Below are 288,358 nucleotides of genomic sequence, written 5' to 3' on the forward strand. Positions count from 1 at the left end.
GGGTTTTTTTCTATGTTTACCAGCAGCAGTCCTTGCTGTCAGTTTTAAAACCATGCTTTTGTTGGGTTACCTATCAGATGGCAATTGTTAACAAAAACTTTTTTTTTGTTGGCTTTTTTTTTTTTCGCCCCAGAAAGCAGCATTCACCCCCGGGCTAAGGCGCTCACTGTGCTTCAGGTACTCTCCATGGCGGTGCCATCTCTCAGGGACGTCCGTCCCTAGGGTCGCAGAGCCGGGCTTCGGATCAGCTCCGCCCGCGCCTGAGCCCCGTCAGTCAGCGCCTCCTCCCGCCGTTACCGCTGGGGTGGAGGGACGCCGCGGAGTGCAGTGACTCACTGCTGTCAGGGCTCCCGGGCAGGGATTTTTGAATCCCCGTTATTAGCTGCTTATACACGGTTATTAACGCGCCAGCCCCGCGGGCTGTTCAAGGACAGGCGCCCGGCAACCGCGCCGCCATTCCCCGGCCCGTCCCTGAGGCATGCCGCTGAGAAGAGCCGAGCAGCAGCCACCCTTACCCGCGGCGGTGGGCGGTGCCCCAACCCACGTGATCAGCGCAGAGAGGGGAGGAGGGCAGAGGGAGGCAAGATGGCCGCCGGTGCCGGGGGGAAGTGAGGGGCGCTCGGAGCCGCTGACTCCCTGTCAGTCTCCAGCTGGGCTCGGGGAGCCGCCCGCAGGGGCCGAGTCCCTCCGGCTGTGGGGTGAGTGGTGAGAGGGAAGCGGGGACAGCGCGGGCCGGGCGGGGAAGGACAGGGAAGGGCACGGGGGGGGCGGGACACACGCTCCCTGCTGACAAACAAAGGGCGCCGCGGAGCCCCTCCTCGTCGCCGCACCCGGCGCCCCCTCGCAGCGGCGGGGCCCCGGAGGATTCGCTGGGGAAGGGAGATTAACGGTCTCGGTGGGCGCATGGGCTTGGCCCCCTCCCCCAATTGGAGCAGCGGCGGAGTCCGGGCCGCTCCGCCCTGGCCAGCCCCTGGGGCTCCGGCAACGCCGTGTTGCCGACGGGCGGACAGGGCCCTGTTTTGTGGGTGGCGGGGACATCCTACCGGAGATAAACCGGTCCGTGGGGTACCGCAGGCGCGGCCGGGTATCGCTGTCAGGTCCGCCACTGGGGATTGGAGAGCCTCTTGTACCGTTCTGTTCTCCTTTTGTTAATTCGGAAAGGTAAGTATGAGCTCGACCCGTCAGGAAAGTTTGGCATCTGATTTCCAAGGTAAAGAATAATAGAACGGCTGAGGTTGGGAAGCACCTCCGCAGGTCATCAGGTCTCAGCCCCCTGCTGCAGCCGGGTCACCTAGAGCTGGTTGCCCACGACCGTGTCCAGATGACGTTTGTTATCTCCAAGGATGGAGACCCTACAGCCTCTCTGGGTAACCTGTGCCAGAGCTCCGTCACCCTCACAGTAGCAAAGCGTTCCCTGCTGTTCGGGCAGCACCTCCTGTGTTTCAGTTTGTGCCCGTTGCCTCTGGGCCTGTCACTGCGCACCACTAAAGTTGAGCATGAGTAGTGAAATCCCTTAAGGACAGGGCTTTGCTGCTTCTTATATGTGCTTAAAAATTCGTTGAGGGAGAGTGCTTTCCCATTTGTAACTTTTGTTGAAGGAGTGATGTTGCAGTAATACAGTAATACGTTTTTTGCTGGAAAAGTGTTTGAATCATGGGAGTAATTATTTGATCCCCCTACTTGTCAAATAATAAAGAAATGGAAAGATTAAAAAGAGGTTTTTGTCAGGTCACAATGCATAACAAAATCTACGTATTTGCCTATTGCATAGACATTTGTTCTTTGTTCTGCAGTGGTGGTTATTGAAAGTAACTCAGTTATCAAGAAATTCAAATCTACTTGAAATCATGTGCAACCACATCTTCTGAAATATGGCCGTATTAATTATTTTAAAATCTTTTAAACATAAAAATCTTTGTCATAACAGACTTTTTCCTTAAGTGAAAATACTCCAAAAGTTAGATTTTGTCATAGACCTTGTGGCTGTGACTAATAAACTCTTGATCTTATGATACAGAGAAATGCGTTGGCTTTGTGAGACAGTATAAGATGATTTTGTAGACTTTCTTGCTGCACTTGTGTGTGTTTTGTACAGGTTTTGACAGAATTGACTTGTATTGGTATAATTTTTTGAAAAACATAATATTGATACTCATTCCTGTTTAATTTCTTTTATATGAAGTATTGAAACCTGAAATAGTATTTTGTAGGACTGGTTTTTATTTTGTACAGGAGTTGAATTTTATTTTGGAATTCAGATGTGCTTAGCAATATGTTATTGTTCATTGACCAAATTTAAATTCAGTCTTAAAGGTAGACTAGTTTCTCTGATAAGGTTTAAATCCTGTTCTCAGATACTTCGTAAAACCTTTTGTTTAATGAGGATAGAACATAGACATATCTGAGAGTTGCTATCAGATGGCAATGGTGACTTTTTGTTTAAATACGTGTTTGCATCTTTCCAATGTTTTGGATGTAATCTCCAGTCTCGATTGTTTTATTTACAAAAAAAATTAAAAAATCCCCTTACTACAGTATTTGGAAGTGGCTGTTGCCTTGAGTGCCTGAGTTGGAAAATAATAACTTGTGTACGTCCAGTTTTCTGTATTTCTTACAGTGCACTGTGATAATGGTTACAACCATAAGGAACTCCTTTTGTGCAAACTTTTTTTAGGTTTTTTTTTTGTTGTTGTTACAGGTTTCAAAATAAGAATGTCTGCATCTCTATCTTTAGTTATCTTTTTATGTCTTTTAATATTTTCTAGTTATACTATTTCTTCTTTAATATAAGGTAACAAAAAATAAGGTAATCTATTAAAGTGTTTCTCATCTGGGTAACAGGAGTGTAGGGAAGCTGAAGAGGGGAGTGATAGAGTGGCTTGGTGGACGCCTGGCGTTCAGCCAAGGTTAGATCACCACACTAAGAGAAGTAGAATGAATGTTCCCAGATAAATAAGGAAAAGCTGAAAATCAGCATAAAGCATTAGTCATACTGGAACTTGAGGCATTGGAGGTGTGGGTGTAGACTACTTATGGAAACTTAGATTTGTTATTTCTTTCCAACTCTGAATACCAGAAATTAATATTTCAGAGACTAATTTCAACTGTTTCAAAAATTTATTCTTTAAATGGAATCCTGGTTGACTCAGTCCCTGTAGAAAGAACAGTTAAAAATATTTACCTCTTCATGTGATGCCAGACTTGTGAACTCTTAATGTTTATGAAGTATGTCCATTGAGCAAGTAATTACAGTAAGGTGTCATAAAGGATGGATAATACTTGCATTAGTAAGCTTCCCTGCAGCATGAATAAAGGTGATGTTCCAACTTGTTATTCATGTTTTATGCCATCATAAAGTATAAAAATGTGTGAGAATATGAAGCTGACTTAGGTTAGTCTTTTATAATAAATTTTATATTTACAGTTCTTCTGTATACCACATTTATTTATATTCTGATTTGGAAGGATGGCATTTCCAGTTCTCAAGGGCGAAATACTGCATGTTTCTGTATCTTGATTTGTACGTGCCTAGATTTCAGCAGTGCTGTAATTATTTCCTTTTACAGTTAACTGAAAAATCTGCCACGGTATTGCATGTTGGGAAGGTAGCTTTTGTATCTGGAAATAAAAGGAAACGTTAAAAAGAAGGCAACAATTTTTTTCATCATGTCATGAAAAGCATGAATTTTATCTAAGTCACTGCGATCTTTACCTATTGAAAACAAAGCAAGAAAAGAAGGTCTTCTCAAGAATGCTAGTGTTTGTTAACCAATTTTGATATTTATTCATAAATGATCACAGCTCACTCAAAACAATATGAGGGAGAGCTATGAAAAAGATGGTGATATTTGGAAAATTTAGTGTGTAATATTTTATTATGTAGTTAGAAACTGATACAAGATTCTGCCAGTACATTAAATAAATATTTGCAGATTTGAGTTATCAGGACCTCTGCAGTCAATATTGGTGCAGTTGAGAGAAACTAAATTTTTGTAAATCAGCAGATTTTTGCAGTCTTTCCAAAACAGTGATAACGTGCTTCAGCTCAGGATGGGAGCGCCTTACAGAAACAGGTTAATTCTTGTGCAAACATTACCTTCACCTGAGCATTTGCGCTCTTAACGTATCTTTTCATAGTTCTTGGTGTGTTGTTAGTCTTATAGAATACCAGGGTTTGCTACCTGAGGGCATTGTGAGATTTCTAAGCTTGGAATTTTGGACTGTGAATGAAGAACTGGTTTGTAGGCTGGGAATCTGCTTGCTTTGGTGGGAGAAAAAAATAACAGTGTTAATCCTTATTGGAAAGGGGATCAATTTCCAAATGGGCTCATGGTTTTAATTGTCAGTTTTGTTACAGATTGTGAAAATACTTCCACTGTGTCATAGAACAAAATAAATACTGTTAATCGAGCAATTAAGGACCATATATGTATTGGATGCTCTTGTATGGTACTGGTTTTGCCTCTGTGATTTATGAAATTTTGCAGGGCTTAATACTGTATTTTGGTAAAGCATAAACTGTTGAGGTTTTGGGGTTTGTTTTTTTTGTTGTAGGGTTGTTTGTTTTGAAAAGTGTATGAATATATATTTCAGGAGCTTTTTCCATTGGAGGGCCCAGAATAGAGTTAACTTACCTAGCCAGAGGCTGTACCTCAGAGTCTTGGTTCAAGTAATTTATGATAATTTAAAAGAAATCTTAAGCATTGAAAGAAATCACAGTTTAGTGTCTGGCACACATACAGACTTTGAGCATAGTCCATAATTTTCGTAACATAATACATAAATCTTATGTAATAAACAGATGCACTATGGCTGTGCTCAGTTTAGATTGAGTTGCTGTCATGAGTGAAAATATCGTGAATGAACTTCAGCCTAATTTCAGGCATGTTTATTGTTCGGTGGGAGGGGGGAGTAAAACTTCAACAACAAACATAAGTAAAAAAAGTTGGTGTTAAGATTTTTGGAAGTGGTGTGGTTTTGGGGGGGATTTTTTATGGTTTATTTATTTATTTATTTTGCTGAATTTATGTAAGGATGAGAAGAATATTAACACATAGATTAACCTGCATTTTAAGTGGAAATCTCTGTTACTGACTCCCTAAACAGTGCTTTCCTAAAGCGCTCCAGTGATCGTAATCTTTTGGATGCTTTAAGAAGCTTGTCCGAAAAGTGGCAAATGAAAGCATGAGAGTATAAAATTCATAATTATAGTATTTGATTTTGTTGTTCTTGTTTTTATAAAATAGACTGTTATTAATTCTAAGAAGGGGATATTATGTGACAGTGAAGCGTAGGTGACAAAGATGGTTCACCCCTACAAAGCTTTTATAATTTTAAAAAAGTAATATTAATATAGAGTTTGTAAACACAGCTCTGGATGTATTCTTTAGCATCAGATATTTTGCTATTAATCAAAGGTTTAAGTTGCCTCTAAGGATTCAGATCTGCATGAAGGCAGAAGCTGCTCTGTCTTGATAACTGGGAGCTGAAGTAATGATTTCTAGAACTGGGAGCTCAAGGAATGACTTCTGAAGCAGGATACTTATCTACAGCGTAGCAGGGCTGCCTTTGCCTTTTTGCAATACGGTAGTAGGGAACATCAAGGGAAAAATCGTACTTTGAGGAAGAAGCAACGCTGAATACTTTTTTCCTTTTCATGCTAGCTAAGTGTTAATTGGTAAAATTTTGATAGCAACTACAGAGTATAATTCACTTGGTGAGACGTTCTAGTCATGTTTTGCTGATGGTTTTTAATATAGTTTTCAATTTAGTATTTGGTATGGAAAATAGCATGGGGATTTAAAGGTACAGCTACGGGAGAGAAGCTGGGATGCTGCACGGGAAATCCGACCATGTCAGTGGTAGCAGTGGAGCTAGCAGCAAGTCACATTTCATGAATTTCTGTCGGCATATGTAAAAACTGACAGGAGGAATTCAGGTGCCCACATGGGAATATCTAATGTAATTTTAGGTGTCCAAGACTATCCGAGACACCTGTATGGGGCTGTAAGATACTGACGCAGGCTGTAAGGGAGGTGTGCTGTTGTGGACTGGCAGCTGGATGCCAGGCAAGATGCTGACTTTTCTGGTATTTTTGTATCTGAAATGGCAGTAGGAGCCTATGTGTGGGCACTGGGTCACTACCATCACTGTTTCTTTTCAACTTTTCATTTTTGCGGTTTAGGTTTTTTTTAAGTTTGCAACCTCTCAATTAGCTCTTCCTCCTACTGAAGAAAATGAAGACAGTTATATGACACCACTGTTGTACTGCTCACCTCCCTTTGCATGATGGTACTTTAACTGTACAGAAAATGTGTAGACCTTTTGTGTTCTTAGTTTATTTATAACTTTCCTGTGGGAGAGACTGGCTATTTGTGCAGTCCCTAGTCAAACTGTTACTGGGCTTTGTATGTAAAATCTTTTTTTTTTTTTTAAACTGATTTTAGGTCTGGATTTTAAGTAATGTCTGAATGAAATTATTTGATTTGTGTATTTTTACATGGTACGTGGACATTTGGAGTATGAAGAGTTCAGATGCCTAAATCCTCTGTGGATTTTATCCCTTAAACTGCAACCTGGATTTTAAGCCCAAATTTAACAGTGAGAGTCACAGTCCCTCCTTTTTCTCTCTTCTCCCTCTTGTGTTCTTCTGTTTACATACCTAAAATATATGTAGTTCATAGTTTCTTTTGTCATTAGATGTTCATGTGTGCCTCAAGTACTCCTACATGTACCCAGAGCTGCTGTCATCTTAACTGAACTGGGTGTGTTGGCTTCTTTGCTGGAAGTTTTATGAACGAGGTGTTTCTCTACATAGGTCCTGTGATGACTGTGGTGCTATATGTGAGCTCGGGTTATATCTAATATATCCTGACAACAGTGTGTTTGTCTGTATATTTCTCTTGCTAAAGGAGAAATGGTGGTGTGATAGTGTTACAGTCTGTGCAAGCAATTTAAAGCAGAGCTAGATTGTTAGTTTTGATTTAGAGATTTAAATCAAACTTCTCCGTGCTAAGCATAGTGATGTTCCTGCTGGCTTTAATCTCTTTTTGGCTAATGTTCCACTTCAGACGGGAGTGCAGAGAAATTCACTGGCTGCTTTTATGTGAGAATAAAAGTTAGAGCATTTGCCTGGGAAAGCCACTGGACTATGGGTTCTGCCTGGTAGAGAATAGCCTCACCAGCAGGGTTTAGCTAACACTGAACTGCAGTTTTTCTTCTGCTGTTACACTGCTATCATGCAAGAAAAATCCAGAAAAAGAGCAATCGTCATCTGCTAGTGAGGAGAAAGGTGGTGGGGAGTGGGTGGTGTCTTGTGTTTAGCCCCAAGACTTTTTCTGCATCCAGTGAAACTGAATTTAGATGCAATGAATAATTCAGCTTCTGAATCCGTATGCATATAAATTTGGTGCAGCGATACTACTGGTTTACTGAACTTACTAGCTCACAGCTTCTTAGGAAGTCTTAAATAATTCCTAATGGTCTGCCTTAATCAAGAACAACTTCTCCTGTCTTGCATATTAGAGGTTAAAAACGTAATCAGACAACAGAAGCTATGTTAAGTTTGACTAGCGAGTTAACAATGTGCCATCACATTCAGGCATGTCTGGATAAAGTTGACGATGACTGATTTAATAAATGGTGTTTCTCAGAGTTCCATATGGCTGCAATTTAGATATTATCACTGTATTTTGTAACACTGAATAGTCTCAATGTTCTGCTTATGTGCATAGAGGAAAAGGGTTATATTGTAAATAACTAGCATACATAAAGTTTATATGTATGTAACATATACAGGTATTCCCATAATGTTATATACGGAGACAAAATATGCAAATGAAAGACTATTATGCATTCCATTCAAAATAAATATTTAGACACTAACTAAAAGTTAAAATAATTTCTGTAATTTTCTAAGAACTAGAAAGATTAAGCAATTGACTTTTCATTGAAGTGTAGTACATTTCAGTGCACATGTCTCCACGGCGTTTTGTTGAGAAGAACAGCAGATACTTGTACCTAACCGATAACTTACTGGCATGTAGAAGTCATGCTTTCTAATGCTAAAGTTAACTCTTACAGCCTTTACTTATGCTTTGCCTTTTTTTTTTCTTTTCTAAAATACAGATAAGCTTTGTCGTAGGAGCTTTTTAAATACTGTGCGAAGATGGCAAGTCTGATGAGTCAGAGTCTGTTGACCTACGTAGAAGAAGGAAATGTTCCTGCTCTGAAAGCGCTTCTTGAGAAATGCAGGGATGTAGATGAGAGAAATGAGGTAAGATGACTTTTGGAAAGGTCAGTTTCATATTGCAGCTTGTTAGTTATAGAAGTAATAATTGGTGAGATCACACTGGTTATTTAATATATGAATTTTTGTTTTATTTTCAACTGATTGCTTACCTTTGCACAGACTAAGCACACAGTATCCAGTCTCTCTGAGCACCTCAGTGTCTTTCGTTGTATTTGTTTTCTGGGTGTTCTTCTGAGCTGGAAAATGTGGCTCCATTCTTACTTTGTGGATGGAGATTATACTTGTATTTCTGCAGCTAGGAATTGTTTCTTAGTTCACAGATCCAGCTGTGTCTGCATTCTTGCCCTTTTCATTTGGTGGTGAAACCTGGGATGATAACATCCTGGTTTCCAGGCAAGAGAAACTTTTATAGGATTCAAATTGGAGCATATTTTGTAATTTACTCTGAGCAGATGCTCATCTGGGTGAAAAGACGTGTCCAAAAGGTAAGTCTGGATGTAATCAGGAGGATTAAATGACTTGACCAGGATGACACAGGAAGTCTTGATACACAGTAGGGACCTGAAATATGAATTATTCTGAATCCTCGGATAGTACGATAGTCGTTAGGTGCTGCTTTGTCATTTGATTTAATCTGATTTGAGCATATCACCACCAGCAATTTAAGCAAATGTGCTGTGGTTTCATTATACTGCACTAAAGCTTCCCCAGAGTTTCTGGAGAGGTTCATTTCATGCTTGTTGTTGGTGATTACATTGTTTTGCACGATGCTTAAAATTCAGGTTATCTTGATGCACTATTATGTTTTTATATATTTTACAAATAAGCGTGGATGATTTGACTCATTTATTTCACCTTCTGTAATAGATTTTCTGATTTGTAAGCATCTGGATTTTTCTTTCATCTGGATGTAGAGCTTGTATCATCAATTTTTGTTTTAGTTCTGATTTCCTGAACAGTGTTGTAGAACTGGAACTGTGTTGACTTATATTCAGTGGTCCCTTCTACCCTGACTTTTTCTCTGGAGTTCATTGGTTTCAACCTCCTCCTAAATGCAGGGCTAACTTCAGAGTTACATCAAGTTGCTTAGGGACTTACCTAAGCAAAATTTGAAAGTCTTCAAGAATGGAGAACCTGCAGCCTCTCAGGGCAATGCTCCAGTGCTTAACCACTCTTTGTTTAAAAACATTTTCCTTGCATTTTATTGGAATATCCTTTGCTGCATCTTGTGACTGTTGATTCTTGTCTTTTTTGTTGTGAATTTCTGAGAACAATCTGCCTTTGTCTTCTAAGATTCACCTTACCTCTAGGTAGTTTTAAGACTAATGTTGATTTTCCCCTTACTATTCTGTTTTCCAGGCTGAACAGTTTTTGCTTGCATGTCTTACATTCCAGTCTTGTAACCATCTGAGTGGCCTTGTTGCTGGACTCTGCAGTTTGTTGATCTATGTGTTGTTGGGACTCTATTGGGAGCCCAAAATGGGGCACCATATTCTGGATTCAGCCTCACTGGTGTTAAGAGGGCTAGCTGTACTCTTACTAATGCAGCCCATTATTTGGTTTGCCTTTGTTGCTGCAGGGGCGCACTGCTAACTCATGGCCCTCTTGTCGATCAGGACTTTGTACTGTTTCTACTGTGTGGCTCCCTGGGCAGGCAGTCCCTAGCCAGTGCTGTTGCATGGGGTTGGTCCATTCCAATCTCTCCATTTGCCTTTGTTGAACTGTGGGAGGGTTCTCAGCCCATTTCTTCAGCCTGTTGAACCCTCTCTGAACACCATCCCTGTCCTCTGGCATGTCAACTGCTTTCCCTAGCTTGGGGCAGTCTGCAAACCTGCTGAGAGCACTTTCTGTTTCATGGTTCTGGGTGTTGATGAAGATGGTACAATGTTAGCCCCAAATCAAACCTTCTCAACTGGGCACCAGTTACTGTGAACAGTTGACCATTACCATTGAGTCTGACAGTCCAAGCAATGTTTTACTCACCTTGTAGTGTATGGAAGACTGACTTCCAATTATTAGTTTTTTAAATAAGTCTTGTAAAATGCATGTTTTGTTGCATTATTTGCTTAAACCTGTATAAGATGGAAGGAATATTTTTGGGATATATTACTCAAAGCCAGAAAGCATCATGCAAATGTGAAAACAATGTACAGAATTTAGCCTTACTGTAACTATTAACGTAGTTTCAGCGGAGTAGGTCTAAAAAGATTGCTGGCAAGCCAAGGTTTGCTCGTGCCAGGACCTCCCAGGCTGCAGTGACTTGTCCAATGGTAGGATCACTCAACGTTATTGCCAACCCTTTATATCTTAACTGTGATCAGTTCCTGGAAAAACTGATATTCCAGGTCAGATGGATTTGTTGGATTAACTCCAGCAGTTTCAGTTAAGTGGAGCGAGTTTGTTTCTCTGCCATTTCTCTGCATGTCCTTTCCCCTGTGCACATTCTTCTCTCTCATACCAGATACATTGATTACTTAACAGCTAATGATAGATGCTTGACTTGTGTGATATACTTTGATGGTAACAGCCTCCAATTTCCTTTGATGTGCCTTTCTTTCTGCTCTTGATACTGAAGTGCCTTTTGCATCTTCAATTATGAATCTTCTATTCTCTCATGGACCGCGTGAGAGCTAATCTGTAAGAACACCACTGAATGATTTCCCTAAAAAGGTATAGGTGTGCCCCTTTATAATTTGCATATTCCAATACTTAGACTTTGCAGTGATGTACAGATATACAGTACTTGATGTGCTTGTGAGAAATACGAACATTTAGTGGTTGTGGAATGTCTAGACTCTTGGACAACTTTTGAGAGTTAATCTGGATGTCACAGGCACAGTAATTATCTTTTGTTTCTGTGTTGGTGAAATCTTCATGATTTGTTAAGACATTGAACCTGTATTTGAGAATCTCCTAGCAAAAAGGGCAGGATTGTTTGAGTACCCCTATAGAAAAGTTTTACATCTCTCTAAGAATACCAGAGCCAGTCTACAACTGTATGACACTTCTTATAGGAGGGGATCATTTTCCCATCCAGAACCTCCTCTTGCCCAGAGATACTTTGTGTTATCTTTTTATGTTATGCACCTGTGGAAGATGATCACAATGATAAGAATGGTGGCTGTTCAGAAGGAGGTAAGAAGAATGCTCATGCTAAAATAGGCATTTTTGTATGTATTTCTAGAGCACTGTTTGGAAGGGACCTCTGGAGAATTAGTCCTGTATCCTCAGGTGGGTTTGTTGGAGCCAGCTGGAATTGGCTGGCTGGCACGGGGCAGTCCTGGCCTCTCTTCAGAGACCGCATGCAGCTCCGTGGATACCAACACCCCTACACTCAGTACAATAAGGTTCTTGTCTGCCCATTTCTCCGGCCTGTAAAGGTCCCTCTGGATGGCAGCACAAGCATCTGGTGCATCAGCCAATCCTAGCTTTCTGTCAGCTGCAAAGTTGCTGAGGGTGCACTCTGTCCCATTGCCCAGGTCCTTAATGAAGCAGTTGAACAGGACCCCAGCATTGACCCCTGTGGATTGGCCTCCAGCTAGATGTTGTGCCACTGATCACAGCACTGTGAGCCCAGCAGTTCAGCCAGTTTCAGTCCACCTCACTCTCCGTTTATCTAATCTGTACTTCATCAGTTTGTCTGTGTGGATGTTGTGGGAGACAGTGTCTAAATCCTTCCTAGAGATGGGATAAACAATGTCTCAGCTCTTCATCCACTGAGCCAATGATGTCATCACAGAAGGCAATCACATTGATCAGGAATGATTTCTGCAATCACTTGGCATGTGTATTCCCAAAATATTAACTTGTGTATAAAGGACTCGTCTTAAAGAACAAAAGTTATGACTCTTCTTTGCCCTGAAGAGAGCTGCTTTCTTCCAGAGAGTAGTATTTTCTTTCTTTCTTGATTTTTTTGAGCATTTTTTTTCATGACTAGGCCTAAATGCTACTACTTGTTGATACAAAGTATACTTTAGGAGCTAAAAGGGAAGGTATCATTTTGAATGTATACAATGTATACTTATAACAACATAAGCTAATACAAGAGGATAATTTCTCCAGGTAAAAAATTGCAATTATATAATACATTATATCCTGTCACGAGTAATACTGTGGGTTATCCCTCATGTCATGGGGAAGATTCTGTGAAGACTAGTTAGGGAATAGCTGATGGAACAGAAAGCTTTTTTGAAAGAATCAGTGGAATTTATTTTTTTTTGGTGTGTGTGTGTACATAAAGAGCAGAAAGAACTCAACAGATATTAATATTACCATTAACTGTTTTACTAATGAAGATTAATGATCTTACTGTATTCTGATTTTGCTTTGATTTTTACTCTTTTCAGGGAAATTGCTGGCATATTACTCCTAACATGTAGCTTTTGCATTCTTTATAGACTAGATAATTTGGAATTTCTGTATGGTACAGAGAAAAGACAGAAGAGGGGTCAGGAAAAATTATCTTTGTTTATTAAACTTGTTGAAATTAACAAATTTACTGTCAAATTTAGAAAGTTTTACTTTTCATCATGCAGAGCATTTGTATCTGAGAACTTTGCTGATGCAGAAATAGGCTCATGGGTGACAGATTGTAACTGATTTTTAAAACATCCTTGAAGGCAAATAAACCAGCTCTTCTATCTTTTGTCTTCTCTGCAGTGAGGCTGCCTGTTAAGAACCTGTGTTGGACAGAACAGGAATGATGTCTGTATTTGGTGTACTGTCAGATAAAAGTGTGGTATATTATGTGATTTCCTCCCCCCCCCCCCAACTTCAGCCAGAAATCTTACTGTTACTCTTAATCAGTGCGGCATTTTAATTGCCATTGTGGTTCCTAGGCTAGATTTATTTATTCATTTCTAAACAATGTGACTGAGTTACTTCAAGATGTAACAGGCTGTATTAGAGATGTCTTCAGTGGGTAAATCATTCAGAAAGCTAGATATTTAACAATGTAACTTTTTTGTAGCCATTTTTAATACCGGAAATGTGTGTGTGGGGTTGTTTGGTTTGTTGGGGTTTTTTTTATCTTTTATGGGACAGGGCTTAATATCATGTTCTCCATTTTTATTTCAAGTTTACTGCGTGGTTTGAAAACCAATCCTCCTTGCTGCTTCCCACTGGCAATTAAAAACTGGAAACAACTTACCATTCCCCCGTAGTTTTTGGCCTGTTATTGTTGGTGTATCTGTGTCATTTGCATCACTTCCCAATGCATCACTTTTCCTATCATTTTAATTTCAGAATGGCCAGACTCCACTCATGTTGGCTGCTGAGCAAGGCAATTTAGAAATTGTCCAGGAGCTTCTCAAGAAGGGAGCTAATTGCAACTTGGAAGATGCAGTAAGTATTAGTGCTTTACGTGTGATGGTACCTAACAATAGAGGAAGAAGAAATTTCAAGAGGCAGGCAGAGAAAAGGTATTTAGGTGAGTGTTGAGGGGAGGGGGAATAAAAAGAAGATGGAAAATGATGACATATAAAGAAATTTTATCCAAAATTGCTTGGGTCTGTATTCTTCTGATTCAATTCCTCATAAAGAATAGGGATATTTAAGATGTTTTAAATGTCTGAGAGTCTCTGCTGAATGCTGCTGCTGTTTCTTCTGGGAAGTTAGTACTAGGAAACTATATCAATAGGATTGGCAGTAGTTGACATAAAAAGATAGGCGGAATAGAGAAATACAGCATCAAAGACGGGTCCAAGTGATGTGGTATGTCAGGATTTTTTTTTTTTTGTTGTTCTTTGATTTTGGTGTTTTTCAATAACTACTGAGAGAGAATTTAGGTTAAAGGATTATTTCAGGTGAAAGCCAGAACAGAGAAGGGTTTCAGATTTATGAATAGTCTTGCTGCTTTACAAAAAAAGTTGACTCTAGGTAAAAGATGCCCAGAAAGGGTGAATAGGACAGAAGTGTTCTTAAACAGTTTTAAAAGGTCTGTATATTCCAATGAAGAGTGATAAACAGGTTGCTTGTGGTTTTTTCTGCACTTAGTTTAATTGTAGCAGTGTAGACATCCAGGAAAGGTCTGGTATGAAACCCGTCATTTAAAAAAGGGGGGGGGGGCGGGGAAGAAAACAAGTATCTCTATTTTTGGAGACATCTTATTACATCTGCTATAAATGTTATGGTTCCTATACTTATAGGAAGAACAGTTACCGTATAAACTGTTGCTATATATATATATAGCACATAAAACAGCAGTCCACACCTGGACATGGTTTGAGCAGTGGATGGGTAAGTGTAGTGCAAGAGGAAATGTGTCTTCTGAAGTGAACATAAATCTAAGAAGCTGAGGTCCAAATTCCCCTGTATATTAGCCCCTTGCTAGATCATCACCGTTTTCTGCGGTCTTGGTTGCCATCTTGACCTGACACAGCAGTTCTCAGAGTCTTCACCTCATTCTCTAATCCTTTGTAGGTGGTGTTTCCTCCAAAAAGTTTTTAAGAAGTTAACCTGCAGTGAACTGAGGAGTGGAGAGTGATGGATATTGGGCAGGAGAGGAGATAACTGGAGGGGAGATATTGAGTAGTTGTCCATCTGTATTGTCATGTGTAGAACTTGCAGTCTATGAGTTTATTTTTCTTTTTTAAAGGACAAATTTTTTAAGGAGTTGTGGATTTCCTATTATGGGTTCAACAGTTGAAAAACAAGGTAATTGTATTGAAATACTGAATATCACTTAAAATGATTTTTTTCCCTTTTTCTAGGATAACTGGACAGCGCTTATTTCAGCAGCTAAAGAAGGACATGCAGCTATTGTAGCAGAGCTACTCAATTATAATGTCAGTTTGGAGCATCGGGATTTGGTATGTATAGTCCTATTGGGAGCTGGAGATTTTCAGTTCTGTAAAACAAATCAAAGTTTGGGTTTTTTTAATTCTTAAATTATGTACTCAGTGATGTTAAAATGGAAAATAAGAGATATTTAAATATTTTATTTACGGCTGTAAAATAGTTGCTTTAGTGTTAATAAAGGCAACTTGTTTCCTAGGGCTGCTTTTTTCCTCTTAATTTGCTTTGGAAAAAAGCTAAACTGAAGAACAGTTTGATTTTTGGGTGTGTTTTGTGTGGATGTTTTTTTGTGGGGAGGGGGAGTTGGTTTTCTTTTTTCCTTGTGGCGGTGGTTTTTTTTTAAAGTATTCTGGTAAAATAAATGTTATCTTTTTCCAGAAGATAACTGTCCATATTTACTTTTTCTCTGTACAACCATAATTATTCACATAGCAGTCCTTGTTCTCAAAATCCTGGAATTTGTTTTCATTCATCTTGCCAAATTTTTTATATGGAAAGTGGGCACTATAGTTCAGTCCACCTAAAGAATTACAGAAGTTGCTTGCATGATTAATGAAGAAGGTTAGATGCTTCTGAAGAGCTACAGACTTGTCTTCATTGACTGAAGAGAGAATTAGGTACCTGCAAGGACTGATTTTGTTCTGCCTAAGTTAGACTATGGAAAACCACTGGGGAGAGTTCAAGAGCTTCCTTAATTGAAGTTCCGCTCTGTCTGAAGGCTGAAGCATCGTGCCATGTCCTAGCTTTTTTTGTAACAGTGTAATGATGAGCACATCCACATGGACAGTGATTGATTTCTGGGCTTGTGTCAGTCTGCGAGGGATCTTTTACATCCCTAAAAGTGTATTGTAAAGATATGCATAAAAATTGTACTTTTAGTTATCAGAGGCATACTGTTATTTTAAAATTAATTTTGGTTACCTGACCGATCGAATGCCTTAGATCGTGAAAGCTCATTGTCTACTAGATTACAAACTTCAAACTCCATCGGTGTGTTCATTTAAAGTTAATTGCTCTTAGTAATCCCTTAAGAGGACATATGATTTGCTGCTTTTTCTTGAAGAAGCAAATCATTACATAGTTACTTTATGAAGGCCACGTGTCTGTTGCACAAATAAAAAATAAACCCTTCAAGTTAACTGATTTGATTTCTAGACTTTTGTTATAAGATAGTGCTTTCCTTTTGGATTGTTTACCCAGTGATGGGATTTGTATGCACTTGAAGTCTGAATTGTGCATTTACTGCAAATTCAGAAATGTTTAGGACACGATATTCTCCCAAGTTTTGCATTCAGCAGGAAATTAGTATTTTCACATGTGTGCTTATTAGATAAATATGATTACAAGGTTGTACGGTCAGCCCTTGTTATGTTTTGGACTTGCAAAACAGTCTTAGGACAAATACAAAATTAAAGTCACTGTTAGGTTTCTAAAGAGTATTTTTTGGTTTTTACATTTCTTTGAATTGTGCTTGCCAGGGAGGATGGACTGCCCTGATGTGGGCATCATATAAAGGCCGTACCGAAGTAGCTAAACTGCTGCTTGAGAAAGGAGCAAATCCAAACATCACCGGAATGGTAAGTTTTAGTCTTAAACCCCTCCTCCTCCCAAACGTTTAAAGTCCTGAATTGTACACTAATTTTAGTATCTTGATTGAATGTTTTGCATTTTTTGCAATATAATATTAATCATTGTACTTTATTAATAAAGGGATTGCTTTAAGAATCTGACAACCAGTGTTTTTTATTAATTTTAAGGGGTTTTTTTTAGTTAAAACAATTGAATATATAGCTCTTAATAGGATATAAATTAGCTGGAGAGGAAATAATAGAAAAGATAGTGTATCTAATGTTACTTGTGTAACAGTTGTCATTTTTCTGTCTGTATAAGTTAATGGAGTAACTGTGTGCAATTTGGAAGCAATAATACGGTTTAATTGTTTTGTAATAGTTACCAACTGAATTAGATTGTATAAATATGTATTATAGATATGAGAGAGAATTAAAAACTAAGATACTGAGGTTTATTTCGTTTTATAGGCATTTTCTATAAAGCATAGGCACGTTGCAATTTGAATGAGCTATTTGTTTATACTGTGAGGTCTGTGGTGTTTGAGGCGACAGTCAACAATCACAGAACACTAGTGACTTCCCTTTCTGATTGTGGGTTTCATCTGGTCTGCATACGCAGCTTCTGCGTGTGTGATGTGACTGATCTGCTGTCCTGATTACTTAGGGCTATTGCTTAGCTGTCTGTTGCTTCTCTCTTATGTTACAAATGTGTGTGTTAAGATAAGGATGGGAATTTTTAAACCTTGTTTAAGGAGTTATAAAACAAAATTGATTGAAAATGGTAGACATTTTCCTAGACATCATCTAGACAATGTACTGGGCAACAGTTACTGACATGTAGTTAGATTTATTTCTGTATATTTCCCCTTTCTGTCTGTTTATCATCTCTGGGACCATTGTGATCAGTATTGTTCATGAAAAAATAATTAAGACTGGTTTTATTTCATGGTGTGGTTTGTTGTTTTTTTTTAATTCTAAGCAATACAGTGTTTATCCAATTATTTGGGCAGCAGGACGAGGCCACTCAGACATAGTACATCTCTTACTGCAGTATGGGGCTAAAGTGAACTGTTCTGACAAAGTAAGTTATATTTATATAATATTTTAATGCATGATACATTTCTTGTAAGTTTTATTAAAAAAATTTTAAAAATACGAGTCTTTAATTGGAAAAACACCTCCTGTTATGTTTTGCCCGTAAGATTAGAATTCGTGTGCTAGAGTAAGTCATTATACTTGCAAGAGGTTTTTTCATAGTATACTAAAGATGACTATTTCAGTGGAGCATATTTCTATTTTTTAAGCTATCGGAGACCTTGCTATCCTAGGCTGCATAGAAAAATAATTCTTACAGCTATCATCTACAAAGAAAAAGTTAAAATGGCTTTTTAAATGCCTATGTTAATTCACTAGACCAAATTATGTCTTTGTAAAAACTAAAGCAATAAAATTTAAGATGAATATTAGATTGTAGGAGATATTAAATACAGTGAGCACTATGATAAAATGTTATAAATGTTTTTGCAGTATGGAACCACCCCACTGGTTTGGGCAGCGAGGAAAGGTCATTTGGAGTGTGTGAAATACTTGCTGCAAATGGGAGCTGATGTTGATCAAGAAGGAGCTGTAAGTAACTTCGTTTTCCGGTGATAAGGTGTGGGTACATACGTCTGTGTGTCCTCCTTTTATTTTATAATGCAAATAGCAAGAAATACATGAAACAAGATGAAATGTTGTTATTGGAGCATATTACTTTCCAGCTATCTGCAAACTACATGTGAGGATTATTGAAACTTCTTTGTGCCTTTTAATAGAAGTATTAGGTAACTAGGGAGTAAGATCAACAGTTGACATGCTATTCTGTAAAGTGTAAGTTTTAATGAACATAAATTAATTTTGTTTATTGTTCTCTGAAGGTTAACACTATCAAAATTCAATCTATACTCAAGCCTGATATGTCAAACAACTTATTCTGCACTGCTGTTTGAAAAGTAAATCAAACACAAGGCATCTTTTGAAAATAATAATGGCTATTGTGCCTTTTCAAAAGTTGGAAATTTTTAGGTTTCAGATGCATATTGTTTTTAAATTAAACAGATTTTAATTTTTTGTTGTGTAAGACACACAACTTTTACTGATTTTTTTTTTTTTTCTTCCCTATTTTGGCAAGCATTTAAGTGGAAATTAGGACAACTTTTGGTATTCATATGATTATTTCTGAAGTTCTTCAGAAGTCCTCCTTGAGAGCGGTATTGGCAGACCTGAGTGCTCAGATAATACTACATTCCCATATGACAAGAAAATTATTTTGTCATGCATGTGACGTTCAGGAGTTAAACTGATCTCAGCTTTACTGTTTGCATTTGAAGTGTTCTCTACTGTAGAACTTAGTTGATTTCTTTTTTCTTTTTTTTTTAAAAACATAGCAAGTGCACTTTAAAACATAAAACTGAGGTAACATTTGGATGATTAAGAAAGTAATGTCAGTGAGTGTTCTTTTGTTATTTAAACTGCTGACATCACGATGCGTGCTATATCCACTGTACAATAAAATCTCTTGGTTTTGTTTAAAGAATTCTATGACTGCACTTATTGTAGCAGTGAAGGGTGGCTATACTGACTCAGTAAAAGAAATACTGAAAAGGAACCCAAATGTAAACTTAACAGATAAAGATGGAAATACAGCTTTGATGATTGCATCAAAGGAGGGGCATACTGAAATTGTGCAGGATCTTCTTGATGCTGGAACTTACGTGAACATTCCTGACAGAGTGAGTAAATTTTTATCATAATTGTGGTTTTACATATATGTAATAACAATATATATTTAAATACCAGTGTATGCAAATTTGTGGGTACTTGATTTTTCTGACTTTCTAATTTTTCTGCCACCTAGGGGTATTTTTACGTATTGCTATTTTACAAGTAGGTATTAATCCATATGGTAGTGCTGTTAAAATTGTAAAACAATGATATAAAAAAGAATGTGTTTCATTCAGCGTTTACCTTTATCTTTTACAGTGAAGCTTTTTGCTAGGAAACTTGCATATAATTAGGGGAAGACTTCAGCTCTGTGTTAAGACAGTGTTGAAAGGTGCACTGTGTACCTGAGCTGCGATTGCATTGTTCAGTAGAGGCATGCAGTATGGGCAGTGACCAGAGTGTGAATCTGCTTGCTAGCCACTCAGGGTTTTGCTTATATAGGTGCCTACGACTCTCTGCAGTGTCCTATGGATAGTCAGGTTTTTTGAAGTGCTGGAGGCAGGCTAAGCACTGTACTCCTGAGGCTATAGGTGGTTAGATACCTAAACTTAGGTGCCTCTGTCAGTGTTTTAGTTCAGAGCAGTAATACGGCTTTGAGGTTGAATTCCCAATCCTTAAATTGAATTGCTTGATGTTGCAGAGAAGAGAGGAAAACCTCCTAATATTTGCTGTATAATTTTTAGAGGGATTTTTGGATGCATTTTCCTGTATTTCAAGTGTCAGCTTAGTGCATTTCTCAGATGGTTACGTACTGAGCTGCAGTGTTGCATGTGACAAAAAATTTGATCTCGGGCACGTATCAAAGCAAAACTTTTAAATATTTAAGAAAATACCTTGTGATCTCCCTTCCCACCTCTTCTGTCACAAAATTCTACAACTGTATGCATTCCTGCACTTTTAGGAAGGATAAATTACAACTTTCATTACAGCTGACTGTATTCCAAAAATACATCATACAATGAGTAGTCTTAGTTTCAGATGCTAGAGTAGGTTTTGGTAAGGAAAATTTCTTGGTTTGCAGCTAGGTATGTAATGACTGTGATTAAAAGGGGTCTACAACTATTGAGCTTTCTAACTGAATTCCATTCCTGTGATTTAGGTATACTTTTATTATTCTTCCTGTTTCATCATAAAAGAAGTATTAGGTAATTTCAGGACTTCATTTTCTGAAATTCTGACATATCCTTAAGTGTGTTAAAATCGGAAGCCTTAAGAAGAATTGTAACTTTGTTTTACATATATACAACTCCATTTACCACAGCAAAATATTTTTTCTTTTGATCAATTTGAGATAAAATCAGCCTTTTGCTTCTTTTCTTTATAACAGCATAGTGTATGTAAACAGGATAGCAGTCAAATCTGCACCAAAAAAAGGGATAAAATTCTTTAAAATTCTTGAAGAACTTTTGTCAGCTGTGAAACATCTAAAGGAGACAGCCAACATTCTTGTCTGATTATAAAGAGGTTATTACTGTGAGTAATTACTCGTCTGATTGTAAAGAGGTTTTTACTGTGAGTGGTCTTCCTATGAACACAGAACAGCTGGATTTTTTCATATTCATTATTAATTTGTGCTGTTATTTTTTAGGCTAGTGGTTTAAGCTGGAACTATTTTGGGGATGTTCGTTTTGCAATAAACATATAATATTTCATCCCTTTGTCAAAAAATAGAAAAAAATGGAGTCCAGAGTTTTTTTCTTCTATATACACGGTTTTTGTAGAGATAGAACTGGTTTTTGTATCTATCTTTAAAATGAGTGCAGATTTCTTAATGTAAGTAGGCATAATATATATTTTGAGGCTATAATTTATTCTGTGTTGTATTTCTTTTTGCTAAATAGTATTAATTCATCTTTGATATTCTTTCACAATTTTTCTAGAGTGGAGATACAGTGCTGATTGGGGCTGTTAGAGGAGGTCATGTTGAAATTGTGAGGGCCCTGCTCCATAAATATGCTGATATAGACATCAGAGGCCAGGTAAGTACAACAATGTAAATGTCAGAGTAGTTCTTAAATAGGATGTGAATTTGAATACCAAACGATAATACTGTGTTTCTGAAAACAGGGCTTTAAAAACTTGCTCAGTCTGCTCTGTAGGAAATTGATTCCCATCAGACCTTAAAAATACATCATGTTGCTGTGCAGTTTTTAAGATATAAGATGTATGTAATTGTAATGATTTGTTAAGCAGTAGATTTTTTTCAGTTAATTTGTATAGTAGCTGAAAAGCCAAAGATGTAAATTGGAGGTTCATCTACGCTACTGAACAGATTTAAAATAACGAAATACTTTAAAACTCCCTTAATATTATTTTAGTTATAATTTTAATACTTATTATTTTGAATTTAAGACCAATATATTGAAATACAATACACCTTAGATACTATCTGTTGTCAGTGCAGTTCTGTTGCTGTGCTTGGTTGGTTCTTGTCTCCTTCACTAACTTCCTTTCTTGTGTTAAGCAGTGTTGTCAGTGATTTCCATGTTTTCTACCTATCCCTTCTTTCTTTTTGTTTTTTTTTGTCCTTTGACTAAGTTATTGTTTTTATTCTTCTACCGAAAAGCTCTCTTACTCAGCACGGTACTTGTTTATATTGTTACATTCGACTTGCTTTTGCTTGAAGCTATTCAAATTACTCTGCTGGTAGGCACATATGTTCTGCTGAGTTTGAACACAAAACTAACTTGTCACTGAGAGCTGCAAAGATTCATGCAGTGCCTCTTTGAGAAGCCAAGAAACTTTTAGTTTGGAGAAAAAGTAGTGTTTGGATCTCTTCCTCTAACCTGCCTGCTATTGGAAACCTGGAACTGTGTGTCTCAGCTTCTAGCTGACATGGGTCTGAAAATCTGGAGCTTTTCAGATGTCTTGATATGACCAAGGCAATACAGGAACAGCAAGAGGACCCAGCCTTCTTAGGGCTGGGGAAGTGTGAGGGTGTCTGTGGAGCCATTTGCAGTGGTTAATCTAGGGAATAATTTGTGGCCTTGTTGACACAGCAGGAGTGAGTACCATCAGAGGAAGACTCTGGCCGTGCATTTCAAATCTTCAGATTAGGACCAGCAGTATCAAAATCAGCGTTGAGCGCTAGTGTTTAGCAACTCCTGTGCTGTTGGTCACTGCAGCACCTGTCTGCCAGCCAGACCTGTTCTGGGGAGATTTGCTGCCTGCCCAAATCTGTGATGTTCCAGAAAGATTTCTGAGTCTTGTCCAGGCTTCCAGCAACTGTGTTCCTTGCTGCTTATTCAGTCATACGGACAGTAGTCAGTGGAGACCTTGAGCAGATAAAATGTGACTATAGGGCTCTGGGAGCAAGTGTTGGGGCTCAGGTGGTGTTCTCCTCAGCCCTTCTGGTAAGGAGGAAAGGGCCCAGCTGGGAATATTTGGCAGACTGGTGCCTAGCTGTGCAGCTGATGTTACTAGCGAGGAGCCAGCTTCCTCAGGCTGGTGTCTTGTTGGAAGCCACTTGACTGAAGGACAGAGGACATGAAATCCAGGTGACCAGAGAGGAAAGAAATCTTGATGACCAGGCTTGTTAAACTGTTGAGAAAGACTTTAAACTCAGTTTGCTGTGAAGCCCATGAGTGGGGAGAGGAAGAGCTGCAAATGAAAGAAGCGAGCAAGGGAAAAGGCTGCAGGGGGGACTTTGACATTCCTGCTTAGATACAGATCTGTGTTCAGAGGCTTTTCTTACATGTTTCTACACAAGTGTGCATCAAACAGAAAGAGTTTTGGTGCAGTCGCTAGGCTACAGAAAGAGTGCAGGCATGGAGCTTTGTGGGGATAGCGTGCATTGCTGGGGGCGGGCAGACTACACAAGCAGGTTTGCAACAATCAACCATTCCCCATGGTTCATTGAAACAATGTAGTGATCTGCATTCTGGTACTTTGTGTTGACTTTCATGTCCATCTGCTTCTATAGCTTTGCAGCTTGCATGGGCTGTTTTTAGGCTAGTCAACCAGTTCAACAGTTTTATTAGGCTATACTGTACCATTGAGAACAAAATGGAAGCATGTTTTAAAGTCCTGGAAGTGGTTTGCACTTCCATGTTTTAATAGGAAAGAAAATTTTTTTTTTTTTTAAAGCCACAGAGAAACATAACTTATATAGTAGGGATTAAAAAAGACAACAGTCTGGAAAAAGTTGTTTTATTTCAAAGAAAACTTGTATATTTGAGTTGCAACTGCACTCACAGATAGTTTTGGAAACTTTCAAGACAGGTTGAATCTACTTGGATTGTTAAAACTCTTAGTATATTTTGCACGGGTTTTTAAAATAGATTTGTGTTCTCTAGCCAGATTTCCATTCCCCCCGCCCCCCCGCCAAAGTTCTATTGGCATGCCAATTAGACTTGGTGACGTTTCCGTTGCCCTAAGCTGCGCTAAAATTTGCTGTATTTTATGCTGTTTTCAATATAGTGGTTGTACTTTGTATACAGTTTTTGAAATTAATCCAACTGAATGAAAGTATTGTTACCATTTAATACTCTCTTTTTTTCAGGATAATAAAACTGCTTTATATTGGGCAGTTGAGAAGGGAAATGCTACAATGGTAAGGGATATCTTGCAATGCAACCCTGATACTGAAACATGTACAAAGGTAAAGATTAGAATTTTAATTTAATCGCTTTGTTTAACATCTTTTCTTTTCTCAACTCTTATGTGACGTTAACATCATAATACCAAACTCATTTTTTGTGAAGTGTTGCTACCTTGCACATTGTAAAAAACAAAACAAAAATTTCTTCTGAAATACAGAATTTATTTTCAGCAATGGTAATGTCCCCTTTGTTGATAAACATCACCTACTACTAAAACTCATAGCAGGGTCAGTGTGGATACTTTACCTCAGCACCATTGACATGACCAGCAGCAACGAGTAGAGAGCAGGTGCTACTACAAACTGAGGAAGGAGGTTTCTGATATTACTAAGCATGAAAGTTTAGACCACCATTTATTGCATGTGCAGGAATGAAAAAAAAAAAATAGAGGAAGTAGTATGTACAGCGGTGAATTACCTCTCCTATGAGTCTCTATTCAAATATCTTGTATTATATCTGAATCTTGTCTTTCTCTGTTTGACACTGTTATTAACAGAAATGTATTTTGTTCTGTGATTGCAATCAATCTAGAATACAGGATCTGTGATACTTTTTCCGTAACACGTGCTGAAGTGTTGTTACTTGCACAGTAACATATTTCATTTAAAAATTCTCTTAAAAGTTTGGGATTTAATTTGTTATACTGTCACTAGTTTTTGCTTGGTTTTGAGTGTACAGAGAAGATTTTTTTATTATGCTTACTTTTGCCTTTTAGGACGGAGAAACACCACTTATAAAAGCAACCAAGATGAGAAATATTGAAATAGTAGAGCTTCTTCTGGATAAAGGAGCTAAGGTGTCTGCTGTAGACAAGGTAAAGAATACTTTTTTCATTTGTTTTAGTACTTCTAATCTTTTTAATTTTGCAGCAGAATTTTGTGGTGAGCTGTCAAGGCTAATACAGAAAGAGAGCTTCCCATATGCTTAATAATTAAATAGACCATAATACTTAAATATAAATAAATTCCTACTATTAATGTATTGATTTTTTTTTGTTTGTTTGTATTAGGGTACTTTTAGTAATAAGAAAATTAAAAATTCCAGATCAGGAATAAAAATTTCACAGATAAGAATACTAATTTTTAATACACTTGAAAAAGAGCATAGAGAATGGTTTTTATTTGTCACTGATATTTGTTTTTGAATAATAAACATTAAACTAAGCAATGCCAAGGACAAATGTAATGGTTTGTTGCTGTCCTTATGCTTTACCTACTTTGACTATATACCTTTTAAATACAGGAACATTTATTTGATACTTTTTTAACCGCTTAGTGTTGTATTTAGGGTAAATAAGTAATAATGTGGGTTTCAGGTGATTAGAAACTTTCACCAGAAAGCTTTTTGGAAAAGTCTGAGCAGATATTGAAATAATTTTAACAAGCAATATCTCTTGTTCCAAAAAAATCTCTGAATTTGTTAGTAGACGCTTGTTTTCATGTTAGTAGACGACAGTTTTCATGAACCTTAAGATATTATTATAAAAGTTTAAGGTATAAGATAGTGCCTCAGATTTAGCATAAGAACTACCTTTTCACATGTCTTTTCTGAAACTTTTGTAATGCTTTTTCAAGGGGAAAAAACGCTTCCTGTAAGGCATTAATGCCGTTGAGAATACCTTAAGATGTATTTCAAGTAAATAACACATCTGAAACAGTGTGGAACATATATTCTGTTCATGATCTTAGAAATTCACATTAAATATTACTAGTTTTTCACTTAATTGCAGAAAGGAGATACTCCACTTCATATTGCCATTCGTGGAAGAAGCCGTAAACTTGCTGAATTACTCTTAAGAAATCCAAAAGATGGTAGATTGCTTTATAGACCCAATAAAACAGGAGAAACGCCTTACAATATTGACTGTAGCCACCAGAAGAGTATTTTAACACAGATATTTGGAGCCAGTAAGTTTAAGTATTTATTTTATTTTTTCCTCGTATATTGAGAATCCAGTTTATTCAATTCTGTATTAAAAATGGTAGTTAGATTTTTTTTTTTTAATGTTGCAACTAATGGGAGAGTTTTAAAAAAAAAAAACAGTTGGCAAAAAAAGTCGTCATTCTAAAAGCCTAACAAAGGTTAAATGTACTTTTTATTTTTGACTTTTGACATTGGATGCTGTGCAACTTCTGTTGATCATTTTGGTTTTAATTAGATCTTGCTTGCATAGGAATTATTTTCTTTGATTTGCTGTGATTTGGGATTTTGTTTTAGTCTTTTGTGGTAAACTCTAATGGTAATTACATAACATTTATATGAATGATTTCAATGACTTTGAACAAGAATGTACCAATAACAGCTATTATATGGGAGAAGTATATATACAATTACAGGTGAACCTGCCATGATTTATGTATGAAAATTGTCATACTGAAGAGATTTCTTAAAGCAAAGTTCTGTAACATAATATTCATACTACAGGACACTTGTCTCCCACGGAATCTGACGGTGACATGCTGGGATACGATCTGTACAGCAGTGCTTTGGCTGATATTCTGAGTGAACCAACCATGCAACCACCTATCTGTGTAGGCTTATATGCACAGTGGGGAAGTGGAAAATCTTTCCTGCTTAAGAAACTGGAAGGTAAAAGTTGATTTAGCCTTTTCTATAAATTCAAATCTGTCTATGAAAAGCATCACGTGGGAGTTACTAGTTTTTGCAACAGCCATTGGTCTGTGTAATATGATATCCAGTCTCTGTTTCCGTAATGGAAGGATTTAATTTTTAGTGTGGTCAGTTAATCCATAGGTTGCTTTGTTCATTTGTGCGATGTCAAGACAGTCTTTAAGTGCCGCTGTCTATTGTCTTGTGGATTTCCTGCAGCAGTGATTCTGCATTTTAGGTACTGCTGCAATATACCTTGCTGGGGGTGTTTGTGTGTCATATCAGGTTCAGACCCTTTTTACTGCAGTATTTATTTATTGTGCCTCCTATGTGTCTTTTTTTTTTTTTTTTTTAAGTTTAAGAACAAATTCCAGGCTACTAGTATTTTTACTCTGCAGTGTATTTTCTCTGTATTTAGTTTTCTGCCCCTTTCCCGTTACTTTGAGCTTTTTGAACTTTCTGAAGTGACAGGAAGGCAAATGCAGTATATGAAGACAGTCAATATTTTTCACAGTATACAGTTTTAGCTTTTTCTAACAAAGGATGTTTTTCTGATATGTTTCAGTACAATTCAAAATACTTTTACCAGTCTTGATGTTTCTTACTTTCTGTGATTTCTGTGTTTTTTAAAAGCTTCCATGTCAAAATGGAGTCTCTGTTCCTTTTGTTCACCTCATCCCCCATGTCATAAACAAAAAGCGGTGTGAATTTTTGACGGTGATTTTTATTGTAGATGAGCTCTTATGTTTTTAAACCACTTTTTCAGTATTTTCTTCCTGTTCCTCATTCATCATCTGGGTTGTGTATTTAATGTTTCTTATTCAGTATACCATAAATAAGTTTCTTCAGCAATTCCTGTTTTAGTAAATATGGATCAACAAACAGAAATAAATACTGAAGCCCTTACATTGTACTGTTATATCTGACTATTTGAGCAATGTGGTCTAGGTTGCAATGATGGAGGTTTTGGGGTGTGTGGGGTGGTTTTTGTTTGGTTTTGGGGTTTTTTTTCACAGATATGGTGGATTTATTTTCCTTGGTGTCATAAAATAAGTTTTAAACTTTTGAAGGAGGATAGGAAATGGCATAACTTTTAATATGCCTTTAAAAGTAGAAAAATCTGCAGCAAACAGTGTAAGTATTATGTAATTAAATGGCTGAATTCATTGCATGGATGAAAATTTCAGGTTTTGTACTAATGTTTGAAGAAGAATTGAAGCATCATTGTCTTTTTTTTTTTTAATCAATAACAAGGAAAAGTTATACAGTCTAGTGAAAAAGTGTTTCTTTTCAAAGATCATTATAATGCTTTTTTTGCTTTCTGTTCTAAAATGATTTAACGTGCTAAGAGGTCTTTGTCTTTTTGTTTTAGATGAAATGAAGACTTTTGCAGGACAGCAGATTGAACCTCTGTTTCAGTTCTCCTGGCTTATTGTATTCCTCACACTTTTGCTGTGTGGAGGTTTGGGTTTATTGCTTGCTTTCACAGTGGATGCAAAGCTTGGAATAGCGGTGTCACTCAGCTTGTTAGCAGTTCTCTACATTTTCTTTAGTAAGTCTTACATGAAGTTTGTGAAGGTTTTGATCTGGTTTTGGAATTCAGTATTGTTTTGTAGACATGCTTTGTGATTCCGCAAAAATACTACATGTTTTTGTAGAAAATAGGACCCCTTCAGACCCTTTCCTTGTGTTTCGCATGTAATTTGTGAGAGGACATTCTTGAAAACAAAGAAGAATTTTGCACAGTAACGTCATTATGTTACTCTTACTGTTCTCATTTTTAGCCATAACTGTTAAAAATTCATTCAACTCCTTTTGCACAACTCCATGCCTTGTGTGTTCAAATTTCATTGTTCTTTCAGTTGTGAACACTGACTGAAACGTAGACATAACATCTGGTTGAATTTTTCGTATTTTAGCTGTAATTTACTTTGGTGGCCGAAGAGAAGGTGAGAGGTGGAACTGGGCCTGGGTGTTAAGTGCAAGGTTGGCAAGACATATTGGATATTTAGAGTTGCTTCTCAAACTCATGTTTGTGAACCCACCAGAATTACCAGAGCAAACCACTAAAGCCTTACCTGTCAGGTTAGTTTACTCTTTTATTTACATTTATTTACTCCTGAATGAATAATTCAGATTCACTTTGATACTTTTCAAACTGCATATTAATGTGCATGTTTATCTTCCTATGAAAAGCTATTGAAAAACAATAGCCCTAGAAGATCATGTAGTTAAATTTTTCAGTGTGAAGATGATGATAGTGTTTTTAAGAAAAACTCTGTGTCGAAGTCAGTGAAAGTTACTGCTTTTTAGTATTGGGGTTTTGACTTTTGACTATCATACTAATAAAAATTTACAACAGACAAAATAAGAATTTAATTTTCTGGTATGGCTTGCTGTGTATTACGTCTAATGCTTGTTTCACTGATTACTTCTGTTAAGATTATTTTGAGGTTTTTCTTTTCTTTTTTTCCTTCTCTCTTATTTTTTTCCTGTAAGCTTCTAGTTTACCTGAAAGCAAAAAAAATTATGCCATGCATTTTGTAATTTTGTTTACTGCTATTGTTTACAGACTTGTATTTTAGCCTCATGGTGCTCTTATGTGATCTTGTTCTTCTGTATTTTTTTAATCCTCCGTAAATATTTGCAAATAGCTCACAATGTAATTTTTAAAATACTTGTCAATATTATGTTTTGACATCATAAAGATATTTTTATGTTTTTACTGCTATCTAAGGTGCCCTCAGCGATGCGATCATTTATCTTTTTAAGAAGCAAGTTTTAGAATAGGAAGTGAGGCAAAGAAGAGGTTGGTAACAGGAGAAGAAATAAAGAAATAAATACTAAAATTCCATGTAGAGTTTAAAAAAAATTATGTATTTAAATATTTTACATTTTGTGCCACTTCAAAAAACTTTTAGCTGCAGAGATGCAGGAAAATTTTTGTTTTGGTTGCCAGAAAATATTTAAAGTTTTCTAAAGTATACAAAATACATGTGTTTTTCTCTTTCAGATTTTTGTTTACGGACTACAATAGACTGTCCAGTGTAGGTGGAGAAACTTCATTGGCTGAGATGATTGCTACCCTCTCTGATGCATGTGAAAGGGAATTTGGTTTCTTAGCAACAAGGCTATTTCGAGTTTTCAAGACAGAAGATACACAAGGTTTTTATTACCTGAATGACATTTCCGATTATTCCATCTGAATGTACTGTTATCAGGGGTTCTGTTTTCACATTGTAAGCTCTTTTTAGGAACTGTTGTAGCCATGCAGAAATTCATACAGAAGGGGAAACTCTTTGTATTGGAGAGAAAAATGCCCTGGTTTTTTTTGCTCATCTTGATTTTATTAATATCATACAGGAGTATCTTCTGTGATGTATAGTTTTTAGAAGTATATATGGAAATGCATGTGTGTATATATATATATAATGTCCTTTTAGATGCAGTGTGGTATTTTTCTATAGCAGTTAAGTCATTGTGTCTGAGTCAAATCAAGGAAAAAGTAGACTTTTGTATATTGCTAAAAGAAGTTTCCGTTTAGTTTATTGTGTTTTAATTCAGAGCTTTTATGAGTGACCACTGGTTATTCTTGGAAATAATAAATGTACAGAGCATGTTGGTCCAAGGCCATAAATTGCTGTGATCCGTGCTGGTAAGATGGGATGAAATATTCCTACTTGATCCAAATGGACCTTATTTTTTCTGTCCCATCTGTAGATTTCTTGGAAAAAAACATGCAGAACAGAGTATGATATTGTGAAGAAAGGGAGTTCTTGAGGGTAGCTTTCAAGTCATAGATGACTTATTTCTACTTTGAGTTCGGTTTCAGTCAGTTGCTTCTCATTTCATTTTGACCTTGACTACAAATTGAGGAATCTGTTAGGTGCTGTCTCCTTTAACAAAGTAAAATGTTTAGACTCTCCTGTCTTGCAGAGGGTGGAAAAAACCATGCTATGTGCTGAACACAACTTAGGCTTCATTGTTCTTTCTCAAATTCAGTGAATGTTCTTTATGAAAGTCATATGTGGAATTTTTCACCCTTATTTTCCGTATTAGACATTCTGCAGTTCTCCTCCTTAACCTCAGTGAAAAAAACTTTTATGATGCTGTAGTTTCTCCCAAAATTGACTTGAGAATGGCACTGACTAGTAGTGCTGGCTTCTTGTGATTATTTGCAGTAATCATCTTTTCCCTTTCATTTGTAATCTTACATTTCTCTTGTATTGCTTGGTTCTGTTGCCTTCCTGTGCTCTTCTTAATTATCTAATTGGGTGTGTGGGGGTTTAATTATTGTATCTATTTTATGATCTTGCATATCTTCTCCTTGTTTGTAGATATTTGTGGGTCTAGGTTTGTAGGTTTCTTGTCTCTAGATATTCCTAGAAATTCCATGTAGGTTTCTTTTTAAGTCTCCTGTATCTTTAATTTTTGTTATGTCTGTAAACTGGCAGAGAAGCCCATTCAATTGCCATTTCATTGTTGATGATTCCCAAGTCTCTCTCTAATCCAAGTCTTTATCTTTCCAGCTAGAGGAAGCTTACATCCCTACTTCAAAATTCCTAGAACTGAATGTAATTATAACTGAGCTGTTATTCTTCTCTTCTTGCTTCTTGCTCCTGTCATTATGCATTGCTGTGTCCTGCATCACAATCCTGTCTGTCACATACGTCATTAATGTGAAATACCTTTCAGGCTCATGCCCCAGGCTAGAATATCATACGTGGCCCGTGTATAAACCTTGGATATTCTTTCCACGTGACATATTTAAAGATTGATTTTTTTCCTGTTCCAGTTCAAATACTGATTTTTAGCTGTCATCATTTGGCATCAGATTACTGCTGTGTTCTGTTCTTTTTTTATCAACAAACGTGTACAGAAGATGTGAATCTTCTAGATGTGTACAGATCCTAAAGGCAGAGGCTGCTACTTTGGAAAAAAAGCTCGCTCTTTGATCATCATTTTAGCTGTGCTAACCTACAACTGCAGTATTTCTTTCTCTTAAGGCCTTATCAATCCAACTGAAGTCAGGAGGTCTGGATTCTCTTCTGAGGCCCTTGTGAACTCTCCAGACCTTACATACTACTGTCCTCCCTTGTTTGTGTATGTTTTAGCATACAAGAAAGGATAGTCTTGGGTTGTAGCTTGCAATTTTAATTCTCTAATGGCACTGTTATTACTAGATTACGTAAGTATCATGTTTCTGTTCAAGACAGAGTAGTTTGCATACTGTTTTCATATGATTTACTTGCATAAATACACTTTACTGAGAGACGTCACAAAAGGGATGATACTACTGAAATGAAATCTATTTAATAAAGATAATTTTCATCCAGTGTGGATTTCTTGAAACAGTGGAAATAAACTGAAAATGAAAGGAATATTTCTGCTTCATAATTTCCAAGAATTTTGGCAAATTTAGACAATTTTTTTCACATTTGTGACTGGATGGTAGCACTGCAGTAATCTTTTGTACAAGTTGGTGCGTTACGAGAAGTATGCAAGTTTTTTGTACCTGTAATTACTTTTTTTTTAAAACATTCATTTTAACTGCAAATACTTGTTTCCTAGGTAAAAAGAAATGGAAGAAAACTTGCTGCCTCCCATCCTTTGTGATTTTCCTGTTCATCTTGTCTTGCGTTGTTTCTGCAATTGCCCTGCTGGCGATTTTTAACGTAGAACCAGCCAACATGACAGTGAATGTTGTTCTTATATCAGTTACCTGCGTTGTTGGTTTGGCCTTTATCTTGAATTGTCGCACGTGGTGGCAAGTGATGGATTCAGTTTTGAATTCTCAAAGAAAACGTCTTCACAATGCTGCCTCCAAGCTTCACAAGTTGAAAAGTGAGGGGTTCATGAAGGTAGGCATTTATATGAATTGGCCATTAAAAGCATTGAAACAAAGACCCAAACCTGTAGCCGTCTTAAGATGGGGCACCATATATTTAATCAGGCCAAGTCTTGCAACATTAAAATGAGCCTGGGTGAGTTTTTACTGAAGGGAACACTTCTGTTCCACTGGTAATTATGCTTAGTGTATGAGATCTGTCTGCTCAACCTAGAATGTTAAATTTGTCTTAAGTTGTCAGTTTCTAATTTTATTTTTGTGGGGAGGAAGATACTAGGAAAACAGTTGTTCTAAATGATCAGTATTTAGTAAAAGCTTGCTTTAGACTATAAGATTGGAAAGAATAACTTTTAAAATACTTTAAAGGTGAAAAAAATAAGCCTAACTTTGGCTGACTGCAAGACCACTTTACTAAGAAAGGAGTGATAGCACTGAGAGAACATTCCAAAACAGTTCTCATATTTAATGAAAAATAATAGAAAATACTATTGTTTTACTAGGTGGTATCTAAACTGATAAAAAATGTACTATATCAGGCTGTCATTGGATATCCTAGATGCTCCTATTTGAAAATAAACTTTAGCATCATGATGGTTACCTCAGTAGATTACAGCTAATACATTGTATAACAATATGTTGTGCAAATATTTTTGTAGCACAGAATACCTTATTTGTGTCTTGCTACTGTTTTTCTTGACAATTGTTTTCTGAGTGGTATTTATCTGGCATAACTTTAGCCATTTAGTACTTAGATTCACCCTTTGCAATCAAAAGAGAGAAATGGGTGTTTCCAGAGAGTTATTTATATGGCTTCTGTCATCTTAATGTGCACATTCAAGATGAATGTAGTGGTGAATAGGTCAGATTTTAATGTCTGCCTGTTGTTGAAATTAGGGCAGGTGAATTCCAGCTTTGTTTCTATATTAACGGTAGTCTTTAAATGTGTAACTTAATGTTGGAAAACTTAGGATATGCAATCTGAAGATTTCTTGAATAGGTGTGACAGAGCATTAGAGTAATAGCATAATTCCTTAGCTGGAAGGCAGATAAAAAATTTTAGTGTACATTTTCTACAAAAAAAGTAATTTTTGAGGATTAGCTGAAGCTATGAATGCTCTTTTGTCTACTCTTGAAATACTGATTTAAAGTGCATAAATACTACTTTCTTTTAAATAACCTTGTAATGGAATTTAAATAAGGATAGTTTGTTACATTAAAGTGGAATATGCGGTTCTGCTGTATGTTTTTGTGCAAATAGGAAATTAAAATTTTGGAACTGACATTTTAGGACTTTCACTTTGGTATTTATAAATGTTTATTTTTGAAATCTTATGTAAGTATTTTTGGAACAAGTAACAATCTGCAAAAGGAATGATATGCATTTGTGTGAGTTTTAAGTATCATAGAGATGTCTCTTCCTTCTTTGCTTTTCATTTTTATAGGTTTTGAAATGTGAAGTGGAACTGATGGCCAAAATGGCAAAAACCATTGACAGCTTCACTCAGAACCAGACAAGGCTTGTTGTAATTATTGATGGATTGGATGCTTGTGAACAGGACAAAGTTTTACAGATGCTCGATACTGTGAGTGGGATCATTTTATAAAGATGATCTTTTCCGTAGATGAGCTTAAATACTTTACAGTTATTGTGTATTTTCTGTAGAAAAAAGGCATGTATATGGAGTCTGTGTGTTGTAGTCTTTTAACATTTGTGTACATTGACATAACTATAACACTAAGAGTAATGAGTTTTAAAAGTTGAAAAATAGTTCCCAGTAAGACTGTACACGTTAATACTTTTGAAAAGTTTTGAAGTAATCAGATGTAAATTACTGGAAATTAATATCCTGTTGAAACAAACTTACAATGTTTAGAGAGCTTTTTGATACTTACTTTTGAAGTACTTTAGATGAAATACTTAAATACTACATGTTTGGGGCTGCTAGGACATTACTGCATGTTATCTTCTTGATGATGACTTCCACTGTAACTACTACTGCTAATTTGTCAAGTATGCTTACTTCTAATTATGGCTAAGTTCCTAGCATTAGATATCTCACACTGAAGAAACTGACATCTCTATACGTCTCTTGTCCTATCAAGTTTATAACTGGAACAGAATGAATATAAAATGTTAAGTCAGATGTTGAAATGATCCATAGTTCCTATCATGAATTATTATTAACAAGGTGTACTGTCTACTTTTTTTACAGGTGAGAGTCTTATTTTCAAAAGGCCCATTTATTGCTATTTTTGCAAGTGACCCACACATTATTATAAAGGCTATTAACCAGAATCTCAACAGTGTTCTACGTGATTCAAACATAAATGGACATGATTACATGAGAAACATCGTCCATTTGCCTGTTTTTCTGAACAGCCGAGGGCTTAGTAATGCAAAAAGACTGATGGTAGCTTCGACAACCAATGGAGATATTCCTTATACAGATAGTGCAGGTAAGGTTATGCTGGAGGATGATATGAAAGTTAAAAACTAATGTTCCAAAAATCTGGGTTTTGGAACAAACTGTTTAAATAATTGACAGATCATTAATGTTATTTTATAGATCAGTCAAATGCGTATGAATGGAGAAAATACCTGCCTTTTGTTTTCCTTTCCATAGGATTACATGAAGAAGTTGACAGGAGAGTTTCTCAGAACAGTCTTGGAGACATGACCAAGCTTGGTAGCAAAACTGCTCTCAATAGGCGGGTGAGAAAGATTTTTTTTTTTTTTTTTTTTTTTTTTTAGACTAAATGAAGATACTGGCAATACCTTTTTTCTTTTCTATTCTTTTTTTTTTCTTTCACATTTTTAATGATGTCAACTTCAAAGACTTATCAAACCATTCCTATGAAATTAATATAAATTATCCATGCAGGAAAAATACATTCTTAAATCAGTAGACTGATGCTTTATTAAAGAGGAAAAAGCTTGCTTGCTCACCAAGCAAAAAAAGCTTGCTTGCTTTTCCACAAATACTTAAATTCAGCTTTCCGTGAGAGCTAAGGTGATACAGCATACTGGTAGTAGCTATGATTTATGTATGGATTTTTGTGTATAAGCTCGATATCACTTGATCACAGGATGTTGCAACAAGGGGCAGTAATTGAGCAAATCAAGGAATTTAGAATATTACAGTACTAGACTTTCTTTCCTGCTTTCTGTTCTTTTTTCCCATCTTTATGTAAAATCAGAAAGTGATTGAATAAAAGGTATCTAGGAAGTAGTGAAAAGCAACACAGAGCCTGAAGATTCTGAGATTTTTTTAGCTGCCGTAGGTGGAGACTTGGGAAGTTTTGTAGCAGAGGAACGTGATGTTCACTTTAATTTTAAAATGTAGTTAGTGAATGGATGGCATTAACTTTTTATAGAGACAGTAAAAAACAGTGATGGCAGTGCTGAAATTAGTAACCTTTTTACAAAATATCTCACTGTGTTACTCTATTTTGCCCTCTCAGAATTGGCATGGAAGTAAAATGTGTAACTCTTACCAGTTCTTGGCTTATATGGAAATCATGTTCAACTGTTACACAGCTAAATAAGAATTAAATTCTGGTAAATATTTTTCTAGTATTTCATGTCAACCTCACAGGCACATATTCACAAAGGTTCTAACTTTATAATGAAGTAAAACTGAAATATTTCAAATACATAAACATTTTTGATACTAATCAGTATTCCTTGGTTTGTTGTATCATTGTCAGGATACTTACCGAAGACGCCAGATGCAACGTACCATTACCCGCCAAATGTCTTTTGATTTGACCAAGCTGTTGGTTACAGAGGATTGGTTCAGTGATATCAGTCCTCAGACCATGAGAAGATTGCTAAATATTGTTTCAGTGACAGGTAAGTGTGGCATGTTTGTGTACAGTAAATGGTATGGTGTTTTGGTTGCTTGTAGTTACACTCAGACTTCTTAGTGTGTAAACTGAATTTAACAAGCCAGTCCATGTGCTTATTTTGAAAATTCTTCCGAAGCAAACTCTTCTAGAGTGCAAGCAAAGATTATAGACTGTTCTGTGTAGAATTAAAAAAGTAAATAATATTTGCTGTTTCGTTGACTTCAGTTGGGAGGCAAATGATTCTAGTCTACATTTTTAGGAAGTTTTATATTTTTTTAATTTTGAAGTGGGATAATAAAACACATTTTTCAATTTCATAATACTCTAATGTGAACAGAGCTCATAGTGCTGGTATCTTAAAAGGTAAACTGCAAGGCAAACCCAGGTATATATCCTTTACATTTTTGCTATGAATATTTAGAGTCCTTTTCCTCTAAAAGATTGTCTGGGGCCGATGAAAGCATTTTATGACCTGTTTTCCTTCAACAAAGTGGAAACAACTGGAAAAGGACTTCTGGAAGTTTAATAAAATCATATTTCATGTAGTAAGTGAATGGGGAATGATTATTTACTGTCTTTTCTATTACAGACGCTAAAAGGTACTGAATAGCCTTACAGCTAACTCATTCAGAGCAAACAAAAGGAGTTACATTTTACACTGTATATAGTTAAGCACATAACTGCAACAGTATCATATGGATGTGGGAAACTTACATGGATTCGGAAACAATTAAATACCTGAAAAGTAAAATTCATCAAGTGCTAGTAGAAAGCAGGCAGTGAACCACAAATCACCAGGGGCTGGAATAACAGAAGAGAATATTATTTTTCCCCAGGCTCTGAAGCTTTTACATAAGCATTTGCTATTGTACAGTATGAGGCTTCTGGGCAACGTGGACCTTTACTCAGAATTGGCTTGACCTTTAACTAGAAAAAAATATCCTGGCAAAAGCTTGACCTTAATTTCAGTGTCCTTAACTCATTTTTGCGTTGATGTGAAAGCCAGTACCAGCTTCTTCAAAAGGATCAAATTTCATGTTTTCTTTGTTCCAGGCTTTGTATTCTGAATGTCTGTGATTAGGATGTGGACCCCTGTAGAAAACTGCCATTAATCACCAGGTGCTGGTGAAACACTTTTTTACTATGACACTGAACAAGCTCTGGCACAGGTTGCCCAGGGAGGCTGTGGAGTCTCCATCCTTGGAGATATTCAGAAGCCATCTGAACACAGTCCTGGGCAGCTGGGTCTGGGTGGTCCTGCTTGAGCGAGGGAGTTGGACCAGAAAACCTCCAGAGGTCCCTTCCAACCCCACCCATTCCATGATTCTGCAAAACAAATAATATTAACAGTTTATAGAACTAACTGGAAAATGTAAGGCATTCACAGATATGTCAAATGTATTGTCTTTAATACTTAAAAATATTTTAGTACTATCTAGCATGTATATTTAATATATTAGGTTAGGTTCATTAGATAGGATGGGATGCAAACAGGAAGGTTAATTCAGGAGAGCTTGCCACTGATAAGCAAGGTTATTGGCTCATAAAATAATGAGTAGCATAATGATTGAACAGACAGTAAAGAGTTGTTCTACCTGTGGCTGAGTTTAGGAAAGGACAAATAGTGCCTTAAAAATTTGAAATAGCTAGTTGAAAAAACATTGCATTTTCTAAATGGATATTTCTGCTTTTGTTTTGTTTCTTTTCTTTTTATCTAGTCTTGCTTGCAATTACAGCTTTCCCATTGACCCATTAGGTATCAGTGGTGTCTTTAAGAAGAAGCGGTGCACCTTTGAGCTCTTCCCCAACAAATTGATCCTAGTCACAAGTTCCTACATTACGCTTTAAGGAGGCTTTTGGAAGATGACATTAATCCTGTTCTCTACAACTCCTGTGCTATAGAACTCTTCTTCTGAATAAAATGAATTACTTGTTTTTATGCCACTTCAGCTCTTTTAGTCTGAGTTCCTGGTTTTATGATAAAGAATCTCACTAAATGACAAGTAGTACTACACTGTACAAATGGAGAACAAAGTTAATATTACTGCATTTTGAAGGAAAAGAGTTCTGCTCTTGTTTCGTGGTCATTTCAATAATAAATTGTCACAAGCTCTGGGTTATGTTAATGAAAACAGAATCTCTAAAAGTTCTAATTTCAGTAAGTAAATTTGATTGCTAGGAAGACTACACTATGATTCTACCGATAATACTAGGAATAAAAGATTATGTTAAATGACCTTTGTCATTTCTAGAAATACAACCTATGTCTTTCTATGATAACATTTAATGCTTAAGTAAAAATTATTCTTAATTTTCTAATGAGATCTGGATCATTTGAGAGAGAGAATTTTGGGAAGAAAACTCACAGATACAGAAATATCACAGTTGCCTGCAGCCATATCAAGGATGGGTTCAACAGATTTGGCATTAAGTCCTGTGTTGGGTGATTGTAGCCACATTGCCTACACCAGGTGCAGTTCAGAAATCAGCCTGTCTCTATTGCACAGCACATAGCTGGAGCTAAGAAACCTGCTGCAACCATCTCACGTCTCACTGAGGGTGTTTGCTTTACCAATAGGTGCACAGGGTAATAATACGGGCCAAAACCAAACTGATTCCTGCCGATCCATTTGGTTGCAGAAACCTGATACAGCGGTATCAATGTTGCATCCACTGCCCAACTTAAGTACTCCTACATGCAGTGTTATTTCCAGCATGTCACAAGTAGGTGGAGCTGTTTCAGGTCTGGTACAGTGCCAAGGTGATCATCTCAGTAGGAAGCGTGTGATACAAGGCCACAGTTGTAGGTCTCTGAGCTGAGGTTCAGCTCTGTCAAACCAACCTGGGTAACACAGAGGGGTTGGCTGTCTCCGCAGTTCCATGCCCAGTGCTTGCATAGTTTGAATTGTCCTAATTTGCCTTCAGTCAGATTATGAAGAATTAAATGTAAATGCTGTTCTAAATTAAGTAAAATAATTCATGGCTTATTTTCTGCTGTTACCTTAATGCTAGTATAATTAATAGACAAGTGTTAATATGTCCTTTTGCCCATTTTCCCCTGCTTTTTCCCTTTTTTAGTGATCCTTCATATGTGACAACAGACCGAAAATTCTGAACTAATCTTTTAAATAAAAGTGCAGCCTCTTAGCATTGTCATTACATTTTGTAGCATGAAATGTCTGGTTTTGGCAAATTATAATGCAGATGTGAAAGTATAACGAAATCACAAACTGTTAGTTGTAAAAGCAAACAAAAACCCTGCAAGAACACTTTTAGTGTACTATAATCTGTAGTTATATATGATGATTTCATGAACAGCTTGATGAGCTGGGCCTTCAGGCTGCAAGTTACACATCGTCACCAATATTAATAACCCAATTCTAGAAAACTTGCTAAATTTGAAATGCATAAACTATAGCATTAACTTCTGCTCTGTTTTTTAATATTAACTTTACTTGTAATTCATACCTTGTCTTACTAACTTAAAACAATTTTTTTATAGCTTTGTATTTTACTTTAATGGCTGTTGAAGATGGCAGTTGTATGCTTTACTTGTTTAGACCATATTTCATATGCTAGTACGCAGAAGATCTTTCATAGTCTTAGCATGATTTTTGAGAAATTAATGTTGTGTGAAATTCTCCATTGAGTTTTGCTAAAGTAACTTAAGATTCACCTGCAACAGGATGATAGTAATTAGTGTTTAACCTGGAGCTGAAGTTGACAGGTTTGGAGAGTCTCATGTTCTGACCAGTATTTGCAAGAATTTTTATTAGGTTGTCAGATGGTATTTTTAGATGTGACTTGATGAGATGTGAGAGATGATTTTGAACTTACTGAGCTAAAAATATAATACCAGAAAGTTCACAGGTCAGGTTAAAGGACTTACATAGGTTTTACTTTGAGGGGGGGGGAAGGAAAAAAGACATCTTTCAAAAGGGAAAAAAAATCCCCTGTGTTTCTTCCCTTCTTCCTTGTTATATTAGGTCGTTTATTGAGAGCTAATCAGATCACATTCAATTGGGATAGACTGGCTAGTTGGATCAATCTCACAGAGCAGTGGCCGTATAGAACATCGTGGCTCATACTACATCTTGAAGAGACTGAAGGCGTTCCAGATCAGCTGACTTTAAAAACCATCTATGAGAGGTAGGTGTTATTCTGGTAATAGTATGCACTTTCAATGATTAAAATAGTGATCGTTATTAATGATTATTAGAATGGCTTTCAAACAGCTACCAGGTTGTAATCTAAAATTCTCTCAATCTTACTATCTTCTGTTAACTTTTAGAAACTTTTAAATTACTTTCATTGCTATTTAATGCACTACATACATATGTGCGCTCTGTATTAAAAACAAAGAGAATTATACTGGAATTCTTCACAGATAGGTAGCAGTGCTTCTGTCTCTTGATATTTTTATCTCTACCTTGGCCAGGGTAGAAGTTGTTTATTTTTCCCTAGTTAGAAATCTGAACTGAGCTCTGCAAAAACTGCCTTTGTTGGTAAAGATGTCTGGAGGTTTGGTGCTTAGCAGGAGTGCTTGATGCTATGGCAGTGTCTTGTGCTGCAGTTAAGGAACACGAAAGTGAAACATGACTTTCTCCATTGCTGATACAAGTTGCTCCCCAACAGAGCTGCCTAGATATTGCAACTGAGAGCAAATAATCCCTGTGTTGCCAGTGAACGTGCCTCTCCAGAACCTGGCTGCTTGTAAGAAAGGACATGTGGATTGGGACAAGTGACCTGATGACAGTGGGAGTGGAAAAGAAAGAATTTGGCTGGGAGTTGGGCCTACAGGAAAAAAGCAGAATCTGAGAATGAAAGTCAGTGGGAGGAAAGAAGGATTTGACTTGCATAAGAAATAACTGGAATCAGATGAAAAGAACAGCTGAGGTAAAGAGGGAAGACTGATTGAACAAGTTGCCAGAAAATCTAGAGACTTCACAGGGTCCAGGGAAAGAATAGAGAGAGTGAACTTGGACAGAAAATTCTGGGAAGGTGCCCTGCACTAAGAGTCAAGGAATGGGAGATGATGAACTGGATGAAGGTCTGGGATGGGCTGGAAATGGTTGAAGTGTTGAGAATGGAATTAGGATTGATTGGGAAAGATGACTGGAATGGGTTGTATTAGGAAGGGAAAGTTGAAGTGTTGAGATCTGAACACAGAGAACCCAGAAGGTAGAGGGACAAGGGTGGACTGGACATGACAAGGCTGAGGATTCAAGATGGACAAAGATGGCAAGTAGTAGACTGGAGTAGCTTCAGATTAGGGGGTTGTTGCTGAAATATCAAACTTCAGAGATAAATAAGTATGTGATTAGAAAACACTTTCCTCTAGAAAATGGATCCAGTTTCTGAGTTTTGCATTTCCTCTGTGAGTGTAACATACCTGCAAGATCATAGATAAGTGATGGGAACCCACCTCTCCATTGTGGGTTCACACAGCTAGTGTCACAAATGTTTATGTGATCAGGTAAGTACGATAATTCAGAGTCAACAAGGATTCCTTCTCCTGTCATGCTTTTCAGTACTCTTGTAGATATTTCTGACTTTATTTAGATTTGCTGTAATGCATGTTTCATAACTTTTCAGTATTTATCCAACAAACTCATTACAGTCTTCTGATTATTAGCATCCACAGTACTAAATTGCTTTGGAGTGATCAAAGTCCAAAGCTGTCTTCGAGACGTTTATATTTTCTGATAAACTAATTCAGAGACCTGAATTGTTCTCATAAATGAGCACTGGTAATTCCGGTATAAACTGATGTTAAATCTGCGGTAAACCAACATGAGGAGAAGGAAGGGACAGTCACAATTGAATGTGAATGATTTATTTGGCTTCTGGATTATTTGTTGTTAGTACAGACACTTGAACTGTTGATATTGAGTGCCAGTTGGAGTGTGTCAGGGTTTATTAGTTCAGGTGGGGAGGAGATTCATGACTCCTGCTATGCTGGTTTGCCTCTTGCTATGCAGGTTGTGTTTGGAAGTAATACAGCCACTTGAGTAGAGTGTCAATTCATAATGGACAGTTATAAACTTATAAATACATTTATAGTGTATAAAACTAGGATCTGTAATACGAAGAAACAGCAATCAACCCTGTACCATATGTTGGAAAAGGGAAGGTGATAATCTTCTTTTCAGTAAAGCTGTTTGTATTCTACCTGTAATACCAGGAAAACAAGGAAAAGGAAAGGAGGACCAATATTCAGAATTCTCTCTTTAGCAAAAAATACCAACGGGATTATTTGATATGAAAATTATAAAGCTACAAGACTGAGTTTCTTTGACTACTTAACCATTTAAAAAAAGATTCATGATAGCAATACTGCTTTATGCTCAGGAAGAGAGTTGTCTCAGCCATTTCTGCTGAACTTAGTGTATAACTACTGATGTAGTAGTGACAAAGTCTGAGATCTCATCTGTCTGGTAAGTTGGGTGATCATCTTTACCTTATGCTGAATATGAAAAGATCTGTGAACTCTTCTCTGGGATTATCCAATGCTCTAAAAATTGTTTTATCCAAAATAATCCTTTCTGTGTCATTGTTATTCTTTCTGTCTACAACTGTTTGAAGTCACTTGGCTTGAATACCTGTTTCTGTATCAGCTCAAAGTACTTACTTTAGTTCCTCTTTTCAAACTTCATTTTTCTAGTTTATAAAGCAGCTTTCCTATTTGGAGTCTCATTAATAGAACCAGATTTTGATACTTTTATAGCTTCTGTTCCTGTACTGAGTTTGTGTTACTACTTCCCTGCCTTTTATTCTGCAAGGATTTTTTTTTTTTTTTTTAAATATTTTGGTACTTTAGAGCAAGAGCAAAAATACAATTTTCATAGTATTGAATAGTTTTTGTCAAACTACTTTTTATTTTGACAGTGCCAGTTCTTCTTTGGTTTTGCTGCATTTCTGAACTCTGAGTGTGTGAGGAGAGGGGGTCTGCCTGGACATCTCCCTTGAATGAAAGGAATCTTGTAGGTTCTGTGTTGTGTAGGAGTTCCACACTCGATAACATTCTCCACATAAGGAGAATGCTCTGATATTATAGTTACTTTTCCAACTTTTAAAATACCGTGTGTTACAAAGCTTGTGAATCACCAGGATTCCCTTGCAGTGAGAACTCTCTGGTCCCTTCCTCTTAGCTGCTGACTGTGCGGGGCAGAGGGTTAACACAACAGATCGATCTGTTACAGGTACCTTCAGCTGAAGGAGTTATAGTCGGTATTTTGTGTGTGCACGGAGGGTATGACAAGTGGTAATAAAACCCATGTTGTTTTACCGCTGTATCTTTGGAGGCAGATTATAACCTGCTCTTCACCATCAGTAGAGCCGCTGCTGTAGAAGTGGGATTGAGCGCAGGAGTTGGTGGTGGTACCTGTGTGTGTGGTGATACTGTGCCGGCAGGTGGCACTAGGAGAACGGCTGTCTGGCCAGCGGGGCTCTGGCAGCTTCTGCTCCCTTGTTTGTCTTGGCGTGGTCTGTGTTCGTATTTAATGTTGGTGATCTTTTTCACTAGATGCTTTGTTTTTCGGTATTTCAAAGAATAAGCAATTCTTTCACAACATACAAAAAGTATAGTAAAATGAAAAGAATCAAGTAGTCAGGCATTAGCAAATGAAAGAATAAAAATAGTCTGCAGTTAATTCCACTCTATGTATACATTATGATATGATTTGTATGATCAGATGCTATTTTGCTTCCGTAAGACTCCTATCTTGTAACGTCTCTATCTCAATTTGGTTACTAAATAAATATACCTATATCTATGTGCTTCAATTTGATATTAAAAAAGCTAACTAATATATTCTTATTGTGAAGGATTGTTGGGGAAAGCAAATTTATGGGTGCTTTTCTGTAGATACTATGATGAATGTGGAAAACTATATTGATGAGTATGAAACCACTTCTGTCAGGAGTAGTGTATCTTTACTGTATCCTATTATGCAGAGATGGGAAAACCTATTGAATTGGCAACATTTTCCTAGGGTCTTAAAAAATCCCAAAATTAGATTTCAATTTCTGGCACAGACACACTTCTGAACAATCTTTGTGGATTGGAGTCACTTAGACTTCTCTCTTCGTGATAGGCAGAGACGCTATGTTGTAATTCTTTGATAGAGGGGAACTAGCCTGTACTTTGTGTCAGATTTTGAAAATAAAAAATGCTGAGTCTCTGGTGTTGAATTTCAGTCCAGATTCTGGAGAAAAATGTCTTTACTCTTCTTACTTCCTTAAATTGACTTGCTGTATCATCTCACTTCTGTCCTCTCACTTCCAGCCTCTCTCTTTGCTGCTCTGGATCTTTGCATGGTTTAGCTTTCCAGTTGATATACTTATTAGTACTAGTATTTACTCCTTTGGATGTATGCGTTGCCATTTCAAATCATCTTTCATCACCAGGATTTTCATGTAGTCTCTCTCCTTGCCAGGTTAAGCTCCTAATTCCGATTTCTTGTCTGTTGTGTTCTCCTTCCCATTTTGTGTTTAGGTTGTTTTGTGGTCAAGCCCACTATTGTTATTTACCACCTCTCCATCCTGGTTTAGGTTAATTATTTTTGCCATTTTATTTATAGTAGTGACACACAGTTTAATATTCCTTTACATTTATGTTGTGCATTCTCCTTCATGTTGCTGTAAAGAGTCTTCCTAATGTCAGTTTTGTGTAATGCCAAGATGGTTTGCAGAGGTTGCAAAAATCAAATTTTTAAAGCCCTGAAGTGGAATAAAATACATGGGCTTTCTGTAGATGAATTTGTAAGAGAATTAAGTTGTCAGATTAAAGCAAGTTTCTGTTGAATGTTTGCAACTGATACTTCTCAGACTTGTAAATTAGCCAGCTGTGGGATGTGCTCTCTTGTGAAGACTAAATGAAACATCCATGACATCAGAATACATGTCAGTGCCAGATCTAAATAAATGATCTGTTGGGGAAAATCACTGTGGTTTTTGTAGAGAGAAGATATGTTTCAAGAAACTGAATTCTCAACAGAGTCAATGAACATGTGAAGAAGGCAAGGTAATATTTTGAAATTTAAGAAATTTTAAGCAAGATCTTGATCTAAGAACATTTAAATGTATTGAAATTTAAGGTAATAACAGGCAAGATTACCTCAGGAAAACAAAAGGAGCAAGCAAAAGATCATAGCATCGTAGAATCATTTTGGTTGGAAAAGACCTATAAGATCATCAAGTCCAACTGTTAACCTAACACTGCCAAGTCCACCACTAGATAGGAGTAAGTCTCATGAGAAACTTGCAGGTAAGGTTTCCAAAGATAATACTTGCACTCTTTGACATACCTGTAGTTGGTCTGGCAGAGGGAGAAGATGCAATGTGGGAATATAACCAGGACAGCTGTTTCACAGAGGGTTGTGGAAAAAGCTATGAGTAAATTGCATATCAAAGTCATTGTGGATATAGGTATCATAACATACTGGGGAAAATAATCTCATCTGTAATCCTGCTGGTGTAGTAATGGGCTGTAAATCTGCATTGAGGAGAGAAATTCACAAATAATTGCTGATTTCTCCAAAAATGAAACAGTGTCTTTAGGAGTTATTAGCAAAACAATAGAAAGAAGGAAGATACTGTATTATACAAATCTGTGATGTATCTAAATTCTGAACACTGTGAGATTCTAGTCATCCCGTTTCAAAAAGGCTGTACCAAAGTAGAAAGGATATTAAAGAGGATGAGGAGAGCCCTAGTCTTACATCAGATTTTGCTGTGAATATCATCACTGTCCAATTTCCCCTGCACTGAGGAATCCCAGTTTTGCTTGAATACTTCCTCCTCTCTTTTTTTTGATTCTCAGGTCTTTCTCAGTCTAAGACATATGATTAATTTATTTCTTTTCCCCCAAGGCCTTAGTTTTTCATTTCAGTTTGAGGCTCTAAGTTTTAGTCATCTTACGTTGTTTCTTGATATTTTCTACTGCTTAAGGCTGTAGATGGCAGTGATTTGATATTGCCACCTTGTTGATTAAAAATGGTGCTATTAAAACTGATTGTATGGGAGGGAATGTCTTCTCAGTCCCTCTCCTCATTAAGTTTACTCACTAAATGAGGTAATCTGCTGAACACATTTTATTCGTTTATATACTTCTTATCCTGGCAGAAACCAAAGTCTGCAATACTTTGTATATTGGAAGATGTTCCTAGAAGTCAGTAAAGTAATTTTGTAACCCTAAGGCCTGTAGGCCTTAGTCCTTCTGAAATCTGAAGGTGTTAGGGAGAGTTTCTACATCTGTGAACTAACCAGTTCTCTTCTAGATATGTCAGATTTACCAGTCTGTCACATTTTAAAGCTGTTACTAACTGGACTGTCTTCACTGATTAATCACAGAATAGTCTGGGTTGGAAGGGACCTCAAAGATCATCCAGTCCCAACCCCCTGCCATGGGCAGGGACACCCTCCACTAGACCAATTTGCCCAAAGCCCCATCCAACCTGGCCTTGAACACTTCCAGGGAGGGGGCATCCACAACTTCTCTGGGCAACCATTAAAGTCTGTTCCATGTGCTAACAATTATACAGTTGAAAGTGAAACTTCAGGGATGTATGTGCCCCTTGAGTTCAAGAATGCAAGTCAGAAAATGACTGACTAAACTTGTAAACACTTGAAAAACTATATATATATCTAAATTTTTGCGCCTGAAGTTTCTGCAACATGTACAGTTGCAGAAACCTTCTGTGAACAAGATGAGGTGTTGACACTGTAGGAAAGTTCCAGGTGGCCTTTGAAAAGAAAATGGCAGGGAACACACTGCAGGCTACCAGAACAATTTAGTGACCTGCTATGGAGGGCCCTTTGGAAAAGAAAAAAAGTCAAAATAAAGTTGATAATAGTCCATGAGAATTTCCTCATGATCATATCTGGATACCATCAGGTTATAACATTCATCCAGGAATTAACTAGATCCATGGTAAGTATTTTCCTCCCTCTCATGTGGTTAGGATCTAGATTCTGTATCTCTCTGAATGTAATTCTAGCCATTACCTGGTGAAGCTGCGAGAATGTCAGACCAGCGTATCTAGGATAGTTCTAAGAGAGATTGTGACTCACTGTCTTGGTGCTTAAAGAATCTTGGGGGCAGAGGAGAGTCCTTGTCCCCAGAATGAAATTTTTACATTTTGCTTAATACAGAATTTAAGTATTCACACAACCTTCTATTTAAGCACTTCCTACTGGCTGATTTTGATGTTACTCTGCTTGTCATGCTTCATGTCATGAGGGACAGTCCTAGCTGTCATTCTTTCCCAGGCTTTGCTCAAACTGTGGTATTAAGACAGGGCTTATCAATTCTTTGTGAGCATATCAGCAAATAGTTGCTGGTCCCTGAATTTCTGTTATGTGACTATTCTTATAAATTCATGCAAAATATTAGAACATGAGAGCTTGGCTCAGGATAGAAGAAACTCTCATGAGCCATATGTTCAGATTAGGATCTCCACCCTTACTTAATCTCCTTGAAAACATGCTTTTTGGGAAGCTGAAGGAAACTATGGAAATCAAGAGTCTTAAATCTTTGATTTGGAAAAAAAATATAAAACTTACAGGATGAGAAAATGGTTGTGCTTTCCTCAGAGTTGTAAGTAACCATTATTTAAAACTTGGCAACATATAATTCATCCATCACTTGGGCTTAATTTAACCTCTGCAATGAAGTATTTGTGCACATATGTATGCATGCCTACCTATGATGAATGTCAAATTGGATGGCAAAGCGATGTGCCAAGGCAGGACACACCAAATTTAGAATAATAACCTAATAGCTTTCTTTTATTCAGGATTCTTTTTTGTGTGTGGAACTAAAGGATCTAAGCCAGCCGTAGCTCATTTATTACTTTTTTTTTAATGCTTTTGCAACTCTTACACCGTTCTAAGGAATAATTTGTGGAAATCATCTGCTCTGATTTAGCAATAATAGAAAGTTCATGTTTCTTCATTTTTTCAGTTCTAGATGTTACCTTTCCAGTTGCAACACTGATTTTGCTTGCTCCCCCTGCCGCCCCATTCCTCACCCCCCCCACCCCCCCACCCTGCCCCTAGTCTTTACTGAAGTTATCCCTTTTTGGATATACTTAATTTCAGGTTACTAGACAACCTCTGTTTCTCTTTTTTTCCCCTTTTTTCTTCAGATTAAACTGGTAAAAACTGATTTAGTTATAAGTAGACCAGCAGTGGATTACTGTAGGTTTGGAGTTCTGTAGCATGCTTTCATTGGTGCTGTGTTTTACTGATAAGTTCAGATCTTTTGTGTGATATGCCCACATGAATCAAACTAGGAAATCACTTTGACAGGTTAAAACATTTTTCTGTTTCACGTACAGTTGAATATTTCTACTTCATTGTTTACTCCTTCAGTTTAAGAAAGTATATTTACAGCATACAAAAAATACCACCAAGATATAAATGATATGAAATTATTTTATTAAAGAAATTGATTTTATAAAAAAATCAGAAAATATAATTCTGTAGCAGTAGTAGTAAAATTTATTTTTCCCCATATAAAGGCTCATTTATTTTTATAGCAATTTGATGACACATCTGCTTGCTTTATTCAGCTGAAAAGAAAATGTTGGTTCTTGGTGTTTTGTAAAATTGCTTTGTTAAATTATTTTCGAAATCGTTCAACTTTTAACAAATGACATTTGATACTAACATTGGAAAGCAATTTCAGCTAATTAAGTAGATCCTTCTATAAACCATTGGAACATTAAGATGACAAACTGTTCATTCAGGATTATTTTAATTGGTACAATTATTGCAATTTTGTTGCAATTATGTGTTGAGCTAAAAGCTTTTGTCTAAATCATTTGAGGTTTTTTTGTTAATATACATAAGTAAGAAGAAAAGAAGTAAAATACAAACTGAAGACAAGCATTATCTGTCTACTTTTTCATTACAGTACTTTAGACAAGTATCTATTAAATTATTCTTTTAAAAAAGTATGTTACATGTTTTCAACAAATCTCTAGCAATGTTTAAATTGAGCAAGATCATTTGAAATGAAACATTTCTGGAAGGTTATTATGTTAATTCCAGTTTTGACACTGTTTAAATACCTTTTAATAAAAAGGGTGAAATTAACTTCTGAGGGATTTGTGAGTTGTATAAAATCTATTGATGTATTAATTTAAGAAGTGTAGCTTTTTAGCGATTATAGAAATTAAAACATGAAAAAGCTATGGAAGGTGCCACATTCATCACTCTGGTTGTAATGTTCCCTGCAATCGTCTTTTGCTCGGGCCAGGTTTAAATAAATCGCTTTGTTTGAGTAGACAATTTAATATCCTTGTAGACCTCACAGTGAGGAGTTACTTCTAAATGTTTAACCTGCTTTTTGTTTTTCAGTTCCCTTTTATTGCCTCCTACTTAAAATGCCGGGCACATAAAGTTACTATGTTTCTTACTGCGCTAATAATGTGGTCTCAATGTTTATAGGCAACATAGCAGTTGAGTTGTAGATGGTTGTTGCCCAAACTGTCTACTAAATAGACCTACATGAAGCAAGGCATAAAAGAGAAGTAAAGAGAGTACCAGAGGGCGTGATGAGAAGGAAGTTCAGATGAAAAGGTAATAAGGAGAGAAAAAGCATTGGAGCAAAAGCTAATCAGAACAAGGCAGAGGAATAATTTTAGCTTTTTTTAGTTACCTTTGTAATATAGAGTAATAAATCATATTTCTAAAATACTTCCCAGGTAGTTTAAAATGCTTACAGTATAGTTAATGTGCCTTTATGGCATCTCTCAAAAATGCTCCCATGTGTATTTCAAATCCCTCCAAGCACACCTGATTGACAGTAGTTTAGGGTAGAACACAGAAGCCTTAGTTTTTGCAAGACTATAAACAATTTCAGGAAAGAAAAACTTTTAACCTGTCTAAGTCAATTCATGAGACTTCTGTACTTTTGGGGAAATTGATAAGGTTGGGAAATAAAATTGGAGATGATGACTTTTTGTGTCTGCTGAATGTTTTTGTCCAAAGTAGAATATTTATTCAAAACCCGAGAATGTGGGAAAACATTGTGAGGTAAGATGATAAGCTGGAAATGCATCTCTTAGCTACATACTGCTAGTGGCCTATATCCTGGCTCTTACACCACAATAAATGTAATGTCATCTATCTGTGAGGAAAAAAAAAGGAAGAGAAAAAACACTTACATCATATTCAGAAAAAACTTGTGTCTCTTATTGCTGTAAAAGCCTACCACTGAGCAGTAGCATGGATTATCAAGTTCTTTGAAAGCTGGTGCTCTAGTATTCCTTGCAACAATTTGTTCATATGCCCACACAATAAATTTGCCTCATTAGATCAACTCTGTCATAAGAAGCTGCTTTAGAAGGACAAGATAAGGACCAGATCAGGTAATCCAAATGTCTTTGGTCCTGGTTGACTTGAATTTTGGTTATTAACCTATTAACATAGAATAGCAATTGTACCTTTTTGCCTTTCATTTCTGGATAGCATTTGCAACAGATTGATAGATCAGTCTTTGACTTACTCTGAGAAGTGGAACTCACGCTTGTGTGAGTGAAGTGTTTGCCATGGACTTTTGGAGGAGGAGAGTCCTTTTGCCTGGTCCTGAGGTTTGACTGTATGCCATAACATAGCCCCAGAAAAGAATCTTGTGCTGGAGACTAGGATGAACCATGTCCGTTTCTATACTGGAAGACCTGCAAATATTTGATGTGTTTCTGAAGTCCTACAGGTGGAGGTATTGAGTAAAAGAATCCCTGCATAAAGCCATAAAGTAGTTTTGTAACTGCCATTCAGCAATGAAAATACCAAAACCAGATTAATACAGTATTCTTGTATTTCACTTGTGTGAGTGACCTTGTTGGACTTCTCGGTTAGTGAGACATAATTACTTTTTTGTTTACAGAGCAGCTTTGAGCAGTCTTAGATTCTTCTGTGCTGCTCTGTTTTGTTGCTTTTCCTCAACTATTCCTGTGTAATAATTGTTTTGGGGTTTTTTAAATCTTTTGCCTTCTGTAATTCAAATAGTGCTGCAAAGCTGTGAATGAATCCAGGCATTTCCAAGTGTATTAACACTGTTTTAGTTACAAAGAATGCTGGTGTAGGGTTATTCTTGAAAGTTGTATTAAAAATGGACCTTTTTAGTATGCCTCAGGGACAGTGCATGATACCGAGTGTGGGAGATTAATAAATCTCAATCTCTTCAGGATCAAAATGTTTTTTCTTTCTGAAATGATCAAAATCAGGAACGCTCAGAAGAGGTGCTTTATCTACTGTTACTTGAATTGGATAGTTAGAGTCAGTTTTGCAGAGCAAGCTTTCCTGAATACCTACAATAATAGGAGTTTTTAAATAGCTATTGCATCTGTTCAGTGAAGTCTATGTACTGCTTAATATGCACTGAGGGGTTTATAATTTTTGTCTAGATAGATATATCAAACTATAGCTTTCTGGGTTTTTTTGATCTTTATTAAGATAAAACATTGGTTCCCTTATGTTTTAGTATTGAGTGCGTGATGACTTTTTATTCCTGCCTTTATACAAGTGTATGTATATGAAAAAATGCTCTTTTTCAATGTCCAAATAACCTGTTGCAAATTTCAGTTTCAAACAACATTTGCAGCACTATTCTTGATTTGTTGATAGTAAATTTTGAGGAGTGTTTTGTGTGAGAGCTTTTAATCCAGAAAAAATGCACCCTTAGGCATGAAGGTGCACTCTCACTATACTGACCAGACATGAGAAGAATAGGATAAATAACTTCAGAGCAAAGCATTATATTATTAGTATTTGATTATTAGGTATTAGAGATCAGATGTCTAATTGGCAGATTGTTAAGTATCAGAATTTCATACTGTGTTCCAAAGCGGCCCAGATTTTCTAGTTTTCTATTTCTCAGTATCAAACCTTTAGAAAAAATGATTTTGTATTATTTTTAGTGAGAAGTTATTTCATTATTTTAAGCAACATTTTTGTCTTAAACTATATTGAGAGAAAATTTTAAAGGCACATGACAGCTAAAACATGACGTGCCTTCATGCTCATGCCTTCTGTTGCTCTATTTCCTATTTAATAACAATTAATTAGGTCTGTTGCTTTTTATGGAGTGTAAAAGTTTTTAAATTACTTTTATCCACATAGTTACTTGCTCCTGTAAAACATGAGGGAAAAAAAATATTTAGGTGTGCAAAGAGTAACTTTTAGAATTTCTTTGTTTTCACCTTCAGGGAGAGAGGTTTGGAAAGAGCAGGGAGAATGGCCGTTCGGGTTATGACATCTTCCAAAGAAGTGAACCTTCCACCTGTCTGGGCGGAGCTCTGTGAGAGAAGGCAAGCTGGGAGCCAGGGAGCACAGCAGGGCAGGCAGGGCATTGGCCTCATGAGCAAGGGGTGCAGTCCCACGGTAGCCAAGAAGGAAGATCAGAGCAGGTTCAGGGACAGCAAACAGCCCAGTGCTCTGTAGCCATGAGGCACATTTTAGGTCGAGCCAGGAAGTCAAGTCAGTGAGTCAAGGTCATGACCAGTAAGGTATATAGATGTAGCTCAGATGAGGACAAAGGCCTGAGTTTGAAGGCAGTTCTCGAATCAAGCGAGAGAGGCCTCCAACAAGGCTTGCAGCTCTTACCGCAGCAAATCTGATCCCGGGTACCTCAGCTGCGCTGTATCAGAGCTGGCCTTGAGCACAGGCAGCAAAACCCCTGGCGGGGGGAAGAGGTGGTAGAGCCTGTTGGCATACTCCAGGGCCTGACATAACCAACCAAACAGGGAATGTGGGCACAGCACAGCCTTCAGTGTGGATGCTGTTTTACCACCACCTGTTTGGGTGGTGAAAGACCACATCCTGTGGCAACCATCTACTGCAGTAAGTGGTGAATAGGTGGGCTGTGTCACATGTAGCCCCACAGCCTAGCATCTTCCTTTAGGCTATACTGGCAACGTTCAGTGCTGGACCTGCTGTTGGACCATGGTGGTTATTGTCCAAGTGGGTCAGAAGTGCAAGGTGAATATAAACTAGAAGAAAAATTGGAGCAAATTCAGTCTCTTGAATGGAAGATAAGATGATGTACCTATATGTACTTGCAGTAAATTATTCTGATTTGCAGCAAAAGCCAGAAATCATACATCATTATTGGAATATAACTTAATCCACACTGAAAGCTATTTTTAATTTTAGCTGCGCGTAGAAAAAGGACACATGTGGAATAGCGGAATGAATTTTTAAGTTCTCTTCTGTCAACGTAATGTTCTGGTTTGGGCCCATTCCTTTTAAATTCAAGTATTTTTTTGTGGAAACAGACACTCTAACATTGTTAGGTTTTGATGTTTCTGGTTTAAAGAATAATTCTTCTGCCTCAGGAAAATCTAGCCCCCAAAATAGGGTGTTCACAGTGCTTTATTTTTAGATCTGTGTGCTTATATCTTAGAAAAAGTAGCTCCTAAAGTGCTTTAGATGCTAACCTTTTATTTTTTTATCTGAGAAGTACAGGCACATGCGATTTTTGTGGCTTTTTGCCAAAAGATTATCATTTGCATAAATATTTCTTTCAAAGGCGTAGTTTAAGACATTGAGCTCAGGAGGTTAGAATAGAGACTTCAATCTGCACACCAGCAGTGGGCTATTGGCTTCTGAACAGTAGCTTTGTTCATCATATTTAGAACACTGTTCGCATTCAGACTTAAGTAGAGCTGGCATTAAAATTCAGCTAATTTGTTTCATGTGATTCATCAGCTGTGTGTTTTATTTAAATCTATGTCACATTCTCTTTTGGCTTTTTATCTTGTAGATTTAAGTGTTGAAGTAGGCCACTCTTTAACTCTTCAGTCCCTGACTTAAAAAGTCACTTAACTTTCATTTTACTGGGGTTGAACTCTTGTCTAGAATAATCACAGTAAATATATGCAACTAAAATGTGCATTAGTACTTTAGGGTTTTTTACATTTCTGATGTTTGAATAAGAACATACACATTTACAGTCAGTTTAGTTGTAGTTTTATATAAGGCAAAATAGAAGAACTTAAGATGGTAGCTACATATTAGTGTAAAATATACACTTTTCAGATCCTGTTGTGTATACAAGTTTTACTTTGCTGCCAATGTTCTTATTTTCTTTTGACCGTTCATTCCTTGAGGCAAGGACCACTTTTAGCTCCTATTAGATTTCTTTAAACACTGTTGGAGGATGAACTGCTTCCATTGTTTGAAACTGTAACTGGCTTCTGGGCATCAAGTTTCTCTTTTTACAGAAGCACCACCTTTGATTCTCTTAAGGCTGGAGCCTGTGAAGCCTTACATGCATTGAACTTCCCTAAAGTGGATAATCCCACTGCCATCTGAAGGACTACTCATGATGATTTACAGGATCAGAACCTTTGTTACAATAGGCTACGCTTGCTTTTATGCTTTATATTTGTTGCATTTTCCTATACTGTAGAAGTAACATCTCACTGTGGATGAAGTTATTTGTAGATACTGCTTATGACAGCATGGTATGGCAGTATGCTCCATCTGTTAGGTACATGGTCCACTCAGATGTTTTCTGGTAACATTTATATAAATTTGTTAATGCTACTTTTAGTATAGGGCAACTGTCCTAAAAGATTAGATTGAAAGATTAACACACAGTTAAAATAAATGTTTAATGTGAAAGAGTTGCAATGACTTCAAGCATCTAGCATTGATCCTCAATTCTTTTATTTCTCTTAACATTAAATGCTAAATATTCTGTGTAAATCTGACACTGTTGTCTCTGGAATAATCAAGTGGTACATAAAATGCTACTTTTTATGGCAGATCTGAAAATAAAGATAAAAGAAAATCATTGCTTTTAAAAAGCTAACAAATTGTGAAACAAGGTAAGATTGTTCAGCTAATGATAGACTTAGTTCATTCATAGAATCATAGAATGATTTGGGTTGGAAGGGACCTCAAAGATCATCTAGTTCCAACCCCTGTGCCATGGGCAGGGACACCCTCCACTAGACCAGCGTGCCCAAAGCCTCATCCAACGTGGCCTTGAACACTTCCAGGGATGGGACATCCACAGCTTCTCTGGGCAACCTGTTCCAGTGCCTCACCACTCTCACAGAGAAGAATTTCTTTCTAACATCTAATCTAAATTGACCCTCCTTCAGCTTAAAGCCATTACCCCTTGTCCTGTCACTACACTCCCTGATAAACAGTCCCTCACCATCTTTCCTGTAGGCTCCTTCAGGTACTGAAAGGCTGCAATAAGGTCTCCCCAGAGCCTTCTCTTCTCCAGGCTGAACAACCCCAACTCTCTCAGCCTGTCCTCATAGGAGAGGTGCTCCAGCCCTCTGTTCATCTCCATGGCCCTCCTCTGGACTTGCTCCAACAGCTCAATGTCTCTCCTGTACTGAGGCCCCCAGGCCTGGATGCAGTACTCCAGGTGGGGTCTCAGAAGAGCGGAGTAGAGGGGCAGGATCACCTCCCTCAACCTGCTGGTCACACCTCTTTTGATGCAGCCCAGGACATGGTTGGCTTTCTGGGCTGCAAGCGCACATTGCCAGCTCATGTTGATCTTTTCATCAATCAACACCCCCAAGTCCTTCTCCTCAGGGCTGCTTTCTATCCATTCTCTGCCCAGCCTGTAGTTGCATAATTAGCTGTATTAAAAATACAATTCAATTACAACTGGATTTTTTTTTAAAGCATTATGTTCTTTTCATAGACACGTGGGCGTGTCTTTATAATGTATGAGATTCTTGGTTGCACTTTCATAGGTTACTGAGTGTACATGAGGGCTCCTTCCTCCCTTCCATCCCTGCATCAGTGCACTTCTTTCCCCCATGAGAGCACTGGCAGTTGCCTTAACTGCTTTAATTGTCCAGTACTCAGAGAAAGCTCTTAGGCTTTCTTTGTGCTATGCTACCTTCCTCTTTTTAGCAAGTTACAGCAGCTCACAGAGCGGTCAACATGTCTATGTGAAGACACCCCTTTTCATGAAACTGTGATCATAATATGTCTTTGGGAAAAGCCATTAACTAGTGAGGTGCATCATTCGTTTTATATTTATATACAGTTGGGTTTTTTTCCTCAACTTTTTTCTACTTTAAATACAGCGTGGTTACTTCACTGATATCTGTAGAGTCCTGTCACAGTCACTTTATAGTCATTACTATAACCATGTTAACCATTCTCAGTGCATTCTTTCACTGTTTCCATTTTTATTATAGTGGGTGTGAGAAACATGTTTTAATTTTAACAACCTTTAATTTAGATTATCATTTCTCATTTAGTATCAGATGAGATACTACCAGTCATGATACTATGAGATAAAATGTCTAAGATAGGTCCATCAGACCCATCATGTCAGCCTCCATCACTTGGTTGCATTTGATAGGAGCTTTTTATCAACTTCCACAAGACTAACATTTAATCCTTCTTGTTCCTTCCTAAAACTCTCCTTCATACTAGTGCTTACCAACCCCTCCCCCCCATTACTTGACAACAGTCATAATGCATCAACAGTCCCTTATATTGATCGCGTCTCGTTGTTTTGTTGTTCTCCTCTGTTTGTGCCTTCTTGTCTTAGAAGGTGAATTACTGGAAAGCAGGCAGTTGTTTTTCCACTTCTTACCATGAAATCATGCACAGTTGGGTTTCTTTCAATGTCTAAGATGCCTGAGTGTTCCTGTTACAAGAAAAGTTAGTTTTGAAGTGAGATTTTTTAACCATGATGGTGGTTTGAATGGATGTTTAAGGTTAATGTTGACAAATATTAACTTCCCTTTACTTTGGATTTGATGTTACTGATCTATGAATTCCTGATCTGATTTTAGTCTTCTGTATGACTTTTTTCAGTTTCTCTGAAGCATGCAATTAATCAGATTACTTAGCAGTTTGAGATTTTTTTGCATATTAGAAAATGTTAAATTGTTCTTTCTGCAGGCAGTGAAGCTCTTCATGGGTTCTTTTCATTTTCTGGAGAACAGGGAGAATAGATGCAAGTGTACTAGTATTTCACCCTAGAATATCACTATGCGAATGTAAGTCATACTCTAATAAATATGGTTTATGATTTCTCTAATTTCCCCCAACCCCCATCCAGAATTTCAAAGAATATTCCTACAACTAAAGATGTTGAACCTCTACTTGAAATTGATGGAGATATACGGAACTTTGAAGTATTTTTATCTTCACGGACACCTGTTCTTGTTGCACGTGATGTAAGAACCTTTTTGCCATGTACTGTAAACTTAGATCCCAAGCTACGAGAAATCATTGCAGGTGAGTATGATTTCAAATAAATGGAAAATGATTTCAAATAAATGGAAAATGACAGTTACATTATTTCTTTTCATTTTAGGTAGATCTACTTTGCATGTTACACAGAATCCTAATTTGTTCATCAAATCAGACCTTCAGGTTACCTGATTTGTCTTCAATAACAGACTGTTCAGTTTCACTTAGTAGCTTTGCTATAAAGGCCAGATCATACAAGACTAAAGCATCTCTTTTGAAGGAGGGGAATCCACTGTTCTTGGTTTGAAGACTGCTTTAGCAGATGGAGCAAACCGATACATATAATTATATTTTAGATGTAGAGATGCAAGTTGACTTCCAGATCTTTGTTAACAATTTTGCATAACGTCAGTAAGATCCTGTAGAACTGAAGCCAGTGAAACAAAGTGGAACATCTCCATTTGATGTATACCCTAGCAGATACTTGTGCAGTTGGTACCCATAAGTTACTTTTTAGCCTGCTATAGTATGATATTTAAATTCGTCCTAGGGCGTGTTGTTTATTGTGTAGTGATTGTTAAGAAGTTACCTTTACTTGTAGTCTCAAAAAATGAAGTCAGGTTCAGGTATGTTCTGTTCTCCAAAACCCTGCTCAGCATTAAACGTTCTGACTGCTCACTGCTGCTGTGGATTGATGTGACGCATGGTATGGCACTTCTTGTCCAGTCTTAGGGATTGCTATTGGCTATGGAGTAAGGCTAAGGCAACCTAACATTTCCGCCTGTTAAGAGATGCTAAAGCTTTGAAGAAAACCAGAACTTTAAATTTAAAATAGAATCCTCATGAGTCTTTGGTTTGACAGTCAGTGGCATAGGTGGGAACTGAATTCAGGTATTAATAGCTCTCTCTGCCTGTCTTTTCTGTTGTGTCACTTCAGTCCTCAATTGGAATCCTTTTTGTTCTTACGTTTTTCTGACTTCCTTCTCTATACTTGATAGCTGCAGTGGGATGGCCTGACTTTGTTCACAAGCTCTGTCTCGCTAATCTCATCAGAAACAGTACAGGTCTGATATCAGACATACTTGGCATGATGTATTCCTGCGTTTCTTCACATTTGGGTTGGGATTTGTAACTTGTTCTCCCCGAGAGAGCATGTTTAGAGGCATTTAATACACTGCATAAATTTATGCAATAAATTGTCCTAACTCTCTGTCATGGTTTAGCCCCAGCCAGCAGCTAAGCATCACACATCAGCTCGCTCACACTCCTCTCTGCCCCCATGAGGGCCAGCTCAATTGATAGACTCCGTAGTGTTAACTAACCAGGTGGCCTTTCGTAAAATGTGTATCACAGTGTTTGAAGGTCCCACCACCCACTGCTCTCAGTCTAGTCTTTAGCAGTCCATTGTATTGTTTGATTTTTCCCAGAGGCTGGTGCATGATAGTGGATGTGATACACCTGCTCAATGCCATGCTCTTTGGCCCATGTGGCTATGAGGTTATTTCAGAAATGAGTCCTGTTGTCTGACTCAATTCTTTCTGGGGTGCCATGTCGCCACAAGACTTGCTTTTCAGCATCCAGCATAGCATTCTGGGCAGTGGCTTGGGGCACAGGATATGTTTCCAGCCATCCAGTGGTTGCTTCCACCATTGTAAGCACATAGCACTTGCCTTGGTGGCTTTGTGGGAGGTAATCTGCCAGGCCTCCCCACATTTATGTTTCAGCCATCGTCCTCCATACAAGGCCTCCATAAGAGGCTTTAACCACTTGGCTTGCTTAATTGCAGCAGGGGGATTGGACTAGATGATCTTCAGAGGTTCCTTCCAACTCCTACCATTCTGTGATTCATGAATAACCTGTGTGATAGTGTCCATGGTCAAATCCACCCCTCAATCAGGAGCCTATCTATATGTTGCATCTCTTCCTTGATGGCCTGAGGTGTCATGAGCCCAACGAGCTATAAACAATTCACCCTTATGTTGCCAGTCCAAATCCACCTGAGCCACTTCAATCTCAGCAGCCTGATCTACCTGCTGGTTGTTTTGATGTTCCTCACTGGCCTGACTCTTGGGTACGTGGGGATCTATGTGACATGCTTTTACAACCAGCTTCTCTAGCCAAGCAGCAATATCTTGCCACAGTGGGGCAGCCCAGATGGGTTTGCCTCTGTGCTGCCAGTTGCTTTGCTTTCATTGCTGTAACCACCCCCACAGGGCATTTGCCACCATCCATGAGTCAGTGTAGAGGTAGAGCATCAGCCGCTTTTCTCCTTCAACAATGTCTAAAGCCAGCTGGATGGCTTTCACCTCTGCAAACTGACTCAATTCACCTTCTTCAGCAGCTTTTGCGACTCATCATGTTAGGACATTGAGTGGGGCCTCTTCAGCATGTGTCACCTCCTCCTTTGGTGATATTCTGAAATCTTTGCCTTTCTGTCCAGTCCATGATCACTTCCAGAATTCCTGGGCGACTGGGTTTTCCTATTTGAGCCTGCTGTGTGATCAGTGCAACCCACTTACTCTGTGTAGCATCAGTTGCATGGTGTGCAGAGGGGACCCTCCCTTTGAACATCCAGCCCAGCACCAGCAGTCAAGGTGCCAAGAGGAGCTGTGCTTCAGTACCAATCACTTCTGAAGCAGATCGAACCCCTTCATATGCTGCCAGTATGTCTTTTTCAGTTGGAGTGTAGCGGGCCTCGGATCTTCTCTATCCACTTAGACTGTAATTTGGAATATGCGTCCTCCAAAAACCCACAATGCCTAAGAAGACTTATGTTTCCTTTTTGCTGGTTGGTGGAGACTTAGCTGTTACTTCATTGATCACATCCATTGAGATCTGATGACACCTATCTTGCCATTTTATTCCTAAAAACTGGATCTTCAGTGCAGGTCCTCTGACCTTACTTTGGTTTATGGCGAAACCGGCTTTCAGAAGGATTTGAACTATTTTCTTCCCTTCCTTAGAGATTTCTGCTGCTGTGTTGCCACATACGATGATGTCATCAACATATTGCAGGTGCTCCAGACCTTTAACCTGTTCCAGTGCAGTCTGGATCAGTCCATGGCAAATGGTGGTGCTGTGTTTCTACAGTCCCATTAGCAATATCAATTGTGGCGTACCACTTGGCCACCTTTGACTCCAGTTCATATTAAAGTTCAAGCATGTCCAGCACTGTAGCACTCATCATACAAGCGGTGTTCCCCAGGGCTCAATTTTGAGGCCAGTCTTGTTTAATATCTTTATTAATGATCTGGATGACGGGATGGGATGCATCCTCAGTAAGTTTGCAGATGACACCAAATTGGGTGGGAGTGTCAATCTGCTCGAGGGTAGGAAGGATCTGCAGAGGGATCTGGACAAGCTGGATCGATGGGCCAAGGCCAACTGTATGAGGTTTAACAAGGCCAAGTGCTCGGTCCTGCACTTGGGTCACAACAAACCCAGGCAACGCTACAGGCTTGGGGAAGAGTGGCTGGAAAGCTGCCTGGTGGAAAAAGACTTGGGTGTGCTGATTGACAACTGGCTGAACATGAGCCAGCAGTGTGCCCAGGTGGCCAGGAAGGCCAACAGCATCCTGGCTTGTCTCAGGAATAGTGTGGCCAGCAGAACTAGGGAAGTGATTGTGCCCCTGTACTTGGCACTGGTGAGGCCACACCTTGAGTACTGGGTTCAGTTTTGGGCCCCTCAGTACAGGAAGGACATTGAGGTGCTGGAGTGTGTCTAAAGAAGGGCAACGGAATTGGTGAAGGGTCTAGAGAACAAGTCTTATGAGGAGTGGCTGAGGGAACTGGGGTTGTTTAGCCTGGAGAAGAGGAGGCTGAGGGGAGACCTTATTGCTCTCTACAGCCACCTGAAAGGAGGTTGTGGTGAGGTGGGTGCTGGTCTCTTCTCCCAAGTAACAAGTGATAGGACAAGAGGAAATGGCCTCAAGTTGCATCAGGGGAGGTTTAGATTAGATATTAGGAAAAATTTCTTCACCAAAAGAGTGGTCAGGCATTGGAACAGGCTGCCCAGGGAAGTGGTGGAGTCACCATCCCTGGAGGTGTTAAAAAAACACGTAGACGTGGCACTTCAGGACATGGTTTAGTAGACATGGTGGTGTTGGGTTAATGGTTGGACTTGATGATCTTAGAGGTCTTTTCCAACCTTAAGATTCTGTGATTCTACGATTGGCGGCATTACTTCATTCAGGCCACAATAGCCTATTGCCAGTGTCCACTCTCCATTAGATTTTCACACTGGCCATATGGGACTTTTAAAGGGTGAGCGAGTTCTGCTGATCACTCCCTGACTCTCCAGTTGACAAATCATCTTATGGATGGGAATCAAGGAGTCTGGTCGGTGCAGTGTTGCTGCTGGTGCACCGTTGTGGTAGCAGTTGGCACCTGTTCTTCTTCAGCCCTGAGCAACCCCACAACAGAATGGTCCTCCGAGAGACTGAGCAAAATAGGCAACGGTTCAATTTCCTCTGACTGTAAGGCAGCTATGCCAAATAACCACTGGTGCCCTTTTGGGTCCTTGAAATATCCTCTCTGGAGGTAGTCTGTGCCAAGGATGCACGGAGCCTCTGGCCCAGTCACAATGGGGTGTTTTTGCCACTCATTCCCAGTTAGACTCACTTCAATCTCCAGTACAGTTAACTCTTGGGATCCCCCTGTCACTCCAGAAATACAGATGGGTTCTGCCTCTTCATAGCTGATGGCATTAGGGTACACTGTGTACCGCTGTCCACTACAGCCTTATACTCTTGTGGGTCTGACGTGCCAGGCCATCAGATCCACACAGTCCAATAAACCCTGTTGTCCCTTTCCTCCACCTGGCTGGAGGCAGGGACCCTCTATTCCTGGTCATTGCATAACGACTTAGAAGTCCCTGCAAGAGGATCATAAGTACGATCAAGCCTTTCACTCACTCTGGGGAACTGCCCACTGGAAACTGGAAGCAATCTTCTTGGAAGAATCCCCATTTGTAATTGTTCTTCCTTGCAGCTCACGTACTTTGCCTGTGGGGTCGAGGTAGATTTTTTCCCTCCCAGTTCCTCATGTCCTCTCCATGGCTGCACAGCTAAAACCACAGGGTGCCTCATGGTGTGTACCCTCCATATCCTCTCTCTTGAGCAGAGGAATGCTTAGTCCTGATAGCTGAGATACTGGTCCATACAGGTGGGGAATAGGACATATTTTCTTCGAATTGCTGGACCTTCCGGGACAGTTTCTCCACAGCTGGGACAAGGGAGGAGGAGAGACTTTCTTCGTATTGCCCAGAGTTGGCCAGCCACTTCATCCACCATTGGTGCCTTTTCACCTTTCCAGTCTGTTGCTGCCAATGAGTTGGCATACGACAATGGTGGACTCTGTACAGACTTCTGCCATGTGGGTCATGTGTGTGGGACTTCATCAGGATCTGTGGGTAACTGCTCATTGTCTGGGTCATAATAAACCATCTCCTGCACGGTTAATTCCTCAGGTACTGGATACCTCTCTCCCTGGTGGTCAACTTGCTTGGATGATGTACATCTTCACTGAAGGAATACCTTTCCCTCAGGCCTGACAGAAGTCGCCTCCAGAGGCTGACAGCTTGTGTCTTTTTCCCAGTTGCCTTGTCTATGCCCCCTTCCCTGGACGGGGATCCCAGCTGCTCAGCCTGCTTACCCTCTAATTCCAGGCTACTGGCCCCGCTATCACAGCATTGGAGCAGCCACGTAACAATGTGCTCGCCTGGGTGGTGGCTAAAATCTTTTTGCATATCTCGCAGGGATCAGGTGATTACTTCTGGTTCTGCCTCTTCCTCCTGTTCTCATGATGGTCCAGGTTCATCGTCATTCTTTACTAAGCAAAATGATTTTTTTGTGTATTTCTTGTGTATAGAGGAGACTGATACCGGAACGGGTTGTTTTTTTTGGTTCAGCTGCTGTGCCTGTCACCAGGGCTTGAGTAGTGTCAGTGCCTGTTGCTGGGGTTGGGGTAGCCACAGTGCCTGTGGGACTGTTCTCCATCTCTTCCCCCTGCGGGCACTGCCTGCTGTTGAGCAGTATTTGGTAGATACTGGCCAGGGCCCAGCACAGTGCGGTGAGTTGTGCCTCTTTGGAATAGCCACAACATTTTCCTCTCAAATATTCTGTCACTTTATCAGGGTCCTGTAGTTGTTTGGGAGTGAAGTTCCAAACCATTGGAGGTGACAAGTTCTCTAGATACCTGCCCATACTCTCCCACATGCCATCCCACCCATGACTAGCCAGCCTTGGGGCAGATCTCTGGGTCGAATTCTTAAAACAATTTTTTGTAACCCTAATCAAGACTTGGAACACATTCAGGAGACATAGCAATAGGAGCATGCTGGCTTCAACATCCCAAGGATATTCAAAATTCTCAAAGGCTGCTGTAACCAGCCTGAAGGGAAGGGGGGAGGTGGGGGAGCAGGAGAAAGTATACCCACTGCCTTCCCCATAGATTAGGTGCAATTATTAATAAATTCCGAGAGATATTGTCCGAGGTATGGACATGACAGCAATGCCACATACAAATACCAGTTTAACATCATGGCCAGTGATGTTATCACATCATAAGTCAATATTACACAGTACAGCAAAATGATAATCCAGACTCCTCTCCCAGAGGTGGTAAACAGCGCTGCAGGGAATAGGTACGGCAAGTACGGGTTTACATACCACAGCCATGTGAACAAACGAAACACCATTGTGACCAGCGACTACTTAACTAATATAATGCATACACTCTGGTCAGATCTGTCGTTATCTCAACCCTTCGAGCCTCACGTTGGGCACCAAAAAGGAGTGTCATGGTTCAGTCCCAGCTGGCAGTTGAGCACCACGCGGCCGCTCGCTCGCTCCTCTGCACTGGTGGGATAGGGGGGAGAATCAGAAGAAAAAGGCAAAATTCATGGGTTCGGATAAAGACAGTTTACTAGGACAGTAAAGGAAGAGGAAAATAACAACAACAATACTAATAAAAGAATATACAAAGCAGGTGATACACAATGTAATTTGCTCACCACCCAAAACCCCGATGCCCAGCCTGTCCCCAAGCAGCAACTCCTCCCCAGCCAGCTTCACCCTTTACATACAAGCACAAGATCATATGGTATGGAATACCCTTTTGGCTAGTTTGGGTCACCTGTCCTGGCTGTGCCCTCTTCCAGCTTCTTCTGAAAATTAACCCTATCCCAGCTGAAAACCAGGAGCCTCTCCTAAAGACTCCTGTGTATGTGTGATCCTTAAGAGAAATCAACTGAATGCAGCTGAAAGTGATGTTTGACATTCAACTTGATGATTTCTGATTGGAGTTAAATACACAAAGATGTACAGTAATGAATTGGAAAACTAATAAAAACTTTTTCAAATATTTCAAGCAAAATCTCATTCTTTTTTACCTTTTTCAGATGTTCGTGCTGCAAGAGATCAAATGAATATTGGAGGACTTCCTTATCCCACGTTGCCTTTGCATGAGGCACCTGCTAGAGCAACATCTCTGTTCAGTCAGCCTTCATCAGCTTGCTCTTCTACAACCTCTTTCAATGGACCTTTCAATAGTGGAGTTTTATCACCACAACCTCATAGCAGTTACTATAGTGGTATGACGGGACCTCAGCATCCATTTTACAATCGGGTAAATAATCGAGAACCAATTAACATTCTTCTGATTTAATCTGATAATATTGCAGATGTCATCTATAAAATATTAAAAGACCCATGCAAGTTTTATTTACGAATGGAGAAAAGTCCAAAAGTTGGTAAATTCACAGTAATATTCAGGCACTATAGTTTGGGGGAGAAATGTGGTAAATTGCATCAGAATTTGCTCAGTTGCAGAATATTGCAGGGGTTTTTATTTTTGTGGGGTAAACTGTGCTTAATCATTCACATACTTGCTGACAGACATTGGAAGGGATCCCAGCTTTTTCTTGGTGACTTTGGTTAAAGCATACAGAAACTCAAGTGGGGAGCTACATCACAAGAATGTATGTCTGTCTTCCCTTTTGTCTTTTTTAAAAGTTGTTCTGGGATCTTTTCCCTAAACTGGTGTTGCACTGGTTTAAAGGAATTAATATAAATTGCATAAAACACACATTTTTGAGCTATTTGTGGGCCCCAGAAAACATAGTCCTGAGTATGGCTCACATGAAAATTGAATGAAGTACTTTACTGTATAGTCAGATCGAGTCCAAAGTTTCTGGTTTTGTGGGATGTATTCATTATTTTTAAATCTTATTTTTTACTTTTTTCTTCTGCAGTACTATCAGGAAAAAAAAAGTAGAAAGCTGATACAAGTCATAGCTTGCTTCTATATGCAGGCCTCAACTTTAAGTAGATTTGACTGTAGGTAAATGTTTAAGCTAATAAGCGTTATCTGTTCTAAAAATCATTTTTATATACCCTCAATACAGTGACAATATACTGTTTTGTTGAAAATAATTTAAAATGTCATATACTTTGAAGTAGTCCAACACTGAAGTGCTTGTCACGTGAACCTTCGTGCTGATACTAGCTCAGCTTTGTTAAAGTAGGTGTTTAATTGGAAGCTCTGGTTTTGTGTCTGTGTTACTGTACATGACAAGGTTTAAAGTATGGGGTGATACACAGTTGAAACTTGTATGGTTTTTTTGATCTAATAAGCATTACAAAAGCAATTATTGGTGAGTCATAAGCTGTTCTTACAATCAGTTTATTTGTTCATTTGTGTTAAGTGCATACATAGGCTTACAGGCATGCTTACTTTTTTGGCTGCTGAAGGTTAAAATAGTGGTTTGGCCTTTCTCTCTGGAATTTTATACTGCCCTTCTAAGGTGTATTTGGTTTTAGCATTTCACACTTTCAAATATTGACAAAGAGCTATATTCATTACTTTGGGCTCCTAAAGGTACTGTCATGAACACCACATACTGAGATAAGTGATGAGAACCTTATAATAGTAGGAAATTTAGACTGAAAGGCCCTTTCCTTCAGCATTTTCTATCATATTTTGCTTTTGAGGTTTTTGTAAGAATGGTGTTTAAAAAAAGAAAAGCAACCGAGAGAGATCTTGGAGACCTCTATGACACAACACAATGGGTTCAAATACTTCTGTGAAAATGCCTGAATTTTATGCAAAAATGCCTGAAGTTCTGGGGACAGATGCCTTATTCTGACCAGTAAATGGTTCCTGTCCTGTTGTCTTTAAACATGCATTTGTGCTTAAGAAAAAAAGCTTCTGAGCTGTTGGGGAAAAACCTCTGTTTGTTTATTTTTAGGTAATAACAATTTTTTAAAATTATGTATGTTTCTGCTTTGTTCTTTAAATGCTTCTGTTACTGGAAGTTCAAGGTCCATAACATCATCTATTAATTTTTGATTTAAATTCCATTCTCCCTCTGTATAGCTGTAAAAGAAAGATTATAGTCCCATTTAGCAGCTCTTCAACTTGGCGCTTTGGCTCTCAGTATAGGACTGTGCCGGACGTGTACATTTTACCACTGTCTAATGGCCAGACTACAAGTTGAAGTTCAGCTTCTCAAAGTTGCTGCTATACATGGATCATTGTGGAGATCATGTTTCTTGTGGGGAAGATCAGAGCAGTAGGCAAGGCTAATTGGGATTTCCTGGGTGGGAACTGGAAATTATAGTATGTGAAGACTTTTTTTTTGCAAAAAAGGAGCAAATTCTTTGATATCTTGGAAGAATATTAAACACCATACTTAGGCTTTATAAGCTATCTGCAAACTTGGGACAGCAGCTCAATGCTGGTTTATGCCCATCATGTGTTCATATTGATCTCATGTTTTCATGGTATCTGTATTATCGTACTTCAAACGAAGATTGAGTCTGCAGAGTTCAAGCCTATAATGGACAATTAATCCCACGGTTGGGAAGCGGTGGAGTAGCTGAAGTGGGCTCAAGGCATAATTAGAAAGTATGAAAGAACTGAGGGATAATTGCCTTATTGGACAAATTTTTTTCATTGCTTTGTAGTTTGATGACTCGCAACCAACAAACAGGTGCTCACTGTGTTTCAGAGGATAGTCTTTGCAGTGAGAGCTAGGCACTTGAATGCGGTATGATCATTAAGCATTTCATGCTTGGGGGTTTGCCACGTGGTTTAAGCTGTTAGTAGAAAACTGAGACATTTAATTATTCTAGAAATAACATGAACTTTTTTGAAGAGAGTTTCATTTCCAGAAAATAGCGTAGAATCTGTGCCTTATGACAGTGAAATAATTTTAAATCAGTGAATTTTCTGAATCATCCTATACTAACCAATAAATGTAAGATAAAGTCTAGGTAGCAGTTCTCCTGCCTATTTAAACAAAACAGACTTTCACATTTAGATGAATGGTTCCAATGTATATCATGCCACTTTATATGCTGGAAGAGCATGTGAACTTTTTGTGATAATTGCGTGAAAGAGTGTGCAAAGGCTACCTGTGGTAGCTAAGTATAGGGAACCACTTGTATTTCCTAGAAATTGCTCAAAGTTGCAGCATATGCCGTGTAAGTAATCGATGTACAGAGGAATTAAACTTCAATTTCTCCATTCATTTACAGCTGCTTCTGAATGCAGAGGGTTTTTAGTCCTTATAGACAAATCCAAAGTGGAATACTTCAACAAATTTTAATCCTCCCTCATATTGGCCATTGAGTCATAAAATTATTCACTCTCTGCTGAATTTGGTGCAGTAGACTACTCAGAATCTTGTCATGTGCAGTAACACAAACCAAATAGTATGTTCTGTTTTGTTAAATAACTGAGTAATACAATTTTTAAATGCTATGTATAGAAACATCAGAAATCTGTAATACAGCCATTATTTTGAGATTTCGGTGTATTTTTTTTAAGAACTGGGTAATGAATTGAAATCAATGAGCACTATAATTCTGCTTTCCCAAGGTCTAAAGGCTCTATTGCTTTCCATTACACTGCCTTAATAGAGAATTGATAAGCAGATGAAAAACTTTATTTCAAAACCTGACTCAAATTCACAGATAGGTCAAAACAAAATTTCACAATATTGGAAAATGAGTTTGTACGTCTTAACTGCATTGCCAGTTGTAAGGTTCAGAACTCTTAAAGGCATGCTCACGCATACACACACACACAGAGGTTTTGTTGCATGCCAGTGGGTAGCGTGTGAATTACAGGGAACATTATATACAGTTGATTTTAAAACTTGAAAGATTGGAGTCCTCTGTTGGAAGTGTATTTGTAATTTTGAGATCTCTATTTCTTCTAGAAGCAACTTTATTAAAAGCCTGAGTTCTCATTTGGACCCTTTATACTGATGTGCTGATAAGACTTTTGGAAACTTGGATAGTGTTTATTTTCTTGAAATTTGTTAGTAAAAAGGGATAAAAAGGAACCTGGTTATAAAAATTGTGATTAGAGTTAACTGGTATTTGTAGAGGGGAAAAAAAAGTACTTCTATTTAAAAAAAATGTTTCTGATATTTGTTTTATGATAATTAACATTGTTCTTCTAAATGGTATTTGTATTGAACAACATACATTGACGTATTTCCAAGAAAACAAAGTTCAAATATTGTCTGCTATAAAAATGTATTTATGGATTTATCAAATGTAGCATTTGTGGAAGCCTTCAGATTGGGTACCACAAATATGGAAAGTTCTAGTGGTGCTATTATGTATCACACTTTTTTCTTTTGGTACAGTTGTCTTCAGTATTATGAAACTCTCCATTTGATTGAGCACCTAATTTTGAGTTTAGCAGGTCTGAGAGAGTGAAATTATCAGATTTATCCTTAAATGATCCTTTTCCCATACTCAGAACAGACGTTAGAGTGCAGCTACCAAACCCACTCCAACTCTGTTCCTCCAGAGCACCCATTGGCACTGAGGGATTTTCAAGAACTCACTCCAGAGCTTTTGATTGAATTCTGTTCAATGCAAAAAGTAAAGCAAGCTATTAGTAATTGCTATTTTTCACTTTATTAAACTCAATTAGAGGATGTGTTTTGTTGAAATAAGTTTTATTTTATTATTACATTTTGATTTGTGTAATTGTTTGTCCCTTTTTTGTTACATTTTTTTTTTCCATAGCCATTCTTTGCCCCATATCTTTACATGCCAAGGTATTACCCTGGCAGTTCTCATCTCATCTCACGTCCACCACTAAAAACGAGTTTGTCCAGAGATCAGAACAATGGCCTAGTAAGTATTTTGAAGGATAATTCAAATACTAACCTAGACAATAAATATAGCGAGTAATGAAAATGAAGGTTATTAATGACGGTTCACTATTAGACAAGTACAAGCTCTATATTACGAATAGTTTAAGCAAAGGTATTATTAACATGTAATGTAAAATGTATTTTGTTTTATCTTTCCAAATTGGGAAAACCAATTCTAACATCTGGGTATCGAGATTAGAGGAGTATGACCTGTAATACTGGCAGGAAAATAATGAAAATGCCAGCTGTAGTACAGTAAAGAAATTGATACAGTGTAGTATTGTAAGAAAAAGAGTGCAACTTGTAAATTTACATTCAAATTTTATAAGATAAAATTACATCCTTTAATGTTGTAGAGAATCCTAGCAATTAGAAGGCCAAAGTAAAAAGTTAAAAGGAATGTTTTAAATATATAAGTAAAACAAAATACATTTTATCTAAGTATGCAGCAGTTGTAGCTTGACTGTGTAAGTACATATAATTCAACATTTTTTACCCATTGAAAAGGAAAAATGAGCAGACTTCTCTAGCTTCCTATAGAATAATAAAATGCCTATTTAAGAGTATTTATTTTACTGAGCGATGGCTGTTCAAATGGAATTAAGAACTAAGGAAAGCTAAAAAAGTAAAAGCCTCACTTGTCTATCAGTTCATTTCTAGGATATTGATACAATGAGTGAAGCTGTTAAAGGGTGGTAAAATCTTTAATCACTTAAGGAAAACAAATGTGTTTCTGTTGAATTAAGTATTATTACGAGATCATTCTCATACGCTGTTTATTTCGTCTTTTTTGTTGAGCCCTTGATCATTTTACCCAAACCATAATATTTTGTTGTTGTTAGGATGTTATCAAGGAGGATGCTGATGAGGGGCTTCCTTCACCCACAGACCCCTCAATGGTAAATGAGTAGTCATGTGGTGTGGAAATTTTAGCATCTCATTGCTTTTTCAGCAGTAATGAGTCTGCATTAATCATAACTGCAGTTCACTAACACTGCATCAGTGGCTTTGGTGGGCAAATAGAGTAGTTGAAAACTAATGTAGTTCGTGAATGAATTTAAGAGCTAATATTTCACTTATAAGATGTATTATATTTTTCCGTGTAGTTTTCCCTTTACCTTTCTCAGTAGCTATGGTGAGTTTTCAGTAAAAGGAGCGTTGTGGTAGCTAAACAGAGTGAAGAATGACAGCTAGTCATTCAGTGCTTAGATTTTAGGATGAAGTAACTGTGGTTTTCCTGCTGCAGTTAGCTCTCTCATCTGATCCCTACTTCTTTAGTTGGTGGCATAAAGCTATTGCAGTTAACACAGTATAAAATTGCTGGTTATTAAGCTTATTCTTGAATCAGAATGCCAACATCTACCATTTCCATGACTACTTGTTTTATCCTAAGTTTTCACACAAAGATGTTGTCTTTATGGGTGTTGTCTTTATGTCTTTAGTTTTAACTCTAACTGTGGGAATTGATGGAAAATCATGATTTATTACCAAAGCAAAGAGGTTAATATGATTGTCATCATTCTCTTAACACTTGCTGCCGGTAGTTGTTGGCAATGATTATAGTTTGATCTTGGTTTTTTTTTTCTTCTAGTACATCATTGCAAAAATGTCTTTCCATTGTTGTGCAATGAAAATAAACCCATACAAATTCCAGAACTGTATTTAACTGCATATAACTTTCACTGAGCACCCATGTATGGGCGACACAATAGAAAACATACCCTAAAGTTCTCTCTTCCAGGTCATTAGCTACCTTGTGTGAAGGGATGACGTTGGGGTAAGTTTTTCTGGTAGTATATTTTTGGAAATGCTGATGTCTTCCCTGTGTTTGATTCCTTATCTCAGTATCCCGTTCTCTTCCTGATTCTTTGCATCTTGTCAGCACAAGGAGAAAAAGTAGACTTTTGAGAAAATAGTAGAGTGATGGCTGAAGTATGTGTGTATCCATGAGTGTGAGAAGGGACACAGAACTGGAAAAGTGAGATGTAGTCTCAGGGCAGAGTAGTGAGTGAGCTCCAGCAGCAGACCTGGACCTCGCTGCTCTTCTGCTTGCTGCTCCGAGCGTGTATCTCAGGCACACATAGGCTGCAGTTTCAAGCAGCAATTTGAAAAACTCGTGTAAGTTACGTAGTCTATTGGCTGTAGGTAAGAAATTACAGGAGTTAAAATGTTATGAAAGGAACTTTGTTTGACATAACAATAATGGAGGATTTTATTAGATCTATTTTTTAGTTTAATTTATACTACTGTGAGCTTGTACAGTACGGCTCATCAGATCATACACTTTTCTAAGACTTAGCAATATTTAACCTACAGTGTAAATCTAAAATTTGGAATTTGTGAAAATCTCTTGGGTACTTTACGGGAATGTTGTTAGTTGGAGTATAGTATTCTGTGTGCCTGACAGGATGCCTCATCAGGATTTCATCTATTCTAAAAACATTTCTTCTGTAGACTTTATTGAAATTCCTCTGAAAAGAGACATATTATACTTGTTTTAGGTACTGCAATTATCCAGAGGTGATGAGTGCAATAATTTCATCCAGCTATTTAAGTAGTTCTTAATTGATGGATCATTGCCACTATATAAATGATACAGCTTTTACTTACTAAATGGGTTGGTGCATGCAAAGTAATGAAATAAACTAAAAATCTGTACAAAGTAATTAATGATCACCAAGATGTGTGACTGGTTTGATGACTAAAACCAAGAAGAATGTGTAGAATCAAAATTGTCTTTCATGCACATCTGGCAAGGAGCCAGAAATGTTGCAGTTTTACTTCTGTGTAAAACAGAGAATAATCATTATTTAGAATGTTTTAATGTCTTACAGGGCAAAACCTGGTTCCTTCAGGAATATCTTTTTTTTTTTTTTTTCAGAGATCATCATTGCATGAGTTGGCAGAGCTCTATTGAGGATGTTATGTGATCTAGTTAAGGCCCTGCCTTTGATGTCAGTTCATTGGGGCTGACCGAATTCTGAAATTTCAAATCCTAATCATTAGTCTTGTAAAATCAGTGTAAGTCCAGGTTAGTGTAGTGGAATTCAGAAATATTTTGAGAGCAGTCATCCTGTATCAATAATTTGACTTCTGCCACCTTCTATATTTGAATTCTGATGCTGATGCTAAAACTTGTCTATCTCAAACTGTAGTTTACTGTTCTTTAGTGAATGGATCAGAACATAAATGTCAAACCAGTAAGTTTACCAATACCATCTGTGTAGTTGTATCAACATGAAGGTATACTGCAAATTTTAGGATATCGGCTTAAATCACTAATGAAAATAGACTTGACTGAAGATGTCAGCCTCTGCACATCTGTGAGGGAGGCAAACGTGCATTTCTGCTGACTTTACAAATGGTTATTTCTGACAAGAACTGCAAAAACTTCTAGAGTGCTCTTCCAAAGAGTTTATCGTTGGACTGTAGCGTTACCAAGCTTAATTTTGTGCTTCTGTTTGCATTGTTAAGTGTGCCTTGTTAGGATGCAGCTTGTTGCAATATAATTACTTTGTTGAAATACATTTTTCAAACCGCATTGAATATATAATACCTTAAGATGTAGAGTGTGTGCTTTGAATGAGAACTAACATGGCCCAGAGCATGTAGTGTAGATAAACGTGCAGTACTCATTAAGAAACTGGAAGTGCTTTTCAAAACTTTGAGCATGAATGAAAGTGTGTGGCATGGGAATTTTCTTATATGGATTTCCAGGTGCTTTTATGTAGCATTTCTGTGCTTTGAATATTTGTACTTAAAAGAAGTACCTTTTTAGTTCTGAGGATAGTGGTTTGCTTTTTTGGGGGGTGGGGGATGTGCTTAGATACAAGGTTTCAAAGTTATGTGAGATGCATTGATGGCATGATGTAATCTTGAAATGGCAGGAGAACGTTTGGTTAAAAGCAGGATTTTCCATCAGAAATAGGATATAAAACTTTTATGCAAACGAAATTCAGCAAGTGTCGCTTTTTTAACAAGTGCAAAACGGAGTAGTCTGCTCATAGGAAAATAATATTTGTATAGCATATACTAAATGTCTGTTCTGAAGGTCTATCTTAAAAATTTCATCACATTATGAAAATATCCCGTTTCTGTCCTAACACTGATTTCCTCTGTTTACTTCAAAGCATGTCATCTGTGTGTTCAACCTTTCCAATGTTGCTTTAAGCTGTTGTTTCTTTTCATTCTGTTTTGTCCTTTTTCTCAAAGCCGTGTAAGTCTGGGTTAAACAAAAACAGACAGGTACAGCCACTTTCGGTGAATTATCATTCACTTATTTCAGAGTCATTTCAGAAGCTATCATACTGGCGCTTCATGCTGGGCTGTCTGTAAACTAATGCTCGTTACTAGCCTTGAGGTTTGTTTTGACAAGCTGCTTTTAGCTTTTGCATGGCAAATACCTTGCAGACTAATGTTCTCTAAGCATCTCTAACAAAACCACTAAGGCTGAAAAATGTGTCAGTTTAAGTGCAGTTTTAATTCACTTACATGATGACAATATCCCTAAAGCTATTACATTACTTATTCTTTGGAGAGTGCTTTTTATAAAGAATGATTTGGATTAATGTGCATCTATTTCATCACTTTAACAAAAATAGTCTAAATATTTTAGCGCTTTTCCATATTTTTTCATACACAGAAAGAAGAGTTTCTAAACTAACTCTTAATGCATGCAGAAAGAATGACTTGTTCTTGATTGTTAAAAAAAATATTTTGATCTGAAGAACTGTTAAATTAGAAGTATTTAAAACTTTTCTTCATTTATTTGTAGATATATGATGGGTAATGTATTTAATAGATTCAGAGAACAAAGGCAATTGCTTACACACATTGCTTAGGGATCATTTATTTTCGTAGTGCCACAATGTAATTTTGGCTGTAATGGTTTCTTTTAATTGATAAGCTTTCTTTCAAAAAATAATTAAGATTTTAATTAACTTCATACCTTTTGTTTATTGATGTATTATCCAACTCATACCAATAGTAAATAGCGTGTTTATGGGGAAATAATAGACAAAACTGGTATTCTGAAGAGAAACTCAAAGTGATTTTTTAAAGAGGAAAATAGAGATGTACATAAAAGAAGTATATGATAAATAGTTTAGAGATGAAGCTTCTTCTTTTCATCTTCATCGGTTTGATGGTTGGCTTATATCCTCAACATGATAAAGATTTCAGCTGTGCTAAAAATCACACTAGATGAAGACCTAAATTTCCTTCTTTAGATGCCTAATATGATAACTAATTAGGTTTTATAGGCACCTAATTAGGGAGACATTGCAGAATCTGAAAAGTAACTGTCTTGTCCTCAGAAGGAATACCAAGCCCCTAAATTTGGTGCCTAGACTGTAGTGGAATTACAATGCTTAATTTTTATGTGGTCATTTAGGTAGACTACCTACCCAGAAAATGGAGTATATCTTTTGTTTAGTGTCCAGTTGACATTACGTCAAATATAAATGGTCAAAGGAACAAAGATTAGTGCCCTAGCTCTGTTTTCAGGCAAGAGTGCGAACTGCTAGGCTTAGATGCCCTGCATCCTGCTGCTGTGTTCTTAAGTGAAGTTGATAGTTTGCCAGTTTTAAGTCCACTTCAAGTACATCTGGCAGAGACCTTTGGGGGAATTACAAGTAATAGCATCTAAAATTTGAAACTCAGAGTAGCTTAGGTGGGCAGCATGCCTACCTCCCCAGATGAGGATATCCCTGACAACAATAAATAAGAAATAACTCTGGGGTTAAATGGTAGTAGATAATGGGGTTTTGGATTGCTGCCTTGGAATTAGTTGTTGAAGAAATTCTTCTTAAATATCCCGGTGTAGATAATTCAGATATGGTTAATGCCATTCTGTGTGATAATCCTTAGTTTTCATAAACAGTATATTTGGATCTATTAATTTATATTAATTGAACGATTAAACAACATTGGAGTAATTAAATAAAAATGGAAAAAATACTGCAACTATCAAAACAGTCTTCATTGCTGGTTTGAGGAATATAGTCAAACTTGATTAACTGAACTCTGGATAGTCAAAATGCACTTTTACATCCCAGAGTTCACGCATGTGGTGATGAGCTCTGAAGCTTTAGAACCTGCTCTGCAGCCTCCCAAAATGAACTTCGTTTGGTGCATGGTCTGCAGTGCTGACACCAAAACTTCACCTTCAGAAAAAGGGGAGGGTGCGACCTCCCGCCCAGGAGGAGGGCATACAAGTGTTTCACAGCTGATAGAACTGGTTCTGATTTTGATTTTAGGAATTTGGAATTGCTAGCATAACTGTTCAGAGCGTCACACTTTGCTCCTACTTAATACGCAGGTCCCCATCCAGGGAGAATGTGGGTTTTCTTGAGAACATAACTGTCTTAGTATACTGACTACCTGTAGATGCATTTGGTTTTTTCCATGCTTTCTTTGAAATTCTCAGAAGCTGGCAACATTAACTGAACAACTTCTGTGTTACAGATCTGAGTTGTGAATAATTTCTACCTAAATCTTGCCAAAGTTTGAGATATGTGAAGCATCCTCATAGTATCTCGGAGGGCAGTGGCAGTGCTGCTCTGTGTTTCTGTGCAGTGGTACACAGGCCCTTGGGTGACCTTGCATAGATGGAGCTGAAGGAACCTCTGGAAAATGGACAGATGTTGCTAAAATTACCCAATGAATCCAAGTAATTGAGGAGTTATGTTTTAGGTCATCTTTGATACTAAACCAGGAGTTTTTAAAACAGGAAAATTTAAGTTGTGTCTGCATTATTTAAAACAAAAAACAACCCCAAACCCAAACTAACTACTAAAATCAGGGGGAAACTCTGAGTAAAGGTGCCTTTGAAATTGATTAACCTTTACTTAATATTTCTGATTTTTATGTTGCTTTTCTTAAATAACATTATTTAAAAGAGTTATTTTCTAACGTAGGCAGGACTCAAGATACTGTGTTTTTTCTCATATAAATATCTATAATAAATGTTTCCCAATATCCAGATATTCTGATAGTAATTGAAAATGCTTGTGCATTCTTATTCTCATCTCTTAATTTTAAAATGTAGTTGAACACAACTTGATTTCTATTAGTGCACATTGTGAAATTCCAGGTGTACCGAGTATTTGAACAAGTCTGATGTGCATATTTTCTCACTTCTTACAGGGAGCAGGAGCAGGCACAGGATCCACCACAGGAGTATCACATGTGTCTCTGAGCACAATGAATGTGGAAGCTGTGTGTGAAAAGCTAAAGCAGATAGATGGTCTGGATCAGAGCATGCTGCCTCAGTACTCTGCAACTATAAGAAAGGTATCAGCTGAATTTCATTAATGTATTTAGTACCTAAACATGGAGATACATAAGGAAAAGGAAATATTTAGTTGTCTGTCTTCTTGAAAATGTTTATTGAAACACATCAAATGTCAGAACAACATCCTAACTTCTACGCATGCTAAGTTTGGAGAACATTTTAATACAAGCATATATTTTTCAAAGAAAATGCTCACTCTCAGAAAGGAAAAACAGACTCAGAAGTATAAATGCTGCTGAGACTGGTTGAGAAAAGAGCAAGAAAAATGTTTTCAAAATGGCCATGTGTAAATAGGGTTACAAATGTGTTCTATATCCGTGTAGCAGCATACCTTTTTTTTTTCCCTGAGAAATTGGCACAGCTCTTCTGTTGTAAACGAGTGGTGAAGATTTCAATTTCTCTCTTATTCCACATCTATTTTCTTCAGAAAAAGGCCACTGTACGTTCTTCTGTTACTGTTTTTTTCTCTGAGGTGTTAGCACAGAATCATTTTTTTCTTTATAACTTTTTTTTATTGTTCTGTGTACTCCTTTTACAAAGAAAGAAGGGAAAAATATGAATGTTGTCATTAGCGAATGTTTTTGCTGAGCTCGCTTTGTCCCAGTACCTATCATATCTTAAAAATACAGGGAGGATGTTGATTCAAGGGTTGACAGGTTAATTGTAGGAAGCTTCAGCAGTTTTGCTTAAAGCAAGAAGTAGGATGTCAGGTTGCAGCTTATGAAGTATAGCTGCAAAAAATTCCAGTTGCTTTAGTGGCTCAAGAGAGCTAAAAGAACATGCCCATCAGTTATACCAAATGAGATTCCTCTTATTTATATTCTTGTATTTCTTACTACAAGTGATACCATGTAACAAGGAGGAATGAAAGTGGCTCAGCCTGGTCTTTTTCCTGGTTTAATTAAGACCATCTGCTGGGATATGGGAACAAAACCACTGAGATCCCTCAGACTGAGCAGAGCTCTCAACTTGGGTCTTCCATTCTCTGGCTACTCTCCTCAGACATGGTTCCTCTTTCACGTTCTGTCTATTCATGTTTATACATGGTATAAAGAGAAATACCTTGGTATGTAATGAAAATGGTTCTGTATTGAATTTGGTGCTGTTGGAAGTTAAGGACTACATAAATATTTTCATAAGGAATGACTTTCCTGGAATACAGATTGTGTTAGGCTCTTCTGTGTTGATCTCTGAATGATCATGAAAATGAGAAAGAAGTTTAGTCTTTTATCCCCAGGTATTTCTGATGATGGGAGGAATGTAAGCCTGTATTTGGGCAGGGAGGGAACTTGGTGGAGGTAGTACTTGATCTTAGATGCCTCAAGTCAGGGGTCAGATGATGCCTGAGACTTAATTGTCTGATTATCTTCAGATACTTTGGCGTCTGCAGTCCATTTATGTTCTGAGCCTGAGAAATCTAGGCAGATGAATGTGGTTTATTGTCTGTGAAATTTTCTACCACTGATATGTTGTTTCCTTATGTCTGTGTATAGAATATGATCGTATTGCCTTCATACACACATTTTTGATGGGATTAGTATTTTCATTTTTTTTCATGACACATAGGTGGTTCTTGTCCATCAGCAATCATCAATAAATATTCTTTTATAAAACCATGTTTATAATGTAGGATTGGACTTAAGACTGATGTTGGGAATTTCACTACTACATCAATATATCCAATTTTAATTACCTTTTTAGTCTGCTACTGCCACGCCATAAGTCTTGTATCGGTAATTTACATTATTTAGTTTTATTGTTTTAGGCAAATATAAATGGTCGTGTCTTGGCTCAGTGCAACATTGATGAACTGAAAAAAGAAATGAACATGAATTTTGGTGACTGGCACCTGTTCAGGAGCATGGTAAGACTTTCTCTTCAGTATTCAGATGATCATAAATTAGTCTTTTTCATTATAAGCCTTATATTTTTTTTTTCTTTCCCATTCTTTTCTTGTTATCATCTTAAAACATGCATGCTTTTATTATTTTGTTACTTTGTCTTTTTATCTTGAGCACTTTAATGAAGAGCTAGTTGCATGGATTTGCATCTTAATTGATTGTGAACTGTGAAGTTTTGTCTCCTCTTTTTGTAAGAGCTGTTTTTCCTGTACGGGTTCCCTTTTCTTTTTTTTAAATTTGCCTATTTTAATGAAATCGTCAGAACTTAATTCTCTTTGAAGCCTCTGTCCTTCTATTAAAAGTTAGGGAGTTCAAAGTATATTAGTGTGAGGAAGTGGACAGCCAGGCTGTTAGAGATGCACAGCACACAATTGCATAAGCATAATTTTTAAAGAAACTTAAGCTAAAAATCAAGCTGATGAGAAAAATGTACAATATTGGATTGACACATACTTGTATAATGCGAGAATGCTGCATTGCATACTATTATTGAAGCATATATATAGATATTTAATTTTCCCCATTTCATTCCTCACAGTTTGAGAGTAAATGACAGTTTTACAGTGAGGGTTATGCATCAGAGAGAACTGTGTTTTCTCTTAAATATTTTTAGTATATTGCCTATTTTCTTTTAGAAAATAACAGTATGTCTCTCAACTGCTAGATCAGTCTTGAAAACACTGAGAATTACAAGATGAGATTTATTGTTAGATTCAGGTTGATTAAGCTATAAAACAGAAGTGTGTGGTTTTGCTTTTAAATTTGTAATTTGTGACTCACCTAGTTTTACAAGAATTTAAGTATTTTGTGGCATACGAGTTCTTTTAAGGGTCTGAGCAGTAATAAGAATAATCTGTAAATACAAAAAAAAATTTCTAAACATTAAAATTTGATTTGCAGTAAAGAGAATGAATGCACTAGATCAGTGAACAGATTTTTCTTTGTACTTTTCCTTGATCACAACTGCATATGCAAGTACACTTCTACAGTTGTGAATTCTTCATTCCTATTTTTAATAGAATTCTTCTTCAACAATTTTGATAACTTCTATTTATATAATTACATTTATACTGTCTCTTTTTGTGTGTTAAGATACTAGAAATGAGAAATTCAGAAAATCAGGCTATTCAGGAAGATCCTCGTGGAACAACCGAGCATGTTGCCACTGCGATTCCTCATAGTGAACTTACTCGTCGTCCTGGGCATAACTCTGAGTTGCCTCACACTGAGCTTACAGGTCTTTCTGGTCAAGCTCCCTACACACTTAACTTCAGCTTTGAAGAACTCAACACCATTGGTCTTGATGAAGCTCCTCCACGCCATAGTAACTTAAGTTGGCAGGTATTTAATACAGTAATGTATTCTGCTTGCTTACCTGTATGGTAAAGGGTTTTTTCCCATTCTTGGATACAGACAGATCAAGAATTAAGTCTACTCTGACAGTTCAGGTACTTTCAGCTCTCAGTCTTGGCAAAGACCAATTTTGCAGAGATGCAAATTCTAACCACACTCCCTGAGTCAAACTCTCTAGTCTTTGCCATCTGAAAACTATTCATCTGTTCCAGTAATCACTCTTTGAGAGGGGAAAAAAAAAAGCTATCATGCTTTTCTCATCCAGCTTAGGGTGGTGTTCTGCAGGATTTCTGTCTATTTAGTATTCTGACTTTGTGTATGAAATATTTTGGGTATGTGCTAGCCAGATGTTATGCTATTCAAAAGATTACAGATACATTTATTAGGTTTTTTATAACAGACGACTACAGACGTCACATTAGAGCCTTGTCCTGACAATGTGTAATCTATTCATAGTCTCCAGAGCTGACATCTTTATCTAACTACTGTTTCTGCCATCGGTTATAGTCAATTTTCTTCTGTATCTAATGAAACCTCCTGAATTGTGTGATTTTTTTTTTTGTCCTTTTTAAGAAATAAGACAAATCAGTTGTTATCTAAATAGCGATTAGAATTAAAAAACAGAACAAAAAATGCAAACCCAAACATTTAGCAGCTTTTTCGTCTCTGGAAGTTTAAATTAGAAAATGTTGAAGGTGCGTCAAAATAGGAAGACGCCCCAAATTACTAACTACAGGTGATATTTTTAATATTCAAAATTGTCACTGAAAAGGGGTTTGGGATATATATCCCAGAGATAGATTTCTACTGCAGATTTCTACCGCAGATACCTTTGTGTGTGTGGTGCACACTTGTGTGTGTTTGTAGGATCCTGCTTACCCTACTGCCTATTTCCAGCAACAGAGTATCCATGTGTGTTTTTCCAAACCAAAGTGGCATGACTCACATTTGTTATGTTGTTTTTCTGTCAAAAGCACAGAAAGAAGTGTAAGAAAATCCTTTAAAAAAACCCAACACTCTTTAAAATGCAGGTTTAAATAAATAGTGCTTCTCTTGCCTGTATAGTTATATGAAGTTGAATCAAAAGAATGAGAAAGGGAATTTGTCTTTAAGAAAACATTAGAATTCACCTGTTGGAATTTTTAAGTTGATACTGATTAAAAAAAGACTATTGCTCCTTCTCTATAAAAAGAAAGAATACTACTGGAAATGCACAACAAAATCAAATATTTCTCTTTTTGGTGAGGAACCATAGCTGCTGTGAGTATGGATAAATAGTAGTGAATATGCCTAAATAATCAAGTGTTAATATTTTTAAGATTCTCACATTTTACTTTGGACATTGACTTGCTTAGGAGTCATGGCAGATAGAAGTTACTTAAATACTGTTTTCCTTTAGTTAATCATGTTTAGCTGTTCCCCATTATTCTAGTGTATATACAACATTATTGATCTTACAAAAACCTGTCAGTAATACTTGTTTAGTAATATAGAGACAATAATGGAATGGTAGCCTGTAGATCTGATGTGTGTTGCTTGCTGGGGGGATTATGAGCATCTTCTGAGAAGGAAAGAAACACATTGGTTTGCATTGCATTCCAGTGCCGAACAAGAAAAAGGGAAAGATGATAAACAGAAACAAGACAGATACAAAGGATGCATGTAAGAGCAGGAAAAAGGTGGGGGGAAAGAGAAAAGCAGAGGGTGAGAAAGAGAAGGATGGACCAAGAGGGTATATCTATATGATTAAGCAATTCTATTCTAAATCTTACATTCATTCACAGTGTAATGTAAACATTTCCTATTTACATTTAGCTTGTTAACACTACCCAAGCCCTTTTAGGTTTTTTTAATAGTCTTTTCTAGTAGAAGGTAGGTTTTTGAAACGTGGTTCATTTTCGGCGTTGCCTCAAATAAGGCATAATACCTCAACAGTCTTTCAAAACCCCATCTCTTGTGCACTGCAAAGTTGAGCAGGCTTCTTAAAATACTTACTGCTCAAGTCAGTGCCTCAGCTCTGATGCACTGGGCACCGTACATCTTTTACCTGGTGGTAGTGAGCAGCCTGTTACATGCATGACACGAAGCCATATGTTCAGCCACAGTCCACACCTTTACTTTGCTCAGTCTAGTACTTTGTGCTAGATGTTGGTTCTAGCATTTAATAGATGGCCTCACATCTCATGCCTATGGAGTTTTCTGCGTGCACACTAAAGGGGGGAGGCAAAGAGGAATATGTTTGTCCAAGGACTGATTTTTCTGAAATCAGCTATATGCAATGGAATTTTGCCAGGATATATTGAAGTATGTAGGATGGGAGTATTTTTAAAATGTTTTTGAGAGATGTTCAGTACTTAGATTAGCTCTTGCTGTCTTTCTGATATAAAATGCTAATTTTCTAAATGTACAAAAATGTATTAGAGAAGCCCATTTTGACATCCAAATTCAATTGTTATAAGTATATACTCAAAAGAGTTAGTCTCAAATGCACTGGATAAAATGCTTGTTCTGTGGAAAACTTCCGTTATGGGGAGCAACAATGAGAATACTTTGTAAGTTTAGTGAATGTGTGTGTGATTGCATATATATGATTATAATAAGCATATTTTGATTATAGCATTGACAATTTCACTTGCATAATCTATTCACAGCAACAAAAAAAATCACTTAAGTGCATACTTGATGCTTTGAGTTATTTAATTTAAAAAGATAAGTAAAAGTAAAAATAAATGATTCACCTAACTGTTATTTCTCTCTTTTCTTTTTTTTTTCCAGTCACAAACTCGTAGAACTCCAAGTCTTTCCAGTCTTAACTCTCAAGATTCTAGTATTGAAATATCAAAGCTTACTGACAAGGTGCAGGCAGAATACAGAGATGCATATAGAGAGTATATTGCTCAAATGTCACAGTTAGAAGGAGGCGCCAATTCTACTACAGTAAGTGGTAGGTCCTCCCCTCATAGCTCAAGTGCTTTCTATATGGGGCAAAGTACATCAGGGGGTTCCTTGCATTCCAGCGCAGAACAGGAAAAAGGAAAAGATGGTGAACAGAAACAAGATGATGGAAGAAAGGCCTTCTTGCTGAAGAGGAATGATGTTGTCGATTACAGTACTTCTGGTGTTTCTACTAATGATGCATCTCCTTTGGATCCTATTACTGAAGAAGATGAAAAATCTGATCAGTCTGGTTCCAAGCTTCTCCCAGGAAAGAAGTCTTCGGAAAGAACAAGTATTTTCCAGGCTGCAGATTTAAAGCTTAAGGGAGTTACTCTCCGGTATCAGAAACTTCCAAGTGATGAAGATGAGTCAGGAACTGAGGAATCAGATAATACTCCACTTCTTAAGGAAGGTAAAGATAAGAAAACAGATGGCAAAATAGAGAAGCAGCCCAAATCTCCAGAACATGGATCTGAACCTATTAGAACCTTCATCAAAGCAAAGGAGTATTTGACAGATGCCCTTTTGGATAAAAAAGATTCATCTGACTCTGGTGTAAGATCCAACGAAAGTTCCCCAAATCATTCCCTCCATAATGAAGGAGCAGATGATTCACAGCTTGAAAAGGCAAATCTCATTGAGCTTGAAGATGACAGTCACAGTGGAAAGAGAGGAATTCCACACAGCCTTAGTGGCCTTCAAGATCCAGCTGTCGTTCGCATGTCTATTTGCTCAGAAGATAAGAAGAGCCCTTCTGAAAGCAGCTTGATAGCAAGTAGCCCAGAAGAGAACTGGCCAGCTTGCCAGAAAGTCTATAATTTAAATAGAACCCCTAGTACAGTAACCTTAAATAATAATAGTGCTCCGAACAATCGAGCTAATCAAAATTTTGAAGAAATACAAGGTATCAGAGATTCACCTCAAATTATCCTGCACCCTGGCTCAGGTTCCAATTCGACTGCGGTTCAGAATGAGAACCTGAAGAGTGTCGCTCACAAGCGGAGCCAGCGTTCAAGTTATACCAGGCTTTCAAAGGATTCGTCAGAGCTCCACACTGTTACGGCCTCAGAAGGGGCTGGTTTTGGAGAAGAAAGAGAGAGTATCCTGTAAAAAGCAGCCAGGTTAAAACAGAGCATGCCTATGAATTGTAGCTTGCTTGCAATTCTTTCTCAGTGTGTGGTTACATTAAGCTCTGTAGTTTAAGCTTTCAATAATATAATAGAAGGTCCAGATTATTTTCAGTCATTTTCTTGGAGAGAAGTAGTAAATTTTACAAGCAGCACATTACTTCAGACCTGCCCCACATATAAAAGCAGTACTTGCCAGCATGGGAAACCAGTTCTTTGTTAAGACACTGTGCAAAGGTTTGGTCAGGGGCAGATATTACAGAAGCAAGTATGGTTTAATTATTAAAATTATGATGTGATTTTACTTTTCAGTTGGGATATATATTACTTATCCCTTCTAAACATTCCAGTTAAGTCTGCATACTTGCAAGTAAAGTTAAGACTGTGCATCTTTGCCATTTGATGTAAGAGATGCCAGAAGATTAAATTATCACAACCTGTGACACCCTTATCAACATTTGCGTTAATTAATGAATTAATGTGTGCAACATATGTTACATATGTTGAAATTTGAGTGTTAATATACCTGTTGGGCTATATGTACACTTTTACTCTCTGTATGTTCAGTAATTGCTGTTGACTTTGTGAACTTTGGGTAGAGTGGTGGTAAAGTTTGTAAGGAACATTGTCTTGATGTGTAATTGGAATTGGCAGTTATTTATAAGGTAATGCATTATCATTGATTTAGTGGATCCTTTATTTATTATAGGTACCTAATTTTACAGTCACTGGTCTAAATAGATGCATCCACCTGAGCTACATTAAAATATTGTAAAGAGATAAAGTATGAATGTAATGTTTGAATTTATGGAGTTATCTGTTGCTGTGCGTGATCTTTCCTTGGTATGGTGTTTATCATTTGGTTATGGAAAGAAAAATAAGCAGTGTTTGCCATTTTAAAAATAACGTATACTTTTTTGGAATCTCGTCAGATCTATATGCCAGCTTCTTTATTTCTGAAGTACAGTGTTTGAAGATTTTTATGTCATCCAAGTAATGCACCTGAATGTTATTGTAGCAAATACTTGTACTGTCCAGTGAAATCTGCATGGTTTTGAGGAAGAATTGTTCAAACTAGACTCTGGTAGTACAAAGAGAATAAAAAAATAAATTGAGGTGTTGGCTTTGTGTCCAAATTTCTTTTTTACTGTAGTGTTTTGTTTCTTCACTTGATAAAAATGTTACATCCATGTTGTTTTGGTTAAAGTACTTCACGGATTTAATTAAGAATGCATTAAACCAATATTGTTATTAATACAATATCAAATAAGCATTAAGTATAAAAATACATTTGATAAATGGAATTGTCAAAGCAGACATTTCTAAAGGAAGTGCTGCGAGCTGCAGAGATGTGGCGCCTCCTGCTAGTCCAAAGCAGCAATCCTGCTGTTTGTGGCAGTGAACGTATGCTGGTAGTTCAGCACAGCTTTGTTTCTGTCCTAGTGCATCTCTGAGCAGATGCCTCCACCAGGACCATGTGGTCATGGCCTTTGTTACCCAAATCAAGAGGATGCTTTTCTATGCCAGAGTCAACAGAGAAAAACTGGCTTTATCTAGGCTCTTTATTTTTTCATTCCATGGACTGGAGACATGATCTGGACATTTTTTGGGTTCTGTTAAATTGGTGTGTTATTTGATTAAATTAAAATTTACTCATCAGTGTTACAGAAGTACTGGAAACTCATGTGCACGTATCTTTATCTATTAGAAAGATTATTAATTTAACCAAAAAGCCTCCCAAAACAAAGTGAGAAGCCCCCAAAATCTGCGTAGCTTCATGATATTCTGCTGAGTCTTTGGGAACAGGGGTTTTTGTTTAGGTTCTTCCTATTTAAAAAAAAAAAAAAAAAAAGGTACATCACTGCCGTCTGAAACTTTTGGGATGTTAAAAGCTTTTTTCAGAAAGATAAACTTTGTTTTGTAAGAGAGGACAAGAAGTGTAGCTGCCTTCTTTTAGACACATTCACAGTATTGATGAAAGGTGCCAATTGTTGCAAATAATTTTGTCTGTTAAAGTCCTCAAATAATCCAAATGGATGAATTTTAAATTTTCATATGGTTTTGAGAACTTTTTCTTCCTGAAAGTTTTATCCCTCAAATCTTCATAAAATACCAAAATTGGGATGAAATAGGTAGTTAGGTGGAAAACTTTTCAGTGTTTCTATCTTGTATTCATTAATACCAGTGTAATTGCTTACCATCACTAAGAAACAGTAGTTACAAGCAAAGCGTCTGTGTAAGATTTTACAGGGCTTAATGTAATACTCTCTTTGGGTATGTAGAGCCATGCCGTGCATGGGATGTGGGTACCTAAAACCATTTCAGTTCCAAACAGTGGTTCAGTCCCGCTGCCTTGAACTGCTTTAACTGCATTATTTAGTAAGGCATGCTGTAGTTTATATAATCAGCTGTGTTTGTGGGCTTGATATTTAATGCCTTCCTAACAAAGTTCCTAGATTCAGCAAAACATGAGTGCTTCATAGCCAATTCAAGGGCAGTCTGCTACAAAGGCTGTTTCTTAATAGGACAGTAAATATAACTGACACTTAGAATCTACTTGCATAAAAATAACTAGATGGTGCATTCTTCTTCTCCATTGAAGCGTCTTTTTAATTTTTTTATACAGGTGTTTATGAGCAAACAGAAGAAAGTGTAGCACTGTGATAAAGGGAGAGAGGAAAAGAGAGAAGATCAATACAGCACAGTAGTAAGAAGTATCTTTTAGTACATAATAGATATATACATTAGTTTCTGTACGTGTTTAATGAATCTTTCACATGTAGACCATGAAAGAGTAGTATTTGCAAGAATTAAAAATACACTGGAGTTTCATAGCTGAAACTTGTTTTTTCTCTGCCACAGTTGCTATGGTTACTAGCTTGCTTAGTTTGTTGCACAATTCTTGGAGTTAAGAAACCATAAACAATTTCCAGTGTTGAAATATTAAATGTTAGCTCTGTGACTTGTGGGAATCATGGAACCCAAGAGTTCCGTGGAGAATGGAAATGAATGAAGAGCATAAAACAATAAGACAACTGCAAACTTATTTCTGGTACTCACCACTTTCCAGAACTCTTTTAATGATAGTTGCTGTATCCACTCTAATTTTGGATGACTGAACACTACAAGAACTTGAAACCATGACTTCTTTGCCTAACTGAATCTGAAGAGCACAGTTTGGCTTGTCCTCTTGTTCTGCTGCTTGGATATGTTTGCATGGTAGGGTGAAAAAAAATAGTTTCTGAAAGGAAAAATTGGATGCAAGTAACATTCCAGGATTAATGTGAGACTCTTATGGCTATTTGCCAGCTTTTTCCAGGGTTACGGTTTGAGGAAGGGGGAGAGGGAAATTCTTTCTTCCCACTTGTAAAACTTGCAACAAAATAATGATCTAGTAAAATTCTTGGAAATTCTGGAAAAAGGTTTCTATTTTGTGCCTGTCCTGGTCGGTCTGGGATATCTGATCACCCTGTATGACTTTGCCCATGCAGCAGAATATATATGTGGTGTTAGTAAGTTTTCAGTCCTTAGCTTTCTTAATTTCTCAAATACCTTTTTTTTTTTGTTTGTTTCTTTTCTTATTTTTTCTTTATATAATCTTTGGGAAACTTAACTGGGACACATTTAGCATGCGTTTATGCAGTATGCTGAAAATAGGTGGTTTCTGTTGTGGTCTGGGGTTCAGCCATTCACTTCTGTCCACAGAATCCTCAAAGCCTGTTTTTTACCTTTGCGACTCTCAAGGGAAGCTTTCTGGACCTCATGGTAAGAATATGGGAAGTTCATACGGTCGCGAGACACACAGGCAGAGGATCCCAATAGCATCTGTTATCCACAGTCCAGCATGGTGCACCCCATGGCCTTGATGCTAGATAGCTTTATCATCTGTGACAAATTTATTTAAGTTTCTAAATAAATTACTAAGAAATTGCCAAAGGAAATAATACCTGGATATTTGAGTTCTCCAAACTGAAAGCCACAGTTGTGGTAATACCTAGTAGTGAATTCCCAGACACGTGAGAGAAATACAACGTGCTAATTAGTGTAAGATAAAGCCTGCTGTTAGGATTTTGGTCTTTTCTGTGCCAAATAATAGCTGTAGTGGGGAGAACTTGGAGCAAAATTCAATTTCCAGTTAAGCAGAGAAGACTGGAAAGACTGTGCTAACCTTACGCACTGTTTTCTCTTAGGTTTGTGCATTATATTTTCTAGGTTTCGGTTATCTTTCTTAAGGCCCATTTCATCAGTATAAGAGCAGGGTGGGGATAATTTTACTTAGAATCTTTCTCCATGGGAATAGAGGTCAGTTTCATGAGTTCGATTTGTTCTCACCGGCTTCTGAATTTCAACAAAAAGGAGAATAAAATAGGGAAGCGGGTGCTTAAAAATGTTAATAATATAAAGTATAAATAATATCAAACCGTGTTTCCAATAGAACTAGAATTTTCTAAAGACTAATTGGCACATGGAGACCTATCAAACAGTGTTGAAAAGATGATTCTAGCTGTTCAACATCCAGATAACTTTTTCATTAAAGATGTCCATTACGCAAGCTGAGTATGAAGTATGTTCTGCCCTTTGGTTAACAAATGGAAGCAGGTTATAGAAGTCAAAATGCAATTTAAAGCTGATGAAAAGCTGGGGGGTTTTTGGCTGTAGTGTGCTTCTTCTTTTATTTCATTGATCTTGTGCTTAGGTTGCTTATGATTGCTTTATTGAAGTCTTCACGTGGAATTCTCTAATAGAGGTGTGTATTCATTGCAGCTTAGCACGGCTTCTGGCACTGTAATGATTCAGTTCTTTTGTGGTGAAAGTAAGGCTAATGATAGAGGAGGTTTTCTTCTTTTATTGAGCTTTGAGTCTAGCATTTGTATTTTTATTTGTGTGTCTGACTCCTGCGATGCACTTAGTATTTTAGTTAAGTTTTGGTTTAGAAATTTATGCCCCATATTCCAGAAAGACTTGGAGCTACAGGTTTTTTAGCAATATTTTCTCAGTCATAAGTGATTGTAGTTCCTTAATAAGACTGATACTCGCAACACCAAATGTTTCAGTCTTAAAAAGCATTAAAAGGTGTTCTTTTTTTTCCCCAAACATGTTTTGTTATGTTAGTGACACTGGATGAACTTCTAAAAGAAATGCTGTTGGCCAATTTCCTTCTCTTAGTTTATCATATCTTAGGGAAACCTTCTTCTGAAGTGAAAGGGGGAAAAAAAATCCCTTGGAATGTTTTAGAAGAACATAGTCTTTTGGAGGAAAAAAATAATAGGTGAGAGGTTGTGTGAGGTTTTATGTAACAAAAGATTGTATTTGAGAGTTAGCGTATATTTCTTTTAAAGATGGGATTCTAGCAACAGAGCATGTCTTTTGTTATGTGTGTTGTTAGTGTTGCCATTACCTGGCACAGTGTACAGAGTTCCTTCATGTTTCAAGTCTCCTTTCTGAGTACTGGTATCATGTATCCCTGTTGTTCTTACAGAAGTAACCTGGATTGCAGAATTATCTGTCTAAGTAAACCAGAGTGTCTGTATATCATTGCTTGAGTACAACATGTTTATGAAAAAGGGGAGGAGAGGAATGATAGTGGTCCATTATAAGGTTTTATTTGTGTCCAGGATTTCTCATGATAGAAAACAAAAGAACAAAGTTTGAATGGTTTGAATGTGTCCCTGGAACCTAGAAATAAAAACACAGGCATAAAATACTGACTGTGGGGAACAGTAAAACTAAGATGGAAATTCTGTGATGCCTTACTGCCTTTCCTCACTAATTAAACTACAGGGAAACAATCAGCAGAGATTTAACTTTTTTGTTTTTTAATATTTCTGTCTTCTGAAGTAATATGATGGTTTGTGCTTGGCTAAAGGCCATACATATTCTTGAATCTGTTTACATATCACAGCACCTTCAGTTCTTTCTGAATTTGTCATAGTACTTTCAAGACGCAGCAAAATTTTGCTAGCCTCATTTTGGACACCAGAAAAATCTTTTCTCACCTGAACAAAGGTAGAATACAGAATTATACATATTTTCTAGGAGAGTCAAGAATTGAGCTTTCATCTGCTCATCTGCTTCATCGCTCAAATTGGAATTGATATCACAGGGTCCTGTTATTTTATGTTCATTTAAACCATGAGAAGTCCTGAAATCTGACCTGAAGATTACTATTAAGTTATCTTTCTGTCATCACTCAGCATTTTTGTTTTCCATACTCTTTATGTTTCCTATTTGACTGTAAACCTTGCAGCCTGTTTGTGACCCTCTCCTTCTGGCAAAAAGTTAAAATTCTAACTTTGAACATCTTTGGCATGACAGTCATTTGGGACTAAGTAAATTTACTTTCCCTTGTTCTTTGGACATGTTTATGTCCTGTCTTGCCCCCACTCACTGTGTTCAGTGCATGAGTGCATCATGTAGAATACTTGGAACTGTTTCAGTTCTGCCTCACCACTTGGCTGGTAGTTGGGGCTTTGGTTGCTGACAGTATAACTTACCTTCTTTTCAACTTTTTCATCACAACCTCAGAACTTCTGTACACTGCAATTTTTCCCACTTCAGCAATGGCAGAAAATACTCTTCTACTGTGGTGGTGGTTTTTGCTTGGATGGGGATTTTGGTTTGGTTGGGTTTTTTTTACCCAAGGAAGGTTTTACAACCTAGCTAGAGTCTAGGTTCTACAATCAATTTTTTCCTCACTTATCTCCATCTTCTTCCTCATATCCTGGAAAATTCACAGGATGTATATATCCACAGTCCACAAAACTGGTTTTAAAATACATTTTATCTGATATCTTTACCCTGGACGGTAATGGACAGAAAGAACCTTCAAAGTTATGTAGGGGGGGGGGGGGGGGGGGGGGGGAGAAATCCACTTCTTGGTTTGCTTACAGCTATTCCTGATAAATAATCAGGCAATGCTTGCTCATAAGATGGGCACAGTTGTCAGCTTATTTGCTTTGTAAACAGTCTGTTAGGATTCTAGAAGAACTTTAGGGCTGCATTCAGAATGGGTTAATTTTCCTCATGGACCTCTAAGTTACGCTCAGTGCTGCAGGTCTGAATGGCACTGCAAGTGATGTGATGAACAGGGTATTTTAGCTCTTGCTTTGAAGTAATTTGAAAAAAGACAAACTTTGAAGACTTATGTTCACCAGTGTTGATCTAGTATGGCAGGATTTATGAGATTCTACATTTGTTTAAAGACTCAGAAGCCAACCTTTGGTATTCAGGTATTTTTACTATGAAAGATAAGAAGAAATCTTCATTTTTTTTCATTTTCTATAAAAGACAAATCCTCAAACCATAAGCCTATTTAACCTCAGGACATATTTACACCTTTGGAATATAAAGGACGGTTTAGAGATTTTGTTGTTCCTGGATGCCTTCTGGTCTTAATTTTCAACATCATCTTTTCAGTAGCTCCTTTCAAGGTGTGGCGAGGAACATGAATAATTTCCTCTGTCTTCACCATCTGTGCTACCTTCTGCCTCTCTTCCATCTGATGACAGACTAGCTCAACTTCATCAGATCTTTTTATATGCTAATATGAACCAGAGTCTTTAATTTTGTAGTCCGTGGCTACAGTGTTCAATAATTATCTTTTTTTTTTTCTTTTTCTGTCCTGCAGTCTTCGCATCAACTTTCAGGGCTCTCTGTACAGTAATTTCTTTAAGCACCTGGTAGGTTCTTTGCAATACTGGGACCCATAGAACTCATTTTTCTGCATTTACAGTGCACGCGCTTTACTACTGAGCAGAAAGTACAATGGTGATTCATCCTAGATTTGCAAGAGAAGGCATTTATGCTTAAAATTCAAATTCGGGAAAGTAGTCCCACTTCTGTTATTTTCCAGTATATGAAGGGGACTGTTATTCTTGTCCTTGAAAATATTTGGACTTTCAGAAAACAATGCAAATTACTTCTGTTTGGACTAGTTGTCTTTTAGCAAAGACCTGACAGTGATGTTAGCTCATCTGAGATGGACCAGGACTCCTTTCCCTGAATGGCTGGCTTCTAAAACCATAAGACCAATTTGCTCAGGTTCTATAAACTACTTTATGGTTCTTCAATATTTTATTTTTTTTAATTTTAAGAGCCAGTAGGAAAAAAAAATCACCTATGTTTAAATAGAGCATGGAATTGAAGAGAGGGCAGGGAGGGAAGAAACCTATCAGAACTTTTTCTCCTCACGATTCATTTCAGGCTGTGAAAAGTTGGATAAAGTAGTTGGTAGTTGGACACTCCTCCTCCTACTATGATGAGCTCCTTTCTAGGCTTTCTGTAATACCTGGAAAAACAACCTTAGGCTTTTTTTTTTTTTTTTTTTTTTTTTTTTTTTTTTTTAAATACATACCTGTCAGCACCTACTTTGAGGTCTAGCTGTGAACTGTGTAATTCTATGGCATACTTCTAGAAGTTGAGAAATCCTTGACTGTGATAGTGAAACTCAGCCACTTTCTGCAGAAAGGTGTCTCTTTCTTCATATTTTCATCACAAGACCATAACATACCACTTCTCAGAGACATGCTCAGACTGAAGAGGAAGAAATTGTGCTCATCAGTATCTCAAAACTTATGCCTGAAACACGTGCTGGGCATTTCTCTTTCACATTGAGAAATGGCATGTTCAAGTGACAACTGACAACACCAAAGTGATGTATTCTGTCAACGTATAGTGTGGTACAAGCTCTGCTCCTCACAGTCCAGAAGTCCTTGGTTCCGATATGTTAAGGACCATGTTCATCTGCCTGTTCATCTGCCCATTCCTCTCCTGAGTGCTTTAAATTTGTGGTGGAAGACACAAGTCATGATTGGGAACAGACTCCTAATTTCTCTGTCCTGATTTTGTGTGCTTATATATATCCTGATTTAGTTTAATACATACTTTTGTCTTTAATGTAAGAAGCGGAGCTTTCTGTTCCTAAGGTGTCCTTAACCTTAATCCCTCTTCAGTATGTTCCCAGGTCTATGATCAGAAATTCAGTATGCACATTTCTGGGATTTCTCACATCCCATTGTCAGAATTTTTTGCTCTGTCAATAACAAATACCAAAATAGCATCTCTTTCTGATCTCTGATCTGATGAAAAATTCTTTGCCTATCCTAGTCCACTCAACAGTCCTATTTAAATATGAATATTGGATGTCTGTCAGTGTTAGGATCCTGATGTTCCTATGCTATAGTAGAGATCCTTATTAAGAGCACAAAGGGCTCTATGAGAGAGTTACCTACAAAGCCTTCTTCCTGTTCCCTCTCTTGGCTGAAGGTCCAGTCTTTCTGGACTTTCTGTTGGAGCTAAAGAACCTCAGCCATAGCGTAGTTTGTTCCACATTCACTTGGAAAAGTTATCTGGGTGCACCAACTGCAGTGTTCATTCAGTATTCTTAAGGTTCTCTGGGTTTAATTAAATTGTTTGCAGTGTGGAAGACAGTAGAAACAAACTGGGTAATGATCAGAACTAGGACTGCAAGATAGAACCTCAGTGGAGTTTACAGCATTGCCATTCATGATCATGTTTCTTTTCAGGTTGTAACATTGCTCAGGAGAGCAGGTGAAATCCACACTTGGGGCGCTCTCTGCCGCTTCAATTTTTTTCTATTCATAGGTTACCCTGAAGGGTAAGTCTTTCTGGGAACTCTGGAATTCTGTAGTGGAGTGTCATGGATAGTGCAAAGGTTGAAAATTCTTAACTGTCTGGGAACATGTGCAACTACAATATAAATATGTAAATGAACAGTGCTTCTAAGAAAGAAAATCGCTGCTAAAGCAAAGAGATTTTAGAAAAAAAATACTGAAGGTAGTCCTTAAAATCTTTCAAACTGATGCACAGAGATACAGCTATTACAAGATAGGGGAGGACTACCTGGAACCATATTTAAGGGAAAAAGGGAGGGGCCCTGGGGAGTTACAAGTGATCTTTACTTTGATGTCTGCAAGAACTTTATTCATCGAGCTTTTATTATTCATCAGGTGTTTAAACTTCAAATATGAAAGTCACTATGGAGTTATCGGGAATGATCCTTATCAAATTGCTCTCATTTCCTCCTCTGGCTGAGTAACTGGCCTGCAGAAGATGGATACAGCAGACGTGATATGTTTGACTTCAGTAGGGCTTTTATCATCAAAGCTTAAGCAAATCCTGCAATGAAGTGAAAGCAGACTGCTTGAAAAGGTAAACTTGGAGTGATTATCAATTATCTCATGTCAAAGTAGGGTCACATGGGTGTGTGTTTGGTCCATTTTTATGCAGTATTTTTATTAGCAACCTTATTGGTGGAATTTCAGAGTTTACTTTTGTATGAACCTGCCTTATCCTGAAGGACAGAATTACTTGGTACATAGAGGACTGTAAATTAACATGATGTCATTCTGTAAAGGCTAGTATAAAGTATTGCACTTACAAAAGTGAAATCAAATGCACAAATATAAAATGGAGTATAACTCACTGAAATGCTGCAGATGACAATGGGGTTTTAGCGTGACTAATAAACCACTGCTAAGCTAACAAGGTAAGTGGTACTGTTGAAGGTAGAGGGAAGAAAAGGAAATCTCTGAGGAGTGTATTAATAGGAGTATCCTACAGTCCAAGAGAGGTATACCCTGCTGCTGAAGGTGTACTGTGTCCAGACCTGAGCACCTTTAATAAGCAGCTGGAGGAGAACAGCAAAGCCATTTAGAAAACATGATTTACAGGTATGTAATATTGGAAGAGTTGGATTTTTTGAGTTTAAAAGAAGGAAGGCTGAATGGACATAATTTCATGATATGTAAAATATTGTTAGGAAGACGATAAGAAACTCCATCGGTGGAGCCTAAAGTAATCAGCTTGTAATTTGTGGTGGAACCCCCCCCAATATTCTGAAAAGAAAAGCTTTCTAATAATCAGTTTAATACCAGTGTTACCTAGGGAAGTTGTGGAATTTAATTCACTGGGAGAGCTTGAGAGTAATATAAATGAACAAGAAGACTCCTGAGATGACCTCCTGCCACTCTGGTCTGCCCTGCCTGGTTTTACATAGCGAAATGTACAGAAGTTTGTGTCACTGCATTCACCATCGATGGGACTCCGGAAGGAGAAACAACATGTGCCAAACCATTTGTTTTCCCGGGAAATTCACTGATAGAATAGGTCTGGGGTAAATACCCATGCAAGAGTTGCAGAATTCCCCCTCAGAAGGGCAGGAATAGAAGTTCAAATGCAAAAAGGTCACATTTTATACTGTGAAATAGAAAGTGCCAGGGGACACAAACGTGGTTGGAAGCAAAGAGGCAGTGGCAACAGGAGAAACTCCAGACTGTTCCGGTTTTATCGGATACAGTGGTTGCCAGCTCAAACAGAGGAGCAAACCAGTATATTTTCCATATCTGATTAATAGGTTCTTGTTCACGCCCTTGATGGCTAGGCTTCCAGTCACAAGCCTGATTCCTGATTTTTGCACAGTGACCTTACACCCAGCCTATCTCCATGCTGGGTTTTTGTTTCCATGTTACAATGTTACTAACATCCATATGTAAATGTATGCATCTTGGTACTTGTTACCTTCTCAAGGAATTTTGCACTTCTAGTGCCCTGTCTCTCCTTTGTGACAGTATCATTCAGGCTTTTGTTTTAATTGCCTCTTAACTGTTTACATTATGTCTTCAATTCCTCAAGGGTCTCCTAAATGTAAGTAATCTTTATGCTATTATAGGACAGTAAGAAAGGAGAGAGAATGTGTATCTATCGTCTTTGTTTAAGCAAAATACAATCTATGTGAAGCGATGTTACTTTACCTACATTCAGGCCCAAAGAAAAGGCTTCTTCCTGACATGGAGATGTGCCCAGTGCACACACTTTCTCCCTGGCTCTTTTTTACTTAGTAGCATAAGCAAAACTAGAGCTTGAATCTACATTAACATTTCCAACAGGATAAGTACCATTCTTTGGCCTACTGCTATGGAATCTCTCCTATCAATACTTGGAATCTCTCTTTGAAAGATAATACTAAAAGCAGTGTCTGGGAGTGCTTCTAGGCAATGTAACTCCCAAGTTATGACTGGCAATTCTTTGAGCACAAGGTAGGGACAATTTCACATGATAAATGACCAATGTTAATGCCCAAGGATGCTGCTGACACTGTTTAGTAAGGTAGCCCAGTATCATACTCATACCACTTCGGGCATGCTGGTTCATAAGAATTCCTGAGAGAGAAAGAACTAGATTTCCCATTTTTGCAGACGCATACAAACATGAAGGACTGAAATGACTTGCAGAGGTCAATACAAAGTCTGTGGGAAATTGGGGCTAAAAGCTCTGTCTCATAACTCCCAGTTCAAAGTCTTAACCATGAGTTTGTTATTTTCCCCCACATTAGCGAAGCCCTATTTCATCACCTTCAACAGCTGATAAATTGTTTGAGCTGCTCAAGCACCAGAACTTTGAAGGGAAAGGTAAAAAGTGTTTGTAGCTTTAAAATGTTTTCATGGACACCGTAAATCATTCACCAACTTTATAGTCATCAAATGAAATGGACTTTCTTTCCTGACTTGTAATTAAGCACTTAAGAAATGTGTGGAAGCCATCAGTTGATACAAAAACCTTAAAAATACATTTCAGCAATAGTTCAGAGACTAAGTGATAGTAAACTAGTACTTTTTAAACTTGAAATTGATTAGATTTGTGAAGCTTTTTTTCCTCTCCAGGAAACTGAAGAATGTCTATAAACCTGAAAATTGTGTATCAAAAGAACCTGCTGTTATTGTTTCTTAGTGAACAATTTTCATTGGCAAATCTGATTGATAGAGAAATTTAGATCATGGAACTCTTGGGTTTAGTGTCAGTCCTCCTTTCCTCTCTGTCATTTACTGAACTCTTCTCGTCATGTCTTATTTTTTATATAATGAAAGTCCTTTTTATCCTTTGCTGCATATAGATCTGAAGGAAAAAATCCACTTTTTATTACTTATGTAAACAATATTAAAACCTACTCCTAATTAGTTATTTATTTACACATTTATTGGTAACCCCCTGAAATCATATGTAAGGTCACAGATGTTATATATACATAGGATGTAATCAGAAATAACACTATTCAATGAACCTGAGTATGGAATCTAAAAAAATAAGTTGTCAAAGTTGACCTATTTTTCCTCTCCCTGTTTTAAGTGAATTACATGCTTCCTACGATAATATTTTGTTGTTACACTATGCTTCACAGGAATCAAGTTACTGAAGATGATTCATCCATAATTTTCCTAGCAAATGAACCTGCAAAAGGAAGTTTTTAAGAAATACTTTTATAGGTAATTATCTTATTTTTCCTTTTAAAATTTTAAATTTGGTCAATTATGGCAGGTATAAGAATCAAAGGCTAAAAATCCCAGTTTATCTTCTATAGGTTATGCAGTATGAATAATTTAGAAAATGGAGGAAAAAAAATTATTTGTATTCTGATTGAGGTTCAAGGCCAGCTGGAACTAGTATTTTACATTTGTAGATACAGTGGAATTACAATAGAGTTTTTTAGCTCTTTGTTAAAACTCTTCAGTGAGGCTGAAGGATAAATCTGTCTATCCCCTTTGTTAGTTCACAGGACAAGTAAGTTCACCACACCTTTGTTCTAATATCTCTGATTTTTTTTTTTTTTGGTAGAATTTGGGACTGCACTCACTTTCTACATTGTAAAAATACTTTCTTCTGTTCTACCTCTTCTTTGTTCTTCTTTGTCTCATTCATTGTATTTTCCACTTTTTCATTACCTGTGATTCTTTGCATAAAACCTTCTTTTTTTCCCTTCCCCTGGCAGAATCATGGAGATTTTCTTTGAGGGGGGAATATGGTATCATTCATTCTTTCTGTCCTGTGTATCCCTCTTGTCTTGTTCTTCCATTTTTAGTCACCTTTCCATTGTTTTGTGAGAGGTAGTTGCCACTTCACATTTTCCAGTGGAACTCCAATAAATCCTAAAGTACCTGCTTCATTTTCTCACTCTGATTCCTGGCTTCTGAGTTTCTTTTTTCCATTTGAAAAATTTCAGTTATCTTTAGGCTCGTAACTCACAAAACTGCTTTCCTCCAGGTCTGTCATAGTCCAGGTATACATTTCTGCCTTTGGGTATGTCTCCATAAGTGCTTCCTTTCTCCTGGCAAGTCCTGTTCATCCACCTTTCTTTTATATTTTTGAACAGTATTGCTGACCTCAGAGACCCCTAAATTAGTAATAAAAATAATAGTAAGTACTCAAAGCTGCCAAACCCCCCCCCATATCATTCAATATTAGTGACGATCTGTTTCAGATTTTCAGGTTATGAGAATTTTCATCTTGCTGTCAATAAACTGTTAATTGCATGTTGGATGTGGTGTGTACATAACATACACAGTTTTTATGTATATATTTATTACAAAGGTCCAAACTTGTAAACAATTAAGCTTTTTTTCCTCTAAGCATGGCTTTTTTTTCTAAATTAGACTTAGATTGGAAGGCTAGAAAGATCCTTAGGTAGGTGCATGAATCAGACAAATTCAGACCAAAAGTTCAATCTCCAAGGAACCCTTAAAATTTTTGAATGACTGTAAAAGCACATTTACAGTGGAATTTAGAAATTTAATTTTATAGATACTGTGAAGTTTTAATACTTGCAGGATGAGGTCCAACGAACACTTCCAGCTCTTTCTATAAGAGTGGTAGGAGCAACGATGGGATAATCTGAGAAAATGGCAATCAGTAAGGATTAGTAAACAGCATGTGTCCACGTGTGTAGCACCTCACTTCCTGTTTGTTGGGTGGAAACATCTATGTGCCATAAAACAGCTTTGTAACAAGAGCTAGACTGAGTTTGTAGATTTGGCATGTACTTTACTCAGCCTTCTGTTACATCTTTTGAAAAGTACTAATGGGAGGTTTACTTAATGTGTTTTACACAAACTTTTTAATTAAAAACAGCGAACCCTTAGCAGTGGCACAGTTTTTTCATATACTTATGAGCAGAAATACAAAAGTGCAAGTGAGATACTTTTCCAGGAAGTTGTGAAATGTAGCTTAACCAGTTTTTCTGAAATAGCCTTCCCATCACTTTATTCCTGTATATTGACTCATACTGACACTGAATCTGAACTTAAAAAAATATTTACATGTTCATATTCTTGGTCTGGTTTTTTTTTTTTTTTTTTGCATATTCTTGCTCTGGGAGCAGATCTCTCCTACGCTTAACAAATGGAAGATAGGAAGACAGGTCTTCTGTCATCTGCCACATCTCTTGTAGTTAACCTCCTGCATAATGATGTCCATGAGTAACATTTCCAGTGAGGTAAGTGTCTGTGCCTTTCTGACGCTGTATGAGTTTATGTCTTTTCTAGAGTGCATGAATATGTCAGAGCTGGGTACGAAGCTACTGGTCTGAACATGGCAGAAATCTTGGCACCAGCATTTATTGGGAGCACAAGCTCTCCTGTATTCTCTGCTCTCTACATTGGTTTCCAGTAGACTCTAATCATAATCCTTCTCTTCAAGCACTGCACAGATTCCTAAAAGATCACATAGACCTGGTGGATGAGCATGAGGTTTACAGAAGAGGTGGCTGAAGGGCACTTCTAGAGGTTGTGTAGTACATTGCATTTCCCTGGGGTGCTGGTATCAGACTCAGTTCTGTGGGGTGAGAGAAACTTTCTGCTTGAGTGAGATGGTCGATCTGGGCAGGAGGCTGGGCTGTCTACTCCAAGTGAAAGAAACTTGCACCAGACTGAAAACACAACTCAAACTTCAACCTCATTGCTTTCTTAAGGCAAGATATGCTTCTTTGATCTTGCTTAGTCTAATATGCAGGAGATACTGAGTCTTACGTTATCTCTGTCCTCCCCTTTTCCTCCTGCCCTTCTCTCCCCCTTCAGAGCATTACACCTTTTCTCAGGATGAGAAAAAAATAAGATGATAGGTATAACTCATGTAGGGTATTCTAGTTCTGCATTGACAAACAATACAATAAAGTGAATCTACATGCCAAAAATACCAGGTAGGCTGTTCTCAGAGAACACAGATGCTGAGAGTACACCTGACACCGGGCCTTACGTTCTTCCCCAGGCATCGGCTCCTGCAGCTGTCAGCAAGAGAGCTGCATGAGTGGGCTCCTGTGAGGCGATATGCTGGTCCCGTGTCTGCTCAAATGCAAGACAGTAAGTACCAAAATAATTTGTTCTTTTCCAAATGAAAGACAAATTCAGCAGATTTACAGTCCAGTTCTGTTAAAAAAAAAAGAGCTTTGTGTGAGCTTTTGAAGTTCAGCCATCAGTAGTAAAACTTAAGACCTGGCTCAAGCTCTTAGTTTTAAGTAGAAATACCTGATCTATTCATAAAACCGTTCGCCACAGACATGGTGGGGATAATTTGTGGGGTTATTTACTGGAAATTGTAATGACGTACTCTTTTTGGCAAGTAATGTAGTTAGTTTAATTGTTTCAAATCTGGATAAGTTCTGTAACCTCTTATAATGTTGTATTATCTATTCATTCATCACATTCTTGTGAGGATAGGCAGCAAGTAAAGGGCTGTCTTCTAGGGCAGCTAGCAGCAAGTCCACTGCAGCACCTCCTGTGCAATTAGTTTTTCTTGGTTTGGCCCTATTTACAGTCTTTTCCCCATGTCCCCTCATTTTTAATGTTTTTTCAAGGCAAGCAACCAACTGAAATATGAATTCCTCTCAGTTACTCTGACTGACTCCAAAAGCAATTGCATTTGTTTGTTTCCTCTTTTGTTTCCTCCTTCGATTTACTTTAGCAAGTGGCTCACACAATCAGTGACTACTGCAGTACAATATAAGCTTTGTTTTATTGAAACAGTGTTTGCATTTGGCTCTCACACTTTAGAATTATGATAACTTAGATGGCTGTTCTAGAGAGGAAAATGGTAATGTGGATAAAACAAATTGGATTTCAAACATCAAACATTTTCATTTATCTGTAGAATCAGAAAATACTGATCCCTTTGCAAAACAGTAGTTTTAAAGAGTACATTTGTGAAAATCTTTTTCTGAACAAAATTCAATACCAGCGTTTATGTAGTTTACTCAATCTTTTGTCACTCAACAGTTGTATGCTGTTATCCCTCTTCCTTAGAGCTTCCAGTAAAAGCTGTGTAAATCATTTGCATGTAAGTAAGCAAGGACAGTGGTAAACGGGAAGCGATGTTTACTCACAAATACAATGATTCTCATTAGTAAATTATTTTAGATCTTTTCCACATTGCATGAATTGATCCAGACTGCAAACTGTATAGGAGAATCCTTAACACATACGAGATTGTTTAGAGAATGTGTTTTACTTCCCAGAATCACATACAAACTAGTGCTAATCAAATGGTGGTTTTTCCCCATAACAGTACAAGAAAAATATTTATTATTTTAACGCAACTTTTTCTTCAGATTTTTATGAACTGCTTTACTGCTTATGAGTGACATTTCCAGCTAGCAGAGCTGAATCAGCTAAATCATCATTTCCCAGGTGCAACTATAAAACGTGATGTTAAATAATCCACGGCAGACCTGTGCTCTGATCGCTGTTCCTAAAATGTGAAGAACGGAGCGATTTACCTTTTTAAAAACACGGCTTTGCTTCGGCGACAGCCACGGAGCGCGGCGCCTGCTTTCCCGGCGTGGGCCAGAGGGTGGCAGTGGCCCTCCACGCACCGCCCCGCCCCGCGCGGCCCGGGCCCGCCGGGGAGAGACCTGCCGGGGCAGCGCGGAGTCAGCGGTCCCGGGAACGCTTCGGTCAAAAGATTGGCGCTGGTTCTTTAAGAAGTGGCTTATGAATGTTTTTTGGTGCAATAGACGCAATGCTGTTTTCCCAGGAGAGAGTAAACAAAATCCAGACCTCTGCTGTGTTTCCCTTACCTGGTGATAGACTGGAGGGACTCCTGCCACTCGATTTCTGAACTGCTGTAATACATACCACCAGCAGTGCATTGCATCCTTTGTAACACAAAGATGTCCCCTGAAAATCCAAATGAGACATTTTATTCATGGCTTGGGCTGGTCCATGTGTTGTTAAGGGCAATACACAAGCAAAGAGGTTTGGAAACCTCTTCTAGAGGGGAGAGTCCTCTTCAATCTCTTGTTGGATCCTTTTTTTTTTTTCTCCCCGTGGGGAAGTGTCTATAGGTACATTTGCAACTTTCAGGCATTGCCTACTCAAAAAGATTTTACAATGTTTAAATATGACTGTTACCAAAACTATTTTGCTATCACGTAGTTGAATATGTGTCCTACCGTGTTCAGCTAGTTGGTTAATGGGACTGTTGGCAACGACAGTGTTCAGAGACAGAGTAAATGGACCCGGAAGAGTGGTGAAAACTTCACAGATTTTTCTAATGTATTCTGGAGAGACAATGACAATGCTGTAGAATAAAGAAATCCTCCATCTTCAAGGAAGCTTCAAGAATTAATGTTAAGGCTTTGGGCACTTAGCTTTGCCCTTGCTGATTATCTTTGGATGACAAAATCTTAAGAACAAAACCAAAGAGTGGATCTCTAAATAGAGCACCTAGCTTAAGCCCCTAGTTCTGATCATAGGAATGCATTGTTGAGACAATGAATTAGTTAATCCTGAAAGAGAAAAAAAAAAAAAAAAGTCCTTTCTTAATTTACATTTTTTAAAACATGTTTGTTTGTTTTCCTGCTCCGCTCCCCACGCCTTGTAAATTGTGAATTTCTCTTTTGGCTAAGCATGATAAGGAAATTGGTTTCATTCTACAAGTGTGTTGATCATGCTGTAGCTTAAAAATATCAAAGTGCAAATGCCGTAGTTTCTAAAAGGGTTGATCTTAAAATAATTACAATGATCTGACTGTTGCAGCTCTTTAATTTCATAAATTGAACTGTTGGTTTAAAGTGATTCTTACTGTGGTCTCACCCTAAAATGAACAATAGGGTGAAAAACTAGTTTTGAGAGAGAAATTGGGTGGCGATTGCATTAGATTGTTACTGGTTTGAAAGGACGAAGAACTCAATACTGTGATGAAACCCCTGAATCTGCTACTGTTCTGTGTTAGGTAAAGTACATGAAAAGGAGTATTTTCGGGACTGAGGAGTGCTGATTTGCAGCGACTAAATATTTTGCTACTGGGCTGTCGGGGTTAAACGTTCATTGCAGGAAGTTGGAACAAACCCTGCACTTTGGGTGCTGAGACAGTAGCGAGGTTCGGCCACCGGAGGCACAGCCGGTGTGTGCTGCAGGGAGAGAGATTCCCTTAATCTCTGCTGGGCTGGGGGGGGGCACGGTGAGGAGCTGTAGATCAGATCTATTCCCGCCCCCCCCCCCCCCAGCTGCGGCTTTGCAAAACCCTTCTTGTCTTCTGATTGCACTGATCCTCTGAGAGGGTGTGCTTCTGCTTGGGCAGGGCAGCTTCTGTATTAAGAGATCAGAGCTGGCTTTCTCCCAGCCTACGTGAATGGATTTGGTGTCAAGGGCAAGGAAAAGGCAGCTGCTGCTGCCCCAGAGCACCACCCACCCACCTGTTTGCTGGTGAAAGTGTTGCTGGCCCCAGGTGAGACTCCAGAGCAGAGAGACCCTGAGCACACTCCCTCAGGCCCAAAGTGCAGTGCCTGCCAGAGAGCTCTACTTACCCAAAGCATCACTGAAGGTTCCTTCATTCCTACTGCAAGGGATTCTCTTCAATTCATATGTAGGACTCCAAAACTTAACTTCCCATTTTAGGCAAGCTTATAAATGAGCTTAAATTAGAATGTCATCTGATAAGACACAGTTCCCACATCCACTGTCTTATGGCAACTACACTGATCTAATGAACCGTGATTGTTATAGTAGCTTCATAGGGCACGTACAGTAAGTGTCCCTTGAATAAGTAAGGGAGGGATAGTGCATAGCTTCTGAGGGCAAGAGAAAGAAATAAATTGTTACTGGCTTTCAGGAATTTAAGACTCCTATTTCAAACTTAATTTAATTCTTATGGAGAAAGAGTCCCTTTAGGAGCAGCCAAAGTTTAATCAGTAACACAACAGCGATTTAGCTCAATTCTCAGTATCTTAGTCATACGCAGAAGCTGCTGCAACTGATTAGAAACCCCATTTCATTGAAATATTGCATGGAAGCATGAAAATTCCAGTGTGGAAAGGCAACAGTCACTTCATCATTCTAGATCCCATGTTAACGCATCACCAACTCTCACATTCAAAGCCTTTTTAGAGAAATTTAATAGTTGGGGGACTAATAACCACCCACAACCCTTAATTCCAAGTGATTATTCTAAACACAAATTAACAGATCTGGGCCATTACTACTGAGAACTGAGTCATCCATAGGGGTGGGAAGAAAAAAAAAAAAGCAACACTCCCTGAGACTGTCTCAGGATTAACTGCTTTTGCATATGTTTCCAAACACTTTGTCAATAGCATCCCCTCTGTAATAAATTACTCCTGTAGTTCCTTTCACACTGTTCACAGGCAGATCATTTAGAAGTTTAAAGTATACACTTAAATAAGATTTTCCAAGTTACAAAAATCATTATTCACTTCAGGTAATTTTATTCTTTATATTCTCTACATGTTTTAATTTGTACTTGGTAAAGTCATAACAGAATGTGTAAGTATTTAAAAAAACAGAACACAAATCAAAGCCAGCAAACAGTTGGTCCCCAAAGAATAAAGCAAGCAATCAGTTCAATAAACACACTTGATTTATTTTGTATAAAAAGGGTTAAGTTTACAACTAAACTTTTATAAAAAGTTTAGCATGATTAAGTACATCATTACACTTTTTGCAGAAATGTAAATTTCTGCCACTATACAAGAAAACTCTAATTAAAGAGTTCACAAGGTTTCACTCATATATATATATTTATATATAAATATATACACAGCATTCAGTCCTAGGTTTGTGTCAAAAAGGTAATTTCTGACCACAGACTCTCCTAAAAAACTGAACACTGGATCCTTCTGGTACTCACGCTCCACCTTTGGAAAAAAAAGGCAAAGTCTGCTTTAAAATGGGCAACTCCTTGTGAGATTTTGTTTCGCTCCCCACGTTGGGAATAGTATATAAAGGAAGCCTTCCAACTAGGGAAAGGGTATTTAAGAGTCTCTTCATAAATAACTAGGTTCAGTCCAAGTTGAAGAATGGGGTGGGGATAGAGATCAATCTTGATTTTTTTTTCTTCTTTATTAATTTTAAAAGGTCCTTTTTAGTTAAGATGTGGATTTCCCCCTCCAGATACAGCTGAAAAATAAATTCAGCACCTCAAAAAAAAAATCCTGTAGACATTTTCTTGTGCAAAAAACTCATCAGTGGAACACCTGCAAGAGATTGAAGAGAGGCATATTTAGGAGAATGCTAACAGGGCAGAGATCCGGACAGACTGGCGCCAGAGAGGAAGCCACAGTTTGAACATTTAACCAAACACTCAAGAGATTGGGCAAACCCTGGCGTCCAGATGCAACACATACATGCTCACACACTCGCTCAGAAGAGCACAAATTGAACATTAAAATAACACACACTCAAGGGAAAGGGTAGAAAGAGGATTCTCAGTCCAATCTCTATTTAGATCTCTGTAAATGCAATGCTCAGAGGCGCCAGTCTGCCTCTTACAGCAATTACTTGATTAAAAGCAGTCACTTATTTAATTGATAGCGCAGACAATCCCACATCACAGAATTTAAGGAATTGTGCCAAGATTCCCAACTTAATCAGTCACTTTGGCCCAGGAAGTTGAGACTCCAAGAACAGATAACAAGAGAATTCGCATTAAGCAGGGAGTAGTATCAGAGCAGTCTGTGCTGCTTAATGAACCTTAGCAACAAAAATACTTCGGGCTGCAAGACTCAGTTATTAGTCTTAATTTCTTACTGTTTGCAAAGGCACCCCCTAATCAACTTTTAGGACACCGATTTTTACCAGTAACCATTGCGCCTCCCCTTCCTCAGAAGAGATACTTTTTACCTGAAGTTCAGAAATAAGACGCGCCGCACTCACCGTTTAATTCAGCCACAAAGTGCTTTGCTGTCGCTTGACATGAGCTCTGAGGGGAACTCGGACGCCTGCGAGGAGAAAACAACAGAAAGGTAAGGGGCAGGAGAAAAGCGTCCTGGAGCACGAAGCGCTTCACCCGCGGCACCCCGGCTACAGAGCCGGCCCCTCGGCAACCACTGCGCTCCGCACCGGAGACGTTCCTAACAGCGACTTAAAGTCCCCTATCTAGGCCAGCGGAGGGCAGAGGAGCTCGGGGGAAGGCATTTACCTGTAGCGAGAGGATGCTGATGTCTGTGTTTAGGGTGGTCAGAGGAGTTCTGGAGGAAGCGTTTTGCCCGGGTCTCTGGTGGTGGAGGCTGACGATGCTGGGGTGCGAGTCCAAGGCGATCTGCAGGTCCAGGATGTAGTCGATAACGTGCTGCAGGATTTCCATCTTGCTCACTTTCTTGTTCTGCGGGATGCTGGGCACCAGCTCCTTCAGCTTGGAGTAGCAGTCATTCATGTTGTAGAGCAGGCTCATGGGGTCATCCACGGGGGTTTTGCTCCGGGAGATGCCCAGGTTGTGCTCCGAGAGGCCGTTTTTCCTGACGGACCGCACCGGGCTGAAGGCTTTCATGCTGGAAGGCGGGCGGAGAGAGCGGTTCCAGCGGACGGACGGATGAGAAGCCTACGAAGGGCTGGCGCTGCCCTCCCCCTCTGCGCGCTGCCGGAGCTCGCACTGAGGCGCGGAGCTGCGCGGCCTCTTCTTATAGCGCCGCCGCAGCCGCCGCCGAGCCCAGCCCGCGCTCGCTGCCATTGGCGGCCGCCAGCACGTCCATCACCCCGGGTCGCCCTCACTGGTGGGGCGGACGGCGCGGGGGCTGCGCGGGCCTTCCGCCCAGAGAGCCAATCCCGGGAGGGGGCGTGGCCGCGCCGCACAGCTGAGGGAGTAAATAGTGCTCGGCCCGCAGCCGGCCCGCTGGCGCCCGGCCCGCCACAAAGGCGCGGGGCCGCAGGTCTGCGGGGCGGGCGGAGCTGTGCGGGAGACCGGGGCGCCATCGCGGCGCTTCCCTCCCGCCCTCTCCCCCTGCCTCCCTGCTTGCCTCCCTGCCGACTTTCTAGGGCGGCGGGTGTCCCTCTCTGAGAGAGCACGGAGCGCCGCGGGTTGAATAGACCGGCGCTGAGGCGGGGGGTGAGCGCGCAGCAGCTGTGAGGGCCGGCGGTGCCGGAGCGAGGGCGCGGAGCGTGGGACACCCCGATAACGCTGTAGCGAGGGGCCGACCCTCCGCAGAGTCGCTGTGAATTAGAGCATCAAGCGTTTTCCGCGCGTACCTATCTAAAACACGGCAGCGTCAATCAGCGGCCGGTCAGCGGCAGAGCCGCACATGCAGGCGGGAGGTGTAAGCATCGGCAATAATGATAGATAAACCTGTAAAACCAACCGCAACTTTCTGCCCTGATGAGCACAGGACACCGAGAGCCCTGACAGAGTCAGGCGTCAGCTCCCTGCTTCGTGAGGACAGGGCTATTTTAGATGATGCTATTAATTGGAGATCATTAAGCAAATGTGCATATTGGAAGTACATTTACATGTATTACCCTTGAAAGGCTGCTCATCTGCACACTGTCAGTGCTTGTGACACGGTACTGCCATTAATTATGCATAGATTGTTTCTGGTGACAAATGCAAATACTTACTACACGCTGTACTTTTTGCAGCTTTTAGTTGCAGCCAATGAAACATCTTCCAGAAACATTCCAGAGAAAAGAGTTGGGGTTTTTTGTTTAGCTGGAGAAGTGACTTTGATTTTTTTAAGTTTAGCTGCATTGTATTTTCCTTATTTTGCTTACAGCAATGGCTGTATAACATACCGACACAGGTTCCACCCGTCTTTCCACATATTACCTGAAGAAAGTTAAACTTATGAAAGCGTGGACATACATATACAATTAATATAAATGAAATTCTACACAAAACGCAGCAATTCTGTCATAACCACCCGGATGCTTAAAGTACGTTAGTGCTCACTGCAAACAAAAATGTAGTAACGGCGGGCACCCGTAGAAGCGGTGAGGACTGTGCTGTCAATCACAACTATTAAAAGCAGACAAAGATCGGATTTTTGTTGCATAGCTACACTAAAGGGGTTTGGGCGGGCGGAGGAACATTACGGACCCTTGGCGACAAAACTGAGGGAGCTGGATCAGTATTTTTTCCCCAATTAACGGGGCATTCCTGAGCTGGTGGCTGGCTATTCTCTTAACAGGACACTTTGGCGACTGTGGCAGCCGGGTGTTTGCCCCCGGGGCTTTTCTCTGGGGGAGGGCTGTAGGCGGTGCCGAGGCGGGCAGAAACCGCTCGGCGCCTTTTGAAACGCGAAGGGTGAAAGTGAATCTCGACACTCGCTCTGATAGGACAAATGCATTGTTCAAGTGCAGTTAAAGAGTAAATAATAAAAAAACCCCACCCTATCAATCCATTAAAATCACTGCGTAGAATGACTTCGATCCTTTACATCACTAAAATCTCCATTTCGAGCGTCTCTGGTACTCGGATCTGCTGCCACAGGTTTTAGTCCCTCACCGCGCTTGTGTTTGTCTCATGAATGCACCAGTGGAAGAAATTCTGACGCTCTTTGGTATAATAATAGCCAACGTAAACAAGTATGTTCATGCTTCTCCCATCATTATTTGTCATTCTTGGACAGCGCAGCACTGTTACAGCAACGTCCGTCCGCGCTTTGCGGACCCCTCTGCGAACAGTTTAGGTTTTTCCATACTAAGGGCTTTGCACACTTTTTTTTTAATACCGAGAAGTTGTGCGAAGAGACGCTAACCTGGTTATTTTCTGTCACCGAATGACTGTCATGTGCGCTTTCTGCAAGAAAAGCAGAGCCTGCGAGTAGGCAAGCTCCACTTCCCCCAGGCAAGCGGCTTAAGTGTCTTTTCCTAACATTTAATTCCCTCAATTCTGCTCTTTTAACCCTGAAAGCTTTGGCAGCGGACCCCCAGGTCTGGAAGCTCCCTGCTCGCTAACACACGGCACAGGAGCGGTCTCAGCAGCCGCGACACTCCCGCTGCCCGGCGGGGAGGCCGGCGGGCTCCGGGGCGGACTCCCTGAAATGAGCGGGGCTGCGAGCTGCTCCTCGGCGGCTTTTCCCCAGGACCTCAGGGCCCGGCCCCGGCGGGGACAGACCCCCGTATGGCGGCCGGTGCCTCGGGCAGACGCGTCCGCCTCTTGTTTTCAGCCGGGATTTCTACAGCCCGCTCCCAACCCCGAAACGCTGCTGCAAACATCTGGTAGGAAACCGTCGCCGCTCGCCACGCACAAAGCGCCGCTTTCTCCTCCGCGCTACACCCCCACCCCCCCCTCCAGCCCCGCCGCCGCCGGGAGGCACAAACCCGGGGCTCCGCTCCGGGGGGATGCGGGCCGCCCTGCCGTGGGGGGCCCCCGGCGCCAGCCCGCTGCGGCCTCGGGCTGCGCGGCGGTAGCGGGCGCACGGCCGCCCCCGGGGGCGCCCCCCCCCCTTCCCGCGCCCCGGGCGCCGCGCCCCGCCCCGCCCCGCCGCCCCGCGCCCGGGGCCGGCCCGGACTGCGCGGCGCCAGCCCCGTGACATCAGCCCCTCGCCGCCGCCCCCCCCGCCCGCGCCGCCCGGGCCCGGCGGCGCCGCTCAGGCGGCTGCCATGGCGACCGGGGCTGCGCCCGCGGCGGCGGCAGGCGGCGGCCCGGCCCCGCTTCCCCCTCCCGGGCGCACCTGCAGCGGGGGCCGCCGCCGGACGCGCCTCCATGCCGCGGGCGGGGGGAATGTGAGGGAGGGGCGCTCGCAGAAAGGGGAGAGAAAAAGAGTAAAAGGGGCAAAATCGCGCGCGGGGGGGGGGGGGGGGGGGGGCGTCCGCGGGATTGATCCCGGCGCTGTTCGCCCCCCGCCGAGCTGCTGCGACCCGGGCGGGAAGGAGCCCCGGGCTGCCCCGGCTGCGGTGCGGGGGGGGACGGGGGAATTTCTGTCCTGTTCCCCCCTCAAAATTAAAAAGTATTTTCTGTGAGGAAAAATCACCCTTTTTTAAAGGCTGCCTGTCCTCTGGGTTTGTAAGGTCTCCCAAGAGCAGCCCCGGGGTGTCGGCGATCCCTCCGGCCGGGCCCATGGGGCCGCGCTGCACCCCTCTCCACCCCCCCAGGGACCAGCAAGTTCCTACGCGCGCCCTATCCCGTGCCTCTAATGAAATTTATCTGAAACATCTAGGAATCATGTAAATGGTTTTAATTGCCGCGTATTTAAGCCATCAAACCAGGCTTTAGGAAAAAAAAAAAAAATCTGTTAAAATTGGCCCGTTTCCAAGTCATTGATACCATCCAACCTATCCAAGCGGGGTGTCCAAATATGTTTTGATACAGGAGTTTTCAATGTACCAGGTGAAATACCTCGCTAAACCCGGCTGCTTTTAACTACCCGGTCCCTTTTGTTTGCCTCACGTTTCCAATTCATTCAAAGAAAGAAGTTTTAGAAGTTTGGGGTTTGGCTTTTTTTTTTCTTTCTTTTGAGCGGGAGGGAGAGAGTAATGCATGCAAAATATTTAGTTACAACTTCTGCGAAAGGCACCGATCTGTAACAGCATTTTCTACTTTCACAAAGGATTTTCCTGTTACTTTTGTTCCGGTCACAAAATTTAAAAAAAAAAAAAAAAAGGCGAAAGAAAAAAAAAAAAACTTGGGGGAGAGATAAGGTCTGGAAAACAATCTGGAATTGCCAGGCTGTTGGTGGGAGCTCTGCGGGGCTGGCGTCAGGAAGTCTGCGCCGCCTTCTATTACTGTTGATCCAGCTTTGTGCAGCTGCACTCAGTACAATTAGCTTGTAGAAACAATCCTGCTGTAGGCAGCCTCTTCCCTTCAAAGTGCTTTTCTATACTGATCCCCTCACATCATGATGCTGGAAATCAAGTCACAAGCCGACCACTGTTTGGCCAACATCATCTGTGGGAATTCATTAACCTCCATCCCAGAGATGCAACAAGAGATTGTTTGTCCAGAACTAAACTTACAGCTTAATATGATGTAGCCCATACAGGAAAAAACCTGTGTCCCCATTTCTTTTTTTTTTTTTTTTTTTTTTTGTCCATAACAAGAAACACATTGTGCAGCTTTTTCTCTTTTTTTTTTCTTTAGGGGGTGGGGAATGTAGCTGAAACCAGGCATGAGCCGGCTCCTGCTAAAACTTTGCCATCAAACTGTTTTTTGGTTCATCGGGTTGTAGTTTCCATAGAAGCAACTTATCCCCGCCATCATCTTGTTGGGTGCACTTTGCAAGCTCATTTCCCGTCTGAGTTTGCTCTGCTGCTCTCAGATGCTGCAGCTGACACATTTCCTCCCCATGCACTTTGCACCCACCTCATCCTTGCCCAGATGCTTGGGGCTGATTGTGCCTAAAAGGGGGTTTCATCGCACTTCTGCAGCTGCCTTGGGGGAAGGGATTTTTTAAAAATTTTTTTTTTAATTTCTACTTTCCCCTGCTTCAGTGCTCAGCTCGGTGCCAGGCAAGCAGCAGGCCCTCCTTGTGCCCCTTGTCTCCAGTGCTGCAGTACTGGCTTGCAGGAATGTGGCTGTGGGCCACAAGCCCTCTGCCACACGCCCGTCGTGTGCTGCTACGTGTGAACACTGCCGGTGGCTCACCATGTCCCGGTGGAGTGGAACTGCCCATGGGACACGGCTGCTGTCACCACCGGCCAGGAAACAGGGCCCTGGCGCGCCCCATCTGCTTGGGCAGCCCTGGGGCAGCAGCAGGGTGACATCTCCCTGCTACTGGGGCTATTTGTGAAGAACCATGCTGCTGGGAGCATGAGTCCTGCTGCCTGGCATCCCCCAGCTGCCCTCAGCACGGCTCTTCGCATCCTGCCGGCAGCACCTCTCAGGGCAGCAGGGCTGGCATTGCTGCTCCCCTTCATTTCCAGGTACCTCCCTTGGGCGTGAGGATGCGCAGTGCATTGCTTCCACCCACCCCACTCTGAACCCCTATGTGTTCTTCAAGGAACGTATGGATGGACCTCCTCTGAGTCCCATTTCCAAACTCCATTCTTTTCTGGGCCATATTTGCAAATGCCACGGATTTGCCCACTGTAAGATCTCTTTTCCTTTTCCCCCACTATGCTTTTGCTAATGGTGCTTTTGTACAGTATCGGTCTCTTCATCCCTACTTCTAAACACCTCTCACCTGCTGCTGTTATGTTCCCAACCCACGTCTTGTTGGAGGCTTGGGAAGTATTGTGATGAAACATATATATTTTCTCATTTTTCCTAGACATCTGCTTTTTTGGCCAGAAGTGTTGGGCTGTTGGATGGACAGACCTCTGTTCTGATGCAGTTTTGACATGCATGTCATTTTATGATCACAGCCCCAACCTACTGTTCTTGCAGGAATGCCTTTCACTCAAACTATATTTTCTAGGACCACTCTGCAAAGAGGGGTGTTTCCATGTGAATTGTGTGGGTTTTGCTGGGACATTTATATCAAGTCCAAATTCAGACACTTCAATTCTAATGTTTTCTTCTGTTTTCTAGGATTTCTCATTTCTGTAAGTAGGACCAGTGCCCTGAAGACACTTCTACATCAACTGCTACCTGCAAAGGGCTGTCGCTGACCTGCTGCTACTTGAAGAATACTGCCGTGAATTCTTTCTGAAAGCAGCGTCTCTCTGGCATAGTGTTACTGGTGTGAGGTACATTAAATCCATGTATTAACTCTTATGTTTTTACTCAAAAGCAAATACATTTCTTTTTCAAAATCTTTAACTGTTTTATTAATGCAATGCCTATGTTTTAATTAAGTTACGTAGCATGTCTGCTAGAAGCACTTACAGTGAACCAGTTAGGTGGCTCTCTAACTTACGTGGTTGTGCTAAAATCTGGGATCAAACAAGTTCACTTCTTAGCACATGACTTACACAGCAGATGGTTTTCATCTACTGTAGCTTTTCTAGTGATACCTTTAAATTAGTATAGGTCTAAAATGTTGCGAATTTTGCACTCCCCAACAATTGTCCGGAAAATCCATTTAAAAAAGAAAAGGGAGAGGGGCCAGGCAGGAGGTTACTGACGGTACCTTGCATACAGTAAGGAATAAACCAAGGAATAAAAAATGGGCTTATTCTTTCTTTTGTTAATTATCTGTCTGGTCCAGCTCCCCTCGGCCTCCCACTTTGGCCCAACTTTGATTTTTAGGTACAGGCCTGTGGGAATAAGATCACAAAATGCTTGGCTTAATTTCACTGGAAGAAGGAAGGATTGGGAATTGGATTGGTGGGAGAAGGTTTTGAAAATCTGTTCCAGGTATGGTTTTAAAAACATCCCACCCCCCTTTCACATTGTAAAATCATGAAAATTTCAAGTATAGATGTGTTTGTATAGTATGCTCTGTGTGTTTGTTCTTGCTCAATAATAATGTTTCATGAACATAGAGGAGAAATGGCGTCTGTACTGCGACTGTCATCTAATTGTTGGTGAATCTGTAATCTCAGATTCTGTTCACTTCTGGCAGAATACCTCACTTCTACCATCCTGTTCACTTCAGGCAGAATACCTCAGTTCAGAGATGGAAAACCTTGTAGAATTAAGCAAGCAGTACTAGTTTAGTGCTGTACCAAAGCTATCGTTATTGGTTATGTTAGGATGGGACCCGCAGCATCTCAGTCCTTTTTAACTAACGTGAAGAGCAAAATTTTCTGTGGTCGGGAGAGCCTAATTCCACTCAGGGTTTGGATACTGGAAGTGCAGCTTAGCAAAATACGCGCACCACGTCCCCAACACAAGTGCACCCTCACAAGTCCTGCTGAACTACGGGATTTCCAGTCAAGTTCCTAGGCTGTTAAAACTTTGCTTCTTTATACGCCCAGAATGAGCGTTATCTAGGTTAAGCTGACTTTCTTAGTGACTGTCGCCTGCATAAACCCACCTGAGAATCACAAAATAGGTACGTGTCTAAATCTCTCAAGAGGCCTGGTCCAGGAGGTGTGCTCATATCATGCTTAAATGCGCATTGACAGCATGGAGCTTAGCACAAAGCGCAGCAGCTGTAGCTGCTGGAAAGTTCAGGGGGAAAGAAGGAAAAGAATTGCTGCTTTTTATAAGCAATTTTTCTCGTGAGAGCGCTTGCCCTGCAAGTGAGAGGCTCAGGTTCAATGTTCTCCTCATCAGAGGTGATATAAACTCCCTCCTGCTTGCAAAGCAACCCCTAACGACTAGAGTAGAGATAAGGCTAAGGTGGAGGACACCCACCCATCCTGTTCAAGCTTGTAAAGCTGTAAAGAAACAGATGCAAATTTCAAAGGGCCAGAGGGATTATAAACAAGAGGGAGCCTGACACTGTAGCTCAGGGGTAAAGGCATCTCCTGGATGGCAAGCAGCCTGAATGCTGGGCCTGGCCTGGCAGACTCACCCATTCCTGAGGCTGAGGTTCATCTCACCTTATCTTAGCTATTTAGAGGTTTGGTGTCGTCTCTGTATAGTCAGTGGGAAGAGAGAACAAGAGACACCTGCAGGGAGTGATTCATTCTGTGCCTGTTCGACACCTCTCTCCGGACGGAACGAATCTCCTTGTCTGGGGGCTGTTGCTCCCCATCAGTTCTTGGTAGAAGCTAGACAACCAATTTTGACCAGAAGCCTGACTTATAGGTGCCAAGTGAGGTGAATTCCACTGTAGATTACTAATTCTTCTCATTCATCATAGCCAATTTTAGCCTTTAAAAATTAGATGTGTAATCAAAGTTAGTCATTTGAGTTCTGTCTCTGTAGAATGGTCACTCCTTCCATTGGAGATGGATAGCTGGGGTGAAATGTCCTGGGATGATGTGTATCTTTCTCTGAGCCTGTAGACCCTAGTTTGCACTCGTGAATCCTGGTGCTGGGTGTCTGAAAGTGAAGTGTGGAACTATTGAGTGTCATCGTGCAAACTTCTTTTGTGGATGGTCTAAGTGACTAAAGGCACTACATACTGTTTTTAAGAGAGGAGCCACTTGCATGAAAATATGCATTAAAAATATCTGATGATACAAAGAGGCTGCAAGTGGGATTTTCAAAATGCTGAAAGGCTCCTTATTTAAATCGAAGAAAGTTAAATGCTATGGAAAATATCACTAAGTTTGTATTGCATTTTGTGCACTTGCATACCCAGAAAAATCTGTCTCTAACTTCTAAAACTGGAGGTTGGATGCCTTTAAAAATGTTACCTTTAATCCTAGCCCTGAAGAGATGAGTGTGTAATTTTCAGTTTTGAAAAGCTGTAGTTTTTCATTTTTGATAATGTGGAGTAATGCTGAGTTGTACTACAGGATAAATCCCAAATATGTACCTCATTGTTTCATCAGACATCAGCAAAAGGTCACCCAGCCTTCTTATCAGATTACAGGAGTGCAAGTGGGTTTTTTGTGCTGCTCTAAGTTTGGTGCACATATATTCTTTGCAAATGGATGATTGCAGGAAAAGAGAGGCTGTGTGTTTTTATACTTTAATGTTTTTCAAAGGGCACCAAAGGGTTATGTCCAGTCATTTTGCACAATTCAGATTGCAGAGGCAGTGGCGGACAATAAGTGTCCAGTTTGGCGAAATTAAAGTCGTATGTTCTCCTGATGGGTTTTTAGCTACAAATACAGTTGGAGATGATTCCACCACATTGTTTGTTCCATAAGGCTGAACGCCTTCAACTATTACAAAACACATGCTTGAGAAACCCTTCTACTTCTTTTATCACAGTACTGAAACTATATGTGCACCCAAGATGTTTAAATTTGGAAACGTAAAAGTAATTGGGGATGGACTCAAAATTAAATTGCTTAAGGCCTGAAGCTATTGTTTCCTGCAGAGTCAAGAGGTCTGAAAACATTAAAAGGATGTGCAAACTTCTTAAAATATTTTGGGTCAGAACAGAGCAGCTGGTTTATACCTAGCTGAGGATCTCAGTCGTTGTCCGTTGAACAGTCAAAATTTGGACTTTTTGCAGTTTCTTAATTTCCTGCCTTCTCACTCTGCTTTGTTTTCACTTCAGTAGAAATAGTTTTGTGCTCCTTATTCTCTTTCACAGCTCTACGGGTCTCTTTGCTCTGGAGATGGGATTCACCTCACTTGACCTAAGGCATGTGTCTGGTTGATACCTACTTGTAAGCCTGTCTTTCAAGACTCAGTTTACAGACAATTGAGAAAATTGTTGCTTCCATGGTGACTTAGTTCTTCTAATACAGAAGTATACTAATACATTAGTATACTAAAAGACTCTAAGTCTACCCTGATACCTCCTTGACTTTTGAGTCCAGCTGTCATTAGCCCAGCCAGCATATGGTTTAACCAGACACCCTGGTCTTGATGTGGATGGTCAATGCGAGGGTTGGATCTCAGCCTTTCTCGACAATTCTCCAAATTATTTTTTTGTGCATGTGTGACTTGACACATTTTAACTAAAACACATGACAGCAGCAAGAAAATGAGCAGTGACTAACACACTTTCACCAAGAAGTTGTTCTGGCTGTGGTCTGGTGGAATACTGGGGATTTACAGGCCACAGCATGTAACCTCTAGGCTACTAGATGCTCATAGTTGTTAGCTTTGTGCATTTCTGCACCATGGTTCAGCCTGTTGTTAGCTGTGGTAACCTTCGATTGCAGGAGTGCTTATTCATTTGCAGCATAGATATGACTTACATAGTGAGGGAGGTTGGTTTCTGTGGGAGCCTTGCCTCAGTTATTGTAGAAGGTATGCAAAGGATTGTGAAAGAGGCAAGGCGCTCCCATTAAACATCTGAATTCTGCTGTGGAGGACTTAATTCGATCCATGCCTCTGCCACAAAGTATTTTTGTGAGATAATGGACAAGTCATTTAAAGCGGACTTTTGTCAGGAGACTGTTTACCACATGGGAAGTCAGTGGGAGTTATTCTTAAATATCTAAAGTGTAATGAAAATGCCAAGCACTCTGAAGAAACAGGTCCCATCTATCACAGGCTTGGCAGCCAGAACTAGAGTTACTAACCAGTACATTTTCTGGTCAGCTGCTTCACAAATGACCACTGGTGTAAAGTTGAGATGATAATTTTTTTTTTTTTTTTTCCTTGAAAAGGGAATATCCCTTTTGAGGGTAGGGCAGAGTATATTCTAGCAAGTGTGGGAAATGATTCTGAGGTGGCATAAGTTCGTTGTAATAAGGGACATTCCAGTTTCCTTTCCAGTAAGCTTTTCAGGGCCCATAGATTGCTTCTAGCTCCTGCTCTCCAGATGGGAACTCAGAAGGTGGTGCAGAGCCGGTAAGGTGGTTGTCAGGGACCAGGTGACACTGATGGAGAGGGGGACAAGAAAGATGATGATGGGTTGGTTGGCTTGAGCATGATGGGGCTGGAGTTCCAGGGAAAGTACCAGTTGCAGCTGGATGAGGACTTGGAGATGGAACAAGGAAGTCTTAAGAATTAAAGGGGAACAGGGGAGAGGGATAATTCAAGTTTCAGATCTCTATTCATAGTTTTATGTTTCTTTCGTTTGAAACGACAAGCTAAAGTAAGCAATGCTATCCAGCAAGTGAATGCTTCTGAAGAAGTTTCCTGTATTTCTGTCTCCTGTTAGGACAACTTGGGAAGTAAAGTGCGGTGATTTTAGCCCTAGCTAGATAAATTCCCTAGCTTACGGGAGATACAAGCTGAAGACAGATCCAGTGAGGTCCTTATAACCCTCACGTAAGAGACACTCCAGAAGCGGTCATTTGGGACATTCACCTGGTGCAATGGAAATTCTGAGTTTTAGGCTGAACTGGGAAGAATGGGATAGGAACCTGTGGTTTTCAACAGGCCTTTTAAACATCAACCATTGCTTCAAGAATTTCCTGAGAAAATATTCAGGAGAATAGTCTTGGTTTTCTTCTGAAGCATGATAGTAAGTCTACTGAAATTCTGAAAAGTTTCCCAAGATGGGAAAAATTGTTCTTCCTATATCCGTTTAGTATCATTTAGGGTACTGGATCTTTCTGTAGGATCCAGAGTTCCTTTAAAGACATATCTGATGTTAAAATTCTGATGAATATTTTGGGGTATTTGGCTATGTTTGCAGAAATTATTTAGTACAGAGTGGCCATGTTCTGCTTCAATGGTTTTGTCTTTTTTTTATGTGAGCTTCTGCTTTGTTTTCAGTGGTGTTTGTATAGATTCTATCAAGGAAAAACAAATGTCATGGGAAAGTTTTAGGTAATTTTTTTGTTGTCTGGGTGTTTTTTGCTGTAATGCAGATGTTCCTTTTTTAAACGCGGTAAAGGCATGTGGGGAGATGATACTCTCTGCTCTGTACTGAGAGCAGCAACACAACTTGCGGAATTGTTTTAGGGAGCAATCTGCAGTGTGCCAATTGCTCTCTTTTCTGCTATTTTGGTAGTGTTTTGTGGAATTAAGCGCATGTGTATAAGCTGCAAAAGTACATTCCTGTATAGAATATTCAGGCTGTCTGTGTGGATCAGCTGTTATGGGGTTGGCTGTGGGTAAGACATGGAACAGGCTGTGGAAACTCCTTCGATGGAGGCTCAGTAGTCTTGATGCTTTATGCACAACGGGCCTGATGCAAATCCAGTGAAACCCAGGAAGACTCTTCCTGTCATTTCACAGCTTTGGATCCAGCTTCAGGTGTGTTTCTGAATGTATATGAGGGAGGTGGCTGGTATTTGGCTAGTATAGCAGTTGTTCGTAAGAGTGGAGAGGGAATTTGTTTCACTGCTCTGGATTGGCAAGTGAATTTTATCTAAAGCTTTCCACTTGCACATAGCCAGCCGGCTCAGGTTCTAAACAGATTCTGCCCTCAGACTGTAAAGAACAAGATAATCACTTTATGTTATGTACTTGAGAGCTAAATTATTTTAAAAGTCTGAAATTAGCAGATGAGGAATTTATTTGCCAAATATGTTCAGAAGCAGCTTGGGAAACCTGTCAGAGCCCAGCTTTAACTGCTTAACTAGTGGCTGTTCAACTTAATAGCTCTCAAGTATGCTTACAATATGAGGGAGACCAAAACAAAATCCCAGGATGCATGAGATTTTCTTCCAGACAACAAAAAATGCTGTCAATTCACAAACCAGATAGTTAAAGAGGAAAAAGTGCACCTACAGTCACTAACCTCACATTACATCCTCTGTGCCTTGTTCTCTTTTTGGACTCTCTATCCATTCTTTCCAGCTCTGTTAGCTTAGCACATTGCTGAACACAACCTGTGCTCTGCTAGCGATGCTGGCCTTTACCATGCATTAGTCCTTTTCCCACCCAGACACCTTCATGCTTTCCTGCATCCTATCCTCCATGCGTGGAACAAAGGTGTGGAAAATTCTCTCCAGCCTTTCTCCTTCAAATCACTCCTTAAAATGCACTTTGACCCTGGTGCCTGTGGGGCATTGCTGATAATAGCTAGGCAGAGTGGAGGATAAATTGTTTTCTAGGCAGCCTATATGAAAACATGCTCACATTATTTCTACTGTGGTTTTGCTATCAACCCCTTTCCTGCTGGGGAGGACAAGGCCATAATGCCGTTTTAGTAATCACCAGCTGTCATTGGAAGCTGACGTAGATAAGAGCAGCTCTCAGCTCCGCTGGTTGTTACCTTCCCTCTCGTTCAGTCACGATTCTACCAGTTTGCTTTTAGCCACCATGCTGCTTTCGTTCTTCACGACTCTTGCACATCTGTGAATTTAGCTCCCTTGCCTCACTGAAGGACTGAAGCAGAGCCCACCCTTTCAGAATATGTGAACACATCTTGGCTTCAAGCATCAAAGGTCCATTCTGAGGGGGGTGGGGTGGCTTTCTTGCATATGGAGCCAGAGATCTTAACCCTTCAGTGTGGCAGAAAGGCTTCCTTCCTAGTTGCTATCGCTTGCCTAACTGCGTATGGAAGGGGCAAGCATCCTAGCTAATCAGAGCTTCAGACAGGCAATTCTTCAAATTGTTTTAGGGTTTTTAATTAAAACTGTAGGCTCCAGCATCACGTGGCAGAGAGCCAGTATCAGTCATCTGACAATAGCCTTTACCATCTACCAACAATAAGGGAATTCCTCAGCGTACGCTCCCAAGGCTTCTGAAATGCTGCGAACGGGTGAGATTGCTGTTTGCAAAGCACCCTGCAACATTCAGCCTTGCAGGTCTGCTGATTTTTAAATTATATAAACAAAACCCTATAAGCCCCACATAGTACAAAGATACTGACTTCTGTTTATACTGTCCGGATCACAGATGCTGAGCTTGAATGCATGAACAGTCCTTTTGTACGGCGTTTGACACTTTCTGTGGCTGTCTGCACTGTTTTTTAATATACAAAATCCCTGATTCTCCACTGCCTTGCACCCTGTCTATTCATTCTCACCCCTGTGAAGTGAGGGTAAAACACTATCAAAACAAAATGGTACCATTTTGCATGTTTTCCACTCAGTTTGTACAGGTGTAAATAACTACAGAAAGAACAGGGCAGAGCAGAACCTGACCCACAGTCTGTCTCTCAATGCGTCAGGGGTCTTGAAGTGGGGGGATGACAGAACAAACACAAGCTGTTACCTTGCCATTTTTGCTAATGTTTTAAAATCAGGCAGCTTGCGAGGATGACAGATGCAAAAGTCAGGCAGTACTTCGTTCTCGTAGTCCTCACGTGATGTCTTCTCCTAGAGCAAGAAAAGTGTTACCCGTGACATGGATAGCTGCTTATGATAGCTGGTATGAGAGCAGAGTTAACGATGAGAGTCACCTTTCAGAGTTGTTTATCTGTTGCACTTAGTACTGGAGAAAGAAAAATCCATTGTTCTTTCTGCTGTTTGTTAGATTACCTTAGCTTTTTCAAACTGCTGTAATGGAGAGTGAGCTCTTCAAGCTGTGGTAAGCCAGCTGCTTTGCCTCCTGGGTCCTTGACATGAACAACACTCAATTTTTTATTTTTTTAATTTTTATTATTTTTGTCATTATAGCAACAGAAGACTGTACTCATACTAATTTTTAATCATCCTCTAATATTGCCTGACAGCACTCTGCAAGTAAGCACCCAAGCCTTCTTCCAAAAAACGGTAGCTCTTTCCCCTTCCCATCTTTCTCTTTGTACAGAGCCCAGCTCTCTGACACCCTCCTTACTTTCCTGAATAGCACATTAGACATCCTAGCTCAAGTGCCTGTTTTTACTGGGACACAGAATTTAAGTTTATTTATGACTTGTTGATAAGCTATCGCTATTACTCTTTTGCCGGATGTCCTTCATAAATACATATCCTGTCTACTCCAGGCCCCAGACTACCCCAGCTCTCTCTTTGCTCATCTGATTTTTTTATTTCCAGGAATCCTGTCCAGTTACTCCTTCAGCTGACACCATTACCCTTACTGCTAGTTTCAGGCTGCCTGTGTGCTTGTAACGGAGAGGTTTATCTGTCACCTTAGTGGTTCCTACAGGTAGGAGGTAAAGCTTCAAGAGAAGGGCCTTGTCTCTGCAGTGCCTTCTGTAGCCAGTGGGTTAACAATGCTCTGTGCCCTACTTCTGATAACCTTCAAGATGTTGCATAGTGCTGTTTTTAAGCGTTGTGTCTAGAAGAGAGGATAAGAAAGTCAGCAGATATTGTGGCCACAAAATAGAAAGTGATACAGATGTAATGCACTTCACCATTAGTGCCGGAAAAATAATGTTGGATTGCACCAAAAAAAATCCACCCTCCATTCAAAAAAAAAAATTTAAAAATCAAAGCTCTGTATTGATAAATACTGACAAGATCAAAATCAAATGAACGTTACATAGGCTGTTGCAGTAAGTAGGAGTAACAGGCAGAAATCAGAACAGTAAATATTTTTGCTTATCTTAAATTGAAATCTCAACCTTACCATTGCATTAACATATGCACTCATTTTTAGAAACTATGTGAATTTTCATGACTCATTTGAGTGCTCTGTAACTATTTGTATGCAAATGTGACTCATTAAACATTCTCACAGTCACACACTTTACCCTCCCATTGACGTTCATGCATAAACAGGAGTGGTGGTGTTCCTTCTCCTTACAAACCTCACCTTTCCTAAATGCAGTCTTGTGCCTTTTTCGCATTTATGATAACATTTGAAGAAATACTTGTGCCCGTAATTTCAAAGTTGCTTTAAAATGGAAGGACTCAGAAATAAAAAAGCACTCCCTATCAAAAAGCGTTTTTGTTAAAATGCTGCATTCTCACATCTACATTTGAGAGGTTTGAAAAGGACTACGCGTTTTCTTCCAACTTTCAGAAAAAAAATGTAAGTTCTGGCCTGAGAACAAGCATGAGAAAGTTCAGCTGAAAGGTACTGTATTCATCAATGCATGCAGAGACTTAGAATGAAATTGCCATCTCAACCATAGCTAGAACAAACACAGCTGATGAATAAATGTATATTGGCTAGAATGAATACAAAGTGTAATGCCAGATGTGGACAGTGCAGAATGCAGAAAGGCAGTAAACTGAGTAAACATCAAATGAAGGATTAGCCTTAATTGTGAGGAATCAGTTCCAATGAGAAACAGAACTGGGGATCTCTTTTGCCCAAAAGCATTTGAGGTACCTTTCTAGCTAGAAGAGAAGCTGCCTGATCTGTCACTGCTATCCCATTTGAGGCCCATCAGCAACAACCTGCTGCATAAAATGTACAGTTCAAAGGCTGCCTTTACTTCTGAATATCTCTGGCGGGCTTGTCAGCTTTATAAGCCAGCAGATTTGGTTTGCATCTTTTGTCTGATTTTCCAGAATGCACCTTCTGCAGCAACATCCCCTGCAATGCAATCACTCAGTGTCTCTTTCTCAGTGGTAGGAAGTATGTTCTCTCACAAAGTCCACGTTACTATAATGGAGTTTTCCACAGTTACTTTTTCAGAAGCAATGCTTTTGGAGTTCAGATGAGACGCTTCACACAGATGTGTCAACTCCCCGTGTTCGTGTGCTTCTCAAAGTGTTTAGGCTTTAGGATCCTTTTAAAAAGGTGTTTCCACTCCTTTTCCTGGACATCTAATCAGCACACTCAGAGGAGTCTCCAACCAGCTGCCCAAACATACATGTCTACTCTACTTTTGAGTCAGTTGAATGGCTCTGTAGCCTTTGACAACTAAATCACATATTGACACCTACAGATAGACACTAAAATTATTTCTCTTATTCCAGGAGCTAATTTCCACCCTACATGCCATTTGTTTGCATGCATTTGTGGCCTGCGCACCCAGCACAGCGAGAAAGTGCTGAACTGAACCAAAGATCTGTTGTTACGTTGGTCTGCAGACAGAACAGCGCACAGCCAGCCGTGCGCCCGCTGCTGTGCTGTGTGACACCCTGCTGGTTCTCAGATGTTTGGCTTGTTTGGAACATTTTCTCTGTTTATCTGCTTCTGGTGTTGCTGCCATTTGTAAGCCGCCCTGGCACAGGTACCCAGGCTCTGCTATGGTTGCAGTTAACGTGGCTAAATCAGCTAACTGGGAGAGAACTCAGCTATCTTCTCATTGATACACCTATTAGCTGGGTGATCAGTGGGAGACCAGCTGAAGTGTCCAAGGTGACATGGAATTAGGCAAGTTGCAGAAGATGCAAACAAACAAAGCCTTTGCTGCAGTGACCACGAAATGGTGGAATTCGGGGTCCTCAGGGCAGCGAGGAGGGCACACAGCAAGCTCACTGTTCTGGACTTCAGGAAAGCAGACTTTGACCTCTTCAGAGATCTGCTTGGTAGAATACCATGGGACAAAGCCCTGGAAGGAAGAGGGGCCCAAGACAGCTGGCTAATATTCAAGGGTCACCTCCTCCAAGCTCAGGAGCGATGCATCCCAACAAAGAGGAAGTCAAGCAAAACCACCAAGAGGCCCCCGTGGATGAACAAGGAGCTCCTGGGCAAAGTCAAACAAAAAAAGGAAGCCTGCAGAGGGTGGAAGCAAGGGCAGGTAGCCTGGGAAGAATACAGAGAAACTGTCCGAGCAGCCAGGGAGCAGGTTAGGGCCAAAGCCCTGATAGAAATTAGTCTGGCCAGGGACATCAAGGACAACAAGAAAAGCTTCTATAGGTATGTTAGTGATAAAAGGAGGACGAGGGAAAATGTGGCTCCCCTCCGGAATGGAACCTGGTTACCCAGGATATGGAGAAGGCTGAGGTACTCAGTGACTTCTTTGCCTCAGTCTTCACTGGCAAATGCTGGAGCCACACTGCCCAGGTCACAGAAGGCAGGGACTGGGAGAATGCAGAACCACCCACTGTAGGAGAAGATCAGGTTCAAGAATATCTAAGGAACCTGAAGGTGCACAAGTCCATGGGACCTGATGAGTTGCATCCGTGGGTCTTGAGGGACCTGGTGGATGAAGTGGCCAGGCCACTCTCCATCATATTTGAGAAGTCCTGGCAGTCTGGCGAAGTTCCCGCCAACTGGAAGAGGGGGAACATAACCCCCATTTTTAAGAAAGGTAAAAAGGAAGACCCAGGGAACTGCAGGCCGGTCAGTCTCACCTCCGTGCCTGGCAAGATTATCTCTCCTGAAGACTATGCTCAGGCACATGGAAAATAAGGAGGTCATTGGTGACAGCCAACACGGCTTCACTAAGGGCAAATCATGCCTGACAAACTTGGTGACCTTCTTTGATGGGGTTACAGTGTTGGTGGATAAGGGAAGGGCAACTAACATCATCTACCTGGACTTGTGCAAGGCATTTGACACTGTCCCGCACGACATCCTTGTCTCTAAATTGGAGAAACATGGATTTGATGGATGGACCACTCAGTGGATGAGGAATTGGCTGGATGGTTGCACTCAAAGAGTTGTGGTCAATGGCTCAATGTCCAAGTGGAGATCAGTGACAAGTGGTCTTCCTCAGAGGTCGGTACTGGGACTGGCACTGTTCACCATCTTTGTTGGCGACATGGACAGTGGGATCGAGTGCACCCTCAGCAAGTTTGCCGACGACGCCAAGCTGTGTGGTGTGGTCGACACGCTGGAGGGAAGGGATGCCATCCAGAGGGACCTTGACAGGCTGGAGAGGTGGGCCCGTGCGAACCACATGAAGTTCAGCGAGGCCAAGTGCAAGGTCCTGCATGTGGGTCGGCACAATCCCAAGCATGACTATAGGCTGGGCGACGAATGGATTGAAAGCAGCCCTGAGAAGAAGGACTTGGGGGTTTTGATTGATGAAAAGCTCACCATGAGCCAGCAGTGTGCGCTTGCAGCCCAGAAAGCCAACTGTGTCCTGGGCTGCATCAGAAGAGGTGTGACCAGCAGGTCGAGGGAGGTGATCCTGCCCCTCTACTCCACTCTCATGAGACCCCACCTGCAGTACTGTGTCCAGCTCTGGGGGCCCCAGTACAGGAGGGACATGGAGCTGTTGGAGCGAGTCCAGAGGAGGGCCATGAAGCTGATCAGAGGGCTGGAGCACCTCTCCTGTGAGGACAGGCTGAGAGAGCTGGGGTTGTTCAGCCTGGAGAAAAGAAGGCTCCAGGGAGATCTAATTGCGGCTTACCAGTACCTGAAGGGGCCTACAGGAAAGATGGTGAGGGACTGTTTATCAGGGAGTGTAGTGACAGGACAAGGGGTAATGGGTTTAAGCTGAAGGAGGGTCAATTTAGGTGAGATGTTAGGAACAAATTCTTCTCTGTGAGGGTGGTGAGGCACTGGAACAGGTTGCCCAGAGAGGTTGTGGATGTCCCGTCTCTGGAAGTGTTCAAGGCCAGGTTGGATGGGGCTTTGGGCAATGTGGTCTAGTGGAGGGTGTCCCTGCCCATGGCAAGGGGGGTTGGAACTAGATGGTCTTTGAGGTCCCTTCCAACCCAAACCATTCTATGATTCTATGAAACTGTAAAGAAGAGAAGGTAGGGGTTTGGTGCCTGATCCAGCTGCAAGTTCCAGACCGATGCATAAGCTGCCAACATGAAGATCACTGCAGGATCAGGTCTTTTAAAGGAAGCACTCCCTCTCTCCTACTGACAGCATCATTAGTAGTGCAGGTATATAGATCTCTTAATAATGCAACAGATTGTTCCTGTTGCACTAACAAGCAGTTCAGTATAACAGCCACAAGCTAAAATATTTGCAAGTTTGTGAACTTCAAAGCAAACTTTGTTTCTTTCTAAGGGGGTCTGAAAAACAACTGAGCATATTTTCTCCCACCTCATCTTTAAAGAAATTACAAAAGAATATATACAGCAGGTCTGAAATTCTTGCCAGTCCTTCATCTCGATTTTCTTGGCATATTGGTAGGGAATCTGGACGCTGAAATTTACTGTTAATGAGTACTTTATTTTATGGATGTGTTCTTGTTCTGTGCACTAATGCTTACCTGAACTGTTTGTGCTCTTATGGTGGGCCAAAAAAGACACCTAGAAGATGAACTCTGAAGTAACCAATGAAATATTTTACTACTTTGTTTTGGTTTTTCTTTAGTTTGGAAAGTATAGGTGGTCATTAATTGAGCTAAATTTCTTTATTGATTTATGTATCAGTTGATTATAATTCTACAAATTATCTGCGATCTTCATTTTAAGGGCTAGACAACTGAAGGGGAAAAATAGGTCTTCTGTGGCTTGTGATGGATTTAATGTAGAGACAGCAAATAATTAGGGAGCTGTTGGTCAGTGCAAACAAAAGCCGCAGGTAGTAGTTTGATTGGAAACGATGCGGATGAAGTGTACCTAAACACAAATGTCAAGTGGAAAGCAAGAATGTAAAGAAGTGGCAAGGACAGCAACTGCAGAATGGAACAGATGAAGTGTTGCTGAAAACACTTGCCTAGAAATGAGAAAAAAACCCAACCAAACCCCACTAGCATTAGGCAGGAAGGGTTAAAAGAAGTGAGATAAAAATTAGGAGTGCTGTACACTTACTGCTGATTTCCAAGAATCACTAAGTGGCTCTTATTGAAAGCTGGACTAAAAGCAATGGAGGTGAAAAGCCAGAGGACTCTGAGAGGAGAGTAAAAGAATCTGTCTGCCCTTTGAAAGACAAAGGCAAAGGTTTCTGCTGGTTTCATCAGAGCAGAATTGAACCCTCTGTGAGCTATGGAGAAAAAAAAATCAATGTTTTTATCTTGTGGTCCTAAATTTACACATGTGATTCATATGATGTTTTACATTCTGTAAATTGAGCGTTTATACTTAGGACAATTTTCAGGACTGAAAACCTTGCAAAGTCTTTGCTCTTTCCTTCACTGGTAGCAGCAGCATAGTCTCCTCCGTGCTTGTACTTTTGTGCCTCAAACCCCAGCCACTTCTAGCTGGGAAAATGTTCTGGCCCTTGTGTCTGTTAGCTCATGTCCTCTCCTGAGGGGCTAGCAAGGCTGTTCCTCATGTCGGAGACTTTTCTCCAGCTCATTAGTAAAACTGGAATTAACTGAGTAACTTGCTGTACCAAATTCCTGAGTAGACGTGAAGTAAATGTCATTTCACCCAGGGAGGGATGCCCTCAGCAAGGCTGTAAAGCATTCTGCCTTCCTTTACAAACTCCCATGAGTCTGATTCCAACCAAAATGATGTTTTTGTTTTCATTCATTACAACTCTAATATTAAAGTGTAATAGAGGAGTAAAGTGTCTCTAACTCCTGGGAGAAGAGGGAGGCAATTTTTTTTCCGTCTCATGTAGTGTCACTAAATCAAACAGCCCGTAGCCCGAGTACAGAAGTTGCAGTGAAAGCTCTGTTACTTACAGGAATGCAAGAAGAGGCTGGACTACAGGTTTCCACCTGCAAGTATAGGTCTGGTTGGCTGAGGAGACAGAGTTACCTCTTTAGTTCCTCCTTACCCTCTCGCAGTTAGAGCAGTGGTATGTTCAAGCAGGGCCGAGCTGCTCTGACCAAGGAATAAACACCGTGCTGATGAGGTGCCGGCATCCCATTTCAAACCAGCAGCCTTTTCCCTCCATCAGCATTACCTTTGGCATACATCTCTGAGGGTTTATAGCTTGGTGGCAAACACGGAGATGCTACGTTGCATCTCAGAATATTAGGTGTAGTGATTTTGTAAATACTTTGTATGAGCTGTTCAGGGAGGCGAATGTTTGTGTACTGTGTTAAAAGACTTTTGAGCACGACTGCATTGTTCTTCATAGTAGGCTATAGGAACAAGCAAGCAGGGGAGATGCATAATACCTAGATAATAGATAAGCAATCTCTTTGCAAATATTAGGGAAGCAATTGCAACACAGTGCCATACATCCATGCCCCAGGCTGCATTTAAACAGCTATTCTGCCTGAGTTGGGAATAAAGAGGTCTAAAGTGCATTGAATAATTAAAAAGCTCTTTCCAAGAAAGGATGAGATCAGTTGTCAGTAGGTGTCCCAGACACAGAGAATGCCCAACTTCCTTAGCATCTGTCCTCTGAGACTCTCAGAGGAAGCGCATCTTCCTCAGCAGCACTCAGGATTTGTCTCCCCTGCCCTCTGCTGCTCTCCAAGGGGGCAGTCAACATCCCAGCTCTTTGCTATGCAGGAGAGCTCAGTTTTATAACCAACTTGGAAACTCTGCTGCCTGGAGAGGAGGGGACATACTGCACCACGGAGACGGCATGTATGATTTCTTGAGGACGCTGATCACATTTCCTCTTCGTAACTGCCTGGTGCCCAAGGGCATGCAGAAAACCTTGGTAGAAACCATCCATTTGGTGTGTGAGGCTGCCACAGTGGCCTGTCGCAGCAGGACTTACTAACCAGGACTTGAAACTCGCCTGGGCTTTGCTCTCAGTTCCACATTTTTGCTGCAGCAGTTGTTGCGTCAAGGCCCAGTATCACTTCACAGGATGGGGTCCTGTCTGAATTCAGAGGGACCAGAGGGGCCCATAGGTCGCATGGCATTTGTCTTTGCTCAGTATGTCCTGCTCGAACAGTTAGCATTATGTTGGGTGGTAGAAACTTTAGTTAACTTGAAAGCTAAAGCGTGGACAAATGGAGTGGGCTGATTCTAACTGACTCAGCAGCTGTTTTTCATGGATAGGTAAAACAAAGTCATTGTGGGAAGGGTATTCTTTTGCATAATCTACTGTAGAAGTTCCAGATGTTTTTTCTTTGCAATGTTTCTTTGCAGATGTTATTTCTTCTTGCATTTCTTTCTATTTCTATACAAACAGAAAGATCTTTTTTTTCCCCAAATTGCCCTAGGTATTTTAAGGATGTTGTACATGCTCATCAAGCGCTTCTTTTTCATGGGACTGTGGTCATGCATCGCAGGACACATTTGGGTGCACCCAGGGTAACATTTCTGAATAACTGTGCTGGTGGGGCTGTTCCTGTGCCTTACAGCTGTCTTGCCCTCCGGAATTAAAAGTATAGAAGGAATATTCTCAAACTTGGGCCTTAAATAAGACAGACTTAAAGATGTCAGGACTAAAGACGTGTTTGTTAGGATGTTCCCACTAATAATGGATACTTCTGAGTTAATTCACCCATGAGAAGCCCATGTGTCCTACCAGTATTATTTGTTGCTCTTTTTCCAAATGAGTAACAAATACATCTCGAGAATCATGACGGCGCACCTTATTGCACTAAGCACAGGCAAGAACACTTTTTACCAGGAACTAATCCAGCACAGATGCTGTCACCTAGTTACATTGCAGCATCTAGTTGAGGTATCAATGACTGTATGTGGTCCCGCATCTCCCAGGGGGTTGTCTCATTCCCAGTTGGAGCACCCTCATAAGACAACCATAGGCAGTCACTAGTAAAGTGTGTCTGTTACTGGAGACATTATGAAATATTTGTGTAAAACAAGAATAAGAAATCTCAGTTTCTGCTCCAAAGCTGTTCCTGATTCTCTATGACATGGTCTTATGCTCCATTTACCTTTAGGATAACTTTACTTTGAGTAGCAGGTCCGTGTTTGATGCCAGTTTTGGCAGAGCAGTCCTGCAGGCATTGTTTAAGTGGAATGAACACTGAGCTCCAGGATCTGAGTGATGGCTGAGTGACATTCACAGGATGTAAAAAAGACCTTGAGAATGGCACTGTGTCAGACCAGTGTCCCCAGTGCCCAGGTGTTCTGTCTCCAAAAGCAGAAACAGGAGGTGTTATTTAGGAAGGCCATACTATCCTGACCACTTTCTGTGGTCCATTCCCCTTGATTTCCCTAGCACCCAGAACAGTTTTATTAGGGATGCCAGATTGTAGCCCTGCTTAGCCCTTTCAGTATCTGCCTATGGACTCTTGGTCCATCAAGTTATCTCATTTTCTTTATGATCCTACAGATGCGGTGTTCCTCCACAGCCCTCTGCATCAGCAAGTTCCAGAAGTTCAGTAGGTGCTGTGTAAAGAAGAACTTTTTCTCCTATTGGTTTCATCAAGTGATCCCTAGTTTTGCAAAAGTTGTTGAAGAGTTCTGCTTTCAGCTTTTCTACCACCTTTGTGATTCTATAAACCCTACTTATATTCCCTCTCAGCTACCTCCTCTTCAAACTGGACCCTTAATCTTTTTTAGTTGTTCATTCCTTCTTAGAGCAACTGCTCTATACCGTGGATTGATTTACTTGCCTTTCTCTGGACATGCAATGACTCTACTACGTCCATCCTGAGATGCTGGGACCAGCACTAAGAGTACTCAGGATTTGAGAAGGATACCACAGACAGTTTCTCTAAGAAGGCTTTTCAGTCACTTGTGCCATGAAGCCACTGTAATTCTGATCTTGAGCCGTTGTCTGTCTGTAAGCCATACTGCTTCCCTCCAAGTTGCAGAGTTTGTAGGAGTGGGATCCTGCAGGAGTGGGATCGTGTGTGCCATATCTTTCTGCTTTCCAGTCCAAAATGCCAGAGCCTACCAGGACACAGTGTTGACTCATACAGAACAAAAGTATTGGGATACATACAGACCAGAAGTGGGATACGTATTGACGAACTGTAAGTCACTAACTGTTCTCTTCTGTCAGTATATGGCTAACCTTGGGCATATGCATCTATGATACCTGATTTTATAGATCATATTTGTTCAAGTACATTATTATTATTATGAGAAAGACATAGTTTTCCAATAAAGCTACCTCGTGTTGTCATATCAAGGCAGTATCTACATATTCATTGCAGATGGCATATTACAGAAATAAACTTTCTCATATTTATTCTTTTAACAAATATGGAACCGTTGCTGTTAAAGCAAAGTTCAGATCCATACATCTGATGAGCTGAAGGAAAATGTTACAACATAGTTGCCATTAGCACAGTCTGTCTTTAGCATTTTTTTGTATTGATGGATTTACCGTTTTGTGGTTAAGAAATTTTTCATCCTTGAATAGTTCTAAAACCACTTTATGATAGAAATCAGAAAAATTGAAGTTCATCTTGTGCATCACTACTTTGGACAGCTCTATTTGGAGAAAAATAAATATAGCAGATATAAATTAAAAGAAAAGGGGACAAAACAATCTGAGCTGGAAAGAGAAGAGTGCAAGTTTATTTTATTTCCTTGGTTGTGTAGGAGTCTTGTTAACCAGTATGTAATGCATAGTCATGTAATAAAACATGCTAGACATTAAAAGGCAAAAACCCAGTTCACAGATGTTGTAACGTTATGAGATAATTTTAGGGAGTGAATGGGGTGAAAAGGCTGGATTTGTTAGAGAGGAAAATACCTATGGAGGCCTTTTCTGTGAGCAATACCATGACTTCATTACCATGTCAATTCTGGGAAAAGGCTCTGATTTAACACAGCAGTTGGCTGGATCCATATGGAGCTGATGAACCTCTGAATGAATAGTGAATGGAAAAACTGCTGGAATCTGCCTTCAGCTTTGTTCCCAGGATGACCAATGTAAAAAGCCTAAGAGCAATACTGCACAGATGGTGTAAAGAGGTAAGAAATCTGCAGGGTTTAGTTTACGTTTTCTTATCCTACACTGTTTGGTGTTTTATTCTGTTTAGCCATATTTCAGTTTCTTCAACTCTATTTTCTTAAATGTCTTTACTCACAAAAAATGTAAAAAAAAGAAAAGCTTTCGGGAAATGAAATGAAATCAAAAAACATATGTAGCCGTAAACATTTACATAAAAATACAATTTAAAATGTTGAATTTTGTATGGTATAGAAGTAATTGAAAGCATAATTATGAAATCCTGAAAAAAAAGCTAGTTAAAAGTTTAACAAAGAACTTTGGAATTAGTTCTTCAATTCATCCTATGTTGTGGGAATATGCAGATGTTCACATTTACACAGTCATGTATGTCCACTAGGGTTACATGCTTTTATAGTCTGAAGCATCATCACAAGTGCCAATACAGTAAATCAAAAGACTCTCTGGCATTATCTAGTTTCCTTTCTGGCTTTAAAAGTTAGAACAGATGTCACAAGAGAGGACAAAATGGATTTTACCCACCGAGAGGAGCTTTTCTTGCCATCATTAATAGGAGGCTCCTTGAAATGCTAATGTACACAGTTTGTGTTGCCGGGTTTGCATAGAGATGGTGGGAAACAGCTCTGATCCCAACAAAACCTTTTGTTATTAATCAAGAAAATCTGCTCTTCTGAAACAGCAAAGCACTGAAATGGTGTGGCTACTTGCAATGCAGAGATCTCTATAGCAATCTCCAATGAACAAAAATGTAATAAAAACTGTTCAGCAGTTCTACGAGATACGGCACATGTAGCAATTTATTTGTAGTGATTTTGCATACACCTTCTACTTTCATTTGTCATTTCAGCATGAGTATTTACAGTGGAAAGATTACACTGATTCTGTATTTTTTCTGAATCTCCACTCTTTAAAATCTTGTTTCATTTCATAGCAATCTAAAAAGCAACCTTGGAGCAGAAAGAACTTTGAAAAGCAAGCTTTTCTTCTTGAAAAAATCTATCACAGAGCGTGAGTTTCTGTTTGATGTGATGATAATACCATGTAAGATATTTTTGCTTCGTTAGAATATAGGATTATGAGATCTTGTGAGCCCTTTGTGAGTACAAATATACTCTGCATACTAGTATGCTCCTCCTGTTGTACATGGGACTTAATAATTTTTAGTAGTCTTTAAAAGAAGAGGTTCAGAGCCTGATGTTGCTTTGTGACATATGACCTCTTATTTTTAAGAAATACCAATGCAATTAAATCACAAAGTACTAACTGCTGTCAGACGTTCATTACCTTGTATAGGATGCCTCAGCAGAAGCCTTCTTTCCCAGAAGTATGTGGAGTATGAACTAAAGCCAAAAATTCAAGGAAAGCCTGAATTAAAATGTAAATTCTTTGCCTGGTATTACTCATCACTGAAATCTCTGGCCCAGTCTCTGATCAGAGTTACATTAAATTCCCTATCAATTTATTGTACACCAGTTCCACAACACGTTAATGTGTCCTTTCACAGATTCATTGTGCTGAGACTTCAATATATGGGCACAGGAGAATGAATTAGGGATGAAGCATTAGCTCAGAGTTTAAGCCTCTTTTAATTTCCCTGCCTCTGTGGATCTAAAGCAGATACTTAACATTTTGCATTGCCATAGATTATTGCACTTTAATTTCTATTGTGTTTTTTTTTAATGATGGTAATAAGCAGATCGTAAAAATCAATAAAAATAACTTGTTATAATTCATGCAAGATGTTTGAGATGACCATCATATAGTTGTGGGATAATACAGTATAGGTAGTAAATTTTAAAAAGGGAGTGTTTATTTGTTCATAGCTCTGTCTGATACAAATTTGGTAAAGGCAACAGGAAAGAAAGGAATGGGATAAGAGGGGATGGGGAGCTTATGTAAAAAAAAAAAAAAAAAAAGGAGTGAAACATCACTGATTCCATCACTGGGGAGCTGTTTCAGTAGTAGGAAATACTGCAACAGGCAAGCAGGGAAAAACATAGCTGTAAAAAGAACTTCGAAGTCAGAAGTGCCTTTGGCGTTTTAAAAGGTCTGTAGATGCAATGACCAAGGCTATCTCTACATACTTCCTACAAAAGGATTATCCGTTCTCTAAGTTTCGATGTGCAGAATTTTTCCCAGTGCCCATTTTCCTTCCAACTTTAGAGTTAAACTTCTGATTTCACGAAAGCTGCATTTCAGGGGGGTCTGAAGTGCCTGTACCCCTGTACCAAAGGGTCTCCACCTCCTCTGCTGCTGGACACAAGACCTTGCTGCTCCTGTGAGTGTGGCCAGATTAACTTGTATGAGGTTGCACTGAAAATCACAGTTTGCAAGGAGGGGGTACTGTTCAACCAAAATAACAAGCAACAACAACAAAAAATCCTACCGAGCGTGCTTAGTGGGACCTGCTAAGGCTTTTGTCAGGGACTAATGACTTTGACCTCACTGTCCAATCCCTCACTGTAGAGGTAAGGATGAAGACTGTTCTTGGGAAAAATCTTGATTAGGAGGGCTCAACTGTCCTGTATCAACAAAATGCGCTACAAACCCCTTGTCTTAATAACACTGAGCCATTGAGCACAAACATATTTCAGGCATATTGCCTTGTGTAAGACTTTTGTCTACCTATAAACTTTCACTGATTTAATAAAAGGCATTTTTTTCAGAAGTACTGTACTTAAAATTGCTTCAAAGCTTTGCAGAAGCTCAAATGTATAGATTTCACCCAGGCTGGAAATCTAGAGTTTAGTTTGTGTAGGTAAATTATGAGCTAAACTGATATATAAGTAGTTTTAAAATACATCCATGAAGGGGTTTTCAGATAAACTTTTTTAAACCAGTGTAAATTCTTTGTATGGACACTAGATCTGAGGATTTTCACCAAGGATTAAGTGTTAACTGACTACTTCCCTGTACAGTCCTTACCAAATTTTGTTCTCACTTCCTCTGGTCCTGAGTAACTTCACTACATTTGAAGTGGTTATTCTAAATTTGTCCCAGTGTAACAGACCAAAATCTAGCTTTACAAGCCTCTTGGAGGAGCATTGTCTGCTGTCGGTGCGTTCATAGATTTTTGACTGAGAATCTGGAATAGATGAGCAGTCCAGTTCAGGTGTGAACCCTTTCCCTACCCTGCCTTGTAGGGAAGTCTCCTTGTCTCAGTTTTTATATACCTGAAAAATGTGTGTGAACTGATATAAAATCAGATCACTTGTTCTTTTGCTAACATTTTACGGCCAGCTTAAATAGGCAAGGTGCAAGAAATCCAGTCGTATTTCCCCTGTTGGAATTGCTGTTCCTGGCAGTAAGTGTTTATAAGATCAAATTCCTCTTTGTGGAGTAAAAATAATATAAAAGTCAGGCTGTATATGTAAATTATTTAGGGATAGATCTTAGTGGGGTTTCTAAAACAAAGCAAGTATTTATGATATGAGGGCCGTCAAGCTTTAGAGAACCGTATATGGGCAAGCAGCAAAAAAGGTCAATCTTTTTGTATATTTAAATCAGTCTCCAGATTACTTTAAGTCTTGTATCATTTCTGCTTTCTCTGTCTTTTTTCATCAAACTTCCATAGTCAGGTAGCACTCTGCAAGCTGTGTTGAATCCGACACCTAAGATAGCCTTATAAACCCTGCGGACATTAAACTACTGGAAAACAGATTGGGTTGGTAAAAATAAGTGTGCATGTTCTCACAGAACCTGAGAAAATCACACCTTCACTTTGTTAAAAAAAATCTGTTTGTGCCACTCCAGTAATCACTTCATAACTGGTGGGAGAGCAGAACATATGTCTCAGAAGTGGTGGAATATAAAAGCCTTTACCTCTAATCCTATTTTCTTTAAGAGAGAGAAAAAAAAAGGCAACAAAAACCCCAACCTTTCCAGTATGTCATCTGTAAAATCAGTGCCAAGGGTTTTCTGCTTAAAAATCACAAATGAAATGTAAATTGCTCATGAAAGCAAAATGAAACAGAGGGTTTTTTTTAATGAGGTGTGTAATGTAGTAGGATCATGCACTAAAATGCTTGCTTGAAGCAGGAACAGAGGCTATAAAGAGGAGCCCAATCCTGGCCTCCTGACTCAGGCAAACTTGTCCCGTGTAGACGACTTTAACTCTTACAAAATGCCTTAGCATTACTGCAGTCAAGTGCTGAATAATCCCTAGTCTGAAAAGGGGGAACCCTCTGAAAGTTGGGGACTAAGGCTCATCCCTGGCGCTTGCAGTTTACAGGGCCCTTCCACCTATTGCCAAGGTCCTTCCCTGTTGAGTTCTAGCGAGGTGGCCTGGTTACAGCAATGACCCCGGCATCGGCCTTCTTTTGGAAGAAATGTGATTTAAGAACATAACCATGGGAGCGTAAATACAAACTAGATTTTAGTAGGGCTGATTTTACTCTGCTACTTGAATGTAGAAGGCTGCAGCAGTGGTCACGATATCAAAACTGCTGTTCCAGAAGCATTTTGGTACCTTACCTATCAATTGGTAGCTATGCCATCAGGAATTTGTGACCTGGGAGGGATGATTTATTTTGTTTATGTGGATATTAATTTCCATTATTCCTCTGTAATTTTTTTGTGAAAGTTTTTAATTCAGTTCCTTGTCATCAGTTTGTTTGTTGCCACGAATTTGTTCTGCCTTCTGCCCCTTTCTGCTTTTTTAGGAAGAAACTTTGTGTGCTCCAAATAGCTGGTGATTTGAATAGGAATTTGAGTGCGTCAGGGCAGCAAGAGCAGGGTTATAAATGCTAAGGCGTTCTGTGGTGATTTCTGTGAAACTCCTTGGTTAATCCTTTTGCAGTTTTATTAGCAAGCAGAGTCCCGAAGAAGTAAAGCAGTGTCAACAAGGGTGTTGTGAATGGCTTTTGTAGCCCTGCTACAGCTAACGAGTCCTGCGTGCCTGCTGTTCCCGAAGCATTTCTTGGTTAGTTGTTTATGAGGGCTGAAATCACCTCTTTTCAAATTTACCTTTCGGACTCTGTACCAGTGTGGTAAATATTAGGTAACGGGATATTTACAGAGGGGTCATTTCCATAGAGAATGGATGGGACCTGAACATTGATCTGCTAGAGAGGGGCGGGAAAAAGAAAGAGGCTTCTTTTCTTTCAGGGGGTTGGGTGGTTAAATGGTCAGTAGCATGAATGCTCTAATGTGTGGCAAGGCTGCTGCTTGAAATAAATGCTGAGGAGAAATCTCAGTCTAATGCTACAAGCATAAAGAGGAGATGATGGCAATTTAAAATGTAATCAACGGGAAAATGTATCTCACTTTAACACTGTTGAAATCAGCGTGGTGACAGGTTGTGCCTGGGAGACTTTGGTCCGACAGTGTCCAAATTAAATATGAAAATACAAACTAACTGCTGACATTAGACACAGGGATCTCGGGAAGGTTGTTTCTGTCAGGATTCAGCTTCTCTTTCATCTTCCTTACAAACCGCTTCCATCTCCTGCCTTCTCCCATCTTGCTAATCAGCGAGATCAGGCAACTGGAGATCCCGCCAAACCTGTGCTAAGCCCCAGGGCTGTTCGGTGATCAACAGGTTCCTCAAATTGCCGCCTTTTGTTCCCAGCCGTGACCTCATCCTTCTGCTGATTTCACGCAGGTTAACGCCACCGGGCTGTACATGTCCTCCAAAAGGCAGCACCTCCAGCAGTGTCTTGTCCTTGGCACTGTGCGGCTTCGGGTGTGACTCCGATGGATAAATGCCACTGAAGGAGTGACTTGCACCATAAACCGCACCACCCGCTTTTTATCTTCTTTCCAGCTCCAGACCTCGTTTCTGTGGTACAGGCCAACAAACAGTCCAAGGATTCAAAAAGTACTTACCTTTAAAATCATGCTCTGCCCAATGAATCTCTTTCAATTGATACGGGGCACATAGCTCTTTGATAACTTCTATTGCACAGTGAGTATTAATGGATGTATATTATGTGGAAATGAAAGCATGCACGTTGCTGTGTGTATTCATCATTTCTAGGGAGTTATTTATTCGTTCAGGTAAATAAGATTTTGCTAAGCAGTACTCAGCTATGCTTAACCTTTAGTAATAAAAGTAATTCTTGGTGTAGTACAATTTCTTAGAATCACGCCAAAATAGCAGCAAAAGAGTAGGTAGAATAGATGTTGTCACGAGGATTATAGCATTTACATTCTGGTGATGATTATATATTCTCGATGCCAACTCAGATTGTATTATAAAATTCTAAGTTAAGAAAATATTGTACCTAGTTCTATGTGCCATTATTTTAAAGCAGATCTAGATGAAAAATACTGGCTTTTTTTGCTTTAGAATAGCTATTATATAGCCTTGCGCTCTGATCTTTTCTGCTTCTTTCACTTCACTTTGCCTTTGTTCATAGTCAGAACGCAAGAGTACACCTCAGAACTCCTTACACACACCTTGCGTAAAGAGGACCAATTCCATATTTATCAGAGCACCATACAGCCCTTCTTCCACCTCTCCCTCCTTTTCAGGTAAATTCTACATTTCTGTTTAACCTCTATGGTTTACAGTACCCTGGAAATGCTCATTAGGTAGTGAATAACTTAAAAAAAAAAAAAAAAAAGTAAAGCAGAGCTGTTTGTTTGTCTTGCTGTGTCTTTAAATTTGACCTTTATTGTTTAAGTTGCATTTGAAAAAAAAAAAAGTGTCAAGTTGTTGAAAGATGAGTGCACTCATTATGCTGTGCTCAGGGCACTGAGAAAATCCCATTGAGGCAGTAACACCGGGCAGTGTTCACAATGCTACATTTTAAATGCATATTGGAAAAACAATGATAACAAAATGAATTTCCTGCATTTAACATCAATATAGTTAAGAAAGCATAATTACAACAAATGCCAAGATTTCTTTTCAACAGCAACCTAGTTGGCCAGTGGTTGCGATGAATCACGTTGTGGCTTGAGAATGGAAATTTGCTCGGGCTGTGCACTGGTGCTCCCGGGTCCCTCCAGGCGTGTGGGTCCAAGTGCGGACGTGGGTGGAAGAGGGGCTATGGAGGAACGCGGCTACCTACTCTGTCTCACCTCTTCTGCGTTTCCTCTGACTCATGGTGTTGTTTTGAGGTGGATTTCCTCTCTGCTCCCCACCTAGTATGTATTCGGAAGTTCAAACGTATATATACTCATTTTTCTTTGCTTCAGGCTTCTTGGGCGAAGGGAGAGATCGCTTAAAGCTCAGTACCGCAGTTGCATACTGGGCTTGCAGTCAAAGCAAGTCAGGCCTGCAACAGTGACAGTGGTACTGGAAAAAGAGGTTATTTTGCTAGGGTAAAGGGAAAAATAGAAACAAGAGGATCTCAAATAATGAAAGAAAGCTTAGTGTGCATGAAAACCTGGCACTTTTCTAAAAGACATACTGAGTCAACTGGAAACCAAATTACTATAGTCTAGAGCTATTTGAATGGCATTTGTGAACAGTTTTTTCCATTAATTGTTGAATAAATGACTCAGAAACACATTTGCCCCTCTTCGGCCAGCTTTATGTATGGTTGAATACTCTTCTCCAAATAAATTATTCATAAATTTTGAGCAATCAGTGAATAGTTTATTCAAAATATTTTCTTCATTATTCAGTCCTCCATCCCTGGACCGGGGGTGAAACTCTGAGTATGCTGAAATTAGTGAAAACATTCTGAATTACTTGACTGATGCCAGGACATGACCAAATTAAAAGTCTTTTGAGAACTTAAGTGTTGCTTTTACTTATGGAACTTCAGTTTAAATACTAGCAGTATTCTTGCCTGTGAATTTGTTGATGTGTAGAAAAAAATGAACAGGAATTACTTCAGCTGTTACTAATATAATCATTTGATGTTGGTGGATGATAAGCTCAACATGACCCAGCAATATGCAGCCCAGAAAGCCAACCATATCCTGGGCTGCATCAAAAGAAGCGTGACCAGCAAGTCAAAGGTGATTCTCCCCCTCTACTCTGCTCTTGTGAAACCCCACCTGCAGTACTGTGTCCAGCTCTGGGGCCCCCCAGCATAAGAAGGCCATGGAGCTGTAGGAGCAAGTCCAGAGGAGGGCCATGAAGATGATGAGAGGGCTGGAGCACCTCTCCTGTGAAGACAGGCTGAGGGAGATGGGGTTGTTCAGTCTGGAGAAGAGAAGGCTCTGGGGAGATCTAATTGTGGCCTTCCAGTACCTAAAGGGGGCTTATAAGAAAGATGGAGACAGACTTTTTAGCAGGGCCTGTTGTGATAGGACAAGGGATAATGGCTTTAAGCTGAAGGAGGGTAGATTTAGATGAGGTATTAGAAGAAATTCTTGACTATGAGAGTGGTGAGGAACTGGTTGCCCAGAGAACAGGTTGCCCAGAGAAGTTGTGGATGCCCCCTCCCTGGAAGTGTTCAAGGCCAGGTTGGATGGGGCTTTGGGCAACGTGGTCTAGTGGAGGGTGTCCCTGCCCATGGCAGGAGGGTTGAAACTAGATGGTCTTTGAGGTCCCTTCCAACCCAAACCATTCTATGATTCTATGATTGAAGTTATAATTTGAATCTGGATATGTGAATGCAGAGTTAAATTACATTTTTTTTTAGATTTCCACAACATGATATTTCCTGTCATCTGCAGTCTCAGTTTATGAGTAAAATTGTATGACAATTGTTGAAGAGGGCTCAGGTCCTGGCTAGTTTCCAATTTTGAGTATTATTAAAGCTATTCAAGAGTACACCAGGGTTGTGGTTTTTTGGTTTTTTGGGGGTTTTTTTTGTTTTTTTTTTTTTAAATTCCAGCAATCTTTGAAAGTGTTCAGGCTTTGGGGTGTGTTTAACTGTTCTCTTCATTGACCAGATAAAAATGGTTCAGATGCTTCCAAAATTCTGACAAAACGTGTCATTTTTTTATTGAGAATTTATTTGCATTTTACAACCAGTTCTGGTAATTATAATACGCCAGCCTTAATTCTCCCTGGAAATATGACGTGAGTCTTCACTTCCTGTCTTAAATTTGTATTGTGTAACTGTGCAATTAAGGCACGACTGGCGTTGTGCCATTGTTCGTGGGTGAAATGATTCCTATGTAAATACTTCATTTTGTACCGTTAATTGGCAAATGGTATAGAGTGCTTTGGGATCCATCTGGAGAAAAGTTACTGCATATGTGTATGGTCATTATTACTGCGTTATCTCATTCCTTTAAGATACACAACTGCTTTATTATTTGCTGAGCTCCAGGAGAGTATTTGGTACTATACAGATATACAAGGGGAAAATACTACTGCCCCAGGAAGCCTACAGTAGACTTGGCTGAGTGAGACCATAGGTTTTAAGCTGTGTGAAATACATTGATCAAATATTCACATTTCTTATTAATGGAGATTTAAAAATCTCTCCACAGAATTCTGAATAAGATGCTTTGTGGAAGAAATGCACTGGAAGTGAATGCCAAATGAGGAGAAAAGTAACTTGGTGAATAACAAAAGAGAGAGCAGAGCCTAAAAGAGGGGGGCAGAAGGATGAGAATGGGAGGATGATTCATGTGGGGCATTTTAGAGATAGCTTAGAAGGAGGGAGGAGAGGTTGGGAAACTTGTGCCATTTGACAGATATGCTAGAGGGAGGGAAGGGAGTTGTAAAGGAAGATAAGAGAGTGCAGAACAAAGCAGAGCAGTGATTTTAGCAGTGTGCTTTGTATTGGGAAATGTCCAGAGATTAGTGGGTTGCATAACTGAGGAAAATGATGACTACTGACCTATGGGGATGGAGAAAAGATGGAGAGGGGAAGACGAGTTGGTGAAGAATAAGACTGCATAAGGTGTAGTTTCAAGAGTCTAATACAGGAAATTGGATATCCTTTTTGAGAAAAGAGAACTGTTTGAGATAAAGGAAATTCAGAGGTTGATGTTGTGATATTGTAAGAACAGGTGATGTGAAATTTCACTGAAAGGGGAAGAAGAACTGAGATAAAAGGCTGGGTTTGGATGTGGGTAACTGAAAATGTGGCAACCATTTCAGGAGCTGCCAATTCATTAATTAACTAATTTATTAGTTGGCTTTAAACTTGGTCAGACCTTTCCCTAAAGCTGGAAGATTCAGCCAGGCCTTTTCTTCAGAAGTAAAGTAGGAAAAAAAAATTCTCATACTGAAAATTTTTTGTTTAAAATTTTTCATGAAAAATGATGTTTTTCCTATGTTGCTCAAAGATGTTGCTAAAATTGAAGGCCCTGATCAATAAGATATTGAGGATTCTGCGTCTTTGCAAGCACATGTGGTAAGAAGGCATCTTAAAAGTAAGATACCAAACCAGAGCTTGATGGAACTGAGGACTATTCCTGGTTTTCCTTAGGTGTCTTTTGGGGTTTTGGACAAGTCAACATTTCTGTCTCTCATTCCTTCATACTCAATGGACATAATAGTTTATTTCTGACTTCCTTAATCTGTTTAATGTGTTCATGATATGAGCCCTGGAAGATTTTTGCTTGGTTTTAGCTTACCTCATGAAGAGAGGCAGATCCAGACTTGATTGAGATCTGAAGTGGCTGGAGTGATGCTCTTGAGGTGTCTTTCCATGCTTATTGGCAAGACATGGATCAAAGGGAGACTGTATTCCAACCGAATACCTCATAGAGATGCCTGCATTATATAGGATCAGTTTAGATCTTAATGTGTCTGTGCAATGCAAAGCAAAAGTGGGAATATGGTCTTGGAGTGTTTAAGTTCCACAACCCCCTAGTTTAACTTCTCTTCATTGCCTGCATACGGAGTCAGGTCTGAAAGCTCTGGATTGCGGGTGATCTGAAGGGGATGCTATTCTCTTGAACTTGGACGCCACGCTGGTTGTGATATCTAAGTTAGCCACGTACGGGTTGAACATGATCCCACATCAAAACGAAAATGACACTGATACAGTATGGTAATCTGAAGATTCAAAATTAAAAAGACCGACTATTGAACTCGTTATCAGATGTTGTGTCTGAAATACTTCCATTTTGCTCTAGAGAGAAAAAGGGTTGGCTGTGGCAGTTGCATGGTATCGGTTGTCAAACTACCTTTTAGCAGAAACCACTGTATAAAGTCCTTTTCTGATATGAGGGCCCACACATGAGACTTTTTGTAAATATAGAAATCAATATTAATCTTAGCAGTAAACTATATCTTGTGTAAGTAGGCTGTGTAGATTGATGTGGAAGGCTCAAACAAATGAGAAGAACTGTTTAAAGTATGCAGTTAAATTCACCTAATATTACCATTATTAATGGTAGGTTTTTTCATGTATCAGATTGTTTTGCACTAATTCAGTACAACTGTGTCTGCTTAATAACAATCAATAGTAAATTATTTCCTGCTTAAATATCAATTGAAAACCAGTGATTTCCTGCTTCCAGCTGCACTTAGTGTCAATCATTGTACATGGCACTGCTCAACGCAAGTGATTTGTCGGTTAACCACTTAAGAGATAGATATATAGATATATGTAAGTCTGGTTTCACCAGGTCAGACTCTGAGACATTACTTCTGTTGAACTGTACGTGGCTAGTCTCAGTGCAACAGTCTCAGTCCAAATGAAGATGCCATTCTGCTAGAGTGAGCATCTCTAGACCTGGCCTGTGACTTATTGGATCAATGATTAGAACAATCCTGAAAGGTTTTTTTACTCCTTAGTAGATGGATTAAGTGTATGAAACTTAAATCTACTCTGATTTCATTGTGTGCTTGAGGAATATCAGCCTCTTACTGGAAAAGCTGACTGTGTCAAAAATGTGGCAAAGTGATGCTGGTGAAAGGAACGCTTGGAAGTATTTTTCACGACTGCTTTTTCTCGTGATGTGATGTGATTTTGCTTCCGTTTCTTTTTGTGAAAGGTGAACCAAAATGGCTGACAAAATCATGGGCACGAGGCGTACATGAGGTGGCATTCTGGGCTGGAAAACCATCTTGCAGTGCGGCACAGTACATCATCCCTCTTTCCATATGTCTTTGCTTACTAGTGAGGATGAGTAGGTGTTGAAGTAGGAGGCACTACCTGAATCATCTGAGGAAGAAATAAATTGCTTGGGTAGGCACTCGCCCAGCATCCTATCTGCAGGTAGACAGGTACCCTACTTTTGAAGTGTTCGGGTGGCGGCTGTGTGTTGAGAAATGTATATTTCTTTTGTCTGGCTTTTTGTTTTCGATTTCAGAACTCCCTCTCCTAGATGATTACACTCCTTCAAGGAGATCTCTTTGTTAGTCTCAAGCGAGACAGATGCTTTGGCTTGAGCTGGTAATAGTGCTGTTTGGGGGCTGACAAGCTGGGTGAATTTGCAGTGTGGTTGTATACATCCTCTTCAGTCGCCAGTGCTGTGTGTTTAACTTCTCAATATGTTCCATCTGTGGTAGCTAACGTGGGTATGGAATTTATGACTGCAAAGACTATAACATACCACAATACAGGAGTGCCTCTTGAGCTGAAATGATGTTTTTAATCAGTACATTAAATGTTGTAGTTGATTGACAGATGGCTTTTTCTATTTTCTGGAATGCATGTACTCTAACTTAATTGTAACAAGGATATCGCATCTTGTATAACACCTTTCATGCTAACGGGTATTACAGAATTTTAAAATCCATGTGCAAGGAACACTTCATGCACCATGGAAATGCAACCACCTTGGGTAAAATGCAGAGAATTTAGGTAGAGAGAATGTAATTACCCACGCTGGAATTTGGCCAGCACACTGAGATTAAAACCCCTAATCTTACAAAGAGTACCATGGGATCTCTAATGACCACAAATGGTCAGATCGCAATTTGATGTCTCTGCCTATATAGCTTTACTACAACAAGGGTATTTTCAATGGTATAGTGCATTCATTACAATTATGCAGCTAATTTTATTATTGGAAATTACAATGAGAATAAAGTTACAAAAGTGCCACTAAAATGTATGAACAAAACGATATGACATGATATTATGTTAAATACATTTTTGGGGCATATTCTGCTCTCATTTATATTGGTATCTTTCTTTGAAGCCAATGGAATTCCTCCAGATTTGCACTGGAATAACTGACAACAGAAGTTGTCTTACCAGGAGAGCATTTTTATGCACATATATTGTAGATATGTTTGAAAAGTTAAATATTTATATTCTGTCCAAATATAGGAAAGTCTTTCTTCTTTTATTTTTAAACCCATAAAATTGTTAACAGACCCATGAAAAAAGAATATTACGGCTCTATGTCTGTTGGTTAACCTTCACCACAAAAATTGATCTGTGGGAATTTCTCACAGTGTAACATACTGTATCCAATTCCATAGTTATTACTGTAAACCTATTAGTGCCACCTGGGTTTGCATATCCGCAATGCTGTCCAAGTGAAGACAGATTAGCTCTATCACATGTTATGCCAGAGGGACAGCCTCACGAGGAGTCTGCCCTCGGGGAGGAAAAAAAGGGCTCAGACCTTTAATGAGAATACAGTGCTTTATAATAGCATTTGGTGGCCTAGAGATTTTCTGTCAAGTCATTTCAAATTAAATTGGCAGCCTTGCAATGTTCAGCCCATATGAGTTTTTGTGCAGCGTATATTGTTAATGTTAAACCAATTCTCACATAAGATCAACGGAACGTATAAAGGCAATGTTTGCATCAGTCCCTCTTTTTAAAATCTGGGCCTTTATAAGCTACTGAAAAATGCTTTTTCCAGAGCAAAATTTAATTTTGGGCTGAATTATTCATGTATAAATTCAGACAATTTATTTGTAAATAATTACACTTTTCTACGTAGTGTAATAATGAAATTAGTACCAGTCTAGGAGTGAACTGAATGACTTTGTTACCAATTAGTGTGACTCCACTCCCACTCCCTCAGGCTGACTCCCACTGCAAGGGTGCAGAATTTGCCCCTCCATTTATTTCTGGTACTTCCAGGACTTTCCTTTTTTAAAATGTAACATTTATGTGATATTTTAGTCCTTCTAGTGTCTGCAAACTTAAAAAGCAGATGATACTTGAAGATAAATTGCTATCATCAGGCAGGAAGTTTTTTTCCTTAAGATTTTCCCACATTTTTCATTCAGGGCTCAGCCTGAAAAACACATATTGGTATCCTCTTTCTGTGAGTACTGGTGGGTTATTCTGGGGGAGACTGGGGCCCACATCCTCAAAAGTAGCTAAAAGTATCCTGTTCGATGGAATTCAAGAAGAACTGGGCAGCCGGAGAGCTAGAAGGATCCCAGTTTGCATTTCCAATTATGCAAAGTCCTAAGAATACCTGCAGGATTTTGAAAGTTCATAAGCTCTGTTACATTTAATGATAAAAGAAGTAGTTTGCAATTTCTAAGTGTGGAGTATTAGCTGTAACTAGCGCAAGATAATATTAAATGAAAGTTTGCATTCTAGCTGAGCGATAGGTTTTGTAGATGGGAAAGTCTAATGCACTGAGATGAGTTAAGAAAGGGGCTATTTCTGTGTTTTGGAGCTACAGGTTATCTTAGTCCATTATTGTACCCATATTGGATGAATAACGTTAGTCATGTAATAATAAAAGCAGGTTTTGCGTCTGTTAGGGAGCATGTATTTTCCCCGTTTTTCCTGGAAGGTTACTAAGATCTTCCATCCTGTATGTAGTGTGTGCACATTTGTAAATCAGGCATGAGTGATTACTTTTGTTAGAATTATCTAAGTACAACTGAAGCACTGCAGTCATGAAACAAGTTTGTATTTCCCTTTATATTTAACATAATCCTTGTTTTGGGATACAGTCCAATACTGTGATTTCATAATATCCCCTACCCTCTGTATTTTGTAATTGAAGGAAAAGTGATGACAGACAATCTTCCTAATGTGATCACATTCTTGTATGTAACTGTAAAAAGAAAAAACCAAATCTTGCTTCTTCAAATTAGAGTAGTAGGTCCACTGCATTTGTAAGTATGACTTGATCCTGTGTGGTGTAAGCTAATTTTTTTCCTATCATCTGCTAAATGCGTAGTCTTACTTCAGTGCACATACCTTGGGCAGAATTTAGCTCAATTTTCTTAATTTGCAGTACTGGACCAAATTCATCTGTGCTGCAATTCCATTGACCTCTTTAGAGTTACTAAATAATTGGATTTGACCTAATACACTTTTCACTGAGTGCTACGTTGCTTTTCAGGGAGGTTAACACAATAACCATTTTCTATTTCTGCACTCAAACGTGAGCATCCTTTCTCTTTTTTCTTTTAATTCCTGCTAGAGAAAGGAGAGAAGTGCTGCTGTAAATAGTGCTAAATAACTACTGGGTATCCACAATTGCCTTGAAACCTCACTTATTACTTCATTTTGAAATCAATAGCAAAATTCCTGGTGACATTAGGATGGCAGGAATTTTCCCACTCTTGCACCTGGTTATTTTCACAGCCAACTGCCCTTCTGTAAAAGTGGGGTTCATCTCACATAAAGGTGATACCCTGCAGGGTCCTGTTTCTTTCCATTGACAGTAGAGGAATCTTAAGTTATTAACTCCAAAATAGCTACAATTAGAGGGGAAAAAAAAGCCTGAGTTAAATGTTAAAGTACCTTGCCACTATCTCTAGTGATGCCTTTGAAGTTCAAAAGCTAGGAGTCACATTCTTCAGTGTGCCTTGAACAAGCTGCGTCTGATATGGGAAGGTGGATGAAGCCGGCATCTCTCTGAGGCTGCATGAACTGGCTTAAGCTGATTTTTTTTTTTTTTTGGGGGGGGGGGGGGGGCTGAACTCTTCTATCACCTTTTCATATGGTGAATCTTGGTAACAGAACAAGAGGATGCACAAGCCTTTCTCTGTGAAGTTCTTAATCTTGATTCTGTGTCTTGATCTCAAAATGATGATGTACGCATTAAGGTTCCCTATGTGTAGGCAACACTGGGTTACATAACATGATTTTTGTTTGTGTGTAAGTATTTGCAGCTTTGGGGCTTTGAGAAACAAATTAATCAGTGGCAGCATTAGTAAACTTAAGTCTGTGTTTTCTGAGAAATAATTTGCCTAGGAAGATGTTATATTTAATAGGATTCTGAGAGCCTAATTTGAAATTTATTTTTATATGCCAGACTCAAATACATATTTAATAGATCATACAAGTTATGGTCAATTGATTTGATCAGTTATTATTAAGATTTGAGATAGTGGGCCTAATTCTGTACTTTCCTAAAAATTGTGTGGTCTGACTTAAACCATGTAATGGTTAAACCATGCAGGGGAGGTGTTATTTCAATTTTACACAAGCATCAGTGTTTGTATGTATGTAATGAAGAACCTGGAAATTAAGGCCCTGGTAGTGATGTGCCTTTGCATCTGACGCAATGCAGATTGTGTGTCCCCATCAGTGAGCGGTGCAGCAGCACACGGTCTGCGGAAAGAAACTCTCCGTGCTCTGGACCCAGTACCCAGGCTGTGCACGTTCAGGCTGATGCTACTCTAGTCCCGTGGACTGAATGTCAGTAATCTAAGTGAGTAAATTAGGGCTCTCCAGGAACACATCTTTCTGGTTGAGCTCTGAGGCCACCCCGCAATGTGAGCTCAAGTGCAGTAAATGGGGATGGCTGGGAGGTTTGAGTCAAAAGGGTCCTCGTGATCCCAGCTACAGCAGTAACATAGATGCACCCACATGGAGTGATTTGTGAAAGAGAGTTGCTCCCTTCATTAAGTGACCGCTCTTAGATCTTAACTTGCTTTTCTTGAGACTTTGTATTTAATAATTCTGCCACCACTAACCCGTTCAGGAAGAGCCAGTGCAGGTGTGTGGCTCCTGAGAGCATCGGCCAAAGGTTTCTACCTCCTGCTTGCTGTAGAAGTGTGAGAGCATGAGCAGATTAGCAGTGATGATATGAAATGCAGCTGTGTGATCTGAATGTCCTGACTGAGTAGGCTTTGATTAGCCACTCAGCATAGTAGTGTATTTTAAATAATTTTTTTCTCCTTGTGAGGTGTATTGGTATGCCTCGGTTCACTGAACACATCCCAGAACACATCACCCTTGAATATCACAAACACACATACCCTGCATGGATAGCAATGAGGCTTGCGGTACTTAGATAGATGCAAACCAGGAAGAACCACAAGGTGGAAAATAAATTTGAAACTGTATCTCGCTGAGGCGTGGTACTGCAACTAAAAAAAAATCCAGTACAGAAACTAGATCCAAATACGTTGCTGATTATTCCTCTGCAATTCTCCTTTAAAACTTCTGATGGTCTTTAAACTGTTGTACTAATGTTTCAAAAGAAATGTAATTTTACAGAGTGACTTGTCTGGGAATAGAATGAGATGGAACATCTGTCCTTCTGAACTGTTGGAATTGCTTGGCTGAAGCAAATGCAAGATGAAAAAAATGGAGATAAAAAGGCAGTTAAAAAAAAAAGGACTTGTTAATCTTTTCTCTAAAACACATACTAAACTTTTCAAGTTAAATTTACTCATACTATTTCCTGCTATTTTATACTACTACATCTTCCCACATAACAACTGAGTTAAAAAAGGAAAAAAGTAAAACTGGTTTCATTACTGAGATAACAGCATATGCTAGGACAATTTAAAAAGTCTGATGCATTTTTTGATCACAAAATATAGTTTTATTTTTTTTTAAATTCTGTGAAGGAAAACAGTTAATGATCTAGACTCCTGTATCATATTGCTAGCATCTCAGCTAATTATTACAATGATCCTTATTTTGTTCTAAGCTGATGTTCTAGAAAACGTACCGGAATAAACAGCCATTAAGATTTACATGCCAGAAAGCATTTTAAGACTAGTAAAAGGTAGCATTGTCTTTTTTAAATGTTTTCAGCAGCCAGTAATCTATTTTCATGGTGTTCTGTAAACCCTATTATCAGGGCTGCAGATTCCTACACATGACCAGTCTTCAGTAGTGAACAAAAATGGCATCTAAATCCCAAGTGACACTCTTAAGTACTTGGCAGCAGAAGGGCTCTTCTGAGGAAGATTAAGTTAATGGAAGCATTTGGGTAACATCTGCATGACTCTTCGTCCTGGTACGGCCAACTCACACTGCTGCAACACGTGACGGAGGATTTCTTCGATTATCACTTAAGAACAAAACTGGCTGAAGTTCCTTTCCAGGCATTTGTCAGGCTGTAATGTATGTGTGAGAGTATATAGGCGGTGTAAACAGGCGCAGTTACAAAGGCCAGCCCGTACGGACTTCGAATAGGACTTAATAAAAATCAGATTACTCGTTTAATGAAAAGTAAAAGAAACTGGGGGAAGATTTGTTGTTGTAGCTGCTGCTTATTTGTCTTATTTACAGCAAGACGTACTGTCTTTTCCAGTCGAGTGCTGCCGCAGGCACACAGAGCCTCGTTAAGACAGGCGATTAATGCACTTGCCCTTCACCTCAGTTGACCTGGGTTTAAATCTGTTATTTTGTTACAAGTTAGAGGAGTTTATTGGCCTTTCTTTAGCCCCTAACTGGTGCCTTTCCACCTCGTAAAACCACTTCATGATTTGGCGTAAGTGCTGTTTTCTGGTGTGAAAAGACCCAGGGCTGCAGCAGCAGGGAAGAGGCAGGTCACGGGGAGGGACGTCCACGAAGGCGAGTGGGGAACCTCATCTAGGGACTGACTGTGTTGGACTGGTCTCGCTTGGTTTTGCAGATTCCCGTTTGAAATCGGGGAGATCCTTGGCGTGTCGGCGTAACGCAGCGTCGGTTTCCATGCCTAGGTTGAACAGAAGTTACCTGGTTTCATTTTCTGTAGGACTAATATTAAAAGAAGAACAATGAGGGGAACATGAAGTGATTATACTAGTACTGAATGGTGCAATTTATATTTGTTTTGAGATTTGCTGACAGTAAGGACCTGACAGAGTGAAGTCTTAAATTCTTGAAAAGGTTTTTATTCTCTACTGGTTATTCCCACTCTTTCAAGCTTCCTTTCCTGCAAAGTCCAACGCTGCTGTCATCAAGAGGTGATTTGCATCAACAGCTACAGGGAGAACCTACAGACCAATGCAAGCTCCATGGAAGTGCCTCCTTCTCTTTATTTCAAGATCTGGCTAATTGGAAAAATCATCTTGACTGACTATTCCAAGATTTGGAATAAACAGTGACAAATTACTGCAAGTTTGAAATGAGATCCATCCCAAGAAAAGAGATCCATCCCAAGAAAAGAGAAGACACTCAGAAATTATTTTTTCTCCCATCGAGAAGGAGTGTTTTAGAGGAAATTGGCATTTTACAGAAGAAAGCCTTGGAAACTGAATTTGAAATTTGTGTATATGAACAGAACACTCAGCATTTTGGGCAGTTATACAGAAAAATAAAATTTGAAGAACATAAACCAGCCTGAAATTAAAAAAAAACCAACACTTTGAGTTTCACAGGAAAGAAAGAAAAATCAAGGCAGAAAACTTGCTGTGGCCAAACTCTGCTATCAGGTTACCATTCAGGTCTGAACACTAGAGAAATGTAATTCAGATCTATCTGCTGAAACCTACTGTCTTTTTCCTTCGCTTCAAATTCTAACATTACCATAAGAGAAGTCAACTAGTTGTTAATAATTTCCAGAACCTTATTTCCAGAAAGTATTAATTTTCTCCAAGGTATGTATTCCTAGAATTTCCCCAGATTTTGTTTAGGTAAAGGAGGAGTAGTTTTTCACTGCAATTACTTTTTTCTTTAATCTTTTTCAAAGGAAAAGCACTGGCAGGCAAAGATTGGTTTTGCCTGCAGATTTCATCTTTGAATGATGTTTTGTGTTTTAGGATGTGGTAGACATCCACTGTAGAACAGCGCACAGATTTCAGATGTTCTTTCCTTTTCGTTGCTGGTTACCGACGTTATTATTTTATTTTTTTTTTATAATGCTGTTGCCCCGGCAGAGCCATTTCAAAAGAGACAGTGAGAATCTGCTTCAGGGCAATGTCAGCCAGCTTAAAGTAAAGAGCTTTCATTGGGTTAAATTAACCTGCTGGCCTTTGTAATAGGAATGAAGAGGAGCTGTGCGGTGGGGGCAGCTACCTCTTTCAGAGGGATGGTAGCAACCAGCTGAAGTGGGGACCCTCTAACAGCAGTTCCTTCAACACGCAATTGAGCACTGCTTGTAAAGATTTCCAGTGTTTATACCTAGAAGTTGGTCCCACTAATGACACTGTTTAATGTGTCATAAAATTGCAGTGCTTCTCTGGGTGGTAGGGCTCTGGATACATCACAGGGCCATGGATTTTCCAATTAAATGTGCAGTGAATTAAGGAGTTTACATTTCTTGAGAATGAACAGATGAGTAGATGAGTCTTCCTATGAACTGGTTTAGTAAAAAAAAAAAACCCACCCAGACTGTATTAACAGCAGATTTTATTTTGTAAAGCTTACTAAACTTCTGATCCTACCCACTTAAGCAACTGGATGGAAAGACAAGAAAACTCTGTTGTTAAACCACAGCCTGATCATCACATTCACAGCAGTGTCAGCATGGAAGCAAAGCATCTATCTGGGACAGTTAGGTGAGGAGGGATGCGGGATAATCGGTGGGACTTGCTGTGAAGCCAAGCCCTCTCTGAGTCACAGTCTCAGACCCAGCACTTCTGTGGGGTGAAGTTTAAAATCTCAACTGAGTTTCTAGGCCTTTAGTTTGGTGAATGAAATGTAGTAATTTATAAGCCCCGAACACCAGTGGTCTGGCAGTACTATGTGTTGGTATTGGCCAGAACACCTTGCAGATGAGCTTAATTGGTGGTTGTTATATAAAAACGCTGAGGTCCTGTCATGAACTAAAGTATGTTCATTTCAAAAACAACATTAACCTTGTTAATCTGTCAAAAACTACCTTTAAACGGGTGGATTTCTGTTTCTGATGGAATATGTTCCTTGGGCCAGATCCTCAGATGGTGCGTACAGTTGCTGAAGTCGAGCAAGCGATGGGAGTTTGCAACAGCTGAAGCTTTGGGTGCCGGGGGGTGCATAGGCGTGTTGTATGTGGTCTGGATATTTATTGTAGGGCTAGATTGCATGCAGGGGATCTGATGGTAGTCTGCCAAAAGGAGAAAGAAAGAAAATTCTCTTTCCAGGGAGTGCTGTCAAAATCCTGCTTTTGTACTTTGAATCATCAGGGCTCTAGCTATTAGGCTTGCAATTGTTTAAAGATGTCATAAATATTTCTGATATTCTGTTAAATGCAGTCTGCTTTGATTACCAAACCTTGCTTGAGTATTGCACTCAGGGGGGTAATGATAATATTGATTTACCTGTGTATAGGGCATAGTATATCAGTGTTACCAGGCGTGACTTTATTTTAGTAGAAACTTTACAATACAAATCTAATCTGATAGTTTTATATGATCTCTGGCTCTGGATGTTGGAAATAGGTTGCAGCTTGTGTTTTAATGGTTTTGTTTAACACAGCACATGGCTTTTAAAAAGCATTTGAGGGCTAACCTTTACTCAGAGTTTTGTTCTTACCCATGAATGGCCATTTTAATGATGACTGGCAAGAAACTCTTTGAAATATTTCAGAAACGTGCTGCCCTAACTTTGATATTCTTTTGTGAAGGTCACCCTTTTAGAGGCAGTGAGCTGTGTCAGTCTGTCTGAAGGATCCTGAAAACTTGCTGCAGAACAGGATTCAGAGTGGCTTAGGAACAGAAAATATCTTCTCTTACCTGCTGCCTGGTGAGAAGTGACCCTGCTGTAACTCCTTTCTTGCTGCTACTCCTAATATACCCACAAGGGAGAGGAAACCTTTGCCACAAGCCCTTCAGCAGAGAGCGGATCCACGGGGGATGCAGTTGCATGGCGCGGTCTGGGGCCCAGTTTAACTTCCCTTCATCTTTCCAGCAGTCCCAGAACTCTTCAAAAATGTGGGTGGAGATCCATTACACATGCTTACTATGGTTACTCGCCATGAAAAACAGTACGAACAGCCAACACAGACTCCAGGTGGTGGATCAACATTAATCATAATAGACCCAGGGGCAGAGGATTGGCAAGATACCACGAGAAATGGTTGTACATCCATCCCCCTGAAGTCCATGACCTCCCATGGGCGACAGGGATACAAAGGTAAGTGGCAGTTGCCTCCATCTTCTGCTTCTAGCTATCATAAACCATGACCCGCTCTGTGCCCGTGTCCTTTTGTCTGCAGGAAAAGGGTGCACAACATAACCCTCTAGTAAGGTAGACTTAGAAATTTTGTTTTTTTGAAAGCTTTCACAAAAAAATAATAAAGATAGAAACCTGTCCTTCAAATTCAGTTGGGTTTAATAGGAACAGCTTTTAGGGGGATTGCATGTTTGTCAGCGCACCTGCCTAAAAGACCATCTAGGTGATGGGCCAGAAAGATACATCTTTTCTCCTCTTTCCTCTCTTCTTCACTCATCTGTTGTATGTATTTCTGCTCATCTGAACCAGAAAGGGAAACGATGGGGATATGGAAGAGAAGCAGGAGTGTTCAATGTGTTCATAGCATGCTCACAACAGGCCTGTTGTGTGAGACACCAGAGGTGAACCAACTAGTAAGAGAAGAAGTATGGGGTTGTGGTTGGCCTTGTGGCCGAGCTCTCTAGCGGGCAGAGCAGCTGCAGAGGCAGCCGGGGCCGAGCTGGCTGTGAGGAGATGGGGAAGTGGATGGGCTCTGGCCAGTGCCCATCCCTCCCCCTTCCCTCAACGCAGAGTTGTGCAGGGAGCTCTTTTGCTCAGAGGATGTTAGGACACAAGTGGTGCCTCCACTGAACCACAGAGAGGAACAGCCACCAGAGTTGCTGAAATAGGGACTGTTAGATGCTGTGAGAGCTTGCTGCACTTCTGGAGGTTTTTCTGCACCCCATCCTCTTTCGCTGGAGCTCCCCCCACTCCCCGCAGTCCTTTCACCTCATTTTTGCTCCATGTCCGCTCTGCTTTATATTCAGCTCTCCTGGCCTATTTCTCCTTACGTCTTTTCCCTGTCAGTCCCTTGTTTATTTTGGTTCCACACACCCCACTTTATCTAAACCTTGTTCAGAAAAAAACCAAGAATGGACCTCCTCTGAAGTTGTTTCTATCACACAATTTGCTGGTTGTGTCACTGCTTTTCCTCCATCGTTCTTTGTTTTGGCTGTGAGAGCTCCAGGCAGGGCCTGGCTGCAGCTCTATGTGTACAGAGCCTAGCAAGATCGAAGGCGTTCCATTCTCGATAGTCCTTAGGCACCAATGTTGTAAGCAGAATTAATAGTAATTTGAGTGGATGCAATTGCCAATGCAGCCACAGACATACAATGCAACTGTGGGAAAGTAAGTCTCCTGGTGTCTCTGATCACTATCTGTAAAATAATACTTTCCTTCTAGCCTTTAAATAAGAATAAATGGTTAAAACTAAATTGGATCTTTAAATCTCTTTCACCATGAATAATCTTCTATGTGATTAGCAAGACGAGTTAGGTATGCAGTTGTTTTTAAATGGTAAATTTTGGGCTTACCTGTCAGCTTCTCAGATGTTACATGATTCTGCCATGTGATGTACTGCTTTGCAGCTCAGGTATCCACCTGTGAACACAAACACGCTTACATTTCAGGTCCTTTGCTGCTCCTCCTTTGGAGGATCCCACTGCAAAACTGCGAGAAATAGGGATCTGAGAAACGACTGTTGCAAGTTTTATATCCTTCCACCAACATGTGTTTTTTGTACCTGCACAGACAGGGAAAGACTAACAGTGGAGGGTTGGCAGGGGGGTTGGAACTAGATGATCTTTGAGGTCCCTTCCAACCCAAACCATTCCATGATTCTATGAACAGTGGAGACACAGGTATATATGCATGTTCACGACTGGTACATTTCTAAGCTAGAAACAAGGCAATGGTCAGAGCTTATTGCTATTGCATGAGCTCACTCAAAGTGTTACAGATGTGGAAAAGTGCAGTGAGAGTAGCGCAGTGTACGCTATAATCATACTTGCATAGCTCAAGGAAATATAGGACGTCTTATTAATTATGGATCACAAATATATTTTGAGATCCTCTGATTAAAGGGAGTATTGAAATATACAGCATTGTGACAGAACCGTGCTAATTTGCACGGTTGACTGGGAGACCCTTTGTGGCTGAATTAATTTTGCAATTTAGTAAGTTAACATACCCAGCACAGCAAAGCTCATGCATCACAAATTGCAATTATTCTGTGTATTTTGACAACAATATCTCTATTTTAGTTATTTACAATGCTTAATGACTTCCTAGTACTTGTTCAATAGCATGTCTTTTATGAAAATCAATGAAATCTTATTCAGACAGGCTGAACAGGGTCAGGCATATGGGCACGCTGGGCAGAGACCAAGGTGGGGGTCCCTTTCTTCTCTCACCTGCACGCTGGCTGCTTGCCACTGCTGTCTAACTCAGCCTACTGTCTCTTCTCAGACGTGCCTGAAAAGCCCCTGAAACCAGCACTGTGGCTTGATTAGGGACTAGTTAAAAGAGAAACATTTTTGTATCTATTGCATGGTGTGCAGTCGAGTGTGACCGTACTATGCCATTGTTGATAATTGCTTGATAGTGGCCAAATAATAGATTAAAAGATGTTTCCTCTGTAAAGCAGCGTTTATGAGTTTGAAAACAAAGTCATCTTAAAGTAAAAGAAAAGATCTTTGGTGTCTGACAAGAGATAAATTTGCTCAAATGAGACAGATAAAGTTTCAGATGACGCAGCTTTCAAATATCAAATTGTTTGTCATACAGGTGTTAGTATAGAAAATGTTTGCTGCTAAGTACAAAAACCACCTTACAACCTAGCAACCCAGTGAACAAGAAAGTCTCTTAAATGTTGTGATATGACTCTGTCTCACGTAGTTCCCCTTTCTTGGCCCGATGGATCTGAAATTCTCACTCTCAAGATTATCAAGAAACCATCTGGATTTCCTTTGAGCTCAGCACATGGGATTATATCCTTTTTTCTGCCCCACAGTGCAGCATCTCCTCAGTCCTGCTCACCAACACTCCTGGCAGTCTTGCATTTTTGTATCTCTTGCTATTTCAGGCAACCCGGGCATATATGCTTTGCACATGTGTCAAAGCCAATAGTTTCTGCGGTTTCCAGCATGCTGGTGGTTGAGACTATTTTCTCACTGCTTAACACTTCACTGGCATTTGACACCAAGGGCTTTGCCGTACGGTGTGCATCTCCTAGTGCAGAGCAGGTAGCATGTTTAATGGATGCTTGTTCATGCTGGACAGATGTCTCTTTTTTTGAGAGGGAATTCCCACCCTCTTCTGCTTTGACCAAGGGCCTATGCTGATACGTTTCTCCTCCTTCCACCCACAGGGAAGTCGAGGCTTCCTTCGCCATCAGGCTCAGCCTGGTGGTTGCCTCGTGGCCATCACCTTGTCCACAAGTCTGGTTTATCTTGACTTGTCCACAACCAGCATAAATGTAAAATAGAAAATAAAGCATGGCTATGCTAATAATTTCAAACTGCAGGCTTAGCTAGGCCCTAAACCAAGCTAGGTCCAGTACTAATGAAGCTGTTAGGAGACTGTCCATACAAACATAATCCATCCATGTCACTGGCTTTGTAGGTGCGCCTGTTCCTCCACCAAGGGACCATCCAACAGGCTGTCTCAGATGGTCTGTGGCCACCAAGCCTCCCTTTAAGGATGAGAAAACTTAAGAGAGATCTGTAAGACTAGGAACAACTCTAAAGAAGGTATTTGAGTACGAGCGTGTGTGTGATAGGCCTCAGGCATGCTATGCAGCCTGAACCTCAGCCTCTTCTGGGGGGCATCGCAGAGCAGTTGGGATGTGCAAATTAAACCCAAGTCTAGCCTAAACGTTAATGCTTTATGTAGCTCTGCTTTGGCACCCCAGGGGAACCTGCTGGTGCACTCACCTTCTCTCTTGTTAATACCACTGTTTATATTTTGGGGTGTACGAAGGGGAACAGCCGGTATCTTGTTTTACTGTAGCATGAGGAAAATCTATTTAAGTGCCTGAGGAAGGAACTGCTGGTTGCAGGTGTTCACGAGAGATGTGTTCCTCTTCGCCCCTGTGCTCCTGGAGGGGAATTCAGCAAAAAGGACCTGTGTGTGGAGCACGGTCCCCGACTTCCCCAAAGCTATATAAACACAGCAAAAATGCCAGCGGGCCCCGGTGCGCTGAGGGTGTGTGCCCCCCCCCTTGTAAAAAAGAAAAGAGGTTTAGATGACGTGCTCCATTTTTATATGATAACCTGTGACATTTTTACTCCTTTTTTTGTACACAGTTTGTACTGGATGTTCTTGGTTCACATGTAAGGATTGTTTCCATTCCTAACTCGTTTACTCAAATTTTCAAGACAATGAGCAGGAAATAACAATAGGTGAATAATGAATGAATAACAGATAGTGGTCCAGCATGCTTATCACTAATAGTCTGCTGGCATCTTGCAGACTGTAATTTGCCCGCTTAACCTCTGACCTGGTAAAACCCTTAAACACATTTAGAAGTGTATGAATAATTTCACTAAAAATATTTTTGGTTGCTTTCTGAAAATTAAACATGTCAGTAGTTCCCTGTGAGGATAACGTGTTTACTCCCATGCTTCTGGGCACTGCATCAGGCATCACTCTTTCTCATACTCAGAAATGCTTTATCTCTGGTGAAATATGTCACCTCCTTTCTTGAGCTGAATGCTTCATTCCTCTCACTCACAGATCTAATATCACAGTGAATTAAATGTATTGATGAATCAGGGCTGAAATCTACAGTGAATATGATTGCTTAAAAATAATTCCACCAGAGGTAGTTTAGAGATGTCATTTTCTGTGGGCACATATGCTCTATGTATGGGTATATCGAACAGCATGTGGGAATGCGATGCTATTTAACTCATAAATGGAGAGCAAAATTTTATTGGTCACAGTAAATATTTGTTGAAGGAAAAGGAGAGGAGGTGAGAACAATCCATATGAAAAGAAAGCATGTTAGTACCCAGAACACTGAAAATATTGTTCAAGGACAGTTTATCCTTGTGGAAAATATGACCCCCTGTAAAGCTGCTGAGTCTGTTTGCAGATCATTTCAAAATAGAGTCCTTGCATTTGCCATTTTAGTTTGTTTTGGCTGTTGGTGTTCAAACTACATTCCTAGCAAATTGCATGAAGTGCTTATTCCATTATTTCTATTGTTATGTTTCTCAATAGAATGTGGTTATCTTGAGCTAGTGTCATGCTTTGGTACATCAGCACTAAAATGCACCGATGCTCTTGCAAAGAGAGTGTAGGGCGGCTGACATTGAACTGGTACCTTGTACCTTGTCTCTGGAGATTCCTAAGCCAGAGGTTGCTTTCAGCTTAAAATGAAGAAAGAATATTTGCATTTCTTCATAATCTGGTCTACTCTTGTGAAACCATGACCTGTGCCAGTTCATATACATTCTGCTCAAACTCTGTCCAGGTGCTGGGATTTGCTTGACTGGTCCTAACTGGTTTTTGGATGAGAGGTGTTTTAATCTGTTCTGAATTTATATTTTGCATGGCTTCAGTTTTCACATAATGAGCCAGCTTTATCTGTCATGTGCACAGTTCTGCTTTCTTCACGTCCCAGTTCATAATTTTGTTACATGCCTTTTGTCCATAGAAAATAAAGGAATCGGGGAACTGAAATTGAATTAGACCCAAAACGTGCTTGAGTTTCCTGTTTTTCTTGTATTAAAATACTTTTTCTATTGAGACCCAACATGCAGCAGTTTCCTAACCACAACCACAGGGACTGCGAGAACACCCTGAGTTTGGTCGCACAGCACAGCGAAAGGGGCAGGTCTGGGAGCAGGCTGGAGATGTGCCGTGCAGAACAGCGCGGGGAAGGCACTGTCCCGCCACACTGGCAGCTGCCCTGCTGCTGGTGGACAAACGAGTTATTTTTGTTCCTGGACACTGGCAATGACTAGGTTTGTGGTTCACCCCTTGTCCGAGTCAGATGTCATCTCTCGCTTTCATCCTCCTTCCCTGCTTTTTGTTTCCCCTGCCCATTCTTTTCTCTCATCTCATCTTTTTTCTATCCTACTCCACTCCTCCTTCTTTCACTCTGCCCTCATTTTTTCTCCTTCTTTAGTCAAACAGACCTACTGAAGTATAAAGCCTGACCTCTCGTAAAGAAAGGAGGGGATGTCCTTTTTCTTTTTAAATTATGCACCTGCCTAGATGTTTTCACCACGTAATTGCTGTAGTCACTATTGGGAGCACAGATAGCCCCTTGAATACAACCACTAAAAGCCTTTTGATTTAAAATGATGTCTTCAGTTTTACGGCCTTTCTCTGCTTCTGGTGGTATCTTTCTGCAAAGACTAAATGGAGAGACAAAAGAAAGCAGTGCAAGACCTGCCTCCAGCAATATTTCCACAGCCCTATTACTAGGGAGGGCTGCTCGCATTGAGGTCACTGCTAGGAGAGCTCATGGCTGAGTGCAAAATACATTCAAAAGTTACTTTATTAGAAGATTAACAGCTCTATCATGAAAACGAGCAACATTCCCGGGCTTGTGGGAATCAGTTCTGCTGCATTCCAAGCCGGGATGTCCTTCTGACGCTTTTTTTTTTCTGTGGAAACACTCATAAATTTGACCACGGTACTTGGAGATGAGCTAGACCGTTTGAATACAGTCCCTTCAAATCCACCCTCATTGCCTCCTGTGTACTCTCTCTGAGTCTTACATCCCTTAGTAAACTAAGGAATATTTTAGATATCTTGCTGTTTGTTTTGGATTAAGTGGCGCTGTTTAGGGAGTAATGTTCTCCTCAGTGTGAATGGGAGGAGTGGAATTTGTAGTTCCTGTCTCAGGAAAAAAAGCTATTTTCACAAAAGATAAAAAAGCATTTTTATGCATATGTAGGAGAGGGAGGCCTGCTACAAGATCTGAATTTTGGATACCTCCCAGTTTAAGGGAGATGTGATTTGGTCATTGATAGACCCCCCTGTTCTTAATGGTAACAAGAGAAAAAAAACCCCAAACATTATTATCTTAAATTGCAATGATCTTACTTATATTGACATATTATTTAATAGACATTAATTGGATCCTTAATTTAGACACTAATTTGACAATCTACCCAACAATGACATAAAGGCTGTTGACTGTTTATCCATTATCTCATATGGAAGACAAGCACGGTGTTACTGAAGTGATCTGCATACTTTCTGAAGTCAATTATTAATACACACATGTCTTTCCCAAGTTTCAGCCTATTATTAAAGCTCTGTGATCTTCTAACACTAACATTTTGGTGTAAGCTTTACTGCATAGTAAGATAAAACTTCATTACACAATTGGGCAAAACATCATTGCTGTGTTGAATAATCATTTTCTGAAGGCACTGAATGCAACCTTTAATTAATATTTCACCTATGGCCAGGTTTAGTACCTTGAATAAGCCCTAATAATATCACCCTCTCCCAGCTTTCTTAGAAATGTAGTTTTGAGTCTGCTTGTTTGCAATTATGTCTAAAATTAACTATTTTAGTTATAAACCTAACAAAACAAGGAGGAGTGTAATCTTCTAATGGCACACAGAAGTGGGCCCTGCACTGGATATCTTAATGCTCACTCTCTCTCCTTATTATTGTTGCACCATGTCTTCCTTATTAACTTTTGATATGGGCTATCACTTTCCTCCTTAAAAACCTCAGGATCGCAGTTCAGTTTGGAGTCTGCACGTGTCGATTGGACCTGTTGTTATTGGGGCCTTTTCTACCAGCACTGTTTTTCCCCTGCTGTCAAATCTCCCCCCACCTATTCATTCCTCCTGCTTAAGGCCTGTTTGACGCTGTTGTAATGACCCCCCTTGGGAGATGTGCAATTGGATTTGTAAGTTCCCGCATGGCTCTTGCTTTTTAATGTTTGCTCCTGAGTCAGCACTGTATGCATGGCTGACTGGAATAGAGTGAAAATGTGAATAATTTCTGTTCTCTTCCCTGGATTGTATAGCTGTTTGGCTGCAGAGAAGAAAAACACCTCTGAAATGGTTCAGGAATCTCATACTCTCATACACTATTATGCTGTAATATTCTGGATGCCTAATTTTTCCGTATATCTTGGTAGCACCTAACCATATTTGTTAGATGGAACCTTAGTTTTACCATATAGTTAAATACAACGGATGATGGATTTTTTATCATATAGCAGCACCCCTGACGGACAGTTCAGGCTCTGCTTCAAGTTGCACTTGGTCATAAAATATGTGGCAGAGTGAGGCTAAACTTGTATGCTGGTAGAACAATGATCTCATAGCTAGACGCTGGGGTAAAATTAGCTTTGGTCAAATTTACATTTTAGAGCAGGGATGAATGTTTGTCCCCTGTGTCCTAAGAAAGGGAAGGTTATTTCGGGGAATCTCTGGATTCCACAAATGCTTCTGGAGTTCAGAATCCACTGATTGCTTTCCTATAAATGGAGTGTGGGGGTTAATGTTTCCTCTGCTTCAGCTGGCCACGATGGGTTCAGCTCTACCGTCTGAACTACACGCAGGCTTGTATCCTTACATCATGTGTTGATGATTCTCATTCTGCCGTATACTTCGGCAGGGAGTGATGCAATCTATCAGAAACTCTAAGCAATTATTTTCTTTTGGGCTGCATACCCTTGGTAATCCAGGTAGCAATTACCCAATCTGAATATTTGGCAAGTAGTTCATAATCCCTGTGGAGAAAGCATATGCAAGCCTGGCTCTGACCTGATTAACTTTCTTAGTTCCCTGACTTTACCAAGCAGTACTGAACACCTAAGGGGAACTAGCAAGTTCCCAGGTACCTCTGTCCTGAACAACATCAGTAAAAACTAATCATCCATTCTGGATTTGGTGTTCCCTTTTATCTTGGGCTGGCTACATCCCAGGTGGGTGCAGCTTCTGGCAATAAGCCCTACAACGTAGGTGTTATTCTCAGAACAAAAGTAGAGGGCTGCCAGATGTCCAGTGTCACCTGCCCTAAGGAAATTTTCCTTCCAAATCTCCGAGGATTGTTTCACCAGGTGACTGCGCTTGTTGTTGTGGTCTGCTGATGTGACCATGTGACAAAATGCACTGCTTGCTTCCGTGTTCAAGGGAAGTGGAATTTAACTTGCTCAGTTGTATTTTGCAGCTGCAAAGAAGGAAAAAAATAGAAGTAAGAGTACAGTACAGGATGGACCAGCATGTGTCTTATTTCCTGCGTTCTGGCAGCACTCTCGGGGAGGAGGGACATGACACCCTGGCAGTGACTATAGGCCAAATCCTCAAGAGTTCAAGAGCTGCACTCAGGAGTGGAAAGAGAGCTAAAGTATTAGGACCATTTTAATCCCTAGGTGACAAAGAGCCTTGAATACAGAAGGCTGTTCAGTTCATAACAAATCACATTCATTTCATGATGTTCCCTTTTCCTGCTTTTCAGAGGTGTCTAATTAGAATTTTCTAATTGTTTTCCAGCTTTTTTGGAAAAGCTTATCCCATTCTTCCTTGCACACCTGGCAGACTCAAGTGACATTAGAAATACTACTTGAGGACTAAGTTCCTGCAATATCACCTTCTTGTTAGATCTCCAAACTTTTCTCACAAAAATATATCCGATGTCACTAATATGAAGGAGTCCGGGATGGTTGAGTATGTCCCTTTCCTCAGCCAACTGCATCTGTCTGATGTGTTCAGGACCAGGACTGGTTGTTCTTGACTCACTGAAAGGGATAGCGTATGTTTTTCAGAGTTGAGTTGCCATGGGTGGCCTTTGACAAGACTTCAACTCATTCTGCCTGATCTTAAAGGAGTGAATTAACTGCTCATCTCTAGCCAATAAATCTGGTAGTCAGAGACACAGCAAAGAGACACAAGGAAGTTCTTTTAATCTTCACACATCTTCATGGGTGAGGTCAAGTTCTTACCCCATGATTCACCAGCAGATTTCGTCAGGATGAAGGGGTGAACATCGGTTCCCTCCTGCTTCTTTGTTAATTTCCACATATCAGCATTCCTCCCCATCGTGGCATAAGGAAAATGGATGTGACTCACGCTTTGCAGGATTCAGGTAAAGCAGAAATAAGAACGTGAGAGATGTTGAAGGTTATGACAGTGTTATAAGTGATGGGTCACTTTTTCTCCTTAGGGAATCTGCTTAACGCCTTCAGATTTTTCCAGAAAAGAGCAAAAAAGAACAAAAAAGGGAAGAGGGCAGTGAGGAAAGGAAAAGGTGCTCCCATTTTTTGTGGTGTTACTACACAGAGCTGAGCTGCCAGGTTAGTAAGATCTGAGGGAGATTGTGGTTACTGCTGGTGGTTGACTGGGCGCCACTGCATTCCTTGCAGCGGGAATCAGGCCAACGGCATTACACCATCAACTCTGAGGGATCACCAGTAGCACAGATTGCCAAGAGGAAAGGAATACGCAACAGAGTTTTTGATACCTGGGAAGGATGAGCTTTAGTGACAGTCTTGCCGTTCTCTCCACCACCATGACCATCCCTGGAAAATGCAAGTGTCAGCACGCCTGTCTGCTGTCTTTTCAGCCTGTAACAGAGTGGTTGCTGTCAAATGTAATAGAATGTAAACATTTGTGGGGTTTTATGTTTTGGGTTTGTTTTTTTTTTAAACTATAAATTCCCTCAGTTCCTTTCTTCCTTCTCTTTAGCAACAGGCTGTGGGTCATTAGTATCAATAACACAGATCTCTCTCATGCCACACCTAAACTAAATTGTCAATAGGAGGTGTTGTAGAAGATTCACACATCATTCCAGCAACTGTAATATCTGTTGGGAAATGCAAAAACACCAGGTGCATAGCTGCTGGTTAGAGTTTCCATTTACTTTACCTGGGGCTTTTCTGTAACATGCAGCAATGTACGTCACATGCAGAAAAAAAGTAGGTGGAAGGTTCTTTCCAAACCACATTGACCGAAAGAATGTACGTGTCAGGTAAGCTGTATGCTGACGTGCTCATGCATTCTGCAGTGGAAAGGGTTACCTTCTCAAGGAAATCTTCCTGGTGCAGGTGTGCATCCTAGCAGATTCATTCAGAGACAGAGAGAATGAGCCCTCCCTCATCTGACATGTACAAACAGCATTTTATACATTTGTCTCCTAGGACATTGCTAGCTGTCTCGTTAATCTTTTACTGGAAGTCAGACATATGTATTGATGGAAAAACAAACCATAGACCACAGACCCCCTGCCTCGCATTCCTCACCTTCTCAGAATAACACTCACCATAGAACCATGCAGACAGCACCGATATTTCAGTGAATTTGTTGCTGCATTTCCTCCTTGCACTTCTAAAGCACCTCTTCCACTGCTGTGCTCATAAGCTCTTCTTCCCACTTATTATTCCTACTGTTGAATGACTGCCTACCCCCTCCAGTCCATCACATACATCCCCTTCCTCATTTGCATTTCACATATATGTGATACCTCCTGTATCGCTGAAGTTGAGGTGGACTGGGACTGGAATTTCTTCCTTTTAATACCAAGTCACAGGGTGTTCGGTGTACCTCTCACTGACCTGCTGGAGGCTTTATGAGCACCATTAATTTTACTTGCTTCTAACAGACCAGTATCAAGGGCAACAAAAATTCAGGGCCTGATCCTCAGCTGGGTGAATTGTTTTTAACTTTATTAACATTAAGAGGGAATAAGAAACTTGTGAGCCAGAGCCAGTAGCAGAGTATAGAAAGGGAAGTAATTTCAGGAACAGAAATATCTGTAAAGGTTAATCTCCAGTTATCTTGCCTCTGACTTCATCATCATCTGGTCGCAACAGACTTTGTGAGCTAAACAGAGCCAGGTTAGCTCAGTACTTAAATAAAAGAGCCTGGAGGTGTTGTCTTGGTGGTGTTAAATAGAGATCTTCTATCTTACCCAAGCAAGCAGATTCTTTTGCATCTTGCATCACTGCATTATCTGAGCCTTTCTTGCATGTCTGCCTTCAAGCCTGCTGGGCTGATTGGTTGGGATTATTGCCTGAGGTTTTCCAACACTACTTTTATTTTTAATAGTGTTTATTTTCTCCAACAAAGCTCTGCATGCTTACATGCTGCATCTCATTTTAAGTGAGGTCAGAATTTCTTTAAATAGTAATTATTTGAAAGGGAAGAATACCCTCCAAGTCCTGTAAGAATATTGTTTATAAATATTTGTGCTTTGCACCTCTGTAAATGAAAATTACCAAAGCAGAACAAGGATTTATTTTCAGTTCTCTTTAATCTCAAAGTTATGCTTTGTACTGTATGACATGGGATTGACCCTCACAGGGCCGGAATCCAGCCTAAATTCATATCTCACTCAAATCCACATTTGTACATTGTTCAGAGTGTTTGGTCAGGAAGTTTTAGCCTGTCTGTTTCAAATAATTCATACTTCTAGTGCTCAGTCTCAGTAAAATCCCCAGGGACTCTACTAGGCTTTGTAAGCACTTCTTCAGGTGAGAATGTATTCAATACAAATTTAGGTTTGATACAGTGATAGAACCTCTCCTCTCCATTTCATTTCTTGCTAATTTTTTTTTTGTTTGTTTATTTCTAGGTTCTCTTTGCAAAAAAATACCTCAAAAAAACTTTGTGCGGTGCCTTAGCAAGGGGGTTGGGATCATAGCTTGTTCTGTAATACAAACCACCACTTAAGAGTTAAAATGAGAAATAAGTTGACTACTGACTCTTCTCCAAGAGGTACTCAAAGGTTTGTAATAGCTAGTTCAGTTGACACCCCAGGAACGAGAAGCTCTCTGTTCTGGAAGCCAGTCTTGGTGATAATGGTGTGACCTTTGCCGCGTTGCCTTGCCAGATCTTTTGACACTGCAATAAAAGCTCGTGCTTCTAGCAAGGTCCTGTAATTCACTTGTCAGTCCAGCTCAGTCCTTAGTCTTGCTATGGAGGTTGGTCACAAAGCCACAGCCTGCTTTGGTGGTAGCAATACTAGGGAACTAGTAGGAAATAATCTTGGTGTAGTGCATTTGGCAGACAAACAGTTAAATTATGAAGTAGTTATATTATGGATTTTAGTCCGTAATAGTCTGGGCCAGATTTGAGTTTGTAAACCCATCCTGAAAAGTACATCAGCCCATCTCTAACCCTGTGTTCACAGAAGACAGTGAAGTTCAACATGTAGGTTAAAGTTGAAATTGCATTCAATATTGTTTTTCATACAGACTAATTCGTTGGCTGGAAAGCAGTAAAGCTAAAGAGGAGGCTGAAAAGCTAGTGAAAGTGCTGTGGCAACTCACTGTAAACTTCTAAATCCCTGGCAGAGAGACTGCATCCAATTGCTGTTACTTTTCTTACACTTAGATCGATGGTAAATTCTTCGGGGACCATCATCGTTTTGTTCTGAATTGTGTCCATGCTTGGTCCGTGGTCATGCCTCCAGGGCAGTGACCTGAGAAGGCCAGGTCTGGCTGCTGCTCCTTGGGTGAGCCATGGGAGCAACCCCCATGCCTTCCTCTCTGTTACCCTCCTGACAGAGGTACTGGAATGAGAACTAGAAGAAACACCAGTGCATCTGCCAGCCTGTCCTGCCTGGCTGGGTTTCATTGTTCTTCTCTTAATTTCATCCTGTAATTCATTCAGGGAGCAGTAATGTGAAACTTAGCATCCTGGATGATTTCTCGCCCTCTTACTAGGCCTCCACGTCCTCGCCAGGGTCAGCATCCTTCAGATATCCACAGCCTACCACGATCTCCTGCCTCCCCCTTTCGTTCCCCCGGCAGCTTGCTTTAGCCAGGTTATACATATTTTTTCAATCCCGGTTGTTCATGGTCTCTGAGCACAAGCCTTAGTGGAGAGCTGTGCTGCCAGGGCTGTGAGACACCCCAAAGGGAGTTTGGCCGTGGCGCTGCCTGTTTTCACACCTCTCTGCAGATGGAGGCCACGAACCCCGCTCCCCTCCCCGGTGCCCCTGCAGGCACTCTGCCCGCCTTTGGCCTCCCCTGTCAGAATGACTTTGGCAACTGCCACTGCTGGATTGCATCACTGCGCACGTCTCCCAGGTGGATGCAGCTTTAAAACTCGCTTATCAGCCTGTCTATCTGGTATTAGGTTCGTATCTTGCCTGTCTATCCGAGATATCAACTTCTGGGCTGCCTTTACAGCTTTAATTGCAGTTTGGGCATGGCAGCGTAGTTGTTCAGGCTTGGACCACGTTTTTATGGCGTTGTGGGAAATGGAGGTTCAGCGTGCCGGAGAACCACAGGGATTGGTGACCGGGGAAGCCAGGCAAGCGCAGCATCCCCTCATGTGCCTCAGAAGCTGCTCAAGGGAAGGGAGCTGTGTAGCTAACTGGCACCATCGAGGAGACGGCCAGCTTCCCCTCTCGTGATTTATATGGGGTTTACGGTGGGGTGTGGCCAGATAGGGTCGGTGGGAAGCAGGCACATACGGTTACGTGGGATTAGCAAGGAGTAGACAGACGGCAGCGCAGGACCGGGCAGGGGAGCCCGCACGTGGGATGGCTCAGCCACAGAGGCAGCTGGCACCGGAGCGCTGATAAGGAGGAGAAACAGATGGCCATGCAAGCCCTTACACACGCCTTCCTGGTAGGCCTGCTGGAGGCTGGTCCACATCCCTTATTCCCCAAACAAAAATAAATCTTTTTCCTTCCCTTGTTTGAAGAATTCATGTGGCTCATTAAAGTTTACTGCCATAAACATGCTCTTGCAGTCTTTGCCCTGTACATCGCTGCTGCTTGTGAACGACCCAGGATCACTCCCATTTGTGCCTCTACCATGCTGTTGCGACACAGTTACAGGGCCCTTCCCTCACCACTGCAAGTCTGCAATGTGAAAAGGAAAGAAAAGGAAAAAGACAAAAGAAGGAGAAATACATATTACGTAAGATCCCTCAAGAACAATTCCAGAATTGGCCTTGATACCGAGGGGAGCGTGTAGCAACTCGTAGGTGTGCAGAAGTTAACATGACAGACTGCTGAGTGAAATTCATTTAAGAGGTGTTCTGAATCGCCGAGGTAAGAGCAGTGCGATGTGATGTGGCAGTTGCTGTGGAAACCTTTTGGCTATACGTCGGAGAGCAGAATACTGCACAGAAGGTAAGCAGAGCCCAGGTAGCATCTAGGTGTAGGAGGCAAAGCTCCAGCGTTCGGCATCCTCTCTCTACTGCAGTTCATTGCTTGCAGGCTCATGTTATGCGGGTCGGCCTATTCTCCATTACTACACAGCCACCATGGGGATGAGGTTTGGAAAAAGCACAGAATGTTTCTAGTAGTGCAGATGTTTTCAATGAATTCACCCTTCAGAACTGAAAGCGAAGGAGGCCTGGAAGGGGAAGAGTGTAGCGAAAAATATTCGGTTCATCCATATGTAGACCCAACGTGAGCCTGGGAGACACTGAGTGCCCCCTGTGAAGTGACAAGTGCCCTCAGTCTTCACTGAAGTTCTGCTGAAGGCAGTAGGTACGTCTGCATGGCACCTGCAGCAATGACTGCTTTTTGGCTCGGTAAATCAGCCTTTGTGGCTGCGCTCCGGCTTCTACAGTACACACGGTTCAGTATCTCTTTAGAGGCTTGTCTGATGAAAAGGGAAAACATTCAGCATCTTGCCAGATCAGGGCCTGGATTTTGAAATATTTTTGTAGGTTAAAATGATAATGCATATGCATGGGCATGTTTTCAGGCGAGCTAAACACTTGTAGCTTGCAGAGTTGGGTGCAAGTTTTAGATGTTCTGAGTCTCCAGAAATCAGTCTCAGAACATTATTTTTTTTCCCCCGATACTATTCTTATCGCCCTTGCCTCCATCTCTTCTACTGTTATATTGTATTTTAGCTATGAAACTGTACTATTTAAACCATTTATGATACCGTTTGTTTGGGAAACAGTATAAAATTTGCTCTATCTATCCAATTTAGTGGAGTGACTTCCATGTAAAATCAATCAACGATAGTGAAATCAAGTGGAAAGGCTGTGAATGTCACTCAAAATAAGGCCCCCGTTCCTCCCCCATGGCTCTAACTCAGCCAGCAACCTGGAGTCATGCCGTTTCACTCACTGCAAAGCCTTTGGGTGCAAATTTACTCTCTTAACATCTTCCAAAAGAAGCCCCGGGACCCAGTCCCCACAACTTTCACATCTTAGGGAGCTGGTAGAGATGGAAAATTTGTGGGGGGACCCTTGCCACTGCAGTATCTCAAATGCTAACCTAATTCTAGGGAGTACCAGCAATTGTAATCTTCCATGAATAGGCTTTCTAGTGTTAACAATATTTCTGCAAATATTTAAAAAGGTGCCAATGTATATACTTAAAGGTGAGTATGGTTGTAGGTCTGTCTATCTGTACTTTTGATGCCCTTCCACCTTATCCCCACATCTGTTTCCAAGAATGTCATACCTGGAAAGAATCATTTCAAATTAATTCAATTTGTTTCAAAGCAGCCTAAGCTTCATCCTTCACAAAGGCCACTCAATCATATTACTGCTCCTGTGAAACTCTTAATGGGACACAAAACAAGTAAAAGTAGATTCAGGTGATCTCACATATTAAACATACTAATTAAATCTGGCAGCAAAATGACTTTGTGAATTTCCTTTAATCCTGTTTTTTAAATTAGGCCATATGTATTTTGGCTCCAGATTTCACGTGTTCTATTTTCTGTGAACTTCCTTTAACCACGTCCTGTGGCCAATTCACATTCAATTGTTTGAAAATCAGTCTTAGGTGATAACTCTGGATGATTGAATATGCAGTGTCTAATTCTGCTTTCAAATCCACCTGTTCCTTTGAAAAGCTCAGTGAATATCTCATGTGGGAGGTTCAAAGCCGTACCAATCTGATTGTCTCTACTAAAACCCCAAATGTTATGGATCTCTGTGTTTTATGAGAAACTTTCCCTAGCAGAAAACTAGCTTTAGGAAAGTGGGGATGCTTGCTTTAAATCAGTAGTACTTTTCACATTGTAGCTTTATAACCTTACCTATGGTGGAATATGAGCTTATTACATGTTGTGACATGCTGACTAACAAGACTGACAAGGGACATACTGACTAACAAGGGCTTCTTCTTGAAGTCCTCTTCTGTACAGTCTTGGTATATAAGCCACCCTGTAGAAAGTTGGGCTTGCAGTTCAAGGAAATTCATGTTGTTAGCCAAAATGTTACAGGTCAGTATCTACTTGAATAAATAATCAGCTGTGATGGGTGCACTCCCCTGTTCTACACATTTTTACTTCACAAAGCCAAAGCTTCAGGTGGCATCCAGGATATATGGTGGTACCCGGATGGATTCTTTTTTAGAGGATGGGAGCAAATTCCTGTTACTTCTGGGACCTAGGATACTGGTGACACTTTGATCTCTCATGCTTCCTGTGGTTTGCTACAGCTTTTATCTATTTTAGTTTGTTCTCGGGTTGTTAGGAGTGTTTTGTGGTCTGTGTGTGGGTGGGTGGGTGTGTGCGTGCTATGGAGAAAATGTTCAGAGGCCATTCTGGGCAAAACATCTACTAATGTGATGTCAGAGGGACTGGACTTGGTGAGCTAGGTGGTCCTGCTCCTCTTCATTGTATACTGCACTCTCCTGACTGCACCAGTGACACAAAATATGCAAAAAATAATACAATCTATAGCAGCACTGCTTTCACATAATAGATATGGCAGCAAAATTCTTTCCTGGAGCAGATTTCCAGAGCATCTGAGCCAGTGATTCAGCTGGTGTAACCTGTTACAGCTCTGTGAAATCACACAGGAATCCATCAGTTCACTGCAGCAGCAGATCTGGCCACCCTTGTTCCATCAGGAATTAGTGGATGGGAAATTTACCTAGGCATACACGCAGACATGCGGCAGCACACACCCAGAGTACATACCAGCATGTACTCATCAGAGCTCCTGTTCTGCTGGGATGACAGTCTGGTCTGTTAGAGTGAGTTTGTGTCAGCACAGTTCTCTTGATCTCTGTGCACTTAGTGACTCCTGCACTGGACAGTAATGTCCGAGAGCAAGGAAAAGCTGCCAGTGATACACGTGTTTGTGGGTATGCACATGTGCGCATAGCCTACAGGCTGCAGGCCTGTCAGTCTGACCTCAGTGCCAGCGAAGATTATGGAGCAGATCATTTTCAGTGCCACCATGCAGCACTTACAGGACAACCAGGTGATCAGGCCCAGTCATCATGGGTTTATGAAAGACAGGTCCTGCTTGACTAACTTCATCTCCTTCTATGACAAGGTGACCCGCTTAGTGGATGAGGGAAAGGCTGTGGATGTTGTCTACCTGGACTTTAGTAAAGCCTTTGACAACATTTCCTACAGCATTCTCCTGCAGAAACTGGCTGCTCATGACTTGGACAGGCGTACACGTCACTGGGTAAAAACTGGCTGGATGGCCAGACCCAAAGCATTGTGGTGAGTGGAGTTAAGTCCAGTTGGCGGCTGGTCACAAGTGGTGTTCTTCAGGGCTCAGGACTGGGGCCAGTTCTCTTTAATATCTTTATTAATGATCTGGACGAGGGGATTGAGTGCACCCTCAGTATATTTGCAGGTGACACCAAGTTGGGCAGGAGTGTCGATCTGCTTGAGGGTAGGAAGGCTCTACAGGGGGATCTGGACAGGCTGGATCAATGGGCCAAGGCCAACTGTGTGAGGTTCAACAAGGCCAAGTGCTGGGGCCTGCACTTGGGTCACAACCACCCCAGTGTGCCCAGGTGGCCACGAAGGCCAACAGTTTCCTGGCTTGTATCAGGAATAGTGTGGCCAGCAGGAGTAGGGAAGTGATTGTCCCCCTGTGCTTGGCACTGGTGAGGCCGCATCTCAAGTACTGGGTTCAGTTTTGGGCCCTTCACTACAAGAAGGACATTGAGGTGCTGGAGCGTGTCCAAAGAAGGGCAACGAAGCTGGTGAAGGGTCTAGAGCACAAGTCCTATGAGGACCAGCTGAGGGAACTGGGGTTGTTTAGCCTGCAGAAGAGGAGGCTGAGGGGAGACCTTCTTGCTCTCTACAACTACCTGAAAGGAGGTTGTAGGCAGGCGGATGTTGGTCTCTTCTCCCAAGCAACAAGTGATAGGACAAGAGGAAATGGCCTCAAGTGGCACCAGGGGAGGTTTAGATTAGATATTAGGAAAACTTTATTCAGTTAAAGGGTTGTCAATCATTGGAACAGTCTGCCCAGGGAAGTGGTCGAGTCACTGGAGGGATTTAAAAGCCATGAAGATGTGGCACTTAGGGACATGGTTTAGTGGTGGAGTTGGGAGTGTTAGGTTAATGGTTGGACTTGATGATCTTAAAGGTCTTTTCCAACCTAAATGATTCTATGATTCTATGAAAATAAGTGGTACTGGGGAATAAATGTCCTATCTGCAGAGGTGTGAGGTAGTCACATTACTCAGGAGTGTGCTGAAACGATTGATGCTAAAAATGTTATACTGCTGCACTCCACACAGTGCACATTAAAGAAAAGCCAAGGCAGGGCATATTAAATTTTATTGAGAGTGGGTTTTGCAACTTTTTAAGAGGCCATGTGCCATGCTTCCTTTTTTAGGATCCAACTACCAAAATTAAAACCAGTAAATCTTTCTAAAAATAACCTGAGAAAAACCGTATGTGAAAATGAAGCATGTTAATGTCCTCATGTGCCTTGATTTTCGAAAAATATAGTGCCTTGTTGGAAAGCGCAGTCTATTCCCTTTGCACGATACCAAACTCCGTGTATCACCTCTTCACCTTGTTGCCAATGATGTGAGACTGGATATGACCAGTTCCAGGGTTCAAGCCAGTAACATCCGTAGGGATGGGAAGACGCTCTCCATTAATGGAGACAGAAGACCCTGACTGCGACAGGCTGCCTGAAGAAGTGAACAGGATTTGGATCACTAAATCTGGGGAAGATGGTGTTGTGGGAAGGTGAAGGATTTAAAAGTCAATCAGATACAAATTTATTGCATGGATTTTAATGAGGAATGCGTGCTTTGTGGGCATGGCTGTACGCATACTCACTGTTTGCATTCAGTGAGCAAAGACACATGTGAAAGGTGTTTGCATAACATGAATGGGAAGTAGGTAGGGTCGTTCTTTCTCACAGTCATGCTCTTTCTGTTTTTATATATATATTTTACATTCATTGCAAAATATTATGTACTCAGACTGTGGCATATGTTAGGCTTGCTATTTCACTATTGTATGTTGAATTCTTGTGGGGAGATGAGAGAGGCAGTAAAAATAAGTATGGTCCTGGGGAGGTGATCATTTCCAGTTAAAGTGCCATATAGTTTGCATAAGCAACAAGGAAAGAGATTATCTTAGAGATTTTGGAGAATTTCCTCTCTGTGTACTTGGAGGCAGAAACAGAAGTGCTATTCAGATCTTTTAAGACCGTACCTTTGTGCCTTCCTCTGCATCTAGAAAGTGCCCTGCCCAATTTGTGCAACTGCAGTTGAACAGAAGAATAATGACCGTTCCTGCACAACTGTGTCTCTTTGCTGGGGTCTAGTAGGTGGTGAACGTGGTTGGAGTCTCCTTTGCTGTGGCTGACTAGAACACAATGTGAAAACATAGGTGGAAAGGGCAATCCTGTGTGAACTCATATAGCTTTCCCATCTCTTAAAATCTCTGAGTCTAGATTTTAGAGACTGTCTCCTGATAAAATTGAGGGATATGTATGGCAAGCGCAGGCGGGAAGCTTAATGCTTTCTGGAAAAGGTAATGAGTGAAGGCTGCAGTGAACACCAGAACAGCCTTTCCTTCCCTCTCTGCAGCCCACTCTGCCCAAATAAGCACTTTCTCTGCAACCATTGGCAGTAATAAATAATCTTCATCTAAAACATCTCTTGTTACAGCCTTTATTGTATTGTCAGTAAGTGCGTAACAAGCCAGTGCTATACTAATAGTTTTGTACGGATAAAAACCCAGTCAAGCCAAACACAGAAAATAGTTTTTTTAAAATGTGTTCTGAAATGCTTTCTTGCAGTGCTAAAAACAGTTTACAGGAGATGTTGAAAACAAAGTACAAGAAGTAGATACCATGTGTTTGCTTTTTAAGACTGGGGTAATGCCTAGGAAAATCTTTGCTTTCGAAATGTGCTTTAAACAGAGGGCCAGATTCACTGCTGCATAGCCGTGCAAGATTCCAGCAGAGCAAATGGCGCTGGACCTGTTTGCACCAGCTGTTGGTGCGATCTCAAGCTAACCTTGCCGCATCAGTCCGGCACCAGTGGGACATTTGCCACGAACCTCCCTAGGAGCTAGACCCAGGCTCCCCCAGGGCCAGGGCTTCTCAGGGATCTCTTTTTGTTCATCTGAGCCACTTCTGCCCATTTCAAAAATTGTGGCCAATTAGCTGTAAAAACAGATGTGCCTGTGATATTTCTCTTCCTCTAAAGGTTACAGCCCAGATTGCTCTTGGTGCTTGCATGGCAAAAAGGCAGGAGGCGGGGGAGAGGGGAAGGAGCAAAAAACCATTGCTGGTGTGTTTGCACATCTACTGAGACACAGATATGGGGCCTGAGAAGTAATCAGGCTTTTTTTCCAGTAACAGCCCTTGCAGCAGGGAGGATAGGGTGTTCTTTTCTTCCCCATGTCTCTGCACCCATTGGCCCAAGGAAGCCAGGCACACAAGCAGCAATGCATTTCCTTGGTTTTCACTTCAGCCTGCTCCCTTGGGCACTGGGAGTTTTGGGGGTTAACCTAAGCCTTGAGAAGCAAGTCACCCCGGCCCTCTTCAAGCAGAAGACATCAGCCGGCAGGGTCTTAGGATGTGCGCTGGGAAGGGATCTCTGTGCTGGCTGTAGAGGGAGCTGGAGGAAACGAGCACTTTGGAGGTGAGGTTAGCCATCGCCAGTTACACCGGATCGACCTGAGGTGGGCTGAGGCAAAGAACAGGGCAACCCTGCCATGCCCCCCACACTGCTGTGCCTCCCTCGCTGCCAGCGAGCCCCTCTGCTTGGGCTGCTGCGCCCTGCTCCCCGCTGACCCCGCGGTGGTTCAGCTGACTCCGCAGCAGAGCCGGCCTCTCTGTGCCGACTGTAGATTCCTCCCCTGTCACCACCTCCTTTACTCTGTGTGTGGCATCAAAGCAGCCAGCAGGATGTAACTATAGACTCGGACTATTTAGGGCTGTTGCTGCTGCTGATTAACATATACAGCAGGTTGACTCAAGAAAGAAAAAGGATTCTTTTTTTAAATGTAGTTCTTCAGGCTCAAGCTTTTGCACCGCGGTGGACAGAGAGTGCTGCTTAACTACAAAAGCTGTTTTAAGAGAAAGTTTCCTTGTTTTGTTTTCTTTTTTTTTGGGGGGGGGAGAGGGGGCAGGGAGGAGATTGTTCTCTTGCATGAAAGGTGATGGGAAGGCCAGAAACCTGCCAGGGCTGGTGGGACGGGGCAGTGGTGTGAGCGAGGAGAGTTGGGGCCTCGGGCACTTCCACGCTGCAAGGGCTGGTGAAGCTTTGGATCCCCTCCTGACTGCAGATCTTCACAGCAGCATTCCTTGTGTGACAAGCCTTTTTCACATTTCCCCATTCAGCTGATTGTGGGTGCTGCGCTATTTTAAACCCACATGGAAGTATGTTTTTAGGACCATCTGCTACCGGCCCTAACCCAGATGATACAGTTAGAGCCTGCCCACAGCATCCTCCCCTCCTTCAGACAGTTCCAGGAACAAGCGGTGAGTCAGTCCCGCAGCTGAACTCATATTTAGCTAACCCTGATATCCTGCCTATCGGAGAGAAATGCACAACGGCCTTCCCAGGTGCAAAGCCCCGTTGTTTCCATTACTTAGTGGACGCTTGGAATTTAAAAAAAAAACCAACACCAAAGTGTCACATTAGTTAGTGCATTGACTCCTCTTGCTCTGCAGGGTGAGGAGGGAAAAGCTGTTTGTCACCACACAGCAGCTCACCCCTCTTGCTTTTGCTTCAAGGCTGAAGGGCAGTCTTTGCCCTCGGCTGAGCAGCGGGCTCATAGGCCTCCCCTTGCTGTTAGCTGTGGCGATGCTGCTGAGGCAGAGGCTCTCCCTCGTGCTGAAATGTCTTTGAACAGCTGCAGCATGGTTACGTTTTCCTTTGGGCACTGGGGGTGAGCGTAAACATCTCCTGGAGCGGTCCGAAGGCCAGTGTCGCTCATCAGGGTCCCTGCCTTCTCTCATCGAGCACTTGTTGTTAAACACACGTCTGTGGGTCTGGATGAGGCTCTTTTCTGCCACCTCAGGAGCCTCCTGAGCCCAGAATAAGGTTTCAGCCAATGGATCATCTGAAATCCCCTCCCAGAGAGCTGCGTGACTAAGAACTGGTGTTTATAAGCCATTACTCGGTGTATTTTAAACTCCTGCTCTTTGATCCCTGTATGATCCAGCAGCCGCTTTCTGGCTGTTTGGCAAAACCAGCAAAACGTGCCCTGCTCTGTCATCACATTTCTCCTGGATCCACTTAGCACACAGCACCGTTTGCCACCCAGCAGGTTAATGACCCATAATTACCTTCTTCATATAATGAGGAAAGCTCAATATCTCCACAGCGGATACACTAGCATCCAGCCTAGGCAGAGCCTTCCAATGTTAAATGATACCTGAGGCCCTGTCCTGCTCCCACTGAAGCAGTGGTAAATCCCCCACTGCCTCCGCACAGCCACTGACTTCCCAATTCTGCAGCACGGAGAAGAAACCCTCCCTGATGCTGCTGGCACCGTTACCTGCAAAATGAGCATGAAACCTGAATGTTGTTTTATTTAGGCTATGTGGTAAGCATTTGTGTGCTTCCACGTATGCATAGATCAGGCCTGGGTCCAAGGAGCTTTCGCTGGTATCCTGTTTCGATCAATGCTGATTTAAATAAGCATCATGAACCTAATTATTTAGTGCTGCTCACATGACACTGAATTTGCTACGTACCCTTGAGACAGGCAGGCTTTATCCTGCTCAACAGAAACATCCGCAGCTGTACCACACTCTGCTTCAGGCTCCTTGGAGTTACTTCATCGTCGCCTGACAGCTGTGTCCCCTGACCATTATCTGGTGGCCACATACTTCAATAGCGGACTGTATGTACTGTATGCACTAGACTACAGTGTGACCTGACAGCTTGGCTTCCTCTCCCAGAGTATATCTTCTGCTACTCTTTAGCATCCTACAGTTTATCTGTGGTCAGCTTTCTTACCCATTTCCTGCCAGCTGCTACTGGTCTTTTAGTCAGCTCTGCCAGGCGTACAGCAATGGTGAGCTTTCTGAGCCTTTCGATGCATTATTTCTTGGATGTAGGCTTTGCAAAGGCTGCTCTGCAGTTTTATATACAGGATTTCTTTGTATGTAGTGTCATGGCAATTAAAGAGTGTCTCTCTAAGAAATACGCCTCCTGTTTATGACACAATATTAATTTTATTTCAGTTCTTGCATTGTTGCAGTGTTATGGTTGAGGCTTGACGAGCACAAAATTGTTTCTAGCAACAATCATAACTCATTGGCTCAGCATAAGGATCCCAGCTTTTAGTATCCTTCTTCCCTCCTTTGCCAAGTTGTCCCACAGAGATGTTAAAGCAGCTGAGGGCACAAGTCCCTGCTCTGGATCCAGAATTTGATATTTTACAGGATGATCATTCCTCTGCCTAAGTCTTTTGGAAATTTGGTACTTCTCCAAGCTGTGACCGAGTTGACGGCACTGAAGCGTGGTTTGCTGAGCTCAGTTTGGAGGCATCCCCATTGCTGCAGCAGGGTGCAGAAACTATGGAGGGTCGGTGGATGTGTCCCTTGCTCCTGTTGCTCCTGGCAGGTCAAGTTTTAGGTTTACTGTTGGGGCTATTTTGGGAAGCACGCACTCTGGGGGAACCACGTATTTGGAGTTCAGGGCTGTTAAGTGAGGGTCTTCTCTCCGCCCTTACTTGCCCTTCCCAGCTGTGCCCCAGTCATCCCCAAATGATGAGTGTTCAGTGGTGCAGAAATCAAGTCCCCAGGCTCTTGAGCTCCAGCCTACTGAAAAAAATGGCTTTGAAACAGTGAAAGGAGAAGAGCCCAAAGCCTTGCCCGAAGAATTTCCTTTTTTCTTTTTTTTTTTTAAAGAAAAAAAAGATTTTAAACCTTTATGAGGTTTATGAGTCAGCAGGTAATAGATCCTTATACTGGGGCATTGGGTGGTGCAGAAGTTCCTGTGACTTCTTGTATGCTCTTTGCTAAGTCCTGACGCATACCATCAGTAGCTGCATCGTCTGTGATTAAGCGTAGGGAGGGCAGGGATAACAGCACGGATAAGGCCATGACCATGTTCCGTTCAACTATGCAGGCTAACTACACACCTGAAAGCAGGAGTGCTTAGGCCAAAGGCTGAGGCATACCACATGGAAAATCAAGAGGAAGAAGAAATTGTGCTCATGCAGCAGAGTTCACTGCTGAGCTTCTGGGGGACTGAACATTCATGGCACATTTTCTCAAATGAGAAGCAAAGCAGAGATGTACTATATGATCTTTAACATCCCTTCCAACCCAAACCATTCTATGATTTTATGTTTTCATGCCATCCAAATGGTAGGAGGGATTGCTTCCATCCTTTCCCATTCAGCATTCATTCTAAAACCTAACGATGATAGCTGGGGGTGAGGGTTGTGTTCTTGTTCTGAAACACCTCTTAGAGGAGCCTGTAAATCTCAACAATTCGTTGAGGATGCCTGGAGAGGTTTGTCTCACTATCCTAGAACCAGCATGTGTGAATTCTCTGTGTTCAGTGTTCAGCATCATTGCCTGCTCCTCTGCTGGTCACTTTACTAGACATACCTAGGAGAAATCCAGTCCGGCTGAGCACTACAGAATGCTAAGATGGAAATTACTTGTTAGTTCTTTCTGTGCCTGCTGTGAGGATCCTGCCATGTATTGAAGGAGTTATAGATTTTAAGGCATTGATGTATTTGGCTTATTAGAACTAAGGTTCCAGTCAATCCACTTGACCCAATGATGCAGATCTGCCAGTATAACTGTTTATCTCTCCATTATTTATGACTCCAGCATTTTCTTTAATCAAATCTAGCTTTCAATAGCAACATTTTTTCATTTTCTCCAGATAATTTCTAAGGATAGTGAGCAGCACTGGGCTAAGAAGAGATTTCTGTGGGATCCCATTAGACATCTTCTGAAGATGGGGATGATTCAGTTAGGATTGCCTTTTTGAGCACCATTGGCTCACCAGCTTTTAATCGATTTAATATGAGGTACATTCATTCTGGATAGTGCTAATTATTTTAATCAGAATGCCGTGCAGGACTGTGTTAAATGCCTCACAGATGTGGAAACCCACGACGTAGTCACAGCTACCTTTATCAGCTAAACTTGTAATTTCATTTAAAAGCAACACCAAGCTCATTTGACAAGACTTTTCCACAAAGCCGTGCTGATGACTATTAATTACACTGCCATCTTTTAAGCCTTTTTCAACTCTGACCCACATGAGCCTGTCTGAGCGGGATGAAGCTGCAATGCAAATGAGACGTGGGGGCAGAGGGGACTTGCTGAACCGTGTCATCTCCAGACCAGGAGCTGCACTGGGCAGTACTAGTCGAGAAAGAATGGGGGAAAAAAAAGACTTACCTTGTTAACTCTTCCCATCAATCCACTTGATTCCTTGATCAGCATTAGGCCGACCAGCCTGTGGTTGCCCAGGCTGCTTGTTTTACCCTCTGTAAACAGTGATGCCTCATGAACTTTTTGCCAATCTTCTGGAAGTTCTCCAGTGGTCCAGGATATGTAAAAAAATCAGCACTGACATTTTGGAGACCTCTTTGTCACATTTCTTTAATATGCTGGGGTGCAACTTACCAAGTGCTGCTGATTGAAAAATGTTCAGTTTTGATAGCTGCTGTTTAACTTTCCCCGAAGTAACTGATGGAATAGAAAGTGTTTCCTTATCGCTGGGAGATAAGAATACATCATCCTGCTACTTTCCAAATACAAACCTGAAATATTTATTGGATGCTTCTGCTTTTATGAATCATGACTGACAATTCTGAGATTCCTATCTAGCTGTGGAGCTATCCCATTGTTAGGATTTTGTTTGTTCCTGATACATTCAAACAGTTCCTCTTTATTGTTCTTACTGGCTGCAGATTTGTATGTTGGTGCCTTTAATTTCCTATGGTAATTTCCTCACCACCGATATATGTACACCCACACTGACAAATCCAGATGCAAGTCCAAAGTCCAAACCACCGAAGTTTTAATGAATCTGGGCCCCTATTTTTGTCTTGACCCAATACAAACAAGCAGCTATAAAGAATCATAGAATCATAGAATGGTTTGGGTTGGAAGAGACCTTAAAGATCATCTAGTTCCAACCCCCCTGCTGCGGGCAGGGACACCCTCCACTAGACCACGTTGCCCAAAGCTTGGATTGAAGTTTAATTTCTGAATTTCATATCCTTTTTCCCTGAATCCAGAAGAGCTGGCATGTTTCAAAGCCACCTCTTATTCAGTGGCTGTCAGACTTTTAGCATCAAGATTAGAAAAAAAAAAATCCCATTCATTTGATTCCTGTGAACCAGGAATGAACTGGTTCGTACTATGACAAAAATATCTGGGTTATTTTTTGGGTGGTGAGTATGGCCCTGGCTGCAGAGGTAACTTGCGGGTGGGCCTGCTCATCCTCTGCTCCCATGCAGGGCTCAAGCCTGTTGCAGAACTGGCTGCAGGGACCAAATGAATTCTGCGGGTAGGGAGCAATTATTGAGTGCATAGGCTGAGCCCCTTGCATTTTGGTCCAGGTGCTGCTGCAGTGTGTATAAATAAGGGAAGATGGGAAATAGCAGAACAGTGGGGAGTAATGAATTCTTTGTAATGTATCAGGGCTGAAGCTGTGCATGTTACCTCCCTGTCCTGCTGAGCAGTCACTCGCAGTAGTGCTCAGCCCTGGGTGTGTGGATAGGAAGGTAAGCCCAAGTGCTGCCCTGCTTTTGAGTTTGGAGGTGGGTGGCCGTGGCATCTGGTGTCATTTGGGTGGGATGAGTGGGACTTTCTCATTGCTTCCTCCCAGCTGCTGTGGGAGATGTGAGGTGTTTTCCACCCTTCTTGCCGTGTCTCTGAACCAGCACGCTGCCGTCTGCTGCAGTTGTGCACAGGGTGTTGTGCCCCAGGGGCTTAGAAAAGCCCTTTTAGGTAATAGCAGGTGAGTTGTTATTTTTGATTGCAACTGGGTGACCATTTATTGACTCTTCGGCTGGGTAAAGTTATTTAGAAAGTTAGGCAGCTGGAAGAACGCTGCAAGCCTGGCTTACAACTCTCCTCTCTTTCCCAGTAATAGACTTTGATTTGCTGTAGTTCATTTCCCTCTGAAGTCTGCTTTTTGTAGATAACATAAAGCACTTGGCATAGTGGTTGATAACTGAATGTATGAAGCATGACATTTTCCTAGATGCAGTATGCCATATGAACACTTGTCTTTTGTATCGGAACCCATAAACAGGAGTTGACTCAGGGCAAATAGCTTGCTCGGGTCCTGTGGAGAAGCAGGGAGTGAGAGTTGGTGCCGAGGGGACCATGATGCGGTCACAGCTGCTTGAGGAGGGCATGTGGCAAGAGAAGGCAAAGCCCAAGGGCAAATGATCCCTGTGAGCCAGCTAGTAGCAGGTAAGGTGCCTCATGGTGTACACAGAAAAAAAGGCTTTTGGAAACTTAATTTTTCTCCTTACTTGTTTTTCTGTCCAGTGATTAAAATACTGACATATTTTTCTGTCTCTGGAGCACAGCAGCCCACGTCTCCTCCCAGCTCCCCCAGACCCGTGAAACCTCAGGAACTGGCATTGAGGACCGGGACACCCCTCCTGGGTTTGGTCCTGGTCCGCCATGTGGGGGTAGATGATGCTGCCCATGCCGAGCCCTCCGGCGAGGCAGTTAACCTCTTGGTTTCTCCCTCACCGCCCACAAAGAGAAGCTAAAAATAGTAGCTGGTCTTACCGAGTTCTGGGAAACTTAATTCCTTAGTATGAATAAAGCACTGAGCTCGGTGGCTGGAAAGTACTCTCTGCTGTAAGATGGAGCATTATGTATACCAGTGAATATGCAGAACTCTGTACTATATTTTAGAAGTAATGAAGCTTCACACCTTCAGCTTTGCTATTAAAGCTTTGCCGAGAGCTGGATTCACACTGCTGCGCTGCTGAGAGTTATTAAGGGTGCATGTGAACAGAGGGAAAATGACTGCCCTTCTCCTTAACAGCCCTGAAGGTTTTACACCAGCAGCCTGGCTCCAGCCAACACAGGACTCACTCACAAAGGTAAAGGGGAGAGAAACCGGTCGTGTCATGAAGGGCAGCTAGAAGGATATGGGAAGTGTATAGCTCTGGTGAGTCAAGTTGGAGATACTTGGGGTTGAATTTTCAAGCCTCCTTTCCTAAACTGTGAATGCAAGCTGCAAGCAGGCAAGTATAGGCCAGAGACAACTCAAAGAAATGCTGACTTGCTCATGAAAATGCAGATTTTACAGTTGTGTGTGTAAGAACATTCGCATAGCAAGTAGGAAGCTGTGAACTGCTTCCCTTGATGCAGACTGAGTTTAACCATCTTCAGTTCAGGCTCAGTTTTAAGGGAAAGTAAGTTAATTACTGATTTTGAATGACAATCTGGTGTCCATTTGCATCGAGTTTTTGCATTCTCTTTCAGCCGTACATTTATGAGATATCCAGAGGCACGGGAACTGAAACTGAAGAAAATATTTGTGGGATTCCACAGAGACGGAAGCTGCCACTAGTTTGCACGTGTGAATTTTGCCAGTGCACTTTGGTGGCTTAGAATGAAAGTCTGGTGCTTGCTCATAATGAAAGTTGAACCTAAAACTGGCCATATTCAAATTCCCAATGCCCAACAAATTGGAGTATGGGGGATTAAGGCAGAGGAGAGGGGCAACACCAGGTAAAAATGATGTTATATTTATTTTAGTGCCTAGAGTTGATTAGTGTTGGGTGAAAATGATTAGCTGAAAGGATTCTGAGTAAACCAATTTAAAATGTAATTATCAAGGGGTCAAGATAGTGTGTGTGTAATTCTGTTTCTTGCCTGTGCGCACTGTACTCGGCGATTCTGTTCTGCAGAGAGTGGAAGGGGGAGGAAGGGGTGTGCAGGGGAATAGCTGCACGGGGAGCAGCCGCTGCTGAGGGGCTGCTTGTGCTGGGTTTATCCTGCGAGCTGAAGGTGTGCTTGTAGCTGTGCCTGAGCTAGCGCTAAGCTGGGTATCAAACCTGGTGTAGCCATAGCAATGCGTAATTGTGTTTCAGCTGCTTGGAGCTGGGGACAAACAGGGCAGGTGGTTGCAGTGAGCTCCGTGCTGCTCACCTGGGACAGTCCCAGGCTGTACCACCGCGAGCTCGTACAAAACCAGCTCAGGGCCGCCCATGCAAGCTGCAGCCTAGCTTCAGACGAGACCACTGACATTCTGGCTAGCAGCATTTCAAGGTTGTCCATATCGCCCTTGTGACTGGCAGCGGGGAGTAAGCCCTGTCTGGTCAGCAAGTTGTCACAAGCCAGCTCGCATCCATGCTGTTGAGAGTGAAGTCACTCTGGGATGGGCTTGCGGCATCCTCACCACATGCTCTGAAGTGAGCTGCATCTGTGGAGTGGGTGTGTAAGTTGGGGGAACTTGTTCCCCTCGACTGTGGTTCACTCTCCTGCCAGATGCTGGCCCTGGGCTGGAGCCTGGGGTGAGCAGACCAGTGCGGCGTTGACACTGCGCATATCCAGGAGCCGTGCAGGGCAAGCCATGGGGACCATACGGAGGCACCTTTTTGAGGCTGTTGCATCTGGGCTTTCCTCCAGCTGTTTTTCTTCTGTATTCTCATATTACTGAAGGCACAAAAGGTCAGGAAATGTTCCTAGCATCCTTCTTATGTAAAACAGGGAAGACAGTGAGGGAGAGAAAGGAGAGAAGAAATCACCAGTGGAAGGTGGGCTGTAGCAAGGAAGTCATTAAGGGGGTGAAGTCAGGAGTGCTAAAATGCATTTTTATCATCAATGGTGAAGGGTCATGATACCAAATGAGCATGTCTGAGTTAGGTAGTGAGCTGTGCACAGCAGCACATTTAGGACAGAAAGTGAAAGGACGTGCTCCGGCTGACTCATGCACTCATCCATAGTGTGAGAGTGATCCCTTCTGCAAGAGACGCAGCCATAGCCGGGCAGCTGCTGTGCCGCGCACGTGACTCGCCTTCATCTTACATGGGAACCGAGGGCAGGAAGGAGCCTCCTGGGACAGCGTGCTCAATCTCAGCTGTCGCATCCTGTAATTCCTGATCAAGCACAACCTTAAAAAATAAAAAAGCAGTGTTGTGCCCATGTTGTTTCATTGTTTTCTTATGCTCTCTCTGTCTGCTTTCTGTTACTGGTCTTAATTGTGTTGTTAGCTGCTTGGGGCAGCAGTGCTCTTCATGTCCTCTCATTGTTTGCTGCAGTGGGCCGGTATCACACAGACTATCACGTCGGCACTTCAGACACATCCGCTGACATTTTTTGGACATGGGCTGCAAGACAGAGATGTTCCATTGGGACAGGCACGTTTTCACAGCAGGAAACCCATGTTTCTGTTTGTCCTTTGATCAGTAGGTGCTGGTGTGTGTCTGAGGTTCCTGGTGATTTTTCAGCACAAACAACTAATCGTTTTCTTACTTAATCATACAGTCGGCACCAATGCGCGCCTCTGAATAATGGCCTAAAGACCAGAACTTCTGGCCAAATCTTGCATTTTGCTAAAACCACAAATCAAACTTTGAAAAATTGGTGCAAAAAGCGATAAGAAATAAAGCTTCCCAATAAAAAGAAAGGAATATTTCAGCTGCTGTCATCTTAACTCATCGTACCTTCTTGCAGGAAAGAACTATTTTTGGAAGATGGCAAGGGAAATGAAAAGGGGTAGCAGTGCCTACAGCTGATAACCTGACCTGTTTTCCTGGCATTCCTCCAAATGCAAGGCCAGCTTTGCTTGAAATATAGGTGATTCATCAGTTGAATTGCAAGCAGATAGCATGGTGCAGAAGCAGAGTCATAGACATGTTATTATTTCAATAACCTGAGTTTCAGCTGTTCCACTTTAAAAACTAATGAAGCAAATAATGTTATGACACAGATGTAGGCAGTGAAAATGTGTCAGAGAAAGGCAATTAACCTCTGTACTAATAAAGTCTGTCAAATTAGTAAAATATTTTTTATATATTATAATAGCTAATAAGAAATATATAGGCCATGAGTATTCAATGCCGCAAGCCTTGTGGAATCATTTATACCTTTGAAAAATAGATGTAAAGCTTCATCAAGGAAAAGCAGGAGGTTTTTATATCTCCTTTGCACAGGTGTAAATGACTAAAAAGTCATAGGATGACTTTTGCTGGGGTGGGGTGTGGGTTTCTCAGGTCCCATTGGCATCATGTCCCTGCTACTGCAGCTAAGGTTGGGCTTTTACTTCCAAGTATAGGCATTCTTTAATCACTTACCTGTTATAATATCAGTTCTCCACTGGACATTCATGGGGCATTCTGAGCTAAAACACAATTGATTAAAAACCAAAGCAAAATGGATTCTATGATCCAGCTATCTGGCTGAAGAAATGGAATTATATGAGATGGTTGCCTGGAGCAGGAGGAGGTTCTCTCCCATCCTTGTCCTCTCTCTCTGCTTCAACATTTATGATTTCTCCCACTGAGAGACAGCATGAAACTGATGTAGAACGTGAACCAAAGCTAGGTCAGTTAAATACAGGCTTGAAATTCTTTGCTATGTTATGTAAAAGTTATTGTGGACAAAACTGACTGCTCCCATGGGAGAAACAGCAATATTTCTGAAACCGAGGTGCATTAATGCTGTAAGTGGTGTTGTGCTATAACCATCACTTAGCTGCTTCACATTGTATTTTGAACAACTTAGTCTATTGGTGAACATCAGATCTGGAGTTCTGTTGCATTGCAATGTCACCAAAGTTGCTGGATGCTCAAACATTGATGGTACAAATACACTAAAAACCATAGCCTGACCTTGTGTATGTCTTTTAGAGTACACAGTAGTAAAATATCCTTTTATCTTGTTTGCAAACACTTCAGACCAATGCATTAAGGCACTACAAGGTTAAAACCCCTTATTACGCCAACAACAGTCACCTGCCATCTTTTCTCTTAAAGAGAAACCTTTATAGTGTTGCGTCTCATATTCACAATCCTGCACAGCCATACTTTGTGCTGGTACGTGTGTGATAAAAGCAAAATTTTATCAAAGGCTTTCATATCTTAACTGTGTCCTACCTCTGTACCTACAGAAGTGTTACTGTTAAAGGTGTTAAATAATATTTAAATATTAATAATTAACATCAAACACCTCATATAAGTTATCGTTATCGAAGGGCACGTGCTCCTGATTACGGCCTCTGTCCTTGTGCTCCGCAACACTGTACCCTCTTACCTTTCCCAGCACAAAGGACCTTACCTGTGTCTCCTGCACTTCCTACCATGGTCAAGACTTCTTGAATGGAAGGTATTGCACTGAAGAGCAGGCGTGGACCTGAATGGCGGCCTTTCCTATGGACAGACAGACTGTAACCCTCTCCCTTTGCATACATAAGTCCTTCTGATTTCAATTCAGTTGATTTGTATGACTTTGATTAACCAAGCGACTGATCTGATCACCCACATGACTACCCACCCGGGGTGCATGGCACGTCTTGCACAGTGTACGGGAATGCCAGTAGCGTTAGCAACTGTGTCTCAGTGACACAGTTTCTGGTGCAGCCATCTTTTGCCCAAGCCTTCATCAGGCTGGCTCTTGTGAAATTGTATTCAGAGGCTTAAACAGCCCTCCACTGAATTATTCACTACAAAATACAAAATTTGGCTGAACTTGATTAAAAGAAATGGCAGAAACCAGGTTATTTTAATCATGAGTGAGTTGTTGCCTTTGAATTTAACTAAACATCAGGTCAGATTAACTACTCAAAGGGTCTTACTTTTTTACTAGGTCTTAAAGTAATGAGAAATTTGGTAAGTTTTAGGTTCTTTTAAACAGGCTATTTAGTGCTTGGGAAAACAGCTTTTTGTGCTTTTTTAATTACACAGTGAAAATTATATTAAAATTTAATTCTTTTTACTTCTTATCTGTATTTTAAGAAGCTTTGAAAGGATTAATTAAGCATCCACACTACCTGCTGAGGCAGGTTAATGTTACTATCTCTGCTTTTCCGATGGGGAATCCGAGGCACAATGTCATGTAAAGCCTGAATCTACCACGTCTCTGTTTCAGAAAAAGACAAGGAAGATCTGCACCTGCCAGAGGAGCAATTAACAGATTAACAGAATCAGGTGTAGTGGCTTTCCCAAGGTCAAACTAGAATGTTATGGACAGACAGTTGCAGGCATTTGAGTTAATGAGTTACCGATGGTGAGCTGAACTGTGAAAAGTCACAGGATCCATGTTCCTGGTCACATGTGATGTACAGGACAGGACAAACTACTGTGAAACTTGGCATTTGTGGTGCCTTAGGATAGCCTTGCCATGGCTCAGCTGATTTTCTAGGCCACCACAGCATCTTGATGGCTGGTGGTCCTGTGTCCCTGTGTCAAAGTCCTCCCACCTGTGGTGTGATCCGTAGGGGTTCAGAGATCTGCTCTGCAGATCCAGGCATGGAAAAGGAGCTAAAAGAGCCAGTTTGTTCTTGGTAGTATATCTGTGGACTTTGATGATTTCCACACCTAAAATCTGAAACATTTTCTTATACTCAAGGAAGTTCTGCTTTCTTAATAAACCGCCTCCATCACATTCAATCTTCCTGTTGGTTTAGTAGTTTTTTACTAAAAGTGGAAGAATTTACCATTCATCTGTATTTAATGATAAGCCCCTACAAGAACCATCATTCATCTGTGGGCTGAGAACAGCCCTTCATCCTGCACTCTTTCTGCTTTCTGTTCATCTGTATCCCAGTCCTCATCAACAGTTTCCCGTGGGAATTGTTATATTAAAAACGTAATGACAGAAATGCTGTTTTGTACAGGACTGTTCAGGAAAATGATGAATGCTGAACGCTGTACAGATGTGTGTACTGAAACCTCTGTATCTCTAGGAAATACACTGCTGTGTTTTGATAGGTTTATCTCTAAAGCTGTAATTAACCACAGTCAGGAGCACGCTTGAAAGGGTTAAAGGAAAATAGGTATGAGGAAATACTCAAAGCTATGTGTAGGTGCTGCACATTTGGCGATGCAGTTGCATGCATGCTTGCAAAAAAACGCAATGGGAAGTGTGTCAATCCCCTCTCTTTGCAAATGCACGTAGGTCTGTAAGCAAGATACTGGTTGCCACATAATTAGAGCACGGGCTTGTGTCCCAATACCCCAGTTTGTGTTTGTGACCCTGCAGTGGCCTGGCATGTGACAAAGGACAAAGCATTCAACTTCTCCAGGTCAGTCCATCACAAAGCAGGGTGACCACACGTCATGTGAATCAGCTGGTGCTGCACTGTTAAAAGTGCTACCAAGATGCCGAGTACAAAATTCGGTGTTAGTCATGATGTTATCTTCCTCACTGTGAAATCTGGGTATCTATCTGCTATGTCCAGTTTGAGATCTCAGAGCTTATCTGCAAAGTGCATTGCGTGAACACCTGATAGATTGACTGAGGCTCTGTAACAAATATTTCCCTTTTTTGCTTCTGCAGGAGAATAAAATTTCTCAGGCTCCTACACAAGTCTGTGGAATAAATTTCAGTAAGATGTACGACCTACCAGAAACCTAGGTACTTTGCTAAGATGCATTTCTTCAACTCTGCCTTCAGCACTGAAAGCACAGATAATAGCAGACATCAATAACCATATTTTTAAAGAGTTATATATAATGTATGAAAATATAAATGCATTATATAGCTATACTTGAAAAGCAAACTGCATATATTCATATTTATTTTCATCTATGAAGATTTCTCCCCGGGAGGAGAAGAGAGAAAAAAAGAAAGATCAACATGTGACAGATGCACATCAGGGAAGTGGGTTGTCACACTGCAGGGAGGTGTTGAGATATCACAACGATGGGCATGCTATACAAACCTGAGCAGAACAAAATACGCTGTTTGGAAAACTGAGCAGACGCAGAAATCGTTAACTGACTTAGTGAGAAATGGTGCTGAGGTGAGCTGCAATTTTTTAAATAATATGCAGTCTGGAGGAGTCTCTGTAAAACAGGTGTTAGAGTTTCAAGTTGAACTTTTTACGTTTGTCCCTAAAGGCAGATCTGTTAAGGTTTTTCTTTGTGAGGGTATAGGCTTGAGGGGAATCACCTGTACCACAGCGGTATCCTTTTCTTTTAGAAATGGAACTGCAATCTGCTGTCCGTGCTGCTCCGAACTGACCTTTGAGTCTGCTCTTGCAATCCAGTATCTGTTTTCTGAGCCTACACTTTAAGTCACAGGCTTTGCAGCAGTCTCCCTAGAGAGCTTTGAGGCAGTTCATCAAAGCAGGTGGAAGGAAGAGTATGTTGTAATAGATCTTTCATTCTTGCATATGAGAAATGAGGAGGAACAAAACATGCTGTCTGTGGACATAATTTTTCTTTAGAAACCAATCATACCAGGACTATAAATATAAGCAACGTATTACAGGTGCTACGTACAGCCTTAAATATTCTTCTCTGGTGCCAAAGTGTGTGTATTGGTGTGATTTTGTTATGGACGGAGAGAAATACTGTCTTTTATTTTTGTGACAGCTCAAATACTGTGTTAAACAAATTACTCCCAGGACATCTCAAACGTTTTTATTGTCTGAGCAGCTCAATCCAAATGATTAGTTTGTGTTCAACTTCCTAGGTAAGTTAATAAGCTTTTTAGAGTACTCCGTGATTGCAGTTTAATGGGTGTCTCACACTTTATGCCTCTGTTTTGCCTGCTCAGCATCAGTATTGCTCATTCATTAGTCACGCACTTATTTCCTAAACCGGCCCCTTCCCCTTCTCAGTACCTGCGCTCCGTTCCCGCTTGAAGCTTCACTTTCCTGGTAGCTCTTGCGTGTCCTGAAGGATGTGTACCTCTACCTGGGATAAATTATTCCTCGCTGGGCCTATTCCAGCAGCATTCAAGAACTTCCAGGCACCATTCGGAAATGAGTATGAAGTTGAAGCTAGCAGCTCTGCTGCCCAGGAGATTGAGTTGCTGTCATATTGCATCTGACTTGCATCAGATCAGAGTTTAGGATTTGGGTGATTTGTTCTTCAGATTAATGTCAATCTGTTTTAAATTAAAACACCCTGGGGCAAATCCTTTGCTATGATCAATGAACTGTCTGGCTGCAGTCAACCAACATTACAACAGACATGAATTTGGCCTCCTGGTTCGTTGCCTCATCCCCTCCAACATCACTTTCCTTATGTGGTTCAGACATCAAGCCTTTGATCCTATAAGTTATTGACCGTCTTCCACTGAAATCAGTGAGAATGGAGGGTGCTTCTGTGTTCAACACCTTGTTAGTTTGGGCACAAGAAATGGACCACATATCTGTTCTACCTAAATTAAAATTACAGTGTATCTGTGAGCAGGAAATCTGCTTTGCACCTGTTTTATCACAGGAACAAAAGGCGCAGGAAGTATTTGGAAAATGAGGAACACACCTGTGTGTGAGTGTATAACAAAGCATCTTTATATATAATCATTTGCTATAAGTCATTTCAGAGTTGACAAGCTGTTTTTCAACTTCATGTCACCGCTGCCTGATGCATCTAATTAGTCCTGTTCTCCAGCTGACAAATATCAGCTGCTCTTTCTAAAACATGGTTTCTCCCTTAAGTACATCCCTCTGGCAAAGTTAAATATTAATTATCCTTTTTTTATTTTATGATTATTCATGGGTGCTAATGTCACTACACAATGAATGGGTAAGTCAACACCACAAAATATTAAAAGTGTTGTTTCTGAGCCTCTGCAGCAGTAGAGATGTATGGAGCTGTGCTAGAAATGAATGCGGCAGTTGTGGCTGCTCGGTGCCGACAGCCACGCACGCCAGTGGTGAGACTCGGAGCCCTGTGGTTTGGTGGACTGGGACACTGAGCCTGGTTGTGGGAAACGTGCCTTCTCTTCCCAGCTCAGACACTGGCCTGTTTTATAACTGCACAAGTAATTTCTCCTTTTACTCTGCATACTGAAATTGCAAGGCATAGCACAGTGCAGATACTGGGCTGCCCAGATACCTCCGCAGGTCTGAGCTGTGTGGACTTGTACTTTTGCCGAGGTGGTGCTAAGTCTGCTGGAGCTTTTCAGGGCCTCGCTGTCCTCCCTTCCACTCTTTGTGCCCATGACTGTGGCAGCCGGTGGGGGCTCAACCTTTAACTGTCATGCTTTGCCCTACAGCTTCAGGAATTCCCTCTCCTCTAGACTACTGTAACCCCCCCAGAGAGAAGACCATGGTCCTTCACTGAGGAGGTGTGCGTCCTCCTCATTGCTACATCAGCAGATGGCTCTTTGACACCAATCCTGTTTCTGTTTGTCTGCTTTCTCTCCAGCTGACCACAGCCAGTGGCTGTAAGCCTTTCTTTCCAAGCCAGCCACCTTTGTATGCTGGCCCTCAGGAAGATCCATATCCATGTCTTGTGAAACAGGCTCAAAACCAGACACTGAGCAGGAAGATATGTTGAAATCGTGTTTCCTGAGACCAGTTATACCAGCTGTACCCACCTTATGACATCCTTAGCTGTTCCCACAAAAATGAAGTTGCCCATCTTGTCCACCTTGCTGCCACACTGATGTGAAGGCTGACGCACTTGTTTTCTTTCCTCCTGGAGGAGACTTTGTATTTGTTCTGTCCAACCAGATTTGCAGATGGACTCATTTGCTGGCCCCATGCAGGGGCTGATGTAGCTCTGCAAGTCCTCATCCTTTGTGCCTTTCAAAGCATTGTGGGCAACTTTGAAGCTGTTCCCTTCCTCAGGTGGCACTTCAGGGTACACAGGCTCACTTTTATCTCAATGTCTTTTGCTCACTGCAGCTCGATCCGTCAGGCTTTCCGTGTGGATCAGAAAGATGCTGAAATACAGGAGGTTCTCCTATAGTTATTTCTTGCTTATCCCAGTTTCTCACCTTGCCACTGGCCTGACTTTCTGACCTAGCTTCTTTACGAATATTTTCTAGCATGACTAGCATTTTCTTAACCCACATCACACAACCCAGCATGTCTGCAGCCCAGTGTGCTAGACTTGTCTTGCCTCCCGTTCTGTAGCCAGTGAAGTAGTTGGAGTTTAGTTGATTCACTGAGCCAGTGGGACTAGGACTGAAATAGAAACTGACACTAGTTAGAGCTTGGGCTAACATTTTTGCAATAGTACGGTCCTAGTGTACTATGTTTTAGAAGCCCAGAGTGTTTACAGATATATTCGTTGTAAAGCTAAAAAATTAGTAATGCCTGTTTGCATTGTGACTGCCCTGCTTAGGGAATGGAGTGCAAGTAACTATGCCTGAGTACCTGCCACATGTTTAGGTTGTGGTTTTATTACATGAAAATTTGCATATCTCTCTTGTGTTTTTAAGTGTCTTAAAAAAGTGACACCTGATGGAGGTTTTGAAGAACGCTGGGCTTTTTGCAGGTTAGATGCCTGCTAAAGATCTGACTCCTGACCAAAAGAAACTGAGGTGGGTAGAATCAATGTGAACATGAAAGCTCCCAAACTGGCAGTCATGGAGGATATCCAATCATTATAATTATTTCCAAGTAATTTAGCATATCTCTAATTATAATATGAGGTCATCTTGATGCAAAATAATGTCTAATTAGACACAATCCCTTTTCAGATACTTGTAATAGATTCCAGAGAAAAACCTTTTGGCTGCTTTTATTGGAAGCTTTTAATTCTTAATTTACAGGGGTTTTTTGTAATTAATTTTTTAAGCAAACAGGGCAAATCAATCTACTTGAATTAATTAGCATTTCTTCTTTGGTTTCCTAGTCCCCCTCCCTGTTACTCCTCTTTTTCTTCCCCTTATTTGAATATTACTCTAATTTATTCATGTTTGTTTGCCACCGGTGCATAATGATTTCAAGCCATAGGCAGGCAAAAGACTGCAGCACCAGAAAGACTCTGGTCTTTCTCTCAGCTCTGGGAAGGAAGGAAGGTCTGCATGAAGGTTGTATTGGTCACCTTCATTTAGTTACAAACCCCTTCTTGCACCAGGACTGATAAGGGCAGCAGCAGAGTTAAGCAGGATTGTGAGGCTGAGGTGGGACATGGTAGCAGAGCGGAGGAAGGAACCACAGCAACCACAGAGAGGGAAGTTGATAAGCACCCAAGCAGGAAAACTGACTGATCTGCATTTGCTAAAAAAACATTATAAGCTGAATATTGTTTCACCTTGATACTTTTTAAGAAAGTCCCTATGAGATCAGATTTGCAAAGAACACCTGGGCAGTGTTCACAGAAACATATCTCCTCTTTATTAGTCAGTGTTTGTACAGCAACTTGCTTTTTCCAGTGTTTATGCATACCTATTCTTTTACCTTAGGCAGATGTACCGTAAGCTCCATAGCAGGCAGATTTCTGCTCGAGCGCACGCTCGCCCTTTCTCTCCTTGGAGCTGTGAATCTCTCTCACCGTGAGTGGTTTGAGCTGTAGGCTGGCGCCAGCAACTCCTGATGTTTTCTTGTCCTAGTTCCTTTTCTAACTTGTTCTGTATTTTCTGCATCAGTCAAGCAGTGAAAATTTTTGTCAGGACAGTGGTGTCATGGAAAAGTGACAAGAAAGCCATGTTTTTCACATAGTCTCTGATGTGAACCCTAAGTTAGCAGATGATTTTGTCTTTTCTTGTTTTCCTCATCTGTAAAAGATGCACTACCATACTAATATACCTAACTCCCTTGGATATTGTGAAGATTAATTCATGTTTGTAATGCACTTTGAAGTAAAAATTGCTAAGTAGTATTAACTCAATCAGAAATTGTTTTTCTGTTAAACAGGATCTTTATCTTTTCTATAACTTGCCTCTGCTGATCTCAGCTCATACTTAATGTATTTGGAATTAAATCCAACAGGAGAAGCTTAGATACAGGGACAGAATCACCAGGAGAGAGGAGGGTGGCTTTGTAAGATTGTAGATTGCTGCTTGGAGATGCAATCTGCAATCTCATTTTGAGGGCCAGATCAAGGTGAAATCGTGCTCTGGCCTAATAGATGCATTAATCTAATTTTCTGGTCAATTAAAAATTAGCCTAGACAATGCATGAAGATTGGGGAGATTAAATAGAATCTATAGAAATATCTCAGGGAACAAAAGAATACAAAGAAACTGAGTCTGCTATGGTGGAGCCGTCAGGGCAGTCCTAGTAAGAGGCAGTGTCTGTTCTGGGAACAGAACTCTGTGCTGAATGAATTGTGGTATTCAAGATTACTTCTACGGTAGTAAATAAAATAGGCCAGGGAACTGTTTGCTGGCCCCAAGGCCAGCTGGTGTGTCATGGCTTTTGACCATAAATTCTCTTCCCCTCCCACCCCAACAAGGTGGCCCATCCAAACTGTGCATTGGGAATGGTCCTTGGCTATTGCTGAAATGTGTCCAGGTATTGTTTGAGAGCGAGCTGGTTGCTGTGGGACAAGTCCGTGCCAAGGACTGCGCTGGCAGCTGAGCAGCAGGGTGATGTTGTGCCAGTAACTGGGCCCGTGCCCTGGCCCTCTTTGGTTGCCTAGTGCAGCTAGCCCATATGTCTCCAACTCTCGGATGCGTCCTACTGTTCCTTCAGCCCTTCCTTGAATTCTTGGCTTGAATTCTTATTTGTTTGTCTCAAAACCGCATTGCCAGGATCTGTACTGCCCTCTGGAGCAGGTCAGATCACCCAGCCCATCGCTGGCTGCTTAATGAGCAGAGGGAGATGTGCAGTCCTCCCGCATGGTGGGACGCGCAGGGCTGTATGCTTGGCTGGATGGTGTGTGAAGAGTAAAAGGGTCAGTGCCCTTCCTCAACAGACTAGTGCATGTACGGACCACGATGTGGATGCATTTGCAGGGCAATTCTCTGGGCTGTCATGTCCCAGTCATAGCCAAGCTCTTAGGCTATCATAACTTTGAAGCAAGGAAGTGGGTCTCAGCTAATAAAATGCCTTCTGTATGCAGAAAGCAATAGAAGTTTGGTAATGCTATACCTTTGGAAAGTGGGATGGAAAGTGATTATGAAACCTAAATAACTTATTCTAGAAGAACTAATTTCTTCTAATTTGCGAAGCTAGACAGTGTCATGTAGATCATTTGTAGATTTCTGTGTATAGTTACACATACAAGTGTATTTATTTGACAAAACACTGGGAAAATGGGATGATGATCTGAAATTAGAGGCTGACTCAGATGATTGGAATTTAATTTGTCAGCGAGTGAAATTAGTAGCAATGAATAGAAGACATAAAATGACTTTATCAAATTTCCTGCACAGATCTTGTTTTACAGAAGAAAGAATGTACAGCACATAAAAACAACTCAAAATATTATAATAAATGTAAAATGATAGCCACTTTTAGCATATGGCAGAAAGAAATGGAAAAAAAGCCCCAAACCCCATTGCCTTCTAGAAAAGCGCAGATTGTGTTATTCGTGTTTAAGCTCTCCCAGTTCCCATGAAGTATGGGGGGAGGCCTGTGTGTACAACCTTCTTGTCCTCTTAGCCAGAAAAGCCTTTGAGTACTGCAGATTATTAGGCTGTATGCGTAAATGAGGTACACACTTAACTGATCTCCTGAATGGGGCAGCTTTTTGCTACAAAAGCCAAAGACAAGTTTTATATTATCCTGAACCAGTCTTCAAATAACAGCATCTGTTGTGTGGCAACTTTTGTTTTTCATTAGGAGGAGTAAAGCATTCTGCTCGACAAAAGAAAAAGGAACCTTTCAGTCTTGCAAGGACCTCAGAAAGGTTCTTCTCAAAAAGGAGAAATCACAAGATGAGGCCAAAGCATTTAAAAGGCTTTGACAAGTTCTCTTTCAAGCTTTAGGGGGCTTGTAAATACTTGTGAAATTCATAGACTCTATCTTCTGTCTGTGACTATAAATTGTTCTGTGATCCATATCGATAATAGCAACTGAGAGACAGATGATCAGAAATCTAGCAGAAATCTAGCAATTTTTAATTGCTAGTAATCTTTAATTGAGCTAGAATAAATTTAAGGCAACAAATAAGAGCCTGAGAAATTTGTTAAATGCAAAGTGAGCTGGAATGAGTATGATGTCTCCTACTGGGACAACTGAAATGCAAAAGCCCATCTAAATGCTAGGAACAAGGGTTGGGCTATGGAAAAATAGAAACCAGCATTCCTTGGCCAGGGAAGTAGATGTAATTGTGAAATGATTGTAGGCTGGAGAAGCATTATTTCTCTGCAAGTATATGCCCCCTAATTCACCTGAAAGATTCTTATCTGTTTTCCCTCCTAAAGTGTGCATATATATCTAGATTACTCATACAGATTGTTTTGCTTTCTTTCATGCTCCAAAAACCTATGTTTTGCTATTGTAAGGAGGCTTTTGACTCGTGATTGCAAGTTGCTGCAGACACTGTCCCAAAGTAGGCCTGCTGGCTGTATCTGGACTGGTGTTCAGGCATGGAGATAGGTGTGATCATCATATTGGAGACACAGACCCAAGCTGAGGATAGTCACTGGCAGGCCTCTGTGATGGAAGGATCTCACAGGGCTCTTATCTGACACTCTTGCAGCACTGGCTGAAGCCTTTCTGCTGCATTGTGTATGCGAGGAAGAAGGAGAAAATGGTGTGAACTTGTGAACTATGCAATGCCCTAGGTCCAAGGGTTAACAACCCCTCTCCCTGTCTGGCCCCATCTCCAGCACGAGAAGTGTCTCCAGTTCCCTCATACCTGAAATTTTCATGGCCTGGTTTTTATTCTGCTTTGGATGTTAGAAAACCAGCCTAAAACCCAGACTGTGCTCCTCACAAGGGGATCTTTTCAATCTATCCCACAGTGCTGGCTCTATCACCCCTCTGAAGCCAAAGGTTAAGAAGGAAGGAAGGTGCCAGGAATCTGGCTGGCTTTAACTCTCCTTAAAACTGCTGGTTGAGTGCTCCTTTACCAGATCCTGTAAGGTGTTAAAGCTGGTGGTCCAGTGAATACACAGGAAATAGCTGATGCAAACAGAACCAAGGTTAAGGCACATCATAGCATGAAATTCTGAGGAGCTGTTCAGGCCTGATGATGTGAGTAGCTACCAAGCCAGGGGCCTTGCAGAGACCTACCCTGCTTCCCTGGTGACTAGGGGAAGGAGCTGGAGAGGGAAAAGGCACATATGTCCTTTTCATCCTGGTCTTCCTTTTTCCCTTTTGGATATACCTGGAGGGGACAGGGTCTCTTTCTCCTCAAGAGCAAGTACACTGTTGATAGACCTTGCTTAGGATGAGGAATGATTTCTTCTGTCCAAAGGCTAAAAGCAGTCTTGTTGTTTTAAAGAACAATTTTATTAAATAAAGTAATGGAAAAATAGGCCCTTGATACAAACAGCTTAGACCCTTGTCCTGCTGTAGGTACTTCTCTATGACAGTACTGTGTGTGATACAGTCAGAGCTTCACAGGTTTGCCAGCCTTTTCCCTCTATTTTTTCATGTTTTTAAAGCCATTTCAAGTGTGCATGTGAAGATTCCAAAAATATTAATACAAATGACATTAAAAGATGTTTCTGGTGCTCCTATTTAGACTGTTCTTGGCAGAGGGCTGGGGAGTTCAGCTAGAGCTGCCCCGGCTTGCCAAAGCCAGCTGAGCAGCAGGTTCCCCTCCTCCTCCCTCCACCACCAAGAAGGGAAAAAAGTCTGTTGAGCCCTAGATAAACTTCAAAAATATTAACAGAAAGAAGTGGAGAATGGTCTAGAAGCCAGATGTGGTGGGGAGAGAGAGGAAAAGATCTGGGCAGTTGTGACATGGTAGAGGGGAAGGGATTTATCATGGGATGGTAGGAAGGGCTGCAGAAGGGGATTAAAAACAGGCAAGTGAACATTACTGGAGGCTGATGGTATTACAAGGGAAATAGCTGCTTGCTGCTGGCTGTGTAGGAGGCTTGTCAGACTTGGGGAAGTAAAAGCATAGTGCTTACATCAACAGGATTTTTTTTTTTTAATGGCATCTGGTCCTGTGTTGCATTTGGGCATGATATTTAGTGACCTACCTACATGTGACACATTTGCTGTAGGCAGTGTTGGTTGCTGCAGCTGGCAGGGACAGGAAAGCTTGCCGAGGGGAGCTCTGGAGCATGCGGGCACAGTACTGTCCAAGCCCCGAACAGGTCCAAGCTGGGTACATCAGCGTCAGCACCAGAGGTGTCCCACTGGTGATTTAAGCCATGTGAGTTTTAATGTTCCAGCTTGAACTCTGGCTCTCAGGAGCCACTGTACTGAAAAGAAAATGTGTATTTATTTGATTATGAGTGAAAAGGAGTGCCTTAGCCATCTTCAGCAATTTGAAAAAAAGGATTTGGTTTGGCCTTTTTGTTGCACAGAAAAGTGGAGCACAGGGAAGGAGGGAGGGAAGGAGAATTCCTGCCCTCTCCAGCTCCACAGTAGCAACCCGGGTGCAACCTGGAATTGCTGTGCCCACGCAAATGATATAACCTTGGCCTGGGCTTGGCCACATTCAGTGTTGGCCAGCTGCTGAGTTTTTCCCTGCATAAAGAGCCCTGTGTGGCCACGAGCCATTTCATGAGTGAGGGAAGAGACCCAAGTTGTGCTTTGCTGGCTCAGAGGCAGAGTGGGAGAGCTGAGTGGAACTGGACTGGGATTTAACTGGCATCTAGCAAAGCCCCATCTGGGATGAAGCCCAGCTATGGCTCCTTGGTTCTCTGCTGCATCCCCATCGTGGGCTGGATCAGCTTTTGCTCACCATGGTAGACAGATAGCTGCCAAAGGAGTGTAGCCAGAAGGAGGTGTGAGGTAAGCAGTGCCTTACCACATCCCACCCTCAGCCACAGGAGCCTACACTGACTGCAGAATCCGTGGGGGTCATCCCAATCTCTGGGCAGTCCTCAGAAGGGACTGGGTGGGCCCCTGTCCCTCAGAACCACAAGAGCTAAGCAGGAGCTACATTCAGTCTCTACTGCTCATTAATGCCTTTTGCTCCTTATCCAAAGCCGTGGGGTTTTCAGGCGGCAAGGAGCAGCCAGTTTTTAGAGCTTTTACTGTAACATTTCATCAGGCTGAGACCCACATTTAGGATTGCTCAGATCCCCCACTATTGTTCTTTGGCGCTTGAGTGTTGTTTTTTCGGTAGTGATGCTCTGCTCTTTTCTTTGGATCCCAACTGGCATTTGCCTGGTGGTGGACAGAGCACAGGAAGTTTTCTGGGTCTGTTTCAGAACATCAGATGTCCTTAAAGGTTTGATAAGGCTTACAGTCAATGACTTCACAAGAGCATTTCAGACATGCTACAGAATTAATGGGTCAGGTAAATGATGAGTGGATATTTTTTACTGTTGTGGGTCACAGCCCCCCTTCTGTTTCACTAGGCCTAGAGTTTTATTGCATGAAAAGGGACTGGACTGGATAAACCAGCAGTCTTTCCTGAGGACCTAGCATGGCGCAATAATCACACAGAATTGTAGAGAACAGAGAGAATACGAGCAATTGTATCCAGTACCTGAGTTATTGGAACATGCCTGCCTGTTCATGTGAGCCAGGGGAGAAAGATTGTTTTTCCTTTCTGAAGAGGGAAAATTGGAGGGAAGCTGTGCCAGAACCTTTCCAGGTTTAGAGAAGTGGAGGAAACACCTGCTACGCCATCAGCATTCTTGTTAACAGTGACTGCATGAGTGACAGAATCTGTCCCTTCCGGAGATGATTCAGACTCAGAAGACTCTTGGTAGTGATGACACGAACGCCTGGTAGCTCCTGAAAGCAGAACTAATGAGCAGTGCCACTCACTTAGCGTATGGTTTGACAACAGATGCACATGTTGGTAATTAAGTATTTGGCTGCATTACATTATTTTATTTTTGGATTTCTCAAATACACACCCATTGCAATATCTAGACACATTTGCATGATTTAAAAACGTTAAACTTATGTCATAACAAAGGTAGAAAAATCAGCACAGGGAAACTAAACACCACTTTTCTGAAAGACTCAGTAGCACATAGGCCTTCCTGTGCACCCCAAACCTAGGAAACATAGGCTCTGTACGTCAAAATATACATAGAGAATAATTCCAAGGACTACTCCCATGTTGAGCGGAGATATGTCTGTGGTGTCAGACCAAACCAGTACACAAGTCTCAGACAGAGTTTTCTTCTACTGTATGATCACATCCATCACTGCTTGTGACCCAGCAAAGGCTTGGAATGGCTTTGAACTTCACGAACTCCATAAATACCTGAATGTAGTTATACCTTGCAGCGCTAGAGAGCGGATTTAAATACTTCATCTTAGAAGAGATATGCTCCAATGTTTTATTTTGTCCTTGCATACCAGCAATCAATGTACGTCAACATGTTAATGCTGACCTCAGCTACAAGCTGCAAAATATCTACATAATGGTGCTTGCTGGAGCATCTTGCTCCCAAATTTTATACTTTTTCTAACTCAGTCCAGATACTTATTAAAACTCTCCCTTGGAGTCCATGCCGCTTTGCTCTGTCTTTCAGCTGTAGACGTGATGGAATTGCTTCTCAGCCCACTCTACCCAGGTTTCTCTGGTGGGTTGTTAAGGAGGAATTAGGGTGCATCATAAGGGCATGAGGGAGAAGCAAATGATGACTGGGAAAGTGACCTGGTCCGGGAATGGTGCATAATATTATGCTTTTCCCTGGACATTATCTTACAGGATAATCATTTGCTTTTGCATTGAAGTTAGGACCTGTGCCAACTATATTGAACTTCAATTCGTTTTCAGATTCTGAAGGCAGCAGAACTAGTGCAAAGACCTGTCCTCTACCCCAATGTTAGTAATGGTACACAGCAGACATCCAAGATCTACTGGAATATCTTTGCAAAGTCACCTGTGAGGTTGGTAAACATTTTGAATGTCTGATCTTGTCTTGAAATTCTCAATGTTGTTTTACAATTCTTAGAAATTGCAAGAATTTGTCACCACTGCCTTCCCAAAGTGTAATTGTTCACAGACTGTGCCATGCAAAGATAAAGTAAAATCCCCCTGGTTTGCTCTCTGTATTTGTAAGCATGGTTCTAGATTTAAAATTGTAAGATGCTGGTGCTGTTTTACTGACTGAGAGGTGTCTCTGTGTATCTTCTGTGTTCCTTTTCACTGGCTGGAAAGTCTGCCTGTGTACACCAGAAAATTACTACAGCTTACACTGAAGTAGAGGTTACCTATGCTTAATGAAAAAAGAATTTAAGTCAGCACTGACACTGAGAAGAACATTTAGAATCTTGAGGGAGAAAGACAGAAATGAGAATACTAAGAAGAAAGATGTGACCAGGCAGCTCCACCTACAAACTGTAACTCTCCAGGGCAATCTCAGGTTTCTGCTATGTACTAGCATACAAAACGGATTACATCCTAACCTCGACTGCAAGTATGAGAGTATTGGAAATCTGTTGCAGGTGTTTGATGGTAAACAGTGTTTATAGCTGCCAGGATGGAAACATTTATGTGTGCGACTGAGTGCAAGTGGAGGGCAGGCCTCAAACTTTCACCCCATTACCTTCACATTTCGGTTTTGCTTTGCTGAGTACTAGTTGTTGTGTGATTTCATCCTGCTAGTGAATTTAAGAAAGCACTGATGATTTTACTTGAGTATGTCCTGTATTAAAATTTGAAATGCTAGAATCACCTGAGAAGTAGTGGGCTAATTTATCACAGGAACAAAAATATACAATGGAGCCTGAATGGAAGAGGATGAGCTCTGACAGGCATGCCTTTACTTTTTTCAAGGAAGTATTTTTGCTTGGGTGGGTGGTGCATTAGTTATATATACAACTCATGCTTTTAGCTACAGCAAAACGTGAGAAGACATAATAATAGCTCTTCATGTTAAGGCTTCCTCTTTTCTTTTTTTTCTTCTTTTTTTTTTTTTCTTCAGTTCAGTTAGTTTGAGACTTTAGATTATTCTCTTTCTGAGAACTGGGGGAAGTATTTTTAATACCTCTTAGTGTGAGTGGTCACTGGGCTGCCCTTAGCCTAAAATGAAAATAGCAGTAAATTTACTAGGGAGTCGAGCCAGAAGGTTGGACTTCTAGTGCAAGGCTCCTGATTACTGCCTTGCAGTGGTTCCCAGTCAGGAAGATAAAGAAAACAAATGTATTCATCCAAAATACAATGCAAATTCACCTTTGATGACTTAGTGTGTGTAAAGGGCTAAATATGCTCTAGTGGTATCTTTTTTCATAGGGGAAAAAAAAATGTAGTATTAGTATAGTCAAAAGGGCAATGTGTTTACTAAATTTTTGCTCCACACATAGTGGCTGACAATTGCCCACGTTGAAACTGAGGTGCAAGCAGGACTAATGAACTGCTGGTCTCCTCTGTCAGGGCTGTGTGCAGGCTGAGGTGGGCAGGGAGGGGACAAGAGGTGTTTACCACAGCCCCAACACACCCACTGCCCGTCAGTTTTGTGGGTGGGGTGGATGTTAAGAAAGGGAATGTTAATGAGCTTGTTCAAGCGGTCTTGCGCAGCAAACCACTAAAGGAACATCCTGCCTCCTTGGGGTAAAACGTTCTCCCTTGCTTTCTCTTTTGGAAAATGCAGTTTTTAACTCCCACTTGTGCCAGTCTAGAATGAAAAATACAAGAACATAAAATGGTTGGTCCAGCTCCATCTTTTGATAATGGTCAACCAGATGCCTAGGGAAGGATATACAGAGCAAATGCAGGAATACTTCCTTATAAATTTCCTTTGTTCCTAAGCCACAGAAGTCTGTGGCTAGTACCTGAATGGGTGTCTGTTTTGTGAATTTGTGTAACTGCATCTTGTGACCATGTACTATTCACAATATCCTTTGGCACGGAGCTCCTCTGTTTAATTACCAGTTTTGTCGAGAAGTACTTCTCCTCGTTTTGGCTCTGTCTCCTGATTTCTAATTTGTGTCCCTCATTCTTGGTGAGCATTTCTTATTTACCTTTTCTATGTCACTTTTTTGCAAGAATCATACCCCTTAATTTTCTATTCCAGGAAATGAAACATCTGAACCCCCTATCATGTGTGCACCTTTGCATGTTCAGTGGAGGCTGTGATATGGGGCTGTTATATTAACCTATTTGGTATAGGCTTGGGTGGCTCCTTCCTTGCAGAGCAGCCATGTAGGCACTTGTCTTCCTCAGCTCCATGGGGAATGGGCAATCAGGTCAGCTGAGGTGTGTCTGACCTCAGGGAGAAGTGAGGAAGTCATCTTCCTTTGCTTAATGCATGTGAAAGAGGTACATGGAAGACGGAGCACAGAGTGGGAACCGTGCATCCTGCTTGCTTCAGAATCATAGAATCATAGAATGGTTTGGGTTGGAAGGGACCTCAAAGACTGTCTAGTTCCAAGCCCCCCTGCCATGGGCAGGGACACCCACCACTAGACCAGGTTGCCCAAAGCCCCATCCAACCTGGCCTTGAACACTTCCAGGGATGGGGCAGCCACAACATCTCTGGGTAACCTGTTCCAGTGCCTCATCACCCTCACAGTGAAGACCCAACAGGTCTGTAAAATCATCCTATTAATAAAAATAGACTTTTTCTAAATTCTTAGAAGGTACAAGCATTTTAAAAACCTAAAACAGTTTAACCCTAACACAACATAACATAAAAAAATCTTGAAGTTGAGTGAGGTAGAACTGATTAGAGTTCAGGACTGGGGGCCACAAAGCTTTATTCATACAGAGTCCTATGTCCTGTGAGCTGCCCTTGAAGCCCTGTGGGGGGGCCAGGCAGGTTGAGGAGCAGAGGGTGCAAGCAGGCATTTCCACAGTGCACAGGCTGAGAGCATTTGAAAATCAGAATGCCCATCTTTCATCTTTTTTTTTCCCTTTAAATTGGGCAGATGCTTTAAAAAACAGACATTTCTTCTTTAATTTGTAGCTGTTAATTCATTTATAAACAACGTGTGCTTCATAAGTGATTATGCTAATGTACTTAAGACTATTTAAACCCTTGCACTGATTAGCCTAACTACATTTTAACTACATTGTACAAATAAGATGTTATCTTAAAAATGTGTCTAACAAAACTCCATAATCACAAATATGGTCTTTATTGAATGCAACTATTGGCTTTAGTGAAATCAGCCACTTACACTTTAGTTTTTAACATTCTCTTTTGCTTTGTATTCATGTACACTATATGGTGGAACTAGGCTGGTGGAACGCATTTAATGGCAAAACTAACCAGTTAAAGTTATATTTCATCCTGTCTCCAGGCAAAAGAATTTTTGGGGTCACAGTCAGCTCATACATGCAGAGGAGCAAGCAGGCTGTATCCCCTCTGAGGCAGGTGGGGTGCACTGGCTCTCTGCTGCAAATTAACGCAACGCGGCCCTGGCCCTAGTTTCTGCTCTGAGGTCTGCCAGGTGCTACGGGGCTGCAGGCAAATCAACTTAGCCCAGCGGGTCTGGTTTTCCCCATCTGTATGGGGTAATGATGCTTAGCTATGTTCGACGTTTACTGATGAGAAGTGCTATCTATCTGAGTCATAGGCGTTGTTATTAAAGGTATCTGGAGTGATGTTCTCTTCGGGCAGCTTCATGCTGAAGGTGGCTGAGGCCATTCTGGGCAGGTTCCCCCGGGACTGTCATGGTGTCAGTGTCATCATCTAGTGTCATTTCTTGATGAAATGATCCAGGGAGTATAAAAAGTGAAATGAGGATCTGTGCTCCCTCTGTACTGCTCTGAAAGCAGCAAGGGTGTTTTGAGTGATCCACCTAATATAAAAAACTTGTTGCCAGCTTACAGAAGGTCTTCTGCCAGCAGAGTCCCAGGACGCAGCCCTGCTGTACGGCAGAGCTCCTGCCTTTTGATTTGGAGAAGGAGCAAACCCGTTCTGCCGTCTGTGGGGCAAAATGACAGAGCTCTTTGATGTTTCTGTTGGTATATATTTAAAAATCTGTCTTAAGGTGAATTTAAATTAAGAAGGGTTTTGTTTATGTGTTGCCACGTGACCTCGGCATGCCGTGAAGTCAGGAGGGCCGTTCTTTCATGAGGGGGCTGCAGGGCAGAGTGGGACAGTCCCCACCTGGCCCACCAGCATCTCGGCCACCTCAGTTATGGGCAAGGCCGTGTGTGTCCCCAGCCCCGGAGGGGGCTGAGGAGGACGGGCGGTAAGGAGGACGGGCCTTCCCCTGGCCGTTTGTTTGGGCTGGTTCTTCCTCTGTGGGCCGAGCACTCTCAGCAGCCGACATTAGAAACAGTTAACTGAGCTCTGGGCTTTGTGTGAAAGAACTGCGAAGGTCAGAGTAAAACACAACATACTTATCTCAACTCATCTGAAAATTACCCTCATCAACAGCATTGTTTATGCCTGATAGATAGCCTGAGCACCAATTACGGTTGTAATTTCCTGAGGTGCCATCCGGGGTAGGTGTGCAGGGTGGAGATACGGAGGGAGGGGAGGGAAGGGGCTCTGTGACCGGGGTTGTGGCGGCAGCTCCCCGAGGAGCCGAGCCAGGGCTGCCTGCCCCGCACTGTTAGGATCCCATCCCAGCTCACCTTGGCATCCTCTATCCTCCTCCTCTCTGCAGCAATCTCAGAATTATATCAGAATTTTTTTTTTTTTTTTTTTGAGATCTGGTGCTGATGGTGCTGTGTGGAACAAAAACACCGAGGCGTTTCCTGCTCAAAGATGGCCACTCTCTGAGGCACGGCCCCTCAGGCAGGATACACAGAGAAGGTTAGCTTGTGTCGTGGTCCTTGTTTCCCTTTGCTATCAGAGTCAAACAGAGGTCATCCTCCCTCCCATCCTCTTCTTCAGGGGAAAGCTGTGTATTGGGGAGATTGGCAGAAGATACAAAAGAGAAGGAAATGTGGGAAGATAGTGGCTGGCATAATCATGGAGGGTGGGATGAGAGAAATACAATAATATATACACACGCACACACAAAAAAAAAGGCAGAAATGAATCAAAGGGAAAAGTGAGGATCTTGAAGGGGTGATAGACAATGGCGTTTTGATATTTACATCTTTTTCTGTGCCTGAGACAGTAATTTGTTTCTGGGAGGCTCTTTGTATCCTGTGTCCTATTTGGGTACATAGGCAGGAAATGTATCTAATCTCCTAAAAATCTGCAACTTGCATTGACTATTTTAACAACTTTGATGAGCAAAGGAGAACAAATTCATCCCAGGATGCATCAGGGGCATAAAACTGTAAGTTCTGCATAGTAGATTCAGATGGTACAAATGGAAAAAGAAGTCTGAGATAGACAGATGTATATCTAACACTATAAAACAACAAATCTAATATAAAACTTCAAAAATGTGTCGTGGAAGGAACACATGGAAGAAGCTACGCTACTTTGCTAAAGTGTGATATTTAGAGACTAGTTTGCCCGAACGGGCAACTGCTTATACACATGCGGCCCTGTCAAGCAGAACCCCTGCACCCGCCCGTTGGGAATAGTGACACCTGTGCACGCGGGTGATGACTTTTGCATACACAGAAGCTGCTTTTAGGGTGCATGAGTGCAAGCACTCCTCCCTGAACATCTGCAGGTGCGGCTGCATGCAAAGAGACAAAGGGAAGTTGAAAGGAGGCAATAGTGTGCGCTCTTCATGGTAAAAAGTCATGAGTCACACTTCAAAATACTGTAAGATTCCATGTGTTCAGGCTTTTCTCTGGAACTAGGAAGGCCAAAGTTTCAAGGACAGCAGGTAATAACCTCCAGAAAAGAGGACTGTTAGCCCAGCAAAGCACAGGAGCCGACAACCCTGAAACTTTACCCTCAAATGTCTCAAACCAGCTGCAACTGAACTGCCCACAGCACAGATTCCGTATCACGCTCTGTGTCACTGTTGAAATGTACATCAGTGGACCCTCGTGCTGTCCTTGTAAGAACAGAGAGTGAAGCAAAGAGCTGCAAAGCTTGTGGCGATGCAACTTTCACAAGAATGGCAGCACCAACACAGGGATGTCACGCATCAGCACAGCTTCCTTTGTAGGCATGTGTGCAAAGCGCAGTCTAAAAATGTGTGTGTGCAGGTTCTGCTTTGAGATAAGACATGTCAAGGTCAAGTTAGATGTGTAAGGGTTAAACAACCATCTCACTACAAAATGGGTAACAGGTGCATTTTAGCATTTATGCTATGTCACTATTTAGTGTCATAAGAGAGTGGTCGATTTTCTTAAGTAGAGAGATGTTCAGAAATTATGTTGGATTTTAGGACAGATTATAGAGCAAACTGAAACCAACTAAACTGTAAGCACAAAAAAATGCTGCTTTTTCTTCCATGCCACTAATTAGGGGAGTTAAAAATCATACCTCCTTTCTTTATTGAAAAATGATACCAAGATTTGCATTTCTATGGATTTCTCTGAAAAAATTCCATGGTCATGGGATCCACACCATATTGCAGGAAAACTTATTACTGAAAAGCAAATAGAGACATCTAAAAAAGAAAGATGAGTAAGAAGAGGACCTAGTCTATGATTTAATTGGAATCAATGGGAATTGTGCCATTTGCCTTTGGTGGCAGCAGAATCAAAGCTGAAACATCGGCTGTAGTTTATTTTAGATTGCTGCATGTCTGAGTTTAGATTTCAGATATCTCCACGGGGTTCCTTTTCTTTTAACTATCTACAATTTATGGCAGCAATATATATTCTAAATATTTTCCTCTACCAGAGGATCAGCTGAGCCTGTAAGGTCTGGGGGAGACAAGCCCTCTCCCTTTTTTTTTCCCGTGAGGGAGGTCTGCAAGGTGTGAGTCTGAAGGGGTGGGTACTGCACTGCAGGAGGATCTGCCTTGGGACCAGGCCTCCAAAGCTGCGTGAATGCAAAGGTGAGAGATTCGAGCAAGTTGTGCTAGTCAGCACTTCTCAGGTGGAGATATGGGGAGTGGAAGCCAGCTAAGTGGGCTGGAGATGGAGCAGCCTGCGGGGTGAAAGTCTCAGCACATCATTGGCTGAGAACTGAGCTCTAGGGGTGAGGAACCAGTGGGGAAGATGGGGTGGAAGAGCCTGATATTGCCAAATCAGTCCTTAATCTCTTGGAAAGTGCTGCATTGTTGTGAAACAGAGCACAGGGGGAAATATCCTCATGTAGGGAAGAAGGAAAAAATAAGGCCTGAAGTCAAAGAAAGAGGCTTGCAGAAGGCAACATGGAAAGGGTATCCATCTTGGATAGATGTAACAGTCCCTATAATATTAACACTTATATTTGAGTAGCCATATTCTTGCTTGCTGGTAAATGTGTATGATTATCTTTGAATGATGAATAAAAAATAGTAGTCACTTAGTCTTTGAGAACAAACAAAGTAGTTGCTGAGAAGTCAGCATCTTCTGTAGCTCCTACCTGCTCCTTAGTACTAGTTAGTGGGAAGGGACAGGCAGAGATTTCTGCAGGAGGTTTAGACGATCAGACAGACAGAGAGAAGCTAGTGGTGAGCACATGTGACTCCAGGTGACCTGACGAATAGATAACTTTGGTGCTGGAGGGAGAAGAAAAGTTTTAGAAAACAAAATCCAGGGTAAAAATTGTGAATATTAGGTAGGGGGAAAAGTCTAAGGGGCCAGGGCACAAAAGTAGCATCCTTGTGGAGGCATATATGGAAACTATGAACACATGTTGAGCTTTGTAACAGCCTAGTCAGGAATCACCAAAAAAATCACTAAAAGAGAGGTGAGGTGCATCTTAGAGAAAAAGTTGTTGTTTGCAGAACTTCAAAGTTTCCTGGAGCACTCCTGCTGTGGGTCATTTTGCCTTACAGGTTTACTGAGGCAGAGCATCATGACTGTGTTTTCTCACTGTCCCTTTTTATCTGGTCAGAGGAGAGGAATATCGGACATGAAATAAGCACTCAGCTCTGCTCCAGTCCTCTCAGTGGCTTGGTTCATGCCATTGGTAGAGCCTTCATATTTCAAAGGAATAATGAAAATCCTCACACTCTTCCCCTTACATGCTGTCTCCCACAGATGTGTATTACTGAGGGTGCCCAGAACAGATGCTCTCTGACATTATAGTAGAAAGCAACAGATAGCAAATTCTCTCTGCTAGAGCAACCAGAGTTGAAGAGGTAATATAACCTCCTATAAGCAAGGACAAATGATGATGGAGATGTTTCTATCCCAATAAATTGTACTACCCATGCTCTGTTACCCTTGGGTCTGATCCTGCATTTCTTGAATATTTTAATGTGCAAATAATATAAGAGGAATTTTGGGCATGTGAGGAAATGTAGCTAAGGCTCATCATGTAAAAGGTGTTAGCAAATTCAGTTCAGCAAGGGCAAGCACAAGGTTCTGCATGTGGGTCAGCGCAATCCCAAGTACAACTATGGGCTGGGTGGGGAATGGGTTGAAAGCAGCCCTGAGGAGAAGGACTTGGGGGTGTTGATTGATGAAAAGATCAACATGAGCTGACAGTGTACGTTTGCAGCCCAGAAAGCCAACCGTTTCCTGGGCTGCATCAAAAACAGCGTGACCCACAGGTTGAAGGAGGTGATTCTGCCCCTCTACTCTGCTCTTGTGAGACCCCACCTGGAGTACTGTGTCCAGCTCTGGGGTCCCCAGTACAAGAAAGACATCAAGCTGATGGAGAGAGTCCAGAGGAGGGTCATGAAGATGATCAGAGGGCTGGAGCACCTCTCCTATGAGGACAGGTTGAGAGAGTTGGGATTGTTCAGCCTGGAGAAGAGAAAGCTCTGGGGAGACCTTAGAGCAGCCCTGAAAAAGGGCTTACAGGAAAGATGGGGAGGGACTGTTTATCAAGTGTAGTGATAGGACAAGAGTAATGGGTTTAAGCTGAAGGAGGGTCGACTGAGATTAGATGTTAGAAGGAAATTCTTTACTGTGAGAGTGGTGAGGCACTGGAACAGGTTGCCCCGAGAGGTTGTGGATGCCCCATCCCTGGAAGTGTTCAAGGCCAGGTTGGATGGGGCTTTGGGCAACGTGGTCTAGTGGAGGGTGTCCCTGCCCATGGCAAGGGGATTGGAACTAGATGATCTTTAAGGTCCCTTCCAACCCAAACCATTCTATGATTCTATGATTCTATGATTAAATTACTGCATGAAGCAGAAAGGCCACCTGGACTTGTGTCTACACAGTCCAGTGTCAGTAACCAAATGAGGTTTTGTTGGTTGCTCTGAGTAGGAAGGACATTTTTGTGTTGCTAACAGAAGCTAGAATTTGTGGAGCTGAATGTTAATGAGACCATTCAAAACTAAAATAACAGTAGCCTATCTCTGCCAATTAATTTGAATAATATACTGAAGTTAAAAAAAAACCCAACCAAACAAACCAAAGCAAAACACATTGTATCAATTTTTAATTTGTTAACATTATTTGAGTGTTACGTGCTTTCTGCATCTCTCTGAGCCACAAATCAATAGATGGGATTCATCTCCCAGTTCTCTGTACTAGGTGCTTCTTCCCATTTTGATGTGATTGCATCATGTTGAAAATGTTGTGGGCAAACACATGCATTCAGATACTCTTACTGAAACCTCTAAAGAACAAGAACAATTAGCAGTATAGGGGAGCATGCTATTTACATTCTCTGTTGTTCAGCTTAAAAATTCAGTTTCTCTTTAACAGGTTTTCTCTGTGTGGTATCATGAAGCAGTTTTGGAGGAAAGTCGTGCAGGAGAGTAAAGGTGTCAGGAGCAAGGGAGATCTCCACAAAGTGAAATTTATCTATTCACTGTGAACCCAGAGCCTGACAATCACTTATGACAAATGTATCAGCTCAGAGGTAAACATAAAATAGTTTATTAATGCAGGTGGCATGATTGACATGAAATAGAAATAGTATTTAGCATTTATAAAGTATTACTATTATGATGAAATTAAGCAATTTTAATACAATTGTTCAAATATACAACATCCTTTTTAAAGATGGGAAACTTGAGGGTTATTGAGGCTTGCTGGCACACACAGGGTCACACTGTGAGTTTGAGGAATAAGCAGCCAAATTAGAAGACCTGACTCCCGTTATAACGCTCTACATTAGATCGCAACCCACAACAAAAAGAATGAATGGAAATTAAAAAAAAGATGGAGAATGAAAGGAAACGTGCATAAGTGTTTGAAATAAATATATGCAGTGGGCAAGAATGAAAGTGGTAATTGAAACCTTTGCTCGCTTTTAAAAAGAATTAAATGTATTTGCTTGCAGTGCATTTGGAATAACAGGCTACTGAAAGGGATGAAGGGGCCTGGGAGAGAAAGCAAAAGCATTTACTAAGGATGTTGCTAAAAGCTGTATTTTTGCCTCCATTTTCAGGAAGGAATAAGAGGACAGATGGCAGAAATTTCCCAAGGGAGAAAAGAGAATTACTAGAGAAGATCAGGATCAGACCTGCGCAGGTGATCATGAAATCAAAATGCCTGAAAACTCAATTTCTCAAGGTCGATATAACCCATGCCTAGTTAACCAGCTTCTCTGAATTCTGAGGCAAATGGGACAACATGAGAAAACTGGGAGGTGCTGGAAGACTGATAAGACTGTAATGTCAGTGATGACATAGAGAGAATCGAAGTACATTAGATTATTGTCAGCTGGGTGGTTTCTATGCGTGTCTCTGCACCACACTTATCACTGGAGTACCAGAGCACCTTCAGTAACATCAGCCACATGGTCTTAGCTGTCTCAGCCTCTCCTCCTGGGAGAACAATTGTATCTTGGAGGGCCTTGTTTCAGTAGCATTATTTTGTTGTTATTAGTGTGTGTATTGTAGAATATTTGTTGCAACAGGATGGGCCAAGAAATGTGGCTTGTGCCTGAAGTGGAAGGTTGTAGGTTCAGGAGAAGGCTGCATTTCACAATATCAGTTGCTTCTGGAAAAGGTCTGGTTGGACTGGAAATTGCTGGAGATTTAGGAAAATAAGGACAGGAGTTCCTCCTCCTTTGCCATAGCTGTCGACCTTATCTCCAGCTGATTTGTGCCTGCTTTCTCTCCGCTTTAGGGATAAAGGCCCTTTTCAGACATGACCATCAGAATCCAGCTGTACAGAGGAATGCAGTTCTGTTCCAGTCCCGGTCTAACAACCAGATTTTGTGCGATGTCTTGTTCCTAATGCTGTGGGAGCTAAATGCCTGAGCATCTTTAAATTCTGTGTTGACTTTATTCCAATTTTGTCCATCTAGCAATTGCACAAGTGTACACAGTGTCCCTGTGCTTCTGCATCACTTAGGTAAATACTGTAGTATGAAAAGAGACGATAGACATGGGGAGGGTGCTGGAAAAACTGAAGAGGAATATAGTGAGACAGCTTAAATACTGTGATCTGATTATTCATAGTCAGCATGATTGCGTGAGAAATACTACGTCTACAAAAGAGAATCTGTTTGGTTTTGACTTCTCTGAAGAAATTGAAAGAATTTCAGTGGATTGACATTGTGATTAGAATTTAACTTATGGACCTTATGGAACAACTGGATATTGTAAATGTAACACAGGGTGATCAAGTTTATTCAGTGCTGAGGAGCCAATTCGTAGTTTTAGGGAGCCTCTTCCAGACCAGCGTCCAGAGTATTATGATCAGAACTGATCCTTTCTCTCTATTCTTAGTGGATGTCACAGAGACTTGCCAATGGAAGCATGAGCTCTAGGAGATGCTTAAAAAGTGCTTCATTTTCCATGTTGTTGGTAATGACTGTTCCTTTTATGTCAAATCCTTGTGTCTGGTCACAACTGAACAGATGATGGGCTTGACAATCATCTTGCTGGATCATGGTTGGACTGCTCTGGAAGAATTAATATACAAAGTAAAACCAATTTTTGGACAACTAAGAAAAAGCGAAAGAATATTTTCAGCCGGAACTAACAAGTTATGAGTGCTGACCACTAAGCTGTGTCAGAGACACACAGGCACTCCTGGATTTCATATAGCCTCACTTCTATCTCTCAGAATTTGTAATTTTCTTTTACAAAGAGTATTTTTTCTGACATTAAGAAACCACTTGGAATGTCTGTTGTCCCTTACTCTTATATTATTAATAAGCCTAATGTATAAATATTGAGGGTGTAATATACGGCATGTTACCCTCATCTAAAAGGTCAAGTACTGATGCAAAAAGTTGCTTGCTCTGCAAGTATGCCTGGTGTTTCCCACAATAAATACCTCTTCGAGGGAAAAAATAGATGGAGAAGCAGTCATGTGTGGTTGATGTTGATTGAAGCTATGTTTGTGCCCAGTAAAGATACTGTTCAGTATTTATCTTCCTTGTGAAGATATTGCTATTGTAATAGTACCAACATATCTATGTGTGTCAATCGTCTTTCATGCAAGGACCAGCTGGGGAAGTTCGTTCTGCCCCATCATGTATGTAAGTGGTGCTGCTTACCTTTGTTGCAAATCATCATCCTATATTTGCATGAGTGTCAGCTGTCCCTGTGATCACACTGCTGACAGTTCTAACCTAATCTTTCTGCATTTCATCAAGGTACCTCACGAGGTAGTGCTTCTGGATGAAGCTTCACCCAAAGGCACTCCTGTGCTCAAGGTTAGGTGGGGACATTAGACCCAGCTGTGAATTGTGTGTGGTACATCAGGTTCACAAGCCTAGGAATAGCCCTTGCAAGTTTTGCCGTGCACTTGAGAAGCTCAGCTCCTTCCTGCTCTGCGTTGCTCACAGTGCTTAGTGGTTTAGTGCTGCCGTTTGCACAGGCCTTCCCCGTCCCCTTCCCAGCAGTGCTGGGGAGGAGAGTTTGTGCTCACACAGCATCTAAGTCCAGATGAGAGGTGTAGCTCGCTTGAGTAGGATGCAGGTGGTGGCAGTGGGAGTGTGCAATCGCTTGTGCTGGGTGACAGCTAACCAAGACGGCTTCCTCCTCCCACGCACAGGGCCCAGCTGAGAAGTGCTGTGAACGCAGTGCTGCTTGGATCGCTTCTCTGTTCTCACTTGCTGTTGAGATGTGCAGCAGGCTCTCGGTCAGAGATGAGGTCACGTCCTCTGTACCACGTCAGAACGGGAGTGACGAGCATCTCCCATCTCAGTGCATGAGGCGTCAGCTTCCAGAGAGGTTTGGTGGCACTGGCAGTTCTTGGTATGTTGTCATCCTCTGAGGAGCAAGTTCCTTTTGTTCAGGCTTATTTCTTACACTGAATTCTGACCAAAGTTACATGTTGGTCTACACCAGCAGCAAATTTGTTGCTGGGGTTTTCATCCTTTGGTTGTTTAAACCATACTCTTATGAATGATCAATGTGAAGTAGGCTATGAAGATGAAAATTAACTATATCTCAGTTCAATCTTAGGTATTCTTTATACTTTAAATCAACTGTACATAAAATGGTCACTCTGGTTTTTATCCCATGGCAGGACTTTAGTTTCTCCTTGATTAGATATGGTATCTGGCATAATGTGTGCTGGGGCTGGTTGAGTAGACCTGGTTATTGTATTGACGTCTGCAGTAATTGAGATTGATACCCACTGAAATTTCAGCAAGCATTGAATGAAATTTAATTCTATTGCAGTCAAAGGTGCTGCTTTGTACGGTGCCCAGTGCAGGGGTCCATCACTGGGACTCCTTAGTGCACTGGTAGTAAAAATAGTAAGCAATACAGCTAGCATTGATAATAGTTTAGTGAAGATGTGTTGTTTGAATTGGGGTGTACAGGAACAAACTCTGACCACATATAATGCCTACCTTTTCAAGGAAATATTAAAGACCTTTTTTTTTTTGTTCTTACGTCTATGTTCTTTTTATACCTGTGATTCTGTGGACATTGTGCATTACAAACATCAAGTATGCACATCTTTCCAAGCTGCACACTTCTATTATGGATAGAGTACCAGTAGGGATAATAAATAGAAACTAAATTTATGTTTTTTGGTTTTTTTTTTTAGTTTTTCTTTCTTTCTTTTTTTTTTTTTTTTTTTTTTTTTGCGGGGGGAAGCAATTTACATGTTATACTTCTGGATCCTAAAGGAAATATGTTTGATGCCAGAATTGTCTTCGTGGCTCCAGCTTTCTCAGCTCTGCACCACCTGCCTCTAATCAAACTGTCCAATTACAGGAAACAATTGTTTTCTTGCTTTCTGTTAAGTGCAGAAATTCATCCACTAAAGGACTTTTTACCAAATGTTGCTTTTAACAAAACCACTTTCACAATTTATTTGAAAAAAATGTGCTGATGTGTGTGTCCAGGATGCATGTTAGAATTCAAACATGTGGTCATCAAGATCCATACAAGGTCATTCACAAAATAGTAATATTTATCTTAACTGATTGTAGGGTTTGCAAATCTCTGTTGTATTGGGAGCAACTCAGTGGACATTTAATAGAGTTTTGCTATTGTAAGCTGAGAATCAGGCCCTGACCTATAATTATCATGTACGTGAAGAGCACTGATAATACAGAAGGGAAATTGGTCTCCCTAGATATGCTTCCTTAATGTGAGACAATGACTTCAGGCTCTTTCTGAGCTGCAAATCTCCCAGGCGAAGTCTTGCTGAAGTAGAAAAAAGTAGAATAAAAAGCAGAGTAAGAGGATCCAGCGTTGGTTAACAATGCTTTCCTTGCAAAACTAGATCCCAAACCAAATTATAGCCTTAACACACTCAGTCAGTCGTACAGATATACATGGGATCATGTGGAGAAAGTGAATATACAACTTGCCCTCTCTCATTTTAACAACGATGTTTATATGTCTTCACCTAACAACTGCTTTTTATCTGCAAAAAAATAGATTGATAAGGAAAATATTAATAATATCCTCTATCATTTAGGAGCTTATCAATTGTACTAAAGGTATTTGATTGCCTCACAAACTTTGTATGAAATAAAATAGACTAAGTAAGAGTGTAATGATCCTAGTTAAGAGGCCTGTATAAAAAGACATTTAAAACACTGTAAAATTTCCTTGAGAAGCATAAGACAGTTATGGGAAACTACTGAGTAAAGGAAACATGAGGAGCTACTATCCGCCGTCTCATAACATGAGAAGGTAGGGGGTATTCTATGAAATTGACAGTCGATAAATGCAAACCAGATAAATGAGTAACTCGTAGGCATTAACTAGTAAGCCATCAGCATGTGGAATTAATTTCCATGGGAAATCTATATTAAACTGCAGCACAATTGGCAGCATTGCTACAGCCATGTTGAGAGGGGTGATGTACTAAAAACTACTTTTTATTTTCAAAATGTGTTTAATATGTGTCTGTGTACTCACCTACATCTTGCAGCTATGCTAACTGGATCAATAGACTGTGATTTCCTCTCTTAGTTGAATCAATGAGGAGGTGTTTGGAATGCACTAGAAAAAGCTTTGGAAACTGGATAAAATGCACTATATGAGAATTTCTCTTTGTCTTTATAACTGTACTTGTGTATGCCTTTTTTTTCCTCCCACATTTTCCAATTTTTCTGCCTTTTAAATCAAGATCAAGAAGAGAACAATGCTGGAGATTTCTATGTTGGCTGGCTTGTACTCTTTAGCAACTTTTTGTTTGTGTGCTGAAGTGGGGGGTGGGAAATATATCACTTTATTTCTGTTATTTCCAAGATTGTTTTAGTCACACTTGAACGGTTAATCTTGCTGCATTTATATGGATAGCACAGTGGTATATAAGATAAGAATAAAAATTCAGTAACTATAGAACAAATCTCTCCATTGCCTTTTAAAAGAGAATAAAAGAGAAGAGTAACCTAACACAAAGCAAATGTTGCTTGCACGTGCAGTAAAACCCAGACAAAATCTGAAATGCTTCATAAAAGGGAGCCAGCATGTTTACCAATTGTTATTCTTATGGCATGGGTGATTGTTTTGTTTTATTGTGTAACCTGTTATTTATTACAGTGCCCATCAACATAGTAACATCCATTCTTCATATGATGGGTGCAAATATATTTTATATATGTTAGCCAAACAGCATGAACAAATACAGCCTGACTTCTCTGGAGCTGTTAGCTCCAGAGACCTGAGAAGTCAAGCTAATACCCTGAATGACAAGTGCTCAGGTCTAGTAGAAAGTAGGTATGAAGAGATGCAATTCCCAGCATTCTTAACATTGCAGTTTGTGCCTATGTCTGTTTCTAAAAGGAGATACAAGATTTGGTCCTAACTCTTGGGTAATGCAGAGAAGAGGATTTGGAGAGCAAAGGAGGTTCGGAGCAGGGGAGAGTGTTGTCTAAAGGTTCTTCATATGGGTGAAAAGGAACACAGGTATGTATGTTCTAGATGTTCAATCTATATAGGTCTATATGGAGTTTTTAGAGTTATAAGAAGCTGCAGTGGCGGATATGAAGGTACTGGGGTAAGAGTAAGGTTAGTGGGTTGCAATGCAAGGATGAGGGGTGCGGGTATAGACATGTCCTGGCATAGATACTGGAAATGCTGTAAATTGTCAGAATAAAGTATCATACAGGGATAAATCCTGTCATTATAACACCTTTCCCCTTGTTATAAATTGACCCTGTCTTCCCTCCTGAAACAGGGAAAGGTTATCCTCTGATTTCCAAGTTTCCTTTTATATATTCCACTTGAATGGTCATCCACTGTCGGTGTCTTGCTTTCCAGTTTGAAACATGGTCATCCTGCCAGGTGTGTGTGTACGCATGTCTGCATGCACAGAGGGTTACTGCCAGTCTGGCCCTGCCCTGCCTCCAGTGACCTGATGATTTTTGTGACCAAGATCAGGGACCAAAGAAGAAATAGTATGCTTAAAGAAAGAAAGAAGGATAAAAGCAGAATTTCAAAGCATTGAGGATTCTGCAGGTCCCATAGTGACACCTCCCACCTGGAACCATGTGCTGCGGTGCAGCCTCTCCCTGCTGCATGGTGGGCAGTGGGCAGTAGGCAATACGAGAGCTGAGACAGAGAACAGCGAAAGCCTCAGCCTCCTGTGAGGACTCCTCAAGGGGGGAGGAAGTCTCTGCACGTCAGAAAAAGCTTTTCTCTAGAATTTCTGCTGTTTCTAGTTGTTTCAGGTCCTGGTGCATAAACCTTCTAGTGTGCTACACTGGAAGGGTCTACATTATACAGGTCTACCTATGCGGGAGGAATATACTCATTATTATGGTTTCACACCCTTCAGCTCACTCTGGGATTATCCTGGGCAACGAATTTTTTGTATGAAAGAGGCACACATGAATTGCCCAGATAGCATTTTTGCTTCCTGCCTTTCACACCCCATCTTACTGCATTTTTCCCACATTTGTCACTAACCAGAATTGTGTTTTGGTGTGGGGCTTGCAATTCACTTAGCCTTATAGGAATAAAACCCCTGAGTTTAAATATGCATGTCTAACTTTCCCTTTCAGAAAAAATAATGGCGAAAAAAGAGACTTTTAACATGTATGTGGCACATTACTTAGTTACATAGGAATGGCCAGTATCCTACAAGAACTGACCCAGGGTCCAGCAAGTCCAACAGCCAGCAGGTGCTCCCAGATGGCTTCAGAAGAAGATGCATGAAACATGACTTTCGATGCAGTGCAGAACACGGGCCGAAGTACCACCATATTAGCAAAGATGGGCCATGTGATTTTAATACAGTAATTGCCACACTACCACTGCCAACGACACAACCTTGGAAGAGGCTGCCATAGAAACCAGTGACGCTCCTTTTGAACTAAAAGCAAGAACTATTGGTCAGCCATCCCTGTGGCAATTCCCTTGTGGGTCAGAACGGTATCTGCTTTTGTATTTAACTGCATTGGTTAAAACTGTAGTGAGCAAATTTAGCCTTTTTATTCTGGTCACAGTGCGAGTAGTTTCTAGAAAGAGACATAGCCTGCAAGATTATGATGCTGGTCACGTGGCTTTTTGAGTGGGTAGCTGAAACATTTTAAGTAACCAAAAATAATAGTAGGGAACATACGATAGCTTTTTGTTATGATTTTTATTTCATAGGACAATCTTTAGCTAGTTATTCATGCCGAAATTCATTACTTTCAGGACTCACAAATATATTTTACGACTATCTAACAGCTTGTCTGCATATTGGAACACAACCTTACAAATAGCAGCACAGAAGCATTCGCAAAATTAATTTAATTAGTATTCTACCAGCTCTGGAGCTTAACTACTGTGAATAGGTGTTGCACAGGCAGTATAGTTTAATGGTTCCTGGGGTATTTTAACTCAGGACTCCACAACCTAGTTTTTTAGCCTCTATGCTTGTGGAAAGAGGGTCACAACATCTTTCAGTCTGCCCAGCTGTAAAATGGTACTCATATATTTAGGTAGCTTAACTAAAATTGGTAGCATGCATTGAAATATTTGGATGAAAGCTGCTTTACAGTGTAAGCACAAAGTATTATTATTAGAAACATTATTACATTATCAGCAATGTGGCTTACAATGAAAAACCATGAACTTCTGGCTTTAGGATCCTTTTTTTTTTTTGGTTTTAACATAAGTATTCAAGAAATCTAAAATAGACAAAATAAGTACATAGATGTAAAACAAATAACAGTGATGTTAACTTTATTAAAAAGCTTCTTTGTGGTATCAGGCAGGAAGTGAAACTGCTTTCAAACTGCAAATATTTCTCAATCATTTCATGCACCAGCAATCTTTGTAATAGGTTTTCTGTTGGTTTTTGCAAAATGTTCAGATGAGCAGATAAAAGTTCAGACACAAGGGGAAAGGCAGTCATTTTTCTTGGATTTCACTAGCTCTGTATTTCATTCTGTGATTCAAAGTGACCTTAGAGTCCGTCTCCAAGAACAGATGTGCACACTGAAAGTTTGAGCCCTAACTATTTTTATAGGGTCATTCCTTTTTATAAACCAGCAGCGCTACACACTAGCAGCCAGCTAACCGGCTTTGGGTGTTGACTCCTGCTTGGTGACAGAGTTCAATCAGAGATAGCTGAAGTAGAAACGGCTCCCAGCTATCTTCCCCACCCTCTGCTGGGATGCTGCCTTGCCACAGGGCTGGCTGAACCCGAACGTGTGCTTGCACCCCAGCCAGGGGAGCTTATTGCCTGCTGTACTCATGTGAGCTCCGGCTGGTTTCAGGCTGTAAACCCTGCTGGCTCAAGAGGGGATACTTGTTCTGCTAAACTGTCCCTGGGATGGTAGCTTCCAACAGAGGGACAGAGGCGACAGCTGGCAACGGTTAATGCTTCATCCATCCCAGTTAGATCTGCCGGCAAATGTGAATCAACACTTTTAGGTTTTGTGCTACTTGGAACTACTTTTCTGGCTCTAAGTATCATGTTATGTTGATCCCAGAGGGTCAAGTACAAAAGTATTGAGCACTTAGAGATACTAAATTGCCCTTACTTGGTGAATTAATGGGCTTGAGAGCACTTGGCAATGGGACTGCTCAAAAAAAACTGCCATTAAAACTGTTGTTTGACAGAAAAATAGGGTTTTTTCATTAAAAACAGAAAACTAGAAAACTGAAACTTCAGCTAGCATATTCACTGCTGCACCTGGGTCAGACTCGGAAAGCACAAGGACTAAGTGTTAATTAGATATCTCTTGACTCAGTAATTCTTGCTAAAAATGCTGCATGTGGGCATCTAGAAGAGCAGCAGGTGTTGTGGTAGATTTTACTTGTCTAATCTTGTAGTTTCTAGACACCACCACCCAGTCTGCATTATTCAACCAGCAAAGGTTTATTCTTGCTGTACAAAAGTGGAAATAAAAGGTAGAAAAGCACCTGCAATTAAAATTTTCCAAAAAATTCCACAATTTCACAGTGTTCAAAAGTGATCTAGTTTGAACATTATTGGTTACATTTCAGTCAAATGTTTGTCTAAATTTTGACAAATTGAACTCTTGTAAATTGAGAGAAAAGGAAGGTTTTGAAAACCTTTGCAGACCTTTTCTGAGGATGAAAACACCTTAATTTTGTAAGAAAATATATGTTAACAGTGTTTACCAGGTCTGGACACTGGCCTGGGATTTGGGAGGACCTGGATTCAATTCTCTGTTCATTGTATGATTTTTAGCATATCAGTTTTCTGTTGCCCTCACTCAGCATCTGTGAAATAGGGGTGTTGTGTTTTACCTTGCAGAGGTGTAGGGATCAGTACACTGAAGAGTGTGATGTGCTCAATTACCGTGGTTGTATAGGACAGTGAAAAGTCTGCAGGCTGTAGATTTGTTGTTCCTGGATTCCTGTTCTTGACATTTTGCTTTGCCAAACAGGGAAAAATCACAAAGTTCTCTAAAATCTGCAGTCTGCTGTTCCTGCTCTGTCTGCATGCTCAAAAGCCTGTAAAGTTTTATTAAAATCTTTGCAGTGACTTCATATACTTGGTGTTGGACTTAATGACCTCAGGACCTGTATGGACCCAATGTATTCATTGTGGTGTGTTGAATGTCCTTCACATTTCAGACGCTGATCTCAAGACTGCTGAGAGCTTGTCAAAGTCTATGTTTCATTAGATAGTATGTGATTGTTGATATCCACAAATTTCACAAGCATGATACTAACAGCACGAAAAGCGTTTAGTACCTAAAAACAATTGCTCCATTTGCTCCACTTCCTCCTCAAAGTTAGATAGCTAACAATAGTAAGATAGCAAGGTAAAGCCTACTGATATCATGCTGCGTTACAGGAGGGCAAAACAGAGCCCTCAGTATCACAGGGAATATCATTAGTTGTACAAGACAACTGAAAGGAGGGATGGATCCTCTCCAAGCCTTGCAGGGAGTCGGTGGCTGCAGGCTGTGCTCGGGATGTTCCAGGAACCTTGATTCATTATTGTTAGTGCACTGTTTGCACAGCATTTGTGAATGCTGTAGAAATGTTTATAAACAAGTGTCAGATAACAGAAGTACTTGATGAGCTCTCTAGTCACACAGACTGCAGATCGAGAGGCACCGATGATGATGATAAGCTGAATGATTTTCTAACACAGTTTAGAGGAGATGGAAGGGGATGGTGTGTTTAATCTGCTCCAAATGGTTCAGTTCTTAAATCTGTGTTTGCTGGAGCATGTTGAGAGTTTTAAAATCATAGGATCATTAAGGTTAGAAGGGACCTTAGAAGGTCTCTTGTCAAATCTTCTACTCAAAGTGGGGTCAGCTAAAAGATCAGAGCAGGTTGCTCAGGGCTTTTTCCAGTCAGGTATTGAAAACCCCCAAGAATGGAGATTGCACAACCTCTTGGTTCCCCTGCTTGATTTCTATTACTTTCATTCCAAAAAAGTATTTTTCCTCAGACCCAGTCTGAACTCCTCTTCTTACAACTTTTGCCCGTTGTCCTCTCACTATGTAGCACTGAGAAGAACCTGCCTCCATCTCCTTGATAACCTCCTTATAAGGACTGGGGGGCTGCTGTTAGTCCCTCCAAAGCCATCTCTTCTCCAGGCTGAACAAGCCCACCTCCCTCAGCCTCTGCTCACTGGGCAAGTGCTCCAGCCCTGGTGGCCTTCTGCTTGAACTCACTCTGTTTTGTTGATACGCTACTTCTCTGTCATACAGATTTACAGGAAGAAACCTAATTCCTTCAAAATAAAAAATTCGAGGGGAAAATTCAGTTTTCCAGTAGAAAACCATTTCCAGTTCATATGTGGCCCATGCAGCCAGCCAATGGGCTGCAGGGCTCCTGGCCTCACTGGCTCTGCAGGGTTGCAGCCATGGTTGGGCAGATTGTCAGCTGGCGGTGCCAAGGGTCTTGCCTTACCCTGGAGTTTTCCGATATGAGCTACTGTGTAATTTCAGGGAGGAAAATTTCCAAAACTGCAACATTTTCTTCTCCGAATTGACCTTCTCCTTCAGTTCCCCTTTTTCCTCTCCCCAAGAAGTAATTTTCTTCAGAACTGACTTTGCGTAAGGCACAGGCTGAACCTATAAATCCTTTTATTTTAATTTATGTAGAGGATTGTGAGAAATGGGCAGGAGACCCTGTCATTAGTAAGGTGTTTGTTTAACAGAACAAAACTATTTCCCTCTTTACTGTAGACTTCAGATTCTGAACAATTATTAACTTGTAGCCTTCCCTCTTCCTTCCTTCCTTTTCTCTTTATAGTTGGACCTAAGGTTTTGCATTTCTCTCTTATCTGCTCCTTTCAACATGTTAATAGTGAATTTTTGTGTGATTACAGAGGATGTTCCAGAGGGGATGTTAAAGTAACAGTAATATAATTAATTATGTTTTTTATTAATAATTATTCCATTATAGATATAATCCTAATTTTTCCCATGTAGGCAAACTCAGAGTGTCCTAGGCAAGCTTGAGAAGGGTTGTGCTGCTGGTCCTGGTGCACCATCTAAATCGGCTTCCTTTCCTTCTCTCACCTTCCCTGCTCTATCACCAGGCCAACAGCCTTGTGGACTTGGGGGTGACTGTCAGAGGTGGGTGACATCATTAGAAACAGCCATACATTTCTGGCTGGTATGCTTTGCATTAAGAAAATGAGACAAAAGAGCCAGTAAATTTCATTCATCCACAGAAGGCGCCTCACAGTGTGAGGGTGAGCCAGTGGACTTTGTGCCATGGGAGGTTGTAAATGTGAATGGCGTGCTGGATTGAAAAGGGCCTAAGAAAATGTTATGAACAGTTGTAACATCTGAAGTAATAAGACAGGCTTAATTAAATCTAGTATTTCAGGACATTGGCTAGTCTCTGTAGGGATCAGGAAGGATTTTCCCTTATACATATACAGCATTTCATAATTGGCCAGGTGCATTATGGGGTTCTTGTCTTTCTGTAAATCTGAGGCAGTGATTAAATGCCTCTGCTAGGAGTGGGATGCTGGACTTGAGCAGTTGGCCTGATGTGGCATGGCAGATTTGGTCTTCCTTTAGGCTGTCACTTACCTTCCCTTGTGATTTTTATTGTGATTCTTGCAATATTTGATGTTTCTCTACCTCCTGGATGAAGGTAATGGCATTGAGAATCTCAGCTCTCAGCAGGATACTAATTTTTTAGCCCTCCTGTCAGTACAATAAGGTTTGGAAACATGACCAAAACCTCTGAAATATAAGAAAACCCAGGCCATATTTTACTGTGTTGTATATTGCATTGGTTGCTAATACTGTCTTTGCATGTCTCAACTACGCAACTACGTAATCCATCACCTTGTCCTGTAATGAAAACAAATTAATGAAGTGGCATAATGCTTCTGACCTTTGAAGTGCTCTGAGAGATAGACAAGAAGGTGGGGTTTGTGCCTGCATGGCTGCACTAGTTGTGGCTGCAAAACTATTTCTGCCGAAACATTCAGTGTTCATGTAGTTGGAAACCTGGAAAAACTTTAGTCTTTTGGGTTGATTGAGATGAGAATCTAGGCCCAAAGCTACATGTTTGTGTATGCCTGTTTAACTCCTACCTGCTATACGACCCATCTTCCTGGAGACTTCTGTGCTCCATAGATCTCCCACGTTTCTTAAGTCATAACGTGGTCACGCAAGGGGGACAGCATCTGAAATGGTGGCTCACTCAATGCAGGGCAGACGTGAGGTGTTGGTTTGGCCAGGATGTGCCTGCAGATGTATTCTGTTATCCTGGTGGGAAATGCCGGGGGCACCAGCTGAAAGCTTATCTTACCACTGAGTATAAAACACTTCTAGCAGACATGCATGTGTTTCTGACTGATGTGTACAGATACACAACTTTTAGAGTTTTGTAGTGGGGGCAGCCACTAGTTATATCCATCGGCCAGCTGCTCATGGTACTGCAGAATGGGCAACGTCATTTTACTGGGGCAGGAGAGTGTGGAAGAGGATCAGAGGAACTTGACCAGCCTGTTGTATCTTGCCTGGTTGAACTAGACACATTAAAAGCAATCCAATTTCTAGGTTGTATTTCTACAGAAAGGCCAAGATTGCTTTAATTGAAAGGCCTTTTGTTAAAAGACCTCTCTCTCAAATTCCTTTGCAAAGGAGCATTTACAAATCATTAAGTTACTACTACTTATCACTGATCATTGTTTACAGTGAACTAGGAGCAAAAATCTGTATGGTACTGGCCTTTTTTAATAAGGAAGGGCCAGTCCCTACCCTGAAGCACTTACAGTTATTGTCCAGCATATGTATTGGGTGATGCAGGGAATATGAAATGAACCCCGATTAGGTTTAGGGTGGAAGCTTCTGATAATATTTTAATAATATGGACTTTTATGCAAAAATTTAGCTTTCTTCTCAATAATTAACACTTGTGAAAGGTTAATATGTGTTTATTGAGTATGTTGCCATACTGGCACATGAGCAGAATAATAAGGGGTTGTATATGCATGAAAGGGTTTTCACCTGCATGTTGACTTTTATTTTTTCTTTTAAATGCTGAACAATAAGGTTTATTCTAAATAAAATAAGAAGATGGGTTATTCCTCCAGAGTGATGGTGGTAAAAACTTTTAATTTGTGTTGTATTAATTTCCTCTTAACTGTTTGCAAGACAGTGACATGGTGAAACATTTGGGTTGTGTGCAGAAATTAAAACTGCACTACTTGCTTGGTACCTGCAGATCTTCATAAAGTAAATTTGCAGTGTATGAAAAAATTCTTTGCAGAATTTGCAGAAGCTTGTCTGGTGCACATATGCATCTGTGTATTAGTGAAATTATTTGCTTTTAAGTGAAAGTCAATGAAGAAAAAACACTAATGACACCCATAGCCAGTGCAAAATAGTTTCAGTTTCCTGAACGGGGCACCTCGATGTGAATCATCATGTTTTCACTGTCAGAAAAAACTGAGTGGTTTTTCCTCAGGGTAACAAAGGAACATGTCAACTGTCTGAATACGAAAGCTCAGTGAAGGCAACACACATGAGTTTTACCATGAGGTAAAGTCCCTCAGGTCAACCCCAGGCAGGGATACAACACTCATCCTGGCAAGTCACCTCGTGGTAAAACTTGTAGTGCCTCATCGTCACTATTTTTTCACCTTGAGGTAGCTGATGTGTGTGTTAGCTACCCTGAGGTAAAAATGCCGCCTCTTTATCAGCAAGCACCTGCCCTTAGATGTGTACGTGCAGGCCAACACTGTGCTCCCTGGCGTCCCCCAGGGTGTGACAGCCAGCCTGTACCTTTGCCTAAACCCATCTCTTTCTGCCTTTCCAGTGCTCTTCCTGACACAGAGTAAGTCTAGGGTCCCTCATGAATTCATTTCAACCCAGTTCTTTCACCAAACCTGGCTCATAAAAAGTTCTCAGGCTGTTAGAGGAGCCCTCTTAACTAGTTTCAGAAACATGGGCCCCCTGTGGGCTCTCTCTGGGCTCTCTCTGGGCTCCTCTCCTATCTACTGCTTCTTCAGGCATTCCTGCTGGCTGCAGTTTTGCCCTCTTATGCTTGGAGTATCCCCATTTCTATCTCTACCAGGAAATAGGGCTTTCTTATCTCTCTCTCATCTCCCTCTCATTTGCTGGAGGTCTCTTATTTGTTCTTGTGCTAGGAGCTGGGAATACACTTTCCTTCCCGCCAGTCTTATATCCCAGACAGAGCAAGAAGAAGAAGTAAATTATTCAGTTGCCCACGTTAGCTGTAATGGGGTGAGAAACAGATGGTTAATAGCAACTGTTATTTTTATTTTCAGTATATAAGCCATTGCAGGGGGAAATAAAAGGTGTTGGTTTGGCAAGGGATTGCGTGCATCCTGCACTTTTCTCTTTTGGGTGAACGGGTTGTCATCAAAATCATATGGTCTGTGCTTTGATTTGTAGAACTTCTCCTGAACATTGGCTTGCCTGGAGATAACATTCAAAAGTTCCCATATTACAGGCAGACAGATGAATGCCTCAAGCTGAAAGTAAGACCTTGTTTGACTCAGAAAACTAATGTCATTTTCCTGGTGGTGTTATTGAAGGTAGTGTTATACCCCTGTGTATCTGAACATGACAGCAGTTACAGCATGGGTAAGTGCCTTATAATCATCTGTGATAGTGTTTATTTTAGAAAGCCGAGTGAATCACTAGGAAACCTGCTTGCTGAATGATTTTATTGGGAAAACTGTTGCCTTACAGCTATGTAAACTTGCAGACAACCAGAAAATGATGTGGTACCAAGGCCTCACAACACCTTAGATACATTGTATGTTCTAGCTATGAAGAACGTCTCAATTCATCAGGTTTTATTTCAGAGTGTGTTTGCTTGGTCAACTACTCTTTTTCACTTCTGTGCTAATTTTCCTTCCCCTGGTGAGAAATTGTGTTTTTCCCATGGAATCATAGAATGGTTTGGGTTGGAAGGGACCTCAAAGGTCATCTAGTTCCAACCCCCCCTGCCATGGGCAGAGACACCCTCCACTAGACCAGGTTGCCCAAAGCCCCATCCAACCTGGCCTTGAACACTTCCAGGGATGGGCAATCTCCTCTTCCCCTACAAGTTAAATGTCTAGTATTCCAGTGTACCTCTGCCAGCCTTCTATGTTTCCTGTTACTGAATTATTCTTCCATATTGATCACTGTCTTCTCTTACAACAAAGCTTTAGCAGCAAAGGACGGAGTATTTGGATCACATCTGTTTCACTCCCTAGATGTGACTCTAAGCTCTGCTAAACCTGCCCAAGATCGAACTCTTTATTTGCTTGGGAGTTCAGACTTTCTTATCCAGGTCCTGTGAGTGAGCTCTTTCATGTGGGTGGCCTGTGTGCTAAAAGGTTGGGCCTTGCATTTTTCTAGCCAAGTCACGTGTGGGCTCTGGAATCTCAGAAATTTTCCACTGGATAGAAGAAGGGGACTTCAGAAGCACTGCTATAAGTACTTAGAAATATAGGCTGAGAAAATGTTTTCAGTGTGCTGATACCCTATTCTCTGCCCACTTTGGTAAATGGTGGCATATTTCTTTGAAACTGCAGTTTGGCATTCTAGAGGGTGTAGGCTGGTTTGACCAGGGTTTAATCATCTGTCAGCAGAAATGTTGGAAAGCTGCAAGATGTGACTTTAAACTTAGATCAGTTACATCAGTATGCTTTGTCTTGGTGAATTTTGAATTAGCCCTCATGTCACAATGAGACCCTCCTGAGCTTCAGGATGCTGTGAAGGGAACTCTGCCCCTTAGATGTCAGTGTGTTAAAGGTTCAACAGATGTATTGAATGAATACTTTTGGATTCCTGGATTTAAGATGCAAGTCACTGTTTTTGACATAAGTACAGGCTTATATTAGAAAATGGTCTCAGCAGAGGCAAAATACCATTTATAGGTGAGACAAATGGCTAGCTTCCTTTGCCTTTAAGGAGAACATTTTCAGTTTTTTCACAAGTAGATACGAGTTACAGTTCTTGAACACAAACAACGTAGGTGAAAGCTTCTGTAAGCAATATGGTGGGTCATTAAAGGTCCACACAGAAGGCAGTAAGTGGTGACAAGTATCTGCAGGTGAAAGCCAAGTAGATAATATAAGGTACTTTGGCACCTGTTTTCTTATCTAACCTTTTAAGATTGTCATTAACAGTTTCCTGTTTATCCTTCAGTTGAAATCTCGTGCTCACCTTGAAGAAGCCGATTGTTCAATGGGAAGACTCATTAGGAACTGCATCTTGCTCCATCTCAGCAATTGGGCAGTCAGCCCTGAGGTTTTATTCCCAATTCTTCATTGAATGGTTGCTTTACGTACAAAACATTGCTGAAGCCTGGTATTTGTGGCCATAAGAATTTATTTGCTTTAAAGCTAAAGGTTGTGTGGTTTTCTTTTTTTTTGTTGCTTTATTTTTTTTCTGTTCTTTTTTTGGGCCCATTTAAGATTAAAACCAAGAGGTATCTCAGGGGGTTTATGGTTAGCTCACACTATACAAAATTACACACAGTAGGAAATCTGGGGACTTCTCTCTCTTGCTTCAGTGACTCTAGCAGCTTGCCCAGCAATCCTACAGTGACATGCTGTAAGGGTCATGGGTTTGGAGCGGAGCCAGCAGTGGTGCTAGGAAGCAGAATTCCTTATGACTCCACCTTTTTTTTTTTTTTTTTTTTTTTTTTTTTTTGGCTATTGGCCCAGCCACAGGCAGCAAAACTAACATGTCTGAAACCATTTCCTTGTCGTTCTGTTGGTTACCCCACTTTCTTCTCCCCCAGTTCAGGGAAAGTGGGGAAGAAAGGTTTGCCTGTGCACCAGTAGCACTGCAGGTGGTCTGTCCCTCTGAAAGAGTCCCAGCGGTGTGGGCGTGCTGGAAAGAAAATCCCCAGTGACTTCACCCAGCTTGGCTTGTGGTGGTTACTCACAATGAGGTCATATTTTTTTTCTATTTTTTCTTTTCTTTTTTTTTTTTTTCTTTCTTTTTTTTTTAGCTCTTGCATGTTTAATGCTACATCTGGGTTTTTGCATATGAGTGAAACTGCAGCCTCTGGGACTGATTCAGGGAGTTTTTCTCTGCAGAGTAGTTTGGTGAGTAAACACAGATAAGAGGAAGCTGGGTTAATCCAATAACTCCTCCCTCAAGGGCAGGTGCAGCAATGTGGCTCAAGGTACAGAACAGAGGAAATGCCTTGTTGACACAGGTGATCAGAGCAAAGTGGCCAAAATTGATATAATGATATTGGTTTGCAATGCAAAGCCATGCTTTCTCAAGGCTGCTATTTTCAGCCCTCCATAAACATGTCTCTGTTCTTTCACCTCGTTTGGTCAGGCATCCTGTTGTGGGTGACTTTCCAGCTCCTCTTCATGATCTCTCAGTAGCTGCATTGGTTGCAGTGCGGCTTGGACTGTGCTGTGTTAACTATGAGGATTATTAAAATAAACTCTGAGTCATATTTGAGCTGTACGTGGGTAAGATGGTTATCAAGGTTTATTTTTTTCTTATATTAGGTCTCTTAAACATTGCCTCATTAGATATCTTCTGTGACTGTTGGAAAGTCCGCAGGGGCTAGCAGTTGTTTGTTTTTCAAGGGAAGTTCACATGATAAATAGCATACAGAAACTTGCCACTCTGAAGGGTTTTTTTATTAATGACAATTAACCAGGCATTTTTCTTAAGTCCTTGGTTCTTGTCCTGAATTCTCTCCAGCCTTTCCACTGCTGTTACAGCTCTTGGTGTTCTATAGCAAGTAAGAACATAACATTACAACTGTCTATTCACATGTGGGAGACAGGGGAACTGAATTAAGAGCCCATCAGCTAGGAAGGTAAGAGGCTGTTTAGGTTCGTATAGAGCCGCTTCCAAGTTTGGCAAGCTGGGCTGGAGTGCCTTGGCCTGGGCTGAACTCTTAGTCCTGCCGGCACTGCTGGGCTTGTAATGGCTCTAGGCAACTCCTTTCCATCATGTCCTTGAATATTTAGCACCCAGGGGTTCAGGCATGGCTTGTCTTGGCCTCTGTGGTATTCCTCTCCTTTCTCCATGCTTAAGGGGCTGCCTGGGAAGTAAGCACCGGATGCTTTCCCCTGCTCTGCAGTGAGCTTTCTGTGTTGCCTGTCCCCTGCTGTCCTTTGCTCATGTGGCTGCTCGCTGGCTCACCTCCATTTCTCAGTGCCTCTATCTGATAAGACCGGTGCTGTTTAGATACGTTTTTTGGGAGGGTGTCGGAAAATATCCTAGGAGACATAGTTCTTTGCTTTAGTCATCTTTTCTTCTAAACCTCAATCAATCAGGAAATCTTGCTCGTCAAATTCTACTTCTCCAGTGGTCACCACCGTTCTCGCCTCCTCCTGTCTCTGCCCTCACTTCCCCTTCACAAACAGGAATAACTGGCTTGCTGCTCCCACTCAGAGCTCGTGGTCCACTGAGTGTGTGGGACACCACACGTGAAGTAGGAACTGCTCTGTGAGAAAAAAAAAAAGGATGTTGCTGGTCCTCTGAGGCATACCTCTGCCTTTCTGCTTTCCACTGTCGAATTATCTCTAACTGCCACAAGTTTTAGGTGAGGTGGTTAGATAGAGCTAACTGCATATTATTGATCTCTCCAGTGATAGCTTTTACAGTCAAATGTTGCAAGGTTTTTCTATTTCTTCATTTTTTCCCTCTTTGTATTCTCTAATTTTTTTTGTTTGGCAATACTGGGATATCTGGAGGTATTTTTAGAAAGACTAGTGAATCCAGAATGCTCACAAATTTTAGTTAAAATGCCTTTCTTTTCTTTTTTTTTTCCCTGCAGAGCTGTGCCAAAGGTGCATATGTGATTTAAGACTTGTCAGTATTCTCAATTCAAGAGTTCAGTCAGGGACAAGGAGGAAGTAACATACGATATAAGGGTGATCACTCTTGTATCAGGAAAAATGAATAGTAAGCAGAGACCATGAGGCTAGGACTTGTTTCTCTGTATGATTTGATGGATTGATCCATGATTAATCTGCAAGCAGGAAGAAAAAGGGGGTAATTAACAACAAGCATGACATTTGGAATGCATAATTTGACTAGTCAAAGCCACAGATTAGCTGTATTTTCAGATTCAGAGACTATTTGGAAAGGTTAAAGCTAGGAGGAGTTTTGGAATAGGCTGCATCAGCAAACTGGTACATTATTTACTCTGGCAAGGTTTTCAGCGGTAGGGAAAGCTATTCCAGGAGGTGTTAGTCTGGGCATGGTCAGCACTGGCTCTGAGTTTGTATAAAATGCAGATTCAGGAGATTACTGGGCACAGAAGCAGACTTTAGGAGTTGTAAGGCACCTCAGAACATCAGCCCGTTGGATTATTGGATCTGCTGAGACATTCTGTTCTCCTCTCTGGAAAAGAGGAATTGGCCTGTGCTGTGGAATGACTAACAAATTGTCCCTGAGGACTGGCCAGTTAGGTAGGAAAATGTTATTTACCTTAAAAAAACTCAACGTTTTTTACACATATTCAAGATGCTAATAATAAACTGTCAGTGGAGCTTTGCTGTCCGCTCATAACTGTGGTCATCTCTTCTCCACAGTATGACTGCCTGTTAGCATTTGTCATTTCACCCAAAACTACTCATGCACTAAAACTAACAATTTGGCCATCACATCTCTCCTGGGAGGTTTGGATGTGAATCATGGAAGAGGTTTTGGGCCTGTGCCACAAGTCTTGGGAATTGTGGAAGGAAATTATTATATGCTAGATTTGTTTTATAGTAAACCACATACTGTCCTAGAATTAGGCCCATTCTTTACATTATGAGGAGCCAAGTCAAGGAGTCCTAACTCAGATGAAATTCCTCTTGCAGTTGGAAAGTTTAGCTGTCCCAAACATAATTTAGGTTTTCACTTGGCATCTTGTTTACAGTTTCTTTTCTTTCTCATGTATTTTCTCTTTGGATTCAGGCTTGTTCTTTCACATGAAAAAGCTGCCTTGTTTCCTTGAGTGGTTGGTCAGTACTTCTCTTTCAGTATTTGTTTCTGTCTCCTCTCTCATATAGTTGAAGATACTTGGTTGAGCATTCTCACTTCACATTCTGGTCCATACTTCCCCCCCCCCCCCCCCCCCCCGCAATCTCACAGAGGAGGCAAGGGTTATGAACATCTTTCTGGAAACAGCAGACACCTGGGATAGACCTCAAACTGTATGTGCTTGTTCATGCTTTGCTGTAGGTTCTGTCTGTCCATCTCCTCACCTAGTGACACAGACATACCAAGAGCTGAGGATATTTCTAAAACAAAAATGGAAACTGGAGTCTGTGACTGCCAAGATAGCAGTGACAGTCAGTCTTATTGGTATACATCCTGAAATTGGAATGTGATGATTTAAATTTTCTGATTAAAAATAAAGAAATTGGGAAAAAAAAGATAATTATTTCCTTACTTATGCAAATAAAGGATGGAATCATCCTTTACTCTAATGGGATCAGCCTCCTTTATGTCTTGGAACAGTATACCTTATTCTCCTGGTCTTAGACAAGATAGCATTCATGTAAGGCTGGGTTTTAGTATGCACTACCTCGGGAGCTGAGGGCGTTCAGTACATCACACACATAAACCAGCCAAGGAGCCAGTGAACTCAGCTGCAGCAGAACATCCGTTTGCTATGTGATTGTCCACTCTGAGTAACTCACTGGGGGAAAAAATAGACTGATAAACCCTGTGCACTGATTTCCAAACTGTAGTAATTTCACTAGCATGTCTTAAAAAACCAAACACCACCAGAACCACACCCCCCAAAACCCAGCCATAAACCCCAAACTCTGCAGAAAGGAGAGCAAAACTTCCAGGGAGATGCTGGGTTCGATCTCCCAGAAATGTATTGTCTGCAATATCTCAGGTAAGGTCTTCTGCAGGAAACTAAAATAGTTTGTGGGAAGAACTCTTAAACCAACCTTATAGAATACACATGACATTTTATTTCTTTGTAGAACTTCCTTTCATGTATGAAAATAATTGAGAGGAATATAATTAAGCTGAAATTAACTAAGGCTGGATAGTTTCACCTTAGGAAGTAATGATATCTTGGGCTCAACAAAAACCAACCTGTCACATTTATCAAAATGGTATTTTGAGATAGGTACTGAGCTTAAAAGAACTAATATTCCATTTGAAAAGAATAAAAGATACTATTTTGGATCTTATTCTTTGCTGAGGCACAGCTGAATAGTAAAACTAAGTTTTTCCATACAGATATGTGAGAGAGAATTCCTACTCCACCAAATGAGACCTTTACGCTTCCACCTGCATATTATGGCTCTAATAAACACGTTATCAGCTCATGAAAATGATGGCAAACAGGTGACTGGAGGATTTGATAAGTCAGCAGCAAAGATTAACAGATTTTTCTCAGGGAAAAGCTACGAGAGATTCCTTTATTTAAAACAATTGCAGCATGTGAATTTACTGCACTTAAATCATTACTGGCAATTAGTATGTGTTAGAAAGGTTGCAGCTGGCTCCAATTACAGGTAGGGCTTTTAGAAGCTGAACTTAATTGTATATGTGATAGTGAGAAGCTGAGCAACGCATACCAGCATAATGGTGCTCCCAGTGCAGAAAGAAGGGCAAGATGTTATGAGCTGGGACCTGATTATTTTAACTAGGCCTAGTCCCTGCCTCCTGGGAAATAGATATCGTAGGGGAAAACTGCTGGGAACACAGCAGTTCACCTTGCAGAGCTGCTTTGGGTGGTGGGGAGAGCTTAGAGACTATGCAATGCTTCTCTCTTTTGCCTCTGCAGCAGGTTTGCCCAATTTGTGGTCTTGCAAGTTATATTCAACCTTGGCTGCATAATTCATCCAGCTCGAGGCCAGTTCACTGCTGCCTCATAGTTTCTGCAGCTGTACCTGGGGATTTTTGGTGGGGCACTCTTTCTTGTGTCATTGTCATATGCGAAAAACTCTTTCCTTGTACAATGGCAGCATGTTGGGCTCTGTGATATAAGGATTCGTGGACTTATAGCTGTATGCTTGGGATGCTTCTGCCCTAGTCACATTATCAGGATCTCTGTCAGTTGCATGATGGGGCTATGGCCATGCACCTTCACCCTGGTCATGGACTAAGGCAACTTTTTGTCATTCCAGTACTCTCTGTTTGTGTGAGTGTGTTTCTTGTCATGTGGCAAAATAGTGATGTTTTGAACAGAAAACTAGGATGTGTCTGATCATACGTTAGGAAGAGGAATCACAGCACGTCAACTGCCTTTTCATGCTTCCATAAGAAGCAATGTGGTCCACATAGAGAAAGTTATCTCCAGTGCTCTTGAAGTTCCAGTTATATCAGCGATTGATACCTTCTTAAGAGCTGTGTTGCTTTGCCTAACTCCTGTGCCCTGCTACAGGAGCCTTAAAGTATGAAGGATAAGTATTAATATTCCCATTTAGGGATTCAGTGTTGCATATAAACCTGATGTGTCTCCCTGTGTCAAGATGATGCCCTCAGGTGGAGCCCAAGCTTACTGCTGGCTTGTGGAGGGGCTTGTGCACCTTTAGCGGAAGAAGGGAGAGGTGGAAAACATGCTACCTTTTTGTCTCTTTCCTTTGCTCTCTTGTATCTCCATTGGAGGAGAAAGGCTAAACCTTTGTGATCCATGTACTGCTGAGCCTTAGCTTCCTTTTTCCAATAGAAAGTTGTATCCAGCCTATCGCATTTTGAAATATTTTGTTGGACAATTTCAACTGTATGTTACTGCTCCAACTGAACTTATTAATGAGCTGTGGTATGAGTGTGTTTGTGTCTCCTTGTTCATTAGCCAGCAACTAGTGCTTGTGTGGGCAGACGACAGGCATTCTGCAGTGTGCTTGTACTTGGGCTGATGCATGGAGCGCAAGCATCCTATTGATTCTTTCTATTGCTCATGAACCCATGTTTGATCAGCAGGACATCTACCATGAAACTCATTAGAGCTGCTATTTTGGGAAAGCAGGGTGATGTTTCACATACCATGTGCTAATGTGAAAAGGATGCCATGCTTGTAAAACTAAACTGAAACTTTGTTGGAGAAGCATTAAGCATTCCAGCAGTGCACACAGACTGACTTTCCAGTAATTCCTCCAAAGTCTCCCCTCTTTCAACTTTCCTACTTATATCCAAGTTTCACAAATGTTGCTATAATGTTGATAATCTATTTTAAATCCCTAGCTCTTTCTCTGGGATTTTGAGATGGTAATAGTAATAAAGCAACAACTGGGACCTGAGAAAAGAGAGTCTGTGAGTCTCAAACTCTCCCTATGTTAATGTACTTTTCTTTGTATCAGCATCAACAGAGGTACTAGCTGCTGTGTGGTCAGCTAGGGTAGTTATTTGGAAATAGTTCGTTGCATGAGGCCTTTGCAAACAGAAGCACTGCTGGCTCTCTCCATGTGATTTGTTCAAAAGCAGCCCACCCATTTTTGACACAAATATATGCTGCCTCTACAATAAATGATCTGTTGTAAGTCCAGTAGGTAATGATCTGTTCTACCCCATTTATTACAGCTCACAGAGTGCCCGTAGTGCTGTGTGGCCTGTGGCTGGAGTTCCTAAACAGCACCACGTTGCAAATTCATAGTTTTCATACTGCAGTGGCCCATCCAGCATCACCTCAACTGCATTGTTCATTGTTTGTTGCTGTCAGTTCCTGAGCAAAGAAGTGCCAACAGAGGAGACAGACATCCAAAAGAAAATTTGAGTATGTTAAAGCACACATGCTGCAACCCTTTCCCAGCTTTGTTTCAGTGTCTCAAGATAAAGACCTGGTGTATGTACGAGAGGGGTGTCATGTTTGGGGCTCTTAGAGCTGTGCAGTATAATGGAAGGGGTGGAAGCGTTTGCAGGTCAGCTGTATTAGCCATTATTGATGCTAAACCTAACATTTTATTCTGTTTAACTGTGCACAGAAGCACAGAGGAGCTCTAGAAAATGGGAAGGGTGAAGAGCAGTGCTCATTGGGCATGCATCCTTTCTCAGACTCTCTGGAGGCCACCAGAGGGGCAGGGCAGGGCTGTCTGGGATACTGTGGGGACAGAGCTGACGTGCAACTGCTCTGCTGGCAATGTCTTAGCATTGGACCCTGGAGGGCTGTGAGCTGCCTCCGACCTCTTGGGTAGATTCAGTGGTTCCAACTCCATGTAGTTCCTGCAGCTCTCCACACACGCCAGAGCTAGACAGCTCCTTTTAGTTTTTAAAATGAAAGCAGAGATGCTCGTCTTGTAAAGTAATTGCTGGGATGATTTTGCCTTCTAAAAAACAAAGCATTACTGTTCTTAATGCAAATTTAAACAAATGCAACAATGCCCTTAATGGAAACTGCCATAGGGTGTGCAAGAAAGTTCATGTCATGAGAAAACCAGGCTGTTAATAGGCTGTCCCGGGTCTTGCTGGCCACATCTTCTCTTTGAGAACTCCAAGAACTGTACAGATGTCTTTTAATTATACTTCCACAGCTGAATACCCTACTTACTTTGTGGGAACAACGTCCATCTTAGGTAATTCACTGTGAAAAATGGAGGTTGCAAATAGATCCCTCTCCCTTAGTGTATTTATTTAATGAGAAAAGTTCAGGGGGGGTAAAGTTCTGGGGAAGTAAATCCAACCTTACACATGGGACATATTCTTCCATGTGCAGGCCTCCAGCAATTTGTTCTTTCATAGCTCATGTATTAGAAGAACTTAGGAGCAGTACATGAAACTTAGAGATACAGCATTGCAGTACTAAATAAGGAAACTCCTTGTCTTTCTTTAGTGTTGAATCCTTCTTCAGTGTTTTCTTTTGTCTTTAGTCCTTATGTCACTTACATTGCCTGTACAGATATGTTGGGGACTTTTGCTGAGACCTGGGGTCTGGGAGGAGGGCTTTTGCGATCCTGCTAGCTGCTCTGACTTTGTGTCCTGACGCATAGCATTTTGGCTTTCAGGGCTCCTATACAGTATGGCATGAAACAGCTATAGGAATAACTATATAGAGAGGTGTAATGGCATATGAGAAGTACAGGTATGTAAAATATTCTGTAAGTTCTCAAATGAAAAGTACTCTCTAAATAATAATAATCATAGCCTTCAGTTACAATCCATTTATGGCTCTGGACAGTATATACCAACAACAGAGAGCTTTTCTTCCCTTCAGCAATCATAGAATCGTAGAGTGGTTTGGGTTGGAAGGGACCTTAAAGACCACCTAGTTCCAACCCCCCTGCAATGGGCAGGGACACCCTCCAGTAGACCACATTGCCCAAAGCCCCATCCAGCCTGGCCTTGAACACTTCCAGGGAGGGGGCAGCCACAGCTTCTCTGGGCAACCTGTTCCAGTGCCTCATCACCCTCATAGTGAAGAATTTATTCCTAATATCTCATCTAAATCAACCCTCTTTTAGTTTAAACCCATTACCCCTTGTCCTATCACTCCATGCCTTTGTAAACAGTCCCTCTCCGCTTTCTTGTAGACCCCCTTCAGGTACTGAAAGGCTGTTGTAAGGTCTCCCCGGAGCCTGCTCTTCTCCAGGCTAAAGAATTCCAGCTCTCTCAGCCTGTCCTCACAGGAGAGGTGCTCCAGCCCTCTGATCATCTTCATGGCCTTCCTCTGGACTCTCTCCAACAGCTCCATGTCCTTCTTACGTTGGGGGCTCCAGAGCCGGATGCAGTACTCCAGGTGGGGTCTCACCAGAGCAGAGTAGAGGGAGAAGACCTGCTGGTCACACTTCTTTTGATGCAGCCCACGATATGGTTGGCAATCCGAGCTCTGTGGAGTTACTCTCAGCTCTGGAGACTCAAAGCTTCTTACATGGTGGCTCTTCCTCTCTCTTGCCCACTCTCAATTGAGACTGTCTAAAATTACTTTATTTCTAACAGTCTGCAGCACATTCATGGTTGTACCTTTTGTGTGAAAAGAAAAGATTTTAAAACATGACTTGGTTGGACTCCAATCCTTTTTGAAAAATGAAAGCTCTGGTGACAAAACTTGAGGATCCTGGGGCTCTGGGAAGAACGCTGGCTATTGCAAAACTTGGGATAAAAATTGGGAGTCAGCAATACTTGAGGTAATTTTTTTTTTTTGTCCTCACTGAAGATGGCAACAACTGAAATGATTCTTACTTGCAAAGAAGCCTCCTTGTATTTCTGTTTTAGTAACCTGCCTTCTTGTCTCCCTCAGTGATAGCATGGAGTTCCCTAATGGCCCAGGTAGTATTTTGAAAGCCATAGGACATGTCTGTCTTAAAAATGTGTCTAGTGAAAAAGCAGTTTCTTATTTTCACAGGTTTGTTGTCCCCCTGTGTGGGAGGCAGTCCCTGTTTTGTTTCCTCCACTGCCATTCTCATCCCTCATATTTCCTTTACAATGTCTTCTCTGTGTTTGGGCATCAATGGCTGGGCTTCACCCTCCTCGGGGCTCTGACTGGTGGGGATTTGCGTTAACAGCCAGTCCTTTCGTAGCAGGGCTTTTTGTAAGACCTCTTGCTCCCTTGGGAGAAGCTGTCAGCCCACACAGCTTGTCCTGAACAAGGGAATATTTGAAGGTTTTACTTAACTCACTTTCACATTTTTTTCACAGATTAGTATTTTTTTAAACCCCGTTATGTTGTTTTAATTGAGTCTTGCCACCAAAACAAATGAACATTGTGTCACCACATCTCAGTTCCTTTCATACAGTCGCAGCTAAGAGAGTTTGGAGACGGTGCTACCTGCAGAAATGTTGAAGCCAATGCTATGTATAATTGTGATGGATTACATTCAAGCTACTCCATACATAAATCTGGTCACACCAGAACAAGAACTGTGGAAAGTATATAACATTAATGTATACTCATTACATTCCTCCTTTCATAGGTTCCAAGGCTGGCATGGGGTGGGGAACTTCGAGTAATGAGGAGTTAGATTTAAACATTTTATTCAAATCATTGCAGTTCTTCATCAAAAGGGGAGTGTCCTTTAAAAAACAGTGCTTCTCTCATATAGAATGGCTGCTAGGCAGTAATGAGTTGTACATTTGTTGTCTTTTCATTGGTTGCAAAGAAGCTTTTCTCATTTTGTAAGTTTATCGAAAAACACAAGATTTTAAAAAAACACCTTGCAAACTCTGTTTAAAATTTATAGTGCAGCTTTCTACTCCCTTTGAAACCAAAGACAATTCCTTACTGATTTTATCAGAAGCAGGGTAAAGCCCTAAAAAGATAAGTAATGTTCTTTCTACCTTGTGTGGAAATGTGTCACTGGGTTCCTCCCTGGATGGTATTGGCTATATCTTTATGAGCAAATACCAAGGCCTGAATTTGGCCCCATAGTTAACATTTTGTTTATTCAATTTATAGAACATCTACTCAAAATGAAGGCCTAACTGGCCCACAGAGAGGGAAGGAGGAATATAGAGCAGGCAGCCACACAAGGTAAGGTGTCTCCCTCCATAACCAGGGGGTGGCCAGACCGGGAGATAAGTACCTGGAGTGACACTTTTGAGCTGCAGTGCCTCACATTGGTGCTTACATCTCTCATATTGCTCCTTTTTCAGAGCTGCTGAGTGGTCAGTGCCTCTAAAAATCCTTCTGTCATTTCAGGGAAATGTGGATTCAGTCATGTAACTTATGTCCCAGATTTGAAACTTTTGCTGAGGAACTTGGCTGGTTCAGGCAGAGGATGCCATGTTATGTGACGTATTTTTCAGAGGAGAGTGGTGCTTTGACAGCCAGCTCAAATGGAGGGAATTTCCTTTCCAGGCAGAATGAGTAGGCAGGTCTGTTGCTGATCACGAAGTCTGTGGTTTATTTAACTGTTTTTTTGTGTGCTGAAGGCCCTAGCTGGTGGATAGGGCTGCCAGGCTCCATTGCCAGCAGCATACTGATGGCAGTAGGACTTATATCTGACTTCCTACAGCTGCAAACGCTGCCAGCACTAAGATTTCACAATGCTTAGGACACAACCACTGGGATGAAGGAGAGCGGCTTCTAACCGAATTCAGGCAGTGGGAGGCTGTAAAGAAGGGTGGCTTTCTGCAGAAGGGAAAACTGCTCATCGGAGAAGAGCTGCCCTCTGCTTTTCATTTACAAAGCCCACTGCCCTTGCTGAGTCTATTGCTGGCTTCTTATGTCCTGAAATTTTTCTTTCCCAACTCCAGGTATTTTTTGACTTTGCATCTTCCACTTGGGTGTGATTTGGCATGACGATTCATGACTCTCTTACCTTCAGACTGAATTCCTGCAAAGGCAAGTCAGAGAACTCAGCTTGTGCAAATATGACACTTTTGTATCTTTGGGAAGATGAGCCACTACCACCCCAAGCCTTGACGTTCCTTCTGGCTCCCAGGTTATTGGCTGTGGTCTGGCTCATCAGAGCCATGCGTTAGTTACTACTGTCCTTGATTCACTGTAGCCAAGCCTTCAAGGCCAGGTCCTGCTCATGAAAGTTCCTGTTTAGTCACCTTCGTCCTGTTATTCATACACCTGTATTGGCATGCAGTTACATTCCTGCCTCTGAGCTCAGCTGTCCTTGCCAGTCAGCATGCTGTTGTTACCTTAATAGTAGACGCTGGGCCCCTGTGTTGCTTATTGTTCTGCTGAGGTTTGGTTTTGAGAAATGCTATCCACCTCCCACTTCAGCTAAAGCAAAGGGCAGTGTTGTATGCAGAGAGCGAATTTTTATAGTCCCTTATAGACCTTCATGTGTAGATATAAATAATAAATAAACATGGAAAATTCTAACATATTGATAAGCTTCAGCTTTTAGTACTGTTAGATTCCTTGACACTAAAGTTTTGTCTCCAATCAAGAACAGGTATTTTCACTGCTGAGATGTACAGGGACTGCTTTCTGGTGTGAGCTCTCTCTTGGTGATTCATTTCTCTGGGCTCCTAAGTAGTTGGTTTGCTCAAGGTGTTGCAACTGTTGTTATCCTTGAGAGTAACACACAGGTCACGGCTGATATAGATAACAAAACAGACACTGTTTAAAAAAAAACCCCTCAGTTCTGAGAGCCGATGTTAATAATCCTTGATCTTCACTGGCAGCTTGCAAACTTGACAGTATGCTTCAAGGGTAGACTGTTAGTATTGCAGTTTTAACTAAGAGGCAGCTGTGCTGTGGGATGCATATTAGGATATCATTAGGATCAGAATTACTGAACCGTGTTATAATCTAACCTGGGATCCCACCTGAGATTTCCCAGTCAGCATGGGACTCCCTCAGATCAGGTAGCTGTTGAAGCTCAAGTTGGCAGTCACAGAAAACAGGAAGAATTTGAAATTGGGGTCAGAGTTGATGACGTGACTCTGTCTCTAATATAGGTTTGTCAGAGGTTTACATCTTTGTTCTCCAAAGATATTGCAAAAGAACTCCAGAACTACAATGCTGTTTAAACAAGTCTCGCAAGTTCTAAGTAAAGAAATCAACAACAATTATAAATTACTGCAAAAGCACCATCTCTATCACTAAAATTAGAAAGGGAGAGGCTTCAAGGGATTTGTTCATGCCCATGGGAAAAGCCCGAGACTGTATTCAACTTTTCCACACTTAAGCTTTATTTGCATCCTTGCAAATCTGTTCTGATTTGGGCACAAGCAGCACTGCGTGTGCCAGCTGGGCCCATTATCAACTTAGGCCACTGAATGAAGTACCTGGGGGTATACCACAAATCAGATGTCCACCATATCATACATGTTTTTATTGCAAGGGTCAGATCTGAAATCAGCTTCAAATGCACCCAAAATTCAGTGTGTCTCATTCAGTGAGTTCAAAAAATCTCTCCTGTCTTGGAATTCCAGGATTTAGACTCAGCTTGGAGTCATGCAGTCCACTACCAATTAGCCTGACAGTGCTACATGTAGCATGCTGTGTTGAAAACAAATGTACACATTTCTTTATGTTTATAACCTCTTTCCCTTTCTTTACTTCATTTTTCCAACATGCACATAATAAATACAGTCTGTCCTATAGATGCAGCTTCACCAGGGAGCACAACAAGAGGACTTTTTGCTCAGATATACAGCACTGTTCACTTGATGGGATATGGTTGAGGCTCTGTGAGGGTGCAGCCCCCACATTTAGGAAGGGCTGAATCTGCCTATATGGTCTTGTAACATGATCTGTAGTTGCTTTGTACTACTTCTGTTTCTCTTTTGCCTGGGTTCTCCCATGCCAATTTACCCTTACAGAATCGAATTGAATACAATTAGCATGAGGAATCAGAAAAATCTCAGAAATAGTCTTCATATCTAGGCTCACCTTTAAAAAAGAAGTACAAAAAGTATGCTGGGGTGAGAAGTTCATTAAAGACTGTAAAACACTTGTAGTCTACAATGCTCATGCTGTATAAACCATTAAGGTAGCTGTTAAAATACCTGAAAAAATAACCTGGCCAGAAGAGCCTGGGTTCTCCATGGGGTATTGCTGAGTCGGCCTGTGCCAGCACGCTATACCGCCTTGTATGTCACTGTTAATCAACACTTCCCTTCCTGAAAGGATTTGTTGAAGGAGCACTGTTTTACTCCATCTCAGGCAATGCAGGTTGGCTAAAATCTCTGGGAATGCTCTCACAGACAGTAAGCTTTGAGATGATGCTATTACCTTCTAAGGGACCGCTAGCCAGAGTATCATGCTGGTACTTGGGCGTTAACTGAAGATGGTCAGGGCTTCTGTACTGTCCTAGATCAACATACTGCATTGTAGTTCTCCACATACTGCATCTTGCACCAGATCTATCCTGTTAAATCAGTGGAATTATTTAAATAAATTATTTTTATTAATTTATTTATGAAAAATTTTAGAGCAAATTCCTTTGATGTGTGATATCCTAATCACAAACCCGCAGGGCATTAGCAGGCACAAGGCACATCTGAGTGTCTCTAATTCCCCCAGTGGTGTGATTATATCTCATAATATCACAACCCCCTGGAGCTTCTTTACTGGTATAAATAAATCAATTATTTAAGTCAAATACTTTGATCATTAGAAGCTGCCAGTGAGTGCTCAAATGCCTGAGCTGTGCGATTCACCAGGAATGATCTTGCCTCTCAAAACGCTGAGCAGCCGAGCTGAGTGCTACCAGCACTTCATTTCAATCTGCTTTATAAATTAGATTAGAAGTCAGTTTCCAATACTTCATCCTGGATAGCAAGGAAGAGAGAACTTTACAGGGGTGGAATTATGAGATATTGCTGCCAACAGATCCTTTTATCATTTAGCACTGCTGTCATAGGTTAAATATGAGCTACTGTTCATATTAACTAATAGCTATTATACTGAAAACTGACACAGGGATATCGGCTAATGCACCATGACCTGGTCCACACACACTGCATCATATTAACTATTATTTGCACATATGGATGGAAAGGAGTTTTGAGTCACTTGGGATATATGGCAAATTAGCATTTTATATCATATTAATGAAGTGCTAATTGCTCCTTGCAACCTTTTTTTGTGCAAATTGAATGGGTCCTATTTGCATTGTCATGTAACTGCTGTATTACCTCGCAGCACTTTCATTAGGATGAGGCAACACAGAGTTCATCAAGGAAAAATATTAGTAAATTGTGAGATAATTAGTTATGAAACTAATATTGTTTAAAGTAGAGCAGAAATACTGCACTTGACTTTGGTTCAGTTTTGGGAATATTTTTTATTAATATGTTTTATAGAGTATCTTTCATTTGCATCTTATTAAACTGACATCTTTACAAACACAGCTCCCTGCTCCAGTATTTTCTTTTTCAGTTCCTGTTTGTCACGGTGTTTTGCATCTTCTAATGAAACATGAAACATAGAAAAAAATAATAAAATAAGGGAGTAAGTAGTTATTGCTGGCCATTTATCTCTAAAATGAATCACAAGTCTGGAACTTTTTGAAATTGTGAAATAGGAAAATATCTCTAAAGATATTGAATTTACAGGTGTCCGTGAGTCTGACCAAACAGCAGCAAAGTCTGTAAAACAATTTCAGAAATGTTGAAGATGTTACAGTCTTAATCATTTGCAGAATCTTGTTAACTATCACAGATAAAATTCTTCATAAGAGTAAAATATAGTATGTGATATTTTCAGCCAGGACAGGTATTTTGGGGGAGAGGGAAGGGGTGGAAAAAATGAGGCAAAGAAAAAATCTGAAAAATAATTTCATGCTAACTCGGGGATGTTTCCATGATTGTGGAGGAAGCATGATTAATTTCTGAAGCCTGTGTGGGGAAAGCACCCAGACAAAATGACATAAATCTACATTAGAGGATTTAAATGCTTTTGCCAAGAAAAAAGTGAGCTGAACTTTAGGTAGCACAGCCCTTTGCCAGTCAATTAATCCAGATTTAGGGCCTGCACCTTTTCTTTTTCAGTGAAGTATTGGGTACGGACAGATTGCAAGTTACAGCCGAAGGCAGTATGACAGCTTTATTGCTGTTGCATGGGCAACATGTCTTTGATTGGGAAGTAGGCTGTGGACTTACAGAAAGGTATGTACAAAGAAATGCTTTCAGATAATTGTATTATTAAAACAAAAGTTGTTAATACAGATTGACTAGTATTTTCATTCTCTTTTGCTGTGGTATGCCTATGCATTTGTGTAAACATAGATCTGGGTATTTATCAAAAGGTAGTCTCAGCTTGAGAGAAAACTGAATGAAGAAACTGTGCATAACATAGTCTGTCACAGAATATATTCTCAAGTGTCCACACGGGAGGGGAATTAGGACTTGCACCTCAAACAGACATCTTGAATGCTCTATTCAGCTGTACAAACAATTGCACAGGATGTTGTCCCAGGTAGGCATGAAGCAATGCAGCAAGGAAAGACCTTCTTGCTGACTTTTAGACTTAAGAGTGTTTCCAAAACAAGCACAAGCAGCTCAGCATATTTTTCAGACCTGAAGTCTAGATAGGGGCATTTGCAAATTGCTTTATTTTGCTCTGTATGTGATCCTGGCTTACCTGGTGTAAAAAATGTGGATCATCTGGATTTCAGCTGTATTCTGTCCACCCAGGGGCCAAACCAGAAATACATGATTGCATCCGATTTGTTCTGAACTGAAGGAATTGTATAAGTGAGCTGGACAAAACTGGCTTTGTGACAACATCTGCTTTTGGCTTTTGCAAAATGCTTTCCACCCTGTCTACATAAGCTTAGACTTGCTGGAGTCTCTATGGAGAAAAATATTTTATCTTTTTTTTTTTTCCTTTCTTAAAAATACTTTGTAGATCTTGCTATGGCATTCTGGGAGACTTCAGTTGATGGTTGTGAGAACACAAATATTATTTTATTGGTAAAGTCTGAATATATCAGCAAAGTCTTACCTGACAGCAGTGCACCGAACCTTGCTGTATAGTGTGCGTCAGAGCTGAAGTTTTAATGGGCTTGTTAGTTATCACAATAAATGTGAACCCTGCAGGGAATTGTTTACTGTATGTAAGAAGATGAGGAGGTCCTGGGTGTGGACTGGAGAAAAGGGCGATGTGGCAACCTCGAGAATTTTATGGGTTTATGTTAAACAAATAGCTGAGGTAACATCAGGAGGTTATCAGGAGTCTGAGGAGACCCAAGAGCAAAGCTCTGGTAGAGAGATAGAGGACTCAGATGCACAAACATTCTTCCCTGCTGACAGGTAGAGCTGCTCTGGTATATTCCTCTGCTAGTCTAAATGAGTCCAGGAGAGGAGCTGAGCAGAAAAGGGAACTTTTGGTAAATGAGGAAGGCTGCTTCTTGCTTCACAAGCCACTTCCTGTGTTACAGGCTCATCTCTTTTCCAGGCATTGCTGACAGGAGTCCTTGCTGAGCTCTGGAGGCTGACACTGGGCTATGCAGCTTTTAAGCTCTAGTTAAGAGTGTAGTGTAAGCTCATGGCTACCAAAAGTCATTAACATGCGGCAGTGTTTGATGGCCTGTGAGAAATGCTTTCTACTTCACTACGGTTCCCTGCAGCTACTTTAACTGGATGAAAAGGCACCCCAGATTTCCTTGACTGGCCCAGTTTTTAGCTGTGCCTACAGAAGTAAAGGGCTCTGAGTCCACGTGAAGCAAAGCCAGCAAGCGTGTGCCAAGAGGGTACTGCAAATCAGGTTTGGAGACACCTTGTTGTGATGGCATGGAGGAGTCTTCATTTTCTGTTGCTGAGATATGTATCTCTTATTTGTCTTAAAAAAGAAAAAAAATGAAAAGGAACACTTCCTTCTACAAGCTGATGAGTAAGAAGCTTTTCAGACACCTAAAATGAGTAATATGAAAAATTAATAGTTTGGAGTCCAAAGCAAAGTTTGTGTGACCTCGGAAAGGGAGGGGGGAGAGAGAGAGTTTTAACGGAATGACAAGAATCTAAAAATATTGATTTCAATTTGCCATGGGAGGGAGCAGGAGAAACAAGCCATTGGAACAAGTTCCTGAAGCTTCCCACTAGCTGGAATGTCGAACAGCAGAGTGAAAACAAACATTTCTATAAGGTTTGCCTTCCCAGAAAAGATTAAGTCCAGTCCCTCTTGCTTTACACGCTGTTGCTGGCAGCATCTGGTCCTGTTTGAAATAGCAAAGAAGGCAGGACTTTCAGCACATCGATCTGGTGGTTTGTGGAAAAAAAGGGGAAAAAACTATGTAGGACATCTTACTTTGGGAGAAGGGGGTCCTGGCTATGGTGGGGTGCAGCTCGTACACTTGTGAAGGGCTGCGCTCAGCCTCTGGGGCTCTGCGCAGAAACCTGCCTTCGTCAGAGCTCATCTAGGGGTGCCTGCATCAGGCAGCCCTCTGCCTTTCCCCAGATTTGGTGTCCTCGGCGCAGATTTCACGGGCTGTCCCGAGCCTATGAGCATTCTGTAGATGAAGGAATGGCATTTAGAGCTGCGTGATTTGATTCTGCGATTTGTGGGATTTGTATCCGATCACTGTCTCAGGAATATTGCTGGTGAGGAGCCACAGCAAATCCTGCCTCAGATAGTCCACCTCTCCTGTGATAGGGAAGGGTACAGTGTGCGCACACATCTCCAACCGGCCAGGCAAGAAGGAAGCTTTAATATTTGATTTGACTTTTTCCTCCTTAATACAGAGTCCAAGCAAAATCACAGTCCCTGTAGCTTGGCGTCTTTGAGAATAATGGAGTGACTGAAATAAGATGATGTATTGAAATTTGGAAATGGAAATGGCTTAAAATCAATGCATCTGAAGGTGACTGAGCTATTAATGTGAGATGAACTTTCTTGTGACCTATATGCATGCAAAGATTGACACCTATACAGGATCAAAGGAGTTTATGAAAGGCTAGAGTACATGAGAGGAAATTGAAAATGTGTAGGTTGTCGATCTCAAGAGTGGCTTTTATTAGTTATTGTACATAATAACTATTGTGTCAGAAATGAAAGGGATTAACTCTCACCCAAGTACTGCACCTGAGCAAATATTGTCTTGCCTGGGTGAAATTTGTGCCAACACAAAGAAGACCTGGTATGAGGCTAGTGTACTGCTTAAGTCTCACTTAAGTCTTCAAAATGAGGATTATGCAGGATTTTAGTGGTGAAAAAATATAAGGACAAATTTCGACCCTTATATTACTACAGTGTATGTCCCCGGGGCTTCTGGAGTAATGTAGAGTCTCACCAGAACACATCAAAGCCATTGGAAAGTACTTTCTCTGCAGACTGACTCCTTTCCAGATTTGGGAGTTTCTCACGTCACTGAACTGAAGCTCTGAAGGGCTGTTAGAGAGAAACTAACTGGGTAAATGGGTTTTAACAGCTGAGTGTTTTATTCTCTGCTGTATTTTCCAATGGCTTAAATGCTTTGGTCTATGTGAGCAAGCAGGGGAATATTTTGCTGTGGTCAATAGGTTTTTCTGAGAAATACTGTAAATATGGGACCACAGTTGACAGTTTGTTGTTAAAAGTGTGAATAGGAAACACTCAAAATTTCAGAGTAAAAGTAACAAACATTTTCAGGTCAGAGGAAGAAAATTCTAAGTCTGGAGGAGAAAGGAAATATTTTTCATGCTGAATCCTTCTGTCTAGATCTGCTTTCAGCAGATGACACCCACCTTTCAATCGCAGTCTTGCATCTGTGCCCAGTTTGCACACCTCTTGCTAAATATTTTCCTGTTTGTGGAAGAATGGTGAAATGGTTTCACAAGAACACAGACCATTTGCTTGACAGCCGTTCCCATATTTAATTGTCTGTCTTCAGTGATAAGGCGTGCCTATGTAATCTGGACTGTAACCAACAGAGGGGAAAGGAGTAGGATATAAACTTGTACACACAGTATTTTCAGAAAAGCCTGCCTTAGTGTTTTTGGGGGATTCCCATATTTATGATGTCTACTCTTCCTCCTGCCACAACATTGGCTGAGGGGAAAAGAAACGGGAACCTCACAGTGTCTTTCTGTAAAGCTGCCCCTCCTGTGTATTAGCCCATGTCCAGGGATACTTTGTAGAGATGCCTCTGTTTTTCCCATGTATGTTCCAAGACATGGAGATGGCTGACGGGGTGTGAGAGGCTTGAGAACACTGTTGTATAGAACTGTTCCTTCAGAGACAGTGTTTGAAACTGCTTTGAAAATGCAATGTTTTTGAGGAGCTTGCATCACCTGCTACCCTCACTATAGTTTCCATGTGATAAAAATACTTCCCTTCCCCAATGTTCAAGCTAGTATTGAACATTGAGCCCTTGCTGTATGGCTGACTTTTTAGAGTTATTGGTTAGTTTGAAGGATCATTTTACACTTTCTTCCCCCAATTTTTTCTTAAATGCTTTGCAACCCAAATGTATTCTGATCTGATTTTATTAGATTCATTTATCCTGCACTCCCCTCCTCCCCTTTCCCTATTTAATTTGATCTTATACATATAACTGTAAACAGTGTATTTTTATGTCTTGCATTGGTATAGTGGTTGTGTTCTGATTAGTGATCTGAGGAAGCCAGATCAATGTTGGCTTAGGTAAAATGATGGCAGATCTTTCCCCAGTGGCATGCATTGTTCCCTGCCTTCCTGTCAGTCCAAAGTAGAGCACTAGAGCAAAGATTGTTCCTCCTGGTGAAAGGAAATCTAATTTACTGGGTTGAAATAATACTGATTCAGCATGTTTCTAGCTAGAGGTAATTATATTAAATTTGTTGACCGATAAATTGATCCCATCCTACTCCTGTATGTCTTTGGATATTGTGTTTCTTGTGTTGCCCTGGCCAGTATCTAATGATCACAGTGTCAACTGCTTGTGCTTCACTGCTTGTGCTTCGCAGCCTTCCTGGCAAAATGTTGTTATTGTGTTTTGCTCCTTTGAGTAGCTGATAGTCAATGATGACAATGGTATTTACAAGTGAGAATGAATAGGGCTGCTTTTCATACCAGGAGCCCTATATGTTTCTCTGACATATGAGAAGGCCATAAGGTGGTCATAGACTCCCTTATCCTTCATTTAACGTTTGCCTGATGTGGGAGCGCTGCAAAGTATTTCATTGTCCTCACAGGGATCCTGTGAGGTTGGCAGTACTGCTGTCACCATTTTGGAGATGAGGAAATTTTTGGCAGAACAGAATCAAATGACATAAGCAGCATTCCTCTAATATATATATCAGATGGTGATATATAGAATGTGGGAATTCTACATTGCAGCACCTTATACCTCCTTCCCAAGTGTGGCCGAAGACCTGGCATTCTTCTTGATTTCTGTCCTAGTCAGAATTGCTCCGTCATCTGCTCCAAATTAATTTCTGTAGGTTTTCCTTAATTTGCCAAATAAAAATACTGGAACAACTTTGGTGTCATGTTTTCAAAGTACATGGAGTTGAGGGGAAGTCTTGGAGGAGTCACATCACGGATGTTAAAACTTGCACTTACATGGCTGTAACCGAGCTGTTGAGTAAACACAGAGCAAGGGAAGAACCTTTCTGTGCTAGGTGTGTTTCCTCTCAGTGGTCAATGTCAAGTTTTGGAAAGCGGGATGGTTTTCCTTTGGTATGTTTTTGATACATCAAGGCAAAAGTAAGGGAATATCCATTTCTTTATTATTAGGGGGCAAAATGCATTTAGATTTTTGTTTTGACCAATATGCTCCCACTTTGAAGAGAAGGACGAAGGAAGAGGGGGAGAAAAAAAGGGGAGACAAAGAACGTCAGAAGTTTTTCTGTCTTATTTATTTCTAGAAAAAACATCACTTAGTGAGCTTATTAGTATGGCATTTTCAGTGGAAATACAGTATTTCTGCTGGACAAAATGCAAGAATGTTTTATCTCATGGAATTTCCCACTCAGGAATGGAACAGTTCTTCATACTGCCACGGCTGCCTCAGCTCCTAATATGGATTTAGCAAGTAGCTCAAAAATATCGACCAGGACCCAAAGACGCAGCTGCTGTGGTGGTTTTTTCAAAGCCTTAAAGGGCATACAAAAAAACTCAAGGAGAAAACTTTGCTATAAAAATTCTTGGTTGCAAAATACAAAAGATCCTACATTTTGCCACTGAGTTATTAGCCATTTGTTTTGATTTCTGTCACAGCATGTTCTGCCTAGAATATGCTATGAAGTTTGTTTTGGTTTTGTTTCATGTGCACTGAGCCCAAGCAAAAGCCTTCTGTGAGGATGTCAGTGCCATTTTGCTCTTAGAGATTGTAGCTTTCAGCTTGATGCTGTCTTGTAATGGCACTACTCTTGTTCATCCTGGTTTTGGTGTTCTTTTGATGTAAAATGCATTTTCTGAATGAATAGGTTTGCTCCTTGTTTATAATTCAAATTGCTAAAGCCCATTTTCACTGACTTTTTAATTATGCAGCATTTAAATCCAGAGTTCATTTTCTTTCAGAAGAATCCTCAGAGGACTATTAATACCAAGATACCACTTTTGGTTCAGTCACAAAGTGCTGCAGGAGAGTGTACTGAGGAAGTATCACTGCAGACTTACCCTGATGTAAGGTACTTTTTCCTAAGTTTGTGCCGTTGGTTAGTGCTGGAGGCACGATGGATCTGCGGTCTTGTCTGGTACAGCTCCTTGAAGTCCCTGTACACACAAAATGTTTTCATTCCTCATGCCTTGTTTTTGATCTCGCTTACTGCATTTCTTATTACGCAACTGGAAGTCACTTATGGAAAGGTAAACATATTTTAGGGTAATATCCTAGCAGAACTCCCAGACTGGATCTGTGTTCGTAACCTGGACAGGGCCAGGAGCGGTGGCACATAGTGACCGGTGGCGTTTAACTGTGAGCAGGCTCTGTTGCATGGTTTTGCCTGTGGCAGCCCCCACTCTCCCTGATGGTATCTGGGTGTGAGCTAGGGCAGCAGCATGAGCCAGGGACTATTCCAAGCCGGCAGATACGGATGAGGACTCCTCTTTGGGGAGTGAGCAGAAGGACAGAGTTTAGCCATATGGACATGGGCTGTGCCATAAAACTTGTGCTCAGAGGCAGGGAATTGGCCCTGGACTGCTTTATTTTCTATTCCAAGGCAGGCCTGCGCCGTGGTGCCAGGCCCTAAGACAGAATGCATTTACAGCTCTCTGTATACAGGACGTAATTTTAATGCCTGGCTCCCGCTGCAAAATATGTCACAGCGAACTTCAAGAGGATTGTTTATGTCCCCAGAACCTTAAGCTGGAATAATGACTCTAATTTATTTATGCACTTTTTGACAGCTTGTTATGTTTTATTCCGTAAAGCTAAATGTGGTCTCAACACCTTGGAGTTATTGCTAGTAAGTAATGATACCAGGGAGGGATAGGGATTTTTGTCTCTGAGCAGAGATCTTTCTACTCCATAAAGATTTGAAACGGCTGTCCTTGTGTCTGCATATCTGTTTGAGGAGGGACAATGAAACAAAGGGGTGATGTGGCCTAGCTGCATAACTGAGCAGGAACAGATCGACTTTACACCAACAGCGAATGCTTAAATAACCCAATAATCAGTGACCTTAGCGTGGGACTTGTCACACTCAGACAAGAGCTGGGGAATTGTGTCCTAGAGTAGAGATCTGCAAATGCTTGCTTGCTCTCTAATACGACTCAGTTTCTGGTTTACATCTGCTGAACAATACATTTGGGTACTCCCTTAGGAGAGACTTGGTCTCTTTCTCCATGGAGATGTGAAAGACAGTTAGACCCCTTCTGGTCTGAAAGGCTTGTATCATTTATGGATGTGATTGTATAATTTACATACCTGCAGTGTTTCCTGTGTCTAATATAATGAGTTAGGTTTGATAATACATTTACAGCTAATCAAGGTATTCATAGGAGCATTGAATAGTTTTGTAAACCAGTAGGATAGGATATTGGTAGGTTGTAAGGTGGTTTTGGCCAGGAGTTTAAATGAAAGCAAAAGAAAGCAGCTGTAAAACCAAAGCACAAGACATTGGATTCTGTATGACTTTGAGTTTCTTTTTCTGTTCTCTACAGCAATGTCTATACTATTAAAAAAACTGTGAGGAAACATTCCCAAGTACGGCATTGTCTACTCTTAAAGTGTTAGAAGAGTCCCTGGAAGGCTTCAGCCCTAGGCCAACTAGGATTCTCCCAAATAGTTTATGGGCACCATTTAGGGATTAGCTCCAACCAGAGACCCATTCTGAACAGGTACCTGACCATCTTGTTTTGGAGGCTAAGAGGGTTAAATAGTATGAATAGGAGCTATCTGCAACCAGTAGCTGTAATCCCCAAGAACCGTCCCAGGCTTGTTCAATTTTCTAGTACAGATGTAGCAAATGCAAGCTTACTTCTATACTATATGCATTTGGAAGCGCCGCTGAAACAGGGAAGGGGAGAAAGAGTATGTTTAACTTAATCCATGATATATGGGGATGACAGAAATCACATTAACACAGACTCTTAATTCCTTGCTGAATATCTTCTATTGGCTCTAAGCAGTAGTAGCGCAAGAAAAATAACATTCATGATGGGCCAGTGTGGATCCCTGGAGTCTCACTAGGGACTGCTGAGAGACAAGGCTGTAAATATGTCATGATAGCCTGAAAAGAAAGAGGTACCACTCTAGGGGGGAACTCAGTGCGTAAGCATCGGCTCACATTCCCTAACCTGAGTGACAGTCTGTGAGACAGACTGATCATTGCCTTTGGGCTTTAGTCCTAGTTTTAATGCTTTTTTTTAAAAAAAAAATTTTTTAAGCTTCCTCTTACCCACTACTCCAACAGCGCAGTTTCCAAGGCCCCATTATTTACAAGTCACATAGAGAAGAGTAGTTACTGCTTCAGATACAATGGGAGGGTGTTACTCTGCTACTGGCACAGAAACACCTTCACAGTCCAAGCAGGGAGATCTACTTGAACATGGGGAGTGAGCTGAATTCCTACCTCTTATGGGTTGGTCCTTCATATCAGGATTTGAATCTCTTATTGTGCACATCTCATGAGGATGTCATTCTACATGTTTATCAGGATGGCACTCTAATACAGTTCTGCGTGACAGTTCCCTGGTCACTAAAGTAACTTCCTGGAAAAATAGTTTGAAAACCATGAGTGAAAAATCATGTCAGTGATTTATGGCATTTTAAAGTAATCAAATGCAGCTGAAAATATTAATATGTAAGAACTTAGGCCAAATTTGACTATAGCCTTATCTCAGAACTGTGTAAGAGTACTGCATGCTCCTCTGTCCTTTTTGTGAGAAGGCAGAAATTTGTTCAGTTTCCTGAAATGAATGCCATTCCTGTTGTTAGCAGAGGCAGAGCTTGAAGACTGTTGAAGAAATGAGCTGCTGGGAGTCTGATATAAGTTGAGTTATACCATCAGTGAACTCTGCCATTGTGAATCAGAGGCGTTTAGCCTTGGCTCCTAGTCCTAGCCTAATGTATCTAGTTTCTTTTCAGGTATGGCTGGTCCTGACCCATAGTGTAGATTGCACAGCCTATCTGGTTTTAGGGCCTTGCTTTGGGCTCTGTTTTGTCTTGTAAAATATACATAGTTCATCTCTAGTTGTGTCCTTTTTTCAGATGGAAGACACTGGCAACAAGAAGCAGCTGGTGGAGTTCCTGCCAGCAGGTGTTTCATTTTATTTGGCTGCTATAGGGGTTTTTTTATATACTAGCGTGTTGGGTTTTTTTATCTTGTCTGTGAATTCATGTGAAAATAAATTATGGAGCTGAAGCCTGGCCAGCATTAGAAAGTTGCCCTGCTTTAAATTAATTCTTTGTACAGTCAAATGGGACCTTTGGAAAGACCAACCACCAAATACTTTCCATTTTCATACACTATGGGAAGGGGTTCTCATCTTCATACTTCTGCTCCAGAGAGATTCACCCTGCAGGACAACGGGGTGGTTAGTTTTCTGGCAGATAAGCAAATATATCATGGCAAACTTGAAAACTCATCTTTTCTAACTTTTCTGTTCATTTTGTTTTACCTTCAAGACCCACATTTTTTTGTGCCATGAGGTACACTAGTGTTTATCTCTGAAATGTTTTCCCCTGATCTTTATTAGCCCTTTGAAACCAAACACACACTGCGCATAAGTTATCAAGCTTAGTCCCTCAGCTAACAAATGGCTAGCTAGCTTGGTAAAAATAAGCTGCTTTCTAAAGACTCTAGTCTCCAGCCCATCAAGGTACCTGGGTATACAGAGCTACAGCCCATAATAGCTTTTAGCATTTTGCGGTGTATGGACTTATGTGAAAAGGAGATTGTGACTTTGTATGACCTTTATAAGGAGTTGGCACAAGGTTTTATAGTTTACTTTGGGCTATATTTTGCTAGCTTTTGCACATATGGAATAGCATCTTCCTCTGCAATAATCTCACCTATATAATGGTGTCAGAATCTGTCCTACCAGCTGGAGTGAGCTATTTCACACTATATCTGATACTGTTCCCTTTTTATCTGTTGAGGTAGAGTGCTTTGCTGTGTATCCTGATATCCCATGGCTCTCTTTTTGGAGCTCTGTTCACACATCTTGATTCCATCTGTACTCTTGAAGAGGCCTGTTAGGTGGAAGATGTATCTGTCAAACACATGTAGATTCTGGACAGCGGCCCTTTACGGGTCACGCCTTGAAACATTGCTAATTTGATTTCAAAGGGAGCTATTACAAAATGTCTTTTGTGTTGTTAGGCCTCAGGAGAAGGACCTCAGTTGGACACAGTGAAATGCTGCATTTGCTATAGCCATGGAGCCCCTTGTTGGAACAGATATAAGAATCAGTCATGTCTTTGTCTTGGAGCTCAGCACCTCTTCAGGAGGAGTCCCCTGATGAGAGAAGGTGGTGGTTGAATGTGTGTTAAAAGGTCCAGGGGCCAGAAACTTAGTGATCCACAGCATCCATCTGATGCTGTCCAAAGCTGTTGAGCAACCTCAGGAAATGAGTGGAAATCTGACTCTTGTTTGACTATCCCGAGTCCTGAAAGTGGGACGGTGGGTGCAAGAGGGTTGACGTACACATCTGTGCACTCTGTGGCAGTGCTTTGAAGATCCGTGTTGTAGCCTGTGGCTTTTTATGATGCAGTCATGTGCATTTTTAAGACTAAGAATTAGACACCTTTGTGCTTGAAGTTAAGCATGGCCATGACTCATTCAGCTGTCACTCTTACAGACTTGGTGTGAGAACCATATGGATGGGAAGAAGTAACCTAGACCCAAGAGCAAGTTCACAGATTGCAAGACAGGAGGCCAAACACTGAAAAAGTATCTGACAAAAGTGAGTTATTGGTCAAAGTTTCCACTTCTATTTGGTCAAATTTCCAACATAAATTAATCCATTGTCTCAAAGTAGTGGCTTTTCCCCCTGGTAAGCTGTGGATTCCCCCCCCCCCCCCCTCCCGGCCCCCAGCTACTTCACTATTTGCAGTTAGTTACAGTTGCTCATAAGCTGCACAATCTCTGAGCACATTAGAGCTGTAGTGGTAGCCTGACTAGCATTTGTAAACAGGCAACGCTTGGGACTTAGTAATACTCTAACTCAGTGCAGTAGCGTGCCAAAATAAAGGTCATTTCAATTTCATGTTATGTCACACAGTTTTGAAGTGACATGTGTTTAACGAGTTTTCTCCAGTAAATGAACGATAGCAAGTATTACACTAATAGGCTTTGATGATATGCCCACACACAAAAAAAAAAAAAGGCAAAATCTTTCCAAAAACATTAAACTGGTATTTTAGCAGAGGGAAAAAAAAAAAAAAAGAACAAAGATTCAAACTCCTGCTCCCAAGCTTCTGTAATGAAGAAAATTAGGCTTTTTGGCCCTTTCCAGATGATGGTTTGCAGAAGTTTCACTGTAATTTATTTAAGTCTGCCCATCACTACAGAGATTGAGGCTGATCTTCTGAAAGGGATAGGAGAGCATGAAGGGCACAAGTTGAGCTTGTCACAGAAGCTGTATCAAAAACTTCATGACAGGACCACTGAAGGAGTGAAAAACTGGTCCCTATGTGTATGGAGCCTATAAGTGTGCATAGAAAGGTTTAGAGTAGTTTCTGTCATTTCAAATATCAGTGCCTGCTTTTCTTGCCAGTCTGCCCAGTACCCCAGCTGGTTGTTCCCTGTCTTCTTTCTATCAGGCCATGGACTCAAACAAGCACAAACTGGAACACAGGAGATGCCATCTGAACATCAGGAAACACTTTTTCACTGTGAGAGTGGCCAAACACTGGCACAGGTTGCCCAGAGAGGCTGTGGAGTCTCCATCCTTGGAGACATTCAAAAGCCGTTTGGGCATGGTCCTGGGTAGCTTGCTTCAGGTGGCCCTGCTTGAGCAGGGTGGTTGGATCAGATGACCTCCAGAGGTCCTTTCCAACCCCAACCATTCTATGACTCTGTGATTCTATGACTGTTTGATCAGGGCTGCTGCTATCTTGTCTTCAAAGACTTGAAGGCATTGAACAAAATCTGTTACCTAGTCCTTGGGAATATTGCTCTTCGTGGCAGCAGTGGGTTGTGTGGCATATTAAAAAAATCAATAGTTCCTTCAGTACAGAATAGGAGGGAGAACAGTTTTGATTCTTGGTGGTGTAGCTTTTGAGTGTGCAGGATATCGAACACTAGTAAATAGCTGGTAGTGTAAACATGGCAATGTACACCTTTCAGCAGTTTGCAACAAAGCCTATGCCAGTTGGGTTTTGCAAAAGTTGGTTCTTGATATTCTACATATTGTTTAGTAGTCAGAGAATGAACTGTCTCTTGAGCTGGTCACACACCAGGGCTTGTCTTCTTTTTGGTCACTACTACCACTGAAGTCAAACTGATGGTAAACTGTGAACTGAGAAGTCAATAATGCATGCAAAATACAGTGTGCATCCCCCTGCACCTCCTGTCTTCCCCCAGTGAGCAACAGGAATAGGAAGAGATCAGGACTGGTTTCCAGGCAAAATTTGGCATTAGGCTGCAATCCTAGAATGGGGCAGCTAAAGTCATTCCAGTTAATTTCCTTTGGAGATACATTTTTCTGAATGGCACTGATGGTGTTTATATAGTACTTAATCTTAGGTACACAAACTGCAAAAAGGCTACTGTGTTGTATACAGATGCTAAATCTGTCTATGTTGGTTAGCTGATCAATTGCTTTTTTGGGTTAATGACTATATGACATTATTTAACAGAGGACAGTGAAGTCCATATTAATAATAATTTAAAAAGTAGAAAGAGGCCATGTACTTGCTGTCTTAAGCAATATGATAAAGATTAATAATACAACCCATTCGGTACCACTCTAAATTGTTCTTACAACCTGTTCTACAATGTTTTACTACCTTTCAATAATCATGCCAAATCTAATGTGATACTCATATTTTTCCAGTCCATGGGCATGAGCTCTTGCATGGGCTTCCATGATGATAATATTTGGCTTACAAATTATTTTAACAAATTTTGAAGTGTTTCTAGTCATATCAAATTCAATGCCAGAAGAAAAACAAAATGGTTTCAGGAATATTTATGATCCTGTGTTTGTTATTAAACGTAGCTTAATGCAGTCATAGTAATAGGAAACTGAAGTTGTTATCTTTTGAATGCATATGTCATGCAACTGAGAAGTCTTTTAAGACAACAAAATACTGTGTCTTTGCTATTTTTTGACTGATACAATGCCCAGCAAAGTCAGTAGAAATTCTCTTCTGAGCTGAGATAGCAGGATAGCACGGCACTTCTCTTCCTTTGTCATAGATTTCTGTATAGCTGTGCATACATCGTGTCCCTGCTTTCAGTTGGCTCTGTTATCTGTCAGGGTAAGTTATTCTTCAGATCCCCTTTTACATTCTCGGTACGCACTGTCGTCATGGTGCCTCTGTGCTGGGCACTGTGGCTGATCAGCCCCCGGCACTGGCACTCGCATACGTGCACTCAGAAGAGGGGCTGAGAACGCGGGGAATTGCGAAGGGGCTGGTGCCAGGGATGTCAGAGCCAGTAACCAGCCTGGCGTTATGGGCTTGGGGGAAACCACCCCCTGGGACTGCAGCTGTGCTGCGGGACTGAAGACAGGTTGGATTGCAGACGTATAGTAATGCTTAAAGGCTGACTGCGCTGTCAGAGCATCATGTCTCTTGTTTCACAAGAGAATTGTATGCAGTCTTTGGGCCTTTCATGTCTTGCATTTTATCCTGAGACTCATCTCCCTTTGAAAAGAAAGACATTAAAAAGGGGTCTAGCATGTATGTGGGTAGGATTTTTGTCCTAGTAGGAGAGAAATTTTTCAGACTTTGCATGCAAATTGTTAGAAAGAGGGGGCACACTTATATAAACTTGGAGCATGTGAAATGTGAGAGGAACGTGTTCTATAAATGATGCATTTGTTTCAATGAGTGATCACATTCAAACAATGCATCTTAATTGTTTTCTTTTCTTTAGAATAATCTTGCAGTCCAGGAAAAAATAATATGAACACCATGAAAACAGTCTCCAAACTTTATTGTTGTACTGTAAGACTTTAGTGAGATTACATGCAGATAGTTGTTGAAGAACTCAAAGTTACTGCTTCCATAATAACCATGGCTTTGCCAAACATGAATTTGCATGGCATTTGCAGAGATCCTATATCTATACAAATGGGTTAAAAGACCAATAGTGGGGAATTCTCTTTCTTACTTGCCTGTAAAAATACGAGTTCCTAGCAAAAAAAAAAAAAAAAAAAAGTGTAAATTTCCTCTATTGTTGCTTTTGACTGATGCTCTTACATATAACTACTGCTAAGTTGGCACTTCACTTTATTTTAAAAGTTAATTGGGTTTCTTTAGGACTCCCAACACTTTCTGGCTTGCATTAAATCTCTGTTGTCCTCTGAGTGCATCTTCTCTTAATTAGTGCTTCTTTAAAGTTTCAAGATGCTATATGCTGCCCCTGACACAAATGTGTATCTCCCAGTGGAACTTCCCATGCTGGTAGGGCTGGATAAAAGGCAGTGCACAATCTTTTTGGCCTGATCTACATCTAACAATGGGAGCAATTGTGGCATTAGGACACATATCTTAGAAAGTAATTCAGGTGGTATTGGAGGGCTGGAGGTGTTTTTGTTATACAGAGTTGGTTTCAGTACATTATAAGAGGAAAAGGCTCTACTTAGTATTTAAGGAGGGATGAAAAGATTAAAAGTTATGTTTGGGATGGGCCCTTGTTGCTACTGAAAATAGCTGTGGAGTCTCCAGGGAGTCTATTCAACTCTGCCACATCTATGTTAAAAGGAAACCACGTCAATTGTACTGAAGAACTTGGATGAGTTTCACAAAACCACTTCAGTGTGACTTAGTGTTTTATCAGTTTTAAAGAGTGCTGTACCTTTTTCAGACAGGATAGGGATATGAAAAGTAAATAAACCATTCCTGTATCCAGGATGAAGAAAAAAGTGGATGAGGAGGAGCATGGAAAAACATACTATAGATGTAGGTATTACTGCGTGTAATGGCACAGAGCTGCTGTGCTGGCTCTGGGGACCAGCTCTCCACTCTCCTGCTCTGTGAGCTGCAAAGTGTCTGTAAAAGTTGCTCAGAGTGACCATGTTTCACAGTCTTTTCACAGATTTAAATATCCATTATGCAAGACAGCAAAGAATCAGACCCAGGTTTGGTTATATGCAAATACTCAGTAGACTCCATTCTAGGTTCAGGAGGTTTCCCTGCTCACTGCAAACAAGATCTGCAGCCCACTCAGCAGCTGCTCCACTTAATTGTTCCATAGTTTTCTTGGCCAAAATATTTTTCCTTGTGTCTGAAAGAGCACCTTTAAGATTGACCATGAAAAATTATTTTTAAGATGTTTTATTTGCCCTTGACAGAAAAACTCTCTATTGGGAGACTATATGTCACAAAATGGGAGCTGTGGATCAGGCTTGGTCATGCCACTCCTAACATTTCCCCACATGACTGCACTGTAGCTTGAATTGATCACGGCAAGTAAATTGAAGCTCTTAGTTCATTTAATTGTCAGTTCTGTGTCTGTGCACTAAGTCAGTCAATGATTCTTCTGAAGTGACTGCTACTACATCACATAGCTGCTCACATGGCCATTCGGTGTGTATTGATGGCACTAATGGAGTCACTGAGCCAAGCTCACATCTAGCAATGTCACAGTCCCCCAGATATTGATCATGATGGCGATTTGTTCTGCAGCAGTGTCCTGAAAGCCCAGGCAGTATCAGAATCCAATGTACTAGTTACCAGATAGGATGACATAGCCCCAGGGCTGAAGAGGCTACATGAAACTTGAAAGAAGACAGTAAAAAAAGCAAAAACAATGGTGTTGATGGTGATACAGGATGCACAGGCTAGCTTTACAGTCATTGAGATTCAGCATGACTTAGAATACCTTAAAAATAGTGAACACAGTAATGATTTTTTAAATATCAAGCTTGACAATAATATTTCAATTAAAAATAAGTTTAAAATCATAGAATGGTTTGGGTTGGAAGGGACCTTAAAGATGACCTAGTTCCAACCCCCCTGCTGCAGGCAGGGACACCCTCCACTAGACCAGGTTGGTCAAAGCCACATCCAACCTGTCCTTGAATATTTCCAGGGCTGGGTCATCCACAACTTCTCTGAGCTACCTGTTTCATTGTCTCACCACCCTCATAGTGAAAAATTTCTTCCTTATATCTAACCTAAATCTACCCTCATTCAGTTTAAAGCCATTACCCCTTGTCCTATCACTCCATGCCCTTGTAAACAGTCCCTCTCCAGATTTCTTGTAGGCCCCCTTTAGATAATGAACTTTGCTGGCCACTCTGAACCTAGCAAACACAAATGATTAATTTGTTATGGACCAGATGACAGAGGAGTTTTGATGAATGCTTGAAAGACCAGCACCAATCTTAGAAGTCTAGGGAAAATTTTCATTTGACCTAATGGTCCTGTTAGATCTGAAATCCATTCAGATGAATCCATTCATGAAGATCTGAAAACATCTTGTAGGAAACAGCTGTTAGGTCAGTAATGCACCTCACCCTGAAGACAGGATTTCTCTTAACTGTATTCTGTCTAGAGAAGTGTTTTCATGTTATTTTGAAGGCTAACACTAATTTAACCCTATTTTGCCTCCGACGCTGCTGTAAATAATCACTCTGCCTCTTGGATGTTTTGCAGCCTACCAGCATTTGTAGACTTACCACTTCTGATCCCTGACAACCTCAGCTATATCTGAACTAGTGATATAGAGGTGAACAGCTGTGTATTCCATTACTGACCCTTTGAGAAATACATTATCCTTCTCTGCCTCCTTTGCATCTACAGAAAATTATTTTTCTTTATAGGCTCTTTTTCTTCCAAGATTGCTCTCTCTTTGTCAAGCACTTTCCTTAAAAATGTTTTTGAGACCTATCCTGGGGAGCATAATGATCATCTTTATCAAAGAACAAGAAAGCAGAACAACCTGTAGTATCAGAGAATTATTCCTCACCTGTACAATTGGATAAGATGGGATTGATGCGACATCTGAGAAAAACTCATTTCTTTTGGAGCAGAGGCACTTGATTGTTATTTGCATTGATAATCATTCCATCATTCTAAGAATTCTTCTAGAAAACAGGGTTCTGTATATAAACTAAAAACTTCACATTTCTTGAGGGGGAGGCCAGTGATGATACTTATTGTTGTACAGATGATCTGGGATGATGATAAGTAGTTTGCAACCACCTGACACTGTGTGACTCAGCCAGACAAAGGTGCTTGGGGTGTACTGGGGAGGAGTGACACAGTTGTGTATTTATTGTGCTGAGATCAACTGTGGGGCCATGAACAAGAATTAGTTCTTTCTCCAAATGAAAAAAGGGGGAAAAAAAGTGCATCCCATTGGTCACCACTGGAGGAGCACTTAGCTAATGAAGGTGCTAAGCCTATTGAAACCTTAGGAATAAGTTCCATTTCCCTACTGCTTACTGTGCTGAAGCGAGACCATTATAGGACCAAAACAGTGTATCCATGGGAACCCAGAACTCAACTTTAAAATTGAAAGCTCCTAACAAAACAACTGATTTTTTTGTTCTTTTAAACTAATTTTATCAGTAGTATTTGCAGAACTTTTAAACAAATGGTCTAAAAATGGTACTTTATTAATGTACCTAAGAAACAGTAGGTATGCTATGGTACTTAGACAAGATGTTACTTTAAGGAGTAAATCTGGCTCTTACAAATCAGGATTATTTTGTAAGAATAAAGACTGATAATGTGAATAAGTGTTTTCAGGATGAGATTGAACTCTGCATTGGAAATTTCTCAAAATTAATGGTTCCTCCAGCTAGTCATTTATTGCCAGGAAAGCCCTCTTTATTGATTATTATTGTGTATTAATAGCTCTATCAGATTTTTATTTTGCAAGTTTCTTGGTTAAATTTTCTTTATTGATTTCTCCCAGGGGTAAATGAGCTGCAGAAGTGGAAATAGGCAGTCTTCCTTTGCTAGGTCTAGATATTTAAATGTATTTTCAAAGTATCAGATCTATTACAGGAGCATTTGGGACAGACATTTGGATTCCAATAACATAAGACTTTTTGTTATATAAATGTGAACTCAGAAAACAGCTGGATGGACCATGTCAAGAATAGTACAATGGAAGGAATCACAGGGGGGCAAATTTCCAGTAGAGTTCTAGATACCTGTCTTCAGTGCTGCCCGTGAAGAAGTCAAAGCCGTGTATGCAAATCAAACTGCACATTTCCAGCTAACGCAGTTGTGTGTGCAAATGGAAATTTAACAGGCATAAGTTTAGGAGTCCCCTTTAAATTGGTCATACCAGTATCTGAGAGGTGATTGGATAAGTGTATCAGTGTTCCAGCCTATAATTGCTGCTTCACATTCTAAACAAAGCCATTAACTGAAACATATATACATTTACTGAAATGAGTTTCAATCATTGAAGACATTGGGGCACATTTAATGCCTTTTTGGTTTGTGTAAAGACAACAATAAATCTTGCACATTTGCTAATATTTAAATCTAGCTTCAAAGTTAACCCAAATGACTACTTTGATGGAGAAGCAGGCTTTATGCATTCAACTAAAAATCTTTTTTTTACATAAACATTTTTTGTTGCAGATTTATTTTTGATAAGGACTTTGTATAAAGACATTGCCTTCAGGAGAAAACATTGGAATTTCAGGGTTTGAAACCAACGTGGAAGGATATGTTATATGTCATGACTATGCTTCCTCACATGCAGTTGGATAAAAAGGACTTGAAATACTGCTGGATCAAACCCGCAATAAAATTCTCCAATATTTCAGTAGACATGTTTGCGTGTGAAGCTACAGAATGAAGCTCATAATCCTGGACCTCCTTTCATGGGAGGCTGAATATATGAAGGTACTTCATAAACCAAATTGGAATAGAGGACTTGTAACAGTCTTGCAGGGTTGCTTTTGGGGCAGCACAAGACTAGACAGCAAGATGTAGTTTTACCTTATGCATATGTACCAGGATTTGTGTAATTGAACTCTACTGCAGTTAAACTCAATGGTAAAACTAACCTGTGGATCAAACAATAGTTGCAATGGGGGAGGAGATTCATGCAGTGTTTTTGCTGCCTTGTCCTGCAATAAGATAAAATATCAGATGGACAATATTTGCATATTGTCTCTTCTCATGGCTCTATCAAATTTGGGTTACAAATCCAAGAAATTTAAACTTGAGGTAGCAAACACTGGCATTAAAAATTTGGTGTTTGCTTCTCAGTAATTACGAGTCGATTTATAGATACTTTTTTTGCTCAGAATAAAGTCTGTTTTTTAACTGCTAGAGAATTAAAACAGTTGTTCAGAACATTTGAATTCACTAAATTCTTTTTGGAAGGATTTATTGGAACCACTAGTTTTTACACATCAGACACTATAAATCCAAAATAGGTTCGAAAAATTAGGCTAGTCATTACCTAGCAAGAACTATTACAACTGATTATCTTTATTCCCACACTATGAACTTGGGAAACCTTCTTTTCATACACATACTTTTATATGAATTTTCAGAGAATGGATACAATAATTCAAGGCTTGCTGCCTTCACTTGAAAGTTAATTTGGATGAGAGTAAGGTTTGCATTTAAAGTGCAAAAGCTCTTCCTGCATAAGTGCATGTGTGGACAGTTCTAATTTGGGAATCAAAATGTCTTCTTGTTTCACTTAATCTGCTTTGAAAATAGAAGTGTTTAGCTTAATCCTTCATTGAACTGGAACAGGTCCACTTATTCCAGTCCACCTGTGAGTTATGTTGGAAAGGCAGTAGCTTTTCTGAATAACTACTATTCATTTCAGAAATATTTTTTCCAACTGCTTAGGTCTGAGCCTGATCTCAGTTGACATGCATTGGAGCCTTCCAGATCTCAAGTCTAAATTTTGCAACCATCTCCTCAAATAACAGACTCCGTTTAAAATGCTTGGAAGACTGGACTCCAAAACTGAATCTAAGCTGTATTGAGTATCTATGACAGAAATGGAACTTAGGTTTTGTGGCTTTTACCAATCTCAAACTACAACTAATTCTTTGTTGGCTGTAGGTATGGTAGTAGCAGTATTCTTTTAACAGTAAAAATGGCAGTGATGACGGTCATTAATTGAACAAATTAAATCATTGATTGTTTTGGTACAGAGGAAAGCAAGGCATGTGCACAAATCCCATCAATCTCAGTTAAATGATGCCATGACTTTGGAATAATTCTCTGAATCAGGACTTAAGGCTGTCAGCTCTAAGGAGCAAGTCTTGTAATCTCTGTGCTTAACCAACTAGAACTGTTATATGGTTGAGAACTTGAGACACAATTGCAAAATATTATATAAACATCTTTTGGGCACTTCAGTAGATTCTGAGAATTAAGAATAAAATCCTTGCACTTCGTCCCTTGGGGGACTCAAGCCATTATTTTATATATTTATGCATGTGTGTATATATATTTAATGAGAATTTAAGCTCCTTATGCAGTTTGTAGAATGGCTGATGTGCATACCTGGGTTACTCTGAAGGTCAAATACTCTGTATATTGGACATTTTAAGCTGCTGTCCTGCTTAAGTTCCAAATCATTAGCTTAGCAAACGGGAGCTTAAATATAAGCATAGTCAATGGAGAGGAAAAAAAGTGCACTGCATAGTATGTCTAGCAATAGAAAAAGCTACAGAATGCTAACATAAATTTTTAATTCAACATTCCTTAATTTAAAAAACCCACACCACCACCAATCCCCTCCCCCCTGACAAGCTTGCAAAAACTAGGTCTGAATTCCCAGTGGGAATAATGAGCAACAGCAAGAGTGAATGCTGGGAGAGAAGAATGCAATTGTATTAGGCTCCATCACAATGGGAGGTAAACCCAAATCATTTATAAAAGGTAAATGCTGGCAGAACACAGGGAGCTCAGAGCACCACACTGCAGGTGTGATTTATGAGGCTGGGGACTGGCTATAAATCAAACCCTTTTGTTTTAAATAGTACTGCTTCAACGCAGGAGATCAGTTTACATGTAGAGGAAATGATGAAAAAAATGCAGTACATTGCATCCCAAGAATATTAGAGAATCAGCTTTACAATGCGACTGTCAGTACCACGGTCAGACAATGGATATCTGATGCGCAATTTAACGAATGCTCCTACTGCTTGAACCGAGTGCCCTAATCTAGTAACTCAAGTTTATTTCAAATGTATTAATTAGGAGATCTATTTTGTGAGACCAGCTGTTAAAATCATTGCACTTATGAACAGGAATGCATTGGCTATTCCTGTTAACTAGCTAGAGGTGTCCTTTTATGCCACCAAAGCCTCCGCCTGTTTCTACATTATCTGTATTTTTCCTTAATTATAAAAGTTTATGGGTCTCATTATTTAGCAGCCTTGTCCTGTAGAAACAGGTGGATAAAACAATTAATTCGTAAGCGTTTGAATTCCAGGAGCAGGCATCCTGGAAAGTTCTGCACGATTACAGGAAAATACACACCTCCGGCAAAGAAAAGTGCTTTTCTCCCTCTATTGGTTGTATAATTATCAAATGGAAGAGATCTTAAAGGTAACGATTTAGGAGCAAAATGATTTATTCTGCTCTGCTTTGCAGATCTGCCAGGGCTTATCTTGGCTGCATATTTTGCATTCATTTTGCATGCATACCACTAGAGCAAACTATATGCCTGAAACCACACTGTGTGTCCTGCAACATGGGCCAGAGAAGCACTTAAAAAGCTGAGAGAGGACAAAAGGCCTACGTAAAGGGAGGTACAGCAGTTATATCAGTGTTCAAAGAAATTTATAATGAAACAAAAGCTGAGTGCATTGCACTTGCACGTATCCTACTCATTTGATGTAATGGTCTTATATCAGTAATGATTTAGCCATGTGAATGTAAGAAGTTGCCTTTAATTCACTGATAAGCAGAGTGCCTTTATGTCAGCAAGGAGCCAAGAGACATCTTGTATTGCAATGCTTTATTACTTTCCAAGAGTCCAAAATGCAAACACAACAGAAACACATGAGAACAATTTCCAGGATCTTTCTGAGGCTCTGATACTGATATAGCCAGCATCAGCTATTGCTGGAGGCGTTAATATCAATTGCTAGTGTGAGGAAAATATCATTTCACTGAAATAATTGACTTTTTTTTCTTACTTATTATTATAAAAACACACCTAGTGCCATAAATTTATGGGGCACTCTATAAATGTAAAAACATATTCCCTGCTCAGTAGAGCTTGCATTCTACATTAGACCAATATATGAAAAAGATGTATTGATGATGAACAGAGAAAAGAAAGAAGTGACTGAAATTGCTTTTATCAATTTCTTGAATCTGACCAGGTTTCCAGCTGATAACAGGCCAGACTTTTAAAAGTATTCGGGCTTCTGTTTTCCAATGATTAGGGTGATTAAATGTCTTAAAAAAGACAGTTATTTTACAGGTAAAAACAAATGCACCACAAAAAGCATATTATGTGGAAGAGGAGCAAAAATGGCTTTGTGCCTTATGAACCTTATGTTGTTCTGGACACTAGAGGCAATTTAGATAGATAGTCTTGAAAGGGGTCTGCCCAGGTTGTGTAGTCCTCTCAGGTTGCAGTGCCATCTGTAATCTTTATAACACTTTGTGTTTTAACTGGATTCCTGAAAACTCTTTCCATCTTAGGTTTTTTTCCAGGCAAACACTCTGCCTCATTTCTTTGTCTATTATGTCCTGTGAGAGAAATACTTTTGTGGGCCAGAAGTAGTGTTTTAAAACCCATTTTTGCAAACTCTTCTGTCTTTTACACAAATAAAGATGTCACTCAAGGGACCTTGTTGCAACAGTTGAGAAAAAATATAATTAAAACTGATTTAAACATTGAATTTCTTTGCCATCATAAAGGTTAAATACACGGAAAAGCAAAAAAAACATTTATACAGCAGAAACAATAATGAAGGGTTTACATCTGCAGCCTTCATGAACAGTAGAGGTTGTGGTTTTCCCTGTGTACAGTCATCAGGAATAGCTGGTAATTACCAAGTTCAAAGCCTATTGTCTCCTCCAAAAAGCCGACTTGTTTTTTTGGGGTTGTTTCAGAATGACGTGACGTCTGATGGCTCTATTCCTTTTATAGGTCTTCTTGATACGTATTGAATCCTGACCTGGGATGGAAAGTAATTTTTGTGAACATATTTACAGAATGATGTGTAATAGATCTAGCAAAGGCTGAAGGCTGGTAATAGTGACTGATGTAGTACCACGGAGGAAAGAAACCTGAACACTGCTCTCCGAGGAGGCAAAGTGAGGAGTGAGGTAATAACAGGTTTCATTGCCCAGTCAGGGTTGACAGAAGGAGATGTGATTTTACTCCTCAAATTGTGCTCAGAGGACGGCAGGCAGTGTGTATTTTACATACATGTGGTAGGCAATGGGACAGACTTGTTCAGTGATCTAGGAGGCATTGTGCTACACACAAAGGTCTCCTGCATAGCTGATGAATATTTTTTCCTAGCGCAGAGCTGATACATTGAGTGCCTCCCTGCAAATCTTGAATCCAGCCTTGCCATGGTTTGCTTGCTATATAATCTCATTAAGCCAATGGGTATTGCACCGAGGTAAAGTCACAGGAGAATTTTTTTGTATTCTGTGTCTCACAAAGGGAATGTCCTGAATTGACTCTAATGGCATGGTTTTACTTTCAGGTAGGTGTTGGCATGCGCAAACCATTTTGAAATGTCCACTGCAATGGCTGCAAGCGTGAAATATTCCACAGGAGTTTGTATACACAAGCATGCTGTCTGTGGGCCGGCTGTAAAAAGAGGGGGATTCATGAACTTTGCTGCTTAAACCATAACCTTCCACATAGGAAGCTCAAGTAGGTCACATAGTCAAGGGAGCCAGGAAACGCACATACGTGTGTGATGCAAATCTGATAGACTGTCTAGTAACGGGGAGTGGCCAACCAGACGTGCATCTCAGTTTGTCCAGATGTGTTCATATGTTTTTCTGAGATGTTACAGATATAAAGTGTATATCAGAGCTTAGAATCTGACCTTAAAAAGTAGATGTCTTCTAAGATTGTATTCAACTTCCTTGTGATAAGAACTAGCTTTCCAACTTAATCAGCATTTGTGACTTGATTTGCTCTGGGAACAGAGGTTAAAATTCTATGTCGGTTTACATGCTTCGCAAAACTGGGTTTTCAACTTTGAGGGTCTGGATGGGAAAATTAGTCATGAACGTTTGGTTCATAATGCGAGATTTCTCCCTATTTACTCAGGAGGGGACTGGTACAGGAGTTGGTCACTGGAAACCACGACTACTGGTGAACAGTTAGCGGGAGATTTTAGAACCCCTTTTAAAATACCAGCTAAACATGTGAGTAGGTTATAAAATAAAGAAGTAGTTGGATATAAAAAAGAAAAAATTTTGGAAGACTGACATTTCATTTTCAAAACTGAGTGAAAAATTTGTAATTCAGAAAAAATTTGCAGTCATTTGTAACTCTCAGGGTCCATATGCCTACAGGCAGACATCCCTTTCAAAGTAATTTTTCCAAGATCCTGGTTTGCAAAAATGTAAACAAATGAACAAATAAATACACACATGTGTTTTGATGTGCTCTACCATTCCTCCCATATTGCCCTATAGGATACAATAAAGACATAGGGAATCAGATAAAGGGATAGGAATATGAGGGATAAAGACTTTCTTTATTCCTTGTCAGGAATAGATGTAAGAATCAGCATTTTGGAGGATGTCCTGTTACTAGACCCTAATGCGTGTTAGAAATGCCTTCGTCAGCTGCGCTGCTAGTGGAATTTTGTAAAGTCCTCTCCACAGAGAGGTTTGCAATCTCAACACAGGACCTCTTTCACTTCAATGTGCCATTGTCAGCAGCAGTATCTTGCTTCCTCCTCTGCCGTCTGCAGACCAGAACCACCACTATCTCCCAGCCACTGGCAAACTGGAAGAAACCCAATCATCCTTATCTGCTCTCAAGAATGTGCACCGTGAAGAATGTTTCCAGAATTGTGATGTGACTTAAATGCTCCATCCTAATGTCAGTGGATGGCTCTTGAATTTTAAGCATTGTGTGCTTTTTTTAACATTGATATGAAAGATCTTCTCTTACAAAAGAAGTTCATTAGTTGAACAGTGCTCTTTCACAACATTGTAGGAATTTGTGCTCCAGATAGATAAGAGCACTTTCTGGACTGTTGCCTATCTTGAGATTTGCCAGGGGGCAACACTATAACAGCTTGGCAATGGGAAGATTCTTTAAGAGCCCTGATTAGGCCTTAATGCAGGTGCTAATTTCTGCCTTTAACGCACCTCTGATAAATTATCATAGTTATCAGTGATAATAGTCCAGTGATTTGTAAGGTTTGAGGTAGGCTGTTTGGTGGGCAGTGTGAAAGGGATGGAGATCGCACTGGACAGCCCACCTCAAAACCTGATAAATTGTTGGAAGTAAGGTTTTGGAGCAGGAATCTAGATTTATTCATAATTATATATACAAGCTTTTTTGTTTAATAGGTGTGAAGATTATAAAACAGAGTAAGCAAAACTATGCTTCAAAGGGAAATGTTTAAAAAAAGTTTGAGAACACCTGTCCTAATTACTGTATATGGCATTAATTTTAATTTCCAATTAAAACTCTGAGCTAGAGAATATCTTACACACGTGACTTCTGCTGGTCACTTGCATATTATGGGAAAGAGCATGTTTTGCAATTTTTTAATTATTTATTTAATGTCCTTGTAAAGTTCCATTTCTCTCTCTCTTAGTTCCAACCCAGGTAAGAATTTCTTTTTTAAACCTCATAAATTAGAAAAAATTTCCCATTAATTCATCTGGCATAGCCATTGTTAACAATATGTTAGCTATTTTTCCCCTTATGTATTGTATAGTTGGTGATTGATCCAGTTTAGTTTTAAGTTTCAGAACAAGTAGAAACCCCTCTATTTTCCAGAACCAGCCCCACAACTTTGTAGACTGTGTATATTCCAGTCACAGTCTCTATCTGTGCAAAATTTGGAATAAATGTATTGAAGTCAACAAAGCTGTTTAGTTTAACATAATGTAATAATAGACTCTGTCCTCGAACTCCATCTATCATTCCAGCACTCATTAGGCATTCTGGTTTTGTTCATAGTAGGAGCCATCATAAAGAAATTGATTTTCCTCTGTTCACTCATCCAATTTATTGCAAGAGAACTCCATGTTCATTTGCCCATTACGCAGCATTTTGTAGGGTGAGAAAGAAACAAGCCAAAAGAAGTGAGCAGAAGAAGTAGTTATCATGTTGGGTGAGACTCTGCTCTCATTTATTTTGGTATAAATGCAGAACAGCTCCACTTCTCCCAGAGGAGTCCATTTGCATTTAGCTGGATGAGACTATCTCCAGATTATACTCTGAACCCCCAAACTCACCCTCTCTACTCCTATTAGCTGCACTGAGTTACAAAAGAGACTTCTCGTGATCTTGTAGCCTATGTGTTATGATTTCCATTACCTCTGCTGTTCCTCCCCCTCCTTCACTGCTAGTTGTGTTCCCCAAGTTGGGCAGCCAAATAATGTGTCCTCCATGGCTGTTAAAATCGCACTATAAATAGGCTGGGAAGCAATATTGTTGGAGCAAAGCAATTGGCACAGTCCTCTTTCCTCTCCCCAGTGGCAAAGTTGTTCATGACCATGACGCACCTGGTCTCCGTTATCTGGAGATAACAACCCTGGGGTTGTTTTCTGCATCTGGGTCCCTCACAGGGTTGCACAAAGCCTGGTGCGTGTCAATAAGGATTCCTCCGTCAGTGTGTCGAACATCGTACAAAGGCAATGACAGAGAAAACGAGAGCCCTCTCCTCCTGCATTGCTCTGCGGTATGAACAAAAAGGCATTCTCGGTGAAGCCAAATTGAAAACTTTGTGTACGGTTGGCTCAGTTAGAAATCTGCAGTCAGGAATGTGTTAGCTGGTAATCTGTAAACTGTGAATTGCAAAGAGACTTGACATGGCAGTAGATGAAGTGATCCAGCAGTAATTTTGCTTTTCCTTTATGTCCTCATTGGCTTCCTGTTTAGCTGCATCACATGAAATCTTCCCAACTCAGCTTCAGCGCCTTACAGATGCCTTCACTGCCATGTCACCTTCCTGTTCTAGTTTGCCATTTCATATCTGTCTCCTGCCTACAAATTTGTGCTTTCTGTCATGTATTTTCTATTGCTGGCACAGTTTTTTCCCCAGAAACTGACCTGCTTCTGTATGTCAGTAATTCTTTGCCCACCTACCATCCCTTCTGGCCTTCTCCCATCTAGCATCATTAGGCCTTTCAGTAATGGAAATAGCTTCTTTTGGTTTGTCATGGATGCTGTACATTTCTACGTGTTGAGTGGGCTAAGATCAGTACTATTTGTGGCGTTGCATTTTTGAAAGCTGCATGTACAGGATCCCTGTAGACCATAAAGAAATCTTTGAATATATTCTTAATTTCAATGATGTGAGACAGTGGCTGAAACCAGTACTTCATGGCATGATCTGGTGGCTAAAGTAATTACAGCAGTCCCTGTGCAGCTAAACGTGTAGATGTTGTAGAGGAATTGTTTATGCATTTGTGTGATTCTGGGAGGGGAAAAAAAATCTATTTGGAAATTTTGAATAATGGTTTTGATTAAATTAATATTGCAGAGACATACTCTTTGGAACGATGATTTGTTGGCAACTTAGCATGAATCAAGTAAGAATTTTCTACAAATACCAAACTGTTATTTAAAATGTATCACAGCATTGGTAGGGCACCTCTGAGCTGGTGCTAAACTCTGCTTTCAAGTTCGTGGTGAACTCCCAAGCTCCGTTTTTAACTGGGTGGGTTGAAACATGGCAGTTTTGGCTTCTCTGGCAGTTTTCCAATAAACAGTCTGTCAGCCTGTTACGCTTTCACAGCTGTATTAGCCCCTCTGGCCTCCCCACCAAGCTCCTGACTAACGTCAGCTCATCTTTGCTGAGAACGTTGGTCCTACTGGAAAAGTGAGTTTACAATTTATTCTTTGGGGATGTGACAGCTGATAACCAACAGACAAACACTCTTTGCACTCGTTGCACACCAGTCACTTTTCTACTGAAATAGCACAAGAAATAACACATGCACTCACGTTCATGTATGTACATATGTATGCACACATATTTATGAACACAAAAATGTGTATTTATGTACAAAAATGTGTATGTGTGTCTTTCTAAAAAGAAGAAGGAATGCATATGCTCATTGCCTTTTCTTTCTTCTGTTTCCCTACCACTCTCAGGAGTTGTCTATGTTGGAGCCTTGCAGGCAGTCCCCAGTCCTCATGTGGTGCACAGCTCTTCCTCTGAATCACAGGCTCGGTGTCATTTGGTTCCCACTTCCTTGCTTGGCCCACTGCCTTCTCCATCTCTTTGTCTCGATTTCTTTCGTGCTCAGCTTGACCTCCCCAGCTTCTTAATCTGTGAGATTTTATCAAGGCAAAGTATGTGCTTCTGTAGGATCGTATCAATGCTTCATTTCATTCTTTGGCTATTAGGAAAATTCTCAGGCTCCAGCTCCAGCACCCGGTACAGACAATCTGCCTTTTTCTAGATGTTAGCCTTCTCATTGCCATGCCCTGGTGCCCAGACAACAGCCCTTATAAGAGACTTTTTCAAAGACAGATTTTTTTGGCCCCACTTCCCTGCTTATTAATACAAACTGTATTGAACCAAGGTATGGTGAAGACAGCTGGACATAAAAGTACAAGTGATTCCTACACTGAAACTAGGATTTTGTAAGGTGTGTAGACATGTCCTGGATGACTACTAAAAGGTTTTAGGAAAAAGACTGACCTAGGGGACTACAAGGCCCCAAACTAAATTAGTAACTCAGAAAAAGGTGTCAAGCTCTAAAGTTACAACCCCCCCCCCCCCTCCCCCCCGCTTAAACAACGGAGCATAGGCACAGTTTTCACTTTCATGCAGTAAACAGGAGTTTCAGGAGTAGCTCAGTTTCAATGAGCCGTATTTGACAGGCAAACTCAGACTGAAACCTGAGTGCAGTGTTTGTGAATGCACTTGGGCTGAAACTGAAGAAAAGCTTTCCATGAATCGCTGTAAACAGAAACCACTGTGTTAACCTAGATGGGTTGCCCTACTTCCCAGCCGAGGTGCCTCCTTCTGCTTGCTCCCTATGGACTAGCACGAGGGTGCACAAGGTGACTTTCAGTAAAGGGCTCTGCCCCAGATAGAACACTGGGAAGGAGCTGTTATTCAAGCACAAACCACTCTTTGCTCCTCTCCTGTGTTGGGTGGAAGACAGAGGAGGTTGTAAACCCTTCTGAGCTCTGTCCTTTCTTCTCCCTGCCAGCTGCTCTTGGCATAGTCTTGTCCCCCTCCTGCTGATACTGTTGGGGTGTCCAGCCTCTGTGTGCAGCCACATTTTCCTGCAAGCCCACAGGCTGCAGCCTTTGCTTATATGATCTGTGACTACATTTCCAGGGGCTGTCTGGGTGCTACCTTTTCAAGGGCATTTCAGTCTCATTTTTCCACATCTTTTTTTTTTTTTTTTTTTTTGAAAAATGGAAAATTTACAGTGTGGTTTTTTTTTTCCCCCTCCATTCTGTTTCTTGTAGTCTATAGCCATTCCCCAAAGTATAGCCACTGTTGGGTTGAAAAGTAAGAGATGTGTAGTAATACACAAAAGCCTCACACCATGTTTATTGCCACTGTGGTAAGGAAGGCTGGAAAGGGACTATTTACAAGGGCATGGAGTGATAGGACAAGGGGTAGTGGCTTTAAACTGATAGATTTAGATTAGATATTAGGAAGAAATTCTTCCCTGTGAGGGTGGTGAGGCACTGGAACAGGTTGCCCAGAGAAGCTGTGGAGGCCCCATCCCTGGAAGTGTTCAAGGCCAGGTTGGATGGGGCTTTGGGCAACGTGGTCTAGTGGAGGGTGTCCCTGCCCATGGCAGGGGGGTTGGAACTAGGTGATCTTTAAGATCCCTTCCAACCCAAACCATTTTATGATTCTGTGATTCTATGATTAAAATATTGTATTTAGTGCTGCAGGTTTATGACACAGAAAAGGATCTTTTTTCTAAACTTATGGCAAGTTTTTATTTTTAGATCACTTTAGAAAGCTGTAGAAATATTAGATAGCTAGATATATGTTTAATATTTTCCATTGATGGAATGTAATTCTTTTTGATAGAGAATTTAGCTATTTTTCTTTATGAAACTTGGGGAACTTTTAGACCTTCCAAGTGATTTCACTATTAATTTAAATCTGAGCAGAGTCCAGTATATGTCAGTAGTTCTGATTTGTGCTGGTTGTTGCACACCACCATCAGTGCTGACTGAATAAAATGGAAAAAGCACAAAGACTAAAGTCAGTGCTAAGACGTATGGCTGCTTTATCGCTGCCCCTCGTGCCCCCATCAAATCCCATCTGTCTGTATTGGAAATCAGCTGCCCAGCCTGCTGTTGGTCAGACTTCACCCAGGTGCTCTTGGAGAAATTTTTATTAATCTCATCTCGTGGGTGTCTCCATGCAACTGACAGCACCAACCTGCCACAAAGAGAGAAACTGGTTCAAAATCAAGGAAAAGTCAAAGTTTCTGCAGAATCAGAATCCGCTCCAGTTCCTTCACCATCTTTGTGGCTCTTTGCTGGACTTGCACCAGTAGATCCATGTCTTTTGTACTGGCCTCCAGCTCTACTTTGTGCTGCTAATCACAACCCTTTGAGCCCAACAGTTCAGCCAGTTTTCAATTCACCTAACTGTTCATTTATGTAGTCAGTACTTCATCAGTTTGTCGGTGAGGCTGTTAGAGGAGATAGTGTTGAAAGCCTTGCTAAAATAAAGATAAAGCCTTAGGAAGGCTTTATCAGGTCTGATCTTGCCAGGAGGACCTTTTCTGTAGAAGTCTTTTGTCCTTGGACAAGTCACTAAGTCGCCTTCTGTGCCATGTTTTACAAGACTGGACCTGAGGCTTATGGCTATATAGAAAGAAGGGAGGGATGATCTTTCATAGAAAGTATTTTAATACTGTTAAGTATGAGCAGTTTACATAATAAGATTCAGAAGTGAGAGTTAGACATGGACCATTGATACAAAATATTTAAAATATAAAAATAAAAGTAGTTATAAAAACAGAGCAATTTGTTAAAGCTTTTGAAATTTATTGAACTTAACATCCACAAATGTTAAACATGTACAGTTTACCTTTAAGAGGAAAGGCTCTGCAGTGGGCATTTAGCTAGATTTGTACACCTACACACTGCAGATGGTTTAGTTTTATAAGAGATGAAACTGCATTTGGTGGAACTGATTAAATATAAAAACACCACCATCTGCCATTTATTCTAATATAAAATGGTTTGGGCAGATGCTGACATCTTTTGAGATGATTGATTCATCTCTGACAAGTGAAGATTCTCGGAGGGTTCCAGCTGCCCACTGCTGACACAATACCCAGTTACGAGAGCAAACGCCAATCACAGCACTGTGATTTGGATGTACCAGGTGAACGAAGGGCACTTTAATAACCAGCAGCCTGGAATTCCTAACTACATCAGTGGTGGGGTTTTTTTCTTCTTTATTTTTTTTTCCCCCTCTCCTACACTTCTGGCCCACATTAAACTGTGAGAATATTTTATGCACATGGTATACTGTATTGGAGCACAGCTACCCTAGCACGGCGATAACTGGAAGAGTGTCAATTTCTGGCACAAATAGCTCTCTTTCATTTTTCAGAGTGGAAAACCATCAGACACTCTCCACATATGCTATTCATTTTAAAATTATTTTTTGCTAAGTGTCCATCAGGGTTACATTTAAACTTCCTGGAGTACTATTTATTGAATATGACACCAAATGCTTTGTAATAACTTAAATAACAGATGTCTATCTTGTTTTATTTGATAACACGGTCACACTCTCTACTGTGGTATGCTTTAGGTAGCTTGCTTTTAGGGTAGCATCGTCTTTTTTAAAGGTTTTGCTCAAACTTTTTAGAACATGCATGAAGTTATGGAAGAATGCATTTAAAAATACTCAGGTCAAGGTTGTGACATCTATCCATACCCACACTGAATAGCTGTTTACACCAGCAGTAAGTCCTACTGCAGACAGACCATTTCTTACAAAATAAGGTCCTGACCCAAAGCTAGATTTGTGGTAACTGCTGTGGACTTTTGGTCCATCTCCAAGTGGGAGAAAGTGCAGTATAATTAGACCATCATGCAATAAGGAAGCGGATCAAGTCAGCTTATATACTAACGTTGCAAGTATATAAACTGCAGGACTTCTTCAGAATATCTTAGGATGCTCTTTTTTGTACATGTAAAATGTAGTATCTGACTATGTCCCCCACTCAAAAGTATCACTTTGAACAGCTTCTTCACTATAAAAAAACATTTAAAAAAAGGAAGAGGGTCTGTTTATATGAAATGACATGAAAATGTGACAGTTTAGTGTTGTGCTGGCAGAGGAGCGTATGGTATGTATATATAAGTTTGGTTAGAGGGATACTGAATAATTGTACTGTCATTTGCTGTGGAATATATCTGGAGTAATTCCAACAAAGTCTGGAATAACCCTATTATACATGGAAGAAGTTGATGCTACAATATGGGTAAGAAAACACTCTGTGGGGCATTTTTAAACTATTGAGAGAAGCTAAAAAAAGTTGGATTCTTGTCACTGGTACAGAATATTTTCTGCTCACCTGTTGCTGAAGGCAAGGCTATAGATGATAGTGCATTTCATTGTTTTAAAAAAGTAAGGGGTAAAAAGTAAGTCAACCAGATCCTTATCTGGCGTAAGTTGGGATTTGAAGTCAGTGAAGCTAATCTTATTTATATCAGTTGTACATCTGGGCCAGAGGATTCAGAAACTATTTTCCTTACGCTTCTCTTCATATTAACCCCTTCTTTACTTACCATGTTTCTTTCATTCAAAACTCAAGATTCTTCACATTTACCTCAGCCCCCTTTCTCCCCAGGTGCTTTTTCAGCAGGAAGAGGCAATCCGACAACTTGCCTGAGAACAACCTTACTGGCTCTTCCTGGATACTGGTTTGTAGAAGGCACCGATGAATGCTTCCTCCTGCAAAAAGAGGACTCTCCCATTGAAGAGTGACTCTGTTATTTCATTTAATGATCTGGGAAGCTGGATGCTTGGAATTGCCTCTGAGGTTGGTTTACTACTGTGAAAGAGCAATGTTTATGTTAAACTCAAAATGCAACACCTTAATTTGAATGTTCAATAGGTTTGATTTTAAACAATGAAACCGAATCTGGAAAATAAGTGTGTTAAGGAAATGGAAAGGAAAATCAGAATCCTAATGAATATACAGTACTTAATATATGGAACGCATATCTGACTTTGGGGAAAAGGCTTTTTTCTCCATTTTGGCTCCTATTTCTTCTGACATAGAAACATAATACAAATCTGAAGTGTCTAATCCAAGAAACAGCCACCAGAACCTTTATAATGCAAATGATCTGACTGTTCTATAGTGTCTTTCTTCCAGAAGGGTCCCAAAGTGCTATACAAATTACATGTGGCTACATGAATCAGTTCCCACACCACTGAATTACAGGGAGCTCTGGGGAGCAGAATGTCTTTCTACCAGTGCACAGCAACATTACCCAGCATTTTGGGATGAGAAGCAGAAAATACAAAGGAGGCAAAATAACAAAATAAGAAGAGATGGAACAGATCGAAATTAAGATTCAAAAAGGGCTGAGGAAAATGATAAAATCAGCTCCGTGTTTTTCTTTGGCGGTGTCATCAGAGCTGGTGACGCATATTGTTATTGATAGCTGTAGCTGACCTTCACAATATTTGTCAAGAGGGTTCCCAGGACTTGGGCAAGGGTAGCTGGACAGGAAACATCTCTGCTCTGTGTTTCTGCCTCATTTCTCCCTGCAGCCCTTCCTCCCATGTGCCCAAGTTTCCACAGAGAGAACCCCGTTAGGAAGGTGCCGAGTTACCTACACCCTGGCCAGATGCGATGCTTTCAGGGAACCCTCTTGGTGTGTCTGAAACGGGGGTGAGTTTGGTTCCTGTGCCACCCACCCCGCTTCCAACCACTCCAGCATCGAGCGGCAGGGTTGACTCGTGGAGCTGGAGCTGGGCTCAAACCTGACCGCTGCCCTTAGCGGGAGTGCTCTCCTGGCTGCCGCTGCTCCAGTCCAAGTCCCCCAGAGCAGGGAGAGGAAGGAGGGACCAAAAAAAGGATGGAGGGAGAAAAAGAAAAGAGTTTCCCACAAAAACAGTTCAACAAAAATCAGCAGTCCTCCATAATCCTATTTTTTTAACTTCTTTAAACAAAATGTTTTGAATTTCTTGTTAAAATTTAGAAATGGATACCCTTTTGTTTCCTTGGCCTCTTAGGACTGAAAGTTGAAGCGTGAAAAAATCCCTTGCTCTGTTTGATTTTATGTCTGCTGAGAATTTTGTCTGACAAAGCTAAAACTTGCCATAGAACTGAGTTTTGAGACTGGGGTTTTATGTGATAAGCACTCAAGTATTATCATTATAACTGTTGTTTCCCACCTAAATTCTACTAAATTGCCATTTTTATGTTGAAAAGAGGTTTATTTTTTTTCTCCAATGGATAGCTTGCAGTTCACTCTTGTAAGAAATCGTGTTGGGCTAATCATTTCCAGAGTCTGCCTGAATGCAGTGGTGGTGACAGTGCTGCTACTTTGTGCGTAATAGTTCCTTCACTTGTGGGAGACAAGCTAAGTAATTAAAAAAGTCTGTAAACAAAAGCTGAGGTGCAGCTTCTCAGCAGAGTGATGCAGAGTGACGTCGCGGTAGATGATTAGTCTTCTTGGGAGCAAAATCAATGAAAGCAGCAGTAATCAGATGTCTTCTGGCATAATTTTTCCTATGTGCAGGTGAAGTGTTTTACAGGAGTCTTAGGAGCTGTTGTTATTGTCACAATTTTCTGCTGGCTCTACAGTCAACATTTACAAAAGTGTCCGACGGATTTGAGTGTGCTCCCGTAGATAAAACCTGTGTATGGGATTTAGGCAGGTAGGAAAAATGGAAAGGGACAAAAATCTCCTATTTTTCTCCCCACAAACTCTAATTGAAACTTCCCAGGTTTCTTCTCTTGTTGCTGCCCACTCCTTCCTTCCCCCTCAGTGCTGCTTATCTGGGGGAAGAATCATGGCTGGAATTTATAAATGCTTCTCTGTTGTGCAAAAGAACTTTGATAGCATGAAATGAATAGCAGGTAACATAATAAGAAAAAGTATCTGGCTACAGCTTTGGAAATGTAAATTCTTTTATCAGTCCCCCTGCTAATTGGAATTGCTGTTTGTTGTTTCCCATTTAGTGGATTTCATTATATTTTCTTTGGTAATTAGATATTTTAACTATAAATTAAAAATACCAGACCAAAACCCCCCCCAACCAACCCCAAATCAACAACAAAAAACCCCTTCATTAAGATGCAAAGTTGTATATAGATACGACTTTTAATTAAAATATTATTGTTAGAAGGTACTGTTAAGGAAAACAAAGCAAACAAATGAACCACAAACATTTGAAACTTGGAAAGAAGGACCCGATCCAGTCCTTCCCAATCACTGCAAAGGCCTTTGCAATTTGCAGTGTGCTTTGGAGCGAGTCCACATCCGAGTGAGAGCTTGAACTGGGGGGGCAGGTCCACGAGGAGGTGGAGGGTTTTGTCCCTCTCCTTCAGTCGCCTGGTGGTGCCTCTCTCGGACTCTCTTCCTCCCACGCTGTGTTCAGCTCCAGCAGCAGCCAGCTCCCAGCCTGGTGGAGCTACCGAATACTCCCTGCCTTGATCAGATACAACAGAGGAGGTGTCAGAAGAGGGGGTTTGCATTGTTTCTCAGATGTCCGTATGGGAAAAAGTCCTCGCCAAAATTATGTTGTTCTGGGTGGGTTGAGAAAGCCCTCTGCGACCTAAGGAGTTTTTAAATGGGAGGTCTTGTGAATTTTTCATGCTTTGTGGATTTTTAAAAATATACGTGATGGTAAAGATAAAAGAAAAATTTCTTAAAAATTCCTGTGTTCCTCTAAATTATTTCTTAAGGGAAAAATCAGTAAGATGCATCACACTCCTGTGCAGATAGCAAAAAAGAGGTCACAGACCTGCTGCTTGCACTTTCATTGATACTGCAGAGCTAAGGGCTATCCCAAAATGTATTTTGGAAGACAAGTGAGCCTTTCTGCATTTGCAACTTTGCTTTTAAAGCTGAGCTCAGACAGAAGGAAAGGCAGAAGAAAAACTATTGCACAAAATGATCATTCTTTCTGAGGCTGATTTCTATCTTATTAACCCAAGGAAAGGACAACCCAAGAAGAAAATATCTTAGACAGATTTGGGTCCAAACTTGCTAGCAAATTAACCTCTGCTCTGTAAACAACGCCTGGCAGATAGAGGCAGCAGCGTCTGAGAGATTATGAGGTCTAGAGACCCGTGTATGAAGACAGCTTGTCTTTGAACAGGAGGAAAAAATCTCGTTCATACTCACACAGTAAATGATTACTTCTTTGTCCTGTGTGAACTCCCACATTTATTAAGCTTTCAAACCAAGCTTTTTTTTTGAGATTAGTTGCCTTGTACCAAAAACATTAGGTAAATGTGAAATATACTAAAATCCAAATGAATCAAAAGGAATGACATTTTTCTCCAGCTGAAGGTCAGCGCGAACACTGAACGCATTGCCATGCTCCCAGAATTGGCTTCTTAATTTCAGGTGTCTCCCTGCTACTCAACCTCCTCCCTTTTGTATCACCCCTTCTATTAGTTTAGTAATATGCTGTCATCCTGATTTTTCTTAATTTCGCTTGTGATATTACTTCTCCTTTTCCTGTTCCTATGGGAGCAGATTTCTTCTGCCATATGCCCATTTAAACCTAATTGTAGTATCTGAACATCTTGTGCGCTTAGCCACAGCATCCCTTGGGGTTCAATTGAGGCAGAGTATGTATGTGACCTTTAAAGCCATGTCAATGTGAGACTCTCTCAGCACATGGGTCTTTAAAGCCTGGATGTCTATGCCTTCATAGTTACAAATTTGACCAGCCTGCCTTTTTATGAGGATATCATCATTTTGGGCAAATTCCAGGTTCCATATTTTAAATCAGTATGTAGACCACTTTTAAAATCTCAATTTCCCGAAGATCAAGTTCCGGAAGATTAAAAATAAAAAATAAAATAAAAAAAAATAATCAAAGAAGTTGTTACTTTATTTATTTATTCCAGAGCAAATTTGTAGTAGTAAGTGCTTGAACATGACTAATTGGCAATTTGTAAAATGGACTGCTCTCAGTAGCAAAGTTTTAAGTACATCAATGCTGTAACTGTTTCCTTATTATGACAGTTCTTAAAAAGTGTGATAAGGTTGTTATAGGAAACAGTGAAAAATTCCCTAAATTGCTGGGGATTATAGATTTTGTATTTGTAACCTAAATAGTCTTTATTTTCACACTTTTTTGGCATACACCAGAAATATGATTGTGCTGGGTAAACAGTGAGCTGCCCTAATAGTCCTGCCGTAATAATGTTATACTGTGCTGAAGTCTCATGAAATCTCTTTGGCTCAACGAAAGCCTTTTCACAAACATCCTCAGTTCGGATCTTTGTGTCATGCCACAACATCGCTGCTGAGTTTTTGCCTTCCCAGAGCCTCTCTGTCAGTTCAGCTTATAAATTGTCCAGATTTAAGTGCTTCACTAATGTAGAAGTCCTTAAATATTAAAACTTAGGTGTGTCTCAATACATATAAACCAAAACATTATAGCACTTACATTATAGAGGCTTTTAAAGACACCAATATTTGGGGTCTTAAGGGAATTTTATGATGCAGCTGGCTGGAGAGGCCGAGAGAAAGCAGTGATTGATTTGTACTCTGAGCTAGAAAAGAATGTTAAATTTTAGTTAAAATTGACAGTATGTTCTGGTAACATGAGGATAACATACATTACACATGTACTGAAATTAAACCTATAATGAGACAGGAAATTTAGTGCTAAAATGACACATCAATGAAATCATTACAGGAATACACAATTATGAAATCCATCCAAAGAATACTAACTTTGCTCAGTAGTGTTATATATCATGCAATGGGCTTTTGACTGTGAGGCATTTTAGTTCACCAATTAAAATTAGGCATTTTAACATTAATGTTTCAGCTTAGCTTGGTTAGTTGCTTTATAAAAAATAGATACATGAACATTTTGTTACTTTCTAATCCTTCTGATATAATTAAATGAGAATTTCTTATCCAACAGCCTACAGCTTTGAAAGATTTCTAAATATAGAATTGGTCCCGAGTCTAAGTTTTGTAAAGTCAATTGTTTTCTGCTGAGAATGTAGTAAAGGAGAAATTAATAGCATTTATACAGAAGACAAAATCAGCAGCTGGAGTTGGCAAATTCTGTAAGCTGGTTTTAGTCCTTTTCTTGTCTTAACTCAATAGTGAGGAACAAGGAAGAGCAGTAGCCTTTGCAGTGGAGATTATGAACAAAATCAAATGTTAGGAGACTTGCCACTTCACGTTAATTTGAAATCAGCCATCTTTTCCATGTTAATCACTTCCTGAACCTTATTATAGCATCTCTCTGTCCAATTGATTTACCTCTTTGGAAGCAGTTTTTTGTGGGGGTTCTCAAGAGGAGGGGTTTGAGTGGCGACTGCATCTTTTGGGAGAGGTAGCTTTGGTAGACTCATAATGTGTGAAAGCTAAGCTTACGTGTTGACCGTTTGAGCTACTGTTTAACCCTGAATCCCTGGAAACCCCATCAAGCCAGAATAAAAGTAGCAGCAAATGCATGATTTCCACCTACTCCTGCAAACACTATTATTTATTTTGGTCTCCTCCTACAAAATCTTTGAGCTGCATTTTTTTTCTTATGCATATTAATTCATAATGAATGATATTTCTTATGTGCCTTGAAAAAATAAACACCAAAGTTTGTGTTTTCATAAAGGACAACTAACTGGAAAGAAAAATGCATCTTACCTTAAGAAAATACTCAGATGCAAACTCACCAGGTTATAATTACAGGTGACATGTATGTGTGTGTAGGGGTGAGGGACTTGTGTTATTCACACCACTTTCAAGCCAAGGCCCCCCCAGAGAGGCTCCCTTGAGCGAGTGGCTCTTTCTCTTCTGACCTGGTTGGCAGAACCTAAGGGGGATGCTGGGGTAAACGAAAGCTGCTCGCGTGTGAGTAAGGATCCGAGCCCTGAATTCAAGTGATAATGCAGCTGAGTGACTGCGTCTGCGTCAGAGGAGAGTATGCTTATGTTGTTAATACTGGCTCACAGCTACGCTTTGATTTTACCCACTGACTGTACAATGAACTATATTCAAGATTTTTTCCTTCAGTGATATTATCATATTTTTATTTGATGCTTAAATCAAAGGTATACTGCCTTTTAATTAATATTGTGTTCTACGCATTTATTTTCTGACATAAAGAAGGGTTATCTAGAAGGTCAAGGGCCAGAGAGAAAGATGGTATCTTGTAGCTTGAATTAGTCTGAAAATAAGGAAATAGATTTGTAGAGAAAAAACCAGTATGAGCCTGGCCTGAATTGGATCAGGCCCAATATCCTTCTGAGGAAGAAATAAAGGGCTTGAACCTTCTCCCACTGAGAGCAATTACAAACCTGCAGTTGACTGTAATAGCTGTGTGTGATAGGGGCATAATAAATTTAAGGTCTGAGATAATCAAGGAGGACTGTGTAATCTTCTGCTAATGCTTCTGAAAGATGCTCTGGTAAAACACTAGGCAGGAACAGCACTACACTACTCTGTTAATAGAAGAAATAAGCTTAAGCCACTTGCTTGTTGCACTCAGGTATAGCCCATCCTGCGAGTCTGATTTGACGGTGATTTAAATGAAAAAGTTTTGAAAAGAACATCTGTGGAATGGTGACTGTGAATGCTGTAACTGCGAGGGAGTGGGGAGGAGGAGGAGAGAGGGAAGAAGTTTTGCAGAGACACCTGTCTGATTTTCTGTATAGTACGTAAGAACTTTAAAAGGCCTTTTTAGCCAAAGGCCCCCCCAGCTTGGTGTCCTGCTTTTGGCAGAGGCCAACAGGAGATGCTCGTGGATGGTCCAGGAGCAGGGCACTCACACGGTGTGCAATCCCAGCCTCCAGCAATGTAAAGCTCGGGGGGTTCACATCAATAAAGTGCTCGTCAAGGAAAAACTATTGCTATCCATTTAAGTGTCTTCCTGAAACTCACCTTATTCATAGTGTAGCTTATTCAAAGACATTTGTCAGGCATTTGCAAAATGTAAGATTCATTGAGTGTAACACAGCAAGCTAAAATGCTTTATGAATCTTAGCTTAAATTAGATAAAATTTTTAGTTCTGATCCAAAATGCCACTGTAACCATTACGTATCTTTCCACTGCCTTAGGTAGGATTTGGCTCAGAATTCTATGCCCTCTTATCATTTATCAATTTAAGGTAAGCATGACAACAGCATTTTGTTTTCCTTTTCCTAAACTGGCTGACTTGCAAAGGTGTTGCTGTAACCTTGCTTTTTTCTTGCCTCATCTCTTCTGTTTATCATCCCTAGTTATACCTTAGCTAAAATTTAGATTTTAAGTTTCAGAAAGGAGACACCTTTTTTTTGGGTTGTTTTCTGGTTTGAATCCTATAAAATAATAGTAGTAATGGATCCTTTTGTATAAAGGTCGAAAATATATACATAACTTTTCTGCTATAGAAAGCATATGAAGTACATATATATATATGGCAGAATTACCTGCCAGCGATAGGAGAATCTTTTGAAGAGAAAACCCAGAAGTTTTCTTCTAGGTTTTAGGCAATATTTTCTGTTAAGTGAAATTTGTTCAGAAGTCAAGAATATATCATGTGTCACTGAAGACTGTTAAATTTGAGGGGGGATGTTAGGTAATTTCTTATATATTATAATGATATGTAATTTTATGTGCAGATTGACCAGTGGTGGGAGTTTTGCTGTCTTTTTTTTTTCCTCTTTACTGTTTTGCAGCTTGTGTATTTCAATTGGCAAAATTTGTGAACATGAAAATACATGTTGAGTCTCTAGTGAGCAGTTGATGGATAAGAAAAAATAAAACAAAAATGCTTTAGCTTATTCCAGATAAAGACATTGATGTCCTAAGTTAACTTTGAGCTAATGTGCTTTGAGTTTCAAAGCTGAAACACATGTGAGGTTGTGTGTGGAAGTGCTGCTGTGGATGTAATTAGTGTAAATGGGATTTAACCTGTCGTGTTTCATACAGACAAGTTCTGTAACCACCTGGCTAACGTGTATACGCTAATCCTTCTCTACTAATAAGAAAGAAGTAGATTTTACACTGAAAGTGAAATGAAACATATAAAGTCATGCATTATATATAATAAAAATATATATCAATTTGCATGCATATAAAAACAGACTTTGGAGTTTTGGAAATTAGTTTTTGAAGGGTCATTTCTCACTAAATTTTCTGAAAAAAACTTGGTGGATTTATACACTTGTTTAGTATATGAATTTGTACGAATCAGGATTTTATTTGCTGACCGAGAAGCTCCAGAGCTTAAGGGAACTACTGACAGCTGAATGTCAAAACCAGTCTCTGGTTAAATGTTATCTTTGGTTGTCTTCAGGAACACAGACTTTCCAGCCAATATTTTTTCTACAGTTTTCCTGGTTTGTGCATCATATTTTCCTTATCCTTCCCTAGACACAGCAAAAATGGGCTCCATTTTATAAGCACAGTAGTCAGCAATTCCTAGAAACGTGAATATTTGTTTTAAGAAGGAAAATATTGCAAGCAAATGATTAAAAATTCTGCTTTCAGAAGTTAATAAAATTTCTATTAGTAACTGGAACCTTAAGTTTTTTTTATTGCCCACAGTGTTATAACTAAGCTAAAATTCAGAAACACAGCTAGGATGTTATTGCTTTGGCGTATTGCTTTGGACCTTTGGGGTATGATATAAGGCCCAGAGCATTCAGTGCGCTGCAGCAGATTGCTGCTTACTGAATAACCAGGGGAAATAGCTGTAGGATGGAGTCAAGGGGAACGATGGTCAGAAAAAATTCTGACTAAACAGTTTTTCATTGGCAACTGTCAGATTGCTGTAACCTTGGGATGCATTAACTGTGATAACACTAGCAAAGAGTTTCTGGTCACCTACCTCAGCCTCTACCCCAGACTAACCAACAGCCCAGCGGTTAGAGGTAGAGTGAGAAGTGTAGTTCTCCAAAGAACCCTTGAGCCATTTTGTCATGGGCCTCTTGCTTTCCCGAACAGAAGTTGTTCTTATTTGTACGAATAAATATACCTTGAATCAGGGAGAAAAAAATGGACTTTATACAGTGAAAAACTCCATGGGAGGAGGAAGATGGCAACTGAGATTTCATCTCCAGTTAATATGTGATTGTTTACACAAAATGAAGTTAATCAACCCAGGGAGATGGATAGAGCTTAGTCCAGACTATCCCTGAATCAGTGACTCAGGCATTCAAATGGGAGGGAGAAGATTAAGGTTTAAATCCACGTCTGCATCTCACGTCTCCTAGGTGTCCTCAAACTACTGGGTTACAATTGTTCCTGTGGTGCTCTGCCTTTTTCTTTTGTTTTGTAAGAAAAATATTCAAAGGACATCAATGTTTCTCAGAAATCATCCAGAGCTGTTGTTGCTTAGTGCGTGGTTTCTGCTGT

The 288,358-nt window shown here is 40.6% G+C and overlaps 2 protein-coding genes and 1 long non-coding RNA gene across 6 annotated transcripts; 2 read left to right on the top strand and 1 right to left on the bottom strand.

Moving 5' to 3' along the window:
- The first annotated feature begins 546 nt into the window (after nucleotides 1-546).
- KIDINS220 (kinase D interacting substrate 220) lies at nucleotides 547-85,384 on the top strand. Of its 3 annotated transcripts, XM_075750666.1 has the most exons (30): nucleotides 547-698; nucleotides 8,128-8,275; nucleotides 13,496-13,594; nucleotides 14,962-15,060; nucleotides 16,525-16,623; nucleotides 17,597-17,698; nucleotides 18,145-18,243; nucleotides 19,191-19,388; nucleotides 21,261-21,359; nucleotides 23,882-23,980; nucleotides 24,697-24,795; nucleotides 25,711-25,888; nucleotides 26,406-26,570; nucleotides 27,964-28,143; nucleotides 28,511-28,676; nucleotides 29,605-29,756; nucleotides 32,163-32,452; nucleotides 33,882-34,022; nucleotides 34,653-34,896; nucleotides 35,064-35,152; nucleotides 36,148-36,292; nucleotides 40,275-40,437; nucleotides 57,347-57,525; nucleotides 64,879-65,105; nucleotides 69,527-69,637; nucleotides 70,500-70,556; nucleotides 76,804-76,950; nucleotides 78,717-78,815; nucleotides 79,945-80,193; nucleotides 82,981-85,384. In XM_075750666.1, the coding sequence occupies exons 2-30, from the start codon at nucleotides 8,168-8,170 to the stop codon at nucleotides 84,250-84,252; spliced, it is 5,355 nt and encodes a 1,784-aa protein (XP_075606781.1). In that variant the 5' UTR covers nucleotides 547-698; nucleotides 8,128-8,167; the 3' UTR covers nucleotides 84,253-85,384. The 3 variants fall into 3 exon arrangements, with proteins under 3 accessions (XP_075606781.1, XP_075606782.1, XP_075606783.1); XM_075750667.1 differs by lacking the exon at nucleotides 70,500-70,556; XM_075750668.1 differs by lacking the exons at nucleotides 69,527-69,637; nucleotides 70,500-70,556.
- A 19,525-nt stretch (nucleotides 85,385-104,909) lies between these two features.
- ID2 (inhibitor of DNA binding 2) lies at nucleotides 104,910-106,950 on the bottom strand. The gene is made up of 3 exons (XM_010298180.2): nucleotides 106,488-106,950; nucleotides 106,223-106,287; nucleotides 104,910-105,543 (listed from the first exon to the last, which is right to left on the bottom strand). The coding sequence occupies exons 1-2, from the start codon at nucleotides 106,833-106,835 to the stop codon at nucleotides 106,231-106,233; spliced, it is 405 nt and encodes a 134-aa protein (XP_010296482.1). The 5' UTR covers nucleotides 106,836-106,950; the 3' UTR covers nucleotides 104,910-105,543; nucleotides 106,223-106,230.
- Nucleotides 106,951-108,686: 1,736 nt separating this feature from the next.
- Nucleotides 108,687-138,090, top strand: LOC142601445 (uncharacterized). 2 transcript variants are annotated; one of them, XR_012835008.1, is made up of 6 exons: nucleotides 108,687-108,862; nucleotides 112,749-112,906; nucleotides 113,415-113,516; nucleotides 130,371-131,016; nucleotides 131,824-131,965; nucleotides 137,566-138,090. It is a non-coding gene; the product is annotated as an uncharacterized LOC142601445 (long non-coding RNA). The 2 variants fall into 2 exon arrangements; XR_012835007.1 differs by lacking the exons at nucleotides 113,415-113,516; nucleotides 131,824-131,965; nucleotides 137,566-138,090 and having other exon boundaries at nucleotides 130,371-131,182.
- Nucleotides 138,091-288,358: the final 150,268 nt, after the last annotated feature.

This window comes from Balearica regulorum, chromosome 3 (assembly GCF_011004875.1).
Source record: "Balearica regulorum gibbericeps isolate bBalReg1 chromosome 3, bBalReg1.pri, whole genome shotgun sequence".
Lineage (NCBI taxonomy): Eukaryota > Metazoa > Chordata > Aves > Gruiformes > Gruidae > Balearica > Balearica regulorum.

Bases quoted from the DNA above. Each gene is read 5' to 3' on its own strand.
- KIDINS220 (XM_075750666.1), top strand. From the start codon at position 8,168: ATGGCAAGTCTGATGAGTCAGAGTCTGTTGACCTACGTAGAAGAAGGA. The intron at 29,757-32,162 runs GTTTTTATTACC...CTTGTTTCCTAG, and splicing joins CAAGACAGAAGATACACAAG to GTAAAAAGAAATGGAAGAAA. The intron at 70,557-76,803 runs GTAAATGAGTAG...CACTTCTTACAG, and splicing joins CACCCACAGACCCCTCAATG to GGAGCAGGAGCAGGCACAGG.
- ID2 (XM_010298180.2), bottom strand. From the start codon at position 106,835: ATGAAAGCCTTCAGCCCGGTGCGGTCCGTCAGGAAAAACGGCCTCTCG. The intron at 106,288-106,487 runs GTAAATGCCTTC...TTCTCCTCGCAG, and splicing joins TCAGCATCCTCTCGCTACAG to GCGTCCGAGTTCCCCTCAGA.